General features: G+C 36.6%; 1 protein-coding gene across 4 annotated transcripts; it reads left to right on the top strand.

Moving 5' to 3' along the window:
• Positions 1-120,606: 120,606 nt before the first annotated feature.
• On the top strand, positions 120,607-250,534 carry INPP4B (inositol polyphosphate-4-phosphatase type II B). Of its 4 annotated transcripts, XM_070949098.1 has the most exons (24): positions 120,607-120,697; positions 121,990-122,034; positions 128,149-128,267; positions 130,268-130,384; positions 142,143-142,193; positions 144,662-144,741; positions 149,953-150,064; positions 151,471-151,543; positions 156,763-156,910; positions 163,099-163,229; positions 165,275-165,379; positions 165,474-165,479; positions 167,964-168,093; positions 176,899-177,076; positions 179,152-179,364; positions 188,725-188,857; positions 201,876-202,048; positions 205,553-205,676; positions 209,177-209,294; positions 216,586-216,726; positions 219,625-219,722; positions 224,871-224,983; positions 236,614-236,768; positions 250,383-250,534. In XM_070949098.1, the coding sequence occupies exons 1-24, from the start codon at positions 120,607-120,609 to the stop codon at positions 250,513-250,515; spliced, it is 2,787 nt and encodes a 928-aa protein (XP_070805199.1). In that variant the 3' UTR covers positions 250,516-250,534. The 4 variants fall into 4 exon arrangements, with proteins under 4 accessions (XP_070805199.1, XP_070805200.1, XP_070805198.1 ...); XM_070949099.1 differs by lacking the exon at positions 165,474-165,479 and having other exon boundaries at positions 167,985-168,093; XM_070949097.1 differs by lacking the exons at positions 165,474-165,479; positions 250,383-250,534 and adding an exon at positions 248,745-248,919 and having other exon boundaries at positions 167,985-168,093.
• The last annotated feature ends 37,824 nt before the right edge of the window (positions 250,535-288,358 follow it).

Genomic DNA, 288,358 nt, shown 5'->3' with positions numbered 1-288,358 from the left:
TGTCTCCGTGGTCATGTGGCCGGCATGACTATATGCCAAAGGCACACAGAACGCTGTTACCTTCCCACCAAAGGTGATCCCTATTTTTCTACTTGCATTTTTTACATGCTTTTGAACTGCTAGGTTAGCAGAAGCTTGGACAAGTAACGGGAGCTCACCCCATTTCGTGGCACTAGGGATTCGAACCACTGAACTTTCAATGAACAAGCTCAGCGTCTTAGCCACTGAGCCATCTTATCCCCTAATATTCTAATTATAAGGCACAAGATAAGTGCTTAAATGCATTTTTATGGTTTGTTGGAAAAAAACAATCCCACATTTATCCCTACAAGATATAAAGAGGTTTTAATAATTAGTATATATGATAAAAGTAGGCTGATTATTATAGGCAGCTGGACAAAAGATGTAGAAATGGCATAATTAGTTTAATTCTTCTTCAACACTAATCATAATTTTGTACCAGCATGATTTTGTGTGAAATCAAGAAAAAAAACACTGACAATTCCAGATTTATTATAATTGATCGAACCAATAAACTAACATGTTACTGAAATGCTGAATAAATATGAACTGGCGAAAGGGTGTTCAGGGAATGTTATTGTGTAGGAAGTTGTGAAGACTTAGTTGCTATTATTAATCATATGTAAGATTCACAGACGTGGGGGTGAACTTTAAGCCTTTGTTCTATTGATAATGGCAACAGCAATGATAACCAGGTTTGTTAACATAGCATGTGTCATGCATTGCAAACTGCTTGATTAGAGGTATTATCAAGATCATGACTCACTAATGGATTACTTCATCCACCAATGCTACTGACTTCTGCAATAGTAACTTGTTGTGTCTGCATGTATCTGCATTTTGATGCTGTATATCTAAAATAGTTTTGTATGTGTATATATCAATGCACATACATACAGGAAGAAAAATGGCAATTGCTTTCCTGGTAGAAAAAGGAAGGCGAGACTATTTTGCAAGCTTTTGTCAAAGTGTCTTGGTTAAGATAGGCTTTTCTTAAGATGTGTTAGAGTCAGTCATCAAGAACAGAGGGACAGAGAAGCTGAAATAGTAAGTGCAAATATGCCCAACCAGTATGAAACAGTTCTGTCCACTATTTGAATTCTACATTATTACAAATGTCTTGAATCTAGTCCTTCCAGATATATTTGGCTTACAATTCCTAGTATTGTACATTTTCCAAAATAGTCATGCTGGTTAAGAATTCTGGAAGTTGAATGTCTAACATCTGGGGTTAGAAGGATATACACTAGTACCACATGTTTCAAATCTGCAGGAAGAGAGAGTGGGGGGGGATGTGCTGACAAGTAGGCTATAAATTATTGTGATATAATGCAGTGACGTGGTGATGTGCAGCGATTTTGATACTAGAATTAACCTTGAAATATGTGAAATGGCAATAACAAATAGAAATATTGAGTACATGTACAATAATTACCCCTAAAATTAACGACAGTTGGAATCACTTTATTAATAATTAAAGTAGCAGTCAACTACAATTTGTAACTATAGTTGCTTATTAATTCAGAGAAATTTGCAGAATTTTCATCAACAACCATAGCCTAAAACCTGGAATTTGGTTATAAATACACTTTATTAAGTATCATGTTTTTGTTATTTTTGCTCCACTAATCAACTTGTGGCCTTGTTATTAACAAAATATTAGATAGTTTGATACAAAGGCTTAGTTTTTCCAGTTCCCAGTTGGATAATTACAACAAATAACTTTCCTGTGACTCTCAAACTAACTATTCTCGGGTTATTTAGAGCTTATTTTTTTATTTTCCAAGAGGAGCTAAAGTGACATTGTTGCAATAACTCATTTCCAATATTCTAGATATTGCTGAAATTCATGTTACAATAGCTATTTTAGTTAAATATAACTTGAATAACTGTTTCAATCAGACAATATATATGCTCCATATGAACAACAACAAAATTAAATGAACAGGGAAAGGTTGCAACCAGCCAGATATAGAAAACAAATGGTATATTAAAGATATTCGGCAAAAAGCAACATTGTAATTCTTTTTGTTTGAAACTATCAATCAATGACAGCTAGCTTACAATATAAACAGTGCAACAGAAAGTAGGAATGAAGAAAATTTAATTGAATACATTTGTAGAAGGTTAAAACATGTAAAGGCCCCATGTGTATGGACAATTGTTCATCTCTATGGTATATTTTATTTAAACCAAACATCCAGAGTTTTGTTCTAATATAATTTGTCAATTAAAAAAAAAAACACGTACAACTGGGATACTAGATCTAGGCTGCAGGATCCTGATCATTCTTAGATGATAGAAAAGAGCCACGCAAAAACAAATAGTGGAGCAAGTGGCCCGTTTTAAGTTTCTGGGTGTTATCATAAAAGAGGACCTGACCTGGGACACTCGCATTGCAGCACTGGTCAAAAGGGCCCAGTAGAGATTATACTACCTCAGGAAACAACAACTGAATGAAAAACTGTTGGTGACCTTCTACCGCTGCACCAAGAGAGTATTTTAACTTACTGCACCTGTGTGTGGTTTGCCAATTGCACACTGACAGATAGGACAGTGATCCAGAGGGTTAACGACATTGCCCAGAGGATCATTGGTTGTCCTCTTCCCTCTTTGGAAGAGCTTTATAGCTCCCGCTGCCTTAAGAAAGTTCTAAACATTCTTAAAGACCTATCTCATCCTGGGCACTCTTTTTTTTTGAACTATTACCATCTGGCAGATGGTACAGGATAATAAAAACAAGGACAAATAGGCTGAAAAACAGCTTCTATCCCAGGGCAGTAATTCTACTATATTGAATTATACGGTATAGTGCAATATTAATGCAATATCGGGTTTTCAATTTCAATTATATAGAATGTGTGTTTGTGTTTTTATTTTTATAGTTATAATGTATAATGAAGATGGCCTTTAATTTCGTTGAACGATGTGCAATGACAATAAAGTAAACTAAATATTGCTGTCTACCGTATTGGTCATTCTGCATCTTGCAGTTGGATCTGATAGCCCTAAGCTTTGTGAATTATACTGTATCTAAAAGCTGGAAATTCAGGTGATGACTGCTTGGAAAAGAGCAGTCTCCATGCTTTTCATTTTAGTAGGATTCATAGATTTGGCTTACACATTGCAGTAACCTATAAAGTGATTTTTTAAATTGTTGTTTTAGTTTAAGTGCTGGGTGAATCTAACCGCTGTGATTTCTAAACCATGACCAATGTCTTGTATGAACGAAGCCAATTTTGGCTTCTATAATAATCCATGGTTAAGTAAACTATGACTTAATGATGTGTGAATACTATCCTTTATTTCAGTTAATGGAAGATTTGGGAGAATATTCTTTAATACTTTTAAAAACAGTTTATTAAAATAGTACTGATGTTATTACAACTAGGGATATATAGGTGTTTTTATTAATAGAGTGCAGTGTATCTTAGAGAAACTTTGGCTGTAACATTTAATAAGTGATAACTAGTTTGTGGTTAAGACACCAGGCTACTAACAAGGAGACTGAGAGTTCTATTCCCACCTTAGGCATGAATATTAGCTGAGTAATTTGTGGGCAATCTCTCTCTATCAGCCTCGCCCAATGGCAGAATTCTTCTGGAGGAAATAGGAGAAAGAAGGAGCTTTCGATATGTTTGCAGTTATTTATAAAAAAATAAAGATAGGCTATAAATGCATAAATGAACTGCATTTTTGTAGAGTATAAAATCAATTTAAAAACTTGTAAAACTCAAAACCATACTACCTTTTTAAGGTAAATTAGACAAGCTTGCTGTGAGATTTCCTAGTATCAGATTTTTGCTGCTATTATTGTTCTGTTTTGCAGAGTTGATGACAGCAAAATAAAATATCCAGAATAAAGCATAATCCCATCAAGGGTAGAAATTAGCAGTGATGTACAACACCATTGGTGAAAGCACTCTTTGATTCTGGAAAGAAATTTAACTACAAAGATTATAGTAGTTATCAGGGATTATCCATCAGCAAACTCTTTTTTGGAGTGATTCATGTGAAGTTAAATGAATGAGGTATTTATAACTGAGGCAGACTTTGAATTAGAATATAAGTTTAAAACACTGAAATTGATTTTTTAAAAAATATGTGCTTTTTATGGGTTTCTTGGGGCAAAAGAAATAGCCACTCATTCATAGCATACTAAAGATTCCCTCTTCCAGGAACTCAATGGAATATATGTGGAGAACATGCTTTTAAGCAAAAGGAAAATATAAATGAAAATTTAAAATTGATTTATAGGGACCTGAAAATATTGTTACGTAATAACCCAAAGGGGCAGGTCAGAATCATACAAGAGCAGTTATTGTTGTTATTGTTATAAGCTATAACTTATAATAATACTTTGATAAACTATTAAAAATATTTTTTCATGCCAATAAGGCACAATAATAAGCAGCAAAGAAGACACAGTACATATGTATATTCCTTGATGTCAGGATTATATACTAGAATCTAATCTAATCAGAAAATTAGATTTAGCTGTCCATTTCTCAGGAAAGATACCCCTTAATTTCTGCAGTACTTCTAAATTCATTTTTTATTTATAGACCGTGATTTGTAAAATGCTAGAATTTTTCAAATATTTTTCATTTTTCATTTTCATTTTATTACATTTCTATACCGCCCTACTCCCGAAGGACTCAGGGCGGTGTACAGCCAAACAATAAAAACACATACAATACAAAATTTAAAAAATAGAATAAAATCAAATTAAATAATTTTGGCCCCAACAAATTTAAAACCCCAAACTTTTAAAACCAATTTAAAATTGAATATATAAAATACTAAAAGATATTTAAAATTTTAAAAATCTTTTATAAAAGAGGGGGAAAATTAGGCCAGGCCGGCCTGATGAAATAGTAAGGTCTTTAAGGCGCGGCGGAAGGTGCGCAGATCCGGGATCCTCCATATCTCTGGGGGGAGCTCGTTCCAGATAGTAGGTGCCCCCACAGAGAAGGCTCTCCCCCTGGTGGGCCGCCAGTCGGCATTGTTTGGCTGACGGCATCCGGAGGGGCCCCTCTCTATGGGAGCGTACCGGCCGGTGGGAGGCTATTCATAGTAGTAGGCGGTCCCGCAAGTACCCGGGTCCTAAGCCATGGAGCGCTTTAAAGGTGGTAACCAGAACCTTGAAGCGCACCTGGAAGACCACCGGAAGCCAGTGCAGCTCGCGCAGGAGGGGTGTTACATGGGAACGCCATGTCGCTCCCATTACCACCCGCGCGGCCGCACTCTGCGCCAGTTGGAGCCTCTGGGTGCTCCTCAAGGGGAGCCCCGTGTAGAGAGCATTACAATAGTCCAGGCGGGAGGTGACAAGGGCATGAGTGACCGTGCGTAACGAGTCCCGATCCAGAAAGGGACGCAACTGGCGAATCAGGCGAACCTGATGAAAAATCCACCCGGTCACGGCCGTCAAGTGCTCTTCTAAAGACAGCCGTGAATCCAGGAGGACGCCCAAGTTGCGAGCCCTCTCCATGGGGGCCAATGATTCGCCCCCAATAGTCAGTGATGGCATCAACTGACTATATCGGGACGTCGGAAACCACAGCCCCTTGGTCTTGGATGGGTTGAGCCTGAGCCTGTTCCTCCCCATCCAGATCCGTACGGCCTCCAGGCACCGGGACATCACTTCAAGGGCATCGTTGGGGTGATCCGGGGTGGAGATGTACAGCTGGGTGTCGTCAGCGTACTGATGGTACTCCACCCCGAAACAACGTATTCCTAATGTGACAACAGTAGTGTTGATTTTTTACCCATATGAATTTATCATTGGCAAGTTATGCAATTTATGTGACATATCTTAAATGCTTAAATTAAGCAATCTAAAGGTACAATAGTCTCAGAAATAGATTTAGACTGAATAAATAGAGTAAATATTTTTTATTCTATTTTGCCTTGTCGCCTTCAAGAAATGAAAATATCTTTTTGTAGATTTCCTAAAAGAGAGATTGGATATAATCTCAACAATTCAATTCATTCTAAAAGTCACAAAAAAAAAAAAGTTTGTGGATTGCATCTCTTCATTATACAATTTATTTACGCTTGATCCAACCTTTCTGCAAGATTCCAGCTTTATTCTTCTTTAAATTTCAAAGATTAGCTGGAAGAGGTTGGCTGCCAAAATTCCTTATGCTGCTAACCCTGTTCTTGAATTCTCCCTGTGTAGGAGGTGACCAGACCAAACCTGAGAGTGTGGTTAAATGCATCATTAGTCTGGAATCCCTACAGACCCGAAAGAGACCTAAGTCCAGCCCTCCACCTCACCCTGCCTTGAAGTCCATTGATTCTTCTCTGGTGCCAATTTGCCTTGACTGTTATTAGATCAGAGTCTTGTATATAGGTTGCATGGAATAAATTAGAAGTGCTTTTGAATTCTGTTCTGGTTCTTGCTTTCCTGCCCCTAACAGCTTGCAAGGATTTGAAACAGGATATTGCTACTGTACACTAGCGCAACTGTATAAGGTCAGCATTAAGCAACAGAGTCTTCCGAATAGCAATTCAGACTAGCAAATCAGATATGATATAGCTACCTATTTGTACTGGATATATTGGCTGGCTCCCGGTTTCCTGCATCTGACAGCTTGCAAGGAATTGATGAAAGAAAATTAAAGCTATTGCTACTGTACACCAGCACAACTGCGCCATTGTATAAGATCAGCATTTAACAAGAGTCTTCTACTTGGCAATCAAGATTAGAAAATCAGATATGATATAGCTGGCCATTTGTATTGGATATCTTGTACTAGCACAATAGCAGGGGTGGTATTCACTTACCTTCGCTACCAGTTCGCAAATGTGAGCGTGCACATGCACACCTTTGCACATGCACAGAGCGTCAAAAATGGGACGTGATGACATCCGGGCAGGTGGGCGGAGACTCCTGAATTGGATAGAACTGTCTGAATACCACCACTGCACAATAGGCACATATTCTATGCTCCATAGAAGCATATAAACTAAAGAAGCATAGTAGAAGCATATATTTTCCATATAGTTTACAACATTTGTATGATTATATGTTGCGGTTGATTTCTTTCCCTCCCCCTTCCATGCCTATGTCCATTTGCAGGATGTCCACAGGGGTTTAACACAGTGGTGGGTTTCAAAATTTTTTACTAACGGTTCTGTGGGTGTGGCTTGGTGGGTGTGGCATGGCTTGGTGGGCGTGGCTTGGTGGGCGTGGCAATGAAAGGATACTGTAAAATCTCCATTCCCTCCCCACTCCAGGGAAAGGTTACTGCAAAATTCCCATTTCTTCCCGATCAGCTGAGACTCGGGAGGCAGAGAATAGATGGGGGCAGGGCCAGTCAGAGATGGTATTTACCGGTTTTCTGAACTACTCAAAATTTCCGCTACTGGTTCTCCAGAACTGGTCAGAACCTGCTGAAACCCACCTCTGGTTTAACATGATCTCCATGATCACATGCAACATGCATAAAAAAGAGACAAGCTGTCAATTGCACTGTCAGCCCACCCCCCTGATTTTTTTGACTACCACATGGGTGGTCCCTGTCCGCTTGTCCACTCTAAAATTAGGCTGAGTGCTAATGAGTCCACCTGACAACAGTGGCATGTTTGTATATGTCAAATTTTCCCAACCATAAATTTGCCTCCTTTTTTCACAGCTTCAGTACAATAATGTCATTTACATTTTTAGAATTAGAAACTTTCTCTACATAGACAGAAGATATATAATCTAGTTATGAACTTTAATGTCCATAAGACATTTGAGAGTAACACATTTCAAATGTAGTGTTAAAGGCACATAAAGTTTGGGCCGGAAAATGAGATTTCTGTGAGACAAGGCATCTGCAATGCTGCGATAGGCATATTATGCTGTCACTTCTTAGCAGAAGAGAATTACATTCTCCTTTTTTTTTTTTGCCAAGCTCAGATATGTGAAGAGGCTTTATCTCTGTTTCTGGAAAAGGCTTCAAGCAAATATTTTATTTAAACATTTTTAAAAAGATGACTAAAAATATTTTGAGGGGTTAAATGCTTCCTTCAGCCCAATTCAAAGGTTTGCGGTCTGACAAAAGGATAAATTGGAAAGCCTGTAACATTCTTTAAACCCTCAAGAAAACCTTTACAAATGCTTTCTTTTGTCAGCTATGCAGCAGTAATGACAACTGTGGTAGAATGAATTAATTTGTATCTCGTGAGGGATTGTATGAAATCATACAAATATAATGCCTGAGTTTTGTTTTGTTTTGCTTGCTAGCTTGTTCGTTTGTTTAGTGGTACCAGAATACAATCTTTCTTCTTATCTACATGTGAAAAAAATTCTGATAAATCAAGTTGACTTGAGAATGAAGACAAATATACATGATTATTATCAAGTTGTCTGCCTTCGTTTAGTATGTCTAGCTCAATCTTTTGCAAATAATTCTAGATGTGCTGGAATTTACCTCCTGCCTGCAGCATAGCTGACTGCATGGGAATACACTGGATCACCCAATCATGAAAGGCAGATTTGACATGAGTTGAAGTTGCTAGATCACTATCTTTGCCAGCCTTTAGTAAGTCAAAGCCTATATAGTGTTTGACAGAAAATCTGATGGGAACGCGAGCTGGAACTATCTGGGTTCCATCATGGAGACAATAAGGATATACGGTACTAATATTCAAACAATTATAGCGTCTATCACCCTATTTTCTAAAACTTCTGATTATTCTAATGTTTCATTCTTGTATACACAAATATATGAAATCACAGTTGCCAGTTCTTTATCTGGTATTGGCCTTCATATGTATCAAGTTCTTCCCAACAAGTTAGGAGGTTATATATGTGTAAATTCAAGCTGTGTGGCCTTTGACATGTGGAAATTTTATCATTGCACAGATTTTCTTATGTGCCATCCAATATTTTTAATACAGCACTTAGTGCGCCAATAACCACTGTGACCATCATAGCCAGTTTATGCCATAATCTTTCCATTTTGATTTTCAGATTTTGATACTTTATGGTCTTCTACAGTTTTTTGTCTTTTCATTTTAGTTCTAGAGGTATTGAACAGAGATCTTAAACAGGATGAGAAAATGATGAGATTGAAAATTAAAAAGATACTTCTAAATTGAGGGGTTTTACTGATGATCTAGTTTTCAGTCTAGTAATGATATTGAATACTTAATGAAGAAATTGAAGAACTTTGGTGTATTAGCCAGCTTTAAAGTAAACAAACAAAAAACAAAGTTGTTGGTTAAAGAATAGTAGCACAAAAGATTAAGACATTTTGAAGAAAAGGACTGGCTTCAAAATTAAGAAGACGGTAAAATACTTGGGACGTATACTGTTTAGCATGAAATGTATGTTATTTCAGAACAGCTACCAAGGGATGGAAAGATATCAAAAAGAGCTATGGAAGTGGGATAAACTACAGCTGTTATTAGGAATTTTCAGTGATTAAGATGAATGTTTCACCTAAGTAAAATATACTTGTAAATGGTTGCACTGATAAACATGAGTAAATATTGCAAAATCCCTATTAGCTAAATACTTTTATTAATCCAATTCAAAGGTCAATTCTCCAGCTATCTTTATAAAACTAAGATTGGGAGAAGACAGATAGAGTGAAGGAGAAAATCAACATATTTCACTCCTGAGGTTTACATTAGTTTAATTTAACAATGCAAATTCCAGAACCAAGTCAATTACGGTATTTTCCTCTCAATCATATTTTTGTAATGTTTGCCTGACATTAGTTCTGTGGAATTCTTTTTTTTAAATTTTTGTTGACTTTTTTTTGCTATTTGCACTCCTTTCCACTAATTTTGGCTTTATTTTCTTAAGACCAACATAACAACTATTGTCTCGTATGCATAAATATATTCCTTGATGAAAGTTGCAGCTATTTCAGCCTCATAATTATACAATGTAATACTGAATAATGAACTGCTTTAAAGCTTCCTCAGCAGTTTTCATCTAAAATGCAATAGATACTATTTTTTTTTTTTTGTTCTGAGGAGAAAACCAGCCATTCTGGCAGATCACAGAATTTGGCCTTCCTGGATAAAACCCTTATGCAAATCAAGGAAAAACTTGTAGGACTTTGATTGGATTCAAAATAAACTCAAAATAAGCTTATGAATTTCATATTCATTGCACAATGAAACTATTATTCCAAAATTATAAATATAAAAATATAATATAAAAAAGCATAAAAGCAGAGCATAGCATATTTCTTGAATAAAGAGATTAATAGAAATAAAAGCCACTGCATATTATTAAGAAAGAATGTGATTTAAAGTACATACATTAAAAGTTTAAGGAAGCAGTAGTAAAAAAAAGCACTACTCTTATACTATAAAGCACATCTTATTATTTTAGCTCCTTTAAATAAAAAAATATAGAAATCATTGGTATCATACATTATCCTTAACTGTAGATAAAATACAACTAAATGCATTTTTTTCATACTGCTCACTAGTACACCCTCTCTTCTTTTATTGCTCACTGGAAAGTTTCAGGTAAGTCTAAAGAGATTTATAGCACATGATGTTGTACCTAACTTTCTATGCAATTGTGTAAATAGAATATTCTCCATACTTGCATATTTTTCTTTTTGCTATTTCAATGACTTTCTGGGTGTTTTCAAAGTAGGCTTTGAAACGATACCTATGTAGATCCTTCAAGTCAGCATAGCACTTCTGCCACACTTTCAAGCATATATTTGTGAATACATTGTGAAAAGTTATATTACAGTTCTTTCTATGTTTATTAATATAAATGTTGTAAACTGTGTCTAAGTGGGTACTAAACTTGGCTATTGCACAAATAATTTACAGTTAAAGTAAGTTCCAATTAAATTTGGTTGACCATACTAGTTAATGTTGTTATTTTCCACTCACAATTTCCTCTTCCTGTTACATTAACACTTATAATTGTTAAAGTTCTTGGCATGTCTGCATTAGGCCTCCGAACCAAGACTCAACAATAAATAACAAACCTTCTGACACATCATAGCTTAGCTCATCTTGATGGAACTTGGCAGAAGGCTGCCAGGCATGGCGTGCCTAGATCAGAAACTTTATTGTATGAAAGATGAAGTCACACACACATCATTGCTTACTGCCAGTAAGAAGATATAACTGACTTATACACCTTAAAAGACATTTAAATTTGCCATTTTGTTAAGTGGGGAGGTTGAAGGAAGAGGCAGGACTCCGTATAGTTCTTTCAGTTCTTTATTACAAGGTTAGGCAAAAGCATGTTGCTTGACTGGCCGACAGCGCCCTCTTTTAAAGGGCTTTGTCAGGCAGCCCGGCTACTGACAACGCTTTGTTTTCCCGCCGCTCGAATGGGCCAATGAGCGGCGGTATGCTAATACTTCTACTCACCCTGGACCGGAGTGAAATCTTTGCCTCTCTTTTACATATTCAACACATTTATCCCTCCCATTCTTTCATATAAAGGGATGCTTGGTGTGATGTATATTGCATTTGAACCGAATTGTTTGCATAATGATTGTCTTTGATAGTAAGTTGCCAAATTCATCTTTGGTGAGATGGGTGGCATATAATCAGTGGTGAAATCTGAACCGGTGTACTACCGTTTTGCTGGCTGTGCATTCACGCTGCGTGCCAAACATGCACTGCGCACGTGTATGTGTAGTGCACACCAACAACGAATGCGAACTATGCACCCACACGCGCACACAGTGTACACCAAAAGGAGGCATGGGGTAAGGAGAACAGCGCATGGGGGGAGGTGTGATCAGCTGCGCCGTGTGATCGTCAGAGCCGGTTTTTTTACTTTTAAAAGCAGGTTTTTACAACCTATTCGGCACAGCTGTGATCATCGGAGCCTTTTTTTATCTTTTAAAAGCATTTTTTAACAACCTAATAGGTTGTAAAAAAATGCTTTTAAAAGTAAAAAAAAAGGCTCTGATGATCGCATGGCACAGCTGTGATCATCGGAGCCTCTTTTTCACTACTGGTTCAGAAAGCATATGCATCCTTGGCCTTATAATTTCCCCATTCCTACTCTATGAGCCAAATAGTCTGAGTTAGCAGAAGCCAACTGGTCAGGGGTGCTATTCAGCAGGTTCTGACAGGTTCTGGAGAACCAGTAGCAGAAATTGTGAGTAGTTCAGAGAAACAGCAAATAGCACCTCTGGCTGGCCCCAGAGTGGGGTGGGAATGAGGATTTTGCAGTATCCTTTCCCTGGAGTGAGGTGGGAATGGAGATTTTGCAGTATCATTCCCCTGCCATGCCCACCAAGCCACGCCCACCATGCCACACCACGCCGACCAAGCCACACCCACAGAACTGGTAGTAAATTTGAATTCCACCACTGCAGCTGGTATGTTCTAAACTAGGGGTCTCTAAGCGTGGCAACTTTAAGACTTGTGGGCTTGAACTCCCAAAGTTTCTCAGCCAGCAAAGCAAAGCTGGCTGAGGAACTCAGGGAGTTGAAATCCACAACTCTTAAAGTTGCCAAGGTTGGAGACCCCTGTTCTAAACAGCTCATGGATCTCTTGTGGAAGTTTTTCCAAAATCTCCTTGAAGTGTATTAACATTCTGAGAGATGATGTTAGGTCCCTTCTCAAAGGGGGAAGTAGATGTCAATAATTATAAAGGTGGCCCTTTATAATTTTTTTTAAAGTTTAAAGAAGAGAAAATACATTTAAATTGAGAGGGAGATTTAAATTATATATGCTGAAGTTACTATTTTTATACCTACTAACCTAATTTTTTTAAAAAAATAATCAGATGGAATTGCTTTTGCCAGAACAAATGACTGGGGATAGGAAGAGAGTCTTCCAGTAGGCTTATAAGCAGAATCTCCAAACTCACTTTTCAGTGAATCTAGGTTTTTACTGATGTAACTAACTATTCAAAAGCTGAAATATCTACTGGGGCTGTGAGATGCTTTGTCGTACATTCAGTTGAGTCACCCTGTAAAAACATCTTCCCCCACTCCTGCTTTCAAATTATCTTGTCATTTAGGGATACATGCAATGATTTAGGAAGAGGGACAGATGGAGGGACTTGACTACTCACTTAGACTTTCTTTTAGGGAAGCTGAAAGGTACAATAGCAATTGTTTTTCTACTTTCCTTTGCAATTCCCATTCAAACAGTTCTACCAGTATTAAGAGTTTGAGATAGAACTAACAATAGAAGTAAAGGTAATTGGTTTACTTATAGTTTTTGTAGGCAGAAGAAATTCTCAATTGTTGGCTGATTTTGAGAGAAATTGTCTTGTGTTTCTTCCTTTTGCCTGTCCTACATACTAGATTACCTCACGCAGCCTGTAATTTCTTCTCCTTTCTTTTCTTTCTGCCTCTCTGCTGCCCTTCTTTATTGATTTTTCCATCCAGCATGCTGACAGTTGTGTGGATAGCTTGGACAGTTAATATAACCTTCTATGTTATTCTATAAACGGCAAATAATGGCCAAAGGCAAGGACCACCTACAAGTTGGATTTAACTAATCACTGTCTTGTTCCACCACCTTCAGTGATTAATGATAAACACCGATTCAACCAAAAATATTAAAAAAAATGAGGGAGGAAAAAAATACATGATTGAATGTCAGGCGCAATTTAAAACTAAAAAGTTTTTACCTTGAATAATTTATTTCTTGTGGAAGGAAAATTTTGAAACTAGCAGCACTTCTTCCTCAGATTTGGAGGGGGGGGGGAGTCAGGGAAATACATTCTTAAATATGCACCAGTAATTATTTTTAGCAAAATTGTAGACCCTGATTTTTTGCAGCCTGTGAAAGGTCACAGAGATTTCCAAATCCTTCTGAGAGAATAGGCTTGCAGATGGTTCAGGGATTTGTTTTTGGAATGACCAGCTTTTGATTGCAGAAGTCAACATGGCCACTAGATGGCAGCAAAGAAATACAGAATATTTTATCTCAAGCATGAAGGTGATATGATTAGTCACTGGGACCAGAGGTTTTGCCTTTTGAGCTTTCGGACTCATGCTGGAGCTCATCCTCAGGGAACTTTTCTGTGTCTTCTTTAAAGAAGTTCTACAACTTGTCTGTGGGAACACAGAGAAGTTCCCCCAGGATGGGCTCCAACAGGAGTCTGAAAGTTCGGAAAACAAAATCTCTGATGTTAGAAAGAAATGGTTAGCATATGGGGGGTGGTGTAAAAGAATGGTAAAGTATTATATAATCTGATATCAATTTGGATTTTATTTTGGAGAAGCCATGGGGGGAGGGGAGGGGGAGGGGGGGTTAGGAAGGAGGGGGGGGAAAGGGGGAAATCTGTATTTGAAAAACTTTTTCAATAAAAAAAAAAAGGAAAACAAAACCTCTGGTCCCAGTGACTAACCCAGATTGGATCCTGTACAGGGGTGAAATCTACTTACCTTCCTTATTGGTTCGGAAGTGCATGCACCGTGTGTGCGCAAGCAAAGCACATGCAGACCTTCTGAGCATGCGCAAAACCTTCTGTGCATGCGCAGAAGGTAAAAAACACATTACTTCCTGGTTAAAACCAGGAATTAATGACACCCAGGCGGTGTCCTATTGGGGGAAATCAGTTTTTGCTCCCAGGAGGCTTCCCTGAGCCCTGCTAGGCCAAAAATGTGTGTGTGTGGTGTGTGTGTGTGTGTGTGTTTGTGTGTGTAGGAGTGCTGAGAGAGAGAGAGAGTGAGAGAAAGAGAGAGAGAGAGAGAGAGAGAGAGAGAAAGAAAGAAAGAAAGAAACAAAGAAAGAAAGAAAGAAAGAAAGAAAGAAAGAAAGAAAGAGGGAAAAAGGAGAGGAAGGAAGGACCACAAACCTGGCACTAGACTCAACTTCAGAGGATACCTTGAAAGAGCACAGCAATCAATCCAGGCCTGGAAGGACCTGGAGGTCATCTAGTTCAACCCCCTGCTCCAGCAGGATATTGTTAAAGTAAGTTTCTGTCTTTTGACCCCCTCCCAGTCACATGACTACATAGCATGCCCATCCAGTCACATGATCACCACCAAGCCACGCCCACAGAATCAGTAGGAAAAAAAAATAGTTTTCACCACTGGTATATAGGAATATCAAAATAGGGATGAGGCAGTTCTTTCCAAGAGAAAGATTCAAGCTTGCCTCTTAAATCAGGTCGCAGCCAGCTTTTAATTAAGACAATTACTGCCTTGCCTAGCAAGGAGCTTCACTGAGCTTCCTTGCTCTGCTCACAGAGTCCAGGAGGTTGAGACTGTGGCTCATCATCTTAATGCTCCAGATGTTCTGATGGTGGCTGTTATGGGCAGCTTCAAGTAATTCCTGGCGAGGCGTCTCCTGAGGCTTACATTCCACAGGTTCAGTGGAGCAACTTCTTCAGAGTCAGAATCTGAGTCTTGGTTCATGACAGAATGCAAAAACTAGTAAATAAATTCATTTTTTTGAGAATGAAGAACAGAATGAGAAAGAATTTCAAGATAACTCCATCTTGTTTCTGCTTTGTATAAGAGAGGGCAGAGGGATACATTAGCAAGTTTTCAAGATTCTGTTATTATATCCTTCAAAAATAAAGTAAGAGTTCAAGTAGTACTTGCATTCCCTGACCTGTCCTGCCTTCAAAGGTTGACACAACACCCTCATGGCAATTTTGCTTCAGGCTGCAGAAGAAACTGAAACCCTAACTTTTTAAATAATATATAATCGCACAGTGCCTTAGTGGTGCTTTCTGAAGCACTTATTAAATGTTATGCAGGCTCATTACAAACCAAGGGTTATTGTTTATTCATTTAACAGCATTTATATACTGCCATAATATAAAATACCTCTTTTAAAAAGAGGACTAAAGTCTCTTGGATATAGCTGTGCTTATCTGATAGGAAAGATAGGAAATTGATCAGAGAATTCAGAGGGAGCTGCAGGGTTTAGCCTGGTAGATGAGAGAATATTGTTCCAGGTAATTGCTTCCCATTCCCATTCAACTAATAATTTCCTCTTCCCTCTATGATTCTATGATTATGTGCTGTTTTATTATAGATGTAATTATATAAGATTGTTATATGCATATAGATAATATATGATTAAGAGCCATTTTTGTGCAGTAGTTAAGGCATCAGGCTAGAAACTGGGCGACTGGGAGTTCTAGTCCCACCTTAGGCACAAAGCCAGCTGGGTGACCTTGGTTCAGTCTCTTTCTCTTTTTAAGCCTGAGAAACAAGGCAGAGGCAAACCACTTCTGAAAAGCCTTGACAAGAAAACTGCAGGGATTTGTTCAGGCAGTCTCTAAGAATCAAATATGAGTGAATGGAAATATATATTCATGTCACCTTACAATTGCTCCCCATGCCCCCACCAGCCACTCTGGCACTATCTTTTACCCAGTACATAGGTTTAGAGTTGTTCTACAATTCTTCCGGTTCTACTTTGAAACAGCATAAATACATAATCAAGAAGAACTTACCGTTGGGTTAAGGAAGAACAACTGAACTCAGTTTTCTGAATCAGTGCCGTTTGGTTGAGTTCAAGCAATATATTAAGATAAAATGAACATTGTAATTCAATATTATATGTGAAGCCAATCTGTGGGAAAGGCAGGGTCAAAGCATTTGGAAAACAAACTCAGGAGCCTGAGTGGCGTAGGAGGCTAATGCCTCCTACTAAGGCAGCATTTAACATCCAGTTGCCTGCAATTACTTCGAGTTCAATTCTCACCAGGCTCAAGGTCGACTCAGCCTTCCATCCTTTCTAAGGTGGGTAAATTGAGGACCCAGTTTGTGGGGGCAATAAGCTGACTTTGTATAAAATATACAAAAGTATGAAGGCTATTGTTTAACGCACTGTAAGCCTCCCTGAGTCTCCGGAGAAGGGTGGCATATAAAAATTTAAAAAAAAAAAAAATCTGGGGAAAGATGTAAAACTCTTCTCCTAACACACAGTAGTCCTGATCCAAGCGGCAGCCTATAGGCTTACTTTGGACCAACCTTGGCTGCTTTAAGATATCTGAATTCTGGGAATTGTCCAGATATCTTAAAGTTGCTAAGGTTGAGAAACACCGCTTTACACTTTTGACCTTAAAAAGAGGCTATGCTTAGGTGTAATTTACATTTCGGAACTCTTCACCGTCTATTCTGCTAGGAAGAAAGTCTGCATTTTGGAATTATGTGGAACAATCTGGAAGAACTTCCTCTGATCCATCTCTGTTCTTTTGCATATACAGCATGAGTTTCTCTGTGTAGTTATTCAGTGCAGTAGAGATTTAACTTCAGTTCCCCCTTCCTTTTATCCTTTGAGTTGACTGTAGCAGGCCAAGCATCACAAAAGCTGATTTATCTTACGGTGGTCATGTCAACAGTTTTCTATAGTGATATCTGAACTGTCAGCTCTTATTTCCTATATAAGTGTTCTTTTTTGCTAAGCTACCAGCAGATCCTGGTATTACTGGCCCCATTCTGTCATGCCTGCGGTATTTCCTACTGTTCCTTGTTCTGCTGCTGTCTCCGTGTCCCCTCCCCAACTTTACTCCTTTCACAAAAATTATGCAGTCAGCACATTATTCCCCTAATAGGACTTGTATGTGGAATTTTCCAAGTATGTCTTTTCTTAAAGTAGAATCTTTGCACCAAAGCATGCTTGTTCCTCAAAAGAGTAGCTCTTTGCATGTGGCCTACATGTGCATTTGCATCTTCATCTTCACCATGTCATGAAGTGCATCAAGTTCTTTTCATACCAGAGGTGGGTTTCAGCAGGTTCTGACCAGTTCTGAAGAACCGGTAGTGGAAATTTTGAGTAGTTCAGAGAACTGGTAAATACCACCTCTGACTGGCTCCACCCCCATCTATTCTCTGCCTCCCGAGTCCCAGCTGATTGGGAGGGAATGAAGATTTTACAGTATCCTTCCCCTGCCACACCCACCAAGACACGCCCACCAAACCATGCCACGCCCACCAAGACACCCACAGAACTGGTAGTAAAAATTTTTGAAACCCACCACTGTTTCATACCACATGTATCTACTAATGGAACAGCTAGAGGAGTATCTTTTTAAAGTCTGCTGATTACCTAAAGTAAATTGGATGATATCCCATGATCCTTGCATTAGATACAAGAAATGCTGATTTCTCCCCTCATTGTCTGAACAGAGGCACATTTCATCACATAGTGATATCTGAGCTAGTGGAGCTGCCATGGATGCTGTCAAAATGTGTTCTGTTGTTATCGTCATTACTTGTTAGCTGTCAGTTTCTCTGATTAGATGTAATTCCAAAAACAATGCAACTGTCTTATGACAATCTTAATAGCTGCTGTTATGGTACCAAAAAATTATTTTGAGTATCATTGTTGATATGAACATACAGTAATTAGAAACAAATGTGATAACATTCTATAATATTTCTTATTAGTTATATCTTGTAATCATATGCATTACTTATTCCATTACAAAACTGTATAGTATTGTATGAAACAACAAACTAGATAGGCACTAAAAATGTACCATAATTAAATAGGATCATCAGACTGAACAATATAAAATAGTTCACGTACAGTAGCTTTTTTTGTATAAAATATTACTTTTTGCTTTCTATATTGTCTTGCATCCAAGTCAAACCAACTGGAAAATAGTTTCTATTTGCATTTAGTCTATTAGGGGGGAAAAATACAAGTCTTTTGGGTTCCTTTTTAATGATTGGCACTTCCATGGCTGAAACAACAGCAATATGGCTAATATATGAATCTTTTTCACTAAAAAGTGAAAAAATGTGTTTATTTGAGAGAAAACTACTGCCACCCATCTCCACAATCCCCGTCTCAGAGATACCAACAACAGCTAAGCCTCCTACAACTTACCCCATCCCATTAGGCTCACCACCTCTGTTGATTACAGATAATGAGGTGCAAAGCCAATGAAAACCTTTGAAAGGCTAGTGCTGGCCCACTGGAAAACCATCACGGATTTGCTGTTAGACCCCTTGCAATTTGCCTACCGAGCAAATAGATTGACAGATTATGCTGTTAATATGACTCTGCACTACATCCTACAACATCTTGAATCTCCAAAGATCTATGCAAGAGTCCTTTTTGTAGATTTCAGCTCAGTATTCAATACCATCATTCCAAATATTCTTCTAACTAAACTAAATCAGCTAGCTGTACCTGACCACACTTGTAAATGGATCATAAGCTTCCTAACAGACAGGAAGCAGCAGGTAAAGCTAGGCAAAATCACATCAGATACCTGTACAATTAGCACAGGAGCCTCCCAGAGCTGTGTGCGCTCTCCACTTCCGTTCTGTCTATACACCAATGATTGCATCTCAAAAGATTAAAGTAATCTTTAATTTAAAGTACTTTGTTAAAGTACTGAAGTTTGCAGATGATACAACAGTTATTGGTCTCATTCAAGACAACAATTAATTTGAATACAGATGGGAGGTTGAACAACTAAACTTGTGGTGCAATCAAAACAACACCGAACTCACCTAGCTCCTTGGTTCTCCGAGGAGCTTAGGGAGATGAAGTGCCGGAAAAGACGCCTGGAGAGTAGTTGGAGGACCAGCCGCTCCGAATCTGACCGAACACTGGTGAGGTCTCATATTAAGACCTACCTAGTGGCGATAAAAGCGGCGAAAACTAGCTATTTTGCCGCTCTTATCGCATCATCAGATAATCGCCCGGCCGCCCTGTTTAGGGTGACCCCTCCCTCCTCCATCTGGAAGTGCGGGATGACCCCTTGCAGGGCCGAGCTGAGGATTTTGTGCAGTATCTGTATGACAAAATCGCTCAGATTCGGGAAGGGCTGGCCTCTGACTGGGTATGTCCGGACGGGATGACTGAGGCAGGTCTTGAGAGTGTTATCTGGGGGGAGTTCGATCCTGTGGCTCCCGAGGACATGGACAGGGTCCTGGGACGGCTGAACGCGACCACATGTTTATTGGACCCGTGTCCCTCCTGGTTGGTACTGGCTTCCCGGGAGGTGACACGAGGCTGGCTCCAGAAGATTGTTAACGCTTCTTTGAGTGAGGGGGTCCTGCCGGCCACTTTGAAAGAAGCGGTTGTGAGGCCCCTCCTCAAGAAGCCCTCTCTGGATCCGGCTGTTTTGGCTAACTATTGTCCAGTCTCCAACCTTCGCTTCGTTGCGAAGGTTGTTGAGAGTTTGGTGGCGCAACAGCTTCCCCGGTACCTGGATGAAGCTGTGTAACTGGACCCGCTCCAGTCCGGCTTCCGGCCTGGGCACAGCACAGAAACGGCATTGGTCGCATTGGTGGATGATCTCTGGAGGGCCCGGGATAGGGGTTGCTCCTCTATCCTGGTCCTGTTAGACCTCTCAGCGGCTTTTGATACCATCGACCATGGTATCATGTTGCACCGGTTGGCGGGGTTGGGGGTGGGAGGCACCGTTCTGCGGTGGTTCTCCTCCTACCTCTCTGACCGGTCGCAATCTGTGTTGACAGGGGGGCAGAGGTCGACCCCGAGGCACCTGGCTTGTGGGGTGCCACAAGGGTCGGTCCTCTCGCCCCTTCTGTTCAACATTTATGTAAAGCCGCTGGGTGAGATCATCCGTGGCTTTGGGGTGGAGTTCCACCAGTACGCTGATGACACCCAGCTGTACATCTCCACCCCAGGCCACCCCAACGATGCCCTTGAAGTGATGTCCCAGTGCCTGGAGGCCGTGCGGGCCTGGATGGGGAGAAACAGGCTCCGACTCAACCCCTCCAAGACCGAGTGGCTGTGGCTTCCGGCGTCCCGATATAGCCAGCTGATGCCATCGCTGGCTATTGGGGGTGAATCACTCGCCCCCACGGAGAGGGCTCGTAACTTGGGCGTCCTCCTGGACGCACGGCTGTCTTTAGAAGATCATTTGATGGCCGTGGCCAGGGGGGCTTTTTATCAGGTTTGCCTGATATGCCAGTTGCGCCCCTTTCTAGATCGGGACTCCCTACGCACAGTCATTCAGGCACTCGTCACTTCCCGCCTAGACTACTGCAACGCTCTCTACATTTGTATTTGTATTTTGTATTTATTGAATTTGTATACCGCCCTACTCCCGAAGGACTCAGGGCGGTGAACAGCCATAAAAATAAAACATGGAAATACAAAATTTAAAATAGAGATAAAACAAATTAAATAAATTTGGCTGAACCATATTTAAAACCCCAATAATTTAAAACCAAATTTAAAATTCCCATTTAAAAGCGGAGAAGTTTAGGTCAGGCCGGCTTGCTGGAATAGGAACGTCTTAAGCGTGCGACGGAAGGTACGCAGATCCGGAATCCTCCGTATCTCGGGGGGGAGCTCGTTCCAGAGGGACGAGGGGCTCCCCCTGGGGTGCACCTGGAGGCTCCAGCTGGTCCAGAACGCGGCCGCGCGGGGGATTATGGGGGCGACGAGGCGTTCAGGGCCGGGGTATTTACGAGACCGCCTTCTGCCACCAATAGCCTCCCACCGGCCAGTACGCTCACACAGAGTGAGCCTCCTCAGGGTGCCGTCCGCCAGACAATGTCGGCTGGCAACCCCCAGGGGGAGAGCCTTCTCTGTGGCGGCGCCCACCCTCTGGAACAACCTCCCCCCAGAGATACGTACAATAACAGACCTCCGGATTTTTCGTCGGGCCCTGAAAACCCATTTATTTCAGCTAGCTGGGCTGGCTTGAGTTAAATTTTAAATTGATTTTAAATTGGAATTTTTTAATTATGGCCAAAATATTTAATTATTTTAAACAGTTTTTAGATTTTGTATGTCTTGTTTTTACTTTGGCTGTTCACCGCCCTGAGTCCTATATTGGAGAAGGGCGGTATAGAAATTTAAACAAATAAATAAATTAAACAAATAAAACAATCTTGAACTAAATATACTCAAAACCATAGAAATGGTGGTAGATTTTAGGAGAAACCCACCTATACTACCACTGCTTACAATAATAGACAACACAGAATCAACAGTAGAGACCTTCAAGTTTCTCAGTTCTATCATATCTCAAGACTTAAAATGGACACCTAACATCAAAAACGTCACTAAAAAAGCACAACAAAGAATGTTTTTTCTGTGCCAACTCAGAAAGCTCAAACTGCCCAAGGAGCTGCTGATTCAGTTCTACAGAGGAATTATTGAGTCTGTCATCTGCACCTCTATAACTGTCTGGTTTGGCTCTGCAACCCAACAAGACAGGCACAGACTTCAATGGATAATTAAAACTGCAGAAAAAACAATTGCTACCAACCTGCCTTCCACTGAGGACCTGTATACTGCAAGAGTCAAAAAGAGGACTGTGAAAATATCTACAGACCCCTCACATCCTGGACATAAATTATTTCAAAATGATGCTATAGTGCACTGCACACCAGAACAATTAGACACAAGGACAGTTTTCCCCCGAATGCCATCACTCTGCTAAACAACTTATTCCCACAACACTGTCAAATTATTTACTAAGACTGTATTACTATTATTCTTCTCATACTTCCTAGTACCTATCTCTTCCCACTTATGACTATAACTATTTGCTTGTATCTTTACAATTTATATTATTTGTTTCCTAGTACAATTTGATTGCTTATTAGTAACCTATGACTATCACTAAGTGTTGTATCTTATGATTCTTGATGAATATATTTTATTTTTCTTTATGTACACTGAGAGCATATGCACCAAAGACAAATTCCTTGTGTGTCCAATCACACTTGGCCAATAAAGAATTCTATTCTATTCTATTCTATTCTATTCTATTCTATTCTATTCTATTCTATTCTATTCTATTCTATTCTATTCTATTCTATTCTATTCTATTCTAAAAACCGAGTTCACTTGCAAAAAGCTTAATCAATGGTGTGTCACCATTGCTCCTTCCTTCCCTTCTTTCTTCCTTCCTTCCTTCTAAATTTTTTTACTACCAGTTCTGTGGGCGTGGCTTATTTTGTGGGCGTGGCTTGATGGTCATGTGACAATTATTTAGGATTTAGCAGAGGTACTGGTCTACCAGGCTTTTAACTGCTTGCAGAGCTGTACTGATCTACCCATTTCTTTTTGCAGGCACTGATCTACTCATGTATTTTGGCAGGCACTGATCTACTCACGTATTTTGGCAGGCATTGATTTACCCATGTATTTTTACAGGCACTGATCTATTCATGTATTTTTGCAGGCACCGGTCTACTCATTTGTTTTCTTTTAACACTGATCAGCTGTAGGGCGGTCCTTTGAAGCCCTGCGGCAAGAGTTTAAACAGTTTTTTTTCCTCTAGCCATCAGCTGGGACTCAGGAGGCAGCAATAGATTGGGGGTGGGGCCAAATAAAAGGTAAGAATAATGCAGGGGGTGGGTGGGTGGGGCGGGGGGGCCCAGAACCGGCTCGGTGACATCATATCATCACCGCTACTGGCTCAGGGGAACCGGCCAAACCGGGAGGAATCCACCACTGATTCATACGCTCTGATGCTAAGGAGCTGGACGTTCTATTCCCCCTCCTCATCTGAAAGGAACTCTGTCCCAACTGCCAGTTGCCTTATATTAACACACTCTGATGCTACCCCTTCACTAAACTGACCGTGGGCGTTGCCAGGACATGACTCATCTGGCCTGCGGGCTGGGACATTCTACTCCCCTTCCCCCTCTGTTCCAACTGCCAGCTGCCTTATTCTACATTAAGTTTCAGGCTTTAAATATCAATTTATCACATCCGATCACATAGTTTCATAGTGAAGCAAGGGCATCCAGCTAGTATTCTATAATAAAGAGTGGTCAAGAGATTTTGACTTCTCAAGTTGCAGATCTCCTTCCTCAGAGGTAGCTCTTTTCCTCCCAGAGACAACACAGGCCTGACAGAGAATTTGCAGTTGCAACTTGCTTGGGTTCAGCTCAGCTGAGCTGGTTTTATGTCATCAAGAGTCGATGACATAAATGCTGACCTCTTCTCCCCCACATCAATTGGAATTGCCTACTGAGTAGGAGTAGAACTGCCCCAAAAAAGTGCTCAGCAAATAATCCAAAAGAATAGCCTGGCCAATGGTATCAAAAGCAGCCAATAAATCCAAATTAAAAAACTGTATGTACTCTTTACATACAGGTTCCAGCAAAGATTCACAAGTGTGACCAAGGAAAAAGTCTAGATAATATGGATAATTTGTCTACAAAAATAAAGCTGTAAGTATAATAGGTGAGTAATAGAAGAAACCTTCCCATTAGAAAATGGGCCACAGAAATCTGCCTCAAAATTCCTCCCTTGCTTGTTGGTGACAAATAAGAACGTTGAATTAAATGGCATGGAAAAATGCTGCACTAGTTTGAGCTGTTGAGGCAATAATTTGTTGTCCATCAGACTCATGAGGCTTAAGTAATGTTTTGTGAACCATATCAGCTAAAATATCCTTTTTCTTCCATGATTTCCAGCTGATTAGCTTTTGACAAAAGAAAAAGTATTTTCAGTAAGGTAAAAATTCTGGAAGCTTTAATCAACTGACACATCAGAAATCCCTTCTGCAGTTCTCTGATTTATGAGGCTATATCGTTTTCCTGTTGGAAGGGACAATTACTTTTCATTGTTTAATTTTTTTACCCTTTATTTTCTACCCAGTTTCCCCCAAAATAAGACATCCCCTGATAATAAGCCCAATCGGGCTTTTGAGAGCATGGCAATAAGGCCAAGCACTTATTTCAGGGTTCAAAAAAAAATATAAGACAGGGTCTTATTTTTGGGGAAACACGGTATATGCACATGCAGAAAATGATGGGTTTTTGCAGGTTTCATCCTGGAACTTTAGCTTTAATAGCAGGCTGGAGCTGATACCTCAAATGAAAACCTCTTTTTAAGAAGGTCATCAGTATGGTCATATAGTGGGTTGTTGCATTATGCCAAACCACAGTGATTGTCTGGTTTTGAACCCAGAGAATCATGGCTTATTCCATAATCTAAAATGTGTGAACCTATTCCTATAAGGAAAAAAAAATCTGTTTTCATACATTTGAATTGCATTACTGTAACCTATTAATTTTTTAAAGTTTTATTTATATAATTATTTGACAGCTCCTCAAAATGACAGGGAAAATATAGTACTTCTGTATGTATTCAGTCTAGAGTGAATACATACAGAAGTACTATATTTTGTCTGTCATTTTGAGTAGCTGTGAAAGAGAACATACCTATCAAAACTGTCACATAAAAATGGGTCTTTGCTTATCATAGCCTGGACTGTAATATTGTGGAAGGCCTTTCATGTGCATAGTCTAATAAACAAAATTCATTGTATAAAAATAAGGACAAATTTCCAACTTTATGCATGGCAGATGACATATTAAATTCCTATTTAGGGGAAATTTTTTTGCCATGATGTATGATATTTCAAAACCCTCCCACCAAACTCCAAACTCCGAATTAGAAAGCATACATTTTGAGGATAATACTGTTGCTAAACATAATTAATGCTACTGTCAAATTATTTACAGTGTATATGAATGTGTCAATCTGGGAATAACATTTATTATGTTTAACAAAGTTTTTGTCAATAGCAGTATGCTCACAATCCATGCTTTCTAATTTGGAGTTTGGTGGGAGGTCTTCTAATATAAAATGTTATTTTATTTATTTATTTATTAGTCATATTTCTATGCCGCCCACTCTCCGAGGACTCTGGGCAGCTTACACCAAAGACAGTATACTAAATAGCATATTGCCCCCAACAATCTGGGTCCTCATTTTACCCACCTCGGAAGGATGGAAGGCTGAATCAACCTTGAGCTGGTGAGATTTGATCCGCTGATCTGCTGAACTAGCAGTCAGCTGAAGTAACTGCAGTACTGCATTGCACTCTAACCACTGCGCCACCTCGGCTCTTATGTTATGGTAGTACAACAGATACGCAGGATGCCACTTAGTGCAAAGCTGTTCATAAATCAGTCCACTTAATCACGTGAATATAAAATTCAGGTGTTAATGTAACACAAGAAGTGATACTTTCAGATGAAATCCACATAGGGTAGGCCCCAAAAACATCACAGACATCATGATACGATTGTGCAAATGTAAGTTATATCAGTTCCTCAACTGATGCACATTATATAATTCACATCATTTGTTGTGGCTTCTACCATTTGCTTATGTCATTCACCTGATAGGATGTACGAGTGCGGATATGAGTGAGGAGGAAAATAGTTAAAATTCAGTATGGAGTTGGGCCTTTATCAGGAAGCTGGATCTCCTAAATAAGCAAAACTATTGCAGGGGATAAACTTTTTACTGTCAATAACTGGATTCACACATTTCATTAAGCTCAACTTTCTTTTAGTCATGGATTACTTGGGCAAGACATAATGGCTTGAGTGACACATACCACAATGGGACCTATCAAGTCCCACTACAGTTTAGCACAGTACATAAGCCCAGCTCTTTAGGCAACAGTCTATTTTTATTGCAGGAAAGGAAGAAGCAAAGATACTTCATATTTTTCTCTTACTGCTGGAGTTACACCCAAGATACCAGAAATTCTAGAAAGTATAATTTCTGGTTATCTTGAGAAATAAAATGGAAAAAGAAATCCTTTTTTTAAAAAAGTTACATACATTTCTGAAGTTTAAAGGTGCTTCAATCGATCTGTAGTAGCATATGATTCTACTAGAGCTCTTGTTAATAGTAATGATAAGATTTGGAAAATGCAATGCAGCTCTAGATACAAGGAGAAGAATTCAGGGATGTAAAACTGGACCAAGTATTGGCTGGTATATATTTCAATTGAGTCTTCCATAAAACGTTTGCTTGGCTTGGTCTTGCTTTGCTTTGTTTTGCTGGGATATGGTATTTTATTTTGTACTATAGATTTTCCATATATTAGCTTTCTCTCATTAAACGAAGATTGCATTTCCTATTGTTAAAGGGGGAAAAAAACCAATACACCAAAGACCTTTTCTTTTAAGAATTAGGTAAGATTCCTGGAATGACACCTCCTTTTCCTAGATGCAAGATTGCTTTGTGCTAAACACTTTTACAGTTGGGGTTCTTCTGAGTTGCTACCTGGTTGTATTTTTGGGAGGGATGGTGGTTTGAGTTAACTATTTATATAAAGACGTCTGATAAGATTTCTATCTTAGCTTTTAACCAACATTTTATTTATTTTATTTATGTAATTTTATTTATGTAACATCAGACATTATTCTACATATGTAGATGTCTATTAGAATTCTAGCTTGTTCTCTGCACTTGTTCCTACAGGTATATTTGTTATGAATAAAAATCTCCAGAATTTAAGACAAATTGTTATGAATTTAGGCATAGATAATATTAAAAAGCTTCTAAAATGTAAATGTTTAATTACTCATTATAACATTCTATTCCAAATAGTTTTATTCAGCCACTCTTTTGCTTGACCCTTCATTTTCAGTTACTAAATTAATTAAATCAAATGCAATTGATGGAAATGAAGACCCAGTCTTGTGTAGCGGTTAAGACATCAGGCTACTTAACTGGAGAACCAGTTTTAATCCATTTTAGACATGAAAACAGACTGACTGTCTTTGGAGCAGTCACTCTTTCTCAGCTTAAACCAGCCTAACCTCGCAGGGGTTAGGAGCAGTACTAGGTATATTTGCTGCCTTGAGTTATTTATAAAAAGAATAAAGGTGAAATAAAAATAAATAAAATAAATAAACTGGCCGCATTCACACAGTATACTAATCCCTAAGTTCAATTGAATTAACCCAACTGCCTGGTTCACAGAACTATCTACATTGATTGGTGTCAAGCCCTGCAAATCTGGCAAATTCGGAAAACAAGAAGCACTTGGATTTTTACTGCCAGTAGGGTAATATAACAGACTCTTGAATGCCTACCAAAGAAATTCTCTTACACACTAGTGTAATTAAAGCAGTTGTTCTGAGTCTCTCAGTCTCTTTCTCATGCTTCTCCCCCTCTCCTGCACTTGGTAATCTCTTCTATAATGGGCCTGTTCCCTCCATTAACTGTCTTAATGTTTCACAGTGGTTCCAAGGTCTATTAGAAATTCCATCACAGTAGACAAGGCACAGCACCGTAATAAACTAGCCAAGCATATGTTAGCCTAGTATGCTGTTCTGAGCCCAGCCCAGAAGAAACTTTTCTAGAATTTGATATTTAAGATATCCATCAAACCCTCTATTCCTTTTTTAAAAAAAATCTTGTGTACATTATAATAGAACTAACCTATGGTATCACTGTAACATATCATAACTGCAGAGTTGCTTAGCAAACTGGGTTTCCTCTAGCATACAAAGCAGCAGATTTTGTCTGTGGTAGGCATTTTCTTTAAGTGTACAATCCATTACATGGGTTGTAGATATGATAAAAATATAAGTTACATAGAATTATTCAAGTCAAATTGTGTGTTTGAGCTTGATGTAAATATGCAGTTTATTAATTATCCATATTTCGATAGCTGGGTTTTTTTTCTCATCTATTCTATTGTACAGCACTGCATTAGTTATAAACTAATAACACACACAAACATGCACAAACATGCACAAACACACACACACATACACATATTGTAAACCTTTCTTATAAAATTATGTTTCACTTTTAACATACACAACTCATTCAAAACGAGAGAAAAATGGTACTTAGAGTGAGAACCTATTATCCTTGATCCTAGTTTTACGTTAGCCTCCAAAGATTAGCTGGCTTACACTCTGGTGTTTCCAGAGAAACAATTGTTCTATTATCCAGATCATCTCATTTCATTATGAAAATGAAGCTGGGATTAACTGTTCGTTCTAACTATTTCCACATCTGTTAGGTTTGTTAGAATACATTGCTAAGTGTAAAAGTTTACATCTTTAGAAGACATATAGAACCAACAGCTAATCAAGACTTCATAATAGTTGCTCATAGAGAAGTAGCAGTTGATTAGAACTTTGTTGAGAGTTAGTAACTAATGAAGTAACTACTTCTGCTCTCTAATATATATTGCAAAGCAACCATCTTTCCTATAAAAAGGATGGTTAGGAGAGCAACCAAATGCATTGTTTCTACAATGTAAGTGTAAGGAAGAAGAGAGGGGGAGGAAGGGAGGGAGAGAGAGACACACACACATACACACACATTCCTGCAATCATGTGATCAACTTGGGAATTTCACAGCTGGGTTCTGACAAAATCAATGGGAAAGTCAGCAGGAAGTCACAAGGTACAGTCCCATGATGTCACTCTTAATGACTCATGATGATTTGGTTCATGACTGCAGTCAGAACTAACATAAAAACTGCTGTGGATATATATTTCACATTATGTCTGTGTTGTTTAGTGAAAGAGTGCCTGGTGCCTATTGCAATCAGTAAGTTAGGACCATCTGCACTACAGATTGCCCATGAAATAGTGGAACACTTTTACTTCTATGAAACATTCACAGCTAGGAAGTAGGAATTCTCTGTTTAACCAAAAGTTTGAGATTACAATGATAAATCATTTTGTTACAAATTACAAATGTGCTGTAAACATGGGGGACAAATGGGGTTGTGAGAATTATTTCAAGAAAAATGCTGCCCCTCGAATATCTCTCTGTCGTTTTAAAAAAAGCATTTGTACATCTTCCCATCTTAAAATAATTTTGGCTTACAACCTAATAAACAATATAAAACTAACAGCAATAAAAACAAAAAAAGCCTTTTCTGTTTCAATTGAGCAATTTGGTGAATTGTGGATGTCTGGGGACTGCTTGGTTGGCTTAGAAGCCCAGAATTATTTTCCATTTTAAAACAAATGGAAGCATTGCTGATCATAACATATACCATGTACCTGAAGTGTGTATGTGTATGTATTACAAGCGTCTGGGTAGACTGAAGAATTCAAAGAAATCACTTGTGTGAAATGGGCAGGCAAAGAAATTGAATGAATCAATGAACAAGCAACTTAAAGAAAAGTTAAATGAATGCATTGACTAGGCAGATCTGATTCTGAGGAAAACCAAGCATTGTCAGGACCTTGGAGAGGTAAATCAAGGAAACTATGTTAAATGAATTTCAATAAAGGAGTTGTTTCTGGAACATGTATATTGTCTAAGCCAGGGGTCTCCAACCTTGGCAACTTTAAGACTTGTGGACTTCAACTCCTTTGCTTTGCTGGCTGAGGGATTCTCGGAGTTGAAGTCCACAAGTCTTAAAGTTGCCAAGGTTGGAGACCCCTAATCTAAGCTCTATTGGAGACTTAAAAAAACTAAAAGTCAAGTGATTTCCCTTATTCTATATGGCTTATTTCTTATGAATTTGAGTATTAATGCAATACAGTGCATTTATTAATGGTACTAATAATTAATACACTGCACCATTTAATAAATACATCTGTATCATTAATGCGATGCACAGTATGGATATATATCTAGTGAGAGATTATAAAATTGTAATCTTTACAATAAATACTTACTGGCTGTGCAACCAGCTGTGGTCAAACAAGAGAAAGCGAATAGGAGCATCACTGCACCGAGGGCATCTTCTTAAATCAAAATATGCCTTTTCCTGAGGTTGTGTGAAGGTAGCTGTATAATCTCTAAAGCTTTTGAGAAATTGTCAACATGGACAATATGAGCTCCAATATGCATCTTGGTTCAACTTTTCAATCCAGATTGCTGCAGAGCTTTATGGCACCAACCAACCAATCAAAATAATAGTAGAAAAACAGAATGGAAAATCTATTTTGTGTCATTCAAATCTAACATTAAAATACTCTTTAAAATACTATTTGGCCTCAGATATAAAAGAGATACAATTTTGCACATGGTAAAGTATGGAAATGGTTCAAGTAATAATCTATCAAAACTAATTGAAAAACCTGTTCTAAATATTGTTAGGACAGTTTGCTAACACATGATTACATGGCACTGAATTACTAGAATGATATAACTGTGGTTACTGGAGTCTTAAAATCTTGGTGAAAGTATTATATTTCTTTTGTCAAAACAATATGATTGCACAGGTGACATGTCATCAGTCTTTGTTATTTTGATTGCTTTTTATTTTTTTTGTTTCAAATTCTTTTGCCATGCTTGATATAATTAATTTGCTGACAGATGAAAATATGTTCAGCCAATATAAATCAAATAGTGAGAATATAGCATTTTGTGATTTTTTTTTGGAACTATAAATATATATAGTCATTTGCTATGGCAGCCATGGCCAATTATAAATCAATATTCATCAGAATCTAGCTCTTTTAATTTCTCCTAAATATTCTCATGCCATCTTTCTTTATGCAATGTGACATTCATGCAAATACTGGATTATTTTGTAGATTCAGATAAAGCTTCTGTTATCTACATGGAACCCAGAGGTCTTCTTTGAAATATTTTATTTGGTGCTTTGCTTTACAGATGTGTGTGACTGAAGGAATAGAAATATTAGCTTATAAAAAACAACTCAATCCAGATGTGGAGAAATCTGGAAAAAAAATCTTTTTTCTTGTTCTAGTTTTATTATTCAGAATTTTACATGAAGTAACAGACTAATCTAAAGCAAAAGAAATAAAAGAGATGGAAAAAAGTTCCAAGAGAAGAAAAAAGAAATTAAAGTTATGAAATTTAATAACTGCCAACTTTCTCATCAACCAACAGTTATAGTTATAATTTTATAATCTTCCCTCCCTCTTACATGTTATATAAATCCCTTCAATCACTCATTTAGTCCACTTCTTTTTTAATCTTTAAACTCATGAATCATACCATTTTTTCTTCTTTCAGTAAAAAGTCCATAAAAGTCTGCAGTCCTTCAGAAAATGTTAAAGCATTTTGGTTTCCAGATTTTTTTTGTTAGAGAATCTTACAGAGTTCATTGGATTGACGATCAGCCAGTTTTCACAGATGTCCCACTACAGGCAGGCCAACTAACCTATTTGTGACTAAAATAAAAGCTTATTTAAGTCTGAACTGCATTATAAACCACTACATGAAAGTATCCTAGACCAAGCGAAGTACAAAATGCTATAGAATTTCTAGAAACCTGGTACTCTGACAAATCAGCCATCAATAGACATAGGCATAAACAGCACATACTGTGCAAAAGAGACAATCTACAAACCAAAAAGAACAAAAACAACAACAACCCCAAACCAAAATACCACCCCATCACCAATCAATGCCCAGATGAGCATAGATTAATTCCAAGATTAACATCAGACCAACAACCAATACCCCAATCAAGGAACTGATTACTAACCAATAAATTACCAAACAAGCTAACCAATAAATAACCAAAAAACCTCCAAAACCACTCCTACCAACACTGATAGGGCAAGCCAGCCACTAGCAATAGCAATAGCAATAAGACTTATATACCGCTTCTCAGTGCTTTTACAGCCCTCTCTAAGTGGTTTACAGAGTCAGCATATTGCCCCCAACAATCTGGGTCTTCATTTTACTGACCTCAGAAGGATGGAAGTCTGAGTCAACCTTGAGCCTGGTGAGATTCGATCTGCCAAATTGCAGTCAGCTGGCAGTCAGTAGAAGTATCCTGCAGTACTACATTCTAACCACTGTGCCACCGCGGCTCACTAGAATATAATCTGAGAGCAAACCCCACTCCTTGGTAGCACTGATGGTGTTATCTAGTTTGGGTAATGAAATGTCTTCAAGAAAACAACCAAGCTCATATACATATACATACATATGTAATATATATGTATATGCACATGTATGTATGCATATATGTGTGTGTGTGTATGTGTATGTATATAGGATCCCATACACACACATAACATACAGAGTATGTATACGTGGGTATATATATCTTGTTTTTATTTTATAAATAATTCAAGGCAGTGAACACCCTTAACACTTCTTCCTCATCCTACGTTCCCCACAATAGCACTAGAGCAATAGCAATAGAGATGGGTTGGATTGAGAGTGATGGGTTAGTAGTACAGGGGTTTAAGGCACCCTGTTATTAAGCTGGTTATTAAGACCAGCTGCCTGCAATTACTGCAGGGTTCGAATCTCGCCAGGCTCAAGGTTGACTCAGCCTTCCATCCTTTCTAAGGTAGGTGAAATGAGGACCCAGTTTGTGGGGGCAATAAGCTGACTTTGTATAAATATACAAAAGGATGAAGGCTATTGGTGAGCACATTGTAAGCCACCCTGAGTCTTCGGAGAAGGGCGGCATATAAATCAAATTAAAAAAAAAAAAGTTACCCAGTTGGTTTTCGTGATTAAGGTGGGACTAGAACTCACAGTATCCTGGTCTTTCTGGATTTACAGCTACTGGTGAAAGAGAAAGCTCTTTCGCAGATTCAGCTGATGTGCCAGGTTCCTTTATATCGAGTGTAGGAGGACATTGCTACGGTGATTCAGGCCTTCAGCAGCAAATAGACTCTATATAGGACTGTCTTTATAGATCATTAAGTAAGTGTAACTGGTATAGAATCCAGTGATCATATGTTGTTTTTAATGTGTATCATGATTATGATCAATGCTGTAGGACTTGCACTAGTTGCACGTAGGTTTCAGAATACAACACAAAATGCTGATTTCAGCTGATAGCAATAGCACTTAGATTTATATACAGCTTTACAGTCCTTTGTAAATGGTTTACAGAGTCAACATATTTTCCCCAACAATCAAGGTCCCAAACTCTTTATGGCCTTGACACCTGGATACATTAAAAACTGCCTTCTCCAACTGGATTGGACCTGCTTGAAGTGGTCTCCCATGAGAAAGCTTCTTACACTGCTCCATTTTAAGAATGAGAGGGACTAAATCCTGGAAGTGTACCCTTTCCATTATGATTGGTAATCTGAAAGAGGAACATTCTTCTCTTGGAAGTAAAATTGACTTCCTTAGTACCGGTACTAGCCTATGTATATTATTTAATGTCAAATTGTTCTGAAAACTTTTCAGGAGTTCATGGTGATATCATCAATGACAGTTGTCATATGTGTAACTTCTAATTTCATGTAATGTATATGGCAGGACGATGCCACGATGATGCAAGTTTGACACCTCTGGTAAATCGTATTTTAACCTGGACATTTTAGCTGATGTGTTTCCCAATGGCCATCAGGTTTTCAGGAGATATGGTGTTATATATATTTAATAAATACATGCATAGACAATGTTTATTAAGTGTATTTGTACTGGTAGTCCTTGACTTACAGCCGTTCATTTAGTGACCATTCAAAGTTACAACTACACTCAAAAAGGGATCTTATGACCTTTTCTCACACAGAATTCCCATAGTCATGTGATCAAAATTCAGACGCTTGGCAACTGACTTGTACTTATGACGGTTGCAGTGTTCTGGGGATATGTGATCCCTTTTTGTGACCTGATAAGCAAAGTCATTGGGAAAGCCAGATTCAGTTAACAATCCTGTTACTAACTTAAAAACTGCAGTGATTCACTTAACAACTGTGGCAGAAAAGGTCGTAAAAGGGGGCAAAACTCATTTAACAACTGTTTTACTTAGGAACAGAAATTTTGGGTTCAATTGGAGTTGTAAGTCAAGGACTACCTGTATCTGCATTTTTTGTATAAGCTTATATATGAACATTCCCAGCAGTCTATCAGATCCTGAGAAGATTTACTTTAACTTCAACAAGCTATTCAAAAAAACCCATAGCTCATTTGACATTTCATATTGCCCCATGCTGCTAATTTTATTCCTTAAAATTCACAACCCAATGCTGCGTATATCTCATTTAATACTGTTTGACAACTGACATCTCTTATCTGCGTACAACTCAGCAGGAAAGGAAATGGTTACGCATATAGCACAGACCTAGCAAAGATATCTGCCATTTGTTCTTTAAAGCGTGTATGTTGGTTTGCTTCTATAATTTCCTTTGGTAATCATTAGTTAACAATAAAAACAAGAATTAGATGCATTAGATTATCTAAACTGTAGATTATCTATACAGATTCTGACTTTTGAACAAGAGAACAGTAATTTTTTTGCATAAATAACAATTTCTTTGGTTAATTGATATTAGAATAATTAGGTATGAATAAATTTTATTTATTACAAATTTCATAGAAGAGCTAAATATTGCAAGTGTAATAATATGATAAGCTTTCTGTAATTATCTGATGACTGAACAACTGTAGAACAATTAGGGATTTTCCCTGTCTTCAGATTAGCTTTCTTGATTGGCCAATAAAATATTCCAATAAAATCCACAATATTAAGGGTCGTGTTAGAAGTTGCATGCCTGAAGAGAGGCAGGGATTAACATATTTTAACAAATATGTTTATCCCTGCCTATGGCATGTACAAAGATGATGCAATCCCTGATATGTAAATTTAGTTTAAATAAAATATTATATATATATATATATATATATATATATATATATATATATATATATATATATCTTTGGTTATTCGGGTTTTCTCCCGCGTAAAATTGGAGGTGTCTTGGCAACGTTTCAACGAAGTCTCATTCGTCATCTTCAGGCTGGTGTTCTCGGCTTCGTGCTTCTAGGAGCAATGTGTGTGATCGCAGCTGTTTCTTCCTTTTAACTGCCAGTGGGGGTGTGAACTGATTGGGTGGGAGCTTGGCTGTTTTCTGATTGGGTGGAGGTGTGTTCTGATTGGTTGGGGGTTTGGCTGTGCTCTGATTGGCTGGGTGTGTGTTCTGTTTAGGTGGGGGCTTGGTTGTGCTCGGGTTAGTCTGAGTAGCAGGGGGATTTGAGCTGGTGAGCTGTGTTGCTGTTGTTTGGCTTCGTGTTCATGGCCGTGCTATCTCTTCATGTTGGGTGTCAGTCTGCTTCATGTATGGATTGGAGGGGTTTAAAGTGGCTAATGATGCAGCTGTGGTCTGGCTTCTGGTCCATGGTCGTGCCTGATCATGAGTGTGGGTTTGAGTCTGCTTTCTGCGTGGATGTGTGGTGGTTACATCCTGTGTGGCTCTAGCATTATATTGTCCTAGTGTCTTTTTACTATAATTGCATTCGGTAATTTCCAGATATTCAAGCAACAATAAAAAATATATCAGGACAAAAAAAAACTTGACTGATTTTTAAGACATATAAATTACTTCTGTGCTTCCTTCAAGTCTTTCTTCAGGTTATGCTGGTAAATACTATAATATGCTTTTAAAATGGGAAGATTCGTTTATAAAGGCAGGGGTGAAATGCTCCCGGTTCGGACCGGCTCAGGCGAGTAGGTAGCGATGGCGGGCAGTTCGGAGAACTGGTAGCAAAAATCCCTGCCCTGCCCCCCATGCCCAGCTGAGCCGCGCGATTATCAGAGGCTTTTTTTCTTTTAAATGGCTCTGACGATCCAAGCTCTGATGATCCCAGCTGAGTTGCCTGCTAATCAGGCAACTCAGCTTGGATCGTCAAAGCCATTCAAAAGAAAAAAAGTTTTTTCTTTTAAATGGCTCTGATGATCCATGCTCTGACGATCCCAGCTGAGTTGCCTGATCGGCAGAGGGTTTTTAAAAAACCCTCTGCCGATCAGGCAACTCAGCTGGGATCATCAGAGCCTTTTGAAAGCATTTTTTACATGGTTTTACATGTAAAAAATGGTTTTAAAAGTAAAAACAAAATTGGCCACGCCCACCCACTCACATTACCACCCCCACCAAACCATGCCCACAGAACCAGTAGCAGCAAATTTTAGATTTCACCACTGAATAAAGGTAAAGGTAAAGGTAAAGCTTCCCCTCACACATATATGCTAGTCGTTCCTGACTCTAGGGGGCGGTGCTCATCTCCGTTTCAAAGCTGAAGAGCCAGCGCTGTCCGAAGACGTCTCCATGGTCATGTGGCCGGCATGACTCAATGCCAAAGTCACATGGAATGCTGTTACCTTCCCACCAAAGGTGGTCCCTATTTTTCTACTTGCATTTTTTACATGCTTTCGAACTGCTAGTTGGCAGAAGGTGGGACAAGTAATGGGAGCTCACCCCATTACGCGGCACTAGGGATTCGAACCACTGAACTGCTGACCTTTCGATCAACAAGCTCAGTGTCTTACCCACTAAGCCACCGTGTCCTTTCTCATTTATAAAGCAGAGTCCAAAGACAAGGAGCACTTGCCCAGGATCGAACAGAGTCAAGGATCTGCTTAGTTTAAAAAGGACTTAAATCTGAAACCCAGGATTCAAATTAGAGCCCAGAGTGTAGAAGTCCAATATCACCAGTGTATATCTACAAAATATGATAACTAGAAACTATTTTGTGTATTTCTTAACTGCTAGGAAGCCATTAGTAAGGGGATTCAGGGTAGAAAAACAAAATTCAGAACCGAGACTTTTAAAAAAGGATTCAGTGGTAAGACTCAAACACCACACTTAGAAATATCTGCCTGACCCATGCTAGGCTATAAACCATAATTGTACATTTATGATGGATGAGAACCACAGTGAAAAAAACTAGCAAAATCACATTATGTCTTTCTATAATGTCTTAATCTAGTCAATATCTTTCTTTCTTACAAGAACTGTTGCAGTCTAATTGTGGTTTTGACCAACGGGATACAATATCCAATTCAGTTGCTCTGTGTATAGACTTTTAGCCACTCTGTTAAGATAGAACATTGCCTGCAGTATACCATCATGCTTCATACATAAGGATGGAGGGCTTCGTTAGATATTGAATCATAATCAATATTGATTATGGGAGCGACACGGCGCACCCATGTAACACCTGCTGTACTGGCTCCCAGTGGTCTTCCGGGTGCGATTCAAGGTGTTGGTCACCACCTTTAAAGCGCTCCATGGCTTAGGACCTGGGTATATACTAGATCGCCTTCTGCCACCGATATCTTCCCACCGGCCAATACGCTCCCACAGAGAGGGACTCCTCAGGGTGCCGTTGGCCAAAGAATGTCGACTGGCGACACCCAGGGGGAGAGCCTTCTCTCTGGGAGTACCTGCCCTCTGGAATGAATTGGCCCCAGAGATTCACATGATCCCCGACCTACGTACCTTTCGCCGTGCCCTTAAGACTCTTTTGTTTCAATAGGCCGGGCTGGCTTAGAAAATGAATTTTAATTGGGTGTCTGTAGTTTTTAATATAAGGGCCAATTTTTTAATACATTTTAAACTGTTTTTTAAATTTTATGGGTATATGTTGTTTTAATATGGCTGTACACCGCCCTGAGTCCTTCGGGAGAAGGGCGGTATAAAAATTTAAACAAATAAATAAATAAAATAAAATAAATATCAATCCTATTGCAATTCTATAATTCCATATTATGGTGATTTTATTATGGTTTTATCTTAATTTAATATTTTACCTCCTACATTGTATTGCATATATTGCCCCCAACAAACTGGGTCCTCATTTTCATTTGTTTTCTGAGGTTTTCGCGGGTGTTTGTATGTAGGTCTTTGGTTATTCGGGTTTTCTCCCGCGTAAAATTGGAGGTGTCTTGGCAATGTTTCAACGAAGTCTCATTCGTCATCTTCAGGCTGGTGTTCTCGGCTTCGTGCTTCTAGGAGCAATGTGTGTGATCGCAGCTGTTTCTTCCTTTTAACTGCCAGTGGGGGTGTGAACTGATTGGGTGGCAGCTTGGCTGTGTTCTGATTGGGTGGAGGTGTGTTCTGATTGGTTGGGGGTTTGGCTGTGCTCTGATTGGATGGGGGCGTGTTCTGTTCTTAGGCTTTAAGAAACACTGACCAGAAAAGAACAGCCATATGCTACAAATGCAGAACTGATCAACATTCAAGCTGCCATACTATTGAAAATGAAATGATAATAATCTGTTCAGTTTCTACATGTAATTGGTTGGTTCTGTTCAGTGGTGAAACCCAAATTTTTTTACTACCGGTTCTGTGGGCATGGTTTGGTGGGCGTGGCAGGGAAAGGATACTGCAAAATCTCGATTCCCTCCCCACTCCAGGGAAAGGATACTGCAAAATCCCCATTTGCTCCCCACTCCTGGGGGAAGGATATTGCAAAATCTCCATTCCCACCCCACTCTGGGGCCCGAAAGAGGTGGTATTTGCTGGTTCTCCAAACAACTCAAAATTCCCCTACCGGTTCTCCAGAACCTGCTGGATTTCACTCCTGGTTCTGTTATTGTTATGGAGTGTATTATGTATATATTTTACATGTCTCTCCTTTGTATTGTGATAGGTTATGTCAAGACTCATCTGCAAGAGAGGATCAAAAAATGTCAGGATGGTGGCTACAACCATATAAACAAAGTGCCACCATTTTTATGGGTATTACATGATTATGGTCACCATTCTATTTTGATCCCTTTCCCGAGGTTGTAGTCAGAGAAATTTTCCATGTTAAGGTGCTTGTCTACAATAGGGGTAGGAAGCCTATTATTATTCCTGATTTTCAATTTAGTTCCCATCACCCCCCGCTATATGACCAGTGAATAGGAAATAGGAGTGTTGTAAACCCACCCCTTCATATTTGGCTGATACCTGGTTGTCCAACCATGGAGAAAATAGGACTGATTCTAGATTGAGGGAATGGATGCAGGAGAATAGGGAACATGATATTCAAAGACATGTTTTATTATATTTTTGTCATGGTAATCTGCATCAAACATAAATGGTTTTATGGTAATAAAAAATGGTAATCCAACTATAGCCATCAGACAAATTTGGTAGCAGGACAGTATTTCATATTTAATGATTGTAAAAGAAATGCACACATTCACCAAGAACAATTTGTAAGGTTTTTTTTTTGTCACATCTGGATTATAGCTTATGAACAACTAAATTCATAAGTGAGGGGGATGGGGGTTAAGCAGGATTGCTATATGTGCTTATCTGAAAATAAATTTCGGTCAAATGAATACAAAATCAAATCTGCGTTTTAAGTTGTTGTTAAAAGCTAAGGAGCAGTATCCATTAAAAAGTTGGCAACTGTAAAGCAATGAGATTTTAAAGAGAATAAAGCTCACGGATGTTGTTTAGCCTGATCTGAATTCAGCTGACCAGCTGAATTTAATAAAGCTAGGCATAAATATAATATGTCCCTGCAATTTACAACACTTCTCTAACCTTTACCCATCACAATAATGGACATTTCTCTAGTCATATATTAACTGCTGTCAACTGCATAAAGCAGATAAGGCACTTGTTTCATTATCTGTTTCAATGATTTCTTGTACAGTCAATATCACATCTTTGTGTAATCTAACCTAGAATTCTGTAAGCAGTAATTGCTTACATTTGATTGTAGTTGCAGTTAAAAATAGGTTTTTCATTAAAAAAAACCCTCACACTCACTGCTTTCTCAACCTTTTTGGCTTCATAGAACTCAAAAAGGACAAGAAATTAAGCGTGGTTGTTGTTTTTTATTGCGGTAACTCTCCAACCTCAGCATAAATATTGTACAAAAGAGTGTAGATTGGAAAAGATTTTGAATGTGAAAGAAATCACAAGTGTTCTATAACCAGGATTTCAGTTCCCATCAGCTCCAGCTAGTATGGCTCATTTGAGTATCTGGTTGAAATTGTAATCCAAAATACAGTATATGAAAAATGCATGCATGCAAGTAGACCAATTCAGGTGTTTTAGCTCTTAAAAAATTAGATATTCACATTTATGGTGGTCACTATTCATTTCTGATTACGCAGAAACATCTTCAACAGCTGCATAAAAATCAAGATTGTGATCCACTTTGTGTTGTGAGCAGCTTTAAATTTGTCTGGTACAAATTGTGGATCACAATCTTGATTTTTATGCAGCTGTTGAAGATGTTTCTGCCTAATTTTCATTCATTCTCCAAGTTTTTTGATAAACAGAATGAAAAATATGTGAGATGTTGAATATTTGGTCTACTATATCTTTACTGTTATGAGGATTAGTTATCTCACAACATAGGATAAATTCTTTTCCTTTAAAGACTCAGGATTCCCAAAGAATACAGATGTTGGTGATTCTGTGCTTTTCTTTTTTGTTGCTAGAGCACTCCAAATAAAATGAAAATATTCCTTCCCATTGCTAGATAGAATTCTGAGCTTTCAGCATCACACCGCAAGAATCCATAAAGCCCATAATTCTGTATATAAATAGAATTATATTGCTTGTGTGTGGCACTGCAAATCAGAATTAAGGCAGCAGCATTTCCATCTTAGGGTATGTGATTGCATGTCCCTACAGTCCTCTTTCTGAGTGCCCATCAAGATTTACTTGAGAAATGGTGGTATTCTTTCACAGATCATTATAATATTGCTTGCATATTAACCTAGTTTACAATTAATTTCTGTGCCTTATTTGCTACAGGAATAGTCTTCCCAAACACTTCAGCTTCATATACTACTTATTTCAGAATATTAAAGACTGTTGGCTTGTCATCAACAAACGTTCATATATGAACCAATAGTCCTCAATGATACATTTGCATAGATAATCATACTATATGAAAAAAAATAGTCATTGTTTTCTTGCACTGATTCTTCCCATGGTGCCCAAACATTTTTATAGCTGCCATGATTGTGGTAATAAATGTTGGAAAACTACAGATTTTTATCTGTGGGGGAAATTTACACGCTACGGTTCATTGTGAGAAAAGATTAGCAGAGACTCTAAGGGCATATTGCATAAAATTTCTGTGAACCAGTACTTAAATAATATAGATTGCCACCAGAAGAATACATTTGCCACATGTTTATAATCTAAACTGGTAATTTCTTCTTTTGGAAATTCGGATCTAGTAAGATTGTTGATAAAAAAAGAATCATTAGTCAGGTTTATAAAACAATTTCAGGCATTGAATCTAAAAAGAATATTGTAGATCTGGAAAAAGTGAAAAAAACAAGGCTGCAAAAAATGTTTGATTTATTACACAGTATTTTAATATTCTGCATTTAAAAAATGAAGGAATGGCGAATGTATCTCTCAAAATATTAGAATTCAGAAAAATTAAGTCAAGACAAAAGTATGATAAACAGGCTGATATGCAAATAGACTATCTACTTTGGCATTTATATGAGAACATTCATTTTAGCCTGAATATGAAAGATGGAAATATTATTGTGATTCTTTGAAAGGGAAAGGACCTTGAGGTCTTCTGGTCAACGCCCTGCACAAGCATTTCAGCTATACCATTTCAGACAAATGGTTGTCCAACCTCTTCTTAAAAAGCTCCAGTAATGGAGCACCCACAACTTCTGGAAGCGAGCTGTTCAGTGGTGGGTTGCCCCCAGTTCGCACCAGTTCTATAGAACCGGGAGTAAACCCGGCGGGAGGTTCCACCCACCGACCCCGACGTCATCAAAATGCTTCTGCGCATGCGCTTGGCCCTGTTGTGAACCGGTAGTAAAGATAAGTAGAACCCACCCCTGGAGCTGTTGTTCTGTCAGGAAATTGCTCCTTAATTCTACTTAGCATGGCTACAGTGGGATTCAGAAATGCCTGGTCTCTTCCTCAGAGGCATCAAAGAGGTGGAAACCTTCTGTTTTTTTGCAGCTTTTCCTCATGAGCAACAGCTACAGTTTCCTACTCTGTCTGAAGTGCTCCAGGGCAGGGGTTTCCAACCTTGGCAACTTTAAGCCTGGCGGACTTCAACTCCCAGAATTCCCCAGCTGGCCAGGCTTAAAGTCCGCCAGGCTTAAAGTTGCCAAGGTTGGAAACCCCTGCTCCAGGGCACTTATTAAGTCTTTCTTTCTAATTCATCGCCCTTGTTAGGTAAATAAACCCAAACAGAGCTAAAACACAGGCTGAACATTTATAACGGGCACTAACACCTGAATGCCCAACGCAAATTACCATAAAGAAATCCATCCGAAAACAACCTTTATTTCGTTTATCTCAGGTTTCCTAAAGGTTGTTCAGGGAAAAAAAAAACATTGACCAGGTGCGGACATAGAGCTGCATGGCAGGAAACTTCCATCAGATCTGACTAGGTGGCTCAGTGGCTAAAGACACTGAGCTTGTCCATCAGAAAGGTCAGTGGTTCGAATCCCTAGTGTTATGTCCTGGCAGATTGGCGCATGCGTAATCGCTGCCGCCAGATGAGGGCGCTATCCTGGCGGGAAATAGGTGATCGCTCATTGGTTCAGAAGAGCTGTCAGATCGTGAAGGAACTGCTTCTTCCTCTTACAGTTAGCCGTTCGAGATTGTTACTGCTAGCCGTTTTGAGTTATATGATTAAAATGCTTAGTTACTGATAGCCTGAGTCGCCTCGATTTCTGCCGGCCTACGTCAGTATACAGCACCTAGTACAGGCCTCCTGCGTGAGCAGGGGGTTGGACTAGATGACCTCCAAGGTCCCTTCCAACTCTGTTACTGATTCAGATCATCAAGGGGTTAGCCATTACTATTTCAGAAAAGCACGCCTGCCGCCTAGGACACCGCCAGGAAAATAGGAAAATCCGAGGCGGTGAAAAGCATTTTCTCTATCCCGTCTTTGCTGGTCCAAAAAAAAACGCAGGAGCGGAGCTCCCTCTGGGCACCGGGAGGCGAACGACAAGCCTCCGCTTCTTCCTGTTCCTCTCCTCTCCGGCTCTTGCACCAACGGTCACCTCAGAGAGCTGCTTTGCAGGGCCTACGAGAGAGAGAGAGAGAGAGAGAGAGAGAGGGAAAAGGAGGGGAAAAAAAAAAACCAACCGAGCGCATCGTGGCGCACCCGCTTTCCCGTCTTCTAAAGCGCCTGCGCCTTCAGCCCCTTCGCTCCTTCCGAGCTCGGGAGACTCCGGCTGGTTGCGGTGACATTGTCGGAAGGAGAGGAGGGAGGGGGGGAAGGGAGGAGACTTGGGAGGGTGGAGGCGGCGCCGAGGGGAAGAGCGCGCGCCTTGCTTTTGCGCCCCTGGCTCGAGCGAGCGGCAGCTGCAGCTGCGGGGCAGGTAACTTATCCTCGCGGCGCGTGCGGCTCCGGCGCTCGGGGAGAGGAATCGGATCGGAGAGCCGGTCGTTCGGGCGGGACTCCCGCCATTTCCCGCCTCTGCTTCTCTGGCCACTTTTTTTTTTTTCCTGCCCCGTTGCTTGGCCGGAGTCTGCTGGAAAGGAAGCTGCGGACTATAAATAGCTTCGGCTACGGACGCTGCTGTGTGCAACGGACTGGGAAGAAGGCACGGCTCTCACCGTGACGTCTCGGCTGGAAGGGAGGAACCACCAGGTAAAAAAAAGAAAAGAAAAAAAAAGTCAAATAACCGAAAAGAAAAGAAAAAAAGCCGGGAGTTTTGCTTTGGCCCTTTTCCCCTCGACTTTGAATGAAGGAAGGGGGCGGTAAGCTGTTGCTTCTGCTGCCGGGGGGATCGTCTCTCTCTAAAGGCGAAGAGCTTTCCGTCTTTGCCCCGACGTCGCTTCTGGATCCCCTTTCAAGTTTCTTCCTGTTGCAGTTTCGCTGGGAGCGCAAGTCTGGCGAGGCGGGCGCTGGAGTCGGGGGCTCGCGGGAGGGCTGATCCCCCCCACCACCACCCCCATTCCCCATCCTCATCCCCGAAATCGGTTGAAGCAGGCTCTCCTTGGCGGAGACGTGGAGGCGGGAGGGGGCTGCGTTGGTGCCGGAGCAGGTCGCGGGCGCGGTTTTCAGTCGGGAGACAGAAGGGCAAAGCGGGGCGCGGGGTGTCTCAAGCTTAGTGGCTTCCAAAGCTGGTGGTGCCCGTGGGTGGTTTTTTTCTTTTTTTTAGTGCCTAGAGCCTGTTCCCCTTACCTGCAGTTGCTCTTTCCAAGGCGATCGTTTTTGTAAGCTGTCTCCTCCTCTCTGGGAGGAGGAGAAAGGAAGGAGCGAACGGAGAAGGAGTAATCCTCTTGCCATCCTCTTTGATCTTCCGATTGCGTGGTACTTATTTATTTATTTATTTATTTTTATTATTATTATTATTATTACTATTATGATTATCATCATCATCATCATTATTGGTTAATCTTTAGTGAGATTCACAGCCTTTGAGGATGGTTAATAGCTCAGCAGCTCGAGTCCTAACCAAGGACCTAGGAACTGTTAAGGTATCGTCGGAGGATGTAAGATGTAATAATAATAATAATAATAATAATAATAATAATAATAATAATAATAATAATAATAATAAATAATAATAATTTGCCTCGGTACCTTTGCCCGAGAAAATGCGCCTATATTGAAGCGGAGAAGTCGCAGAGGTAAGCTGTGGTTCGCGCAACTCTCACGCTGAAACGCATTAAACCTAAAACTCTCCTGAATGATCCTGAATTGCTTTCCAATAAGGCAGGATGCTCCTCGTGTTGGTCCTTTGTAACTGCGTTGTAGGAAAAAAAAAAAAAACCACCACAGCAAGAGCAGCAGCAACACAGCAGCTGCATTTCAGTCCGTTTGGGTATGCAGGGGAAAAGAAAGGACAGATTGATAATTCTGAAGTCTTCCCTGCTTGCTTGCTTGCTCCCCTTGATTAAGAGATTTGGAAAAGAATATTGTTCAGCATTGCCAGAAGAACAATCCCTTTCCCTTCGTGCTGGAGAATCTTGTGCAGGGATTCAGGAAACAGTTGATTACTTGGTGCGTGCTTAATTTTTACTAAACATCTCAGACAAAATCAACCAAGCGAAAAAAAGATACAGTACCTTCCAACTACATGCATGCTGTCTTTCAGAGAAGTGCTACAACTGATTGCTCTGGAAGGAAAGTTAGAAATGACACTTGATGTGTCATGCTCTAGATTAGAAGCTCCTTATCTCTTCCCTAACCTTACAAGGAAACATTGCCCTGCATACATTTTAGACCGATCCGTAAAGAATTTTGTGGTCACATTTTAGGGGAAAGTTGTTAGGTGAACTCCAGTATACAGTGCCCTCTTTGAAAAGCATCCATACTTTTCTCTGGACAGTTGGACAGCATAATAATTGAATAAATAATAGTAGGTACTTGTTAATTGGGTAAAATATATGTTTTTAACTTTACTAACTATAGATTGCTAATGGCCTAATGTTGTATTGGGTAATAAAGGGTATTCATAGCATTCAATGTCATGGTTTTATTCTGAAAATATGCTAGAAGATGATTAATTTAATGGTCTGCAGTATTTCTTTTGTGGTTTCATAGCTGAAAGCTGCTTCACTGTAGTCTCAAAGCTTCTGAACCATTCTGGGAAAACTGTTTTTAAAATCATAATGATTTTGAGTCATAGACATTTTCTTCAAAATAAATACACAGGGTCAATAAATTATTACTGAGTACTAACTAAAAATAAAATATAATAATGAGCTGTTTGAAGTAGAAGCATGTCTGTGTTTGATCTGGACATTTTTGTACATGGGATGTTATATAACCATTCATAAATATTCATTTGCAAACAAGAAAAGCACTGAACTGGTTCAAATAGATGCACACAAACAGGCTTATTATTGGAGTGAATATCATCTAGTACTGGAGTCAAAGGGGACATGACTCAGGGCATCAGATTAGTCATGCATAAAAAATCTATAGAACTGGGTTTTTAAAAAGCACACAGAATATGGTTCTTGAATTCTTTTTAATCCCTTAATAACAGCTCTATAAGGTCATGCACCTGGGAGGGAGGAGGAGAGGCTCAGAATGAAGATTTGGGCAACATTCTGAGCTGTTACCAACTTCACCTCTAGAGCAGATTCCTCAACCTTGGCAATTTTAAGATGTGTGGACTTCAGTTCCCAGAATTCCCCAGCCAGCATTCTGAGAATTGAAATCCACATATCTTAAAGTTGCCAAAGTTAAGAAATACTGCTCCATGAATACATTAGCATACATGGATATTATTTTCTTCTGCCACCATCAGGATTCTACCCAATTTCAAACTTAATCATTCTTTTGGTGCTTCTTCCCCCATTCTAAATTTGATCCCATTCTACTTTGTTATAAAATAATTGTCATGCTAATAAGTAAAGTCCCAGCCTCTTTATTCTTTCACATTATCTATTGGGTTGGAAAGTATACAGGTACTCCTTGACTAATGACCACAATCGAGTCCAAAATTTCCATTGCTAAGCAAGGCAGTTGTTAAGTGAGTTTTTCCCCATTTTACAACATTTATGCCACAGTTGTTAAGAGAATCACTGCAGTTGTTAAATGAATCAGACAGCCGTTAAGCGAATCTGGCTTCCCCCACTGATTTAGCTTGTCAGAAACTGGCTGTGAAGGTTTCAAATGGTGATCACATGACCCTAGGATAGTGCAACTGTCCCAAATACATGCCAGCTTCCAAATGTGCAAATTTGGATCATGTGACCATGGGGATGCTGCAACAGTTGTAAGGTGTGACAACCAGCCATAAGTCACTTTTTTCAGTGCTGTTGTAACATCTTGCTCCTGAAGTGAAGTTGGCCCAACCCTCCCAACCTTCTATAAGAGCCTAAAGAACTGACTCTGCAAGTTGGCTTGGGGGGCTTCAATGGGAGAGCATCACATCAGATACCATCTCTCCTCCCATTCTGTTTCCTCCCTCCTCATCTTTTAATTGAGCCGCTGTTTTTGGCTCTGTGTAGTATTTTTATGCTTTCATCTTTGTACAGTTTTTATTTTTTATGATTGTAAGTGGCTCAGAGTTACCCTGAGACAAGATGGGTGGCCAATAAATTTTATAAATAAAGTTAAAAAAATAAATAAATAAACTTTGAATGGTTGTAAGTGGAGGATTACCTGTCAACATTATTAATGAGTTTCTGCTCATACGTGGATCTGCAGATAAGCAGATATTATTTTCTATTTAGGACTTTATATTTAATATTAAATTTTAATGTTAAATTGCATACAGTGAGAAGATGCTATCATGCAAAGAAAGGGAAGCAGGATCTGAAAGTTCTGGGCTTTCATTTGGGATGTATATGCTCTTTGGTACATTTGTTAAGATTTTCAGGGAAAAAAATATTTTCTCTACATATTTTCAAAACTACCCAGGGAAGTGTGCAGCTTGCATAGCCATCCTATGGGAACTATAGCTCATAGAATACATTGTTATGTGTCTCTGAATATAAATCTGAATCACAGTTTATATCTATATTAATATCTCTATAGATACGTAGTTTGTGTTTGGAGAGGCGAAAGAGAATAATGAAGAATATTGGAGGACTAGTTTTAGTGCAGCTTCTTCCAATAAGATGCTGTCTAGCTGGTTTGAATTATGCCCTATAATTCAAAGGTCATGATATCCAAAAGCTGCTTAATGGATATCTGTCTAAGCCCATATGACGTGTGTGTATATATGCCCATCTCCTTGCTACCAGTGCTCCAGAATGAGACAGAGGTAGCATTAAGGGCATTGTGGGGCTTAGTCTGCATTAGGCCTGCATTCTTGTGTATTCTTAGTTCTCTAAAACGAGAACTATTCTTGTCATCACGCTAAGTACAGCTTTAGTATGATCCAGCAGGAAATACCTAGCTCTGAATGTACAGTGCTGCCTATTTCCAAGTAAAGTAGTTTGATTTTTGAAATGCAGTTTCAGAGGATGCAGGACTCATTGTAATTTATAGTTATTGTAAAGCTGAGCAGTGAAGAATAATAGCATTTTCATACATTGCTACAGATCATTTTCTTTTTATTTGTTCCTTACGGTAGTGATTTAAGTACTCTTCATATATGAAAAAAATAAATTATGGGTTTTATTAAAAGTTTATAACTCATTACATAATAAAGCTGTTCTGAGACATTTTGGGCCCTATGATTCAAAATAAATTCAAATAGATTCAAAAGATGAGTAATCATCCTGAAAACAAGGTCTATAAACATTTGAAAGAATTGGATACATTTAGCCATAAGATGATTTGAATGGCAAAAAAGATATGTGACAGCACTTGTCAAATGACTGCCATAGAAAAGAGACCATTATTTTTTCTACTGCAAGAATGGCAAGACTTAATTTAATGGTACTAAGTTAGAGGACAGCAGATTGTGCAGTGAGTATTAGGATAAATGTAGTAAATCAGATGATTGAACTAATATGGTGGGTAATGGATTTCTAATCCTCTGCCTGTTACCCAACAGATGTTAATAGTCATCTCTTGGGTATACTTTAATTTGGAATTTGCTATACGGAATAGAGAATAGATAGTATGGTGCTCGCCATGATTTTTAAATTTTCAACTGAATTTAGTGCAACACATGTTAAATAGTCTATGGCCTGGACATTGACTGCAATAAAGATTTGATTTGGTTCTGTTCTATTTCAAATAGTTATTAGTAGTAATAGGAAATAGCTAGAAATAGTTCAGTTGGTTCTGACCCTATTGATCTTTAAAAAGGCTTTACAATATGGTTATGTCCCAAAGAGTTAGGATCATGATCTGCAGGAAGAAGGTAGGAGTCTGAGCCAGATCACATATTATTGATTACTACTATTACTGTTAATTGTTTTATTTTGATTGTCTTAAACCATCCAGAGTCATGTTGTTCGATTTGGAGGCCATATAACATTTTTAAAGAAACGAACAAAAACATGCAGTATTACACTTCTATTTCTTATTCATACTTCATCGTTTTATTTTATGGTTAGGAAAGTCTCCAAATGAAAGAAACGTTTCTGTATATTTATTAAAGAGTAAAACTCACATTGCTTAGTTCTTTTACCAAGATTTCAGCCTAACAGAATAAAGCTAAATATAAAGGTTACTTCTGGGTAAATCAGAGCTTATATAGGGTGTGTTTTGCATAATGTATTATGCAAATTAGATGAGCATTGCTAATTTTTCATATTAGATGAACAGACAGTAGAGGCACAGTTATTAAACAATAATTAAATTTTAGTGAACTAAAGAGACTAATCATAAATAATTGAAAATAGGAAAATCTGTGACTCTCCAGAGTTGTTGAAAACTTTCAGAATCTCTTCCTACTGTGTTTGCTGGTTATCATTCAGGAATATCTGCATAATTTCAGGTTCCTACTTCTGCTTTTAAAAATTCTGAGCTGATGGTTTGTTGTTTGTTTTTAAAGCTAATTTCATTGTGATATTGTGGAGTGTTTTTAAGAATAATTAACATCAAAATAAAGACCAAATGTCTCAACCGTAGCTGAAAGTTCAGTATGAAAAAGCTCAGATGTAAATCCAATAAAACGGCTTCTTAATAATTAAGTTCAAAACATATTTAAATAAAATCAGCTATTAAAACCATTAAAATTAATTTTGTTGTAATTTAATTTATAATAACTTAAATTAATTGATATGTAAATTGTTTAAGTTACCATAAATAGTATTTTCCATTTTGTTATTCATTAATTTCCATATTAAGATTTAATATAAAATAGTGCTATGCTATTACTTTTTTACTCAACGAAAAAGCCTTTTTTACTATAATATAAACTATCAGGTTCAGTATGAAAAAGCTCAGATATAAATCCAATAAAATAAACAAATACTGCATTCTATGATACACATAAATGCCCAAAATAATTACATTAAATACTTTTCCATTTTGATTTTGAAATTATGACCATACCAGTAGTTTTCTGGAATTATTTTTTTAAATCATTGCCTACTTTCAAGACTAAAAAAATCTGCATATTTCAATGACTATTTTGTAATTTTTGCTTAATGCCGATTCATAAAGGCCGCATCTTGCTATTTTGATTATTTTATTCTATTGGACAACCACAGCTGAAAACGTGTAATTCAATGTCAAACCTCAAATTAGGGAGGAAAGGATTATTTTATTGGTGGTCTTCCATATCAATGATCCCCAGTATGTTTACAGAAACAATGTTCTGTTGCTAGTTACATTAATTTGCCATTTTTCTTTCTAATGGAAAGGAAAATCTTTTTTAAAAAAGCCATTGCCCCTTCCTATCCTAATTATCATGTGCTGGTTAGGTTTTAGAAATGGTGTATGAAATGTATGACTCAGCCAGGATTAATTGCGGTACACTTCAATGATTTATTTTAATAGTCATTTTTTATTAGACAATCATGAATTATCATGGATTTAGCTTGGAGCGTCATGCTCCATAGATAAAGTACCTAAAGGGCTTTAATTGTAAGGATGCCTACAGCTTTTAATGAAAGATAACAGTATGCATAAAATGTACAGGTCAATGCACATTTTATCATAAATATAAGTTTTTGGTACATCTGGGAAGAATTAACAGAAGAAGATATTTTTTGAATGTAGCACGTCATAATACTCTGGGGCAGATAAGGGCTATGATGTTTGCGTTTGCCCAGATATTTTATTCACATATATTTTAGTACTACAGATTTAATAAGTAGCATTAATTCTCTTACCCCTGACTTTGGTAATGGCATTTTTCTTTACTTATAGAAAAAAGAAGGGGTTGAATTTTTGTGAGAGTATTATTTTATTGTTTATAATATTTTTATATCTTTTGTCTATATAACTACCTAAATTGAATATAGGATATCATAAATCATAAAATAATAGCAATGTGATAAAAATATTAATCCAAAAATATAATATCACTAACAGTGAAAAAGAATAATGAATCTGTTAAAAGCGTTTTAGGACACCAGAAGCAAAAGTCTGAGCCTTAAGGCCTTTTCTAAAACCAAAACTTTGGGGCAATCGTAACTTTTTTTCTCATGTGTCTGATTATATTTCATTTGATTTTATTTATGTATTGAATTTATTTGACTGTCCATCTCATACATACGACTTTGGGTAACTACCATTATTGAAGAACACAATAAAAACAATAAAACATAACAAAATTATAAATAACATGCAGGAAAAAACAACTAACACAGCAGTTAATATAACCATAAAAACAGACTTACCTAAACCTTTAGGCTGGAGAGCTTTGTGGCAAAACCTTGTCTTCAGGGCCTATGAAAAGCTAGCAGGGTTGGGTTGGCTCTAATGTGTGGAGAAATAAGGTTCCAGATGGCAGGTGCCATAACAGAAAATTGTCCTGCCTGATCAGATCACGGATGAAGCCAGCTTCATTATAAACTTGACCTGGTGTTCAGTAGCAGCAGCCCAAAATCCAGGTCCTTGAAGGATTGTTGACTGGGTCCAGTGTTGATACCAATTGGCTGGAATATGCCAGTGGAGTAACATTCCCAATTAATAACCCAATTTCATAATGAAACAGATTGTTAGATACATAAATATTAAAAGCAAGATTCTAAATTAAGTTCCAAACAATTAACAATCACTGGACTATAATCACTATTGAGATTATATAATCTTAGTTTTGTGCTCTGAAAGATTGCTGCATTTTTCACCAGTTGAAACTCTCAGATGCCTTTCATGGTTGCAGTAATCTAAACATGGGTTGCTGCAATACAACACTTGTCTCAATAAAAAAGGAACAACTAGAGTAGACAGTTATATAGGAAGATACTGTTTAACAACAACTTCAAAAAATAAAATTCAGAAGGGAAGAAGAGAACAACTCACTACCCTTCCTGAATATCCTGATTGATTAGAGGAAATTGTGGCAAATTAGAAATACAAGTTTGTTGAAAAACACCCACACTAATCAAGTGCTCCACTACCCAAATTAACAACCCCATTTCCCTCAAGAGCAGCTGTATAAGAACATTATTCAAACAGGCACAAATGCACTGCAACAATCCAGAAGCTCAGAAAAAGGAAACAGACTGCCTATACAACATCTTCCATCAATATTGAACTTTTCCCCACGCAACTTTTATCAAAAAGTGCCTAACCACTTAGCCCACTATAACACAACCAATGCAAGTTATGAAAAGGCTAACAGCCCTCAAACATCTCAGAAACAGTCAACAGACTATTACAACCACATGGCATGATCGTAGCACAAACCAGCCAAAGCCCACTAAAACATCTTAAGTAAAACAAAAGTAGATTCAAAAGCCAAAGAACAAAACATGTAAATATGTAAAGAATTATAACAGCCACTATGACAGACAAGCAGAAGATTAGAAGAGTGCATCCATGAACATAAACTAGCAGTCAGAAGACACAATGAAAACCATGATTTCAACTAGAAGACTACGAGCCTCAAGGTCAAGCTAAATCCAAAAATGCTAGAGAATTTCTGGAGCCTAGTACTCTGACAAATCAGCCATCAACAAGCACAGTTTTATCTGTTGAAACAACATCTACATACCATTCAAAAGAAACAATAAAAAAGCTGAAAAGGAAACAAAAAGATCAGAACATATTTTCATTAGTAATCAATACCCAGCTAACTGGGGGATTAACACCAAGATTAACACCAGATAAAGAAACAGGAAACAATACCCTAATCAATGAACGATTGCCACAGACAATCAATCAAGCAGTAAACAGCCTGAACAAGGTACTACAGGTAGTCCTCGACTTACAACCAGTCACTTAGTGACCATTCAAAGTTACGATGGACCTCCCAAAAGGTACTTATGATCTGGTTCTGACAGTTCTGACAGCAGGGCTGCCCACTATAGTAACATGACTGCATTTCAGGCTGCAACTGGCCCACATTTACAGCCATTTGCAGTAGCCTGCAGTCACATGCCTATGATCTACTATGTTTTTGCTGTGTTACTTTTGTTTTTTGGCAAAAGCACCATACAATAATAGCAATAGCACCTAGACTTATATACTGCTTCATAGTGCTTTACAGCATTCTCTAAGCAGTTTACAGAACCTGCATATTGCCCGCAACAATCTGAACCCTCATTTTATTGACCTTGGAAGGATGGAAGGCTGTGTCAACCTGAAGTGGTCAGGATTGAACTTCTGGCAGTGGACAGAGTGAGCCAGCAATAGTACATTTCTAACCACTGTATCCCTGTGGTTCTGGCCATGAACAATAGTTTCACTTAATAAACATGGATTCACTTAAGTGATTCACTTAATGATTGCTGCAAAAAAAGTTTTGAAATCAGGTCAGTCATTCGATGACTTGCTGTATGACTATCATAATTTATGACCATAATATCCAAGAAGAGAACAACATGCCATTGACATTGACAGGGTGTCTTACTATATAAACAGAGCAAATTCTATTCCATTCTAGCACGGAAGAGGTTTCCTAGTCTAGTAATGAAATGCCTGGAAGGAAGCAACCAAGCTCAGAGAACATCAAGCACTTATCATTCTCCCTATTTTCAAGCACAGGCAGGATTCATAAGTACTGAATTACTAGCGTTTTTAAAGCCCTACTTGAGTTCTGAGTGACCATTTCCAATAGTTTCATGCAGAAATGGAACAGCATAGAGGACATGATACAATCCTATGGAACTGTCAGATCCCCTCTTTAGGTGGCTTAGCATACGCTAAGTAGACAGTATGGTACAGCTAGTGAAGAAGTTTTATTGCACACTTGAATTAAGCCTCTTAAATATTTGATTACTGTCTGCTAAAATGAGGCCAAAATTCCGTATAACCACTGCAGGTAAAAGACACTATTCTTTTCAACTTCTTCCATGATTTAATGAATATATGAGTTTGCATTTTTCACACTCATTATGACGTAGCAGTTGGTCCCTTGATATAGTCAACCTTTCCTGGGAAACTAATTTCCACTGTGTCTCTCATAGATTCCCTTTGTCACAAGTGGGACATTACCTGAATGACTGCATACCGTTCTTTACTGTTATCAGTGCCATTGCTTTGTTGTCAGTGTTGATGATGATATCATCGGGGGATTGGTGTTTTCCTAACACCTATTTGCCAATATAGGCTGCTGTACGCACACCTCTTCTTCCTCCTCCATTTGTAGGGCAGTGCCCTCAATGACTGTTTGGTTTGGGCTGCTAGGGAGAGTAGATCTTTTCTTCTGAAATACATCTATTTTTCTAATGCTTAATCAGGCATTATGTATGCTTCATTTTTGTGGGTTTAATGCTCTCTTGGAAGAACACTAAACCTGTTTTGAACCTGTTTAAACATGGCTTTTGGGAAAGTGTCCATATTTAAAAAACAGAATTGGTGCTCTCGTTGAGAAATGGAAATCAGAGCTAGATTGTTGCTGGTTCTTCCCAAGTAATGTTTGTTGGTTATGTGGACAAAAGTGTTTTTCAGTGACCGTATCATTTACTGTTTTTGCAAACCCCATTAGCTATGTCTGGGGTGCTGCTGGACCTAGCTGTTTACTCACATGATCAGCATTTTGTTGAAGAATACAATGCTTTGGAATATTTAATAGCTAAATACAGCTATTCTGTACAGTGTTTTTCCCTGTACCCCTTTCAGTCTGATGAGTGTAACCAAAAGCACTAGTATCAAAAGTTGCTGGTCATGGCCATTCACTGCCAATACTGACATCCACGTGGAGCCTTAATGATGGCTCCCTTTCACTTTCCTTAAGGGATAGATTGATTACATGTACAAAAAAGTGCAAAGTGAAATGGAAGAAATGTGGGAGAAATCCTGCTTGCTTCAACCTATGCCTGTCCACTCTGTAGGCCAGGGATCTCCAATCCCTGGTCCATGGCCCGGCACCAATTTGCAGCATACCAGAAACCAGGCCATGCAAACAAGCGAAGCCACGTCCCGTGATGCAGGCAGCATGCGAAACCATACCCCTCTGGTCTGTGTAAAAACCTTTCTCCACAGAACTGGTCCCCAAAAGTTGGGGGCCGCTGCCCTCGGCAATTTTTTAATTGGACTATATTTTGGACATAGACATAGCTCTATTCAGAAGAGCACAAGACTCATGTTAAAGAGGTCAAATAGTATTAAAAACACTAAATCCATATTCAGAAATAACTGGAAGTCAAAGTCAAACTGAGAAGCAGAACTGTCTTTTGTGTAACTTAAAAGACCGCTCAAGGTAACAGCCTGCAATTGCTAAAAGCTGTCCCAGTATGTATTGTATTGTATTGTATTGTATTGTATTGTATTGTATTGTATTGTATTGTATTGTATTGTATTGTATTGTATTGTATTGTATTGTTTATTTATTCATTCATTCATTCATTCATTCATTCATTCATTCATTTTGCTTACAACATTAAAATCTCTCGCTTAATACAATATTTGTAAAAATACAAGTTATAACAAAAGTATGGGGAAGAAGGAAGCAGGGAGCAGAATGTAAGTGGGGAGAAGTGGGATCCACTATTGGTCCATCAAACCATCCCAATATAATAATCCCCCATTAGGGCAAGGGTTGGGGCCACAGCAGAGAAGGCTCTTCTCCTGGAGCCTGTTAGTTGGAATTTTCTGACCAGTAGGATCTGCAGTATGCCTCCTCTGTTGGCATAGGTGGAGGGGATCAGTCCCATTGGGGTGAAATGGTTCATCACGTAGCCTGGACTCATGCCATGTAGGGCTTTAAATTGCACCCAGAACCAACTGGCAGTCAGTGTAGCTTGCAGAACAGCAGTGTAAAAGGGCCACACTAGAGGCCCCAAGAACTGCCCTCGATGCTGCAGTGTGCACTAATTTTAGCTTCTGAATACTCCTCATGGGTAGTCGCATGTAGCGCTTATAAAGGGAAGCAACTGGTGTTTCTTCTTCCCACTGGCAGATGACACTGGATGCAGAAAAATGAAGTCAATACAACTTACCAATCGCTTGTGTAAATGGTCATACATACAATAGTTAGCCTTGTAATTGAGACAGAAAAGTGGCCATCTGTTGGTGCAAAAGACAGTATGCTTCTCTGCTAATTGAAGGAATGGGAGATTACATATTAACAAGGCCAGGAGGAACAGGGAATGAAACAACAAGTAATTCACATTTATTGCAGTGCAAATATTTATTTACATTCTGATGTGGAAGATCTGTCTTTCATCTGAAGATGTGCTTTCATATTGAACAATAAGTCTAATGACATGAGAGATTTGTACTTGGTGTGAATATTAATAGAGAATCTATTGCTTCCTCCTCCCAATGTACCAGTTTTCAAATAAGTGGACCATTAGCAGGAGAAGAACTTCTTGCCTTAAATTCCCAGCTTTTTGCTATATTATCTGGTTATCTCTGCTGGATTTTAATCCTAATATATTTTAGTGGGAGGAAATTGATGTTACAGTTGACATGCATAGGTAGTCAAATGGGTACTTATATCTTGCAAAAAAAAAAAAAATACAAGTAAATCCTCCCTGTAATATCTACTGATTTCTTTCAAGTTTATGTTATAAAATCTTTCTGAAGCAGTCCAATTGTAACTATAACAGTGACATGGTGTCAAGTTTTTGGAGATACAGATTTGATCTCTTGGTGGTTTGTAGCTTGGCATGCTGTATAATCTATTTTTGTTTCTTTTACCCCAACCTGAAGAAAAAAATGAGATGTAACATATTTTTCTCAAAAATAATTGAACTTGGTCATCTAGCCAGAAATGATAGTAAAATGCCAATTCTGTTCTACTACATTAGATCCAGCAGTTATGGAATACAAGACTGAAACTGTCAGAAACATCTTTTACTTTAGATACTTTATTCCTGCTTTTATGTTACATAGATTTTCCCGTTTGAGGATTAAATTTCATTTACTTTGCAGTTATTTTATAGGATGTTTCCTTCTTCTTTAAACAATTTTGTGATGAAACGTAAAATTAAAATTCAGATATGTTAACATTTTAAAATAATGTCAAGGTAACATTTCTACAATAAAGTGAGTTGTTTATTTTTACCAGAGCAGTTGCAACTGTAATTTGTTTAAAGGAAAACAATTGTGATGTACTTTGGTCACTTCCTGAATTTATTACTGCAATGCACTCTACATGAGACTGTCCTCAAAGAACATCTGGAAGCTTCAGTTGGTCCAGAAAATAGTAGCAAGAGCAATTATGGGCATATCTTGGTAAATCTATGTTATATCCTTGCTTTGTGAGCTGCCTCGGCTTCCAGTAGGTCAATATATGAAACTGGAAGTGTTGATTGTTATCTATAAAGCCTGAAATGATGCTGGAATATTTGATGGAGTCCCTTTGTCTAATTGTCTCTATCTGCCCCATCAAATCTGGAAGAAGGTGGATCTTATGGATCCTGTCAATTAAAGATTGTCACCTGGAAGGACCCAAGAAGTTGTCTGTTGCAGTGCCTGCCATGCATTCAACCTGAAATTAGATTGAGGCATACTCTGTGGCTTCCTCAAAGCCTTTAAGACCTGGATCTGGCTGTCCATAGGGATCAGAAGATAGTTAAACTACTGAAAATTGTATGAATTTGCTGTTATCATATATGCCTGTGGGTATACGGAGTTTTGGTGCCAGTGAAGGTTGGTTTATTCACAGGGGGAACATTTTTCATGGTATTTTGATTAGGAAATTGAGGGTGGCTTATCTGTAGATGGGCTTATGTGTGAATAAAATGTATACCATTATGGGGTTCTCCTTAATGGCCATCTTTTTCATTTTCTTTTTCATTTTTTCATTTTTATGATATTGCTTTATTTGTTAATATATTGATGTTTTTATTAGGTTAGTTAATCAGAGTTGCTTTATGGCTGTTACATATCCAATAAAACAAACATACACTTTGAGGCTTCATTAAGTGCCCATAATATTAAATAAACATTATAAAGTGGACATTCTTTACTGTTTTTCTCTTCGCAGTTTGAAATGTTATTAACCCTCCAGTCCCGGTCTAATTTGATAAGTAAAAACTGCAGGACAAGATAGACTACAAATGATCGTTTCAAGTGAAATGAAACCATGTTTAAACAAATGGGCAAATCATAAACAGCCTTTTTAATTGCCTTTTTTAAACATTTAAAATGTTTAACATGGGCAAGATGGGGATGTAATTGTTATCATGAAAGGAGACGCAAATGGGATTTTTTTCTCTATTTAATAATTTTGCAAGGATTTTTTCTTCGTGGAAGTATCCTAAGCATTAAGAAGCTTATCACACCTATTTCCTTTACTCTCAAGCTAAAATTGATAAGAAATTGCACTAGGACAGTGATGCCTAATCTTTTTGCCATCACGTGCCAAAAATGGGGGGAGTGCGGGGGGTTTGCATGTGCATGTGCCCACACCCATAGTTCTATGTGCCCTGCATGCATGTGCGACCCCCCTGTGCGACCCGCACGTTTGGCACGCGATGGCACAGTGGGCCTGTTTTTCATGCTCCCCAGGCTTCAGATGCTTTCTAGGAGCCTTGGAAGGGCAAAAACGGCCTTCCCCACCCCCAGGAGGCCTTCTGGAGGCTGGAAACGGCCCGTTTACTGACTTCCAGTGGGACTGGAATGCCCGTTGTTTGCTCTCCCCAGGCTCCAGAGACTCTCTGGAGCCTGGGGAGTGCAAAACAGCCTTCCCCACCCACCCGAAGGCCTCCGGAGGCTGGAAACAGCCTGTTTCCCTACTTCCGGTGGGCCCAGAAGGCCCGAAAATCAGCTGGCCAGCGCACGCATGAACGCCTGAGCTGAGCTCATGTGCCCACTGATATGGCTCCACATGCCACCTGTGGCATGTGGGCCATAGGTTCGCCATCACGGCACTAGGAGGTTCTAGGGCAGGGGTGTCAAACTGGTGGCCTGCGGGCCAGATGTGTCACGCACAGACCACGCCCACCCCAGTTCACCAAAGGGAAAAACCATCACAATACGTCACGTGATGGCAACATGACATGGGGAGTTTGACACTCTTGTTCTAGACTTACAAGTTAGAGATGCTGGTTATCTGTCCCTTTAAGGATCCTTTGTCAGGGAATATTTTTAGTAGAATATCATTAAATACTAGATACCAGATGTATTATTAGATACATATATCGTGAATAATTTAGTAAAGATTACATTTCTTCATGAATAGTTAGTAAATGGAATAAAATTGTTATAATTTTACCTAGCAATTACATTATGTATCACATAATTCTGTCTCTAATTCTAATTATGATAGTGTGAAGTAGTTCAGGTAAGTTTCACTTTAGCAATAAAGTGAATAATTTGTTGATAGAATAAAAAGAGGTAATACTTCTTCCTTTCCTCTTTTGTGAATTATTCAATCTGAGCCTCAGTTTCATGGAACAGATTCAGAGCTATGTGTAAAATATAAGGAAGAGAAAGTCATGTTGTAGTATCCAAAGTCCACTGGTGCAGTACACAGGTAGTCCTTGACTTACAACAGTTCATTTAGTAATCATTCAAAGTTAGAACGGCAATGAAAAAAATGACATGACCATTTTTCACCCTTATGACCATTGCAGCATCAAAATTCAGATGCTTGGCAATTGATACATATTTATGACGGTTGCGGCTGTGGCTCTTGCTATCTTCTGACAAGCAAAGTCAATGGGGAAGATAGATGCACTTAACAACTGTGTTACTTACTTAACAATTGCAATGATTCACTTAACAACAGTGGCAAGAAAAATTGTAAAATGGGCAAAACTCACTTATCAAATGTTTTGCTTAGCAACATAAATTTTGGGCTCAATTGTGGTCATAAGTTGAGGACTACCTGTAATGAAAACCTTGCTGCTATATTAAACATTTTATGAACTGTTTTGCTCTTTAAAAAACTGTACACTAGATGGCAATATACAGTACTAACAAATTTATATAATTTCAGTTGTTGGAAATATAAATATATATTTCCAACAACTGAATGAGTATGTGTATATGTATGTGTATGTGTATGTGTACACGTACACGTACACGTACACATATACATACCCATACACACACACACACACACACACACACAGTTCAAATAATGAAAATATTTTTTAAGAGAAATGAATATGAATTTTGTTTGTTTTCAATTCGTCTGGGGTATATACACTTGCAAAGAAATATATCTCCTTTTAGAGTAATGTAATGTAAGGGGAAATCAATGTAAATGAGAGCCATGACAGTTTGTGTAATCACTGTTCCTCTTTTTTGACTTATATAATATTTTCCTATTTTGCATGCACTGTTGTCACAGATAGGAGAAATAATTCGCTGCAGCAATAAATAATAATAGAATACTTCCTACTTTTTATGTAATTCAAGAGATATTGTAATAGGCAGTTTCACCGCAAAATCCATGCAGTAAAAATAATTTATCAGTAGGTTAAAATGGGTAGGCTACTTCTCTCTTTCTCTATTTTTGACCATTTGATTTTCAAATGTATTAGATACAGTAGTGGGTTTAATTCCCGGGAGCACGCGGCGCTTCTAGCATGTGCAAAAGGTTCTGCATATGCGCAGAGCGTTTTTGATGGCGGGTGGACAGAGCCTTACACTGCTGCCGCTACCGGTTCGCCCAAACCAGGGAGAACCGGTAGCAACCCACCACTGATTAGGTAGGATTATAGGTAGTTCAATATAAGAACCTGGGAGAGAAAACAATTTAGTGAAAGCCAGAATTTGAGAACTCGGACTTCTGAAATTGATTCTCCTATTCAGAAATAAACCAGGTGTCATGAATTATCAGTAGCCTAACAAATATTCTGTTATGCTGTGTTGCTAAAGGGTGTTGAACCCGGCTCTGCAAAGGCAAGAAACATCAAGATACATCATGTGACGTGATCGAGTTTGACACCTGGATAATACTTTCATGTTTCTTCTTCTTTTTTCTTTGTAATTAACTCGCAATAGTATTTTAAATTAAGATTTATTAACTCTTACCAATGTAACAAACAGAAATTCCTAACTAGCATATACAATAATTAAATTTTCAAATTTTATAATTGGGAAGCTGAACCTTTAACTTTTCAATCACTTGTGTTAAACAAAAATGCATTTACATAGCAACCGTAAAATGCTTAAAATGCAAAAGGTTTTATCAATGTTGAATAATATATTGCTCTTGTATTTGCTTTTATCAAATAGTGTTTGGTAAAAGTGAATTCCATTTGATGCTCAGTCAGAATCAACTGAATTGTTTACAGAGTCTTCTCCAATTTTATCCCTTCCAAATGTACTGGAATTAAACTCCCATATTCCCCAGCTAGCAGAGCCAATGACATGGTGTCTAAAGGAGTCTGGGAATTGAAATCAACATATTTGAAGGACATCAGAATGGGAAAGGTTGACTTGAGCAAATTTCCAATACAACATACAAAGTTGTATCATATGGAAATGATAATAACAAATGTTATTATCAACAATCCTACCCATACAGAGCTGGTATTGTTGGATTGAATATTTAAAATAAAAACACAATATAGACTTATCCTTTGCAAACACAGTTGTTTTTCAGATTGGAAATACAAATTGGAACTAGGAAAGTAAATTTGTTTTTGTATATATGAATAAATGTTTTCATATTGCATTAGGAGGCTACAGTAATTCATTACAGATGTTTAATTCAGCATTTATTCAACTTGTTTAACAGTTCACTAATGAGATGTCATGGAGCTACTCATGAATATTTATTAAGCTTTATAGAAATAAAGAACAGATTAGTAGACTATTAAAAATGTGCCTGTTTACTTTTAAGGTATGATACAATTACATCCAACATAGTTACTTTTGATGTGTTATATTAGAATATGTGGTTGGACATCTCTGTAGAAGCTGTGTTATACCTCTACCCCACTTTCTTATTTTTGATTTTTCTTGGTTAATCAGAACATTCTTTGGGTAAAAAATAAAAGAATAATTACTGCTGAATTTGTTATGGAATTTGTACTATGAATTATTATTATTATTATTATTATTATTATTATTATTATTATTATTATTAATAATAATTTGATTTGTATACCGCCCTACTCCCGAAGGACTCAGGGCGGTGAACAGCCAAACAATAAAATACATAGATACAAAAAATTTAAAAAACCAGATAAAACCGAATTAAATAGTTTTGGCCCTGACAAATTAAAACACCCCAATAATTTAAAACAAATTAAAATTTACATATTAAAAAAGAGGGAAAGGATTAGGCCAAGCCCGCCTGGTGGAATAAAAAGGTCTTCACAGCGCGGCGGAAGGTGCGCAGGTCTGGGATCCTTCGTATCTCCGGGGGGAGCTCATTCCAGACAGTAGGTGCCCCCACAGAGAAAGCCCTCCCCCTAGGGGCCGCCAGTCGACATTGTTTGGCTGACGGCATCCGGAGGAGTCCCTCTCTATGAGAGCGTACCGGCCGGTGGGAGGCTGTTTGTGGTAGTAGGCGGTCCCGTAAATAACCAGGACCTAAGCCATGGAGCGCTCTAAAGGTGGTGACCAAAACCTTGAAGCGCACCTGGAAGATCACCGGAAGCCAGTGCAGCTCGCGCAGGAGAGGTGTCACATGGGAGCACCATGTTGCTCCCATAACCACCCGCGCGGCTGCACTCTGCACCAGTTGGAGCCTCCGGGTGCTCCTCAAGGGGAGCCCCATGTAGAGAGCGTTACAATAGTCCAGGCAGGAAGTGATGAGGGCATGAGTGACTGTGTGTAGGGAGTCCCGATCCAGAAAGGGACGCAACTGGCAAATCAGGCGAACCTGATGAAAAATCCTCCCAGTCACGGCTGTCAAATGCTCTTCTAAAGACAGCCGTGAGTCCAGGAGGACGTCCAAGTTGCGAGCCCTCTCCGTGGGGGCCAATGATTCGTCCCCAATTGTCAGCGATGGCATCAACTGACTATATTGGGACGTCGGAAACCACAGCCACTCGGTCTTGGATGGGTTGAGTCTGAGCCTGTTCCTCCCCATCCAGATCCGCACGGCCTCCAGACACCGGGACATCACTTCAAGGGTATCGTTGGGGTGGTCTGGGGTGGAGATGTACAGCTGGGTGTCATAAGCGTACTGGTGGTACTTCACCCCGAAACCACGGATGATCTCACCCAGCGGCTTTACATAAATGTTGAACAAAAGGGGCGAGAGGACCAACCCTTGTGGCACCCTACATATAAGGGGCCTTGGGGTCGACCTCTGCCCCCCTGCCAACACAGACTGCAATTCTGCTTTTACATTTGAAATATATTGTGAATATGCCTTTAGACAATAAATAAAGTTTGCAGTAGCATTTTTGGGATATTTTGAGAACTGCACCCACCCTTCTGGCCTTCTGGAAGGGCATTAAAACTTGGTTTTGCTGGTTGGGGTGCTAAGGAGGGCGCTCACTGGTGAGTTTTAGGGTATCATCCCTGTATCATCTGTCTCTTGGTTCCTGGCTTTATGCAAAGTTTTTAAAAAAGTAATTTGCATACATTGATATCTTAATACTCGTTAATTGGTTCCTGGAGGTCCGATGAGTACTAAAAATGACGAGTGCCAAACAAACCACATGACTTACCACGTGACCCTTTATTTTGGCTGGGAAGGACTTCCTGTCTGTTCCTTTTTTATGTCAGTGACCTTCCCAGCATGGCTGATTTCCTGTCCACCCTCTGCAGCTGTCCCCCTTATCTAGATGAGCCTGGATTAGTTTACAATATAAAGGATTTAAAATAACATGATCACATAAAAACAGCCTTTAAAAATGCAAACAAAAAAATAAAATAAAAATAAAATTCACTTTAAAAAACACAGAAAAATAAATAACAGTTAAATTTAGATGTAAGGAGATCCTAAACTACCAATTACTGTTTTAGTAATGAAGATAATTATTGGATTGGCAGAAATTGATAAATCATTCTCCTCTGTCTTTGTGGTTTCCTAACCCATATAGTCCAACTACATTTTCCTCCTTGATATTTCCAACTTTGGCATCCCAGTCTCCAACCACACGAAGCACAGTTTGCTGGCATATTCTATTCTGTTGATTTTAAATTGAATATCATCATATAAACTCATCAGCTACCTCTTCTGTTGCATCAAGGACAGGAACATAAACTTCATATTAAAGGATTATCATAAAAACTAACTGATAATACTTTTGCATTGTAGCCAAATACTGTCCCTTCCTAATTATGAAAGCAATGTTGTTTCTTATTTGTCCTTACATGTCCTAATTGGTAAATAAAGGCATACATATGTAAACACACTTGACGCCTGTTTTTGTCCTTTTTCCTTCTCCACTTTTCAGGTCAGTGGAAATTCTGCTGTTCATTTGTTCTGATGTCAGATCGGGAGCCTCCTGTTCATTTTTTTCATTTCAAATAAAACCAAGTGTCTGTCCATACTCATGTATGTGGAGAGAGATGAGATCAGCTTTTGAGTATTACTGCTATCTGATTAGAGAAGGAATTCAGGAGAACATAGAAGTTTTGTGAAAAACACACACATTTCTTTAGTATTTCTTACCATATATTGCTAAGGCAGCTAGCTTTGCTATTTCTATTCCTATTGCTCTTTTGCCTGATGCAGTCCAGATGTTATAAAGGTTAAATCTTTCCTGGCTAGAATTTTTTATTCAAAAGCAGAGGATAGCAGAGTAGATTCTTTGGACCATGCCTTTCATGCCTATGGCAATTATGGTTATAAAAGCTAAAAGACTTTGTCACTAGATGACTCACTCTTCTCTAAAAGCTTCCGTCATGGACATGACCTACAGATGGGGAGATGATTTGTAGACTCTTTGGTCCCATTACTTTCTGAATTGCTGAGAAGGCTGAGGAATTATTCCCATGGCTGCCTCTAAAAATGCAGGTTTAACATAAAAAAAAACTCTATACAAGCTAATCCTTCCAGTACATCTGTGCATAAAAGCAATGCTGAACTAATTCTAGAAAATCACTTCATTGGCATTTTGGCTCTGTTTATCTTCTGCTCTAAACACCTATTTGTGTATGTCATAATCAGAATAATCTGATTATTCAGATAGGGTGGTTGTTGTAGTTGTTTTCCAATTTGAAATCCTCCCTGCCTTCTAGAAAAACAACATTTTATAGCTGAAGAGCAAAGAAACTAACTTGAATGCCTTTGCACTCATAAATTATAAATAGAACATTATTATTTATTAGTATTATTTATTTAGCTATGATAGGAGGACAATAATCTGGTGAACATATAAATTCAGCAAAAGAAAATGCAATATAAGCAACAAGAAATAAAATAACATATAGGTAATCCTTGTTTTATAACAACGAGACTGGAATTTTACTTTATGACTGCATCACTTAGTGATGGCAATTCCTGAAGTCCTAGTTGCCTTTGTTAACTGATACCAAATTGTTAGATGAGCCAACTTCCTACTGGCTTCCCATATCCAAAGTCAGTGGGGAACTTGGCAGGAAGTTGCAAGTGCCAGGTGTACAGGCAGGTAAGTTTATCCTGCCTAGTAGGAGTGGTTGTGTGGGTATGACTGTAGGGGGAGGGTCAGGAAGGCTATGCAAGAGTGTGCGTGAGATGCTATCCAGTCCGGGGAAGGTGCATAAAGTGCGAAGTGGGGCATGAGAGGTGCCAGGTGGGTGAAGAAGGGTGAGAGGAAGCAGATGAAAGGTGCTGCATGATTCAAGGAGGGAGCACATAAGGGTGTGCAAGAGACATAGCACTGATGGTCAGAGAGGATGCAAGAGGAATGGGTATACAAAGAGCTTCATGAGAGACATAATGGGTCTTGGAGGATGTGTGAGCATTTGAGGGGATGTGTGAGGAGTGCAGATTGGGAAGGGTGCGAGTAGGTACATGAGAGATGCCATGCAGATCAGAAAGGGTGCAAGACAAGTGCCATGTAGGTTAAAGAGTATTCACAGGAATGGAATAGTTTGGGAAGGAGTGTACGGGGATGCAGGAGAGTGGCCAGTGTAGCACATGCTTCAAGTGTCTGAGGGAGTGTGTGCCAATGGAAGACTTACCCTAGTGACTTTAGAGATCTTTGCTTCCTTTCCTATTGATGTTCTGGAAAAATCATTGCCAGTTATAACTGGCAATCATGTGATGTGGGGCACTTGACAATTACTCATAAATGCAAATAGGTTACAAAGCATCCAGATGATCACATGATAGTAGCAATAGCAATAGCACTTAGATTTATGTACTGCTTCACAGAGCTTTACAGCGTTCCCTGAGTGGTTTACAGAATCAGTATATTCCCCCCAACAATCGGGGTCCCCATTTTACCAACCGCGGAAGAATGGAAGGCTGAATCAATCTTGAGGTTCTCAAGATTGAACTCCTGGCTTTGAGCAGAGTTAGCCTGCAATACTGCATTCTAACGCCTGCACTACCATGGTTTTTGTATTCTGTAGGAATCCCAGAATGACTGGAACTCCAAGGACTTGTGGTAACCACCATTTGTTGAACACTGTCATGACTTGAAACAATTGCTTACCAAATACAGGTAGTCCTCAATTTACGACCACAATTAGCCCAAAATTTATGATGTTAAGTGAGACATTTGTTGAGAATTTTACGACATTTCTCGCCTCAGTTGTTGAATCATTGCAACTGCTCAGTTAATAATGCGGTTGTTAAGTGAATCTGTCTTTCCCGTTGACTTTGCTTGACAGAAGTTCGCAAAAGATGATCACATGACCCAATGACACTGCAACCATCATAAATGTGAGTCAGTTGCCAAGCATCTGAATTTTGGTCACGTGACCATGCTGCAATGGTCGTAACTGAAAAGCAGTCACTTTTTCTCCCTGGATGGTTAATTAGGAGAGACATTAATAAACTGAAATAGACTGAGCATCACAATAGGTCACAGGAGATTCAGTTACCTGCTTTGAGAAATGGTCTTGTAAAACAATGTTGTATTCCTTTTTCAAGTTTCCTTGAAGTCAAAACAATGCATCTAGTCAGAGGAAAGCCTCTCATTTCTGTGTCAGCAGAATATTTATCAGATACTGGTAAATATGAAGGATTGATAAAAGAATTGCTCCTTCTGAGCAAACCACTTTCTAATAATGAGGTAAAATACTCAAATCTTTCTGAACTTTGAGGTCCATAAAGCTTGACCTGTGATAAATGGTTCCAAACCTATATATGATTCTTCCTAGCAGTTTCATGTTGGTTATTAAATAAAACGGGGCCAAATTAACCTTGTGAAATTGTCCAGGAAAATTTCCCCAAATTGCAAAAAACTTGAAACAGTGATTCAAACTGAAGCTGATGTATTTTGTGTTTGAATCAATATACTTGTCATATTGCCAGAAGAAGAACCTTTGCAATAAGCTCCTCCTTTTTTAAATACTTTATTTTACTATCTCTACTGTATTTAGATTGAATGGCAGTGATTAAAGCTTCTTCAAGATAACTAATACAATTAACCACTGCATACTAAAAAAAGCAAGGAACCTAATTGGATTGGCTTAGTAAAATAGATTCTGAATTTCTGAAACTGATTAAAGTGATTGCTAAAATGTGAACTTTATAATTTGGCCAACTTTGAGGTGAAAAAAACTCAACAGTATGTTTCTTACTCTTTTATTATCTTCTGCAATCCTCCATTTTGCTTGCATCCAGCTTTTAATACAGAAATAAAAGAAGTCTCTGCAGGACATTTTAAAAATGGCTATTCCTGCTGATATGATACACTAAAACAAAACTAAGGAAAGACAGAAGGCAAAAACAACTCCACTTAATTTTGCCTTGTAAAAGTAATTTACAAGATTAAAAATGAGGTTAGATTCCTTAACAATTTTTGCTAAAGTACCCTTTCATTGATTTTCAGTACAATACTATAATTGGGTAACTGTGTTGGCTACACAGCTATCCATTTTTTAAATAGTTTGCAACCATCCACATCAACATTGCAAATGTTCAAATAGCTTTTGGAAACATATCTCTTGGACCTTAAACCTTTATTTTTTTGCTCCTCTTAATGTTTCTTAGATTGTTAACTGGTAACATTTGGTTTTCTTATTTAACATAATTGTGATAGAATTGTCAGTTTCTGAAGCTGTTAATACCTGAATACAGGTTGTGAAAAACTCCTGTAATAAGATGGGCTCCTTACAGTTAATTTATGCTTTTGAGGAAATAATATTACTGGCCTTGACTTTAGCCTACAGAAGAATAACTCAGCAAAGAGATCAAAGTTTTCCTTGTGTCCTATATGTCCTAAATTATATATATCCTAAATATATAATTTAATAAATTTGACTTTCACCTTCACAATCTTTTCCTTTCATCACTGTCAGGAAACAAAATTTGTTAAGGTTTTCATTTTTTCTGGCATAGATTTCGAATTATTTTTCTTCCCTAATGAAAGTTCTGCAACCTGAACTCATTACCAAACCATATCATTTTTTGGAATGTCACAATTATCTTTGGGTAGAAGGCTAAATCTCTATTCTTACATACTGCCCCCACCTATATATTATTCTTTTTTAACAATACGATGATATCATTAAAAATATTTATTTCCAGTGTGCCTTTGGTTTTTCTAATTAGTTGCTTTGGTTTCATATCTGAGATCAGAAAGTTTATGAACATGATAGTCCTTGGAAAGGATGTCACCCATGAAATTCTTCTCCTAAAGAGACTTCGCTAGTTTGCATATAAATGAATAAATAGATATTTATCATCAATTTTTCTGTGCTGGCAAGCTTGGCTGCCAGCCAACAAGATAGCCAGCCGGGTGCCTGCCACAGTCCAATGATAGGTAAAGCTCAGGCACAGCAGAGTTGAGGAATCATAAAATGATAAAATGATAACTATAAACCTAGTCAACAACCTTGGCATAGACTGAGACCAGGAATCCAATGAACAGGTGACTAATCCAGTGGGAAACACAGGAGGCATTGTGAAATAGAATCCGCGCCACAGCAAGGTAAACATGACAAAGCTGAGAATTCAAAAGTGGCTTTCAACATCTGCTCTCATGGAATGAGGCCAAAAAAATCAATCATGCTCAGCCTCCACTAATACCCAGCTGAGGCACTTTACTTCTCAGCATTGGCTGTTTTGTTGACTTGTTTCTTGACAAGTCTTTCAGCTCTCTCTTGTTGAATTTTTATCACGTGCCTCTGTGTAGGACTGGGTGACTGAATTTCAGAGTCTTAAGAGGCTGTCAGTGGGTGCAGCCAAAGAGTTCTGGGGATATCTAGACCTGCGTAAACCAGAGTGGAGTTATTGGCTCCATTACTGCTCAAATCACCCACACTTAGATGGTCCTGATTGCAGGTCTTCACCACCTTCCTCATATGGGGATATGTCCAGCAAGCCATAACACTAATGAGTGAAAATTAGAAAATATCAAAATACGCAGCTGTCTCTCTTTTTAACCAATAGCCTTTAAGAATATGAAATTGGTTATATTAGATTATTGTTCATTGCACAGTCAGCCAGATGTTCAGACTGAATTTGGCATTTTTGCTGGCAGAGGCATCGCAGGCCAGTCCTTTGCTGTTTCTGGGGTAGCCCCAGGGGCCAGATCTAAGCACCCCATGGGCTGGATTCTGCACGCGGGCCTTGAGTTTGACACTCCTGCTTTAAATGATGCCAGGCATAAGCTTTATGTCTTTTATGAAACTATGAGAAATTTATTTATTTCAAAGGTAAACTTAAAGATATTATTCAGTATTGTGAAGTCATAAAATGCTTATTGATAAGACAGTTATGGCATAGATTTCTCTGACGGTAAAAAGCTGACTCACTGAGGTAAGCAATTCTCCTCTATTCTTAGATACTATTTTTAGAAAGCCTTAAATGGATAATAAACATTTTAAAAATAATTATACGAAGAAGAAAGCCTTTCATGTAGTAAAACAACACATATTGTTGGATGTGATAATTGCAGAATAGGTCAGCTTTGGTCAAAGGCCCTAAGTGTCTTTGAAATTTCTTTCAGTGATGTATGGTGGCACTCTATTAAAAATGCAATTAAAAATTGTTGGTTGTATTATTGAATTCAGATTTGGGTATGGTTTGCAAGAGGTTATATATGATCTAAAATGGAACTCAGCAACCAAAAGCAAATGTGTGTTACCTAATTCAGGTTTTAAGTATAGTCTATGTTTAGATTTCCTCTCCTACCTCTTTGTGCTCTCTGATGACTTTAGTTTAGATTGTGAAAATTGTGAATGGAAAATAGCTTATAGAAAGGGATTCTCCTATCCCTGTGGTTTCTGCTGTACTAAAAACTAACACTGAATATTGTTGTTCTCAGTGTGATATGGGCTGTGATAGAAAGGGAAAGAAGCCTAACATCAAGAAAGGGTAGTTCAGTTTTGAGGAGTTCAGTTGTCTTTGGTTATTTTTGAGATATTTTTATGAAGGGCTGTTCACAAGCAGACTATGCAAAGCAGATAATTATGTCCTTTGGGTGGGGGATGGGAGATGGAAAAGACTTAAAGGAATGTAGCCATTCTCAGGGTCTCCATTGCTTTATAGAACATTTTAATCTGTTTTGGGCTTATCCAGTGGTGAAATCCAAATTTTTTTACTACTGGTTCTGTGGGTGTGACTTGGTGGGCGTGGCGTGACTTGGTGGGCGTGGCAGGGGAAGGATACTGCAAAATCTCCATTCCCACCCCACTCCAGGGGAAGGATATTGCAAAATCTCCATTCCCAACCCACCTGGGGCCAGCCAGAGGTGGTGTTTGCCAGTTCTCCAAACTACTCAAAAATTCCGCTACTGGTTCTCCGAACTGCTCAAAATTTCCGCTACCGGTTCTCCAGAACCTGTCAGAACCTGCTGGATTTCACCCCTGGGCTTATCTAAGAAAATGCTTATTCCTTGTTAACTTTTTGTAGTACAAGTATAGGTTTCTTCTTAAATCCACCAAAGCCCATGTAATCTATTATTTTACTGCTATAGTGAATGAATAAATCATATGCTGTTGGAGTAGGAGTATAATACAATATTTTACTTGTACCCCACCCAGAGTCTCTCTGTGAGGGAGATAGCCAGTTTTTAAATGAATGAATGAATGAATGAATGAATGAATGAATGAATGAATTAATTAATTAATTAATTAATGAATTAATGACAAATGCTAGAAGAAAGACTATTTACTGCAAGTCATTGGAGATTTTATTAATTAATAATTTACAGCAGTTTTACCTTACCGTGGTAAATACGTGATCCTGAACTTCCAGAATTCCCCATCCGACATGGGTCTTACTGAGAATTCTGAAAGTGAAATTCAGAGATATGAAAGTGAAACAATAAGTTTATATCAACAAAAGCTATTTATTTAAAAGACTTGGATTTTTTAAGTATTTCAAAATTTAAGCAAATTGTCATGACACAAGAGTGAATCTAGAATGTTGTTCCTAGTCTTCATAGACTAGGAGGAAGTGGAAATAAAATTTGCAAGTGCCAATAAACCTCCATATATACTATAAAGGTAGACACAATTTATAGTTTCCATACTTATAATCATGTAACTCTTCTTAAACCAAATACAAAAAAAGTTTTAGGATGCATTTATTGATACTGATATGGAAGACGAGCACAATGTGGTTATGCCACAAAAGGGATTTTATGAAAGATCTGTAGTTCACTCTTTTTTGAAGGGCTGAGATGAGAAACCTGTCTAGAATGTATTTTTCCTTGTGTGTTCATTGCGTAGCAATATCGGATTCACCATTTCCTACAGTATAAAGAACTGAAAATGTTTCATCAGGTTTGAAGTTCCTATTCATTTTTGAGGCTCAAAAGAACAAATGTTATAAAATGTCAAGCAGTCACTGCTTTTTTTTTTTTTTTTTTTTTTTGAGATTGGTGTTCTACTGAAATTGGTATTCTACTGAGTGCTGTTCCCATTATATTTTGTTAATGCCTTCTATTTCTGTGCAATGATGAAAAAGCAATATCAGCCTCTATTTGCAGTACTCTATTTAATAACAGTATGGTAGGGTTTTTTTTTAAGTGTATACTGTTAGAATGGATTCCCACAATCAGAAATTACTCAAATCAAATGTTTATTTTGCAATGGTTGATGTAAACATGTAAGTAACTAAATGTATACTTACAGTAAAATATGGTATCCAGATTTGAAGGGCCTTTGATTGTTGGCCAGAGGTTACAGTGAAAAAGTGGTTTGGGAAAGAAAAAGAAATAATTTTGTTTTATCTGAAATTCAACTTAATAAAACTTAAGTTATATTTATTAAATTGAATCAGTATAATTTCTCTTCACATTTAATAATTTTCTCTTCTGTAGTCTAAAATTATAATTCAGGATCTGTCTTTGTAAGGGCATTTATGCACTAAGAATTCTAAGTCACGGGTGTCAAACTCGCAGTGTCACATTGCTGTCAAGTGATGTTTCGCTTTTGCGATGTTTTCCCATTTGCGGAGTTGGGATGGGTGTGGCCTGCACATAACTCCTCTGGCCTGCGGGTCGCCAGTTTGACACCTCTGTTCTAGGTTATCCATAAGGTACACGTGGTATTTGAAGCTAGTAACTCTCTCTCTCATACCAATATACCACTCAGAATTGATACTGGGAGAAACATTTCATATGTTCCTTAAGGTCTGAGAAAAGGGTGGGAAGTAAATTCAATAAATAAATAGAATGTCATTCTCTCCGCCCCACAACCCCCTGCTGGGCTGTAAAAATTGGGGATCGCTGCAGTAGAGCACATCTTAAGCCTCTCACCCTACATATTGAAGGTTATGAACATATGCTAACCAACTTTGGGAATCAAGTGATTATAAAACATTATATATAATAACAAATACTGTATCAAATATTGGACTACAGAAGTGTAATTAGTAAAATGAAAAATTAGGCCAAGGCTGTCTTATGAGATGCTACAGTTGATGAAAGGCCCTTCATAACATGGAAGCTTCCTCAGTTTACATGGACAAATTTAATAATCTGCAATAAAATATATTGTCATGTTTGTTCATTTCTAAACGGTGCAATCCCATTCTAATGCATATCAATCCAATGCAGTATTTCCTAAATTCTGGGAATATTCAAAACTTCATAAATAATTTTTTTAAAATTTGATTTATATCCGCCCTTCTCCAGAGACTCAGGGCGGCTTACAATGCATTAAGCAATAGTCTTCATACTTTTGTATATTTATACAAAGTCAGCTTATTGCCCCCACAAACTGGGTCCTCAATTTACCTACCTTAGAAAGGATGGAAGGCTGAGTCAACCTTGAGCCTGGTGAGATTCGAACTTACAGTAATTGCAGACAGCTGGTGTTAATCACAATGCTATCAGTCTGCTGAGCCACCAGGCCCTTTTTGAGGGGAGTTATGGATATAAGGCAACAGAATGATAACAAGTAGTAGATTTGACCATGCTTGGTAACTTCTTATTTGCCAAGCTGTTCTATTTTTTATTTTTTTTACTTTTTCTTTTTAATTTCTCTACATGACTGATATGCAAGCTTGTCCTCACCTCATACTTGATGCTATTTATGTAATAAGAATTAATATTTCTTATAATTAATATTATGTTTCATATATATCAATAATAAATCAAACTATATACGGCATTGGGGATGATTGGGGACAACAAGGAAAATCTGTTAAATATGACTTATCTTGTGAGTCATTGTCAGAAAGTGATCTGTCCTTGGGACATCAGTATATAATGATCTGTGTTCATGCTTCCAGAACACACTAGCTCGTTAATTTAAATGCAAAGTTATTCCCTGCTATTGGGGAAACATAGCAGGCCTGCTTTGCACAAAACACTGAGATTAAGGTAACCAAAGACATTGCAGCCAGCATATTGTGTCAGTTCTGCCATAATTTTTAAAGTACATGGCAAGATGACCTTTTAAGTGATCTGACTTTAGAATGCTCTTTAGTTTAGCTGTCTTTGAAATCCCTTATCTGGTACTAAGAATTTCAGACTAAAATGTAACACAGCACTTCTAGAATTTAAAATCAGTGTTATTTGTGTGAAAAGGCTTGAAAAACTGAGTGTAAGGCAATAAGAAACTGGCAGAGTCACGTGTATGTTATATGGTTGTGTTCCAACAACGTACTTGGCTCAATCAGCTAACTAACCTAATGAATTTTCCTTAACAAAATCCACACTAATTATGTCAACAATTCACACTTTGGAATTTACTTAAGCTCTTGCAGCAAGGGAATGCTGTAAGGATATATCAGTAGCTCCTTCTCCATTGGCCAAGCAGGAAATGCTATCTGAAAAGAGGGTGACAGGAAGAGAAATAAAATAAAGGACCCAAGTCCAAAAACAACAGCAATGAAAGCACTGATCCAAAGACCAACAGTCTTCCACTTATTCACCAGCCCTTTGGGTTCCCTCCCATTAAGCAGTCCCTACTGTGCTATGTAGCTATCAAGACTAATTTAGTTAAACAGAAAATGTCCAGTTCCAATAAATTGCCCAGTTAAGGGGTGCCCCGGTTGAATGATTGAGAATGAGTTATATAATTTTGGCAAGAATGGAGGTTATCCATTATTATCACAGAAACAAAAGATTAAGAGTATGGGATTTATTGCCATAGTGATGAATTATGATGAGCATGAAGTAGACCCTAAGAGTAAATATGTTCTGGTGTTGATGGAGCACCCGTGTGCTTGGAAGGGAAGAATTCATAGTCATGGAGACTGGTAGGCATTGTTAAGCCAATATACAGTGTCATTAACAAATATACAGTAGGTAGGTGTTATAAAGGGATAACATCATCTCTTTTTTTTGTTTGGTTCTAGAAAAAAGACTTTTAAGAAAAGATACTGTTGTAGCTTGCATTTTTAAAAAGTCTCTATTTTGACTGCATCATCAAATCATGCAGTGCAAACTACAGCTTACAGCTAAGTAGTATAAAAATCAGGAGTCCGAGAGCACATTTTCTAATTAAGAAATTTTATTAAAAGGTATATGATTCCGTGAGACATTTAATAAAATTGTTAGTTAGAAAAAGTGCTACCATAGACTAACATGGCTGTCCTTCCCCAAGGTAAGTTTTATAACATTATTGAAGAAGAAGGATTAAACAATCACTGCAAAAATTCATTTTTCTACCTTTTTTTCATAGATATACTTTCTTTCACTCTACCATCCATCATTAGTGCTACTGCATTGATTGATTATGAACATGTAGGTCATGTAGTTTCTTCTATAGAAGAACACAGTATTTTTTTTTTTTTTAGAAAACTGCATGACTCATTTTACTCAGCTAATGTAAGAAAGCAGTTTTAAAGTAAAACCAGTAATTCTTTCATTTTTCTTGCTGTCCTCCCATTTGGAACAGAGAAATTAAATTAGTATGAATCATGAGGAGAAGTGATCATTGTGGGGAATAGCAATCTAGCAAGACCTTTTTGTTTATCTTAATGACTCTTATCCTTTATGGGATTTAAAATATCCTATTACTATTTTCTGTCTGTCCTGAGATTTCATTGCTATTTCAGAAGCCTTCATTTCTTTTCATTTGTTTGAACAGTTGAATTGCAAATGACAGAAATAGATGGAATATATACAAAGGAAAAGTGGGGAAAGTGTAGAAACAGTTTGCATATGAACCATGAAGATAAACTTACAATTATTATAACTGTCATTGAACTGAACAAACAAACATCAAGCACTTCAACATCAGAACTTAATGCCAGTTCTCTTGCTTTTGGCATTCTGCTAGCAACTTAGAAGCTATTTTAGAAGCATATTGTTATTAACCAATATATAAAGAAAAACACTGAGGACTTGAATTATTCAATTAAATGTTTAAAGAGGTTTTTTGTTTTTGTTTATGTTTGAATGTTGCAATGCATAATTTTATGTCTGCCTACCCAACTGTAGTTAGTGCTCCCACCCACAAAAACGGTACCTAACTGCAAGTGCTGCAAACCATGTTACATGGATTTATGAATTGTGTGAAACCATAATTTACAAGATTCAATGGCAAAGCCAAACAAAAAATTGTGCATTCTTACTAAGCACAGTGTTTAATTCCAGGTTTATGGGATGCTGAAGTGTAATATATGAATTTAAAGAATGTGCAGATTGAAAGAAAATGTACTTACTTCAGTGTCTATGAATGTAACATTATTTGAACACTTTTGTACGTCACTTCCTTAATTGAACAAAGGGTTATAATTGGACACAAAAGTATTATCACACCTTTTCTTTTGATCTGTGAACCCTCCTATGAGTGACTTGAAAAAGCATTTTAAAATGTTTTTATTAAGTGGCAAAACCAGGATGTTGTGTTTTAAACTCAACACTGAGTTGCAGCCACCTGAGTGCAACTCAGCATTAGTCCTAAAACAATCTAGATCAGGGGTGTCAAACTGGCAGCCCATGGACTGGATACGTCACATGCAGGACACGCTCACACCAGCTCGTGGAAAAACATCGTGAAATATGACGGTAGTGTGATGCCGCACGTTTGACACCCGTGATCTAGATTGATCCTACTCTAGGGTACAATTGCACTGAATTTCGCAGTCACTCACAATATTGCCTCTAGAACATGGGTGTCAAACTTGTGGCGTCATGTTGCTATCATGTGATGTATCGTGACATCCCCCTTGCTGGGGTGGGCGTGGCCTGTGCATGACACATCTGGTCCATGGGCCACCAATTTGATACCTGCTCTAGAACTACTCCAACATCCAAGTTCTCAAACAGATGTCCTCTTTTTTTAGCTTTAAGAGAGAACATTTATTCATTAGTTATACTTCCATGTTGCTCTTCTAGCAAGGCTAATTGGGGAATTCTGGGAGTTGAAGTTCATAGATCTGAAAGTCAAGGTTGAGAAACACGGATCTATAGAATGAAGATAGTGGCTGGGATGCTGCTTAGTTTCAATGCTTGGAGCTGATTTCAAATAGAACAACATGGAAGTACAATAATTAAGGAATAAATGCCCATTCTTAAAGCTAAATACAAAGAGAACATCTGCTTGATAACTTGGATGCTGTGGCAATTCTGCAGGCAATATGAGTGACTGAGAGATTCAGTGCAGTTGTGCCCTTGAGAAGGAATGATCTGGAAGAGAGAGTGGTGGTTTTGTAGTTTCAGATGTTATTGTGAGGAACTTGCAGGCCAATTCTGAGGGGCTAAAGCAAGATATTTGCTTGTGACCATGTTGGTTATGTATTATACAGTATGTGTTTGTAGTGTAGAGTCTAAGACAGAGATGTCAAACTGGATATCTTTGAGGGCCGAATCAGCATTGTAGTTCTCCGTGGGCCAGATGCCTCCTGCAGCACCCTGGCACTATGGGCTGGTCCTTTGCTATTTCTAGGCTGGCCCCACGCACTACATTTAAGCACCCTGTGGGCCGATGCGGCCTACAGGCCTTGAGTTTGAAACTCTTGGTCTAAGGTGTTTATGAAAAATAATTTGGAAGTAAGGGGTTTCTATTATTTTAGTTGCAAAGATGGGTTTTGGGCACTTCTTTCTTCTGACAAACTGGTTCCTTGTGAAGTTATTTATCTTTAACTGTCATGTGAACTCTACCTTACAATGATTATCTTAACAAATGAATATCATTATTATTTACCTACTCTTCAGTTTTATTTAGCTAAGCCTTTGAAAAGGTTGTTGATTTTACTACCTATTGCTCTGCTGCTATTTTTCAGCTAGCCACCCTAAATGCTGTAAGATTAGTGGACCATAGGGTACAAATAGAAATAGTCATTAAATAATAATATTAATGAACAAATGCATGCATAACTGGCCATTGTCTGCCAAAGATAATGTTTTCTAAAATTCCAAAATTTCTTTTTAGTGATCTCCAGAGATTGGAGGTTTGATAGTTCAACTATTCTAGCAATTGATAATGCTTCTGTCATGCCTATTAGACATTTACAAATAAATAATAACTTTAAAATATTGTTAGCCTTGACTATTTAAATCTTAATGTCTGAAAACTAGAAGAGGAAAAGGACAGATAACAACTGTTTACTTGCTACATTTTTTTTTTGTTACAGCAGCTCTAAATTAGCTAGGTCGGTATTGCTGCAAAAGAAGAAATGCTGATTAGAGAAAGATTTCCTAATGTTTATGAGATACAAGAATCTTTATAACCTAAAAAAGACATTTGCAGTAATGTTAATACCAGATTTAACTACTTTAAATTAAACTTAATGCTGATACAGCTCTAAAATGTTGTGATCCAATTTTGTCAGAGTTGAACATAGCTTTAAAGTATTTGGTGTGAAAAATTGAAAAGCAAATGTCTAATGCTTTTTTATAATTGCAAATTATCATGAAAAGCAAAAATAACATTTGATTCTGTCATTGTCATTGCTTTTCCTACCTCCCTGAAGAATTATCTTTAGCTTTTAATTTAAGGCTCTTATAGTTTAGCTGGAGTCCAGAAATCTTATTTGACTTTATTAGCCAAAACTAACTCATGTTAGCTAACCAAAATGTAATAAATATGCCTCCTGATCCCTAGTAACTTTCAATTTTCACCCAACAATCAGGAGTCTTTTCTTCCCCAGGTTTAGTACTATAACCGCAAAGCCATTGTAGTAGGACTACAACCACAAATGCTTTGTTTTCAAAGCTAAATTTCAAAACGCAAGGGAGAATAAGTTAATTCCCCTGAATTAATCCACTGTGTGTTGTTGCTAGTGTTTCCAATCTCCAGCAGAACAAAAGAAATGACTTCAAAAATTACAAAACTATACTGAGCTGGCATTGGTTTTTCCTCTCTCATACACAGGGATGGTTCTCAAATCACATTTGACCTTTAAACTTATGTCTTAGCCCAAGTTTAAATTTTAAATTGCACATGGATATATCCTTAAAGACATCAGAGAAAACATTTTTTTTCTGTACTGCTATTCAACAGGCAGGTTAAGCCAAGCTAAAGGCATGGTATTGTATTGTAATTGGCCATAACTTTTGGCTTCTCCTCTCTAAGACTACACTAGCCAATCAGTATCTCTAAGTAGTTGAGGGCCTAGCATAAAATCCTAGACACACTCATATTGGCATCAACTCCAGAATCCAAGGAGTTATTTACTAGCCATACCAATCAGGGAGAACAGCAGAAAATGATGAATAGACCTGTTCTGTGTCATTAGCATCCTTTGAAGGGTCTTGTGAACACCTGCACAGGAAGGAATGCTTCAATGTTTGCACCTTGTTTTTAAATATTTTCATGTGTAATTTAACAATCAAAACCCTGTGGCCTTTGCTGTTCTTATTTGCAATAAATCAATATGCTAATCCATAAAAGTAGACAGTAAATGAAGGAGCCTGAGTGGCACAGCAGACTAATGCTACTGTCAAAGGTAGTATTTAGCTTCCAGCTGCCTGCAATTACTGCGAGTTCAATTCTCACCAGGCTCAAGGTAGACTCAGCCTTCCATCCTTTCTAAGGTAGATAAAATGAGGACCTGGTTTGTGGGGGCAATAAGCTGACTTTGTATAAAATATACAAAAGTATGAAGGCTATTGCTTAACGCCTTGTAAGCCGCCCTGAGTCTCCAGAGAAGGGTGGCATATAAAAAAGAAAGAAAGAAAGAAAGAAAGAAAGAAAGAAAGAAAGAAAGAAAGAAAGAAAGAAAGAAAGAAAGAAAGAAAGAAACACATTATTTAGGATGAGTATGACAGCGCTAACAACAACATATCTCAAATATGGATTGTATGGGGTTCTTTTTATTTTTTAATGCTTACTTTTTTATATTCTTAATTGTTATGGCCTCCCAGAGTCATATATTTGAGATGGGCTGCTATATAAACTGAAGTAATAAATAAATATGCACAATCTTTACTTTATGTTGTAGTTGATCTTGCTTGCATGCTTTCAATCAACCCAAATGTAATCTCTCTTTTAGTCCAAACTTTCTAACTCCTCTTCATGAACAGCTGATTTATTTATTATATGACATCAAATCATTTTGACTCCTAGAAAACACAGAGATAGATTTCATGACAGTCTATCACTAAAATCAACTTTGAGGTCTTCTGGCAATGTCCCCTCGCCACTGTAACGCAGTATATCCACTTTACTGCTGGCTGTTCTTTTCCACCTTTCATTATAATCTTTCCCAAAGAGCTCGATATTTGCATAATGTGTCTGTAGTAAGCAAATGAAATAAGCCTAATCACTTGTACCTATAGCAATAATGATTTTGTTAGTGATCCATTTGTTCTTGTCCACAATACTTTCAGTATTGATGTCTTCTCTGACATCAACCTTCAAAAGCGTCAATCCTCTTCCTATCCTATTGCAAAAAACCAACTTTTACTTCCCTAATCTGCTACAGGAAATACATTGGCAGAGACAATCCAGATCTTTGTAAGTGTAGACATCACAACACCTGAGAATATTTTTTTCTAAGGCCTTTATGGTGGCTTTACCAAGTGCTAGTTTGCAGGATATTTTTGCTGCTTCTTTTACTGCTAATGGTTAACCTTTGAAAGGCATATATTATTTTATTTATTTATTTATTTATTTTATTGAATTTGCATACCGCCCTACTCCCGAAGGACTCAGGGAGGTGAACAGCCATAGAATAAAAACATATAAATACAAAATTTAAAATAGAATAAAATGAATTAAATAATTTGGCTGAACAAATTTAAAACCCTAATAATTTAAAACCAAATTTAAAATTTCCATTTAAAAAGGGGAGAGCCTTAGGTCAGGCCAGCTTGATGAAATAGGAAAGTCTTGAGCGCGCGACGGATTATCCATTACTTTGATATCTTCAATTCTAAGTGTGTTTGTTGTACCTCCTATCATTAGTTTGGTCTTCTTTATATTTAATTTTAGTCCCATTTTTACTAAGCTTCTTGACTTTTATTAATAGACCTTGCATTTTTGTGTGTGTTTAATTATTAGAAGAGGATCTGGTGGCTCAGTGGCTAAGACGCTGAGCTTGTTGATAGAAAGACCAGCAATTCAGCGGTTCGAATTCCTAGTGCCACCTAACAGGGTGAGCCCCTGTTACTTGTCCCAGCTTCTGCCAACATAGCAGTTCAAAAGCACATAAAAATGCAAGTAGAAAAATAGGGACCACCTTTGATGGGAAGGTAACAGCGTTCCGTGTGTCTTTAGCGTTTAGTCATGTCGGCCACATGACCACGGTGACGTCTTCAGACAACACTGGCTCTTCAGCTTTGAAACGGAGATGAGCAACACCGTCTAGAGCCGGGAACAACTAGCACATATGTGCAAGGGGAACCTTTACCTTTACTTTAATTATCGGAATAGTTTCAGCATAGTGCAGGTTATTTATGTTTTTTCATCCAGTTTTGAAAGCACATTCATTTTCTTCCTGTCTAGTTTTCCTTAAGAGGTATTCAGCATATAAGATGAATAAAGAAGGAAAGAATATACAGGTTGTTTCACTCTTTTACCAACCTGGGGTCAATCTTTTTACCATGGTTTGTCTATCGTTTGGCTTTTTGGCCTGTGTATGGGTTTCTCATGAGGACAATGAAATGTTCTTGGATTCCCACTTTTCTAAGCACATTCTATAGTTTCATGTGACTAACATAGTCATAGACCTTTTTATAATCAATGAAGCGCATAACAGCTGGATGCAATAAAATACTAATGAATTGGTTTTTGTGGCTGGAAGGCCATTATCTGGTTTTGTTAAGGAAGGAAATCTGCAGAGGAGATATGCAGAATATTCAGGAATGGCAAATATAGAAGTAAAAATAACAGGCAATTGTCTGCAAATATGTGTTTGGCAATTCTTATCAGCTTATAGTTTTAGTCGCAGATTTCTCAGTATAATCCATTTTCTTCTTTGCTAATGGTTGAGTGCTGCTAAACATCTTTGAAGTGATTGCTCTTCTGCCATAGCTGTGGTGAATTAGGTTCATGCTGGCAGATTAGTCCTGCTATTATTGGCTGTTAACTGGATTATTTTATATAGGTGAAAAAAATCTTCCTTTTATGTTTAATTTAGAAACAGAGTAGTCATATTTTCTGACACGGTTGTTAATGTAGGCTAGAAGCAGGTTAATGAGGTTAGACGCTAGAGGTACCCAGCTGAAGGTGGACAAAGAGGCAGCTGCACAACCGAATATGTGGAAGAAAGGTTAGACATCTCCCCCAATCTTAAAACTAGTGTCTCCGCTTAGATTTTAGAGGATTTTATTATTCAAGTTATTGGGGCCTTGCTTTGTTATAAAATCTATGATTTTATCTTGGAGGTGGACATGAATCTGGCAAATTTTACTGAGACCTGATTTGGCCTAGAGGAGAAGTTATCCTCTCAGAAATTATGTCCAGGCTCTGTATCAAACAAGAGTCCATGATGGGGAAGAGGGGTGGGTGGCTGTTGTCATCCATGAATTGTTATAGATTTTACTCCACACAAAACCAGATGTGAGGCATTCTGACTGAAGTTGGACTTAGGGAACATCACGGCAACCATGGTCCTGTCCTGAGTCATTGATTATTCAATTTATACTACAGGCCACACATATTTGGTTTTTTCTCAGGAACATTGAGATGTGATCTGATAGTGGAGTATATTAATATTTGTCCATTGCCATGGACAGATTCCTTTCTGGTTTTCTTTCAACTCACTGGTGTCATGCCTTCCTGCAGAGAGACAGGGCCTTTTTGATCAGCCTACTCTATGCAATTGATGGATCAAATGGGATTCCAGAGAAAGCTTGGGATTTTCTCCAGAGCACGGCTGTCAAACTTCCGACCCACGGGCCAGATGCATTACATGCTGGCCACGCCCACAGCTAGTTTAGCTAAAGGGAAAAAAGTCCCGATACGTCATGTAACACTGGTGTGATGATGTGAGTTTGACACCCCTGCCCCAGAGGTTCTGGTGGGCGGTTTGGTTGAGGGCCTGATATCTGCCTGGGATGGGTAAGTGGCAGAAGCCTTCGATCATATTGTTCCTATGCAGCCATTTTCTGCATGCTGATTCTGAGGTGCTCTTTGCTTGCCAATTAGGGACAACTTCAATAAGGATGGCAAAGCATCAATATTTCTTCATCCTTATTGCATCCACTGATAGCCACCCAGTGGCTCTGTTTATGGCACCTAATCCCTATTGTGTATCTGAAAAGCAAAAATGGACAATTATTTATGGAATACAAAAGGCAGAAATTTTGGGTTTTGGGTTTTTAAAAAAAAGTAAATAAAGTCATTTAAAGCCAGCCTAATGCCATACAGTCATCTGATTTTGCAAATATAATTGTTTGGGGGTGTTCTACAGAATGGGATAGTAGTAATAATAAATATTGTAATGGAAATATCACCTTGCTACACTGGATGTCATATTCATTCTGCTGCATATTCATTCTGCTGTGTAAAAATCTTAACTTATATCAGCTATCAATGAAGCATATTTTTAATGATTCCCCAATTTTATTATTTTTAAGAATCAGTGCAGAAAGACTATTCAAACTGAAACTGTTTTTGTTCTACACAGAGCCAGAAGAGAAATGGTGCCATCTGAAAGGAAATCTGATCTTTCTAATGAAAAGTAAGACAATTTATGTGACTCACCCGTTCATGTCTGCGCTTTTCCTCTGAATTCACCTGTTTCTTTTTACCTTTTTATTACTTGGTTTGTTGTTCTTAATAAAAGATTCAGCACTTGTCCCAAAAGCTTTCCACTTGTCTTTATAGGTGTTTTATAAAATATGAGAGAATCTTCAACAGTATGTTTGGTCATTCTGAGCAATTCTTGTCAGTAAAATAAAACAAGCAACCCCACAGCTATTTCCATAAAATAGCTATAAAATCACAATCAAATGTAAGAATTATTTTTAAGCATGTGCAGTTGGACCACTGCAGAGAGAATGATATCCTGATAAACATGACCTTAAGTTCCGTCAGCTTTGCTTCAAAGAAGGAATTCAAAGTGTCACTTTTTAGATGGAGGGCGCTGAATAGGCAGATTCGGTTTGAAGGTCTTTGGATCACAGGGAGCCAAGGCAGGTAAGAGTTTACAGGTTAAAATCAGCATTCGGTTCTATTCAGAAACCTATTGATACCATCCATGAAACTTTTGTTACCCAGACATCCCCAGTCATCAAGTAGATTGCTCTGTATATGCTTGATAGACTTCTGACTGCCCATGAAAAACATTCAAAAAACTTCATTGTAAACGGGTGGGTTCTACTTACCTTAACTACCGGTTCGCAGTGGGACCATGTGCGCTTCTGCGCATGCACTTCTGGGTTGGTGGGCGGCGCCTCCCACCGGTTTTATTTATTTATTTATTTATTTATTTATTTATTTATTTATTTATTTATTTATTTATTTATTTATTTATTCAATTTATATACCGCCCTTCTCCTAGTGGACTCAGGGCGGTACACAGCCAGAACTAAAATACATAACAATACAAAATTTAAAATTAATTAAAAGAATTATATACTTTGGCCCGAATTAAAACAATGCGAATTAAAACCCATTAACAAATTAAAACTAAACAATTAAAAACAATTAAAAACTAAAAAAGGGGGCGGGGTTCACGCCAGCCCTGCTTGCTGGAAAAGAAGAGTTTTCAGGGCACGGCGAAAGACCCGGAGATCCGATATCCTTCTTATCTCCAGGGGCAAATCGTTCCAGAGGGCGGGAGCTGCCACAGAGAAGGCCCTCCCCCTGGGGGTCGCCAGCCAACATTGCCTGGCCGACAGCACCCTGAGGAGTCCCTCTCTGTGGGAGCGTACTGGTCGGTGGGAGGCTATCAGCGGCAGAAGGCGGTCCCGCAAATACCCAGATCCTATGCCATGGAGCGCTTTAAAGGTGGTAACCAACACCTTGAAGCGCACCCGGAAGACCACTGGAAGCCAATGCAGCTCACGCAGGAGAGGTGTCATATGGGAGCGACCCCTCGCTCCCATAATCCCCCATGCGGCCGCATTCTGCACCAGTTGGAGCCTCTGGGTACTCCTCAAGGGGAGCCCCATGTAGAGAGCATTGCAGTAGTCCAGGCGGGAAGTGACGAGTGCCTGAGTGACTGTGCGTAAAGAATCCCGATCCAGAAAGGGACGCAACTGGCGAATCAGGCAGACCTGATAAAAAGCCCCCCTGGCCACAGCCGTCATATGCTCTTCTAAAGACAGCCGTGCATCCAGGAGGACGCCCAAGTTGCGAGCCCTATCCGTGGGGGCCAATAACTCGCCCCCAATAGCCAGCGATGGCACCAGCTGGCTATATCGGGACGCCGGAAGCCACAGCCACTTGGTCTTGGAAGGGTTGAGTTGGAGCCTGTTACTCCCCATCCAGATCCGCACGGCCTCCAGGCACTGGGACATCACTTCAAGGGCATCGTTGGGTTGGCCTGGGGTGGAGATGTACAGCTGAGTGTCATCAGCGTACTGATAGAACTCCACCCCAAAGTCACGGATGATCTCACCCAGCGGCTTCACATAAATGTTGAACAGAAGGGGCGAGAGGACCGACCCCTGAGGCACCCCACAAACAAGGCGCCTCGGGGTCGACCTCTGCCCCCCTGCCAACACCGACTGCGACCGGTCGGAGAGATAGGAGGAGAACCACCGCAAAACAGTGCCCCCCACTCCCAACCCCTCCAACCAGCGCAGCAGGATACCATGGTCGATGGTATCAAAAGCCGCTGAGAGATCTAACAGGACCAGGACAGAGGAACAACCCCTATCCTGAGCCCTCCAGAGATCATCCACCAACGCGACCAATGCCATTTCCGTGCTGTGCCCAGGCCTGAAGCCGGACTGGAGCGGATCCAGATAGACAGCTTCATCCAGGTACCCAGGAAGCTGTTGCGCCACCACACTCTCAACAACCTTCGCCAAGAAGGGAAGGTTGGAGACCGGACGATAGTTAGCCAAAACAGCCTTGTTTTGCGAACCGGTCCAAACTGGGGGCAACCTAGCACTGATTGTAAAATAAACCTTTGAGACTATGAGTGCATGTGTCAGCTTACTCTTAGAAAGGCTGCAACTGATACATTAGTTGAAGCTGGACAAACACTCCTTTTGTCTCCTGGTGAAGAAGTTGTGAATCCAGAACCCAAGTGTGATCCCATTCAGAATCCCATGAATGGGAACCTGATGGCATTTTGAATGTATGGTAATATCACTGGCCCATCTTATTTGCTTACCATGAATACAGGTCCTCAATGAAATTATCAAGCAGTATCACTTGGTAAGTCCTCACAGGCCATTCAGGAATAATTCTGTAGACTCCATAATTATATAAGAGCAGAGTATACCAGAGTTAGTATTCACTTGTGCAGGATTGGTTAGCCAGAGTTAACTCAAATTTACTGAACTACCCTTGTATGAATGCTTTTCAGATTCAACCAGTGATTTGAAACATTACAATAAGCATTTTCCATCAAAATCCCTATTCCTCAAGCCCAATTCCTATTGTCTTCAAAGAAAAGACCACTGAATCTGTAAAAACTTGCAGAGTCTAAATGGGTGGACTTACCAGAAGGAGCATACATTGTTTTTTTTTATCTTAGATCCTGGGTTGCTGTCCATTGTCCTGATCTTGAATCCTGAAGTTTTTAGCAGAATTCCTATAATACCTATTCCGAATCCTGAACCACCATGTCCCAGATGTATTGCTATTAGCTCTTCTACTTTGTCTCTTTTTGCCTGAGCCTTTACTATTTAGAATGCTGGAAAATAAGCAGTCTGTATAGAAGACAATTTTCTTAAAATCTGTTTTTATATTTATAATGATTTTCTATATTTCTATTTTTTATTATATTGTATATTTCCCAGAGCCACCGCAAAATAGCGAGATGGACAGTATATAAATTTAATCAATAAATGAAATAAATAAAAATAAAACCTGGAACTATTCTCATGTTATAGGGATTCCATTCTGTCTTTTGTTCAATTTCAAAATGGTTCAGTGAGTTGTATTAAGTGACATTAACTAATGTCTCCTAAAACCATTGTAATCTGAATAAACATACATTTGGAAGTGCTGTTTAAAGTCTGCACTTAAAGCTTTACTTAACAGTAGACTTGTGATTAAATAGGCTGTAGTTATTTTAAAAAATAGGCATTATTGTCTGTTGCAGTATATGTTTCTTAATTTTTAGCCAAATGATGTAATAATTGGAACTGATCTCATCTATTAGATCAGTTTGTTCCTTGTGTGTATGCTATTTTTATTTTGCTTAGACACTTCACTTTTAAGTATTTGTACAGAGATAGAGGAAAACATTCTAAAACTGTATATTTTGTTCATTTACTATAAAATAATTTTTTATGAACTGCAAATGTCATAATAGGTTGCCATTACCCTGAATTAACTTTAGCTGAGTTTTACTTTAGGTTTTCAGTACATCATGAAGCTGCTCAACATTGATTTTCACCAGTAACTAGTTGAAAATGTATTTCCAGAAAATAACTTTTTAATTATTTAAAAAGCTTGACATAAGTTGCAGCACACATCAAACTATTTATAACGATTATTAGTTGATAGAAAAGCATTAGTTAAATAGTCCATGGTTCATAAATCAATAACTATATACAATGTGTGTAGAACAAATGTAAGTATAATGGTTTATTTTAAGTATTGTAATATCATTCCCATGGTAATCCCCAAAAGAGATATGAAAAGATTGCCAGCTGTTATAATATACTATGAAAAACATATGGAATTTATAGATTAAAAAGTCATTTAATCTATTTGGATAGCAGCTTAAGGTGTACTTTGATTTCCTAGAATTAAAAACGCTAGTGGCATGTTGAAACATTTATATAGCTTTAAACTATGGATTATGTTGAACAATAAACTCAAAGAGTTATGAAATTTAGTGTGTAATCACATCAATAAAGTTGAGTTCCATCTGCTTTTCCTCTCCTATGGTGTGACTAAGAGAAGATACAAAGCTTTTCCTTCCATATGGAACTAATTGTAGTTTAGCTTTGACTGAATTCACCTTTTATGCTAAGCTAGTCTTTCTAAACCTAGGCGCCAGAATTTTCAACATTGTGATCTATTTGGCTGAGGAAATCAGCAGGTTAAAATCTATAAACCTGCAAGGCGCCTATGTTAGGAAAGCTGTGCAGTAGAGCAGTTGAGAGGTAACCAAAAATGCAAGTGACCATGAAAAGGGCCTCTTGGTCCAGCCATTATTTACAAATCCAAACACTCTTGTGATTTCTCATTTTGACTAACGTAATTATTTGTAATCACCAGTTAATTTATAGATGGAAGTGAAATTTCTGATCTTTTTATATTAGAAGAAGGGAATGCATTATCCCTAAGGTTCATTTACATAAAAGTTACAGGTGCTCCTTGATTTATGACAATATGCTCCTTATTTCATTTAGTCTAAGGGTATGTACATTCAATTGTGCCTGATATCAAATCATGAACAGAGAATGAAATGGTAACTATATTTCATCACAAGAAAACTTTAATTTCTATCCTTCATGGACTACAGTATCCATTGTTTACAAATAACATGGCCAATAAGCAGCTTATAGGAGAGCTACAATCCAAAGAATCAAAAGAGTATCAAATTATTGCTCTAGAGAATAGATACAAAGCTTTTTTTCTGGTGGTTTGTTTTGGAAGAAAGGTACCTGTGCATTTTTTAGGGTCTCTTTCTCAATCTGTTGAGTCAGGCTCCAGAAGCTCTACACTAATGACAACATTGATAAAGGATTTCTTTATGCAAGCTTTGTTCAGGAAAAAAACAGCATGGACTAACCTAGATAATTGGAGATATTTATAGAGAAGAAAGGAAAATAGTTCTTGTGTTTTTTAAAAAATCTAGCCTGATAACATTTCCTTCAAATAATTTTCTGCTGCACTCCCTCTCTAGTGCTTTTCTCATTTCCTTCCTTTATTACTGCAGTGTTTTTATACAAGTCAGACATCACCTTTAGTTTTCTGTCTGTGAGTTGTAATTGCCGCTATTCTAGAGTGATTTTTCAAATTGCGCCTTTAGTAATAAACAAAATGCCACTATGTTATGAATTTTATTGCCAACATATTTACAAGCTTTGGTAAAGTAAAATATATTATACAAATAATAACTATAATATATAAATATATGATAGCATAGCAAAATACAGTATATAAATGGTGTAGTAAATTATATATAAAATATATTCTGTCAGATCCATATGTTAGCTTCTATTGGCAGTTGAGCATGCATATGATAAACAGGGGAGGTTGACAGTGATGGCTAATCTTTTTGCCATTGCGTGCCAAAAGCAGGAGGAATGCAGGAGGTCGTGCGCATGCCCACACCCATAATTCAATGCCCCCCGCCCCTCCCTCCCGTGGTCCCCTCACTTTTGGCACACGACAGCAAAAAGGTTACTGGTTGCCCGTAGGCCTATTTTTCGCCCTCCCCAGGCTCCAGAGGCTTTCTTGGAGCCTGGTGAGGGCGAAAACAGCCTTCGTCACACCCCTGGAGACCCTCCAGAGGCCGGAAACAGCCCATTTCCCGACTTCCAGTGGGCCCAGAAGGCCTGAAAATCAGCTGGCCAGCGCGCACATGTGCGCTGGAGCTGAGCTAGGGCAACGCTCGCGTGCCCACAGATATGGCTCCACGTGCCATAAGTTCACCATCACGGGGCTATGACAACTGGGAAGGAGAATATTTTATGACATCGTAATGCAAACTTCAAATCCAAACATTAAGTTTATCAACCATTCACAACACTAATATCTGTAACACAAACTTTCGAACTTCTGTTCCGAAAGAAAAGGTTGGCTGGGTTTTTTTTTGTTTTTGTTTTGTTTTTTGTTTGCTTTGCTTGAGAACTAAATCATGGGTTCACAATTTTTCTAAGATTTGGGCTTTATGGTGATTTTGGTCAGAAGTTTCAGGAACTGTAAATGAGCAGGCAAACGAGGGGGAGCTAATTGGACATATCCAAAGTGAAAAATCATTTCTTCTCATAGTGTCTCACTTTCCTTCTCATTTTATTCTATTATTTTTCACCATATTCTTTTAAATAATTATTTACTGACTGAAAATTGGCAACAGTGGGAAAGGGCTGCAGGCTAGAGAAATATCTGGCGGAGACCTACATTCATATTGTACTGAGTAGAATAATGCCAAACAAACAAGCACAGATTTTAAATGATGATAGAAGTACATCCAGACATTTAAACAACTATAATAGACGCTTGCGCTACTCCATGGACACTTGTTCTCCCTTGCCCTACTTTTTTTCTTGTATGTACAATTGAAGAAGACTGGAAAACACATTGCCCTGCAGCTATGGCTGAGTTACAACTTTCAGCAGTCTCAACCACCATGATTACTGATGGAAATGTATGGAAGCCTTAGCTGTGAATCTTTATCCACTATGGCTCTTGCAGCCGCCCTCCTTTAAAATATACAGGGTCACATGTGAACATGTAGTTGCCTCTTAATAACTGAACCTAAGTTATTTATCACATGATAATTTCAGGTTTTGCATGCTTACAACTACAAAAAGGCAGCGGAAATACAATTTGTAGTCTGATCCTGAATGAATTATTTGTAAGTGAATGTAGGTGGAAGCAGTGAGGCATGGCCACTTTGAATGCTTTTGAAATCCTGATATCGGTGTACTAAATAAATTTCAAATAAAATGCCAAATATAATCCAAGTAGTTAGGAATTTGAGAAGTATTTGGCATATGTAATAAGTACTATTTGGAGTTCATGAATATAGATTGAAACTAAAGGTAAACTTGTATAATCTAACGTAAACGAGAAATATAATTTGTACATTTAGAAGGAATAGATATAGTTAGAGAAAGCAGTAGAGGAAAAGAGAAAAACAGGAAAAATTCTGACCTCAAAGGAAAAATACAAGCCTACTTTGTCATTTCCTATTATCTATTTTTAACAACATGGCTTTAATAGTGTATCAGAAAAAGAATCAGTTTGATTTAGAACGATGTATCCTCATTGATTTAGAATGTTGTGTCATTCAAATATGACATGGCAATCTGTAGAGATCTTACCTATTATCAGCAATTTATATAAGTCATTCTAAAATGAAATTAGAAATGTGAATGCTGGGGTAACAAATGGAAGACAGAATCTCTGGGAGTTGGGCAGCATAATAAATGTATTATTATGGTTGGTCATACAGTCAGGTGCCTGATTTGGGAATAAGAATGGTTCAGTAGCGGTTCTAAGGGAGCGAGGGGCCAGTGGTCATGAGAGTGAGAGGGTTAAGTGCCCTGATCTTGATGGATCGAGTCAGACAGTTGAGAAGCTCCTTCTCCTGTTGCTGATTCCCAGCTTTCTGACTCGATCTGCTCTGGATCAGACACACTCAGCCATTACTCTGCCATTTGGCACATTTCTGCAAACTTTAATTGAGAATTTAATTTTAAAAGGAAAAGTTTCTGTTGATTCTTGAGGTGCTACCAGCGAGAAGGGCTTCGGTCCGAGCCCGCTGGGACCGCTTGCATTCTGCTTCTGTGAATATTTTGTCCTGTTTTTTTTTCTCTTCTTTTCTGCTTTCTCTGGATAGACATGTCCACTATCCAGACATTTTTGTCTTTTTTATAGAAAAGGGGGTTATTCAGAGGGGTTATGTAGCAGTCTAAAATCCCAGAGCATTTTACCTGCTTCAGATGATAATTGCCTCAGATATTCCAATATACAATTACTATTTTGTCACAATATTTTTTATAGTCAGTCTGTGTGTTCTTCTTGAAGCAGCTAACTAGGTGGCCCACTGTTTCTTCAGCTTCTTTGCAGTGGCAACATTTGCTGTCTGTTGCTTTCTCCTCAGTCCTGATTTCTATGTGTTTCTTCTTAAGTCTTGGCCTAACACGATCCGTCGCCAGATGGCGGCCCTGTCATCGGTCCTTTCTTGCGGGGGCTGGACTCCCTTGCGCAACACCCAACCTTCCTCAGGTTGATCAGGGGCACAGTGAACCTCAGGCCTCTGGTGGTTCACCGATACCCTACATGGGACCTCACTAAGGTATTGCAGGTGCTGACCGAGGCCCCATTTGAACCACTGAGAGAGGCCACATTGCGCTTCCTGACCTGCAAGTGGCATTCCTGGTGGCTATCACATTGGCCAGGCAGATATCGGAGTTGGCGATGCTTTCCGTCCGGAAAGACCTCTGTGTATTCCACCCTGACAGGGAGGTGTTATGTCTGGACCCATCTTTTGTTCTGAAAGTAAACTCATGGTTCCACAGGGCCCAGGAACTTATCTTACCCAATTTCTGCCCCAACCCAGTGAATGCACTGAAACGGAAGTGGCACACACTAGACGTGAGGAGGGCACTCCGGATATATCTCAAAAGAATTTCCTCTTTCAGGAAGCCGGAGTCACATTTTGTGTCATTCCAGGCTGCCTCCTTAGGGGTAAAGATCACTCCTTTGACTCTGGGCTGCTGGATTAGGGCGTGTATTGCCAAATCATACCAGATACAGGCCATTCAACTGCCCAAGAGTATAATGGCACACTCCACAAGGAGTGCGGCCACAAGTGCGGCATGGGCTCTAGAAGAGGTTTGCCGAGCGGCTACCTGGTCCTCCCCGTCCCCTTTCATCAAGCACTATAAACTGGATAGCTATGTCTCATCTGAGACAGCTTTTGGGAGGCAGGTCCTCCAGAGGGTGCGTGCGGATAAGAGGACATCGGGCCAGGCTGCGACCCATCCATTAGGACAGGACCGCTTTGGTATGTCCCATTCCTGGATGCTGTTCCCACTACAATGGAGAAGAGGCGTTGGTCTTACCTGATACACTTCTTCTCGTTGAGTGGGAACAGCATCCAGCCCCACCCTAGTGACTGGCTGGCCCTCGGTCCAACATAGCACACAACGGACCTGATCACATTGAGTCTGTCCCTTCATCTTCACCAAAAGCTGGGACTGTTAGCAGAGGGCATATCCTTGCAGCTTTGACAGACTCAATCTAATTGGCTGACAGAAAAGGACAACCCATTCCTGGAGGCTGTTCCCACTCAACAAGAAGAAGCGTATCAGGTAAGACCCAACACCTTTTTCGTTTAAGATTGACTGATTTGATCTCCTTGCAGTCCAAGGGACTGTCAAGAGTCTTCCTCAACAACACAATTCAAAAGCATCAATTCTTCAATGCTTATGGTTCAACTCTTACATACAATTTTACTTTCACTATAGCTTTCACTATATAGACTTTGGTGTTGCTGCTTTTTAATATGCTGTCTAGGTTTGCCATAGCTCTCTTCTCAAGCATCTTTTAATTTCATGGCTGCAGTCTCCATCTGCAATTATCTTAGAGCCCCCAAAAATAAAATCTGTCACTGCTTCCATTTCTTTCCCTTATATTTTCCAGGAAGCGATTTGATTTAAAGTGTGTATTCAAAGAATACACACAGTTTTATTTTGTTTGAAACTCACAGTGGATAAAGATTGATTGAAATCTTAAGATTTACAGTATAGTGTTAGACTCACTTTGAAATTATTTGGAACTTATCTGTAGTACTTTTAACTTAAAAAAAGCTTCTTTGAAAGCATGTCAGAAAAAAGACTATTTTTCACTTTTATGTGTTAAAAGTGAATTGGATTTTCTATCTGCTTGTGATATTGATTCTTTATCTCCCATAAACTCTGGGAATCTTTAAATTGTTGGTGATCTGATGACTGCTGTGATTGAGATATATAAATCACAGTCTAGTGTATTTTTGAATGCTGGCTTGAATTGGTCATATCTTTGGGCAGAGTAAGGAATCCATATTGGGCACAGTTGCTATGAGATAGAAAGCAGAAGAAAAGTATTGGAGGCTGGATAAATTAAAGCTCATAGTATTGACCATGGTGTGGGCTTTTATGTTTTAATGACAGGGCTTTGGGATAATAGTATTCTTATTTCTTTTCAGTGTTGGAGTGTTTATGTTTGCTGCATTCTACGGTATTTGATAAGCATGTCAGTAGTGGTTGGTATTGCCTCCCTCCACTACAGTCCATTACAACAATAAGCCATCTTATTCCCCTGCCCAATTCCAGAAATGCAGCAATATTTGTATTTCTAGCAATTTATATTGACAGGTATACCACTTTCATACAGGAGCCAGTACAGAATCATTATAAATAATGTCTATGTAGGATCACACAATATAATATTTAAAGGTCACACAATAGTCTTAAAGAAAATAAAATCACCTTGATAAGAAATTCTCAGCCCCAAATTCAGAGACATGTGTAAATCGTTCTCTGAGTTGATACAATGCTATGACTGGTTAGTATTTTTCTCACTTAAGATTTAAAAAAAGCAAAAGTATTTTAAGCATTGAGTCAAAAGGAAAAAAAAACACACAGGAAACCCTTTTTCCTGCTTGTAGAGTTACAAAGAACAAAAATTTATAGTTGGAATATTTCTTTGTGCACATAAAAAGAGTTCCGTTTTCACTGACAAACCTAACATACCATGATTTAAATCACATTTAAATTGATAGGAAAGTCAATTTTAAAAGAAGATTAGTAGGTTAGTAAATTAGCTCTCTTATCAACCCTGCTAAAATAGATATGAAAAACCCTAAGCTTTGGAAATGTCTGCTTTTTATGCATTTTAATCCTTACATGATCCGTTTATTATGTTCTGTGCTTGAATAGTTTGTTTTGCCTAGAATATATATTATGAATATGAGAAGAATATACTTCCTTTTCTTCTTTTTTCATTTATTGATCTTTCATGAAGTTTATACTAGTATAGAGTACTGCTTATGATAAAGGTGTTATTTTGGAGATTTATTTTTACTAACAAATTTTGGGAGATGGATTTCAAAATCAGTTAAGAAAGAGTTACATTTTCTGGGAGAAGTAAAATATGCTTCAGTAGTAAATAATGAATAAATATTCTAACGCAGAGAGGTACATTATAAAGGGGGGTTTTTTTTGGCCATATGATTGAAATGATATCATTCTTCATCTCAGAATAGTGCTTATATGTTGTATTATTTCATAAACAATATAATTTTATTTTAGAATATGACTTTAATATGTTGTAAGTTCCCCTGGGAAAATCTGATTAATGGCAGTGTTGGGAACTGTGTAGGTATGCACCTGTGCAAAAAAAAAATGGAGAGAAGAATGGGAACACAAGTACACATTGCACAGACATGCAAAGGTAAAGGACTTTGATAGCACAGTTGTTGCTACCACAGTTGTCAACTTGTATTTTTGACCCCACCCACCAGCTCCACCCACCAGACACCATTGGCTTTATCAGAGTCAAGTGACTTGTTTGAAAACATTAACCCTAAAATTAAAGTAAATAAAGGTAAGGATGATTGAGGCAGGAAAGTCAAAAGACCAGGGGTGGGTGGCAGTAATTCCACATTAATAGGACTGGAAATGCTCAAGTTGAAAAAAAGGCTTTAAAGCTGATTTTCTAAAATGGCATAAACAAAAAACATAAATAATCAGGTCCAAAAATTGTGGTATGTTTGTCTCAAGTGCTACTGGAATTTGTCTTTATTCTCCTAACAGATTATAACCATAATTAACTCTCCAATATTAATATATTTTTGCATAATTATTTCTCTTTGTCTTAATCTAAACTAACAGAAAAGGATGTCATGAGCTTTAAAAGTAGTATATTGATAGATTTTTGCTTTTCTGATAGTTATATAAAATGAAAGGAGATTAAATCTTGATTAGAGACAGTGTTGCTATTTTGATGTACGAGCTTAAAATACTTGATTTATTACATCTTTTGTATATGAAAATGTACAAGTGCAGGAAAGATAAATTTTGCAGTTCTAATTTCCCTTTGTCTTAATCTAAACTAATAGAAATATAGCTTTGCAGGTCTATTTAATCCAAATTGATATTTCATATATAAAGTTCAAGAATTTTTAACTTCCTTCAATTTGCTTAATCAACCAACAAATGTAAGTCCATGAATTTGGGTGATACCAGACAATTTAGTTTACTAATAGCACACATAAAAGGATTATAGTAAGTGAGTAACTTTCACAGAAAGACATAGTAGAATGAAGTTTTCTTCAGTGATGTCATATTCAATAAATATTTGTCTAAAACAACTATATCTCTCCAGGTTTCATAGGCATTGTGTCATGTACATATATTTCAGTTTTGGATTTTGAAGCATTTTAAAGTGGGATCATATTTACATCTTAATCACCTAACAAATTAGTGTCTAATTAGCTGCAGTACCTTAATTGGCTAGTATTACATTTGAATTGTTATCTCAAGACACCAGAAAAGAACATCCTCTTAAATATATATTAGCCTATTTTTGAGGATTTTATTTTAAACCATGTTGATGGTTAAGTGTGAACTTTATAAAACAGGAAGAGGAAGGGTCAATAATAAGTGTGCCCTGAATGAATATGGCTGTAGTACACAAATGAATGGCTGGTGTAAATGAATGAGGATCAAATCTCAAAATAAATCTACGAATGAAGAATGAAGTTATGAGAAATTATAAGATCAAAAAAGAATAGTCCAAAGAGCAAAAAGCAGTAGGTAAACACCGTCTGGATGCGGTGGAAGCAAAAATGCTTTACAAGGACAAAAAGAAATGAAATGATATAGTGAATCGTATTAGTAAAAAGATTTCCAGGAATACATTGTTTTCTACTCTTATTTTTTATCTTTCATTTGTTGTCTGACTTTTCCTTGTTTGTGATTTTTGCTCTATATAATTCAGCTTACCTGAAAATACTATGCATACATAAGTATCCATTCATTTTTCTTCTTTAGTTATTTTTTTCCACCTTTTAAAAGAACTTGGGCAAGAAGGGTTCAGGATTTTATCTCTCTCTGACTCTCAGCTGAAAAGAGAATAGGAGCAAATTTGATGTAAAGGAAAAAGCTGGCAAAGTGAGAACAAGTTTAAAGATGAAGAAAATCCAGAAAAATGTCCCTATTAGAACCAATTGCCACCCCTTGGAATGCTACTGACAGCTCCTATCTTAAGTCCTTTTTTTCTCTTTTCCCCTTCACCCAGAGTTAAACTGCTGTTGAGGAGTTGTATAAAATTCTGAATACATTCTGCATGTTTTCCCTTCCTTGTCATAGTACCTATTTCAATTGGAGATAGGTCTAAGGGCCATACCCATAGTTTGGACAACTGCACACAATGCTGCAACCTTACAGTATGTATAATTCTGATTTAGAAAATGAAGATGAATTGGGTATTGGTACGTGCCTTGAATATATTTCTTTAATAAATATTCAAGAATAGGAATATGTCCAAAGGTGCAGAAATATATTTGACAGTCAAGAGCACTTTAGAATGAACAGTGGCATTTATTATACATGCTGTTTAAGTATTTCCTTTTCTCTCAAGAGCTCAAGTCGTGTCCAGTACAATAAAAATACAGAATTACTCTGTAAAGGTAAAGACAAGTAAAACTGGTGACACATGCTACTATGTTCTACTGGCATATCTTTCAGCTCCCAGATCTAGCTGACAGCTGTAGTATTTTTAATGCTCTTCCATCTAAAACAAACCAAGCTTACTCAATTTACAATGTTCTACAGACTAAGCCAGGTGTTGCTACTATTACTATGTAAAATTTAAGACATCTTGTCATTTTTTAAAAACAAAGTAGACTATTCAGCAATTAAGCTTAAAGTTTATTTATTTGGTGTATGATGTTGGTCCAATCTTACAACATATACAACATTTCTGGCTGTAGCAGATATTAGAAACATACAGTAACAAAAATATTAAATTTAGCTAATGCCTCATAATTCCTTTTCTAAATACTTTTCAAAGGGTGTTTATCTTGCTCTCAAATAATAATGATCAGCCTTTGTTTATGAACTCAAATAAAGCCTCCAAAATATGAAGATTTACTCCTTTTTAATTTATCTGCAGTGCTTATTTGTATGCTTGTTTGTTTAATGCCTCTTCAAAGGTGATAATTATAACTTCTTTACTCTAAAACAAATATTAACATAGACATTAGGACATTGTGTTCTAGCACAGGATGTTTGACCTTCCACTTGGCTTCTTCTGCTTGTGAGAGGAATTAAGCAAGCCAAGGTTTGTTTAGAATAACTAGCAAACAAGTAGTTTTATATAAACTTGGCTTGCTTCTCCATTATATTGTGGAAACTGACTAAGTCCAAAGCATGTCTGTTTACGGCTTACAATTTCAGACTAGCTTGAGAGTGAAAAGCACCATTCCCAATTTGCACATGACATTAAATCAATGAAACATAAAAACTTCTTGCATGTTTAAGTCCCCTCCCCCCCAAAATTAGGACAAGCAACCACAGAGCAAAGCCCACCAACATTCCTGTATAATCACAATTAGATGGAATTGTAAATGCAGGCTTGTTATTAATTGGACTGTTGTGAATCATATAATAAATGCTGCCTTTTATCATATTGAAAATCATGCAGAGTGTAATTTACTGTTCTGATTTACCGAAATACACATTTTCTTTTTCTTTTTTTGCCAAACCATTAAATTTCTATACTTAAGTAGATGAGATTATGACCAATTCTGATTTATCAGAATTGCATTCATCTTCTCGAAACATCTTATTTCTATTGTTAATTTTAATTACCACTGAATCATCTCTAAAGTTTAAATCTTATGTCAGATACTTTAAAAAAATTAAATCAAGACACATAATAGAAGAATAGAAAGGCTTCAGAATTTATTGGAAATATTATTATTCTTTTTTGGATATGCTTTGATCCTAGTATTCTCTTCTCCATTGTGGGTGGAGCCAGCAGCCAGGCATGGGTTGTACTTGCCGGTTCAGATTGATGGACTGAGTCTGTCATAGTTGTTAAGTCCCGCCCTTGTTGCTAGGGGCTTCCAGCTTTTGACTCAGTCCTTCAGTCTGGACAGGTGTGTGGGACTGTTTCTCTGCTTAGTGACTTTTTCTTCTTTGGAATTTGGACTGTGTTTTTCTTGTGATTGTGAGTGCAGGATTGCTTGATTGGTTTTCAATTGTGGATTGTGCTCTTCCTCCTACAATAGCTTGTCTGCCTAGGAGTATTTTCACCTCTCTATTGTTCCAAGTGTATTGCCCTCCGTTGAACAGGCAGGCGTTCTGGAGCGGCATAGAGCTTCGCGCTCCCAGAGGGAGCTACATTTTTTAATTTATGTGGAGCTTTGCACTCCCAGAAGCCAGTAGATTGTGTGGAGTTTCGCGCTCCCTGCGGGCTTGTCGGGTGGCTGTTGTCGACTTTGCTACACATTGCCTTACAAGTGGGGCTTCGCACTCCCTCCACTAACTGTCATTTGCCGCCCGACGTTTTATCAGCCATCCGGAGCTTCGTGCTCCTTCTTTTTCACCAGCCTGCCTTGCTTGGCGTTTGTGCTGTTGGCAGTCTCTTTCCCGGCTCTGCGGCTGCAGCTTTAGGAGCCTTGAGCTCCGCTTGGTGATTACTGCACAGGGCGGCCATTAAGAGGAGCTTCACGCTCCCGATTACATTTTCTTTTGCCAGCAGCCATTTTGTTTGTTGCCAAAAGTACCTGACAGTAAGGGATCGTGCCTTTCGACTGGCCTCCATGTTTCGGCCTGTGCCTTGCTGACAAGGGTCCACGGTTCTGATACTACAGACCTCCCTGTTCTGGCCTGCCTCCCTGGCCTATTGTCCTGGGTCAGTTGGCTCTTGGCGATTGAGGCTGCATCGCCTCCAAATTTGTTTTCCCAGCGGCCATCTTGTTTGGGGACGATTTCCCTGCTGACACCATTTTGTGTATAAAGGAACTGCTTGACAAGTATGCCTCTCCAGAGCAATTGGTGACCTTGTGTTAATTCTGCTGATATTCTAACTGAGCTTCTGTTATAACTGACCACTTGATCATGCCCAAGGCCACGTCTAAATCCCAGCATGGCCGGAAGGCCGGGACTAATGGGCGGTTGGGTCACATTTTGGGGGACTCTGTTCCCACAACTTCTTAGGGCGCTGGCCCTTTGAGCAAGGTCACTAGCAGCAAGGACTCTCCTCCTCATCATAGATCCAGCAAACATTCCTCTGCTCCTGTGAAGGATGAGAGGGGATGGGACAAGGCCTTAAAGAAACTATGTGACAAGGCTGCTGGCAGGTGTTTGCCCTTCGGGCCCTGAGGCCTCCAGTGCAGGGGCTAAAGCTGTGACACCGGACCAGGTGTCTCTCCAAAATTGCCCGGTGACTATTCAACCTTCTACTTTGTGGGGGTCGGTCGCAGCTCTCATTCCTCAGGTGGTTCCGGATGCGGATCCTGCTCCCACCTCACTTCCAGGACCTTCTTCCTCTACTGCGGTCCATGCTCTTGTTGGAACAGGCTCCACTCAAGACCGTGCTCACACTTTGTTGTCGCCTGAAGACATTCGGCAGATGATTGATACTGCTGTTTAGCAGTCTCTATCAGCTAGATGCCCGCCTACCAGCAGGGAACGTTCCATGCGCTCCTTTGCACTATTGTCGCCTGATAGGGAAGACCAGGAGGATTTTTTGTATTCTGTGCATCCTGCCTCCCCATATCAGCGTCTCAGCGCTGACAGAAAAGGGAGAATGAAGCCTGAACTTTTGCCTGCTAAATCCCTTTGAAGTTTTGGTCTCCTTGGAGATGAGGAGGGGGGAAATATTCCTGTGAACTGACGGCTGCAGTTTGACGGCTTCACGGCTGCATTTGGACGTAGAGTGCTACAAAGGTTTCTTACTGGGGGGGAGTCTTCGGACCAGACTGGTCCTGCCCGTACCTAGGGACAATGAACTTTGGTATGTCCCATGCCTGGCTGCTGGCTCCACCCACAATGGCATTGGGCATTGGTCCTACCTGAGACACACCTTCTCGTTGGGTGGAGACAGCAGCCAGCTCCACCCTCTGTCAGTCTGGTCCTTTCTCTGCTAACTCTATTTTTGTCTCCCACACGTCAAGTCTGTTTCTTCGTCTTTGCCAAAAGCTGGGAGCCCCTAGCAACAAGGGTGGGACTTAACAACTATGACAGACTCAGTCCATCAATCTGAACAGACAAGTACAACCCATGCCTGGCTGCTGTCTTCACCCAACAAGAAGGTGCGTCACAGGTAGGACCAACACCCCTTCTCTGTGTTTTGCATCCTCTTATGTTAATTTGAAGTTTAATGTATCATTTTTCAAAGTCTGGACAAATAAACTTTCTACAAGCTTATTTTCTTTTTTTCTTTTTTCTTTTTTTAAGAAAACAACCAATATAATATGGAAGAAATACTAGTTTTTTCTGATGGACCCTGTAATGGAAATCAGCATGCCATAATTGTGTGGGTGTAGTTTTTACCCTGAGGAATGTTAATACTTGAAACCACTTTGCTATTCATATGGATCATTGCCTTCTAACAATCTAGCAGTTTAAGCCTTGCAATTTGGGTGGTAGAGATGTCTTTTTGAGACTTTCTAATGCCATTATATTCTTTATATTTAGCGGAATAGGTAAAAAAAGAATTTTTGAGACATTTTGTTGCTTAGGCACATAATTCTTGTTTTAAACACTTGTTTTGTAACAAAGTCTAGAGTGCATAATAACTTTAATAATACACTACCTGTTATCCATGAATAATAAAATTTAAGCTGGACAAATGCATAAAATAATAACATAAAACAAAGCAGATGATGGATGCATTTATTGTCTATTGGGACCATAAAGAAACTACATGAGAGCTAGGGTGATTGGGTTGTTCAAGGCAAAAGATACTCTGTTAGTATATCTTAGAAGACAAATTACTTTAGAAAAGGCATCCATGTAAAGAATCATCTCTCTAGTTCAAGAAAGATGACTTCCGACAAATATAAATGATAAAGTTTCCTTCTGGTGATTTTTTTAGACATAGTGTAAGTCATAAGACATAATTTTCTTGGCAATGATAGAGAACTGGGTTGTTGTTGCCTTATTCCAGTCCTTTCTCCTCTCCTGACTTTCCAGGGTAATATATAGCCCTGGAACTTCCTTGTGATTTTTTTTATTATTAATACAAGTAGTCCTCTTTTTATTTTATTTAATTAAATTAGTTAATTAATAAATTAAAACATTATTATTATACAGGCAGCCTTCGACTTACAACATTTTATTTAGTGACTGTTCAAAGTTACAATAGCATTGAAAAAGTGACTTATAACCATTTTTCACACTTATGACTGTTGCAGCATCCCCATGCCCATGTGATCGAAATTCAAATGCTTGGCAACTGGTTCATGTTTATGACCGTTGCTGTGTCTCAAGGTCATATGATCACCTTTTCCGACCTTTTGAAAAGCAAAATCAATTGGGAATCATTTAACAACCATGTTACTAATTTATCAACTGCAGTGATTCACTTAACAACTGCGGCAAGAAAGATTATAAATGGGGCAAAACTCACTTAACGAACCCTAACTCTATTTGTTTTCACCAAGAGCTGAGATCAATCTGAGAACATCTTTACATTTCTAAACAGTATATATAATTATAATAAGAACTATAATAATGACGACAATGTCCTTTTCAATGTGATCCATAACTAATGTAAAAATATCCTGTTGATTTAAATGTTCCTTTTGATCTGCACCAGGGGTGGGTTCTAACATTTTTTACTACCGGTTCTGTGGGTGTGGCTTATTTTGTAGGCATGGCTTGATGGTCATGTGACAATTCTTTAGGATTTAGCAGAGGTACTGGTCTACCAGGCTTTTAACTGCTTGCAGAGCTGTACCGGTCTACCCATTTGTTTTTGGAGCGTCCCGGTCTACCCATTTGTTTTTCGAGTGTCCCGGTCTACCCATTTGTTTTTCGAGTGTCCCAGTCTACCCATTTGTTTTTGGAGGCACCGGTCTACTCATTTGTTTTGGGAAGCATCGGTCTACCACCACACTGCCTTTTAACACTGATCAGCTGTAGGGCAGCCCTTTGAAGCCCCGTGGCAAGAGTTTAAACAGTTTTTTTTCCTTCTAGCCATCAGCTGGGACTCGGGAGGCAGCGAATAGATTGGGGGCAGGGCCAAATAAAAGGTAAGAATAACGCGGCGGGAGTTCCCAGCTCCCGAACAAAGAGAACCGGTTCGATGACGTCATATTGTCACCACTACCGGCTCTGCGGAACTGGGCTGAACCGGGAGGAACCCACCACTGATCTGCACTGTATAGGTTAATGTTTAAAATGTACATCTGGTTTCCCTATTCTTATGGATAGTAATTCTCACCCTAAAATTGGAGGACAGCAAATTGGTTTCAATGATTTTCAAGCTTTCCAATGAGTAAGCTCACAATAGATCTTGTCCAGAAAGGCAAAATACTATATTGAGAACTTTGTTTCCTAAAAAGGATGAACATGGATTATGTTAAGTGATATAAATATTCAAATGTGATACATGTTAGGATGGGAAGACAATGAATCCATAGGTTTCTTTGAGTTATTTGCACAACATTATGTGGGTAAATTGGGTGCGGTCCGTAGATATGAAAGGAGCAACACTTTGTGGGTTAGATCCATGCTCCACTTGATTCCTTTGGGTTTGGCAATGGGGGATGAATAATGGGATTTGGGAGCTGATCAATGCTTCTTTTGTAAAATGTGTGGTTATGGCAGCCCTGAAGAATGCTGTAGTGCACTGTATCCTGAAGAGGTTTGCCTTGGATCCAATAATATTGGACACCTTTTCACTGTATTTCCAGTTTTGCCTTTTGGGGAATTTGGTGGGAAACATAGTTGGGCAAGGATAATTGCCTATTGTCACAAATGCAACTAGCATGTTAACAATTGGAATTATTAAGCTTGATCACCACTTGGTGGACAATGGAGATTTTAATGGCATATGTGAGAACAGCGCTAATTCTGAATCTGAATAGAAACACATTTTGCTTTCATATGGGAAGCTTGGGATCCCAGTTGTTGCTCTAATAGGTAGCACCCCAATTTGGGTCAAAGTAAATAGTCTTCTGTGTGCAACATAGAAGATATTAAAGAGCTATCTAGGGATAATCTAGAGACAAGGTGCGGTTGTACTGTAAAAGGGATGAGATATTTGGTTCTATTGTTTTAGATATCTAGATCCTAAATCCTCTGCTTAATTCAGCCAAGCTTTTATCAAGTCCCACAGCAGGGAGTGCTGACAAAGTGAGACTGCAGTATGTCAGATCATCATTAATTTGTCTTAAGGTGGAAGACAGCCCATCTAGCAAGATGAAATGGGTCTACAGACTTGCTTCAGCCAGAATCTAAGACTGCAAAATCTTAATCAGGTCCCAAGGGAAATATAGCCTAATTCTCGTTATGTTAGAACATTAAAAGTTGAAAAGGAATTTGTAGGAAGATTTGCAAGTATTTTGACTGGATTGCTTCTAAACTAGAACTAAACTTCTACATGCATATCTGCGCAACATACAACATCAAACTCAGAACTGTGGCTTTAAATATTTTAATAGCTTCTGGGACATAATTATTACAAAATTGATGTGCAAATTTAGCATTTGCAAGGAACAGTTTTGGGGCTTTTACTTAGAAGCCCTTTTGTTTGAATAGATTATCAGATAGAATACTGAAAACTTGATATCTAGATTTTTAAGAGATTTTATTTATTCATTCATTTAATATGCCATCCATCTAACTATCAAAAGTGACTCTGAGCATTTTACAATGCCATAAAAGCATAAATATAAAAAACATTAAAATTAAAACACTTAAATAAACGCTAAAAGCAAGAGAACTAATGATGTAGAGATGCCTTTTGTCTCTCACTCAATCAACCATATAGCACGCTGCCATCAGGGCCACAGGCCAACCCAAGTAAGTAAGAGCCAAGTTACCTGCTAGATGAGTTGACTGTTGATTGTCTATATTAGAGGTGTCAAACTCATGGGCCAGATGTGTCATGGGCTGACCACGACCACCCCCGTTTTAGCGAAGATGAAAAAAGTTGCAATACGTCATGTGATGACAACGTGTCGTCATGAGTTTGCTACCCCTAGTCTATATAATTAGGGCCTTAAAGTACTTTCTAAAAAATACTAATACTTTTTGTTTTGTAGTTTATTTCAGGTTGATCTCTTTACCGGAAAATGATAAAGAGTTTTAAGGCATCTTTAAAGGTCTACTTTGGTTACTGACCTTATGGCTGCATCATCAAAGAAGAATAGAGGTGGGGGTCGGCATGGCAGGGAGGATGGAATTCTGGCTTAATAAATGTCCATCAAGAGTGCTAATATAAAGCTTAAATAATAGTGGTGCAATTACAGCCTTGCTTAATGCCTTTGCTAGTAGTTGTGCTGTGACAGGTTTATTAGTTTAAGAAGATGGCAGACTGTTGTTCCTCCAGAGGCATTTTTTATGGAACAAAATCAAAGGCTGTCTTTGGGTCTCTAAAGGCTGTATAATGATGATGGTGATGTTATCCATTCAGTCGTGTCTGATTCTTGGCAATTCTATGGGCCAGAGCTCACCACAACTTCCAATCTTGCACAACTACTTTGAGTTTTTCTAAGTAGCGCCAACTTTGATAATAACCAGCTACTGTGTTCTTTGACAGCCTGGTTTCATTTTATTGCTAACTCTTCCAAACATAATTGCTTTCTCCAGCGAATTCTCCCAATGGTATGACCCAAGTAAGTAAGATGCAGCTTTGTGATATTGCCTTCCAGTGACACGTCTAGCACTCTAGTACTTGCTTGTTAGTCACCTTTGCTGTCCATGAACCTACTTTAGCACCATAGCTCAAATAAGTCACTTTTCCTCTTGTCTTCCTTTTTTAAGCTCCAACTTTCACAACCATAGGTAGTTACAGGTAACACAATAGCACAGACTAACCTACGTTTGGCTGTCAGACTGATGCACTTGCTTTTCCATATTCAGCTCATGTTCATCATTGTTGTGCGACCCAGTAGAATCCCACATTTTATTTCTGTTCTCCATTCAACCCTTAGAGCCATCTGTGATTCTAGGAAAGTGATCTTTTCCATGTATTCTATTGCTTTACTGTCAATTTCTATTTTGATGTTTCCATTCCTTGCAATCGTCCTGAGCTTGGTCTTTTTGATGTTCAGAAAGAGACCAAAATTCTCATTTTTTTTCTTTGATTTTCTTGATCAGATGTTCCAGGCCTTTGGTTTCTGAGAGTAGAGTTGTATTATTAGCATATCAAAGATTGTTCCTATAATCTTTATTCCAATTTTTGATTATTCAAGATTTAGCTTCCTCATGATCATTTTGGCATACAGATTGAATAAGAAAGGGGAGAGAGTGCAATCTTAAACCAATCAATGTCTCCATATGGTATTTACACAGTGGTTTCCTGATTTGTGTACAGTGATTGCACCAACTTGACTAGATGTGCTGGTAGCTCCAAGGGCCTGGTGGCTCAGCAGACTAAAAGCATTGTGATTAACACCAGCTGTCTGCAATTACTGTAAATTTGAATCTCACCAGGCTCAAGGTTGGCTCAGCCTTTCATCCTTTCTAAGGTAGGTAAAATGAGGACCCAGTTGTGGGGGCAATAAGCTGACTATGTATAAATATACAAAAGTATGAAGGCTATTGCTTAATGCATTGTAAGCCGCCCTGAGTATCCGGAGAAGGGCCGCATATAAATCAAATTTAAAAAAAAAAAAAGTCTTGCAGGGCTTTCCATAGCTTCAATGTGATTAACACAATCGAAGGCTTTCTTATAGTCAATAAAGTACATGAAAATGAACTTTGGGCTGACATATTTCTCAGCCAAGTTACAGTATGCAGTGTGATATTGATCCATGGTTAAAAGTTTGGAGCTACAGCTTGCTTGCCTTAGGCCAAAATGTTTCTGGTGGACATCCAGTCCATAAGTTTATTAATACAGAAATTGTAATATATTATTGGAGACATATTGGATCACATTTGATAGATTCCTTGTAAATAGGAATAATAATAGAGTTAATCCATCTTTGGGGAGAAATAAGAAATTATTTATGACTCTGAAGAGGAAAGCAAGTACATATGTCCATCATGTAGTGTTTTAGGAATGCTGGTAGGTCTAAATATTTACCAGAAGTTTTGATATTTTCCAGTTAGTTTTTGGACTTCTGGGATGAAAACAAAGGCCATCAAAGAGCGGTTCATAAAATAGTTAAGGAGGATGTTCAATGCTTTCAGATGCAGTGTATAAACTACAGAAATATCCAGTCCAAGATTCAAGGGAAATTAGGTTGTTGCTGCCAACAATTTTTTTGGATGAAAATTGAGATATTGTCAGAACAGGCAATTTTCTTTGTTGACTACTTCCTGTTGGATTCTGATCCAGTTATTAAGAGCATAACTATGCTTTTTTCTTTTAAAGTTTCTTATAGACCTTTTTAGAAAGTAAAATCTTTCACGTGAAGGAGAGTCATCATAGATACATTCTTTTTTTTAAAGTTTTTTTTATTTTTTACACAAACATACATACAAACATACAATGTATTTTTTCTGAACAGAGTATTTGGCCGATTCACAAATTTACACAGTTTTTCAACTAAATTTACAGTTTCTATACTTCCTTTTTGCCGTGATATTTATTCTCATCAATTTTTTTATAACCTATATTACCCTTCATTCTCATTTTAATCTTAACCAAATTCAATTTTTCCCTTCTATTCTATGTTGTACCCCTCAACTTTAAAATCTCACCTAATAATGATTCCTAGTATTTCATTATATTCCTTTCTTATGATTAGTAATATTTCCCATTGTCATCTATTTTTATATCCATCATCAAATTAATTAGTTATGTGGTGTTACAATCATTCATTTCTTATAGGAATAATAAACCCAATTATTTTATAACATACATTTCTTTAGGTAATATGATCCAACATTTTGGTATAAATCAGTTAGTTATATAACTATCTTTTTCCTTTGTATATTAATCATAAACCAAATAACTTATCTCATATATTTCTTTATATAAATTCCAAAAATATGAACATGAATATTCCCATTTTTTCCATTTTCATGCAATCCAACTTCTTAAAAAAATCAATTAATTATGTAACTATCTTTTCTCTTTACATAATAATAATAAACCAAATAGTTTTCCCCATATGTTCCTCCAAACCACAACTTAGTCATTTCTGCTTTCACCACAATCTACAATTAAAAATATTTCAATTATTGCAATTTCCCTAGTTAAATTTAAAAATGTTCTAGCTGTTATCCTCTAATCATATAGCTTTCCCCATATATTCCTCAAAACCACAATTTAGTCATTTCTACTTTCACCACCATATTCCATTAAAGGTATTTCAATTATTACAATTTAAATGTATTCATATTTCTAAAAACTCATCATTGTCTCAGTTTCAAAAATGCAGATAAAAATATTCCAATTATTATTCAATTCATTTTTACAATCATATAATTTTCCATTATTTCTTATTACAATTTATTTTTCAATTCTAAGTATATATATAGCATACTCCGCTTTCATTTCTTTCTCCTTTTCTCCCTTTTCATTTTTTTTTCCTTTTTCTTTCCCCTTTTTTTCTTTTGAGCTTTAAAATCTTGAACTCTCCTATTTTGCCCTATATTTCCCAATGTTTCCCATCTCTTTTCTCTTTTTCTTATTTCCCCACTGCTTATCTCAGTGTAATCATTCTGTATTTCAAAGTCCTGGACTCTTCTATTTTGCCCTATATTTCCTATTGTTTTCCACCCTTTTTCTCTCTTTTTTATCTTTTCACTGTTAATCTCAGTGTAATCATTTAAGTTTTTTGTATTCTTTCTATTCCACCCTTTTTCCTCCCTTGTCTCTTTCCACCCTCTCTGTTTTTTCCATTGTTAATCCCAATGTAATCTCTAAAAACTTTTTATTGTTACTATCCACATATTCAATTAATTTTCCATAATTAATCTCGTTGTCTTTATTTTTTATTCTTTATTTTCAGTAGCTGTGTCTTGCTTCTCCATCTTTATTTCCTTGTCAGCTTGAGCATGTTCTTTCTCAGTTTTTGGGTCCTCAGATTTCAATTCTCCATGTAATATTGAAATTTTTCTAATTTCCTGCGCCATTTTATTCTTTCTGGGTTAATATTATTTCAATTTTAAAAGTTTAGTTGTAATCTTTTTTTTCCCCCAATGTCAAGCCACTTGCAGACAAAGAAATCCTCCCCAAAAGTTCTCACGGCTGTTATCACTAATAAAGTTCAGAATTTTCCAAAACAAAAGTTCCAAACTGCAGTGTTCTTTTTTTTCCTGAAAATGTCTCTCTACAATCCACAATTCTTATCAGTAGTCTGACAAAGTATCCATTTTGTTTCAATCCACGTTAACAGTCTTTACTAGCTTCTCTTTTCTTCTTTTTAACTTTGAAAATGCCAAATCAGTTTTATAGTCCAGTCCGAATTAAACAATATTTTCCCCTCTTTTTTTCTTTTTTTTTTCTTTTGGTCTGTTTTTACAGCACTTCTGTTACAGGGCTTATTTTCCAATTTCTCTTTTGTTTTTCTTAACGTTAAAAAAAAAGGATCTACTTATTTTCTTTCCAATCCTTTAGCCAATTTTGGGGTTATTTCTTCTTGTTTTTAAAGTTCTCTAAATAATTTTATTCAATAATCAATTTTCTTTTCAGGTTTTTGTCTCTTTCAATTCCACTTCAGACATCTTCTTTTCTTCCCCCCATGCCCATTAGCCACTATTTTTACACTGGTTTTTTTTTTCAGATTTAAAAGTCTTTTTGTTGTTACTTCGCCTATGGGTTGGCTGTCACTCACCCAGCTTCAAAACTCTGTTCCAGTCACTGCTCCTGCTCAATACTTAGCCCGGTTGCCCAAGCTTCTTGCCGGCCACAATGGCCGATGCCCCCACTGCTGAATCAGTTTCCTCTGACCTTCATGGAACTTGCCTGTTCCTCTTGGTCTTCCGAGGTACCTCTCCTTCTTCCCCAATCCTACAGGACAGTTCCGGTCCGAATACCACTTGGCAGCGGTTCGTCAGTCCGGGTTTTCATGGAGCTCATCGGAGCCCGCTAATTCCCCGATTGACTTGCGGCGATGCTTCCAGTCGAATCATAGATACATTCTTGTAGGCAAGAATTACCATGTTTTCGCTAAGCTATACTCTTTGTCAAACCAGGGTACGGATCAGAGGTTAGACTGAGGTATAAAAAAGGACCTGAACATACTGTAAGTCTTTTTGACTAAGGTTAATGATTCTCTGGTAAAGTGAAATTATCAGATTGCTGATTGTCACTGAGCCGTGGTGGCGCAGTGGTTAGAATGCAGTACTGCAAGCTACATCTGCTGACTGCTGGCTGCCATTAGTTTGGCAGTTCAAATCTCACCAGGCTCAAGGTTGACTCAGCCTTCCATCCTTCCGAGGTCGGTAAAATGAGGATCCAGATTGTTGGGGGCAATATGCTGACACTGTAAACTGCTCAGAGAGTGCTGTGTGTGTGTGTGTGTGTGTGTGTGTGTGTGTGTGTGTGTGTATGCGCGCGCACACACACACACACACACACTCACACACAGAGTTTCAAAATAGTTCTAAATCATATTGTAATAATGTCATAACAAAATCAGTCAACTGTTCCAGAAGACATATTATCCAGTATAATTTCCATAGATATGCACAAATAGCAGCATGGGCATATTTTTTTTAAAAAAAAATTATATATGTGTAATATTTTGGAAGCATGCCCACCGCCTGCTCAAAATTCTACTTCAGACTCCCAGTCTCCAAATAAGATTAACTGTTCCCTTGGCTCTAGACCAAGGACATATACAAGTTACAGAATTGTTATTTTACTGAATTTCCCAAGAGCTCCATCCCTTTAAGACTTTACTTTGAAGGAAGCACTAAAATCTATGATTCTTGTTTAATGAGAATCCTAGTTTATGTTCTCATTAGTGTTATCTTAGACTTGCAAATTGGATGGTAATTTATACTAGGCCACTAAAAACATTCTAGAAGTTAATATTTTTAAGCTTCCATTGCATGTGGTGAACATCACGGCAAATATATATATATATTCTTTTGCTGTCCTCAGTCCTCTATATAATTTTAAGAAGCTAGTAGTCACTTGCAGTCATCCTTACCTTCCACGCACACATAATTTTGAATCTTAACAGAGTTTTCTAGGTTACTAAATGCAGCAGATCCCAAAAAAGGCCTCATGAGTTCTGCTGAATTGATTTGCTGGCTCTTGGAATACTTGAAATATAGCACTCTTATAGGTGAACAAATTTCACCAGGGAAAAATGTTGATGTCTAGATAAGCCTTCAAGTTTTAACATCAAACCTTTTTTTTCTGTCAATTTACGCTGGAAGCTGTAAACTGGCCTCTTATTCTGTTTTATACTTCTGGTTACTTGAAGGTCAACTTGAATCACAGGAGCTCAACTCTTGAACTACTGTATTTCAAGGTGCTAGTTTCAGATCTCATGTTTTGCCTAAAGAGTTTTATCTGACTTTTCTTCTGATATGCATTCAGTTTTTTGAACATTGCCATTTGGTGATAACCATTTCTACAAACAGGGACGCAGTGGCTCAATGGCTAAGACGCTGAGCTTGTCGATCGAATGGTCAGAAATTCAGCGGTTCAAATCTCTAGTGCCGCGTAATGGGGTGAGCTCCCATTACTTGTCCCAGCTTCTGCCAACCTAGCAATTTGAAAGCACGTATAAAAAATGCAAGTAGAAAAATAGGGACCACCTTTGGCAGGAATATAACAGCGTTCCGTGCATCTTTGGCATTTAGTCATGCCAGCCACATGACCACAAAGACGTCTTCAGATAGCACTGGCTCTTTGGTTTTGAAACGGAGATGAGCATCGCCCCCTAGAGTCGGGAACGACTAGCACATATGTGTGAAGGGAACCTTTACCTTTACCTTACATCTACAAAACCCGACAATTTAAACTTAAATTTTATCATAAAGTATCGAGCATAAAAAGCTTTTATACCAGATCATGTAAAGATACCTATCTAGAGAAAATTTTAAATATCAACACCAGAAGATACTTTTCAAGATACACAGAATTATAGGAACTGTAGAAAGGATTCCAAATCTAGGCCAAATTCTGCATTTTGGAATTATGAGAACTGCTGCAATTTTATGCGTTCTTTTTCTTCCTTCTTTTCAGATACTAATCACTTCTCTTTCTGAATTTCTTCATACTCTACATGAATTACAAAATTGCAGTTAGTGCTGTCTTCAATTCCAGAATTTCTAAATTTCAAATAATAAAGCCTGAAATACTTTATAAATCAGATAATAAAAAAAATCATAGATCTTGATCTTGAACTTTATTGTCTGAGGTCACTGTAATTAATATGGGTACTTAAAATATCCTAGCCATTTATTCAAAAACAAATGAAAGGATGTAAATGTATGTCTTTCAGTTTATCACAAATACAATTTCCTGAAATTTGGAAAGGCAGATTCTGTCCTGTCTTCCTTACTGTAAAGTGAAAATAGATGATCAGGATACCAGATAGAAATAGTAATATAAAATATAAAAATAATTTGTGTGTGTATAATACAGTTGGCCTCCGTATCCCCATTAAACATAGACCTGTAGAGGAGTACAGAGTTGACTTACAAGGTACAGTATGTGGATACTGTTAATAAAATTTCAAATATTTGGATGCCCATCATGTAGAAAACAGGACAGAATTACCTTTGGAAATTGCCTTTAGAGATGATGAGCTTTCTTTTGTTGTTTTTTAAACAGAAACTAAGTGGAACCGTTTAAAAGCAGAACTTTTCAGGCTAGATGAGCATTATTATGCAAAGCAGAAACGTGATCGCAAATGTCAAGCCTGGAGTTGGTGGTGTTTTAGTTTGGAGCTGAGTTGCTGCTTTTAGATATGGACAGCTTGGCATGATTCGTGAATTCTGCTTTAGAAATTTAGATATGAATTCGTGGGTTCATATCTAAAAATTCAATAGCAAAGTATCAGTCCATTTGTCTGTCAGTTGAAACTGAAGAGTAGTGGGTCATTCAACCAGACAGTGACCACAGCCTTATAAGCAAGGCTTTGAAAAAAACAGCATTTTGGAATGGACAAGTCAAAGTAAATCTCATTATAAAATCTCACATAACTATTGTGATAGCATCCAAAACACAGATGAATTTAGAAAAATGTCAAATGTATTAGCTGAATGTATTTGCTATGGAAAAGTAAGCTGAAATTCCCACCCAGCACTATGAGAGACTGATCGTTAATTAAAACTAGAGAATTAGTTTAGTTGAAGATGGTTAAAATTGTTTATTGACTCTAAAGGCACAGTGACTTTTATAATATAATAATAATTCAATATGTTGAATTATTTGGTTATGAAATAAGACAAGGACCAATTTTGATGTTACCTGTTTGCTCAGACGTTCCAATAATATTCACTGATGACAATATGGAGACATTCAACAAGTAGGAAAGTGGGCAAATTGTTTTTTATAAAACTGTAAACTGTGCATAGGATAATTCTTTTTATAAAGATGTCATGCTAGAGTATTTGTTGAAAGGAATTTAAAAACACCCAAAACTTATTTAGGATCCTAATTTGGATTTTAGGACTTCTAATTATAAAATTTAGATTTCTAATGTTTATTTTGTTTTGTCTGGCAGTCCAAAAATATTGTAATTGCACCTCTGTATTCCACACTTCCTTTCATTATGATATTATGAATAAAAACTAAATAAGCTTACTGCTAATGAGTTGCTAACTAATAAATATATCTATTTGTAACACATACTCCAATTATAATTTAATGAATGCAAAATAATACTTCAAAAACATTGAAAAGTTTAAAAACATAACAACAGTTCTGGATGAATTCAGAACAGCTGCAGGCTCATTTTTTATAATATCCTCTGTTAGTGTCTGCACAAGATCATAAACCTCTTATGGGGCTATAAAGTTATCCAAACCATGAGATTATATTACAAGATTTTAGAATCATGGAGCCAGTGGTAAAATTAATACCAACCTACATCTTATCTGTAGTCAGCTTGATAATTTATATTTTTCAGATGAATTAGTGTAATATATCTGTTGAGCACTAACAAGTAAGGACAACAATTGTAAAACACATCTGTCAAATGGATGAGCCCAAGAGAGTTATGCAGCAGTGTAATATCTTCTAAAGGAAATAAATCATAGTGACACTAAGTAATTTATGAATCAGAAGGATATTTGGTTTTATTCCTGTATTTATAACCAATTATAGGAAAGCATTCATCTGTATAAGGATGGACAGATAGAGCTATTTGTAATTCTGTATCCTTACAAAGTTTTAACTAGTTTATTTTTGTCTGATCATTGAGGTGATAACTGCAAGTTTTGCTGATGGACAGGAAAAAGGGAAAGGAGTCTCTGCGAATTTTACTCCGCTGGTCGTAACTCACATAGGGGTCAGTGCTCATCTCCATTTCAAGGGCACTATCTGGGCACTGTCTGACGTTTCCATGGACATGTGGCCAGTGTGATGTCAAAGAGCACTGTTTCCTCCCCATTGAAGTGGTACCTATCTATCTACTTGCATTTGCATGTTTTGGTACTGCTACTTTGGCAGGAGCTAGGTAAAGACGGGAACTCACCCCATCGTGCGATACTTGTGTCTCAAACTCAGGCTGTCAGCTTTCCAGCTGAGATGCCCAACGTCTTAACCATTGAGCCATCATGCCACCCATATTTGCTGATGGGTAGGGATCGAAACTAGAAGAATCTTGTCTCACTTCCATTCCTAATTCCAAACTCATCATAATTTAAGCAATTTATTATATTATGTCAAGGGGAGAAGCAACCTAGAACTAAGAAGAAATTTCCTGACAGTTAGAACAATTAATCAGTGGAACAACTTGCCTCCAGAAGTTGTGAATGCTCCAACACTGGAAGATTTTAAGAAGAGATTAGATAACCATTGGTGTAGGATTTCCTGCCTAAGCAGGGGTTGGACTAGAAAACCTTCAAGGTCTCTTCCAACTCTGTTATTCTATTAACTCTACTCTACTTTACTTTACTCTACTCTACTCTACTCTTTTATTGCAACCTTTATAACATATAATTTTCCAAATTTATGTTATTTTCAATCTACTTTTATGCTACTCTTTTTTCTAAAAGTTCATTGTTATCTGTAATTACATTATTTTATGTACTGCTTACATTAAAGAAAGTGTCTGAAACCAATTTGTGATGTATCGTATGGATTCACTGCCAATTCCCATGCATCTGATTATCAGTGTGCCTAGTGACATCTTGCCAGCCCTTTGAGATAGTCGAGAAAGAAGCATTACTAATGCTTCTTTAATATTAGACAAGTATTAATATTACTTTTATTGTAAAGTTACAGTAACAAAATCGTACAATTAGGTATATCACAGAAAGAAATAATTTTCTCCAAAACTGAAGCAAGAACACAAAACTGTTCTTGCTCGTGCATGAAATGATTGCACCTTTACTTTCACAGTCAGCCAGCCTTATACTTCAAAGGTAAAGAGCAGCCCTTGTCCACTAAAAAGCTGCCTTGCTGTTATTGAGCATTATCTATTGAGTGGTCCTTTCAAGGGGGATCAAGAATAGGATAACATACTACCATGGTTTAATAGTAAAATGGTAGTCTATCTGTATAAATGTGTTAAAACTTTATTAAATAATGCAAAAGACAAAGATTCAATTGTTAATTAATCCTATTGTTTTCCTATTGTTTTCCTAAAATCGATGACGAAATTATATGGAAAAGCAAAGTCACAATGGATATTTGAAGAATGAAAGTTAGAGATAAATTAGGTATACAAATTTGAGGAAGAACGAACCAAGTATATTTTGAACAAAAGCAACCAGATGGTAAATCAAGGTTGTCTATGGCTTAGGTAGCTATAGATTCCTTTTTGACAATAAAATGCTGTTATATTCTGCCATCCCCCATGGGATTATTTCTAATTTAAATCGGTTCCATCCAAATTTTTGTGCTTGGCTTTTTGAAAATTTAAAACTCTTTATAACTGAATATGTAGCGCCAATTAAATGTTACAAAATTTGAGACTCATGTAATTGTATAGGTTAAAATCCATTAAAAAGGTTTGCAAATGCAAGAACATTGCGGAAATTCTTATATTTGAGATCAGTATAGGTAGTCCTCAACTTACGACTACAATTGAGCCCAAAATTTACACTGCTAAGCAAGGCAGCTGTCAAGTGAGTTTTGTTCCATTTTACAACCTTTTGTGCCACAATTGTTCAACGAATCTTTACAGTTCTCAAGTGACTCACACCGTCGTTAATTCAAGTCCCCTGCGATTGATTTTGCTTGTGAGAATCTGGGTGGGAAGGTCATGGTGACCACATATCCATGGCACAGCACAACTGTCATAAATACATACCAGTTTCCAAGTGCCTGAGTTTTGATCACATAACATCGTAAGTGTGAAAATGATCATAAGTCACTTTTTTCAGTACCATTGTAACTTCAAATGATAACTAAATGAAATTATAAATTGAGGACTGCCTGTAACGGAAAGACATCTGAGGAGATCTTGTTTATTCTACACTGTTAGTTCTACTAAGAGTACATGTACATTAGGTAAAAATGTCCGTAGACTACATAATAAACAAAATATAGTTCAGTTGACAGAGATGTAGAAAAGTAAAAGAAATGCCAAACTTTTTTGAATTGTAAGAGGAATAGGAACTTTAAAAAAAAAGATTTATAATCATAAGAAACCTTAAAATATATGATAACTCATTTATTATTTTTTGACCAGCTGGCAGAAAACAACATTGAGTAATTAATTAGAGTTGGATGGGATACAACTATATTTGTCTTAGGAAAATTTAGACAGTTGATACCCAGGAGTAGAAGACTGGCAAAAAACCTAGAACTAATGTAGAATAACTATATCTCCACAACATAACTGAATAGTATCTCCTCCTAAGTTCGTGCAGATTGGAATTGTGGATTAATTTATTGACTGACATATTAACATATGAAAGAACAGGTGTTAAAAATAACATAATAGTCATCGTGAATAAATTAATTAATTAATATAATAAACCCACACCCACTTAGTACAGATAATGCTACCTAGTCAGGTAATGAAACATCTCCAAGCAAACAACCAAGTCCAGAGTTCAACCCTGATCTATTTTCTTCTATTAAAACTACATTTTCTTTGTATTATTTATTTATTTGTATTATTTATTTATTTATTTATTTATTTATTTATTTATTTATTTATTTATTTATTTATTAAATGTATATGCTGTTCATCTCACTATTGGGCAACTCTGGGTGGCTTACAATATCATAAAAGCAAAAATACTAAAACATTATATACTGCTCAAAAAGATAAAGGGAACACAAGCAGAAGACATCAGAGATCTGAATGAATGAAATAGCCTTATTAAATACTTTGTTCTTTACATACAGTAGTTTATACACTGCTCAAACAACTAAAGGGAACACAAAACTACTGTATGTAACGAACAAAGTATTTAATAAGGCTATTTCATTCATTCAGATCTCGGATGTCTTCTGCTTGTGTTCCCTTTATTTTTTTGAGCAGTGTATATTAAAAGTTAACAGAAATCAAATGTTAGCATTCGGAATGCAATGGAGTGGAGATGGGAGCTTCTTCCTAGTTCACTAACTCCAGTGTGATATCTCCCCATTGGGTTTCCAGGTTAATCAGCAGACCCAGGTTTTGTGGTTTTGTATTACGTGCTTTACACTGAAATACAATTGTCTGAACTTGTTGATCTTTCTCTTTTCTGTTTCTTTGTTCCTTTATATAGTTTATTAGATTATAAATTGGGGGCAAGATTTATGATATTTTTTATCCTTATGTAGACTTAGGAATTTTCTAGTTGTGTACAACATTTTAGCAAATCAAGTTAATGATTTCTCTTAACCAATATTTTTAAATGTAGGTATGATACTGATATTACAGCTTATACTGGCAAATGTATTTAGGATGTGTATTATAAAAGTATTTGTTCTTTATAGTTTGAATATTGGCATGTATGTAATTGATGCATAAGCTATCAGATTGTGTATTTGTTTCTGCCGCTACAAACATTAGAAAAAAATGAGAAAACTGTGCTTTTGCATATTTTATCACACATCTGATTGTTTAGCTTCCTTTCTCCTGCAGCATCAGTATACCCTGCCAATAACATACCCCAGTTGCTGTTTTTATCTCACAAATGCACCAGTTGTTGGGAGGGTTTTTTAGTTAACTATGTCTCAGAAAATTAATAGATACCATGCAATGGTTATTGCAGCTGATCTTTTGCAACAGGCAGTGTTTGAACATTTGATTTAATTTGTATATTTTGCTTTCTCCATTTGCCTCCTATTGGCATTGTAAATAGCTCTGGCAATTGCTCAGTTGGCTATATTGTGAAAAGCATAAAAGAACTTTTTGAGTTCGACTCGGGTCTACAGTAGAAAAAATATCTTGGGGAAATTCCAGGAAATAATTTAAAAAATAACATTCAAACTTTTAAAATTGATTTTTACATTAGGCATGGGAGCCTGAAGCTGTACTCCATGAAGTCTGTTGCATTGTTCAGCATATACATTGTAACAGTAACAGAGTTGGAAGGGACCTTGGAGGTCATCTAGTCCAAGCCCTTGCTTATGCAGGAGACATGTACTAGGGATTTGAACCACTGAACTGCCGACCTTTCTGACCGACAAGCTCAGTGTCTTAGCCACTGAGCCATCTAGTCAGGTAGTTTGTTTGATATATAAATTAATACTGTAAGATCTCTTCTGATTCCCAAGATCTCTTCTGCATTCCAAAGGAGCAAAAGACAGTGAAGCTTAGATAGGTTGTGTGAGAGTCTCAGAGTATGTTTCATGGTGCAAGTAGTCTCTTTTAGTTTGTTAAGGTTTCTATCAATAGGTGAGGCACAATAAAGGAAACTGCTTAGCAGAACCCCAGGGTGTCTTTTTTGAGTTTTGGAGCCTGACATGTATGATGGTATGAAAAACTTTGTAAGATCTCTTTACCACAACTTGGCAATAAAGAAATCCGTGTTGCTGCCTACTCATTGTAATGCCAGGTAATTTCAAGTTGGCCTTGGCATACTCCATATTGTCCTTCTCTTGATTAGTTTCACTTGTAGACAACAAACTAGCCACCAATAACTCCTCTGATATTTTTTGGTTTGTTTGTTTGATAGCTTAGAGTTAATATTTTTTTGGGGCATTATAGGCTGAGCCATTGATGGCCATTACTGATTTGAGCAAGATATGAGCAAGGACAGTGCCAGTTGGCTTAGCACATGGAAGGGTGGTAAACCTCTGAACCTTTCATGAACGCACCCACAAGGTTAGGAAGAAATGCAGTCCTCACTAGGTATTCAGAAAAGATTGGCAAAAGAGAAGAGGTAGCTAGTAGGTAATTGGCTTCAGCCTTTCTTGATTGTATTAAGCTATAGTAACCTACTCGGTGCAAGCAGAGAGAAGAGAGAACTTCAAGAGATTAGGAGATTCATAAGCACCTAACACAAATTCCTGCAACCCAAAGCCCAATAAGTTAAATTCTTCTGGAAAGCTTTCTAATTCCTTTTAATTTGCTATAACCAGAAGTTGATAATAGTGATGAGGGGAAGATGGATCAAGATCAGACATTAAATGGGTAAAGAAGCACTGGTTCCTCCAGTTCTATAGTAGAATTCCTTATGTATTCCTTATATCTCTGAAGATCAGAGCTCTGTTTTGCTCGTTTTATGGAAAGCGAGGCAAGGGAAGGAGGAACTGTTCCAGTGAAGGTTTCCAGTGTTATAATGCCCAGACAGTCTGACTTTCATTGACAAGGTGAGGGTTAGCTTGTAACATTATTTCCTTACAAATAATGAATACTTGTTTCTCAAATGAATCTCAGAAATCCATTTGATTAATTCTGTTCAGGCTACAAAATAATTTTTTTACGTTAATAGCGTGGAAAAACCTCCTGCTGAAATTCTAAATATGAAACTTAGTTTTTATATGGTGAAAAGTAAGCAACTCAAAATAAAATTCAGTTGTTACAAAAACAAAACAAAAAACAGGAATAGATGGAAACTGTATTTCCTACCCAAAGACATTTTTTTCTAGCTCTTTATATAAAGTGGACAGGAGAAATATAAGAAAAAATTTGAACACTGATTGTTACACATGGAGCTTGCATTTTATACACTGCAGTTGGTGGAATTGTTTTGTAATGATTTTATAGTTTTGTAACAGTAAATCTACTCATCTGAGCTTTTATCTCCTGGGAAATATGCTTTTGCAGTTCTTTGTCTTGCCAAGAGAGGCCTGACACAATGTACCAAATAGAGGTTTCATGCTGCCATCTACTTCTAGGATTGGTTATGGAACATCAGCTTGGTTATTTACGTTTTGGTGATAGGTGGGAAAGATGTGCAAAATTGTTGCTAGAAATATCATGATAATTTTCAAAAAGATGTCTGGTAAAGTTTGGTTTAATGAAACTTTGTCAAATGTTTTCTGAACACAGAATTTCAGCCTGGAGACCCAGATCTTTATCTTAAAGCTGCACCAAGGACTGACTGCCTATGAATCTTGGGCTGTGGCACCCAGGCAAATTCTGAAGAACTGTGAATTCAAATTTGTCAGGCTGAGAGATTGATCATGGATATCAAGGAAGAGAGAGCACCAGAGGAAGAACAGCAATTTATTCCATCTGCACAAGCAGATAATTATGCAGAGTCTAAACTCACAAGTAAGTAAATTCAGTACATAAGCTATCTGCTGTATCATGATCCTGTGAATGGTGTTAGAAAAACTCATTCTAATTGTGTATGTACTCACTTTCATAAAATATCATAGATAAAAATATATTTCCATTTTACAAATTGGCAACAGGATTGGGGGAATTATTAGCTCCAAATCTCATATCTCAGTCTGCTGAACCCTGTTGATTGTACTTCTGAATCATTAGATATTTAGCTTAGTGTGCTCATCATTGCTCTATTACTATGAAACTGCTTCAAAAAGCTTTACAACAGTTAATGATGTAGTAACAGCTGCATTTGCTGTTCTAAATGAAGTAGCAAAAGTCTCGATATCCAAAATTAAGCATACTAAATTGAGCATGTTGGCTTTGACAGCAGTCTTCCGCAGACTAAAAAAAATTCATTGGAATTTATGTCATTTAGACAACCAAATTTCATTTTAAAATTCTTCATAATTTAAGTTGTAATCTTATTTTGCCTTGCAATATTTATCTATTAGATTTATGTGCCACCCATCCCACTGCAGCTGTGACTCTGAGTGTCTTACAAAATGATAAAAAGATAATACAAAACAATTAAATTAAAATTACAAAAGATTAGTTAAAGAGTAAAAACCAAGAGGACAGGCAACATGGAGTGGGAATTCTCTCTCTACCCTGTTAGCCACCCCAGCATAGAGAACCTCTTACAGGGCTCCATCCCAGCTGGCAGAACCAGATTGTAAGGCTCTTCTTGAAGGCCAGGAGAATGGGGACCAACCTCATATTTGATTGTAGAGTATTCCACAGGAAGGGGCCACAGCAGAAAAGGCTATTCTCCTGAACCGTGCCAGCCAAAATTCTTTGGCAGACGGAATCTGAAATAGGCTTCTCGCAGGAGCAAGTGGGATGGGCTAATCTATTAAAGAATATAAAGTACTTTAACATCTTTATAGCATTCAAGATGTAGTAATGCAACCTGCTGAAGTGAAAATATGTTTTGCTTTTCATTATAAAGGGGAAGGAATGAGCATGTAACCTGAATAGTGAATGGTGTGAATAAATAGTAGCGATAAAATGTGTTTGTCAGGTGTAAATAATTCCAATTAGTAAAATAGTGATAGATTTAAAAAATGGAGAAGGGCAGCTCTTGTGATAGTTTAAAATGCTGCTGATGGAATTCTTTCCTTGATGCTATAACTAATGTAATACGATATACACATTCTCATGTATGAATACTTTTATAATGTAATATATAATAATGTAATGTAATGTAATATAATATATGCTTTCACCAATAGGTCTCAAGAAGTTTGTTAATGAACCAAAGTTTGAATTCAGTCTTGGTAAGACAAAGTGTTCAATATATGTTAATATTTCTAAAATGTCTTTTTATTTTAGAAAGTCTGAAAATGAAGTGATATTTCTGAAATAATTTGTAACAAATCTTGAATTATTTTTATGAGATCTTAGATATAGTTTCTGTCCATGAGGGGCAGATTTTTTTTATCAGTAAAAGATGCAGTGACACTCTTTTTTATTATAGTTTCCTTCTCTATACCAAGAAATACTGAGAAATAATGTACTATTAACCTTCTTTCCTGCCTGCTTTTCTTCCTTTACATTGAAGATCAGGTAGAAGAAATAAATCACCACAGTAGGTGGGACATTTTAATTTATTTTTCCCATTTGAGTGGCTTCTAAGAGGAGGCAATTATCAGTGACAAAGCATCCCAACAGCAGAATATGCTTTCACAGAAAATTTGTATTCCAAATGTATTAGATGTTTTTTCTTCAACTTTTTCTATTAATAAGCCTTGCCCTGATTTTGACAAATGCCCTTGTTTTTCTGCTGAATAATAATATCCTGAACCAGTTAGAGAAAGAGCTCCCAAAGAAATAGGCCTTCTTTATAGGCATATATAAAAATATTTATCAGATAGAAATATGAAATTATTTTCCCCCAGATAATCCTTGTGTGTGGCAGGGGATCTTAAAAGTTGCTGGAAAGAACAGAAGATGCTTAGATGCTGATAGCCAATGTGCTAAAATGGTTATGATGTTATGATCCATGTTCACATTCCCAGTCAGTCATGGAAGCTCTCTGGTAGGGTTGGGACAGTTATTATCTGTCATTCAACAGAATTATTCTTTGGAGAAATAATTCTTGTACTTCACTTACGTATAGGCACATAGCTAATGAAAACAATAAATACTAGAACAAAGACCAAGCAGATATGTAAAGGGTTGTACATGTCGCTGTTGCAAAGAATAATCCCTTTAAAGATTAGCTCTTGCTTAAACAAAGTGTTTGCCTTTTTCAAACACCTAAATAGGGCTTTCTCTTTTATTCATTTTCCCATGATCCCCACTCTTGTTTTTCTAATTCTCTTTCCCAAAGCTATCTCTCCTATCACCTTCAAATTTTTCCTATTGTTTTGTTTTTTTCTGTGGAAGAAAAAGTGTGTGTATGTGTGTACACCTAGGAGTATTTGCAAGATTTTGTATTTGAGAGGAGTTTATTCATGAGACAAAGAATGATCCGTGTATAAACATAGGACATCAATTAATTTTATAAAAGGGGCACTTAATTTTACAGATAATAGTAATTGTTACTATTAAGGTTAAGTAATTGAATTAACCTTTTTTACTTCTGGGTTTTTGTTGTTGTTGTTGTTGTTGATAGGGTTGGTCCTGCCCCTGCTTTTTTTTTTTCTGGTAGATATATATACCCCACGGTTATATATATCAGTCACATGAAACATTGGTAAAATTGGGTGAAGTATAAGGTTTGTTCCAACTGGAATTCACACCTTTGGATAACAAAGATCATCTTGTTAAACTATGTATTAAGTTAAAAAAAATCTATGGATATCTGGATTTGTAAATTTATTTAAGAGCTGAGTGGATTCTGCTGAGATTTAACCATTTTTAACAAGAACAGTTTTAAATTCCTCTTTTACAGTAATAATATATTGTTTTACTATTATAATGCATTTCTGACTAAAATAAAGTATAGACAACAAGGAAGAAGCAGCTATGTATTTTGAGGATAAAAAGTATAAAGAAGTTTTAAATTTAAGTGTATTTACACATTCAGTAGGGATGTGGTGGCTCAGTGGCTGAGATGCTGAGCTTGTTGATCAGAAGGTCAGCAGTCCAGTGAGCTCCCGTTATTTGTCCCAGCTTCTACCAACCGAGTGGTTCGAAGGCACGTAAAAAATGCAAGTAGAAAAATAGGGACCACCTTTGGTGGGAAGGTAACAGCATTCTGTGTGCCTTTGGTGTTTAGTCATGCTGGCCACATGACCACAGAGATGTCTTCAGACAGCGCTGGCCCTTCGGCTTAGAAACAGAGATGAGCACCACCCTTAGAGCCGGAAATTACTAGCAAGCATGTGCGGGGAAACCTTTACTGTACACATTCAGTTATTTAAGATCAGGTGGTTTTCTGAACACCCTGTTGTGTGCCTTTGTTTGTCAATTTTATTTTGTATGCTTTTAGTAATGGAATTTTGGTTAAGTTTCGCAACATTAAAGATGTTGAATATACTTCTTTATTAGTTCATGCCATGGGTGCAATCTATTTTTATGATTTATGTTCCAACAGGATATTAGGTTGACAGCTAAAAGCTAGTTTGGTTGTAATGGTTAAGTCCTCAGACTAGTCCTGCCTTAGATGCAAAGCCAGCTGGATGATTTTGGATTAGTCACTTCTCTTAGCCTTAGGGAGGCAGCAAAATAAAACAACAACTGATTGTTAGGAATATTGGTATAAAGAAGCTGATCTGTTACTATTAGAAGTATGTCTGATTTTTTTCTCTTATGACATTTTATCAGGTATTTCAAGTATTATATCTTTATAATATAATTATATATAATATATAGATATATAATAATATATAATAATATATAATGAGACTCTAGAACAGTGTTTCTCAACCGTGGAAGCTTGAAGATGGGTGGACTTCAACTCCCAGAATCCCCCAGCCAACGCTGCTGGCTGGGGGATTCTGGGAGTTGAAGTCCACCCATCTTCAAGCTACCAAGGTTGAGAAACACTGCTCTAGAAAGAGTGCAGAGAAGAGCAACAAAGATGATTAGGGGGCTGGAGGCTAAAACATATGAAGAACGGTTGCAGGAACTGGGTATGTCTAGTTTGATGAAGAGAAGGACTAGGGGAGACATGGTAGCAGTGTTCCAATATCTCAGAGGCTGCCACAAAGAAGAGGGAGTCAAGCTAGTCTTCAAAGCACCTGAGGGTAGGACAGGAAGCAATGGGTGGAAACTAATCAAGGAGAGAAGCTCCTTGATTAGTTTCTATTCTGCTATAATTATATTCTATTCTGCTATAATTATAATACAATTATAATTATAGCTATATTCTTTCTCTTTTCTTTGTAGGATTTTTTTCCTTAGTAGCCTTTCAATTTTTCTTCATCATTTCAGAACTTTGTGCCTGGAATCAGAAAGACTACTTGAGCTGTGGTCTGGGAAAAGGAAAATAAAGTGGAACAGTTATTTCCCATTACAATCCTGTCCAGGCTGCCTAAATTTTTATTTAGCTTCAGAAGCTTTATCCTAAGTAAAAAAACAAGGACTACAATAAAAATCAAAATGATTTGAATATTGGTGAATCCAAAAAACAGTAGAGACATATTGGGGTTTACTGCATAATGTTTGTTATGCTTAGCGTAAGAAGAAATATATGCAACTTGCATACAAAATATTGTATCTAGCATAACAAGTTAAACAACCAGAATATCTTTTGAAGTATAATATATAATTATTATGCAGAAATAAAAATAAACGTTGTGGTCTGACTAGAAAATTGTGGTCACTAGTCTAGTACGAACAAATCGAATGTTTCTTAATATTTAAAAAAGAGTGAAGCAGATTATGACATGTTATACAGATGGCTGAAGAATATAAGCCTTTTCTGAATGTGACATTAAAGATTCACCTATGCCAGTGATGGCTAACCTTTTTGCCATCGCGTGCCAAAAGCGGGGGGAGCACAGGGGGGATTGCGCGCGTGGGTGCCCATACCCATAATTCAATGTCCCCCATGTCCCTCCCCCTGCATGCGAGCATGACCCCACCCCCTGTGCTCCCCCCCCACTTTTGGCACACGATGGGTGGGCCCAGTAGGCCCGTTTTTCGCTATCCCCAGGCTTCAGAGGCTTTCTTGGAGCCTGGAGAGGGTGAAAACAGCTTCCCCCACCTTCCCAGAGGCCAGAAACAGCCCATTTCCTGAATTCCGGTGGGCCTGGCTGGCTGGTGCGTGCATGCACGCTGGAGCTGAGCTAGGGTAGCGCTTGCATGCCACAGATATGGCTTCGCGTGCCACCTGTGGCACAAGCGCCATAGGTTCGCCATCACGGACCTATGCTATTGCTTGAAGATTATGATTATTTTGCAATTTTTATCAGTTTTATGAAATGCTTTTTAATCTGACATTCTAGGTTAATTAAGAAGCTTTGAGCTATTTTTATTATACTTCAAGCAGAAGTAAAATTACTGGAACTTTAGAGAATGGGTCAAAATATAAGCATTTAAAAACACTGAACCATGTTGAACATAATATTTGTTCAGATTTAGAAAAACCACATCTTAGTATTAGATTCCTGGAAAGTTTGTTTATTCATAGATTTGTGCTTGAAGAAAAGCTTCTTCAATTTTCTGATGGACCTTTGCATGGTTTTCTTTACCTCATATTAAAACTCTGGCAGTTCTGACTATAGAGGTTTGAAATCATTACAAAAAGTGATGAAAACCTATTATCAAGCAGCATTTGGTAAATCTTTATATTACTTGTTTAATTTTTCTGTTTATCAACAGTCTGTTTGAATGTGCTTGATATTACATAGAAGTGGCAAGATGATGATGGAAACTATTTTGGCAAAGACAATTTGTAATAATTGTATAATTTCCTCACTTGCCTTGGGATATAGTTAAGCAGGCTTATGTAATTTCTAGTCCTGAAATATCATTGGTGGGCCATCCATGCTATTCTCTTATCTCGATGGAAAATTGTAATGTTCAGCAAGCAGCTAATTTTAGCTAAGTAGTTTTGCAATACTTTAAACTTCTTCATTGTAGAGAATGAAAAGTCATTTAAAGTATCATTGCTACATGGGAAAAGTAGCAATTTTAAGGGTCACTGTTGAGAAGGGACAGGCTAACCACCCATCCTTCCATTAAAACTTTAATGTTATTGCTTTTATTTTGTCTATTAATCTTCTTAGCTTTTCAGTATTTTGGTAATTCTATAAGTAAACATATTAATTAAACACATAAATAAGTTTTAAAGTCTATTTGCCAAGTAGAAAGTGTTTTTGAGAGAATTTTGTAATTTCCTAAGGAAATGCAAAGGGATTAAATGGAAAAAGATAGTGTGCCTCCTATATGAAAGGGATTTCAAAACTTGTCTATCTGAACTGTTCTTAATTTAAACAATATATTTCCCATAACTTTGCACTTTTCTTGTAGAAAAACTCATTTCTCAAGGATATTGTTTAGGGAATGAGTGACAGAATGACATTTGCAAACAAAATGTCAGCCTCCCCCTGCCTTGTCCCTCTTTGTCCCCTTTGCTGCTTTAAAGGACTGTTGGCCGGAGGTGCTGTATGGCTGGTTGCCCCGCGCAGCAAGCACCACCTCTCCTGTCTCCCGGCCCAGCACACAAGGCCACTGCCTGCCCCACCCAGCCATCAGGAGGTGCAGCTAGTTGTTCCACGTAGTGAAATGTCCAGGGGCAAGTGTTCCTTGGTTAATCTCCCAAGGCAATGGGGTGGGGGAGGAGCACCAAGAGACCAATCCCATGGGAGGAATGCCAGCAGAGAATCAACCGAAGATAAAAGCCTCCAGTAGTTTGGCTATCGTGGAACCACATTGTTTCTTCATTCTTCTCTGAGCTACACATAATGTAGCTCACATGGCAAAGAAATGCCTGCCTGCCTGCCTGCCTCTCCCTCCCTCCCTCCCTCCCTCCCTCCTTCCTTCCTTCCTTCCTTCCTTCCTTCCCTCCCTACATTAATGCATTGTAAGCCGCCCTGAGTCTCCGGAGAAGGGCGGCATATAAATCAAATCAAATTAAATTAAATTAAATTAATCACCCAACTTGCCAAAGTGACGCAGGTGGTTTATAACAGTATGATGGGTATATCCGTATATGTATTAATTTGCAAGAATTGAAGTGAGCTCTTAGAAAAACTTGGCATAAAGTGCATAATAGCTTAGCTGAATAAAACAAAATAGATTGCAGCATGTGATTTCCTATTTCTGTGGAGTATTTCTAAGAGACTTCCTCTGTTAAACAAGCTTCAGTCTCTAGAGCTTCAAAACATTGTTCAATCTGCCTCTCACACAACAATGTGCTCATTGTGATTTAGAGTTTTTTTTTTTTAATGAGATTTCCCTTTTTCTTTCTCTTCCCTCCCTCTCTGTACCATTTCCAGCATGTAAAGATTTAGTGGCTCCTACACGGGATCGAAAACTGAATACATTTGTGCAGATCACTGTAGTGCATCCAGGGGAACAGAACCAAGCAAGATACGCAAGCACGGAAATTGTGGAGGTGATTCTTTGCCCTTTCTCCTTTCCTCTTTCCTCTTTTCCCTTTCCTTTCCTCTCCTTTCTTTTCCTCATTTAACCAATGTGAATAACTGCTGTAAAAATAACAGGAATAACTCCTCCTGTAAAAATAAAGTTATTTTTGCAGAGGGACATTTAGGAGCCGTGATGGTGCAGTGGTTAGAATGCAGTATTGCTCACCCCAGGAGTTTGATTCTGAGTGAATTAAGTTTGACTCATCCTTCCATCCTTCTGAGGTTGGTAAAATGAAGACCCAGATTGTTGGGGGCAATATGCTGACTCTGTAAACTGCTTTAAGGCTTTAAGGCACTAGGAAGCGATATATAAGTCTAAATACTATTGCTATTGATAAAGTTTGCTTACATTTTAAGGTATAGACTGGTGTTTGGATTCTTAATTGTTGACTAATTGGAATTTTTAAAAATGCAAAGGCATTGTTTTAAACTAATATAAAAGTTTGATTACAGAAATGTTAATGTATATTCATATATCATGTACACTAAGGCACTTTGTTCTTTATGGTCACAATATATATTACATTTTATATTTGCCTTTCCCAAGTAAGTTATTTTCAGGTGTGTTGGACTACTAGTGCATTATCTCCAGAGGCTGTTTTATATTGGCATACTTTATAAGCAAATTGAAGTAAACATGGCATTATCTAGTTTAACTTGGCTCCTTTCTGCTTTGTCTACATCTTGTAATGTTTGTCAAGAATAAAAAAAGATTAATCTTAGAAAATTTAGCAGTGCATATTGAGATGTATTTACCTATATTTCTTGGGAGAGAAAGAAAAACACTTAGTTGCACTCAACTGCATTCAAATTCACTTCTAAAAATTAGGTTGTCAGATGCATCCATTCCTGAACAATCTTCTGGATGGCTTCTGAGTTGTTTTTATATAAAGTACTGATAACTGACTAAAACATAGAACTGAGTGGAACAGGTCAGCGTAGACCCTCTGGGAAGCTGAGCTTTGGTTTTCGGAGCAAATCATTAGGCACAAGTTGAATCCGTTCCTATTCTACAGTTAGCTAATATTCAGTGTACAGAAACACTGGGCAATTTTATTTTTTGTATTTGCATTAAAGTACAGGTAATCCTCAATTTAGAACAGTTCATTTAGTGACTGTTTGAAGTTACAACAAACCTGAAAAAGGTGACTTGTAAAAAGGTTGTAACATGGGCAAAATTCATTTAACAAATGTTTCACTTAGGAACATAAATGTTGGGCTCAATTGGGGTCGTAAATCGAGAATTACCTGTATTGGCCCTCCAAACAGCTAATATACAGCTGTTAAATATACAAACATAAGTTACAAAATATCTTTATAATAGTCATAAGTTGGATAAGTAGCTTTGCTGCATGACTTATACACTATTATGGACTGCTTGTGAATTTTCTCCCATTTTCATAATTAGTTTGCAACTTTGAAAATGTAAAAAATACATTTTTGTTCCATGTGCAGATAAAAATAGCTAAACTTGTGCCTCGTATACCACTCCAAACCATATTATCCTACTTATTTTAAAAATATTTATTTTGCTCTTTTATTTATTTTACTCTCCAAACTATTTATAATTCTGGCACAACTGTTTTTGGTTTAGTTTATGCCTCCCATGTTTTTACATTTTATGGCAGTGCGTAAACTAAATGTGTGCAAAATTACATGACTTCTATAATGGATGAGTGGATGAACTGCTCCTCTTAGTTAGAAAAAAATGCTGCATATTCTAACACAATCACCTGGAATAGTTAACTCTTGCAAATTTAAGTTTTGCATCCTGAAACATTCGCCTGTGTTTTGAGAGTTATTATATTTTGCATTTTTCACTCTGCTGGCAATCAAAATCAGTTTTTCCTATCTAGAAGTACTGCATTTGGAAATCTCTGTAACTATTCTGCTCTTGACCATAATTGAATCCAAGACGGTACACAGCTGCTACCTAGCTAAATCTGAGTTATGTCCTTATGCTATGCAGGGAACAAAAGACCCACTGTTTTTGACTGGTGTGACGTTCCCCCCAGATTACCCTATCTACGAAGAGACTAAAATAAAACTAACAGTCTATGATGTCAAGGATAAATCTCAAGACACAGTAGGTATCTTACTACTTTTGCTAAGATCTTTTAATCGGTTCTCTTTATTATTTTCATTCCATTATTTCTTGGTGTTCCATGTTGCATTTTGCTGAGGTTATTATAGGTTAGCTCAGAAAGTAAAGAGTTAATACTTTGTATAACATATCCACCTAATGGTGGATGATCAGCATATGGAATGGATCAAGTTGAAATGTATAGAAAGAAAGAAAGAAACCCTAGAAAGCTGTTTCTGATCATTGAATGTTAAGCAACATCGAAAGGTCAGTCTTGAAGAGAAGAGAGGTAATATAACTGCGGTATTCCTATATTGAGGCTCACATTTTTGCAGCCCATCGGTAATGCTTTAAAATGTGAATATTATATTATGAAAAACAATTCAAAGCACAAGATTTAAAGTATTTATATAGAGTTTCTATAGAACTACTTGAAACTTTATATTCAAAACAACTGTATTGTAGTTAATTTTACGATTTTTTCCCCATGCCAAAGATTTGAAACAATAAGCAATACTTAATTTTAGCATATTTCTGTTGAGTTATAATTTATTATTTGTTTTATATTCCAATGTATTTTTTTTTTAAAAAAAAACAAGAATTGATGAAGATTCTATATATTACATAAACTTTTAAGTACTTATTTTAGTTAAAATTCTTTACATTCAGTATGATTTTGTTGCTTTTGTTTATTTTTTAACTATAAACCACCTTTTGAAGATTATGGACCTTAAAGACAGCTAAGGAATAAAATTTAAACATAATATATTTAAGATCTAAAAATATTAGTGACATAACTCCATATATAGTATCAATAGAATAAACTTACAGGTTTTAATTCATGTTATTTCAAAAGGATTTGTATTTGTTTTCTCATTCTCATCAATAGTCAGTTTTGTAAATGATTAATATCAGTATGTATTAGGTTAGAAAGGAATTATGGTTCAATAAGGTTTTTTCTGTAGGGTTTTATATTTCCATTTGGAAAGATTGCTTTCGGTCTGGTAACATTTTTCTGTTGTTATTGCAGCCACAATACTTTAATTCGGAAAAATAAAACTAGATTTATATAAATGATTCTTGAGGAATAGAATAGAAAATCAATGAAATGCAGTTGACTTCTACCTTAGAGTTGACTTCTACCTTAGAAGATTAATCTGAGAAGTTTTAGAATAGACACATTTGACTTGTTTTCCTCTCAGCAGGAAAATACATCATAGAGACTTCAGCTTTGATGTGGAATTTTAGTGATTCCTTTTCTATGATTATCACTTTGTTACTTTCTGGTTTTTCTTTTGGTACTTGAGGGTATTTTTGTATTATTATTCATTTTCCACTGCTTAAAGAGAAGGAATTGAACCAAAAATTATTTTTTTCTGAGTCCTTCCCTAAAGTATAGTAAAGTATATTTTATTTTAGAATTGAATTAAATATTTTAAAAATCTGATTTGTGAAATGGTTTATGAATATCTACTTCATTTTCTATAATTACAATAGTTGGAGCAAAATAATGTGGTAGAAAACCTGTAAAAGCATCTTGGAAAATAATATGTAAGGGAGAATGGGATATGTATTTCCAGTGACTTCAACCTCAGCATCCTTATGGCAATGAAGGGGAGTAAAGTTTGCATGGACATATTGCAATACATTAAGTTCTGTAACTATTTAACATAATGAAATTACAACTTTATTGCAGACATTGTCCATTACCCAGCCAATATTTTTGTCCCCACATCATTTGAAATATTTTGCAAGGAAATACAATACAATACAATACAATACAATACCTGCAAGGAATTATAAATGCCATATCAAGCAGGAAGAGGAAATATTATGCAGTTGATGCATGTAATTAGGCCATGAAATAACATGTGGAATTATTTTTCTTCGTTTCAAATTCCCAGATGCTCTGAAGTTTGCAATTACTTAGATACCAACTATCATATTTTTCGCTCCATAAGACGCACCAGACCATAAGATGCACCTAGGTTTAGAGGAAGAAAACAAGAACAAAAATATCAGGCGGAGCCTGAGAGGACCACAGATAGGTGTCCTCTCATGTGCCAACTCTGCCTATTGACTCCTGCACTGCGGAAAAGAGACAGAAGAGGCGGGCAATGACAAAGACAGAAGAGGCAGGGTTCAGCACTATAAAAGGACCCTGCCTCCGTGGCCCAGCTGCTATTCATCAAAGGACTGGCACCATTTCCACCCACTTTTGGAGGAAAAAGTGTGTGTTATGGAGCGAAAAATACAGTATATTTCATCATACGGGCAGTCAAAATATTAACTCATACTTGATCTAATAAGTTGTGTGACTTTCAGTTATACTAGTTATACTTGCTGTGATCTCTTCATTTTTACAATTTTATGTGTTTGCCATTGTTCAATGGCTGTTTAATACAAGAAGATATTCTTGTTTAATTAAGATTCTTTATGTCTTGCCCCAAGCCGCCCCCCCCCCCAAAAGCGGGGTTTATTCCATACCACCAAGCCCCTTTGGCATTCCTCAGGTCCCAACTGCCAGTGTAGTTCTTCCGGAATCTGCTCCCAGCAAAGTCAATAGAGTCAAAACCCAACAAAGTCAATAACTAATGCAAGGCACAAGGAAGTCAGCACTGAATCAATCAGAAAACAGCACAACAGAGTCTATACAAGTCCATAGGCCTAAAACATGAGGATTCAAAGGGATGATCGGCACTGTGAGGACAATGCAAGTCCATAGGTTCAAAGCATCAATTCAAAGAGTCAGGGCACAAGGAAGTCATTAGGTCCAAGGAAGTCAAGAGCACACATAAACGATAGATTGAGAACAGTTGTTTCTGAAAACCCTCAGATTCCAAACACTAAACTAAATAGATCCTGACGAGTACATCTCATTAGGAAAGGTAAGGCTGCCTCCTCATGAGTAGCCTCGCTGACTTCCATTGACTTCCTTCTCTGCTCCCTCATGACCTAGTATCCAGTTGAGGAGGCCACTCCTCTTTATCACTGACTGGCTGCAGCTGTGTCTTTTCTCTGGCCATGTGGCCAGCTGGTTGTCTACACTTACTAGCTGCAGTTGTGTCTATCCTGCCTGTGCAACCGGCCATTCATCCAGTCCCTCACTTGCAGATTCCCTTGAAGCTTCTGACACAGCTTCACCTTGACCATCTGAACCCGCCACTGAGCCTTTTATGTTTCCTTGGTCCCTGTCAGATGTCCTCAGAGCAGGCTCATTGTTCAAACTGGCACCTGAGGGAGCCATTACACTTTATCAAAATAGGTAACTTTGTTTGGGCAACTTTAGAAGCAAGGTTTGTTTAATTTCTGTTAATAGTTTATATACTTAAGCTTGGTTCATTTGGTCATTTGGTTTTCGTTCATTGGTTTCCTACCTTAGTTCAGGTGAGGCACTTCTATCTTCCCTTTTAAATTATTCTTCCTTCTTTTTCAGCTTGTGTTTTATAACTGAGAGGTATAAATGGGTCAAATAATGATAGGTGTATAATTAAAGTGTCAATTAAACAGACAGGCTATAATTTATTGTAACCATATTTTGTCCAATTTAGTCTGGTAGAAAGCAATGGTTCTCAAACTTAATTATTATGCATTTTAAAAAAATACTGTGGCATTGGAGCTAAATGATGCTAGAATCTTGAAAAATTTGGTTTTCTCTTGAGATTTAGAACTTTTATCTTTAAAAGTCTTGGATTTGACTTCCACACAAGGCTCTTCTGCAATATCCATATAGACCACTGTAGGTTTCTAGAATACTGCATTGGTTGTGAAACTGTAGCCTAACATGCTTCCCACTCTGACAACAATATGAAGTTTATGATTAGCCATGCCTTCTCATGGAAATAAGAAATAAACCCTTTTCTAACAGATTAACTACTTGGTTTATCAAGAGTCATGGTTTATAAATGGTTTACTAAGTCGTAAGCTTCAAAATAAAAGAAACTCGTATTTACAAAATATAAGTAGAAGAGGGTTGATCATGTGCCCATCTCATGTAGATTCAATTTTTTAAAATTATAATGTTTACTTTATTCTAGTAATGATTTCCACCATCCTATTCTACAATTCAAGAGGAAGCATTCAGTTATCTATATTGTCTCACTAGATTAATGTGTTTTACTAGAAACTGTATGTGCCTTTTTCTGCACAGTATTTGTTTTTTTTTTTTCCTGATACATTACGGATCAAACATTTCTGCAACAGAGGATCTGTAAAAAGCTTCTTTGTGCAATGTACATCAAAGACAAGTACGTGGCAATAGATTTTGTTATGTTCCTTACAATTTGCTATGAAAAGTGTCTCATAGGGCACAGTTGTAGTAGACAACAGCCAGTAGTTATATGAAATAGCAATTTTCTACTGCATTTCAATTTGTACTATTACAAAGAAAGACACATAAACTCAAATGACAAGTGTTAATATTTTTCCAATACATTTGATGCATTCAATTTGGTCAAAGGATTACTGTGATGATATAGATATGTATGTTATTTAAAAGCATGTTTGACATATAAATTGCACCTGTAGAAAAAATGCTCAGACATTGACAAAGAGGCTTACTGGATAGGCCCCATATATTTTTGTTATCTATTCTTTTCTTTTCTTTTTAAGCCAACTACATCCTTGATCTGTTCAATACCTGATGCTGAAATAATATAGGAAAGGTTTCTTATTGTCTTCTTTTATCTACTGAACAGCATATACATGTACCATGTTTGTATGATACCCTTGTTAGAACAACAGAGACTTACTAAAGCAAACATTCATACTCTAAATATAGGCCACAAACATGTAACACCCAAAAACATTGTTGGTGACTATGCTTTCTTTTCTTTTTCCCTCCTTTGTTAATTTTCTTTTCTGATGTTTCGTACTGATGTTTTTCACTTGGCTAAGATGATGGATGGGTGAATGAGGGAGATTATTTCCAATTATTGTATTCATTCAACTGACAAAAATACAGACATGCTATTATATTTATTAGCTTCAATTTTATTTATCAAATTATGTTGTTTGTCTATGGTGAGAAAATATGTACCAATAAGTTAATTTCAAAAATAGATAATTTAGTAATACTATTTGGATGTGAAGTGTTACTTTCACTAATGATATTAATAAAGAGAAGATATCTATTCAGGATTATTTTTATTGTGACATATTCTGGTTTCCATTCAGAAACTCACTAGGCTTTATTCAGGGCTAAAAGCAAAGCCTACTGAGTTTTTGAATTGAATGAAACATTACATTTTAATTAATCTTTTCTCATGTATGGAACAAATATATCATTCAGTTTCAACTATAACAGTTCACAGTTTGCTGGACTGTTTGCTGGTCTTTTATGAGAGCTGTTCCTAGTTATTTGTAGTACTGAAATTACTGCCTGAAAACTAACAGTTTTGTGTAAGTCAAATTGCCCATCCCTCTTTAAAGAATTTTTTTAAATTAAAATTTTAATTTAATCTTTACTTAATCTAGAAAGCCGTAATCTGTCATCCCAGTCTTTCAATATATGACCATTATGTTTACCCAGTTGAAGTGTTTCAATGAATTATATGAGTTATCCAAAATTTACCTTACCTTATGGCATTTTATTGAGTTCTGTTTGTTTCATGTCCCTATTAAGTTGCCCATCAAAGTGGTACCCATCTATCTACTCGTGGTTAGCCGCTTTCAAACTCTGTTGGCAGGAGCTGGAGCGTGTGATGGGAGCTCACCCCACCACTCAGCAGCAACTGGGTCTCAAATGTGAGCCTGCCAGTTGTCAGCCCAGTGCCCTAAACATGTGAGCCACTAAAGAACATTCCTGTCATGTCTTCTTGACCTTGTCTAATTCTTTTTTTTAAAGACAAGTTTTATTTTAAAAAATTCTTTCATCATACATATTTTATGAACAGAGTGTTGACCGGGTCACATCTTATACATAATCAAAATCATCATTATAATACATCTTAATCTTCCCATTTTTTCCAATATTCATCTCTTTAGTGTAATCCTTTATCACAGATTTATCATTTTTCTCCATATCTTATTATTTCAACTTCTGCCATATCAATTTTCCTCCATTATTTTTTATCATCTTCAATGTTATATTTGAATAACATCACTTTACGCCTTATATTTCTTCTCAACAATTGCTCCAGTTGTTTACAATCTTTCTTCATTTCCGGAAGTGTCTTTCTAATTCCTTCTTCCCAATCATTAACAGTAAAACACTCATCTTCATTTGCATTGTTATCAAAATTAATGATATAGTTAAATTAATTATTTTCACCTTTCCATCTGCTGTGGTTTATCATAAGCATGTCCTATTTCTTCTTCTTTGCAAAAATAATCAGTTTCATGATTTCAACATTGTTATTTTCTATACAATTAGCATTTTAAATGTTCATTTTAATTCACATCGTTATCAAAATTAATATATTGTCAAATTAGTTATTTTCAGATTTCTGTTAAGATTTAATGTAGACAAATTCTATTCATTCATCTTTATCATATAATCACTTATAATCATTTTCCACCATATCTTATTTTTTCAACTTCTGCCATGTTATTCTCATATATTTCTTTATCATTTCATTTTCAATGCTTTCATGTAGTATATCACAGTATATCCTATACTTCTTCTCTCTTACCACTACTATAACAATTAAAATTTCATTCTAATTTAAAAAAACTATCAAAAACACTATTATTATTAAATTGTCTACTTTCCCATTCTCATTTATTACTCTATCTTATGTATATTTGCTAAAGTTTACCTCATCATCCTTCATTTCTAACCATTTTCTCTAAATCTTTTTAGCATCCCCTTTCCTAATAGTTCTTGCACGGCCCTTTATCTCGCTCTAATTTCTCAATTCTCTCTTTTTTTAAAAATATTTGTTACATTTCATCTTCTGGCTTCCTTTTATGTTTTTTTGTTGTATTGTTCGAACATCCCTCACCAAAGTTTTCCCTTGTCTCTTCCAGATATTCCCCTTTTTCCCTTTTGTCTGTTTCTTTTTTAGGGGGGATTTTCCCCCTTCTCAATTATTAATTATTATCCAAATTCAGCAACAGTCAAATCCAATTATGAAGCTATCTTCCAGAAGAGAAGGTAAATAAAACAACCACCCAGATGTAAAATACAGTCATTCCTTAAATGTTCTCACAGTGTCTAACTTACCTTTTTCTATATGACCAAGGTCAAAATTTCCAGCTGCTATTTCTTCTGTTTTGTCTATTTGAACAGAATATTACAGTCTTTTTTTTCCTCTAGGAGATGGCACTCTCCATTTCTACTCCGTTACCAAATAGTCTATTTAATCCAATTGTCCAGTAATTTTTTAAAGTTCTCTTGTAAATTATTATCTTCCGAAAATCATTTTTTCCCTTTTAAAATCTTTTGCTTTTCTCAATTTTCCAAATCCAAGACTTCCTCTCAGATTCTTTATATTACAGTTCATGCTTTCTCTTTGTTCCGCATGTGTGATTCCCCCCCACATGCCAGATAGCCACTAGTCCAAGCTCTAGAATTCTTTTAAAACTTCAATTTCAACTTTTCTTAGTATAGTTTGGCATTTATCTCACCCAGTTCTAGCACTCTGCCCAAACGCTACAAGGTGGCCACCCTAAGATGGCTGCCGCCCCTGCTGCTGCTTCAGGAGAGCTGTTCCAGCAAGGAAATTGCCAATTCCTCACGGTCCATGAAACGCCTCTCCTTTCTTCACCGTCCCTACAGGATGGCTATGGCTCAAAAGCTTCCCAGCAGCGGTTCATCCAGCTGGATTTCGTGTGGCTCATCAGAGCCCACTATTTTCTAGTCCGTTCCCACTGCGACTTCAACCGGAATTCCGACCTTGCCTAATTCAAGGGGCTGGCACCGAGAGAGTGGTTGTCAAAATGGAGGCCCCCAGGCCTCCATTCATTCTCCAGGTTCAGCACAGCCCGATGGGAGAAACTCCCTCCGAGGCTGCCTTCAGTCACAGCAGACCCTCCCCCACCCACGCTCCTTTCCCAGTTTGAGGGGGAGAAAAGGGGCTCTGCTTCCTCAGGGCTTCTGAGGCAGAGAAGAGCAACTGCAAATCACTCCCACCATGTCCTGCCGACCTCCCAGACGCTCAGCCAAGGAGTCCTGCTTCCTAGAGAGGCAAAACCCTATAAGCCCCCTGGTTTATTGATTTTGGGCGACAGTGCGCATGCCCACAGAGTGGGCTATGTGTGCCATCTTTGGCACGCGTGCCATAGGTTCGCCATCATGGCCTTAGATGATTTATTTGGGCAGATTCCATTGCAGGGCTCTACAGTGAATTACTTTTCAAATCTTAACTATAGCTATAATATTATAGGTGGTTCAATGGGCAATCTGATTGCTTGCCAAGATTAATACAGTAAAAAAATGAAGTTTTTCAAATCTGAATTGATCTACACTTGAAATGCTTCTTTGTAAATAAATTCCAAAAGAGGGCTTAAAATATGCTTCTGTCATTGAAAAATGTAAGGTGATTAAAAATAGTTAGGAATTTAGAGCTGGTTTCAATAAGGAGTCAGTGATTATAGTGAGCTAGCTGATATGTAGCTCTCAAGATCCTGTTAGTTGTAAGAGCGTCTCAGAGCAGAAATGTGGAGATTATAAATATGCAACTGCCAATAATGGCTCATACAAGAAATGGAAGACATGAATTCTGTGATGGGTATGTTTCCCCCTGTTGTGATGCAGGGGGAAAAAATGCTGGGTATGAATATAGAGGAAATACAAGTTATGAATCTCCCTTGTATTGCTCCAAACTATCAACTGTTTGTTATGACTAAAGTTCCTGGGTTACAGTAAGGATTTGGTTTATAACCACATTATTGAAATATCTGGGAAGCTCCTGCTAAGTATTAGCATCCATATTACAGCGTGCATGCTCCCGTGATCTCCGCGCAGAGCTCAAAAGATGCCTGGATCTTGGAGAGACTGACCTTTACATCATTTGCAATAGTGAGGCCAGTAAATGCAAATTCATCCACTGAATAAACACACTTGGCAGAAACCACACTAACCATAATAAACTGTGTTCGCGGCCTGACCTATCCATATTACAGTGTGCATGCTCCCGTGAGCTCCGTGCAGAGCTCAAAAGACGCCTAGATCATGGAGAGACTGATCTTTACATCGATTACCGCACCGACTGAATCAAATACGACCAACGGCTCACGTCCCCACAACCACAACAACCCAATAACCAACAATCAACAACTTCAACACCCCAACATCCAAAACTAGGCATGCACGCCCAAAAGATCATCCAGGTTCATTGCTACAGACCTTAAATGCAAACTACTTAATGCAAGAAGTCTCGCAAACAAAATGCTGGAATTTCTTTTTTTATTAAATATGGCTCAATTTGACATTATATTTGTCTGTGAAACGTGGTTAAACAAATCCTTTCCTGACTTCATTACCACTACAAGTGACTACCATGTCCACCGGTCTGACGGTGAAATCCAAAGACGAGGTGGTATAGCCATCTTCTATAAAAAGTCCCTAGATCTGAAAAATATTCAAGTAACACAAGAGCTTGTTCTTCCTGAGACCATTATCTGTGATCTATCACTAAATACCACAATTCGCTTCCTATTATGTTACAGAGCCCCTGATTATGATGGCGTCAACCTGAGTAAAGGATTTTTAATTTAATAATTTTAGTGAATTACAGCTACATTAAGTGTACATTTTTCAAGAAAATATGTGTTAAATTGTGACAAGTTTTTTGCTGGATAAAAAGCATCTAAAAGAGATTTTCCTTGCTGCATGGGTAGAGAGGAGGAAATGCCTCTTCCACATTGGCATTGGTAGTTATGCAGTTCAACAATTACAGTCCTCATGGTAAACCTGATACTGCACTCTGGTAATTAATCTAAGTAGTAAGCCTTCTGGCTGTTTCTCAAAGGTTGGTTTCTTATATTGATGCTAAACTGGTTTGCCTTGAATAAATCACTTAGCTAAGTCAACATGCTGAACAAAGGCAAATAAACCACATTATCCCTTAGTGGAGTGTTGAACTTAGTGCAGCTTAGAAACGAGTATCACTTATGAACATTCTGTTTCAACTTCGCTTTCCAATTTAAAAAAAAGTGGGAAGGAAAGTGGCTAATGTAAAATAGCAGCTGAACCTTAAATATTCCCACACATAGTGTAACCTTTTGGTGCCTGAATTTATTCTTAACTGTGCTGCCTAATTACTGTAGTTCAGCAGGTTTCTTGTCAGTTAGAAACCATTTTAATTAATGGATTAAAATTGCTACCCATAAACCCTATAGCCTTGTATAAGCACTACATGTATGGAATTCAACATCATAAACTCTTGATTGGCTTATGCTGTAAAAAGTTGGAGTTCAACTTTTCATCTAGCAAACTTGTTGAATATGAACAAAAACACAAATCCAATTATGACGTTTTAGCTGGTTGGCCTTAAGCATGTTTTAGCATTAGTTCATATCATAGAGTAAGCAGACTAAAGCTGTCTGAAATTGCTAAATACTGGAAAAATCAATCCAGGCATAGCTTAAATTCTGGTTCCATGAGTTTACACTGTAAAAAGTTATATGTTTCTTAAGTTATCCTTTCAGTTTGTTTATATGCAAGTATCAGAAAACTTACTTGCCCAGTTCTGCAGTGATAATACTTAACATGCCTGCCAGATACAAAATTCCTCTAAATAAAAATATTCTATTATTTTGTCTGCTGAACACTGCTTTAAAATACTATTACTAATATGATCTGTTTCTGTTTGTCTCAAAATTCCCAATATTTTGCATTATAACTTGTATCTTCCTTGAGTTTGACAGTGCTGGCTGATGCTAAGGGAAGTTATGTAGACTGTATAAGGATATTCTAATTAGCCCAGTATTTCATATTTAGCAATGATCTGATAATTTCAAGAAACCAATAAGTAATGTTTGTCCATTAGAGATATATAGTCAGTGGTATACAACTTGTGATTATGGAAAACTTGAAGATTCAGTGCAGCTACCTGAGAATTTTGAGCTATACATTACAACTCAACTACTTTGCTACAAGTTATCCAAGCACACTTTACAGCTTACTATTTACTACTAACTTATGTGTATTGCTTGAGCAGAGCAACCTTTTTTTTCAATCATGTTGAGATAGAAAAGAGACAAAAACATAGTATAAGCTCTAAAATAGACATACCATACAGAGAACATACCATACAGAGAAATCTGTGAAGTACCGCCAAAAGCTACCTGTTCCATATATAGGATGCCGCCTCACCCACTTTGTTACTATATGTCCTAAAATGTTGTCTCTGATAGAAGAGAATATTTGTAGCTCAGAGTTGAACTGCGGGGTCCTTGGTGTTCTCTGAGCTTGGTTGTTTTCTTGCAGATGTTTCATTATCAAACTAGGTAACATCATCAATTCAAGAAAACAACCAACCAAGCTCAATCACAAACTTGCTTCTTATCCATCAAAAGCTTGACTACCTATTATTTAATTGGTCTCTAGTAAAATAATTTATAAACTCAGGAATCTCTGATAAATTAAATGGTGAAACTATGAAGTTAAATTAGAACCAGAGGAAGATGGAGTCAATGACAATTATAAAATATTTTTCCTTTTAAATAAAATAGAGGAGAAGGACCACTTTTTTGTTCAGGAAAAAAGAGATTCTAAGGTTGAATTACTTTCATTAACTAAATTGTCTCTAGTTTAGTTTCCCAAATAATAACTTTAAATTAAATTATTTGTTGATTTGTCAATTGATTTGTCTAGGTTCGGACTAGCATCCTGACAGAAAACAAAGATCCAAGGACAGACAGTGGGGTAGGTTAATTGTTGATATATGTGTCTGTATATATTTACATTAAAACAATAATGCTAAAATGATGTTAAAGTTTTGATGATCAGCTATTCACAAACTTTTCATAAATTACATTTGTGCAAAATATTCAAGAATTGAATATACAACCATGGCACTTCCTAGGTACTTTTGTTTGTATGTTGTTATAGTAGGAAGTAATCCAGACACTGCAACAGTTCTATAGTACCTTTCTGTATAGAGACATAAAATAGATATTTTCCTTTCTATTCCTTTCCTTTCCATCTAGTTCAATCTCAAGAAAGACTCCAAGTGACATTTTATTTTTCATTGTATTACATTTCTTAATCACTCTTACCAAAATTGTATCAAATACCACAAAGCTTTTCTATGAATGATCATATTAATTTGATAATTATCAGCGTCTGTACTTTCTGTACTTTATAATTCTGCTGGATTACTTTTTGCAATCCTCTTTACAATGTCATGAGTATATACCTAAGCCTCATTCATAATACTTCAGATAACCAATAACCAACCACTTAATAATTTTTTTCAGATTCCTTATATGTCACAAGTGTCAATATACTAAAGAGTTTTACTCTTTTCAAAAGTCTGTGCATCTATTGTTTATAATTTTCAGCTTAATTGTGTTAGAATTAGCTAAGATGCCTCAAAACCAGTGGTGGGTTCCTCCCGGTTTGGTCCGGTTCCACCAAGCCTGTAGCGGTGACGATATGATGTCACCAAAGCAGTTCTGCCCTCCCCCCCGCATTATCCTTACCTTTTATTTGGCCCCACCTCCAATCTATCGCTGCCTCCTGAGTCCCAGCTGATCGGCTAGAAGAAAAAAAACTGTTTAAACTCTTGCCGCAGGGCTTCAAAGGGCCGCCCTACAGCTGATCAGTGTTAAAAGGCAGTGTGGTGGTAGACCGGTGCCTCCAAAAACAAATGAGTAGACCGGTGCCTGCAAAAATAAATGGGTAGACCAGTGCCTCCAAAAACAAATGAGTAGACCAGTACAGCTCTGCAAGCAGTTAAAAGTCTGGTAGACCAGTACCTCTGCTAAATCCTAAAGAATTGTCACATGACCATCAAGCCACGCCCACAAAATAAGCCATGGCCACAGAACCAGTAGTAAAATTTTTTAGAACCCATCCCTGCTCAAAACCTATTTGTCTGATAATCAATTATAATATATTATAATATATTATTTTGACTGTTTTATTTATTATTGCTTTTAATGTTTTTATTTGTAATGTTGGTCTGTGACCATAATAACATTGATTGATGTTATCAACTTTTTGCTTAGTTATTACTATTTTTAATAACTTTTAGAGGACATATATTTTAATTAGTAAATTTTTATTTACTAATTAGTAAATTAATAAAGTTTTATTTACTAAAGCTTTATATTATTATATTAGATTTATTAGTGCTAGGTAAATAAGTATGTTATTATTGTATTAGGGGTATTCAGGGTATACCATATTTGATTAGTAGGCAATATATAATTGCAATCCAATTTTCCCTGTCAATCCAGATTGTAATTGTTGTCTTTTATTTCCCTTTCATGTTGCTTGTAATTGCCTGAATGAATAAATAAAGCAAACTGCACAACAAAAATAAGTGTGATCAATAGAGTTGGCTGAATACATTTGCTTGCATCTACAATAAAAAGAGAGAGGAAAACAAATGCTCCATATAGTGTGTTGAATTAATAAACGTTGCATTCATTCCCTTAATACCATATTCTATTTTCTATATACAAGACACAGGTTGATGTAGTAGTTAAGGCACCAGGCTAGAAAAGGAGAGACCAGATGTTCTAGTCCCACCTTAGGCGCAAAGTCAGCTGGATGACCTTGGGTCAGTCACCATCTGTCAGGCCTAGAAAAGCGGCAAGGGCAAACTACTTCTGAAAAATTTTGCCAAGAAGATTGTAAGGACTAGTCCAGGTAGTCACAGGGAGTCAACATTGACTCTTAAAAATAAATCAAATGGCTATGTAGAAATACCGCTGGAAAATAAATATGTTCATATTTGGCAAATAACTGATACTGCCTGCAAGCCTGACTAATGAATGACAGCAGCAAACCTCTTCACAGTTAACCTCAACTGTGATATCAAAATAAGTAGACCCAAAAAGATACCTTCTCTTATAGCTTTATATTTTCAGCATGCAATTTTTGAAATTATCAATTCGCTTTGTTTTTAGTGAAAAAGAAATTCCTGTCCCAGTTTAATCAATTATCAAGAATAGCATCACTGATCTGTGAAAACATTCTGTGGTGAATAAATGTTCAATTTGCTAGTTAATATTTATCTTTTGCCATCAAGGTTATCAAGTGTTTGTTTTTGGCTGAAAGAGAAACCATTACTATTTGAAAAACTCAAATAGTGTTTTGTATATCTCATACAACCCTTGTGTTTTGTGAATCTTTGTATATCTAATCTTCCCTTTGATTTCTAGCGAAGTTTCCTGGGTTCTGCTACTTTTAAAGTAGGCGAGTTGGTAAAGTCAGAAGAGCAGCAGTTGACTCTTAGCCTCAGGTCGGTCTACCTGTTAATTACAAACCTTGTCAAATTTTCTATCTTTTATTTAAAATTAATGCAAATTTTACATGATATGCTGGAGGATTTTGTTCAGTCCCATAGGGAGATTACTTGTTTTATTTCTCTTTGTTGTATACTTGAATTATCCTTTTATTTTTTTAGGTAATCAAATGATGTGCAATAATACTATCTGATTTTGTTTTGTTTTTGAAATGTGATCGATTTAAATAAATAGTATGTGCAAACATAAATACATGCTCACACATACAACCCTACAATCCTCTAGCAAGCAATGAAAAATGAATATATTGAGCAAACCTTATTTTGAACCTTTCTGAAACAAAACACATAGTGGTAAAAACTTTAAACTCCTATGTGCAAAATTATAACTACAGATCTGTAACTGAGCCTAATGCCCTCCCAGTGATAGCAAATGTGCACAAAGCATGTCTGAGAGAGAAATTTGGGTATATTTCTCCTGTACTCCAGATCATTCCTCCTGTCATGAACAAATCAAATTGTGGAAGAAGAGGTTTGTTATTTGTTTGGGTGCGCATATAATAAATTATTACATAAATAAGTGTTAATAAAGGATACATGGTTACATGTTCTGGGATACTCAAAGGAGGTGAAATTTGACTTTGAAATACTGATCTATAGTTTTAAATATGATGATCTTGAATAGTGTTCCTCAGAGAAATTTAAAATTGGAGAGACAGGAACTGTCTCAGATCAAGTGTGTGCATATACAGAAGCATAGTGGGTAAATATATTTTACTTGAGGAGTAGCAAATACAAGTAAGGGCAGGCATGTCCCAAAAGTATTTACACACACATCTCTCATACAGTTCCCAAGTCCTTAAGAGCTATTGCTGGTAGTCAGAATCTGAAGGAACAAAGACAGAATAGTTATAGACATAATTCAAGTCCTTGTCTGAAGGACAAGAACAAGCAAGCCATCACCAGGCTCAAGGTTGACTCACCCTTCCATCCTTTCTAAGGTAGGTAAATTGAGGACCCAATTTGTGGGGGCAATAAGCTGCCTTTGTATAAATATACAAAAGTATGAAGGCTACTGCTTAATGCATTGTAAGTCGCCCTGAGTCTCTGGAGAAGGGCGGCATATAAATCAAATTAAAAAAAAAACAAAAAAAATCCCTAAGTCAGGGGTCTCCAACCTTGTGAATTTTAAGCCTGGCGGACTTCAACTCCCAGAATTCTGGAAGTTGAAGTCCGCTAGGCTTAGAATTCACAAGGTTGGAGACTCCTGAACCAAGTCATGTCAGAAAGAAACAATATTTCCACAAACAAGTTTTCAGAAAGTAAATGAACAGAGTATTGGGTAAATGGAACAATTGTTCCAAACAAAAAGTTGCTGGGCAGTGAAGGTTCTTAAATAGAGCTTGCTATCACCACAGGCAATCAAGTTCAGAAACATAACAAAAGACAAGAAGTCACACAGAATGCCTTTCTGCTGCTTGGTGTTTTGTGTTCTTGAGCTAGAGGGAAAGTAATGTATTCCATCCCTTACCACCTATGCTGCCTGGTGTTCTGCATATTGCTTATCTCCCTCAGATTTAGGTGCCTCATTGCTAGGTTCTCCTTGAGGGTGGCATTCACCTGGGGACTCTGGAGTAGCACTTCCAGCTTTTTTCTAGCATTCATCTGGGCCATCAGGAGCAGCATCTTCTACCTCAGACTCTTTCCAATTTGCCCTGTCCACAGCAATACCATTACCTGAAACACTCAAGGTCATGTTTCATGGTTACTCAGGTTCAGGTTCCATGAAAGAATTACCACTGCTGACAAATTGCAATAAAATATGTTGGAATTTCTATTAAGAATTTGGAGGCAGTACTGGATAACAGCATAGTGCCTGTAAAATGGTGAATGGCTGCCATTTAGATTCTCTCAGAGGATCCTAATGGGTAAATAATTGTTTTATTTCGTGCTATATAAATGCCAGTGGCTGGATGTCACCCTAAATTTGATTTTTATTTTGAAGCTCATGCAGGGACCTGTGTATTTTTTCTAAGATCCAGTCTAAGTCTATGATAGAAACAAGAGTCTAAAAATGAACTTTAAGGGTAATATTAAAAATGACCAAAATTGTAAAACATTTATAAAATTTATAAAGGTGCACAGGTACCTCAGGCATATAAGCAATAACAATACTAACATGTTGCAGAATAAAATCAAGACATATTGCTAATTTATTTTTAAATGTGCCACAGAATAACTTTACCACATAACCACACCTGAACTCAAAGGAATTGTTCATATTTCTTTTTATGCCTTACTGTGAAGTTTCTGCATATAGGTATATTGAAACATACCATCTCAACCAATCTATATGTATTCATTATCAGTTTTACCACAGTTTATACATAGTTGGAATTATACAGGTTCTTGGAAGGTGAAATAGTGTCATGACTTTTCATGGATCAACTGTCTTACATATCCATTATACTCTTTGGAATTATGAGAGATGAAAGTAGATCCTGACAATTCTGGTTTTATTAAAAAACCCCACAAACCTAGCCAGGTACACAACACCATAATATTCCCATTTCATCACATTGTAGTTATCCTCTCTAATGTATGGGCCAGATATAATTTGGTATGTAAACTCCTATTCCATGACTACATTCAAAATGTAAACTATGTAAACTTCATACCTGTTTCTGGTAGAGACAACATATTCACAGACCCCACATATGTTACAGCATATCCTTTTGAATAGTTTTGAATAGTTCACTTCTGACAGTCTGTGCTGAAGAAGCTTCTTGGATAAGAAGTGAAACGTCTTCAAAGAAAAACCAGAAAGTCCACTCTTGAAAATGCACCCTTGAGATTATCATTTGCCATGTTACAGAAGTTATATAGCAAGATAGGAAAGCACCAACCTACGCACTTTCCTCAAAGAACCTGCATGTTTCAAAAGTATGGTGTCTCTTCTCCTGGCTTTTCACTTTGGAAGCCTTGAGGGTCAATTTAATACCAAACAAATTAGTTTTCATGCTGTTTGAATAAAGGCCCCTTCTACCCAGGGATGACAAGCTATGTAACCCTGTATTATATGACACCTTATTCATACAGAGCACACTGTACATCCTTGTGTAGTTACTCTGAATGTGCCCAGGCATGTTTCTGACTTCACTTTGGAGGGCATTTTCTAAATGTCTGCAATGATTATAGTTGCAGACCTATAGTCAAATTTGTGCACAAAGGCTTTTTCTTAAAAAAATTACTGTCCTTTGTTTTTCTTTAGAAAAGCTCAAAATAGAGTTGTGTTCCATTTTTTTCATTCCTTGATGAATGAAGGGTCATGTGCGTGTTTTCAATTAAGCTTTGCAAAATATGTGCACGTAGTTAAGTTTTTTTGGGGGGAAATCTAGTCTGCAGTTTTAAAAGTTCTATTTTTCCTGTATTTAAATCTGCTTTTAAAAAACAAGAAAAATAAAACTTCACTATGGCTTACCTATTTCAAAAATAGTCAAAAGTGATGGTTTTGACCAGGGGTGTCAAGCTCAATTTCATTGAGGGCCGCATCAGGGTTGTTTTTGACCTCGAGGGGCAGGGGGGCATGGCCAACTCAATGTCACTTGTGTTGGGGGGGCTTGTGGCAGCCTGAGCACTCTGCCAGCGTCCATTTTCAGCTGCGACGGCATCTTGCAACCCTCTGCCAGCAAAAATGGATTGTGGAAGGGCGCATGCGGCCCTCCCGAGCTCCGCTTTTGCTGGCAGAGGCACCGTAGGCCGGTCCTTCGCTGTTTCCAGGGCGGCCCCACGGGCCAGATCTAAACATCATGCAGGTCAGATCTGGACCATGGGCCTTGAATTTGACACCCCTGTCCTAGGTCTAGATCTATCATATCTAATAGATTTTGTAACCTGATTATATCTGCACTAAGTGGATATTTACCTTTACTCTGATGATGTCACTGATTAGAACAACTGACCAGCATAGCTCTAGTTCCTTATACTGTAGGTAGAACTGACCTTTATGACATATGAGAGGCATCAGTTGGTATTTAGAAGCAGTATTTCTTGTTGTGACCCCCCCCCCCCCATTTTATGTCATAAGCTTCCAGAAACCAGGTTGGCACTAATTGTGTTGCCCTTTTGTTAAGTTGCAACATGGGGTTGTTTAATGGACTTTTGCGAATTGTTATCATTGGTAGTTTGCAGAATTGTATGATTTTGGCAGTACACAAATGAAAAGGTAAGATGTATTTATTTTATTTTTTATTTTATTTCAAATTTATATACCGCCCTTCTCCCTGAGGACTCAGAGCGGTGTGCAGCCAGATAAAAACATATAATACAAACATTAAAAACAATTAAAAGAAATATCTTGTTTGGCCCCAAATTTAAAAAGACAAAACCAATTAAAATTATTGAAAGAATTTGTTAAGCCAAGTATCAAATCTGCAAAATTCTAGAACTGTAATTTCTTTTCCTTGAATGTAATATAATGTGAAAACATGGTAATGGTCTTGTAAATTCAGATTTGGAACAACACATCATAGGCTCACAAAAGAGCTTTTGTTTCTTGCATACATTATGGTGGTCAATATTTAAGGACAGTATCTGTTTTAACCCTCTGTGGATATTTTGCATATAGCTTTATTCACTTCAGAAATTATTATGGAGAACAAATAATAAATATATGCTGCAGCATTTCAGATTGTAAATGTGATGGTTGACATACTGTTTCCTTAAATGTCAGGGTCCAGTAGAAATAAAGAACAATCCCATGTGACAGTGATTACAAGACAGCTTGTTGTACTTAATTGCTATTCTCTGTGGGGGCACCCGCCCTGTGGAATGAGCTGCCTCCTGGAATACGATTGATCCCGGACCTCCGGACCTTCCGTAAAGCCCTGAAGACGTTTTTATTTCATCAAGCCGGCCTAGCCTAAATGGTTTTTTTAATTGGGATTTTAAATTTTATGGATTTGGGGTTTTAAATTTGGGTAGCCAATGATTTAATCCTTTTAATTATCTTAACTTTTGCATTTGTATGTTTTTTAATTTTTGGCTGTTCACCGCCCTGAGTCCCTTCTGGGAGAAGGGCGGTATACAAATTAAATTAATAATAAATTAATAATAATAATATTAATAGAGAATGAAAATAATTTAGTTAATGAAACTGCTATGAGCGATGTAATAAAGTTCCCTTCTCTTTTCCATATCATTGTTCAGGAGTTTAGATGGTGGGAAGACATTTGGCACTATAGATGTCAGATTTATAAATATGGGGAAGACTGAAGATGGGGAATCAAATCAGATCACAACAGATGGAAAGGAACAAAAGGTAAAAACCCAGGTCTGTTCACAAATTAAATTAGAATTATCAATTATTTCAGAAACCTATATGAAAATGTGTAACTTTCAAAATTGTATATTCAAAACTGTTATCTGGTATAGAATGTTAACATATATTGTTAAAAGAAAATAACTTTAAAACAAATTAAATGTAACTAGCTTAATATAAATTGGGCTGCTACCCTGTTTCTCCCTACTTCTATTTAACATAGAAACGGAGCAGATCATTTTAAAGATTTGTTGTTGTTGTTGTTGTTGTTGTTGTTGTTGTTGTTAATAAAAAGGTATGTTATTGATGAATGTATGGTAACCTCTTTTTTTCTTCTGCTCTCATTTTGGCTCATCCTAGCCTCACATATTTTGAAATACTCCATCACTTTCCCTCTACAAGGAATAGGGCTATGAAAACAAAGGAGGGCATTTTAATCCTCAGTCTTAAGAATTTGTATTTCTTGCCTTTGCTGTTTTAGGAAAGAATTGCTTTAAGATACATTCCTGTGATTGACAGACACTATGGCAAGAAAGTTATAGCTAGTTACTTTTCTCAATCGCTACATTAAAGTTCCTGGATTGACACAATAAGTTCTGCATGGGTGCAAATATGTTTCTTTTTGTACTTTAAGCCAATTTATTTTGAGACAGTTTAATTAGAGAAGTCATTGCATCAAGTCTAGCACATTGATCTACGGCCACATAAGTTAGATTGCTTATTTAGTCAAGGACTTTGAAAGCACACTTTCTTTGGTGAGCAAAAAGCAGGCTAAATATGATATGTGAGTTTGCTAAGGGAAGAAGGGAGAGGGAGAGGGAGAGGGGTAAATGGAGTCTGGACAGTGTAAACCAATATGAAAATAGTGTGTCTAATAATACGTATTGCCCCCTTCCTGGGATGGGAGGAATTGGTCTTCTCTGGGTGCTGTGTAGCTTCCAGCTATTGCTCAAAAACATAAAAAATTATGGATACTATCAGCCAAAGGAATAACAATAATTCTTAAGCATCTCTGTGAATAAAGATAATAGTTTTTTTAAAGAGCCTTTAGTTCATGACATCCTCACTTTATAAGAAGTTAAACATTTTTTCCACTCAAACTTGCAACAATTTTGGCATTTTAAAGATAACAGAGTAAAGAAACAGCATGCACTATGGTATTTAAATAGGGTAGTCCCCTGTTTTCCCCAAAATAAGACATCCCCTGATAATAAGCCCAATTGGGCTTTTGAGCACATGGCAATAAGGCCAAGCACTTATTTAAGGGTTCAAAAAAATATAAGACAGGGTCTTATTTTGGGGAAAACACGGTATATTATCCTGAATATAGTATGATTGCTTTATAACTCTTTATTTTTACTCTGTATTATGAATTCTTGTTTACATTCGCTAACTTTATCTTTCAGTGTGCCTTGGTTTATTCATGTTCATCTCCAGAAAACATAATTAATAAAGATAATTTACCATTATTAAATGCAGGTATGTACATTTAATTTATAACTGAATGCTTAATGCTAACCTTAGTATTGAATTAAAAGGGTGAGCTAGCTTCAGGCTCATATGATTTCTGTCAGCTTCTAGTAAGGGTCAAAGTGTATATGCAAATGTCTTGCTTACTGTTCAATCAATTCTCCAAAGATATGCAGTTATCCTGATTTTTATAGCTTCAGTAAATGTTGTCATTTAGAATTTCTTTTTTGGAAGCAGAAGGTCCTATTACAACAAAGGAGAAATCATTTGAAACTGTTGGAAAATGTGTTCATCCCCTGCAGAAATTCCATGAAATGATCCATCCATTTTCTCTGCTGGTTTTACATTGAAGGCCAAAATTGTACTTTATACATATTAGAGTAATCTGGAATGTAAATGATGGCAGATGTATAGACCAAACTATTAGCGTACAGGCAGAATTGTTAACCAGAGTTCCCATTTAAGTCAAGCTTTCTGGGTCAAAGCAGAGTTTTCCAGCAACAAAAGTAAATCACTGAGAATTTCAAGCTGTGAATTTCAAGCAGAGCTTTGTCTTTCCAACACTACTCCCCGGACACTTGAACTTTCCCCCTAAAGTATCTTTGTTGGATAGTGATTCAGTGTATTACTCCTCATCCAGCCACCATTAAGATTCGTTACAACAAAATAGCCTAGATCAGGGGTGTCAAACTCATGGTGTCATGGCAGTGTCACATGACATATCTGGACCTTTTTCCCCTTCGCTAAACTGGGGGAGGGGGGGTGGCCAGCACATGACGCATCTGGCCCGTGGGTCAGGAGTTTGACAGCCCTGGCCTAGATCATCTGGACCAGTGGTCCCCAACCCCCGGTCCGCGGACCGGTGCCGGGCCGTGGAGTACCTGGCACCGGGCCGCGCAGCGGCCGGGGGACATGAATGCTGCAGCGCAAAGGCTCCTGGGCCGTGCGCAAAAGCTCCTGGGCCGTGCGCAAAGGCTCCAGGGAAGAGAGCCCCGCGCAGGTACGCACGTGTGGCCCAAAGCCCCCACCCCTGCGCGCGCTCAGCGGGCCACGGTAAAATTATCAAAGGCTGATTGGTCCGCGGCGATAAAAAGGTTGGGGACCACTGATCTGGACAGTACATTTAATCAGAGTCATATGATGAATGTGATAAAATGTGTTCTTTTATATAGCTATCAACAGACATTCAAGTGACTTGTGGAATACATGCACGTGCACAAACATACAGTACATTTGTTTAACTTCTGTATCTTGAACTGTATCCTTTGCAATTCTGGATATAAAATGAGGGAGTTGAAAATTGCGAATTATAAAATCTCTCATGCTGGAAGATATTGTCTTTATTCTTAAATATCTTCTTAGTATATGAAGCCCAAATATTTTATTAATTATGAAACCTTTGTTGCAAAATAAGCATGAGAAATAATTAATAATAATAATAATAATAATAATAATAATAATAATAATATACTAGTATATTGCCCAATTTGTTTTTTGATGTAGCCTACCTCAAAGGATTGACAATTATCTTATCTATATGTCTTTTATTTTTATTTTTTTAAAAATCAGAGTCAAACAGAGAAGGTTCGATAAGGATAATGACCCTATAAAGGAAATAAGGGACTTTACTTAATATTTTGACCTTCCAAAAACTAAGTTTCTTTTCTGTTCTTTACTAGCAAGTTCTCTTTATGAGATACATTATTAGAGCTAATAATGCAGAGGAAATTTTAATTATCTCTGTTCAGAGGTTTTCTCTGAAGCATAGTGTAACTTAATATTTAATTTTGGATTGTATTTTCCATAATCCCCCAGACAACATAATAACAAAATTGAACACATTCTTTATGGCACAGATTGGGAAATGCAAGTTCATACAAATTACGTCTTTTGTTGCAAAGTTTTCATGGATTTATGAACAAATATTAATATAAAATGAATTCTTTCAATAGTTGGTAATAAAAAGAAATGTAAAACTGAGATATTAAAAACAATTAAAATAGCAATTAAATGACAATAATTAAAACAGTTAAAAACAACAATGAAAAACAAAGACAAAAGAATGTCTTTTAAAGGCTTTTTAAAGGCTAATAAAGATACTAGATCCCTCAGAACTTCAGGGACAATATAAATATCTTACTCCCAAGTCATGGCATCTGGAGGCCAATGTGCTCATAAGATCTCAGTAAATATGACAGTTCATAGAAAAATATGACAGTTCATATCAAAAACCTAAAGGATGTTTAATATAGTGACCAGCAGATTATATTTTCCTGGAAATGAACTGTAATCAGTGAAGTACTTTTATCATAAATATAATAAGGTCTGTTTACTTCTTCCAAAATCAACATGGCTGCTGAATGTTGTACCAACCAGCATACACATAACAGTTTTAAGTAATTATCTTTCAAAAAGTTAGCATATTGCCTGATCAATCATTGACTGTTTAAACAATTTGGAAAAGAGAGACATTTGAATCCAGAAGCTCAGGAGAATGAAATCCTGTCTGGAACAGGCAAATTTACCTCCTCTCTGGAGTTATGAACATTTTCATCTTGTACAAATTCAATTTCTTCCCCTTATGAAGAGCATGCCAAGGAGCTACACCATTTCCTAACATAAAAAATAGATCCCCATGTGAACAATTGTGGAGAAACTGGCTATATAATTGAAGAGAAAATAGATATAAACAATTGAGAAAAGTTTAAATGGCAATTTAACTCAGGGAATAAAAAAACCTTGATAAATGTTTCAAATTAATAAAGAGCTCTGCCTTAACGCACTTATATTAAATGAGAGTTTGAAATTCCTATTGTCCATTTACTCCAAGTTTATATTAAATATATTTTACTGACATTTGTGTAATTCTTGCTTCCTTGATCTCACCCAGATTCAGGGGTGAAATTCAACAGGTTTTGACAGGTTCTGGAGAACTGGTAGCGGAAATTTTGAGTACTTCGGAGAACCGGAAAATACTACCTCTGGCTGGTCCCAGAGTGGGTGGGAATGGAGATTTTGCAATATCCTTCCCCAGGAGTGAGGAGGGAATGGGGATTCTGCAGTATCCTTCCCCTGGAGTGGAGTGGGAATGGAGATTTTGCAGTACCCTTCCCCTGCCATGCTCACCAAGTCATGCCCACCAAGCCACACCAAGCCACGCCCACAGAACCTGTCGTAATTTTTTTTTATTGAAAAAGTTTTACAAACATCAATTTTTCCCCCATTTCCCCCCCATCCCTCCCTAACCCCCCCCAGACCCTCCCCCCCATGACTTCCCCAAGGTGAAATCCATCCACATTATATTATATCATACTTTACCACCCCTCTATTTTCCCCCCCTGTGCACTATACATTTCTGCATAGCAATAATCTATTTTGCCCCCTATAAACTATACATTTCTACACAACATTCAGCTAAAAGCTATCTGGTACTTCCTAGTTTGATATTTATTCTGCACGTAATCTATCCATTTCTTCCACTCCCAAGCATAAGTCTCCTGAGTCCGGTCTTTTAAACATGCTGATATCTTTGCCATTTCTGCAAAACTGGCCATCTTCAAAGTCCATTCTTGAATTGTAGGCATAACATCCCTTTTCCAATATTGACCAATCAATAACCTAGCTGCTGTCACCATATACAATATCATTTTTGTTTCACCCACTGAAAAACCCTTGACTATACCCAGTAAAAACAATTGAGGAGAAAATTGAATTTTTTTCTTCAAAACATTTTGCATAACCCAGTAAAAATTTTTGAATTTCACCACTGCCCAGATCTATGTGGAGTTTGACACTTGGTGTAGCATCCAGTATTAGATCTCCTACTAAACTTCCCCAATAGTTTCAAGTGGATCCTGAAAAGCACTGGTAAACCAAGGGCCAATTCCATATAACAATTCCCATTTTTAAAAAAACTGTCTCCTAGTGAACCCTATGAAACCTAACTGAAAAATAATATAATATACCAATGACCCTAATTTTCAAAACTCTCAGACAATTCAGAAGGATAACGTGATTGATTGAAAGCTACACAGAAGTAAAAGAGGATAATCAGAGTACATTGTCTCTGCTGATTTTGAAACAAAAATAATTCATTGGCTTAGTAGTATAATTTCAACTATATGGTCTACTTTTCAAGTACAAAAACAAATTGAGTGGAAGCTTTACAGTGAGCTGAACGAAGGAAGAATTTCCTGACTGAGATATATTAAGCAATAGGACCACTGCCAATTGAGGTTGTGGGTGGTCTGTCACTGGAGGGTTTCAAGGAAAAACCAGATAGCCAGGATCTGAGGATTCCTACACTGGGCATGGGTTTAGACTAGAACACTCAACATTTCCGGCTCTGCGGACTGGCAGGAAGGGGGGAGGGAGAGATGATTGTTCCACGTGAGTGGCTGGCAAGTGTGTGTACATGTATGCAGTTCCGTTTGAGTGAGCAGTGTGCACACGGGCCTGCCACTCACGCAATTGGAGTGCATGCACTCGCCTGCTGTTCACACAAGTGGGGATGTGCGCATGCTCGTGGACCGTTTCTGCGGCCCGGTTGCAGTCCACTCACAATCCACTAATGGGCTGCAGCCCATAGGTTGGGGACCCCTGGACTAGAATATGTTCAAGATCCCTTTCAACCCTCTTACAATTAATGCTCTTACAGCCTGAGACAACTCAGCAGGCAGTAAAATTGTTGTATAATGTGTGCAGGAAAACACTGCTTCTGTGCTGAACGTTGTGACTCCATAGACCTTCCATGGTTGTTTATGCAGTGTCATCCCAGATTAAAGTGAAGACTTTCTCAATCCACCTTTACTCATTTATCTTGCCCTTCAATTCCCACAGTTCTATGTGCCAAGGAATCATTATTGAAACAGAATGGAAAAAAATAGTTAGGAACAATAATATCCTGGCAAGTTCCCTATTGCAGATACTAATAATAGAACTGAGAAAATCGTTAATAGAACTGCCCTCCACTATTGGCCCACCATCCTAATATTTGATCATGGTCACTTATTTCTTGAGTGAGAAATAAACATAAAGGTATGTTGACTTGTTTGATTCATGCTATATTTTCTTGGCTGTCTACTGCATACTCAGTTTTCTCCAACATCAGAATTCAAGTGTCACTACGCTTCAAACTACAACTTTCACTTATTTGGGAAATACACACTGCAGTATTTTTTGAAAAAATGTAAGCTGCAGTTAAACAATCCATGCTTTCTCTTTTACAGTGTTAAAAAACCCAATCTGTAAATTATATACGTTCCCCACTTCTGACAACAAGTGGATGTATATACGAGAACAGATGTTTGAGAGCAATCTTTCTTTTCATATTCCCAAGGAACTCATCAGCCTACACATAAAGGAAGATCTCAGAAGGTAAGTGAAATGAAAATGTTAAAAAAAATGTGCTGTTAAAATAGTCTTTAGAAAACTGCTGGTAGAAATTGACTAAAACATCAATTATAGTAATCAACTAAAATGCGAGGAATTCAGAATTCCAGTCTGCTTGCTCCAGTGGAAGTAAACTGGAGATAATGTAAAAGAATCAAACTGTTGCTAAGAGGCCACAACAGGCATTAGAGCTGAGGCAAGTTGTAACTAAAGCAGAAAATCTTTTATAGCGTTTCCTTTCCTGGAGAATCCAGTGGCCTACCTGTACTAGGTGTGGCCAGTCCAGATCTGAAATTGATTTACATTTGCTTTACAGTATTTTCTGAATTAGTATTCAGCAGAGAAACATAGTAGAAGACTTCAAGAAGTTTAATCACATTATTCTAGCCAGACAGATTTTATATGTTCATATGTTACAAAAATATGAGTTAACTGGTTTTTGAGTTAACTGGTCTGATAATCACACCATTAATATTGCCGTAGGTTTATTCATAAAGAAAATAAAATGTATTATATAGAGAGAATAATTGAGGATAAATAGTTAACTTCAGCCAGTTTTATATTGTAAATAAACCTTTGTCTAAAATTCATTTCAGCAGGTATATATTAATATAATAAATTTCATTGATGGTTTTTCAGGGGTTTTTTTATACAACAAGGTATTTTGCTTATCTATGTATTGATTTTGGACGTTCATTTCATCCCACATCCAGTTGTTAAAAAGAGCTACTTATGAAAAAACTACATACTTGTAAAAATGTTGAATTCTGAGTAACCATTCTTTGAATTAACTAAAGCAAACAAAAGGAAAAGAATTCAAATAGATACATAAAATGAACTTTATGCTAGAATGAAGGTGGAAATAAAAATACAATAGATATTAAAATATTATTAAACTATTTTTTTAAAAGAAGGAATGCCTGTGGATTTTACTCTATTAATTGTTGCCAACTATAGGGGGCAGCACTCATCTCCATTTTGAGTCCATGAGTCAGCACTTTCCACAGTCATGTGGCTAGCATGACGTCGTGGAACCCTGCTTTTAAAGGCAAAACAAACAACCTAAAAGATAAACCAGTAAAAAAGTATAATAGTATGTGGAAATGACATTGAGGGTTAAGGGGAAGAGATGCTGCCTAGGAATGAACTGATAAAAAGCGGTGGGGAGCCAGAAAATATTTAGAAGGCAAAGAAAGGAACTTAAGAAGGATGTCCCCTGATGTATCTGTTAAAAGTCACCGTAAATGATTTGTAATTTCAGACTTCCAAGATTCTGTTAATGTAGCCTGACATGAAAGTAGAATTAGTTCATGAAGTCATGTTTCCCTGGAAAGGCTAACATCAATCATGCACATCTGAAAATATGAAATAAGATAAATAATAGAAAATAGCTAACCATTAGGTATCATGTCTTCCCCTTGTCCCTCAAAGACATTTCCATACACCATTATAACAAGATAAATTAAAAAGTATATAAAAATGCTATCGTGTTTCCCCAAAAATAGGACATGTCCCAAAAATAAGGCCAAGCCTGATTTTTGGGGTGGGCCTAAATATATGCCGTACCCGGAAAATAACACCCCCCCTTTCTCTCTTTCTCTCTCTCTCTCTCTCTCTCTCTCTCACACACACACACACACACACACACACACACACACACACACACACACAGGTCCTTCACCCCCCCCAACCCTCCCAAGGCAGCTACATCCCTGCAAACTCCTGCGTCCCCTGCCCATTTTGCTGCCCACGGCACTGACCGTAGACCTCGAGTGCCTGCTTCTCCTCTTGCGCCATGGTGGCGGCATGAGTCCGCATAGCCCGCGCTACCGAGCAACCACCACAGCAGCCCCAACACAAGCGTCACTGCCCCAGGGCTTCTTTGGCAGGGCAGCCACCGGCGGCAGAGAGGGAATGGCTGAGGCGCTGCAGGTGTTAATGATGCCGCCACCACTGCCTGCAGAGGCCCGGCGGCCCCCTGCGACCAAGCTCAGCCGTGGGCGAGGAGCATTGGCCGTGGCTGGGCCGGCCAAGCTGTGTCTGTCAAGACTGCCCTTGGGGCAGCTGTCCGGCGCCTGGAAAGAGTAAACTGGACCTGCTGGAGGAAGGAAGGGAGGGAGGGCAAGGGTCCCGCAAGGCTCCCTTCCCCAGGAAGAGTCTGGCCTGATCGTCATCCAGTCCAGTGACTCCTGAGACGGAGGGGTTTCCCGGGCTCGCCGGTGGGTGCTCCGGTCGGGCAGCACTCAGGTGGGGGGACCACAGGGCGATTGGAGCGGAGAGGAGCAGGGGGGAAGGGGAGGCCTTTGGCGACCATCACCATAGAGTGGGAAGCACACTTCCAGAAGGGCTGCTGCCCTGGCTGGGGTTTGGAAGCCGCAGAGGCAGAATTTGGGGGAGAGAAAGAAAGACTTCTGCTGCTTCTGCTTTTGGCTGCATGCAAGGAAAGCAGCAGAAGTCTTTTTTTCTGCCCCCAAACTCTGCCTCTGTGGCTTCCAAACCCCAGCCAGGGCAGTGGCCGCTCTGGGAGTCTGCTTCCCACTCTATGGTGACGGCTGGAGCTCGACCCTGGAGGGAGAGCTGCCTAGGCCATGGCTTCCACGCAGGTGCTGGTGGTGGGCACCGGCGGCATTGACTACAAGCTCCTCAAGGACCTGGTGCTCACCGCCTTCGCCCACATCGATGTGGTGAGGCCTGGGAGGTGTGGGGGTGGGGACAGGCACTTATGAGGCTTGGTGCCTTCGTGCTGCTCGCGTTCTACATATATACCCCACAGGAGGGGAGGGGCTTGATGGCAGCACACGAAGGGAGCCTCTCTCTGCTGGACTCCTGGCTGTGAGTGTGCAAGCCTCCCGGGGCCTCCTGCACCCCCGAAATAATAAGACCCCCTCCCTGATAATAAGGCCAAGTCCTTATTTCGGGGTTTAAAGAAAATAAGACTCTGTCTTATTTTCAGGGAAACACGGTAGTACCCCACTTTTTCTCTCTCCCCACTTCTCTGATGCTACTTAAAATATTTTTATGCTTTACTTTGGACATTATTACTCATTTCTGTTTTGATCGTTTTTATTATTGTTGTTATTCTCTGAAAACCAGGTCTTTTAACTGTTCCTTGTAAAACTTGGTTTTCAGTAATTTCACCATATGGTAGCCTTCATTTGGACTTGTTCCAGTTTATACATGCCCTTTTTAAATTGAAGTGTGTAGAGCTGAATATAATAATCCCAGCGAAGCCTTCCAAGACAGAATAGAGCAGAATAGTTATCTCTCTAAATCTGATGGCTTTCAAGATGTTATTTGTCTTCTTTGAACAGTGTTGGATTATGCTGTTTGGACATATTTAGTTTATGAACCACTAGTATATACAAGTTCTTCTTGCATGTGCTGTTCTTGAACCAGATTTCCTCCATTTTGAATGTGTATTGTTTACCTAGAAGCATGACTTTATACTCCATGTTAAATTTCATTTGTTTCCATTCACTGTTCTAAGCAAAATCTTTTTGAATTTTCCTCATCTCTTTCTAAATATTAGTAAATGCTCCTAGTTTTGTATTGTCTGCAAATTTGGTATGCATTCCTTTAACTCCCTCAATATCATTTTAAAAATGTTGAATCATAACAGGATCTGGACAGTTTCCTATGGCACCTTACCAGGAGTGGTATTCACTTACCTTCACTACAGTTTGCAAATGTGAGCGTGCGACATTTCCGCGCATATGCAGGACCTTTTGCGCATGCGCAGAGCATTAAAAACAGGATGTAATAATGTCCAGGTGGGTGGGCGGAGCCTCCCTCAGCCGCTGCTACCAGTTTGCCCAAACCGGATAGAACCGGCTGAATACCACCACTAGACCTTTCTCAACATGTCTCTCCAGATAGATTTGATGCCATTTATAACTATTTTTGAGTTGTCCTTGAGCCAATTGTGGATCCACATAATGTCTGAGTTGTCAAACCCATATTTGATCATTTTGTTAATAAGGATGTTATAACAGCATGAAAGGCCTGCTAAATTCAAGATATACTATACTATAGCATAGGATCATACAATTAAATTAGTCTGACATGATTCATTGGCATAAATCCACATTGGCTCCTGTTAATTAATGAATTCCTGTCTTGCACTGCTCACAAACGTCTTTCCATCATAAAAGAACAAATTTTCTACATGTTCTATGTTTAAAAAATAATTCTTCATAAATTTATAAATTCCAAATTTGAAGTACTGTACATACTTCAAAATAAGCTCAAATATTTTAATGAATTTAAGAATGTCAAAATGAAATGAAATGAAATTATTCATGTGCCCTTTATTATTTTACATTTCCAGCATAATGAAATTGATAACCTTGTTATATCTTATCTGAGATATAAATGCTAAGAAGGATGGGAGATATAAAAAAAACTTGTAGAATACTATAAGCTCCTAGAGATAAAAACTCTAATATCCCAGTATGAGGTAATGTCCCCCTAGTTGATGCAAGCAGTCTGGAAGTTGATAATATAGTTGCTAGTATCATACTTTCTCCTTTTTGATACATATCCTCTATCACAGCAATCAAAACTGCCTACATCTTCATCTAAAATCCAAGTTTAAATAAATTTAGATGAAACATTAGCACTTCTAACTATTAAGCCATAGATGCCTGCAGATAGTAAAAAAAGAGGCACCCAGAATTATTATTTTATATGTATTATTAATTATGCAAATACCATAACTTTCAACAGACACTCGGACACAACTATATAAAGGTAGAATTTACATCAGTACACGTATCATCATTTTGATGTAAAGTTGATTTGCTGCATAGTCCCATGCAAACACATCGCTTAAATAATTCAAGGATGAAAGGGCTAAGTGAGGTTATTTTTTCAGCAAGAACCTGGAAATGTTATGGTTTTTTGCATATTTAATATTTGAAGTTACTAATAATCTCAAAATGTATTAGAATTAGCAGTACAATTATATTGTTTTCAGCAAGCTTTCACCAACCATAATATCTAACATCAAGGAGAAACAGAGGTATGTAATTTAAAACATTTAGCTTGAATTAATATATGTTAAAATCAAATTTCACCCAGCACAATAGGAACTATTGGAGTTTTCTATATTCAATGGAACCAAGCAGTTCTAGTTCTAACAATAAAAGTTTTCCATATGTTTTCATTTAATGCTGATGTGAATTCTGGTTCAATTATGTCAGTCTCCAGAGTTAATAGGAAGCTGGCAATTTGCTAAAGGATTTCCTTTTGTAATTTTGTGAATTGACTATCTTTTATTAGCCTAACATTTTCACTTAGCAGGTGCATTTGCCAAAATGATTAATCCAGACAGATATATCCTGATAGTACATATTAAAAGTGAAAGTAAGATTTTCTTTAAGTGGTGTGATTAAAAATTGAAAATCTGAATGTGTCATTCTCATCATCCAATTTTAATTTGGAGAATTCATTATTTGTTTTGGGGGTCTTGTTTAATGATGCTTGTGGATTTGTTGTTTTAGATTCCATATTTTTCAGTATAACATACTTTTCAGTATTAAACAATGCCAATCGTTGCAGTAAATGCAGATGGAAACCAGCTTATTTTCACATAAAAGCTGGAGAACAAAATTAGAAATACAAAAATTGCTAAGATGTAGATTTTAAAAGATAACATCTCATCAAATGTAAATGGAATGTAAAGTAAATCCTTTAATTTAAATGGAAGGAGGCAGGACATGGATATTAAGACTCAAGGCTTACTTCCATTTATTTCATCTGTATTATATTTCTTAAAATATATTTCTATATTTCTGTAAAACATAGAAATAATGGGCCAACATTTGTGTGTCTAAGATGGTCTAGCAGCCTTTTAGAATGTAGATATATGGAGATTTTCATTCTTAGAATTCTTAGCCACCCTTACCAAGACATATGAAGGTGTCAGTTTAAGAAACCTTTTCTACGACTGCCTGGACTCTAGCATTTCCTTACCCTATTCAAAGATTCTCTGAATAAACTGAATCAATTTCTTTCAAAAAAAGTACCATATTGATTAGGCCCAGGATAATATTATACATAAATAAGAATGGTAAAACTAGCTGTTATACTATAGCTGTTTAACCATTTAATTTGTACTAATATTTTTGTAGCATTGGATTGATAAAATAAGTTTTATTGTTATTTTGCTACAGGAATCAGGACCTTAAAGAACTTGGGGAACTTTCTCCACATTGGGACAATATGCGTAAAAATGTTATTGCACACTGTGATCAAATGTTGATCCTGTACCAAAATATGCTTGCAGAACTTGGAAAATATACAGGTCAGAAAATGTTTAATAATTGTGAATTTTTATTCTATACAAGTATGTAGTACAAACCATGAGTACATATGACCTTTTCCTTTTCTCTCAAATTTATGGGGGGGAAATAATTACAGTATTTAATCTATGATATTACTTGAATGTACCCCCCTCTGGGTCCAATCCAACATCTCCTCTCTTGAGTCTGTCCACAGCCAGTTCCTACGCCGTTTGATGGGAGTCCCTCCCTGCGTAAGTAATGCCGCAATTCGTTTGGAACTGGGCATATCCTCACTTGCTACAATCTTGTGGAAATGTGCAATTGGCTATTGGTTGTCCCTGTGGACTAGACTCACAGGCTATTACCTAGGCCAATGCCTGTGGCGGGACCCTTTTCATAGTCCCTGGGCCCATAATATCCATACAAAACTTTTGAAGATCGGGATTTCCCCCATTGAAGCTTTTACTTTAGGCCCTGATGCTGCCAAATCGTTGATTTTTCAACGGCTGGATGACATCGATAGACAATTAAATCTGGCAAATGGATCGGGAACATGCTCACCGTTTTCCCTTGGTATTGTTCCCTTGCCTCACCCTCCACCTTATCTCTCCACGTTACACTCTATCAAACATAGGCTCGCATTTATGAAGGCACGATTTAACGTGATCCCCTCAAGTGTCCTCGACAGTAGGCTCTTGGGGGGGAGTAAAATCCATCTATTGTACATGTGATGGCCGATCTCCGGAATCTCTGTTCCACATTACATTCGTATGTCCCCACTACCGAGACATAAGATCAAGATTCATTTCTCCTATTTCCCAGAGATTCCCTGGTTCACCTGATCTGTTCAGCCTTTATTTCCTACTCCAGGACACAGACCCCAATATAACTCCAAAGTTGGCAAAAAATTTTGCTGCAGTCATGGCTGAAAAAAAACGGGGGAAGAGACAGGTAACCCCTACGGCAGAGGATCACTAGTATTGTTAGTACAGAGTGTATCTAAGGCAGTAGATGGTGTACTGTCACATGATCTATCTATATTTGTAAAATATACTCCCCTTTTATGTGTATTTTAATTTGGTCTTTGACCGCAATAAAAGCTTACTTACTTACTTGAAAGTAAGATTTGTCAGAGTCTAGATCAGGGTTTTTCAACCTTGACTATTTTTAAGATGTATGGACTTTAACTCCCAGAATTGTGAATTTGGCCTCACATCTTAAAATTGCCAGGATTGAGAAACACTGGCCCAACAAGAATCTCCTGTTTCATTCTCTGGGCATCAGGTTTGCAGAAATACTGCCAGATAAGGGCTATTTAGCTAAAAATAATGATTTTTTAAATAGATCATCCACAAAGTCTTTCCCTCTTCACTTATTTAATAGCTTTAAGAATTCAGGAGTTCAGAATCAAACTTCTGGAGTGAGAAGTGAGGTAGCCTGCAGTACTGCATTCTAACCACTGCGCCACCACAACTCTTAAATATTAAGAGTTATTGTCGCCGTTTGTGTCTCTATTATTCTTGACTGAGTAAAACCATATATTAATTAAATATGCTGGTCTATGGCCTTAATAACAATTTGTTTGGTTGATATTAATTAAAGTGGGTGGTTAGTCCTCTGGATTTCGCGTACCAATTACAAAGAGACATTCCTTTGATTACAATAGTGCAGATAGTCTTGAAAAATGATATTAGGAAATTTCCCTTTATATTTCCTAAATTTCTCTTCCACTTCTCTTATCTAGTTCATATCTTGTAGATATTGTGGATTTGGACATCACAGAATTCCTATGGTGTGAACTCTTACAAATTGAAAATAGAGCAGTATTCAGATTAAAAGAGAAAAATGTTATGTGGAGCATAGCGCAGTCATATAGGACTAGTCAGCAATTCTTTAAAGCAGGTCTCTTTTCTTGAGATTGCCTGGGTGTCAACTGAAGCTGCAGCACAAAGATTTTTGACACCCAAAAATGTTACAAACAATATCTTCAAAATATCTTCTTAGATTTTAAGAAACAGAAGACATCTGGATCCTAAGTTAAGGATATTTTATATTTTTTTTTCAGGCTCTTCTTTCAAATCAAGTTGCAGTAAAGGAGAAAAAACTCTAGAATTTGTTCCAATAAATCTACATCTGCAGAGAATGCTTGTGCAGGGTCCTTGTATAAAAGGTAGGTTATATGGTGTTTTACGGTTCACTACCTAATAATTTAACTTCAATCATGAAATATCTTTTTCTTTCTTCTCTGTTAGTTGAACATTTAGATTTGGGTATTTGTGCTGTTGAAATGTACAGAGCTGTATATAAAATTGTGTTCCTTATTGAAAAACAAGTGACTGTTAATTCTGTTTTTTTTTCTCACTATTATTCTAAAAGTTGTATATGAATGTTTTATATTTCATTTATCTTTATTCATTTTCCAGATACATGCCAAGTGTAGCTTTAATTATGGAATTAGTTTCAGCTAAGGCCTGATTTGGATGTATATTTTTAAGTTTGATGAACTTAAAAAGTTTAGTTGAAATTTGATGGTTAATTATTCATTCAACTGGAGGATTTATAATTACGTAGCTCATGAGAGTTTTATTATAGTTGTGTGTTGCTTTTCTTACAATAGATATGATTATTGTTATTATAAACCATCAGAAATTGGATAGAATGTACATTTAAAAAAAATAACAAAACCTGGAAAAAATCTTAATATTGTATTGTCTTTATTTATGGCCGAAGACCAAAAGTAAATTACAAACTCATATAAGGAAGGCTAAAAGATAAGGAAAAAATTAAAGCTAAAATAAATTACTTTAAATAACATATCAATATAAATTATCTGGATTTTTAATGAATTCTCCCACAAATTCCTATTGCCTCTGGTGCTAAAAGAACCATCAGACATTTAAATACTATAAATTCAACATGCAAATAAAACTATGGGGCAATAGCAGATCCTTTGCATTGGTCGCCTCTAGACATTTTTAATTGTATCCAAGATTTGTGCCATTGTTTATACTACTAAACAGAAAATTAATTTCAGTTCAATTTATTGCAGTCACATATCAGTACAGATAACAAAATATAATTTAAGACAAAGTTAAAATTCACTTTAACAATAACACATTAATATCTGTAAGCTCCAGGGTACAACCTATATTAAATTATAATGTAAAGACTAAAATTATATTAAATATGATAATATCTAAAATTACAACAAAGTAAAAATATATAAAATATTAATAACAATAAAGTAAACAGATTAAAATTAAATTGTTTTAGTGGACAAGTCAGTTGTAGTAGAATTTTTCAAGTCTTACTAAGATGCTGTTTGCATATCTGTTTGCACTGTCAACTCTTTGTTTTATTTACTTTATCTCTTATCCTTGAGTTTTCAGTGCTGAAGTAATGTACTGTAAGGAACATCTTATGATATAATGCAGCTTGCATATCATATTTGAGAAGACTGAAATTCACCAACTTGTGTATATGTGTATTTTTTATTCCATTGGAATAAATTTCCACTGGAAATTTTCTTACAAAGAATTAGATTGGTGAGACTGAAGTACAAATAGACATGTTTCCTATTGCAACCAGAACACCTGGGTGCAGTATTATTTAATGAAGCTGGCTACCTTTCTTGTGTTTTAAAGTTACAGCAGAAAATATTCAAATAGTTTCTGAAATAGATAATTCTAAGTTCCAATAATCAAAGGTATACTGTTATCGTTTTGTAACCTTGAAGCATTTTATTATTTCCATTTGTCTCTTTTATTTTATTTATCCATTTGTAATGTTTTTAAGGTCTGATAACTACAATTCTTGTAATAAGTCCTTAATTTAATGGACTACGAGAAATAAGGGGTGTCCACTATACCCAAACATCTATTAAGGGGCAAATGGAAATATATGCATGCATAAAATGATGTTAATACATGCATAGAATTATGAATAGTTTTTTTTCTAACTTTTCTGTCCCTTTTTTCCTGCACTTTTTAAATTTTTAATGTATTTTGATAGTATGTAATTATATTAATTTTATCTGTATAATATAATATTTAATAAAATTATTGAAAAAAGGAAGAAAAATATATGTTTGAAAAGTTGTATTTTCTGTTACCGTGTTTCCCCGAAAATAAGACCCTGTCTTATATATTTTTTTGAACCCTGAAATAAGTGCTTGGCCTTATTCCCATGCACTCAAAAGCCTGATTGGGCTTATTATCAGGAGATGTCTTATTTTGGGGGAAATAGGGTATCATTCCATGTAATATCATGTGAATTTTTTTTCTTTATGAAATTTCTAAAACTGTCAAGAGTCATATCCAGTAATGGTATCTTACCAGGATAAAGCCAATTGCTAAATATGTTTTTAATAACAAAGCATGATTACAATAACTGGGTGAAGAAGCAGGAAATATGTTTGATTCTTTGTTTCCTGTCATAAGAATGTCTCCTCAGAATATTTTCTAGATGGGTTTGAACAATATAGTACAGTAAGCTCTTAACTTAGTTTAACAACTAGTGAAGAATCCATTAAAGTATAAACAGATGAGAAAATAAAAGAGGCTTTCAGGAGGGAAAGTAGCTCCAGAATTCAAAAGAATCCTGGAATGGTAAATCTGGTCATTTGCAGGTGGTTGGGAATTGATAGTTGGTAAAATTCATTTGCAGTGAGGCAAATTTGTTTGTATTAGTTAGGACTATTAAAACTACTTTTCATTGCTATAAGATTACAATGCATCCCTAAATGTACAATTTAGCATGTAATCTTTCTCTTGCAGATGTTCTTTATGATGTCATCACTGTGGGAGCTCCTGCAGCACATTTTCAGGGATTTAAAAATGGTGGTCTTCAGAAATTATTGAGTAAATTTGAAGTAGAAAGACGAAAGTAAGTACACTGCCATTAATTTAGAAATAGTCCAGACTAACTCATTTTGTATTGTATATCAACTTTTCTAGCAATTTTTCTTCTTAGGTTATGAAGATAAGGATTATCAACATTACTAATTCTCTTTTTTATTGCTTTTCCTAAGTGAGTATATGGTAACACATTAGTATGTATTTGTATGTATTTAGTTAGTATGTATAGTATGTATTTGTTTAGAAAATTAAACATACATCTAATTATAAAAAGTTATTTTCGTTCTTCTAATTTATAGAAAAGGAACTGAAAAACTATAAAAAATAAACATATAAAGGTTACTTTAAGAATGTAATTACAAATCACAATCATATGTACTTATAAAAAGAAATGAATGGAAGAGGGTGAATCAGTATATGTCATTCAGTTGTTTCAATCATAAGTTCATCAGGGTGCAAAGCTAAATCATGCAATGTATGCATTAATTCTATGCATTTCTGGATACAATAAATATTTATATTTTGGAACAAGATCATTTTTGATGCATTTTATATATAGTTTTAGATATGAGTCATATGCCATATTACAGAATTTGGAAAACTGTGTGAAGAATAGCTGCATTCTAAATTGTATATTGGCCTCAACATAGTTAGTTTAGCTTGCTTAAAAATGTGGTCCAAATAAAACCCAATCTGTTCATTGTATTAGTTTTTTAATTTTGAAAATGAACATTTATTTATTTCAAATACTACAGTTACCTGACTAAGCAACTACATACATACACACATGCATAAGAAAGCCCTACTTAATTGTAGAAAAATTATAAATACAATAAGAGCATAATGTGAGGCTAGGATAATTTTTTTCTTGTTTGATGACATATGACCCCTTGGTTTTATAATTATAACCAGTCTTATTAATTCTATTTGTCATAGCACAAGATCGAAAACCTGCAAACATATGTCAGGGTCCTGGCTAGATAGAAGCAGTGAGATATGGACATTGTGTTCTTTACCAGGATAGTTCTTTAAAATGGGATAAAAGTACTGATATATCTTCCTTGATTCCTATAGTGCAAGCAACAAAGGAGCATATGGCTTAGGAATTCTACAAAGCCATTTCCACATGGACGTAAGCAGAGGTGGATTTCAGCAGGTTCTGATCAGTTCTGGAGAACCAGAAGCGGAAATTTTGAGTAGTTCAGAGAACCTGTAGTAAAAATTTTAACTGGCCCCGCCCCCATCTATTCTCTGCCTCCTGAGTCCCAGCTGATCGAGAGGAAATGGAGATTTTACAGTATCCTTCCCCTGGAGTGGGAAGGGAATGGAGATTTTACAGTATCCTTCCCCTGCCACGCCCGCCATGCCACGCCCACCAAGCCATACCCACAGAACCAGTAGTAAAAAAATTTGAAACCTACCACTGGATGTAAGCACTATTGAAAAGGGATATTTTTATACAGCCCTCATAGAACAGCAGAGAATACTGCATCCATTCTGACTAAGGTGAAAGCCCAACAGAATTTCAGAATTAGAATTGTGGAGAGATATGATGATGGCACATGCCTATTTGAGAAGAATCCATAAATTGTATGGTTGGATATTAGGCTTAAACATGATTGTATATCAATATCCCAGGTGCATTGTTTACATCCTGGCATTTTCAAGCCTTAATAGACAGAGACTTTCCAAAGAAATTCCTAAGGATTGGAATTTGTTATTATTATTTTTTTAGCCAGATTGGTTTAAAACCAGTAAAGCCAGACGTGTAGAAGAATCCATTTCAACCAGAAAATAAGGTGATAGAACCAAACATGTCTCTAACTATAAAACAGCATTGAACCAGGAATTGTGAGTATTATTAGTATTAGATAGCATTTTTAGATGAGCATTAGTACATGGAACTTACAATCAATCCACACTTTGGATCTCCAGAAGGTTAATTCCCCATTTAAGTCTCTTCTAACAGAGCTATTTAGTATGACCAATTCCAGACTCTCTATAAACTGGGCAAGTCGGAAGACTGCCATATTACAAGTTTTGATTGTCAAGCCCATAAAGGACAAACTTTTTTATTTGAGGGGAGAGACTAATTAAAATGAGCTTGTAAAAAAGCATCTGTCTCTCCAGTATGAGCTGTACAGTAAAATTGAGACTGTAGTTCTTAAACAACTGTTCACAAGAAAGGACATCATGTAGAAAATGCTCACTGCCAAATCACATTTGTAAGGCGGGGAATCTCAATAAGAACACTACTAGCACATTTTGACTAAGTAGATTCTGCTTGAAGCAAGCAATTTCAAAGATAGTCAGTCTTCAAGCTACATAGGAATTTTAAAGTGATACCATCATCTTGAATCAGAAACAAACCAACACCCAATGCAGTTTTGCCAACATTTGTGTTTCATGGCAGTATTGGATTCTCCCAGTTACCTTAAGGCCAGTGCATTTTGTACTAGTTTTATTTGCCTGGAAGTCTTCAAGGGCAGCTTTAAATGTAATTCTATGTAATGTAGGGTCTATTGCAATAAGTCATCAGTGACAATGACCAATTATGTTTTTGTCCCATGGCTAAAAAGGGTCCAGACAATCCACTTCTTCCATAGCTTCCATAGATTGTTGTTTCCACAATGTGCAGGACGGTGTGTCCTCATCTCTGCATGAACATTCCTGGAATATATAACATACTCATTTTTAAAATTTTGACTCAAAATTAATTAAAGAAAAGGGGGTTTTTTTTGTAGAAAACTTTTAGAATTGCAGGTTTTAATCTTTTTGGTGTTTTAAAAACGTTTGACGTAAATTGTTAATGGGTCATCTGACAGGCTTTATTAAATTATTTATTTTTCAGTAATTATCCTGACCCAATCCTAATAGACTATAGGCAGATAATAAAATAAATTATATCATATTAAAACAATAAATAAAATAGAAATGCATAAACAAAGGACTCAAAAACAGCATACTACAGTACTTCCTTATGAAAAGCAGCTTGTTTTGTAACATAAGATTTCAAAGGATACTCCGTGTGGAATGCCGACTTTGTTGGAGAATCAGCAGCAAGGAAGTTAATACATTTATATTCTCTCTCAGTGCATCTGTCTACTACTTCCATATGTTATGTGTCCAAAATCAATAATTTGCTTTCTTATCCAAATCTTTTTCTATAATGCCGAACGATAGCTGTCTAATATATTTTAACTAAAGTATTTTTAACTCACATAGTACTGAATTTATGATTGGGGGGGGGAGTTAATATAGAAAATGTTCTTTGTTTTTGGATTAGTTTGGTCATTTTTTAAAAGATACATAGAATTCCTAGCTGAAAACATGTGTTAGTATTCAACTGATTTATTTTAGCATTAGCTTTTCTTGGCAGCAAATTTCATAATCATACATAAAGTAAATTGTTTGGACTTCATCTTAATTTATTTTGTATTGCTACCATATAGAACATTTCATCTTCACATAGAATGAATTATTTGTGTTTTCACTATAGAAAGATTATTTTAGATTATTACTTTTTAAAACCATATAATGTAGCATCATAATAGTTGAAGGCTTATAAGTTATACAGGGTTTCAGGGTTTCAAGGATCCATAAATCATTTTCAGAATATTGTGCATGGAAGACTTTTCCCTCTCTTTCAAAAGCTAATCAGATGAGATGCACTGAAGGAAAATTATGCAGGCTTCTCATTATGAGGTTTTTAAATACCCCATTACAAACCCAAAGGAATCCAAACTGTCCCTGAAGGCTTATTACAAAAATGAAGACCAAAAACCATGAACAAAGAAGCAAACACTGATTTGGACTCAAGCTGCTATGCCTTAGTACAATTGGCCTCCTAAATCAGTAGAAAGTCACTAGAACGTGATTAAAGTTTAAATCACTTGTAGAGTGATTTTAATTAATGAAGGTAATTTAAACACACTTGGTTATTTTTTTAAAAAAACAATTTTAATCTGCAGATACCTATACACCTATTACTGAAATAGGAAATTTAAAAAAAAATTGAAGCAGACTTTGCTTTAACAAATGGCTCAATTAAGGAAAACATCTTTGTTTAACCAGTCTATTTTACCACACATGAAATAAAAATTCTTTTATTTAAAAATAACATTAAATTGTTGTTTACTTTAGCCAGAATTAGTGGACCAGAAAAGGCAGCAAGTGAGAAGAAGGAGGATAGTGAGGTCAGCTCATGCTCCCAGATAATTGAAGCATGGTTTAGGGAACCAGAGAAGTATAGTCAAATTAGTCCAATGAATGTCAGTTTTTAGTGTTCCTTTTACTATGTAAATCAGCACAGTAAACTCTTGATTTAATGGACTAATAGTAACAAGAATGACTTCTAGCTCCAAATATCTGTTATATAGCTGATTGTATTATGCACATATAAATGGGAATACGATTTTATATAGGACAAAAGGCAAATGGATTTAAACCCTTTGTAATGTACATTTATATTAATTTATTCAATTAATTAAAATGCAATGAAATCAAAATTCTTTAAAGTTACTTGATAAATATTGAGAATATTTATTTCCCTTTGAACAAGTTTAAGTGAACTTCTTGGAAAACCTTCCAGTTCACCATCTGGGAATTACAGCAGTGGAAGTCCAATACATTTGGAAAGATTTAGGTTGAAGAAAACTATTCTAAGCCTAAGCAAGTTTTCTTAGACTGAAAATTAATTAAATATTTCTCTGAACTGCTTTTCTTTTTTTTTTTTAATTTGATTTATATGATTTGATTTTTCTGTATTAATGCTAATAATATGTTTTTATCTGCAACATTTTTATCCACTGTGATTATAAACTTTTATGTATATTTTTCTTTTCCTATATTGGAGTGAGTAATCTTGTCATTTAAATGTCTCTATGGATTAGTGCCTTGTCATGGCGAAGGGGCTTGCATAACTCAATGACGCTATGAGCTATACTGTGCAGGGCCACCCAAAATGGACAGGTCATAGCAGAGAGTTCTGACAAAACATGATCCACTGGAGAAGGAAATGGCAACCCACTCCAGTATCTTTGCCATGAAAACCCCATGGACACTATCAAAAGGAAAAACGATATGACGCCAGAAGATGAGCCCCTCAGGTCAGAACGTGTCCAATATGCTACTGGGGAAGAGCAGACGGCTAGTACTAGTAGCGCCAGAAAGAGTGAAGCGAATGGGCCAAAGCCGAAAGGACGCTCAGCTGTGGATGCATCTGGTGGTGAAAGGAAAGTCCGATGCTGTAAAGATTTTTTCTCCATAGTAACCTGGAATGTAAGATCCATGAATCAAGGCAAGCTGGACGTGGTCAAACAAGAGATGAAAAGACTGAACATCGACATCTTAGGAATCAGCGAACTAAAATGGACAGGAATGGGTGAATTAAATTCAGATGATCATCAGGTATACTACTGCAGGCAAGAATCCCTCAGAAGAAATGGAGTAGCCTTCATAATCAATAAAAGAGTAGGAAAAGCAATACTGGGATACAATCCCCAAAATGACAGAATGATCTCAGTTCGAATCCAAGGCAAACCATTCAACATCACAGTAGTACAAGTCTATGCCCCAACTATTGGTGCTGAAGAGGATGAAATTGACCAGTTCTGTGAAGCCCTATAGCAATTTATAAAATTAACACCAAACAATGATGTCCTTATCATCATAGGGGATTGGAATGCTAAAGTAGGAAGCCAAAAGATAACTGGAATAACAGGCAAGTTTGGCCTTGGAGTACAAAATGAAACAGTGCACGGGTTGATAGAATTTTGTCAAGAGGATATGATGGTCATAGCAAACACTCTTTTCCAACAACTCAAGAGTCGACTCTACACATGGACATCACCAGACGGGCAACACAGAAATCAGATTGACTATGTGCTCCTCAGCCAAAGATGGAGAAACTCTATACAGTCAGTAAAAACAAGACCAGGAGCTGACTGTGGCTCAGATCATGAGCTTCTCGTTGCAAAATTTAGGCTTAAATTGAAGAAAATAGGGAAAAGCACTAGGGCACTCAAGTATGAATTAAATCATATCCCTGATGAATGTACAGTACAGGTGACAAATAGATTTAAGGAATTAAATCTGATAGACAGAGTGCCTGAAGAACTATGTACAACATTGTACAAGAGGTAGCAACTAAAACCATCCCAAAGAAAAAGGCAAGAAAGCAAAATGGTTGTCTGAGGAAGCTTTGCAAATACTGTAGCTGAGGAAAGAAGGGAAGCAAAAGGCAAGGGAGAAAGAGAAAGATACACCCAGTTGAATGCAGAATTCCAGAGAATAGCTAGAAGAGATAAGAATGCATTCGAAATAAAATAAAATAAAATAAATAAAAAATTCTTAAATGAAGAGTGCAAAGAAATAGAAGAAAACAATAGAATAGGGAAGACCAGAGATCTCTTCAAGAAAATTGGAGATATGAACGGAACGTTTCATTCAAAGATGGGCATGATAAATTACCAAAAGGGCAGGGACCTAACAGAGGCAGAAGAGATTAAGAAGAGGTGGCAAAATTACACAGAAGAACTATACAAGAATGAGCTTAACATCCCTGATAACCATGATGGGGTGGTCACTGACCTCGAGCCAGACATCCTGGAATGTGAAGTCAAATGGGCCTTAGGAAATCTGAGCAACAACAGAGTTAGTGGAGGTTACAGTATTCCAACTGAGCTATTCAAAATCTTAAAAGACGATGCAGTAAAAGTGTTACACTCAATTTGCCAGCAAATTTGGAAAACTCAACAAGCAGACTACCATAACAATCATTTTGTGAATAGTCAAATTAGATAATATGCTCTGGACATTCTGAATGTTTCCACTAGTACAAAATGATTGCCCACCATTGCTGAATTGACTATAAAATTGATGCCATACATTAGTTGTTTTTTATTCTATTGTAGTAGATAGATAGATAAATTGGTAGATAGATGATAGATAGATAGATAGATAATATACCATGTATATTTTGATATACATGTGATATATATGTAAATGCATTCAAAAAGCTTTCCAGTTATCTTCTGCTTTAGCTACTACCACCGATTCAATAGTCTTGCAATTATGTCTTCCAATTGTTTCAGAGTACCTCTGTTAAATCCACTTGTCCTTTTGAATTTGTTATATAAAAAACTGTAGTTTTTAAGATATCTTTTAAGCTCTCCACCTTCTAGACTTAATGATAGTTTAGCTTGCCACATCTATACATTTAAATATGTGATCTCTATGACAACTTGCATATTGTGTGTCTAAAATACATTTTGAGTAGCATGTAACAATGTATTAATTGCAATAACTTTGTGACTCAGGGTACATAAGTTTTAGATAACTGCTTAGGTATTTTATCACAAAATCAGAATTAACAGACTTTATTTTTTCTTTTTACTCATTTGCAAGAATTTTTAAGCAACATTAGACAAAGTTTAGAAATAAATCATAAATGGTAAGGCAGAGAATTAAAGGCATGAGCTTAATAAAAGTAAATTTATTCAATCTAATGTATAACAAACAACACATTCATTACCTCCATTCTTGTCGATGATCTATATTTCAACCATGTCCTTACAATGCTTCATACAAGATAATTTGTTTTTTTAGACTTGCATCTCTCTTTGTTAAGAATGTCATCATTTCTATCCAAATACCATGTTCTTGGTTCCCACTTTCTTTTCCTCTCCTCCTAGTCACATTTTATGTATTTGTTTTTTTAATTCTGGCTTTATATATTCTCTAGATATGACTAGATCATTCCACAATGCTTCCTTAAGCAGATCACTCACTCTTGTATTTAATGTACATTAAATACATTCATTATTGATATTTGACACACACAAAAATTTTCATTCCAACTGCCCAATGTACTTTTAAGTTTCCCCTGACATAGCTAACTCTTTCTTATATAACAAAGTAGGCAGAAGTATGCCCTTCTTTCACTTCTTAAGGCATACATTCATCTTTAAAAGACTACATTCTTTCCATTACTAGCATTTGCACTTCTTAAAAGTTTTACAACTATAATGGCTTAACTTTACTATTTGAATCCAAACAGTACACCAAAACAAATCTCATCTTTTTTATTTATTTCTAAATTTTATATAGCTGCCCATCTCATAAAACAAATGACCCTGTGCACTGTACAACAAGATGATAAAAGATCTTTGCTACAAAATGATAAATTTGTTAATTATGATAAAGATTGTTGATTTCCGACTTCATTGCTTAAGACTGTCTTAGCCAAACACAGAATAGCCTGTGTATGCTTTGTTCAATATTTATTATTTAGTTTATTTGATTTACAGTCAAAGACCCCCAAAAGTATTTTGTATATAGCAAGTAATAATAAATGGAATTGAGCACAAAGAATGAAGTAGCTCATCAATAGAGGAAGGAAAGTCAGGAACAAGAATCTTCCTTAAGGCTATTACAAATTACCAAATGTTTTTGTTGGGGCTTGTATAAATCTCTGTTTCCTTCACAATTGTCAAGATAAGGCCTGTGTCTGCTTTGTTTTGATGTATTTCATAACATACAACAGCTTATTCAGAAAACTTTGGGGAATAATTAATTTCAGCAACACCGCCTGTAGCATTCATCAACAAAAGGTTACCATCTTTTACAAGGCCTATTTTCTAATCTACAGTAAATTGAGTTTTAAAATAATGCCTACAAATGTGTGACAATAAATTTTATAATACGTTTCCACATTCATTATAAAACTGATGAAATCCTTTATGTACATAAAAATATTAGCCATCTATTCTTTAAAGCTGAAAATAGTTATGACTTTATAATAAATTATTTGGTGTCATGTCTTACCTTGCAGTACTGGGTACCAATGTATTTATTATTCACCTGAAAACACTTCCAAGGCAAGAGAAGTTCTCAGTAACATCAATCAATTACAGCCTCTCATTTCAAGTCATGCAGACATGTTACTTAATTCAGCCAGACAACAGTTGCCAGAAAGCTTGAAGAATTCCTTAAAGATGCTTTCAGAAACTGTAAGTTTCAAAAATAATCCCTACTATGGAAACTAGATTATCAGATGCCTAGATATTGCTTTGGTCTATGGAATCTGTCTTCCTCTGTATGAGGAACAGTTGACTAGTTACAAGCTTCAGATGATTATCATATTCTTTTCTTCTCTGTTTCAATTGTTATCAAGCAATTTTATGGATATTAAACTTGATGCTTTTAATATAAAACAGACAAGTCTGTAACATATTACATTTAAACTAGCAACTGATGAATAATAAATCATTACTATTTTTGAAGAGTGAGAACTTTCATTTTCATATATATCATTAATAGTGTATTCTTCCCTATCTATATATTTTATTTGTGCCTGATGTACTGTGGCATAACTATAAAAGAAGGAAAATTAAACAGTGATGGAGAAACAACTTTCAGCCTGTTATAACTTTGAAATACCGTTTATTGTTAAGCACATTGCATACCCATATATTTTGTTTTAAACAAATCTTGGCCTTTTCTGCTTTATCCATTAAACAGAATTTGGCATTTTGAATTCAGACATCTTTTGATCTATTGGTCTTTGGAATAAGGAAAAGACAAAATGCAGAGCCTCTAATATACTCCTTTGCCAGTAACTTATAATGACATGCATCATATTTTAATGGTATGAAATTATAAATTTGCATTTGAGATAATGAAAATCACCTGGACTAACAGTCATTGATAATCTCATGCCCATTCCCCATTAGTTAATATTTCTGATGGTATATGATTTTTTTTAAAAGTTCAGTTATGTGTTATGTAAAGGAATACTTCCCTTTACCAGTTATGAATACTTCCAATTTCCAATGAATATTTCTGAATTCTGAATTTTCAAAATTTTAATATGTTCCCCACTCATGAATTTTGAATTCTCAGAATTCAGAAATAAGGAAGAAAATTTTCCTATTTATATTTTCTACATGAATCATTGTTATATACTTTTAATATGCTCCCACTCATGTTTTCATTATGATTAATTATTAAATTTATGTTAAACTTAACTGCATATGAAAAGCCTCAACCTGTACAGGGTTTTTTTCAGGAAGCTTCTCAAGGACTTTAATTATTTCAGTTGCTATTTCCTTCAATTTATTATGCTCTACAGCAACTTTTAATATTTTTGATATGTAGTAGCCAGAACTATACAGATAATCCTCGATTTATTACCACAATTGGGGCAGAATTTTGGTTGCTAAGCAATGTGGCTGTTAAGGGAATCATCACTGACCTAATTTTAATTTTCAATTAAAATTAACCTAATTTTTTTTCAAAGTGTTGTTAAACAAATGGTGGTAAATTGAGGACTACTTGTATACTATAGTTCAAATGCAATCTTGTTATGCTTTTGCTTCCATTTACTTCCTTATGAGTCTATATATTTGCCTTTTTTGACAATGATCACACAAAAGATGTTTTATTGACTCCATAACATAAATCTGTTAAAAAGTAAGTTTCGCTGAGTTTCATAATGTTTACTCTCATGTAAAAATAGAGTTTTTAGTCTTAAAATTCATAATATCCATTGGGTTGTACAATCTTTGAAAAAGATTTGAGAGAAGTACTTCCATGCAAGCGTGAAAAAATTTGCAATTGTTGTAGGAGGTTGTTATTAAAGTGAATGCAACTCTTAAAGCAAACAGAACTTTTTTCAGTGTTTGAACAAAACTACTAATGAATAGCAGAGGTGTCCTGTGTTGATGAGAGATCCAAAACACCTCTAAATCATGCCTTGCAGCATGAATAGCTCCAATTTTCATACATTACCGAAATTCACATAAATAAAAATGAATTGCATAATGATTAGGTTCTATTACTGTTTTTATCCTGCAAAACTGTCTTTGAACTTTCTTAGCTATGGAATAGTGTACAGTGGCTTGGTTCACATAGCTCACTTAAGTTTAGAGCCATGATTTATAAGCCATAATGACAGGGCACAGCACATACCCCAAGCCTTATAGTGCTTAGCATATCATGAGAGCCAGAAGAGTATATTTTATTATCTTAGTTCTGAGACTGCATTACCTACTTTTTGTTGATTGCACACTCATCTTAATTTTAGACAGAGTTATTTGTGCATGCCTTTAAGGATCAGCTTATCAGAAGTGCCCTTTTAGCTTTATACACAGCCCGTCCTGGTTGTGTCTTAAAAAAACCAACTTTGCCAAGGAATAACACTGAAGAGAATAGCGAACTGCAAAATCAGGATCATCCATCACAAATCAAGAGACAAGATTCCATACCTCACCACTCAGAATATGATGAGGAAGAGTGGGTAAGTAACCTCAAAATCCCATTTTTGTCTTCTACCTTTTATTCAATTGTAAATTTATTTGCATTTAAAGAGTTAGCCAGTTTAGTTATACTGGATAATAATATTTTCTTGTGATTCTTGTGACACTGAAGTAATGATTGACAGATTTTGCATGAAAAATGTATCCTTCAGATATAGTATACTTCATGTGATGTTAAAGTAGATACTTAACCTTTATTATGCCTTCATTAAACTACATATTAATATTCAGTAAGTATTTTTACTTGAATGCTGATACCATGCACTAACTGTAGTTTGCCTTTCTGGCACTAATTTATAAATATACTGTGAAAAGGATTTCAGCAAGACTAAATGCCTGTGGTTCAGAACTGTGACAATTTCTTTTTCCAATGTAACATGCAGCATTTCATTGATTAATAGTAATTCTATACATTAAACAAAATACTTTATTTCATCACAACTCCCATGGTTCATCTTTACTCATTTTTATTTTTTCTTCTTGCATACATCCTTTTCATTATTTTTCTTCTGCTCATCAAGAGTTGCCTCCTAAACTCATCAAGCTGCTTTGTAATTATTTTTCCATTGTTCTAATCCTCATAATTTTAATATATGTACACATATACATTTCAGAATTATGAAATGAAAGCTATGAGGTTTCATCTTCTATTCTAGTAAAAGGCCAGTTGAGCAAGAAAGATCCAAATATTGGTACTATTATGAATCAGATCCAGAAAAGAAATGCAAATGACTTCTGATCTACTCTGAATATGCAGAGGGCTTGTAGTTTTGTTTTATTTAAGTGGTGTTTCTTGTTTACAAAGGGTGTATATTTAAAGTTTTATAAGTAGTTTAAGGTTTTATAAGTATGAAGTTGGAGTATCTATTTTACTCTTATATTTTTTTGAAAGATATGACTTGGAATTCTTAAAACACTATTGCCTAACCTAATGACTTCTTGAAGTAACATGATAACATGATAACAACATAGAAGAGTGGTTCCAAATCCAGAAGGAGAGCATCCTAAAAAAGAATCTATTTATACAATATTTTAGCTATTGAGAAAGTGTATTTTTATGATAACAATAATTTCACTGAAATTCACTTTTATTCAAAGTTATAGAAATCTTTACAAATATTCAGACACTTCTCAACCTGAAAGTGTTACCTTGTAGTAGTTGAAACTAAAAACTTACTTTTTCTTTTGCTCTATTTTCACCATGTTTCAAACACAGTATTTTCTTTTTAGACAGATGCCAAAATTTAGCTTGTAAGATACCTTGAACAAAATAGCGTATTAGAAAATCCTGCCTCTTTCTTCATTTGTATTACAGAATTCTGTTTAGCGTTCAATTGGAAGAGTTAATACAGTATGTCCGAGCATACACATTTCTTCTTTCTTGTGCCATATCCGTCATTGGACATTGGCGATCATGTTAGGGTTAATATTTTTATCAACAGCTCCACGAAAAAGTGCTGTTGAGTTTTGTTCAAATCAGTCCCTTATATTTTGAAGTCATGATGTTCTTCTTCTGCCTGGACCTCGTTTGCCTTCAATCTTTCCTTGGAGGATTAAGTGATGTATGCCGTATTTTTCTGGATGTCGCATCACATGTCCAAAATATTCTAACTTTCACTTTTTTATGGTTTTGATGATTTCCCTTGGCTTTCCCAGGCGGCTTATCACCTCCTCATTTCTGATTTTGTCAACCCAATTTATATGTAACAGCTGCCTGTATAAATCCACATTTCAAATGCTTCTAGTCTCTTCAAGTGGCTTTCTGTCAGAGACCAACTCTCCATTCCGTAGAGCATACACATTTGTTTGATCCATTTAAGTCATGCTAATTCATTTTATAAAGTATGGCCTGAGCAGAAACTCTTAAGCATAATTATTCCCAATCCTCTGTCCTCCTTTCTTTTTCCACCAGCTAGTTGTCTTTGAGTCTATTTCATTCTGGACACATTCACTCTCCCTCATTACACTCATAATGTCTATTTAAATGTAAGTCCCACTAAGTCCACAAATACGCTAACATCTAGTATCAGATTTTAGAATTACATATCATAATTTTGGTTTGTCAGCCTTGCAAACATCTCTTCACAATAGTTCTTTAAAAATGATCTGAGTGAGAGCCACTACTCTGCATGGAGAGAGTGGGTGAATAATCATATCATTTCAGGGTCTGATAAAATCAGGATGTGGAGTATGGGGTGTTAAATAGACGCATTTAGTGGAAGAAACATTTAGTGGACAAAAAATAATGGGGAAAATTTGTGGGAAGTGAGTAATTCAATCTTTTTTGAGAAGATTGGTCTACTTAGATTATAGAATAGGAGCATGGGATAGATAAGAAGTGGTTTGGGCATAAGGGCAGGATTCTAGTGCAGGTCCTCTGCTGTGGAGGGGATGTGAGAAATCTGGGAAATAGAGGATAACAGGAAGATTTTTTGAGAGACTTCTAGAAGGAGATGTGATGGAAGGTATAGGGCAAATTGTTCTAGGGGAAAGGTACCTTGCAGATTGGTGCTGGGCACTACTTTTAACTCAGTGTCCCAATCTAGGTGCCCAGATTGGCAAAAGCATTTGATCTGTAAATACCAAGTTTGCTGTTGGAAGACAAAGTGTTCATCCATTATTTGCCATAAATAAATAAACAGACCTATATAATTCTATATGTCTCTTGGAGACTATTCAGAGACTTAAATTAATTCATTATGTAGTAGCCAAACCTAGTTAGTGAGAACTGCTATATGAGCATAAAATGTATGTTGTAAGCTCTGCATTGATTACCAGTTGACTTCTGAATACAATTCAGAATGCTGATTTTGACCTATAAAGATTTTGTCTCAGGACTAGGGAGTGTATGTATTGACAATTACTGGGTTCAAAGCACTGTGCTTTTTAAAGGGTGTTATATGCCTAGTACACATGTAAAAAGAGTAGGATTTTGTTTATCCAGTTTTTCTTGCCATTTAAAGCCAGTGATGGCTACTTCAGATGCCCCTACTCTGGGCCATCTGTTTCAGGTAGAACCTAGCCACTTGATCAGCACTTCCTGATTAAGAATGCTGAAGGTTATCTCCAGTATGAGATTTGGCAGAATCCCTGGGACTTCCTTTCTTAGAGATCTGTATGACAGCACAATTCCTGATATTCAGAAAATGGAACAATTCCATCAAACATTTAATGTTAAAAGCCTTACTGGAAGAAAACTTCTGTGATTTTAATTTAGTTTTTAATCTGTTATTTCATTTTCTATGATCTCAATTATTGTGTTATGTTGATTTTAATATAGGTTGTCAATTGGCATGAGGAGCACAGGTATATAAGAAAAGATATTATAGGCAGTCCTCTCAGCAACCATAATTGGGACCAGCAACTTAATTCCTAAGCCTTGTAGAAAATCATGTGACCACAATTTAGGATTTTTATTACTGTCTTCTCTATTAACTGTGCTTGTTGCAAACCAGTTGCAAACTATGTAAATGGCAATAATATGACTGTGGGACATTAGACCCCCATAAATGCAAACGTTAGTCACAAGATTGTTATACGGTATTTTTAATTCAAATACTCGCTGCACCAAGCAGTAAGTAAGAGTTATCTGCAGGGCCGGATTTTCCTATAGGCTAACTAGGCTTCAGCCTAGGGCCTCAAGATCAAGAGGGGCCTACTTTCAAATTGTTAGCAAAATTAAAATTACACTTTCACTATAGGTGAAAGGGCCTCATAAGTGGAATAGCCTAGGGCCTCTTTTCATCTAAATCCGGCCCTGGTTATCTGTAATACATGGTTTTACATTTGCCCTCTGTAATCTTGAGACAAGCTTTCTTGTCAGTATCCTCTAATTTTATTTCCCTAGCAACAGTCCGGGGGGGGGGGGGGGGGGTGTTGGTTCACTGTTCCTGGATGGCTCATTGCTTGAATGAGCATTTGAACATAGGTCTTCCCAATCCATATCCAGCACTTTAACCACCACAGCTAACAAACAACTGATACCAGGTGAATGAAAATGTTCTGCGATTAAATTGCAGAAACAATATTGTGTGAAATTTAGGGGAACAATTCTGTAAATGCAAAAATAGCATAAAAGGAAAAAAAATGCTTTCATATTTTTGTTCATAAGCAGCAAGGGGGCTTGGTGGTTTGAAATCTAGTGTAGTTTCTCTTTCTTCATTTTCCTTCCGTAGACAGAATAAACTTAATCTTGGTTTGCATTCTGCTGAGCCAGAACCTGTCTGCCTTCCTGGATCAGATTAGAAATCCATCTGCTGTGGCAGTTTATGTAGCCAGAAGGATACCCATTACTATTTTATCAGCACAATATCATTTTTCTACATTTGTTTAATTTTCTTGTTTAAGATGTAAAAGATATTCATTTACATCAAAATTTCTGTATGATATTCAGTATTGCGATAAAAAACAGTAAATATATAAACACAATATAACAACAGAAAGGAGAAAAAAATTAAATATTCAATCCTCCGGTAGGGCAAATTGTTCTCTCTTTTTTTCTCTCCGGGGAAAGCTAATCCAGTATTCAGTAAATTAATAACTCAGCTAGTATTTTCAGGAAAATTGACATAAGGAACTTTGCCTGACAGAGGTATTCTATGTATTCATATTAAATGTTACTCTTTCTACTACAAAGGCAATTAAAATACTGACAACTGTTTAATAATTATTCTATATTGAGATGCTGAGTAAAATATAATTGCTAATAGCATCCATTGGCTATACCAAACAATGTTAACATTTTTAAACTGATTGTCATAGGCTCAGAATGGTTGGTCCCAATTTTTTCTCGCCAGCTGTTCTAAAACCTTCCTGTAAGGAGGGTTACAAAAAAACCCCATCATGTTATATATAATGCAAGAATATGGTGGGCAGCAAGCTACTCAGAAACCACAGTTGTTTATTTCTGATTAGATAATATGGCTTGTTGTAAATGACTATTTGAACAGTAGTCAGCAAAACCTAAAGCTCATTTTGACCACAGTTGAGAGGAGAAACGAGTATTTTAAAAGCCAATTTATTTCATATTTGTTTGTATTTTGGAAAATGATGCATTTGATTTGCAGAAGCTGTACTTTGAAGATTTAAGACACAATAATTAAGTAACATTCCTAAATACATTTTCTGTGTGTCATATTCTTTAATACATTTAATGCATTTCAGATGAAATGTAGTTCACCGATGGGAATGAATAATCTAGTATACAGAGAAGCAACTCCTTCCTGGAATGTGAACAAATTAATGTTTATCAGAAACACTTCACTGAGAATAATTCAGATCTTGTCATATAATATTGAAGCTAATATAAAACTGTCCTCCTCCACTCTGCCTGCCATATACCCAAAGGCAAAAGTTAGCTTCTCTGTAACTCAATAGGCAGTACTAATAGTAATACAATGTCTTTTATTCTTCAAAGTGTAAGTGTTTAATATATGTTTGCATATGGAGTGCATTAAAACAATCCTTAAAAAAAGAAAGAAAAAGAGCTGCTATATATGATAATGTCTACATTTGAAGGTACAAATTGCATTGGGAGGAAATATATGATTTTGTATGGATTGCTGTTGGAGAAAGAGACATGTTTTAATGTTCATATAGTGCAGTTATGATTTTCCATCCTTCAAATACAGTAGAGTAGTTGCAGTTTGTGTCTTGATAACACATATTTTACTTTATTATTTCTTATGCTCCCAAGAACAATTTTATGTAAACATAAGCAAATATAATGAATGTTAACATCACTATCTGTTAAAAATGCACAATTTTAAATTTCAAAACTAAATGTTTACAAGACTGTCTAAAGCAGATAAAAGCAAGAACCAGCCCAAAGCCAACAATATAACATTTTAAGAGGTTAAATCAATATTAATATTATTTTAGACCATAATTTTGGTTTAAAAATAGGTTGAAATTAAAGTAAGAAGGAATCAGAATACATTTCTTGAGAAAGGGAATGCCCAAAATATGAACCATTAAAAAATAAGTTTGTTCCTTCTGTATGAGTGTACTGAAAAGGGTTCAATTGAATATAGGTATAAGTAAACTTTTATAGCAAACTTTTAAAAGTCAATAAAGTACCGGCACTTTAAATTGAATTGAGAAGCAAATGAGTACAGTATTCAATGGGACTGATAAGAGAATTGGTATACTGTGCTCTGAACACTAATACAAAGATACACTGGGCAGGCCTTGCTATTATCTGAGCTTGGTTGTTTTTTTGCAGTCATTTCATTCCCCAACTACCAGTAGGTAACATCATCAGTGCTAGTCAGACTAGCATTGATGAAGTTACCAATTTGGGTAAAGAAACGTCTGCAAGAAAACAGCCAAGCTCAGGGTCTCACGTGTCCAAATCCCTAGGCCTTGCAAACGCAGAAACAAACATTCTCTGGAACTGTTTGTTCCAGAGTGCTGTTTCCAGGTGGAAAGCCAAGCCAGTAGTAGGCCTCCCTCAGGTCTAGTTTCATAAAGATCTAGTAAAGATCTCCCTCAGGTCTAGTTTCCTACCCTTCATAAAATGAGCCAATATGACCTTCATCAGTGGAAGGGGGTACATGTTTTCCACACAGACACTGCTAATACCACGGAAATCCACGCATAAGCACAAGGTCCCATCCTTCTTCTCTTTAAAGAGTATGGGAGCTGCAATCCTTGACCATGCTGGCTGTATGAATCTCCTGGCCAAGTTCTTGTTGATGTACCTCCGCAACTTGTCCAACTCCTTTGGCATCATTGAATACATCCTTGGTTTTGGAAGTTTCGCTCCAGGGACGAGTTCAATAGCACAATCAGTAGTGCGGGAGGTAATTGATCACACTTTCGCTCACTAAAGATTTCCTCTAGGTCTGTGTAGACCAAGGGATATGAGAGGCGGGCCTCCGTCTGGAGCCCTTTGGGAACCCCCTCCTTCCTGCCACTGCTAGCTGTGCTCTCCCCTCTTCCCTGGGCTTGTTCTTGGTGAGGAGGTCTGGGTCCTATTCCTGTGCGCTGACTTCCTCTCACTTGTCCAAATCCCCAGGCCTTGCGAATGCAGAAACAAACATGCTCTGGAACCATTTGATACAGGTTTATTCAAGCCTGAGGCCTGGCACAAATGAATACGTAGCTGTCTGTTGCAAAGTCAGAAATGAAATATAATACAAATTAATCTTAAATTTAGTTTTATCATCATTACAGATAAGTCCATTCTCAATGAACTGTAACTTGGGTAAATGTATATGCAACTTATTGCTGAAAGTTACTTGATAACCGTGATCATCCTCTTCATCATTATTTCAGCCACAAATGTAGAAACAAAAATGATAGACCTGAATTTTTGATCATATAGCCTGGAAAAATAAATGATTTATTGATTTTGGTTTTTATCCTCTCTACAGGCAAAATATTTCAGATTAAATAATATTTATTCAAAGACCTTTCTTTAATCCCTAATAAAAATGTTAAAGTGAGGTCTGAGTTGGTTTAACATATTCTTAGAATAATCTGGAAAACGGGTAACTTGTCAGTACTAAATTAGCCAGCCAGAAGAAGTGCTAGAATTAATCTTAAATGGATAATACATCATTGTGTAATCATTCAAAGACAATAAACTATTCATCATCAGCACGAAATATGCTTCTCTTTCTGTTCATTTTTTAAAACATTTTTATCATTCATTAACTTTCTGTTTATGCATAATTAAACAGCTCATCTAGTGTGTCCCTTTAGAAATTTTACAGTTTCACTTTAAATAATTGCTGCCTTCTTTCTTTTTATTCTTCGTGGATAGAGTTGATCATATAGATACCCTGATGTGTAAATAGAACAGAAATTCGGTCATTTATAGAACCAGTCAAATGCCTCTAACATATCTCACCTTATGTCAGCAACAAATGGATGGTGCTGTGAGAATATTGTAAAATTAAGTTTTCTATATATGAACATACAGAACGTTCTCAAATGAGATTATTTTAGGTTAAAGAACAGTTAGATTCTAATTAATCATGAATCTCTTTTAAGGCATCTATGCCAAGAAATATTACATGTGCCTTTTTCATCTTTGCTGCAAAACCGGTTGATTTACTGCATAAGAAACAATATTAATGAACAATCTAATTGCATTGCTGCTTTCAGTGACAGTGGTTCTTTCAGGTAAAGGACACTCAAATGCTGCTGATATGTATAATGACGATTATATTTTTATCCAGTATATCTAAATATATATTTATATCTACTGTATATCTATTTGGTCAGTTCAAGGCGGCGAACATAATATTTTTGGCTCCTATTTTCCCCACAGCAACAACCCAGCTGGGTTGGGTTGAGAATGACTGATCCAAAATCAGCCAGCCAGCTTTCACGTCTAGAACCCACAGTCCCTTGGTTTCTAGGTCAACACCTTGGCCATTACATCAAACTGGCTCCAATGATTTTGCACTTAAAATCTGTCACATCCCTTTTCCAGGCATAAAACTGTATTCTTTGCTTACCTGAAAATGGGATAAACATGTTTCTTGGGCTTACAAAATTCTAATTGCCTTTTATAATTTTAGTTATAAGCTCCTAGAGAACAGTTGGGGGGGAGGGTGTGCGCATGCACGATTATGTGTGTATAATCACATAAACAAAACATAGAAGTGTTAAGTATTGAGTAAGGCTTTTTGGTCAATTTTATAAGTTTGTTATGCACATGTATTTCATTTTGAGGAAAGTTACAATTGTCTAAGTATAGTTCATTTGTATGATTCCAGTGTACATTTTTAATGAATGATTGGAACTGCATAAGGATATATGGAATAATTTACATAAATATATTTAACTTAAACATGTAAAAATTGAACTCATGAAGATCTATGCCAAAATGCTTTAATACAGTACTAATGTATATTAATGTATATTGATATTGATGTATATTGATGATAGCCTGTAAGACACAAAGAATCAGGATAATTTCTAAGGTTGAAGCATGGAAGATTTATTCAAGTCTATGTAGAAGAATCTGATTAACTAAAGTCCAATACTAATTTGGTGCTAGATAAGAGTCAATGGAATTCAACAGAGGCTAGACTTGGATCTCTGCAACGCAAGGACTCTAAATTGTGATGTGTTTAACTCCACCCCCAGCTCTGTCTGTTTTTATCCTATAGCACCATCTTAAATTATGTAACATTTTTATTCTAGAATTATGCTTTAGAAATAACAGCAAAGATTTTTTAAAGATTGATTAAATGCAGGACCCTGTTCTTTGATATATTACTTTGTTTTATCTCACTGCTGTTCTATAATATACCACTATAAACTAAGCAATTATACTTTTTCATGCAGATGTTAATACTGAGTAATGATACTGATATTTTTTTCAGGATAGGGTGTGGGCCAATGTAGGGAAGAGTTTAAACTGCATTATTGAAATGGTGGACAGATTGATTGAAAAGAACACTCCCAGCATCAGTAAGGAAAATGAAAAAGAACCTTCATCAGCATCTCATCTGAGTGGTAAGGAATGCATTTTTACTGTTGCAAAGAAAAAATAAAATAAAACAGACCAGTAAAGTCAGATACTCCAGTTCTTTATCTTTTATGTTAGAAGGCTATTTATCAAATTATGTATTGGTAACATAATCTGATATTGCCTGAAGTTATCAATTTGACAGCTGTCACCTCCCAGTAAACTGCATTCTGTTTTCAAAATAAAGGTACTAGTATTATTATTAAACATTGGGATAATATTTCTGAAACTTCTAAAAAATAGTGACCAATGGAAAGGATAATTAGATTTCAGAAATACAAAAAGTGCATGAAGACTTGAGGGGCATGCCTCTGAATTATCGCAGATACTAGTTCTAATATCATAGTTTGTAACTTATTTTGAAATACTGTATATCCCCCCTTAATTCCATGGAGTGTAGTCAATGTAAGGTTTTAGAAGTACAGCTTAATATTTTTCTGTATTAAGTATGTACTAATGAAGAAAGATGGATTCCAACTCTTAAAAGGATTTTTTACTATTAAAAATAGAATAGCTGGTTTAAAATGTGAGAAAAGGTATGGCAAGAGATATAAGAATAGGAGTGAAAGATTGAAATGAAATAATGTAATAGTGTAATATTGAAGCTAATGAACTGAAAATGATAAACTGAAGAATATGAAGGATGAACTAAAGAATATGAAGGATGGCTTTTAATGGAAGAAAGGGTGCCTGAAGAGCAGTAACACAATTGATCATAGCCACGTTTGCAGTTTAAATAGTGAAGAAAATGTAAGAGTTCATGAGAAAATTAACAGCTCTAGAAATATATTGATAGACAGTAAAGCCAAAAGGGAAAGATTGGTTTGTGAAAAAGACAATAGGTCTCAGAGAATACAGACAGAATGTCAGAGGTGCAAAGTTAGTGGCATGCTATGCTATATAATACTGTTAATATAAGCTCAGATACTTTGGTCCAGTTAGCTTTATACATAAAATTACATAACTAGTTAATTGTTGCTACCTAATATACTGCTCAAAAAAATAAAAGGAACACAAGCAGAAGACATCTGAGATCTGAATGAATGAAATAGTCTTATTAAATACTTTGTACTTTACATACAGTAGTTTATATACTGCTCAAACAACTAAAGGGAACACAAAACTACTGTATGTAACGAACAAAGTATTTAATAAGGTTATTTCATTCATTAGATCTTGGATGTCTTCTGCTTGTGTTCCCTTTATTTTTTTGAGCAGTGTATATGACCACATAATACATGATTTTATTGAGTAGCTTTTTAAAGAACCAGGTATCCATAATCTGCAGGTGCTACTAAATTATGATTGTTTATTTGGAACAGTCATGATATAAGCAGTTACTTCTTTTGTGTCATCATTTAAGATTTATTTATTTATATTAGACTCTTCTCAAAATTACCTCGGTAAAAAGATGAGTTGAATGCATTCCATAATGAAAAAAGTCTAGAACACATTAAAGCATCTAGATAGTTGTTTTGTTTGTCCCAGACTATTATGTCCAAGACTTCTGGCTTATGGGAGCCAGGGAAACAAAAGTCTCCTGTTTTCCTTCATAAAACTCTTGAAAAAGACAGTCCTGAGACCCATTAAAACGTCATATTTGCCAAAGAAATCCGCTTTCCACCATTTCATCTTGTCTGCCTTTATTGTCTATTAGCTTTGTCATATTATGGGTTTCACTGTCTTTTTCATATATAGATGTATATAAAATAGATAGATATAAACTGATGTGAATTTTTAGATAAAATTGTTTTGATGAAATAGATCAAAAATGTATGATGAGTTGCAATTAACTGAATAACATGTTAAGGCTATCATTCTTTGAGTGTTTATAACTAAGAAGTGGAAAAAGACAGAGGCCTTCAATTTTTGATGGACACATTTTTTACGGTTCAGAAAGTCATTCTGAAAGAAATTTAAATTTATAATGTATAAACTTCATTTCTAACTTACTCTAACTCTTTTGGCATGCATTTTTCCTCCAGATACTTTGTCTTTCAGAATGACTTTCTGAATCATGAAAAATGTGTCCATCAAAAATTATATTAAATGATTATATTAAATATCATTTTAAAAAAGGAATTTTGGGGAATTGGCAATCTTTATTTTTGATAACTCAAAAGTAGCTCACTTTTTCAACTTGGTGAATCTTTCATATTGTAATTTCATTTAACTGGATTTATGCATGATCTTTCAATGCCAAAAAAATTGCAACATTGCTAGAAATGCAGTTACTGAATGCCAAAATAGATGTTGGATTACCAACCATATCATGAATTTCTACAAAATGTCATCAGTTCTAAGTTTAATTTTGTTATCTTTGTTGAATTCTAATATTCATGTTTTAAAAATAAACAGCACAGATTTCATGCATGCAATAGAATGTATTTCCTGAAGTTAATAATGATGCATTGTGAAATGCAGATTGTTTAATATAAGAATGTGCATCACAGACATCTTGCTTTCACCTTAGGGCCTTAAAGCTGCATTTCTTAAGTGCCAGCACTGTGAGAGAAAATTTCCTTACTTTGTTTTTGTTTTTGTTTTTTCCATTTTTATTTTATTTTTTTTAAATTTGATTTATATGCCACCCTTCTCTGGAGACTCAGGGCGGCTTACAATGCGTTAAGCAATGATAAAGTTTTGGAATACACACTTGTAAACACTGTTAGACTTTTGTTAAATAGACTCATTTCAGCAGTTCTTATTTCTGAGACCTCATCTTTCCAGGGTCCCTTGGACTTTAACAGCTAATAAATTCAAATCAATCAATTGAACAGTTCTCAACTGGTAGAGACATTTCCCATTCGATTATGAGCTTGACTGATGAATAATCTGGTTTGGGATGTGCAAAGTTTTTTTTTTTTCAGACAAATGTTATATTTTTGAGTAAGTGATAATGAATTATTTCAAAGTGCCTCTGCTGATGTTTCTGTGGTTGCCTTGATGTATGCTGTGATTATAAGCAGGGATTGAAACTATTGTAAATAACTAGCAAAATCCTCCTCATGAAAGTCCATTAATGCATCTGCAGTAGCAATAAAAGTCTCCGTACAAATTTTTGTTTCTAACAAAATGAAACAGTTACATGTAGTTATTATTCAGATATGGACTTCTCTTCATTTTTCATACAAACTGAGGAAGAAGTTTGTATTGTCTTTCTCCCACAATGGGACTAAAATGATTTTATTCATATCTATTGAAGAAGCTAGGGGGAAACAACATATTGTAGAATGTCTCAAAAAAAAGAACTTTCACATTAATTTTATATTATTCTGTGAATATTTAGCAATATATGAAAAAGAATAAAATAATACAAAATGACTACACTCTGTATTTTACTTTGCTTATCATGAAATACTGGTTCTTAAACATACTTAAAATATTAATGAAAAGCATCAGCTTTGCAAAAGATTCAATAGTTAACAGGAAGTACAAAGATGTATAACATTCCCTTGGTTGTTTAATATATGTATATTAGATTGTATGACTTTGATCAGTAAACAATATGTGTAGCTAAATTAATTATCAAAAATCAAGATTGTTATATTTATCAAGGAACATGAACTGCAAACTTCAATGTACATATAAATATCTAAAACAGCAGCAACTATATATATATTATATATTTATAAATTTATCTTGCTAAACTTGATAAACACAGGGAAAAATGAAGAAATTTTAAGGTACTCAATCAAATGCTCATAGAAAAGTAACGGGTACTATCATCTGCTGGGAAACATGAATTTTTGTCAAAATAATGGAAAATGACTATACATGCTTCTATCTATTTAACATACAGAAGTGTGAGTTAGCAATGTCTGGGAAACATAAAAGTACAATAAATGCTATGAGAATAGGTTCTTTAAGTATGTGTGGTAAAATAAAAGAGATCGTTAAAAGTGAATGAATGTGGACTAAATACAAATATGAATGACTATTATGAAAGAAAAACATAGAAGTCATTTGATCATGTAGAAAGAATGAATGATAATCTCATCATAAATCAAGTATAAACTATTGAGAAGGAGATGGCTGATAAACACATGATAGGCTTTCCTAAAAGGATAAAAGAGAACAATTAAAAAGGAAAAGGCAATGCATGAAGCAGTATGAGGAGGCAAGAGGTTTTTCCAAGGATGGAAAATGGAGATGTGAGTGGGAGTAAATTATTTTCAACTATATCTTTGTCTTACTATTTCTGATCCTTTTAACCTCCTCGAATGTTTCTTACCTCAGAAGAGAATCCTTTGATAGATATTTAGGCTTGTTTGTAGAACAATTCTGTGTAGTTCTGTCTTTGGTTTATAGTTCTTTTGCATTAAATACTCTCTATATTGCCAATTGCATTAAAATTTCTCTTTATTGCCAAATTTAAGATAGAAAGATATATTCCCCTTATTTTTCTTCAAATTTGATGAATATCCTTTAAGGCTGGATTTTAGATCAGTTTCCATAGTAACCATCTATAGTGTCATCAGCATTATGCTTTCATTGCAGAGTAAAGCAGGTACAAAATATTCCTTTTAAAGAATGTTTTTCTAAAGCAATTATAAAATTTTTGTGCTTGCACTGGAAAGTTTGAAATTCATAGACTATATTTCACAAGAACTTTTTTTAAAAAAAGTTCTTGTGCACTATGCACAGAAACACGTGTATGTGTTCACACATATATACAATACTCACAAATCTCCAGTATAAAGGGAGTTTATTGATAGGAATGATTATATTTGTTATCCATGCATACGCTTAGTTTATGGCATAAACAAATAAAATGGATAAATGACATAAAACTTTAGCAAACAGCTAAATTTGCTCTGTTCTTTCAATGATCATTGATACCATATTTATTGAATTAATAACAGTGAAATTTTCTTTCTTAACTTTTAGCTCTATTTCCTACCTAGCTCATAAACTGTTTATGAAACTGTTTATGACTTCCTTTATCAAAGAGATTTGTTATTGTCATTCATGCAACAAATTTTGTCTGGGATAGTAGCAGGATTCCTGATCTGGGTAGGATGTTGGATTAGAAGACTCCACATATCTTATAACTTTATCTACCTTGTTTCCCTGAAAATGAGACCCTGTCTTATATTTTTTTGAACCCTGAAATAAGCGCTTGGTCTTATTGCCATGCACTCAAAACAGTGGTGGGTTGCTACCGGTTCTCCCCCGTTCGGGAGAGCCGGTAGCGGAAATGTTGATGTGACAGCGAACCGGTTCACTCCTACCGTCAGCTGGGCCCTCCCACCCACCCCTGCGCTATTCCTACCTTTATTCTTTTGTTTTTAGCCCAGCTGAAAGGCACAGCAGAGCAGATTGCCCTGCCTCAGCTGTTTTGGTAATTCATTGTGCTTGCACGAAGCGAACCAGTGGTAACACCGGTTAGAACCCACCACTGGCACAAAGGCCCAATTGGGCTTATTATCAGGGGATGTCTTATTTGGGAGTAAACAGGGCATTAATTTATTTTGTTTTGGGGGGGATGTAAATGGCCACCTACTCACTCACAGTGCTCTTGGCAGCCTTCAAGCAATAAAAAACACAGTATAGAAAATAAAATAAAATAAAATAATAAAATAAAATAAAATAAAATAAAATAAAATAAAATAAAATAAAATAAAATAAAATAATAAAATAATAAAATAAAATAAAATAAATAATAAAATAAAATAAAATAATAAAATAGAATAGAATAGAATAGAATAGAATAGAATAGAATAGAATAGAATAGAATAGAAAGAACAATAACCCCACGCCGCCACCCCCAGAAACAGCACACAGTCAAATGAGTCATTTCATGGGCTCTTTCCCACTTCTGAATCTTCAGGGCTTTACAAAAGAATGTCAAAGTGGAGACTAGTCTGATTTCTGAAGGGATGATATTCCAAAGGGAAGGAGCCTCCATGGAAAAGGCCCTTCTTCTGGGCCCCGCCAGATGTACTTTCTTAGGGGATGGACCTGCAACATTCCTTGCCCCCCCCCACTCTAGTAGGTCAAGTGGATATTACCGGCAAGAGACAGTCCCTCAGATAATCCGGTTCCACTCTATGAAGGGCTTTAAAGGTGACAACCAGCACCATCAATTGCACCTGGAAGCAAATCTGCGACCAATGTAGCTCCCTCAGGAGAGGTGACACATGTGCACATTGAGGTCTGCATAAAATCATGCAGGCTGCTGCATTTTGAATTAACTGTATTTCCAGATGCTTTTCAAGGGCAGCCCAATATAGACTGCATTGCAATAATCAAGACAGGAGATGACTAGGGCATGAGTAAATGTGAGTAGGGATTGTTGGTCCAAGAAAGGCCGTAATTGGTGCACAACCTGCAGTTGCACAACCTCCTGGCTGTGACTGTCACCTGTTCCTTGAGCAGGAGTCATGAATCCAAGAGGACCCCCAGATTACGCATTGAGTCTGTCTGGGGCAGTAGCACCCCATTCAAGACCAAAGATGGCAATTCTCCATGGACCAAAGAACCCCCAAACCAACCCAGTCAGTCTTGCCAGGGTTCAGCTTCATCCCATTGCTCCCCATCCAGCCCATAACAGCCTCCAGGCACTGTGAGAAGGAGGTTATGGCATCGCTTAACTCGCCATGGGCTATGACATACAGCTGAGTATCATCAGCATATTGATGATATCTCGGTCCATGATGACGGATGATCTCACCCAGCAGCTTCATATAGATGTTAAACAGAAGCAAAGAGAATACTAAGAGAGTACCTTGTAAAGCAGTATACAAGAGCTGCACTATCTCACCTCCTATCAACACCAACTGAGATTGGCAAAAGAGAAAGGAAGCATCTAACTGGGAGTGAAGCTGAGCAATTTTGTCTTCCAGAAAATCTGCAAATTCCTCAGCACATCCCTTCAGGTGTACCTCTGTATCCTCCTTTCTAAGTCTGTTGTTCTAATTGGAGTTCATCATGCGTACTTATTGCTAACTCTCATAACTATTACTTCAGTCCAACTGGAGTCCCTAAAATATAAATATTCATAATGCCTTGGTAAAGGGGCTACTATAATTCTTTTGTTGATAGTCAGTTTTATTTTTCTTACATCATGGAGATACCACAATAACCCAAGGTTCTTGTTTTTGTCTCTGTGTTTTAACTTCCTAGGGAAACCAAATATACCATAGATCTTTCTTGCCCAAAGGCCATAATAATGATTTAATAAAGGTTTGATGGATACAGTTATAAACAAGCATAGTACTTCATTCTAGCTGTATCTAATTGAATTTACACTACAATTTGCACAGCTGGTGAAAGTACAATTTATTATACGCACATGCATGCATAATGTGTATACATTTACAGAATTTATTCACATTCCCAGAAAGCAGATATTTCTATTTCAGGAACAGAAATATCAAAGGTTAAACTGAGAGACTTTCCAAACTTCTTAAAGAAGATAGAAAGATTTCCAATTCTTCTTCACTAGCAAAATGAAATTGACAAATTACATCCAATTTACGTCAGTTTCAACTGTGCTTCTCATGGCAAACAAGGCAGTGTTTTTCAAAATTATTATATATTTACATGACATTGGCCTGCATGCAGTGGTGGGTTGCCCCCGGTTCACACCAGTTCTATAGAACCTGTAGAAAAACCGGTGGGAGGCTCCGCCCCTGACCCTGATGTCATCAAAATGCTTCTGCACATGCACAGAAGACTCCGCACTTGCACAGAAGAGCACACGCGTGAGCAAAGCGAGTCTGCACGTGCAGTCCCGTTGCGAACAGGTAGTAAAGGTAAGTAGAACCCACCCCTGCCTGCATGGCTACCTGTCCCATATAACAATTCTACGAACTCATAGCAATTCATAAAAACATGACTTAAAAATAAAACATTCTCCACAGGCACTAGACCAAACATTCTTCCAGTTAATCCCCATTCAAGCCTATTTTTTGGGGAAAAGTCAGATATTCACAGGTCTCCTGAAGATTAAAAGAGTTGGGCTCTCTTGGAACTCAGGTAGGAGGTTGGGTTGGCTGCTGAGAAGGCATGTGTCTGTTGGGGGACAACATTAAAGGGAGATATCAGCTCTCCCAGATAAATCAGACAGGAAACATAATAACTAAATGAGCTAACTCTACTTCACTGAAATGGTACATTAACAGAATCTTGCAAGTCTGATGGTACAGACTTCTTATCATCACTTCCTAAGTTTCTTCCTCTGACCAATAATCCATAGGGAATTCCTGCCTCTCTTGTCTGATTGTTTTCTAGGCAACATCTTGTGCTCCCAAGGTCATCCACACATTCTATTACAAGAGGGAACCTAGAGCATGCCTACAACAAAGATGATTAGGGGACTGGAGGCTAAAACATATAAATAATGGTTGCTGGAACTGGGTATGTCTAGTTTGATGAAATGAAAGACTAAGGGTGACATGATAGCAGTCTTCCAATATCTCAGGGGCTGCAACAAAGAAGAGCTATTCTCCAAAGCACCTGAGGGTAGGACAAGAAGTAATGGGTGGAAACTAAATCAAGGAGAGAAGTAATTTAGAACTAAGGAAAAATTTCCTGACAGTTAGAACAATTAATCAGTGAAACAACTTGCTTCCAGAAGTTGTGAATGCTCCAACACTGGAAGTTTTTAAGAAGAAATTGGATAACATTTGTCTGAAGTGGTGTAGGGTTTCGTGCCTAAGCAGGGGGTTGGACTAGAAGACCTCCAAGGTCCCTTCCAATTCTGTTATTCTATTTATTTACTCTACTTTACCTGACCTAGTAGGATGGCAGCCTTTCTGTCCTAAATATTGTAATAAAGGTGTTACTCAATTGAATCATAGGGCACCCAAAATTAATTGTGCCATTGCATTCTTAATCAGCTTCCAAATACTGTAGTTTTCAGGGGCAGTCCCATACAAAGCATGTTGTAGTGATCCAAATAGGAGGTGACTAAGGCATGAATGGTGAGCAGAGTCTTTCCACAATTAAATTCCATTATTAATTAATTTTGCAAGTTATTGAGGGACTGCAGAGAGCAGAGGTGAAACTCACAGAGAAGGTTACTTTTTGTAGATATTTTAAGGCAAAATGAGTATCACCTATCTTTAGTGTTCTGTGCAAGCTTTGCATGAAAAATAGGTAATGTTTATGAGCTTAAATATTTGGAAATGCCAACTTGTACAAGCCAGCATGCATTGACAGTTTATTGAATTTTAGAAGCTGGTATTACATACACTAGGGCAGTGATGGCTAACCTTTTTGCCATTGCGTGCCAGGAGAGGGGGCGGGAGGAGAGTCGCGCATGCACGTGCCCACACGCATGCGCACGCAACCCCCCCCCCGCTCCTGGCACATGATGGCCTGGTAGGCCCATTTTTCTTTCTTACCTGATTCCAGATCTTTCTATGCATCTGGGAAGGTCGAAAACAGCCTTTCCCACTCCCTTGGAGGCCCTACGGAGGCTGAAAGGGCCCATTTCCCAAGTCTCAGTGGGACAGGAAGTGATGTTTTTTGCTGTCCCCAGCCTCCAGAACCTCTCTAGGAGTCTCTAGGAGCCTCTCTAGGAGTCTCTAGGAGCTTCTCTAGGAGTCTGTAGGAGCCTCTCTAGGAGTCTCTAGGCGCCTCTCTAGGAGTCTGTAGGAGCCTCTCTAGGAGTCTCTGGAGGCTGAGGACAGAAAAAAACGTCACTTCCTGTCCCACCGGGAGTTGGGAAATGGGCCCTTTCAGCCTCCGTAGGGCCTCCGAGGGAGTGGGAAAGGCTGTTTTCGCCCTTCCCAGATCCATAGAAAGGATCTGGAGCCAGGTAAGAAAGAAAAACGGGCCTTCCCCACCCCCCACCAGGCCATCCAGAGGCAGGAAACAGCCTGTTTCCCTACTTCTGGTGGGCCCAGAAGGCCCAAAAATCAGCTGTCCGGCACGCGCATGCGTCCCAGAGCTGAGCTGGCGTGCCCACTAATATGGCTCCACGTGCCACCTGTGGTACGCGTGCCATAGATTCGCCATCACGGCACTAGGGTTTAGGAAAGTAAAACTATTATTCAAGGCAATTTGACAAATTCTTTAAAGTGTGGCATATTTCTGTCCCAGATGAATTAGGCATTGAGGATAAAATAATATGATAAAATTACTATTAATTTATACAACCGATAAATATTTTAAAAACTACATTTCTATCATAAAATAATTCTCAATTCATTCGTTTCACTGCCGTCTTTTCATCTCTTCTTAAGAACTTACGGTAATGTTTTTTCTAACTGGCATCACATTCATGAAGTAATTCATTGACTTTATATTGTTCTACAAGATCAGTAGTTTGGGGGTTTTATATATTTTAGGTTTTAACCTTCTTTCACCAGTTTTACATTATAAATTCAGAATATAATGACTAAGTATTTTATACTGTACTGGAATCTATTCCAGCCTTTTACCTTGATATTTATTTCATTTACTTAATTGTTACACAAGGAACAATTTCTTCCATAATTTCTATCCTTTTACCTGATTAATTTCCTGCTGGTTATTATTTTGACATTATTAACATATATCTACATTGAAGATTGTTAATGAAGTATAATAATTTAAACATAGTCCATTAGATTCTGTGCAGTTTCTTGTTTCCTGTTCTTTGATTGGTTGTTGTTTTTCTTCACATGTATAAAGTGTAAAGATATATTGAAAAATACAACATGGTAACGCTGGAAGATTCCAATAAATTGCCAAATTTTTAAAATTGCAATTTCAAAATATTTAAGTTGATGAAAAGTATGGATAGGTTAAGATTGCATGTTATCAGTCTGTTTACATTTTTAAAAAAACTTAATTTTCAATAGATGAATGCTATATTTTTTCTTGAGCTGTAATGCTTCAACCTGGAGATGGAATTTGAAAACTGAATATGCTCCCATCTAAAAATAGGGTGGAAAACAATGTGGAGATATAAAGTCAGATATCATTGAGATTTTTGTCCCAGTCTCCCTGTCATGCTAGTTTCCACTTAGTAAGATTTTTTTACAATTTCCCACTATAAGAGAAAAATGATGTAGATTTGCCCTTCAGCTGTAACCTGCAGTCACCCATGAGATATGAAATAACAATCTGAAAAGACAACAACTGCTGTTATCTAACGGGTTATTTTGATCTGGATTTCTTTTATTCTCGGGTAACTATCTATAATATGTAGAAGTTCCGCTTGTGGAACATTTTGTCAGGTACATGAGGTTGATGGGTTACGCTTTTGGATGGCATCCATCGTTGGACACTAAACAAGCTTTTATTTTAAGATGTTGTCACAAGGCTGCAGGAATATATTTTCCAGCATTATGTCCAAATGAAAAAAGCATGTTTATTGCCTGTTCACTACAATTATGGTAGAATTGCATTCAATAATTAAATACCTCTTTAAATATCTCAATAGTTAAATATCCTATGGTTTTCCCATCACTGTTAGTTTAATATGGATGTGTAGGAATTTTGTCTGTTTTTGTCTCTGGTGTGGGACAAGATTCTTGGTTGCTGCTCCCTCTAGGTACTCTTGTTTTATTGGTTTTATTACCAATTTTATAACTATTGTGAATATCAAACCACCCAGAATAATGGACTCATGCAATCTAGAATTTAATAAGTAAGTATTGTATATTTTAGAGTTAACATTAACACCTGGAGTTCTGTTCAGTTTCAGTTTTTAAATCACTTTGTTAGTTTTTTCTTCTGTTATGGTTTAATTAACATTTTTATTTAGCTTTAATTTTTATAATATTGTATTCAAGTATTTTTCCAAGTTTTGCATGCCAGGTGTCTATTTACTATATAATATTGGATAGTATTTACCAAATTGGTTCATCATGTCTATCCTAGATACTTGTCTAGTTCCATCACGTTAGTAATATTCTCTTGAATTGTTCTTTTTGCAATTGTTGGGTTATTTTTGTATTATTTATCTTTTTTAAAAAAAAGTTTCTAGCATTTTTTCAATACTCACAAAATTGTATATAGGCAGAAGTAACGTGAAATGATATGACAGTTTGGAAATAATACAGTCAAACAGATTTGCTTACATCATGAGATCATGAAAATAAATGGAAGTGAATTTAATACTTAATAGATCAGTAGTGGATTGCAATTTATTGGAGTTAAAAGAAAGGACGGAATGCATGACAAAATGATATATAGATATGATCTGATATGTGATGATATCACTAAGACAGAGCAAGTCCTTTCAAACTGATCACTTTTCAAATACTGAAGGAGCACTAGTGAGTAACAAAGTGACTTTTAATATTTAATAGGAGTGAATTCTTTTCCTTCAACTCTATTTAATTTTTTAATCCTTTTCACCCGGGGGAGGTTCACCTGACAATATAGAGTACAAAGATACAGAATATTTTATGGATTTGTTTTAAATTCATTAGATAACGCCAGCACAAATGGTGCAGTGTTCCATGACAAGTTAAATATAGTATTTATAATAACAATCCAGTATAATCCAGTAAAGGATTGAGAAAGAAAGATGATCATTTTGTTTTATTCTTCTTTCTCCTCTTTTCAACTTTTGAAGATAAAAATGGGAAATTATTTGGAACTGAAACTATTATTAAATATGGTACACATTTCTTATAAAATAGTTACAAGGCAAAATTTGGTGATTTTTTTACTTGAATGTTGGAACAAAAATTATAACAATTTCCAAGGCAATAACACCAGATTGAGGAAATCTGCATTTCGTTTAGGTTTTTTTTTTCTGAAATAAATATATCAGAAATGTTATGCAAATAGTTTAAGATAGCCACATGTACAGCATATCCACATGAAATCAATCAAGAATATTTAGTGCTACTTTAGGTTATAATTTACCTTGTTTCTATAGTAGTATAATGAGAACAGAAGACTATATAATAAGCTACATAGAAAAATGAATTTCTCATAATCAGGCACATAACTTTAAATCAGTATGTACATGAATGAGATATGATAGTTACATATGTTCTGATATATTTCAATTCTACTTTGATGGTCACTGTCAGTGTTCCTCATTTGTTACAGGTGACTGGTATGAACAACTGTACCCTCTCACAGTTACACTGAACGACTGTATTGGAGAAGTGGTGACTAGGGCAAAGGAGTCAATGTCTTTTGTTCTGCTTCAGGAGCTTGCATGTTGTTTGCCACAGTGTTTAATGTTGACATTAAGAAGAGATATAGTCTTCAGTCAAGCAGTAGGTGTTTTCTTTTGATAATCCTTTATTTTATTGAAAAATAATAGATGTAAATCATGTAAGCTTTAATTGAACCAATTTTAAGGACAGCAAAGAATATCTTCGCAACTCTGAAGCATCCTTCTTCAACCTGGTTGAACTATAACTCTCATCATCTTCAGTCAGCAAGTTAGTTGGGAATTTTGAAAATTGTAGTACAACACATCCAGGGGTGGGTTCCACTTACCTTTACTACTGGTTCGCAACGAGAGTGCATGCATCATCATTCGTGCTGATGTCTGGGCAGGTGGGTGGAGCCTCCCACAGTCATTACTACCAGTTCGCAGGAATTGGACTGAACCGGGAGCAACCCACCACTGAACACATCAAAGAGTTCATTCTGTCCAAGGACATGTTCCTTTTGCTCTCCATTGATAGTTCACTTGCCTTGCAAGACACAACCCTGAGCTATATTCAATGCAAGAGTATTCTACTAGCAAAATGTTAGTCAGATGTAATGCTTAATACATATTTCAGATATTCAGGCACAAGATTATTTATTATAAAATGCTCATTTTGTCAATCCATTTGAAGCCAACACTCACATCTTTAATAGATTTCTCCGGTATGTTCTGCAATATTGAACAGTGCTTGTTTATTTACTTCAAGAAGTTGCTTTCTTTTCATGATGATTAAGTAAATAAGTAAATAATCAACAAACCACCCAAGTAGATACTTAGAGACAACTACAGAGGACATTATTGTTCCAATAAAATTGAACACTTCAACACTGCTAAAAAAAACATAATCATATATCGACATTATTTGTCTATAATATCTGCCACTTAGACCTCCTGAAGGAACAATAAAAATTGCAAGTGATTTCAATAATTGAATGGTCCTTATTAACGATAATAAAGTAACATTAAGGATTTAATACGGTTTTATAATAATTAGTAGTATTCTACTGTCACTGTCTAAGCAAGGAACAGTCTTTTGTCTATATAATCACAAATCCAAATGGCAGTGCTTATGTTGTTTAAACATGAGGCTTTTCAGCCTATTCTTGTCTCACAATAGCTGAGATCAGCTTCCAGCAGCATCACTGAAACCTGACACTTCAGATTTTATAAACCTGCCAATCTCACAGAAGTGGTTCTTTGTTTAAAAATCACCTGTTAGTGCATTCCCAAAGAATTATCCTTTACTGTCACAGCAACAGAAGTTTAGATCCTGGCCAACAATAGCTTAAAGGCAGCAACAACTGGAGGGGCACATAAGCCTAGTAGAAAGAAAGAAGCTTGTTCTTCTTGTAAAAGGTGCTTGTTTCCTTTTGTGTACTTTGAGGATTGATTACTATTTAAATTATTTATTTATTTTGTTCATTAATGTATTAATAATTCATTATAATTGTGTTGAATTTTCTAAATGAGAAAATTTTTCTATGGAAAGTATTCAAATTGACACTGAAAGCTTTGGCTGTCCTTGACAACAGAATAGCAGTGAAACAAAAAGCGGAGTAGACATAAGCTTAGCTCCTACTGATGAGATAGAAAAGAAATCCATGTAGTATTTTTGGCAAGAATATATACTTATCAGGTCCAATATTACTACAATTATAGGCACTGAACTCATAAATATCAAAGCTTGCTTATTGGTCTGATGGATTTATTTTATCATTGAAAATAGAACAGCCAATAACAAAACACACAAAATACCTAAAAACAGAGCAATAAGGCTACCAGAACTTATTTCTGTTCAAAGAATGAATTTATCTAATGTTTTAGCCCAGTGCTCAGGAGTTTGTTAATGCATTTCAGAAGGCCAACATGGTCAAAGACATCCAAATGTTTTTGAAATCAGCCAGTGTCAGCTAAAGGAAAAGGAAAACAAGAACTAAAGCAGGGTATCAAACTCGAGTCGTCATGGCAGCATCACGTGACACATCACAACTTTTTTCCTACATTAAACCGGGCATGGCCAGTGTGTGATGCATCCGGCCCATAGGCTGCAAGTTTGACAGCCCTGAACTAGAGCAACAGCTCCATTTTTGTCTGATCTGTGGGTCTATGTTACTCTCAGCATGATGAAATAGGATCCTTGGCTGATAGATAAGGCTGCTTTGACTTTCCAGGTCCAATCTGTATGTAAAATTTACATAGAACTAAGATGTCTTTTGTAGCTTTTATTTTTTAATCTGGAAAAAAGGATATTTAAGCAGATATATAATTATATGTTTTAATGATCTAGCCTAAGATTGTAGGGGGTCATTTGCAGCAATAAAAACTCTGTAAGTTACATTGAAGCAGTTCTCAAAATAATCTAACTAATGTAGGGCTGGGCAATTATGGCCCTTTTATGAACTGTGGACTTCAATTCCCAGAATTCCTGAGCCAGTATGCGGCTCAGGAATTCTGGGAGTTGAAGTCCACAGTTCATAAAAGGGCTGTAATTGCCCAGCCCTGAATTAATGGGTATATTGTGTGCAAAATTTGAAAAAAAGAATGTTAGGCCTGCATAATATACCGTCTGTGGGCCACATGCAGGCCATCAACCAACTCTGTTCAGCCCACCTGCATTTTTTTTAAAGCTTACATCATACACTAAAAAGTTTACATTACACTAATATTTGTTACGAATCACAGTCTAAAACATCAACTGTATGCTAAACTACATATACTATACATTCATGAACATGACCAATACACTACTACTGTTATTAGAAGCATTTCATCTACATGCAGAAATGCATTAGACAACCAAGAGATCATAATACCTTGACTTTCTCTCTGATTAATGTAGAACCATTCATTAAACGTTGTTAACTCTCACACGTTTTGCTTTCATCATAAACCATTCTTATTAAATTTATCAACCAACTTGCAAGCCCAAACATACATGTTTTCAATTATCAGTTGAAGAACCAAAAATTACACATTCAATCAAAATAGCATAACAATAACTATATTTATAAGGAAATAAACAAAATGCACATCTTAAGACTAGAACTGGCACCTAATATCCCTTTTGAAGCTCTGGTTTGTAACTATCATAAGCTTCATTAGCCATATTAATATGACCTGATGGAAATTTGTTTTTAGACTTGTAGCCTCTTTTCTAGAAATTCCAAATGGCAGACATAACACTCTTTTCTGCACCATCTGCATCAACACTCCCTCAAATAACAAACCTGTGATACTTGTTTCCCATGGTGGGAAATTATTAACCCATAGTTACCCAGTGAACTATGGTTGAGGGTAGACTTGAGCTTGTGGGTTCTGAACATGATTTTGAATGTATAACACCAGGAGGATACTAGCTTATGATTAATAAAGATCCAAGAACTTATACCCTCTTTCCTGCCATTTATCCATATTCTTTCAATTTCTTTCACTAATTTCTATGGCAAGAATGTACTGAGCATTGGATCCAGTGTTCTGATTTGATTTACATAGTTACAATAATTACAACTTTTGGCTGAAGCCATTAATATATCTGTTTGTGTGGTTACTGTCATGATCCTAGCTTGCTGGATTGATCTGTGGATTCATCATCAAGTTACACTCCAGTTTACGCGATCAAGGCTTCCTCCAGCAACTTCATACAGTGGGCCTAATTGTTCAGTATGAAGGACTTCTCAGTACATATAGTAAGTATGCATCTCAGATAACTATTCACTCCCAGAATAGACTTTACTCTCAGAGCAACTAAGAGAGATGAAACGGAAAGAGATACCTAGAAGGGTGCTGAAGGGTGACAGGTAGCAAATCTGCTAAAAGGTGACAAGTAGCAAATCTGATTAAACATGAGATAGAGCTGTTTGGATCTACCTCACGGTAGTGGGATGGCAAAACATTTGTATTTCTTTGCCTTTATTGCAACCTGCATTTAGCTATCCAACAGCCTATTTAGAGCAGCTTAGTCTCTCCTGATGGGAGTCACTCTGGAGGTCACATTCAGGTTTGCTGTAAAGATTATGCTAGAATCTGACAAAGTCAATCATCTGCTCTTAAGTTGCACTCTGGCCTTGATGCAGATCCAGTGGAGGTTATTGGGGTGTTGTTCAGTTATCTGAAGATAGTTTGATCTGTTACACTGAGGAAGTAGACCGGGTCCTCAGGACTATTAGACTCTCTATTAGATTTATTTGCTCTTGGCCAGTCTAGGCCTTCCTTGAAGAGATGTATGCTTGGGTTCCGGTAGTGGTTAATTCCTGTTTGAAGGGGGAGATGGTTCAGATGTCTCTTAATGAAACAGTGTTTCTCCCCTCCTTAAGGTGCCATCATTAGACCCCATCAATTGAGATAATTTTTGTCCACTTTCCAACCTTCCATTATAGAGTCTTCCCCTTTATCCATAAGAGAACTAAGAAGGGTCAAGTTTGAGATTTTTTTTCTCAAATTACATTTCTGTTTAGGACACAAATTCCTCTTATCTGACCATTGACTTGCTTGTGGCTCTTTGCATTGATTGCACTCTTGAATGGTGGGAGCAAGATGAGGGTAGTGCATCCATTCTTGATTTCTCAGGTGCTTTTGTTACCAACAATTTTGATGTTCTTCTGAAATGATTCTGAGAATGGACTGTCAATGACATGAAATTCTATTGGTTCTCTTCCTTCCTCTACAACGGGTTCCAGTCGCTGTTGATAGAAGAGAAAAGATCCAGCCTGTGGCCCCTCCTGCTTAACATCTACATGAACCACTGAGTAAGGTCATCCAATGGTTTAGGGTGAGGTATTAATAGTATGCTGATGATACTCAGCTTTGTATCTTTACCCCAGGTCACTCCAATGATGCCATGGAGATTCTGTCTCAATGCCTGGAGGCTGTTGGAGCTTGGATTGGGCACAATAGGTTTCAATTCAACCCAAGAAAGATTGAGTGCTTCAGATTTTTGGACCTCCTAATTCCAGGAAGCTTTCATCTTTGGTTTTGGAATGGATGTCACTAACCATACAGAACCGGTTTGAAATCTGAGGATTCTCGTGAACTGATATCTTCTGGTCAAGGAGCAGGTGCAGCTATGGCTGAGAAGACCAGCTACAGCTTCAGGTTGTGCATCATTTGTCTCTGATCCTGGATAGGAAGAGGGCTGCTCATCATCACTAGTGCCCCTGTGACCTGCTGACTGGATTATTACATTGTGCTCTACATGGATCTACTCTTATCATCAATGGGAAAAATACTGAAGGAATCAAGATGCTGCATGGAAATAACATAAAGAGTTTGGATGAAAAGATCACTAGAAATACTAGGGTATGCTTTAGTCAAAAAGCAGCTCACAGGCCAGAACGAAGATGGTGAGGGACCGGCCTGTGCCGCCCTGTCCCCAGCCCAACCCAGCCCCAGCCACCCAGTCAGTTGCAATGACCAGGCCATGCCCACCCTAGCCCCCCAAGGGCAAACAAAATCCTGATATGACCCACAATGGGATTGAGTTTGAATTTGCTTTAGACTGACAATGTGAAGCATACCAAAATCAACAAAGTTGATAGTGAACTCATCAAAAGAGAGAAGAAGATCTAAACTACAAACTCAGTGGTAGAAATCTATCAAAGCAATTAATACCTGAGCAATTCCAATCATTAGATATACAACTGGAATAATGGATTAGACTCAAGCTGATCTAGAAGCCGTGGATAGAAAGTTCAGAAAAATAATGACAATGAATCATGCCCTTCATTCATACAGCAATGTTGACAGAGGCTATTTACCAAGGAGCATAAGTGGGCAGGGAATGTTGCAAGTACACCAGACAGTTGAAGAAGGAAAAAAGGGCACTGGAAGAATGTCTAAGGATGCACTGAAGCTAGTACACCATGAAGATTTATTGAATACCAAAGTGACTAAATTGGCTTTTAAGAAAAACCAAATGAAGACTAGAAAAGAGACATGGCAAGACAAAGTATTACATAGCCAGTACACAAAAAACTTAGCAAACAAAGCAGATAACAACAATACCTGGCAATGGTCAGGAGTAAGAAATTTGAAGAAAGAGATAAAAAGGCTAATTCTGGCTGCACCACTTGGTATTGACAAAATCACCATCAGTCAGTTACAAAAGGCAGCTTTTCTTAGAACAGCTTACATTCTGGGATAGTGCCTTTAACATCATCAAACAATATCTGTCTATCCCAGATCTTTAGAAAGGATGCAATAGGTCAGGGGTGTCAAACTCAAGGCCCACACCCCGTTTTTGGCCTGGATGGCCTCCTGCAGCACTAGACCAGCCAAAACGGTGCCGGCCAAAACTGCTGCAGGAAGCCCTCCAGGCCGAAAATGGGGGGGGGGGGGGCGCATGTTCCTGCCATGCCCTGTTTTGGCCAGCAGGGTGCTGCAGGAGCCGTCCATTCCGTTCCCCCCAGCCGGCCCACTTAGGAGAACTACAATGCTGATGCAGCCCTCGAAGAAATCCAGTTTGACACCCCTGCAATAGGTAGACAAAAATACCAGATCCACTCTAAATATCTGGCTAACTGCAGCCAACCATAATAAACAAAATTTCCATCTGTCAATTACAAAAGGCCACATTATTTGGATCTGAAAATGTACTATGCCAATGTGTTACTGTCTCCTAGATTGTTGGAAAGAACTTGACGCAAATGAAAGCCAACATCAGCCAAAGAACTGCAGCTATAATTTTACGATGTTGTATATAATAATATCCTAAAAACCTGAATGGGGGCTTTTATGCAATAATGAGGAAAAAGACGAATTTATTCACAGAATGTGCTCATAGTGGTTTCACATAACATACCCTGCCAGATTAAACAAACTTTATTTATGGCTTGGTGCAGTATTACTGCACTGCAGTATGTCAACCTAGATCTAGGTCTGCATCTGCTTTTGTGAATAAATATCTCAAAATATTGCTAATATGTGGGAAAGTAGGAATTTACATAGAAGTTGTAGAACATAACAAATATCCAGAGACCTCTAGTTAATATGCAAATAAAGAAACCTGTAATAAGCAAATAATTAGGGGGAAGAACTACCACTTTTTATAAACACATGGTAAAAGTAGATATAGTTTAATCTTTAAAACTGACATCTATGTTTGATTTACATTTTTTCCTTTAAACCAAGCAGAGTTGCTAGTCATGTATATTTTGTTTTCTTTTTTATTTAAAATTGTTTTTCATTATAGGTGATGAAATTGGGATGCTAGAAGATATGGCTGTGGGAATATCAGACCTGCAAAAAGTTATGTTTAAAATAACTGAAACTAAATCAGATGATCTACTTCCTGTTATAACTGGAAGACGGTATGTATTCTGTTCTTTTAAAAATGTTAACTTGATGTAATGCAAAAAAAAAATTGAAGAAGAAGTTATGTGATGTTTAAGAAAGAGACAGAAATCAGAGTGAACACCTTTTAAGGAAACTGCAGGTCTCATTAAGTTGAAAAAACTCCTTTGATTTTAATTGTGTAATTTCATTTTCAAAAATGAAGAGGGGAGAATAGGTCTCTTTCTTTTTATATGAACAACACTCAGCAGCATGTCTTCTCATGCTTGAATAAAGGTGTTTCTTTGGTATCTAAGACCAAACCTGGCATAGGCCCAACAAAAGATTACAATTAGAAGAATACAGGTAGTCTTCAAGATGTGACTATAATGGAACTTGCTCATTTTAGCCATATGTTGCAATGACGGTTAAGAAAACATCTCATCTAATAACCCCACATCACTGCTGTCCCCTATGCAATTGTTAAAAAAACATGCAGGTCATTAAGTGGAACACTGAGTCCTTCAGGGCGGGGGGGGTGGCTTGGAAGCCTAGCACAGGCCCAGGCTCACCTTCCTGGGCCTTCCAAGCCATCTCCCCCTCCTCCCCCAAGGCACCAGGTAGTCCTCTCCCTGTCCTTCACGATCTCCCAGGCCTTGGCCTGCTCCAGCCAGCTATTCAGCCAGGCAAGGGAGGCTAAAGCTGGTCAGCAGAAGCAACTGGCACGTGATAGGCTTAGGGTTGCCAGGTGTCCACTATTTGAGTGGACAGTCCGCTTTTTTCACATTATGTTCACTATTTTTTTTCACAAAATAGTGGACATCTTTTTTATTCAAAAGCTTTATGATGAAATGGTACGTAATCTAAAGCTGTACAGTCTAAGAGAATAAGGATAGGAGAATCGCGTTTTGTCTTTTTTTCCATAAGTTAAAATGAGACAAAGATCGTATATCCATTGAACTCAATTCTCCGGAAAAATTAATGATGAGATTAAAATAAAAATATATTATAAAATTATGTACAGTTCACATTTTTAAAATGTATTGTAGCTTGTGTCGACTGACCTAAAATGGCGTGTTAAAATGTTTGTAAGAAAATATATAATTTAATTGTAAAAATTTTTTTTTATTTTTTTACTACTTAACACCCCCCCCCCCGCTTGTCCGCTATTTTTTAGAAGCAGACCTGGCAACCCTAGTTACAGCCTGTAGGTCGAGGCCTACTACCCATCTGGCCATCCCAAGGACTTGCAGGACTCGATCTGTTCCTCAGCCAACTCCAGGGCCCAGCAGTACCCAACTTACCTTTTTGTTTTTTGCAGAGAGCCCAGTGGCTCCAATGTAGACTCAGTTTTCTTGTAGAGGCTGCCGACCTCATAACAATTTTGTGCTATTCTCCTAGCAAGTAGTACTTAAACTCCACAAACATAGAGACCCTCCTTAAAAAATAGAGCCTCCACAAACAAACGGAGCCTCCTTAAATTAGTGACTGCTAGTAAGTTGAGACATTGTTGCTATAATGTCTAAATTAAAATATGACAGCATGCCAGAAATAAATTTCCTGCATTTTCAGACTCAGTGACTCTGTGGCAAAGGAAGAAACATACAAAACATTATTTTAGGCACATGCCATTTGCCAAGCAGACTTCTTAATAACCTCATTCAACATTACCAACTTTGTGTACAAAATGTTGTGCAGAAAGTTTCTTCTGCTAATGAAATACGCCATGGTGTGGGGGAACAGGATTGCCACAAGAATCATGCCAAGGGACCTTCTGTTAGTAGAGTTCCATTAATTTTTTAAAAAATGTTCTCCTTCTGAGGGAGCCATCGCTGTCTTGCATCCCAGTCTATTCCATCCAAACCCCTGTAAGAGCAGCTAGCATAGATTTCATCAGTGCAATTAAATATTGCAGAGTTTCCAAACTACAGTGCCATAACCTTTTAAAATGATAAATGATTTTTTTGTGATTCCCTCCATGAATAAAATTAATGAGCCGTTTCCTTTGTTCCAGTGAATGAGGCAGCTATCAGTTTAGCAAGTGTCAGTTTAGCATTACGTGAGTTTCCTCTCCCATTTATTATTTCCTGTACATAAATTGGAGTCCTGCTAGAACTCAATCCCAGGAGGAACATGTTCTGGCAGCAATTCAGCTTTGCATGCACAACCCATGCAGAACTCTGGCTTTGGGTGTGGAAGCTTTATGCCTCACAACACAGATTATTTTCACAGCTGGCTTGTCCACACAGACTAAACTGAGTTCTCACAGGGCAAAAGCTTTGTTTGCACAAGACATAGGCCTAGACATCAAGATAGTTGTATGTACAATCTACATGGAACATAATGCAGATATCTAAGCAGTTTTCCATCTTGAGATGCCAAACTAAAATAAAACCTAAATTAGGCCTCTTGATCAAAGCAGCAGTCCTCCAGTACATAAGCAGAAGTTCAAGTTAAGTCTGGCTCTTGATGTCTACAACAATATGTCCATGAAGTTTTCTGGCCAGTATTGTGGCAGTAGTTTGTTTAGGCTTCTAAGGAATTTTTTTAAAAAAAAATAATTTCCCTAGTCCAGCCTATCAACCAGGGATACTGCTCATTTCCTGCTCATCAGATCCAAACATAGCACTATTTAAATGTTTCAAGATAACTATAATACTGTAGATGCTACCACATACTTTGTATGGAAAGCGACAGAGAAATAAACATGAGTTAATGCTGAAAAAATGTAGAGAGGGGAGAGACAAAATGGAAATATTTTTGGCTTTTTTTAATTTTGTTTTAAATTTACGTTTTTTCCATGCCTTCAATTTCTGTTTCTTACCATATGTGGAAAATACATTTGGAGAGGTCAAGTATAATAATAATGAAAGCAATAGTCTATAATACAGAGGAACTTCTTATAATCTTGAAATTGCAAAGTCTTTATAATTAAAGTTTTTTTGTTGTTATCCACAAACACACTGTGGATATAAACAGATTACTATATTTGTGTTGGTGCATCTATAAAGATAATACTATAAAACCTCTACTGGTTACAGTAAGTGTTGCAACTGTATTTATAATTTAAATGAGGAAATTCTGAGTATCTTGGAATTTTTGCAAAATAACAAAAATTAATTAATGTCAGTCTTGAAAACTGATACTAGATATTACCAGATGATCGGATCAATATTAATAGGAAACAGTATTGAAGAATCCCATTATCACTCTCTAGTTCTGCAACCTATAGTTTACAGACCACCTGATGACATTTCTTAGATTTTCAATTGAAAATAATCAAAGTGCACTTATGAGAAAGGGAAACTTTAAAATCAGTAATCAAGGTCTGGTTTCTTGGCAAATAAAGAGAAATATGAAATACTGACTTCATTTTTCTATTGTCTTCTTTGTTTGTATTCCAAATAATTTGAAACTTGTTTCAGTTTCTAAAGTTACATAAAATGTATTACTGCACTGGGCTCTAGGTGCCTTCAAGGAAGTAAACATGTTTGTTTATACATTGCCTATAATTTCTTTCCTGTGTTCTATAAATGGACACTAGCTCATACATATGCTAATATATCCCTAAAATGTTTTTCTAAATTATTTATGGAGTGTGGACACATTGCAACCTTGTGTTTTCTATAGTTCTGGGTACCTTTCTAATGGTTTATTATTTTGCAGATGTACACCAGAGAATTTGTGGGGTTTTTATATTTGATTTTTAGAAACAAGGATTTTAACAATAATTATTCCCTTGGTACTTACCTTTTACCTTTTCTAAGTTTCTAGGAGGAAGCAAGCTTTTTTCTCACAATTTTTACTGGATTTAGTTTTTCATCTCACTTGAGATTGATTCTGCATGCAGTCCTTGACTTGCAGTCATTCATTTAATGACCATTCATTGTTACAGTGGCACTGAAAAAATGATTTACGTCCTTTTTTCACAAATAGAACCGTTGCAGCCGCCCCATAATCATGTGATCAAAATTTGGATGCTTGGCAACTGGCATGCATTAATAACAGTTGTAATGTCCCGAGGTCATGTGATCAGCTTTTGCAACTTTCTGACAAGCAAATTTAATGGGAAAGCCAGATTCACTTAACAACCATGTTACTAACTTAATAACTTAACTGATTCGCTTAACTACTGGCAACAAAGGTCATAAAATGGGGCAAAATTCACTTAATAATTTCGTCTTGCTTAGCAACCAGAATTTTGGGCTCAATTGTGGTTGTACGTAAAGGATAACCAGTACTATAAACAATGTAGTGGTGGTTCCAATTATTAGTAGAAGCACTATATAATTTTTTAATTTTTAATTTTAATATTTTATTAGAGGTCTTTTTAAGAGATCTATCTTATTTATTTACTGAGCTTATCTAATAATTTTTTCTAAGATGGATAAGGGTTCTGAATTACAGACCAATTTGTTTTATAAATGTGGATACTAAAACATTAATTGCTCTGTTGGCTTGGAGCCTTCAGGCTGGATTTATGGAACCCTCAGGGAATTAATAATACTAGACTATTAATTGAGGCAATGGCTTTATCTCAAAATAGGTAGAAAATATTTTGATATATGATATGGTATGAGCCTTCAGCTATCCCTTTTCAAAATCATTTCTGACCTTTGCTCCTTTTTATTTTAAACACTTATATGCTGCCCAGTCCTTTAATAAATCCACAATAGGTAGCTTACAAAAACTTAATAAGTCAATAATAATTAAAAACAAGAAATCTTAAATACTGAAAAATAAATCAGCCAATGCTTAATGTTCAAAAAGTAAATTGTTAAAAGAGCTGGGTTAATAAATATAGTTTTAATCCCTTTTACAATATAACAAGAATTTATCAGTATGGATTATGTTCAGCCACATGGTATATATGTATCATGGAAAAAACAAAGTTGATCGGTAATGTCAAACATATCCAGCAGGCACCTCATTTACAATCTGAGAGTACAAGATGAATATGCAGGAGTAGGTGATCCTGTAAATAGCTTGGAGCTAAGCAAGGAAAGGTTTTATATGTAAAATTTCTTAAATTAGGTCCAGCAACTAGCAATTAGTGAAGCTGTTTCACTATTGTTTCAATCTCTGAAAGCAATATCAGTTACAAGTGCTGCCTCATTCTGAACAATGTTTAGACTATCTTCAAGAATTGAGCCACAGAGCATATTATAATAATGCAATTATAAAGTCACCAAGCCAAGTATTTTGCCTCTAAGTAGGGATGTCCATGATTTATTACCAAAATCACCCAATCTTGCTACAGATATTTTGGGGCTATACACTACACTATACAATGTTGAATCCAAAAAGTCACATAGACTGCAAATCTGTCTGTTAAAGCAGGCTGCAAATCTTCCAAATCTTGAAGTCCATTCCTTGGACTGAAACAATTCTATTTTTTGACACTAATAGTTAGCTTATTTCCCCATATCCACCCCAGGGTGGCGTAGTGGTTAGAGAGCAGTACTGCAGGCTACTCTGCTGCCTGTTGGCTGCCTGCAGTTTGGCAGTTTAAATCTCACCAGGCTCAAGGTTGACTCAGCCTTCCATCCTTCTGAGGTGGATAAAATGAGGATCCAAATTGTTGGGGGCAATATGCTGACTCTGTAAAACCGCTTACAGAGGGCTATAAAGCACTTTGAAGTGGTATATAAGTCTAAATGCTATTGCTATTGCTTTATAATTTGGAAACATTCAGAATTGTCCAAACTCACAAGAAAGGGGAAATATGGCTAAGTAACATAAGGTTATTAATGACAAAGTGAGTGTAGCAATATAACTTTCCCACAGCATACTAAGAAGTAGGCTGTAAAACAATGACTCCAAATACAGCTCCCTTAAGCGCTCCTGAAAGTTATCATGTCAAATGGTATCAAAATCTGCCAAGAGATTCAGAAGTGCCAATAAGATTGCATTACCCATTTCTCTCTCCTCGTTCATTAGAGAAACCAAGCTGTCTTGAATATAACAGGAAACTTTCTTTGCAATATGGAACTATTAGCAGTCTGGAAATAATTATTCCAGACACTTCACTAAAGTTCTAATAGCTTTATTGTTGTTTCTTTGATGTGGCATTTGCTAAAACACAAATGTTTACAGTTTGAATTTTCCCTATAATTACATTTTGATATGAAATCTACAAAAAAGTTGGTATACTTGTACAACAATTACTACATATAGAGTGGCACATTTTCTTTTGGAGTCTATCTTTAGAATTATCTTTAGAAAATAAGAATTTTCTATATCTGTTAATTGTTAAATCCAACTAATAAATAAATATAGAAAATAAAGTGTTATAGATCTTGATTCATGAGGGATTGCCAAGAAAGTTATCCAGCTTTGGAAAGATTCATATTCAACAAAGCAGTAAAAAAATGGTCAAATATTTCTGAACACTTGATAAATTGCCAAGTTTGCGTTTTTGTCACTATTTTCTTTTATCTATTCCCTTTCAAATGCTGTATCTGCTTCTGATACCTCATTCTCAACCCTGATGTTCTAAAGAAAAAATGACTGTAGATGGTTAATTTCAGAAGGATCTTTGATGTTTTAGGAAATTATGCTCCAAATATCAAAATATTTACTATTGTTTATGGAAGGAACTGTAACATCAAATATATAGAAGTATATGATTGTGATTAATTCTGACTGAGTTTTAAAAAGTATACTGGTATGTGAAATAGTTAGCATTTGAAAAGGCTTTTAAAATGAGAAATACAGTTACATATGACATAACCAGAAATGTGCCCAGCTGGATTTGGGTTCTAGTACTAACCGAGGCTACAGAGCAGGAGAGGCGGAGTGGCAGTTGTCATTCAGGAATCTCTATTGGCCTTCAGGGACTATGTTCCCCAAACTTCTGGAAGTGAGACTGTGTCTGAGATTGGGTTTGCAGGATCAGTTGGGAGTGTTGCTGCTTTTGTAGGCCATCTCGGGACTGAGAGTAGAGTTCGCCAGGTTTATGGTCCTGGGAAACTTCAATTTGCCATTTCTGGATTTGATCTTGGAAGTGGCTCTGGAGTTCATGGCCTTTATGACAGCCATGGGCATATCCCAAGTTATTCCAGGCCCAACTCAAGATAGTAGTCACACTCCAGATATGATCTTCCTGTTGGAGTAGGGGTGGTGGAGTAGGGTCGTGGTCCTGATAGATTTTACAAATATGTTTTTTTTTTTAATTAGAAAAGATTTTTCTTCATTTATGAAAACATCCTGCCTTTTAAATATAGATATTGTTGTCTACCAGCCTAGGAGTAAAACAGACTGGAAATAGTTATTTTTTTTAAAAAAGTGAAAGAACTCAAATTTAGTTTTGTCTCTTTGTTTTCATAGGGAACATTATATAATAGAAATAAAGCTTCCAGAAAAGATGTTTGAATTGCTTCCTCAAGAGATTAAAGATGGGAAACTGCTTTATGTCTATCCAGTCCTCTTTAATGTTGGAATCAATGAACAACAAACACTTGCAGAAAGGTAAATCATCAGGTTTATTATGTGTTGTTTTATATATGGATAGAAAAAATACCCATAGTGTTAACATCCCATAATATAATTAAATAATTGGCTATGATAACTTACCTAGAGAAGATATACTATAGTAAGGAGAAATGATAAATTCATTCTGTTCATATCTATATAAACTACACCTGATTAGCAGGACAATCTATAAGCAACCTATAACAGGCTGGTTTTTACAGGAACTATACAGTTTGAAACTCAAAAAAATACACAGAAATATATGTGTATTTTGAATATTCTGTATATATTCAAAAATTATGCACATTAAAGATACATAACATTCTATATATTAGGAAATGAAAATTGGAAAATAGCTACGAAGTGTGCAGGTTGGGTTTTTCTATTCATAAACTGACATTAAAATAGTGACACAAATATACAATTGGGAATATATAACTTTAATAAGCAAATTAAGTATTTATCCATGTCTACCAAGAAACCACTGGCTAGATAGTTGTACAGGCACTATTTCATTTTTGAGAACAACCCATCCCATGAAAGATACATAGTCGTTGTCAGGAACTTTGGTGCAGGTTTATGACTGGAGTAGTCAAGGTCATTTGAGGGAGATAAAAGGATCATCTCCTTAATATTCTATTTGAACAGCATTTCTGGCCTAACAGTTCCTCTTTTTGTCTCAACAACTGGTTGGTCAGCTACAATGTATCTGAACAGATATTTCCATTTTTAGGTCCAAGTAAATGTTGACTTCTTCAGCTAAATATAGAGAGCTTGTAGGCCATTCCAATTAACTTCTATGTAGGTACAATTTATCACTCCAAGATTAGGATTAAAGCAAATATTTTATCATCAGAAATTTAAACCAAAATACTATAAACTCTTAAGATACACATAATTCCATCAGAAATCAAACAATTTTTTAAAAAAATCAAGAGTTATTCATACAAAGGGAGAGTTGTAATAGCCCTTCCCCCAAAATTTGGTAACATAGCCAAGGCTTAGCAATTTTCTAAAGTTCCACAGTGATTTAGACAACCAAATTACTGATGAGAAGCTATTCCAGCGAAGGACAGACAAAAAAAAAAAAACATAATGCTAAGCTCTTGATTGAGTGAATAAATAAAAATTGCACATAATATATATGCTATTATTGTATCGACAATAGTGAACATTTGAAGAAATAACCATTAATAATGTCTATTTAATAGACTGTGATGGATAAGGTTGAATTCTAATTGGAATGATTTTTTAGCTATTTAGACATTTACTAAGTGCATGAATTATGAAAAAATTTAATAGTATTTGTTCATCTTCAGCTTAATTCAACATTTTAAATGCTTTTAAAGAATCAAGATGCATAATAGAAAATAATGGGATAATCTAGATGTTGTAATGTGCTAAGAAAAAAATATATATGTAAAAATAAATGTCAAAATTGTCAATCCTACAGAGTAATAACGAAATAAATATTTTCAATGCAGAATAAAGCTGAATAAAGTTAGGGTTAGTGTGCATTTTTGAGGCAAGGGTAAAACAAAACAAAGCATATTTTGTGTATGACTGATACGGCATCCAACAAATGGCTTTTATAGGATATGGTCATATCCTCTGACTCTCTACTCTGTTGTGCCAAAGAATGTAAAGGCAAGGTGTTCCTCAGCCATGTCGGCATTGGAAGTTAGCTGCTATAAATTGAGTGGTTTTTCTATGATTTGATACTTCCATAGAAAATTACTTCGAATAGCACCTAGAACTGCATACTGACCCACTTCACTTCCAACTTTAATTCAGACAAAAATGGCTAGGAATAGACAGAATTTCCAATAAATAAATAATATCAGGGAACACTTCATTTTCAATTAGATCCTTTTTGACTAAAAATTCCTAAGTATTTCAAGATTATTAAATTATTATTAAAAGTTATTTCCCAACTTTCCCTTTATATTGCTGAGAGAACTCAGCAATGTGCTTAACTGTCTGTCTGTCACCTAAACAAGAGAATATTTCTTACTGCTGTTGGGTAGGAAAAATAGTGATACATTTAGACCAATTCTCCCTTGGTTTGAGAAAGACAATCTGACATTACATGTACTTCAAGTCAACTGCAATCAAGAGTAGGTGAAGGGCTTTTTCAGTGTGGCTTCATTAGATAGATCCTTGATCAAAAAAACACTCATAAAACAGTACAGATAATATTTGTAATGGCTAGAGACTGGAATCTGGAGCCCACCATTGGATAAAACTGGCAGAAGTACTGCATATTGGAGCTTTATTTCATCAATATTTCCACAGACATAACCTATGCTTTACTGAGGACTTTCCAGCACTTCTCAACCAATTTTTCAACCAACCACTGTTTGTTTTTGTTGTGATACCTCCAGTTTCAAGTCTACTATTCAGTAAATATCATAATGGGCAGCTATGCCATCTCAATTGATAAAGTAAAATCAAAACTATAAATACTGATGTCAGATTATTTCCATGACCCATATTATACAGCACGGGTGTCAAACTTGCCACATCACGTTGCCATCATGTGACATTTCATTACTTTTTTTTCTTTCGCGGAGCTGGGATGGGCGTGGCCTGTGCGTGACACATCTGGCCCAAGGCTGCTAGTTTGACACCCCTGTTATAGAGCCTTTTTATTTTCTTAAAATCTTTAAATTGTGAGGGCAATTTTATATCATGACTGGTTTAAGGAGTTACAGATATGATCTACACACATACTACAGACCATTTCTTTAGAATGCTATAAATAATTAACCCATATTAGTAAACATAAAGCTGAGATTGTTCTGTTTATTGGACTGAATTGTGTTTACATGTTCATTACTGTATTTATGCTATTTTTGTTCTTGTTTTTTCCATATATGTTTTGTGATTCTTTAGGTTTGGAGATACCTCCTTGCAAGAAAGCCTTAACCAGGAAAATTTGGAATTGCTAAAAGAATATTATAAGTTATTAATGGAAAAAATGCCTCCTGATTGTAAGCATTTTAATAGAACTTCATTATGTTGAATTTGTTACATTTGTCACATAAATCATAAGGTAATATCATTCCTACGGAGTCATTCTTTATAAACTTGAGTTTGTTCATCATTTTATTGCAAACACTGCCCTTTCTGTTTCCCAAATCTCTTTCACTTGAAATAGAATTTCCCATCCGTATTGGTGGAACTGACTGAAGGCTTACATGGAATAATAGTGAAATAATATCTTCATAGGATCTAATTGTGAATAATTTTCTATTTTATGTTTGTTTTGATTTTTACCAGCAAAATATAACAAATACAATAAAATATTAATCACACAATCATCAAGTTATATAACTTCCATAGTAGCTCAACAATCCCATTGAAAAGCATGTGAAAGTTAAGGTATGTTAACAGGACATGACAAAATCCTTTATAGTACCAGTGTACAAACTGTTGGCATTTTCTTAACTCAAGTTAAGTTAAATGATAGAAGAGCTTATTCAAACATTATATACAAAGAGCAGATCTATGAATATTTTAATTCAAGTGTCTATTTTCTGGGATTGTGTAATTATTGTATAACCCAAAAAAAAGACACAGCTGTGGCAGATGGTGTGTAACCACTGTCCCAAGTCAGACTCTGGATGATTTGGGATAGGACTGTGGCTACCATGGTGACCACACTTCCAATGGAGGTATATTGAATCCCTCTACAATTATAAATCTAGAGCAGAGGCCACAACCTTTTGGGCACCAGGCACCGGTTCCATGGAGAGAGGCTGTCCAAGGACTGGAGAGGGTGTGGTTTTGTGTGTTGCCTGCATCCCACGGATGGCGATTCGCTTGTTTGTGTGGCCCAGTTTCTGGCATGCCGTGACCCAGTGCCAATCCATAGACCCGAGGTTGGAGATCCCTGGTCTAGAGAACTCTTCTCCTAACCCAGAATGGATTCAGTGAGCTCAGACTGGGAAGTTGCTATGTAGCAGAGAAGTTAGTACAATAGCAACAAGCCCAACTTAATGAACATATCTCATATATGACAGCCTGTGTTGCACCGCTCCTGAGACTATAGGAGTTTCCTAGATGACAATCACCAATTTCCACTCCTGCTCCAGAGTCTGAACTGATGCCACACTAAAATCCATATGATGATACCTCCCAAAGGCCACACCTAGGTCTGGGTAATGCAGACCAGGTCAGCCCTCTCATTGACAAATAAATCACAAATGATTATGTTTATAAGCAGCGGCTGAAAGCCAGAATATCTTCAGGAATAATAGAAAGGAAGACAAAATGTCCTCCATGGTGTCTGTTGTCATTCCCCTCCCTCCCTCCCTCCCTGCCTAGCCAATACCAATACCTCTAGAGTTCCGATGTCCTGGATGGTCTTTCAGATGGAAAGTTGCCAAGACAAGCTCCAAGCAGCAGTTATTAGGTTGCACATATAGCAGCCAGCAGAGGCCCTCCATCATCAGCATGTGGCAGGAATCTTCCAACATCTAAACAGCTGAAGTCTTCTGTTTCTGCCAGTCACCTGAGCAATCCCAATATAGTACCTCTAACCCAGCCACCCAACAACCCCCCCCAAAGAAGAGGGTTTATTGAGATGGTAGGCGTAATATATATTGCAAGTTACAATTCATTCTACAATGTTCATCTGCAGTTCGTTCTGTGATGTTCTGGTGACTGGCTTCTATTCCCCTTTTGTTATAGGTTTCTTCTTTTATTTCCTATACATCTCCCTTTCTCTTCAGCATTTTAGAATACCTGTCTATATCCACACTGACACCTGTAGATGACTTCACTTTTCTTTGTAATATAAATTGTTTGCTGTTGCCGTTTCAGTATCGCGTTTTACAGAATTTTCCATCCTTCCCAGACATATTTCTCCTTCAGAATTGCAATGTACTGGATTTGACTTACCTTCCACCTCTGTTCATTGAAATCTGCTCCTCTGAAAGTTAGTATACAGGTTTTACTTCTCTCTATTCTTCCTTCTCTTGAACATGAACTCAAGGATAGCATGATCCATTTCTCCCACGATTCCAGATACTTTTACTTGTTCAACCTTCTTCAGTTTCTTCTTCTTGGCATTTGTGTAGAAATTCCTTAGACTGTAACTACTAACTCTACTAGCTTTCCATTGTAGTTTTCTACCAATCTGTAAGTCTTTTTTTTTTTTTTTTTGCTTTCATGTTTATCTTTTGTTGTTCAACCCAGTTTTTGGCATTATGTTAAGTTCTGAGCCTGACACCTATCATTCTCTAGCCAACATTTTTCCAGATACATCCTTCCCAGGCGTTGTGAGATGTAGGACACTTTTTGCCAGGATTTCTTCATGTAGGTATGGCTGAAGAATATAAATCCAGAAAAGGCACTCAAGTACAAGATGTTGTTCTTTTTTCTCATGTCATGACTCTCTATTAGAAGGATTAACAGAAGCACTTCCCTGCCCAGGCTTCATAATTTATGCAGATCTGTTCGAGATCTCTATTGGCATTGTCATCCATCATCCATCATCATATGAATTATTAGGAAGAAATAGATATTGTTGACTAAGGAAACACAGCAATTTGTCTGTCATAATCAGGATATGGGACCTGGAAGAATACAAACCTTCCATGACATCATATTAATCTGCATAGTCTTAATGCAGTTTCAGTTCATTTCATAGGGAATCCCCCAACATTGGAACACATTTCTCTTTTGTCAAAATTGTTTTTCTTCAACTTCATGGTTGAAGTGTTTTTCACCTTGTTCTGATAAACTAGGTTGATGAGACTTATCCAGTTAGGTATGGAGAGTCCTCAAGAGCAAGAAGCTGGTAGCCGTCTCTGAACTCCATCACTGAAAACCACCTATTTCTCTTGCTTTAGTGGGTAACATGCTTCCCTTACTTTTCCCCAGTAGCTACTCCAGCTTTCGTGTCTCTCTCTGCTTCTCTTATTCTGTACAGGAACTTTTCATCTTCCCTGGTATGTGCGAGTATAGAACCTCTCTCTTTATGTTATTTTGCTCTCTATTCTGATAGAACCACAGGAATGTTGGTTTAGATTCTCTTCAAATATTGCATGAACATCACCACAAGGATTCCTTCATTCTTCATTCTGTTCAGGGGTAATTGGAATGGATGCCCACATTCCTTCTACCAAACTCCCATGTTAAGTCCCCCTGATTGCGCTCCCTATTTGCACATTCAGTGAAGTTTTCTGAATGTAACCAATGTTACATTTTTTTTTTCTTATCTCATGAGAGTAAATTTTATTAATAAGAATTGTGGTTTGTAAGTGAAGAATTAAAAGTCCTATCTCCACATTCTGTGTTGAAAATTGGAGTGGAATCACATCTAATATAAAAATGTTTAAACATTGTACAAGAACATCAAATGTAATTTGTTGTAGGTATTCTATGTATAAACTGTTTCCATGTTAATATTCAGTTCCTTGATCCAAAACTTCCTTTTCTTCTGTTTCTGCTATGCATTTTGTTTTATGACCAAATGCTACAAATAGAGGAAAATCTAATTTCCTATTTTTGTAACTGAATTTTGGGCTGCTTATTATTTCTTTGTCCTTGTAATGAAAAAGCATTTGCGCATTGAGCCCTGGAAAATCCCTAGTTCAGGTTAAGTCCTGATTATACCTCCCATCAAAATATAAGAAGACCTCAAAAGAGGGACTTAAAATCACTGTTGCTATTCAACAAGGATTTATTTATTTCAGGTGATCTTTAGTGCACTGCAGCATTTTTTCCCCTGGATTTTCATGAAGACTATTGTTATTTAAAATTGCTTTCTCCCTAGGATATAATAGATTTTAATCAATATTTTAGTGCATTTACAGAACAGATGCAAGCCTGCCTTTTCTGGCTGATAACAGCATTATTTATGGACTTTTATTTGCTGAGTCTCTTGAAGCTACTGGAATTAATGCTAATGAGGTTAAACCTGCGTTTAACTATGACAGATGATCAAAAATTGTTCTAATGCTGCTCATTTTTTGAATGTTAAAACAGTCGCCTTTGTAATTTGAAAAATCAAAAATATTTGAGACATCAAGCACTTTTTCTGATTACAGCTAGAAAAATAACTGCAGGTTAGAACTAGATTTTAATAATATGTTAATTCAATATTTATTCCAGCCACACCAGTCCCTAGATTTCCAAACAACCTGCAGCTTTGAATTTTAATTTCTTTTCTAAAATGTCAACATGCAAATACAATTTCTGTGTGATTTCTTAAGGCTCAAGACAAATGTGATATGAAACAAAGATGTTTCTTTTTTATTGTTTTTTTTTGTTCTTGTTTCTTACATTTAAATCCTAAATTTATAAAATAGAAATTCAAACCTTCATCTATTTAAACCCTTCCTTGCCCCACATTTGGTAAGAACTGAAAAGAGGCAAGATATCAATATAATTATCTTTTTTAGAGTTTCTCCAAATATGGAAGGACAGATAAATATTTAATTTTCCCCGTTTTTTTTCCTGAAAAAGCAAATGTAGAAAAATAGAGGGAAAGATAGCAAAAGGCAAAAGATAAACACAGCGGCTTACCACTATTTAAAGGAAAGGTTCAGACATTATGAGAGGATTGAACTAACCCAATCAAAAGAATTCTCATCCTCACTATAACATGGGCTACTGTGTTCTAGTAATGAATAGCTGATGTGTTTTGTAGTTTTAGGTAATTTCTTTGATTAAAGCGCCGTGTCCACAAAACTCAATAGTAATAAAATATTATAAAGAGCCTACATTTGACAGTGATTTAAATTAAGATATTTGTTGTTATTATTATTATTATTATTTTCTTGATTCCTTGTGTTCCCCTTTCTCTTGCCCATCAAGGGTGCTATGTTTTTTATTCACCTTTGCTGCATACAGAAAAGCAGCACTTGAAATGATTACAGAGAGGAAACAGAAATAAAGTCGATTGTGGAATGCTTGCAATTTCCATTCAAATCAAAGCACCCAGTGTTTTGCATTTCAGAAGAAACTCTTAAATAGTAGTATCTATATTAATGAACATAGTTTTGGGTCAGTCAATATATCAACAATGATATTACTCTGTTAGATGAAAATAATGCATTTGAAAGGACTGTGTAGCTATTTTTTTAATGAATGGGAAATATTATCACTGGCTGCTTCCTTCTCCTTTTCAGGCCTACCACATTTTCAGGAACAGAATGATTTAAAAGGATTACTAGAAAATCTTCATCAAAATATTCAGACTAAAAAAAGAAAGAATGTAGAAATCATGTGGTTGGCTGCAACGGTAAGAAGCCTCATCAAACAGCAATTCCATTGAAGTCATTCTTGTCTTGTTAAATTAAACTTTGGGTCCCCAAAGAACTGAGGAAAGCCACTAATGAGTTTATTTTTTTCTAAATCACTGTAATTTTGTTAATTACAAAATATGTATATTTTTAGATTCCTTCCAAGTACTTTATCAAACTAAATCAGTTGCACATGCATGCTTTTTACCCAAGTCAGTTTTTTTAGCGCCCTGTTTGAAATTTTGTTGATGCTAAATCCCTCAAGACACATTAATATTACATATTCTTTTGGAATCATTCTCTGTATATAATGAATCATAGACTTTAAATTACTTTTTCTACCGGGATTAACTGCTTTAGGTTTTGGCTGGAGGTTTGGTTTGAAGTTAGGAAAGAAATTGAAATGATTCTGTAGCCATTTCATAAATATCCTATTTGCATTTTCATCTCATCTGCAGTTGAGAAAGACAGAAGATATAACAGAGAAGATTGACACTAGGGGTGAAATCAGGGAGTGTTGGGCTTAGATTTCATTTTCATTGGTAAGATATACTAAGAAAATAGTTCTTGAAAATAATTTGGCTTCTTTACAGGCACAATTCCTGTGGCCAAACTATATTGATATACTTTTGCTGTCTGATCTACTAAGACACAAAAATAAATGATAGAAGAACTTATTCAGGCATAATGTACTTATTTATTTTTCGTTTGTTTTTTACTCTCTGTGGTTCTTGATACATTCTGTAAAATAATGGGCTGATTACATAGCACGCCCAGATACTATCATAATTGCTGAATAATGGATTTAAAAGTATTTCAGGATAGAACGTAGAACTGAGATGCAGCTTGATGGTCCTGGAAAATACGGGAGGAAGCTTGCATTCACTCACTGGTCTTCTGCCCGAGCCTCACTGGCCATTATATTGAACTCAGCACAAAAAAGTGTTTGCTTTCTTTATCTGCTATTTTTGTATAGATAGGGGATACAGACCCTGCAGTTGTGCACTGATAATGCAGCATCCTATGGGTCTTATTCTTATTCCATTAATCTGACATCAACTGCTTGATTTGTTATTTATTTCCATTAACCTGACATCAATGCACATACACTGATATGTATTCTTATTAGGTAATTAAGAATGTAGATTGTGTTGTCTGATTGGGACTCCACAAATTACCTATCAGTAAGTTAATTATATTTCTTCTAAGTTGTTTTTATTTTTTCCTTGATAAGATAGATATTAAATAGCTCGTGGACTATTGTAATATTGTTGGTTAATTTCCTAATAACAGATAGCTACTGCTTTATTTATTTTGTTAATAACAGTAAAATATCTATAGTAGCTAGATTATTTTCTCCATAAATGGCTACATTTATTTTCAGAATGCATCTGTCAAGATGGAAAATTAAAGACTGGAGAAAACAGAATACTAATATATGTATCTTGGCGCCACTTACATTCTTTCTTTTCATGAACTGCTTCAGTGTACTTATGTTGGAACAGTGACAGTTGTGAGAAGTGGGAGTCACAGTAGTAACCATCAGTGCTGTAATGATGCTCTTGCTAATACATCTTCAGCTTAATTGATCAGTGGTACACAGCTTCCATTTAACACTGCCTCATGTCAAGGGAAGCAGCTGAATTCAGACAATAATTTGCACATTGTGTTGTAACAGCTAGCTTTATACATACATACATACATACATACATACATATACATACATACATATACATATACATATACATATACATATACATATACATATACATATACATATACATATACATGTAAAACTCACCATGGACTTGATGGTGAAAGAAAACCATCTTTCCCATCTTTCTTTGGGAAAAAAAAGAGCTAGTTTCCGGCAAGCTTTAATACTATAACTTCCTGACCTAAATAATTGAAAGAAATTTTCAGTTTGCTCCAGATAATACGGAGATTACCCAGCAGGCCATGTCTTGGAGAAAGACCTGGCGACCTACTCAGCAAAAAATTCTATGGAAAGAGTCTCAAACATGTCAGACAGGGAGCCCAACAATAGGACAACAGGAATCCCAGTTGCTGAGGCAACCAGTGACGTAAGCAAATGTCTGTGTTGTACAGAAATACATCAGATAGCCACATGGATTGTCAGAGGAATGAGTCAGGGTAAATTAGATATTGTCAAACGAGAGATGATCAGTGTATCAATGAACTACACTGGTACGACAATGGCTTTTTCCAGTCTGAGGATTTCACAGTCTATTATTCAGAACATGACACCAGGAAAACAAATGAAGGAGCATTCATTGTAATCAAGAAAGTTGCTAGAGCAGTGCAAAAGCTTCTCAACAGCAGAGAGCTATATTGTACATAGATAATTTAACATAACTTAAAAGGGTGAGCCTCATCCCTTTCTCCATGCATGTTGAAAGTTAAAGTTTTGGAGGTATCTTAAACAGAATTTAGCCATAAATCCATATTGATTTATTCTTGCCTGAGATTTTCAGCTAAATGTAACTTTATTTAAAATATTTTTCTTTGAAATTATTGGAATGAAAGTTTTATCTACTGTATATCATTTGGGATAAATTATGTTACTAAACATATTACAGTTCTTCAAATACCTAGAAGTTAGAAAGCCAAAAGTGTACATAAGAATATTGGATAACCATTTGTCTGAAGTGGTACAGGGTTTCCTGCCTAAACAGGGGGTTGGACTAGAAGACCTCCAAGATCCCTTCCAACTCTTCTATTCTATTCTATTCTATTCTATTCTATTCTATTCTATTCTATTCTATTCTATTCTATTCTATTCTATTCTATTCTATTCTATTCTATTCTATTCTAATATCCCAGGATCTTCTGCAGATCCTGAAACCCTTGCCCACTCTAAGCTTTCTCAAAGTTGTCATCAAATTGTTTCAGTGTGAAATAAAGATTAAATAAATGGGGAGTAATTATGTTAACTGTGTTTAATTTTTACTAATTAAAATGAAAGTTTGGGGCTTTTTTCTGACCTTTGCTTCTTTTTTCTTTGAGCATATCCTTTAACCTATCCTTTGAGAATGAAGTATAAACTCTGATATCATGTAAAGTTTTGTGTTCTTTAAACTCTAGTTGAAACTTGTTCATTTCATCTTAAATGAACTGAACTGCAATGGCTAAAACAAATTAAGGTCATTCATAGAAAACTGGCTTATTTAAAAGCCAAAACAGTGTCTAAGGTACATGCACATAGGCTGAAGCAGTGCTTCTCAAGTGGTGCCTTCCATACTGCCACCATCGTTACTCAAAAGTTAGCGGAGAATCCACAATTATTTAATATTGCTAAATATTAAATTCTAAGAAAAAAAAATGGTAAGTGCTGCTGTCTCCTGAGCTATTCCAGTGACAAAAATTAAGTTCTCAAACCCACTCATCAAGCTAGTGAGAAAGTACATAGGCATTCTTATATTGTGTTGAATCAATCATTACATTCATGATCTGGCTGTATGCAAAATAATCACACTGTTCTTATAGGGCAATGGTTGTTAAACTGTTTTCTTTCAAGATGCCTTCCCCAAGTTGTGAAGGACCCCAATAGAGGTTTTGCTTGTATTGATTATATTCATAGATATTTACTGCATTAACAATTAAAATTGAGTTATTTCTTTCTGCTAGTGCATCTCATGATTGCTCGATGGGATTTTATTATTGCATTATTTTCAACATAGGCTGGCAAATAATTTTGATTTCAATCACTAAAATCATCAGACCACGATTTAAGAAACATTAAAAGAAACAGAGAGAGTTTTTGTTTTCTTCAAGATTCCCTTCCTGTTGAAAGATCTAGTGGTACAGCTTGTGGAGAAAGCAAGCATAAATAGAGAAATTTAAATTTAAAAATTTTAAATTCCATCCATTTACATTCATTTACAAGATTTATAAAATTACAGCACTCAAACTAGTTTTGCAGATGTCTCATATAACCCCAGTTTAACTGGATATAAATCAGCTCAGATATCAAACAGATATGCCATGATGGAATTGCAAAAAGACTGTCAGTCCACTAGGAACCCAAACACGGTGTACATATAGGTATTCTGAGTTAAACAGTGTATGCATTATACAAAGACAGCCTTATTAGTCTATGATAGCCAAAACTGAGGAGGAATCTGGTGTACACCTTCCAATTAAAATTTTACGAAAAGCATAAGCTGTCATAAGGAGTAGCTCACTTCATCAGATATCTGAAGCATTAAACTAACATAGGATTTGAAAAGGTTATGAGGAAAGTGGTTGGGAAGAAATGATGGTTATGCAAATGCCATTACACGGGTAACACTTTACAAGTATTTTGTCAATTAGCCATTATAATGTGTAAAAAAACTCATTCTGTTTGTGAAGACCTGAGATCTTCTGATGCTTTGATGATGAGTTTGGCAGGCTGTCTATAATTCTGTTCTGAGTTTTTTAATCTGTAATTGAGTGCAAGTATCATGTTCTGTTATTTGTTGCATGTACCATTTCTTTCAGATATAGGGTGATTACCTACTCAAGTGTAGATATTGCTCAAGTGTAGATATGCCATCTCATATACTACTGTATATGAGATGGCACTACAAAAGAATTGCCGAGGCTTTCAAGTTTGTGCTTCTATTTTTAAAAATTAGGTTCAATTCATTACAGAATTTTGACTGAGCTTTTCTGAATTAAAATTAGAACTTCAAAGCGGTTATAACTGAACCAAACAGATGCTGAAGAACAAAGAGTTTGGCAACAGAACAGAAAAAAGATCAGAAAGATGCAACCCATAGGGAGAGGCACTATAAACTGTACTTTATTAAAAACAGATAAAAAGACATGAAAAATATCTTGTACGGAAACAACTGTCACTTAGTTTATGGAATCTGCCATCTAATATGTGAACAATCATTTCCCAATGAATACACCTTTTCGAATCACTGAATTGTGGAAATCCTGTGGAATTATAATTCTTAAAAAGGCGCATATAAAAATAAAAACATGTAATGATCTTTGCTGCCTACATGTCTTTAGCAAGCGAACTGGCTGAATGAAATAATGCTCTTCCAGGGGCAAGTCATTTAATTTAGTTTTTTTATAAGCTTATTATTTAATGTATTTGAAATATATTCTTTTGAATTATAATACAACCAAATTACTGAACATATTAGATCCAAGTCTCTTGATAGCTATACATTAGTAATTAATAATAATAAAGCATTAATATGACAATGACATTCAGGGACTTTTGATCAATCAGTTAATCTAATTTGGAATCTAGCTGAATTTTCTGATGGAGATACCTACTATTATCCATGTAATGGCAACATCATACTTTGCTTACTGCAGAATACTTAATCTGGAAGCGGCAGAAGTTCAGAATGTGACAGTCAGTGCATGTTCCCATGTACATGTTACACACTGCTGTTGAAGCACTAAAGATTGAATACCAATTAGCTACTGAAACACATGTATGGCTTTGCTTATAATGTGGAAGGACTGAAATAATTTGGGGAACAAAATACCTGATGAAATGCCTTCACCATTATAGATGTCTTCAATACAGAGACCATTGATAAGGCCCTTTAAATCACAGAGCATCATTTTTTTGTCACCATTGAGTGACTTTTCAAAGTATTCTTGCACCCTGGAATGTTCTGCCTTTTGAAATGTGTGAGGTGCCCATGAATACCTTTATTACATACCTTTTTAAAACAATTTACCCAGTTCTTCTCTGGATAAAGTTAAATTGCTAGGCTTTACGGCTGGAAAACCAGCAGCCCCGGTTTAAGACCCAAACTCCACGTGACAGGATGAGCTCCCATTCTCACCACAACTCCTGCCAATTTAGCAATTCGAAAGCATGCAAAATGCAAGTAGATAAATAGGAACCAATTTGGTGGGAAGATAACAAGTGTTCTGTGATGTCATGCTGGCCTCTTGGCAGCGGAAATTTCTTCAGGCAGCACCGGCTCAATGGACTTGAAATGGAGATGAGCACCGTCCCTATAGCTGGCAACAACTAACGGAGTAAAATCCACAGGGACTACTTTATCTTTTTCTTTTTTTTTAACTTTCTCTGAGTGACTGTTGGATGAATAGTTTTTAATGTTGCTCCTGTTTTCCTTCTCACCAATGTTTTTAGCCCTGTGTGTGCCTATGTTTTGTTTTTAATTTATTATTTGTGGCGTATATTAACATTGACATTATACTAAATATAGCATAATTATCAGTGGTGAAGTGTAAAATTTGTTACTACCGGTTCTGTGGGCGTGGCTTAGTGGTGGATAGGGTAATGTGACTGGGTGGCCAACTTATTTTTTTCTTTACTTTTAAAAGCTAAGGCTTTTAAAAGCATTTTTTTTTTCTATAACCTCTTCGGCCGAAGAGGTTGCAGAAAAAAATGCTCTTAAAAGCCTCTGACGATCAGGCAACTCAGCTGGGATCGCCAGAGGCTTTTTAAAGCATTTTTTTTTCTACAACCTCTTCAGCTGCAAAAAAAAATGCTTTTAAAAGCCTCTGACGATCCCAGCTGAGCCGCGCGATCGTCAGAGGCTTTTTTTTTTTTACTTTTAAAAGAATTTTTTTGGCCGAAGAGGTTGTAGAAAAAATGCTTTTAAAAGTTAAAAAAACAGCTTCTGAAGATCGTGCGGCTCAGCTGTGCATGGGGGGGCAGGGATTTTTGCTACTGGTTCTCCGAACCACCCGCCACCATCACTACTGGATTGGGCGATCCGTTCCGAACCGGGAGCATTTCATCCCTGATAATTATCTGGATTATTGATTTGAAAAATAACCCTGAAGGATTTATGGCATTTTTGCATGCAGGAATTACATGAGTGGAATCAGTTTATGATGACATTTTATTTTATTCTATTTTTCTTTCTTATTAGATACTTATGAGGCAGTGAAAATATTTTGTGAAACTTGATCACAGTGATGGACTCAACTTTTATTTGAATTGTGCATAACACTGAAAACAGAGTTAACAAGCTAAACATGTCTTATGAGGCATTTGCTCCTACATATGGATGAAGAGAAAGTGAGCAAAAGATTAAACATTACGTAGTTTTATATTCTGCTCAGTATGTCACAGTATGTCATATTTTATTTCAGGCCCTAAAAGTGACAATAATTATGTGAAACAACATTTCATACATTTCATTCTCCTGAATGTTAATTTAGATAAGGCTTCATTTCAAAATTAATTTTGAGACTTAAGTTTTAATATTCTTTTATCTAAAATAGATTCTTGGAACAAGTTTCACAAAATATTAATACTATTATGTGGGATCTAGTGAATTGAACTTGATTCATTATCTTCAACAATCTGCATACCCTAAAAATTCCTTTTGGGTTAGAGCAGTGTTTCTCAACCTTGGAAGCTTGAAGATGGGTGGACTTCAACTCCCAGAATCCCCCAGCCAAGGTTGAGAGACACTAGGTTAGAGAGATCCTCCAGAGCATATTTTGGGCAATTAAATAGAAAAGGAAAAGATGCTATTGTTCTTTCACTTTATCACTATTCCATGCCCTTTGTAAATACACTATTTACAAATATGATACAATACAAATTAGAAATATATATATTACAATATTACTTTTGTAAATATACTATCCACATTATTTCTAGATTATTGTAATCATTATTATCAAACTTATATTCTGCCCGAATTCCAGCAACTCTGAACAGGTCACAACAATCAAAAGATATAAATTGCAATAAAACCAATTAAACGACAAGAAAACAAACCAGATGGGAATGAAGTAAATGGCCTCACATGGCAATTTTAAACAACCACAGAGTTGTTTAATTTTCTTTGGACATTTATTTATTTATTTATTTATTTATTTATTTATTATTTATTAAATTTTTATACCGCCTTTCTCCCGAAGGACTCAGAGCAGTGTACAGCCAAGATAAAAAACCAACAATATAAAAGTTAAAAACAATTTAAGATTATTAAATAGTTTGGCCAATAATCTAAAATAAAATAACCCATTAAAATACTTTTTTAGGCCAAACCTGCTTAATGGAATAATAGTGTTTTAAGGGTGCGGCGAAAGGTAAGAAGGTCGGGAATCCGACGAATCTCCGGGGCAGCTCGTTCCAGAGGGCAGGTGCCCCCACAGAGAAGGCTCTCCCCCTGGGGGTCACCAGTCAACACTGTCTAACCGACGGCACCCTGAGGAGACTCTCTCTGTGGGAGCGTACTGGTTGATGGGAAACTATCGGAGGCAGAAGGCGGTCTCAATTTGCTATTGAAGATGTCCTGTTATTATGCATTGTTACAAATTTTTATACTTTACATAGTAAATATTTGAAAATTATTTAATTAATATGAGATAATTCTGGCAAGTGAAAAACATTTCACTCTTATTGGAAAAACAATTACCAATATTGTGGATGGATGAAAATTAATTACAAAGATCTATTAAGTGTTTCAAATAGTATTCACCTGTGACTTTTAGCTATAAAATATGTGTCCAAAGATAAAGAACTTTTACACAGTGAAAAAGCGCAAATAAGAGAAATAGCCTGTGATAGACCAGATAGTGGCTAATTGAGATTCATCTCATTCCAGTTCTGCATTGACAATGCAGATTATCAGGTTTGAGAAATTCCTGGAATTTCTTCTTAGATTGCTCTCGCAGCTGTTTTGCTGTTTAGCTATTTTGAAAGCAAAATGAAATAGTCTGCATAGTTTGTGTCAGATTATCTCGGTTTTATATTCCTTTAAATTGCTGTAAATCCAAACAGAAAATTGAGTTTATGGTAAAGCTATTTATACTTATCATTAAGATCTAAAATACTATCCAAAATGGTTTCTAAGCATAATGAAAGACTGCTGCTTGCTATATTTACTTTCTTGCTACTTGCTGTAATCTACATATATTTTAACACCAGAAGAAACTAGGTTGGTGGATTTAAGATATTGGGTCTTTTCTGTATAGCATCTAGTTTGAACAACTTGCCTTCACAGGTCAGGTCCAATATCATAAATGTTTTTAATTATAAACGGGCACTAAATACTTCCATGGGTATATCTTGTTGATGGGGATTTTTTCCTAAAAGGCATCTTCCACCTTGTTTTCTTAAAATACAAGAAAGAACTGCTTCTTCCCATATCCTGTCTCTTATCTATAAACAAATCCTCAAAATGTAACATTTTGGTCCTGATCACAAAAAGCCCATTAAGGTTTCTTAGATTTAACAATATATCTATTTTTACCTTGTTCAAATAAACGAATTTTATATTCCCTCCCTTCACTTTTAATAATTTTCATTTTAGCCCCTTTAAATAATGACCTAGAACTTATTTCTTCTCATTTTCTCTTTGTTCTCACAAAATTCTTAAAAGTTTTAATGTGTCTTTTGTAAATCCTATATAGGAAAATTAACCAGTTTACTGTCTTGGCTTATTATTTGAGTATCTCTTTTAATGAAAGTAAGAGTAGTTTTACTTTCAAGACATCACTTGATTTCTTTTATATATAGTACAAAACTGTAGTGGCATCTTTTTCAGTATCATTCTTTGAGCTTGTCATTTTAAAATCCATTTAAGATTAATTTCAGTCTTGTCTGGTAAAACTTGTTCTTCTTCCATAACACAGTTTATCTAGAGAGGCAGATATTCTTAAAATTCATTCCTGGGTCCATTTTTTTTTTTTTTAATCCTTCAATACAGTATGTCCCGTGTTAAAATATTTTGATTCATTCTGTATTAGGAAATCAAATATAAATATTCTTCTTTAATTGTGATTTAATTCCTTCTAGTTGTCTGTAGTGTTCAGTCTTCAAATCCCCCACATTTTAATTCTAAAAGAATTAAAAACAAAAAGTGTTTTTCCACTGGAAAGATTCTTATAATTAATTCCAAAAACTTAATTTCAAATCAATCTGGAACCTTAGTCGATTTTGGAATTTTCCAAAATCCAAGTTCTCATCTCCCTTTACCTGTTTCTTTTTAAAAACGGTTTTGAAGTTCTTAAACTTGTATTTAAAATTTCGTTCACTAAGGATTGAAGGAAATTCAATGGTGGTTTTAGACTTGTCAATCCAAAAGTCCACAATAGTTGAAAAACAGTTAACAAACAATTTCCAAACATATGCAAACTTAGTTTCCTTTCAAAGGCATGCCAACTGTAATTTGCCTAGATAGCTATTCTCTCATCTTCCAGAGTTCTAAACCCACCAGAAATCAGTATCTTGCAGTCTCCTCATGGGGAGCAATTGTCTAGAGCACTTGAGGCCACTTTCAAATCCTATCCATGTCCGAAGAGGAATTAAAAAAAGCTCAACTACTCAATAATTCATTCTGCCGCAGTCATTGGTTCCATTTTTGTGAACTGTCTTCAATTTTCCATTTATTTACATGAAGTCCAGAACCAAAATTTCAAAGGAAATCAGGCAATCCCGTCTTTAATTATCCAAAAATTATGACTTCTAGCTTATGTAAGGCCCATTCATAATAAAAATAAATAGCATATGAAAACAGGTGCCACCTACCCCACTTAAAGCATAAGTTAAATTGTTAAGCACTGTTAAGTTAAATTGTATTATTTAATGTCTACATATCAGGCCACCTTGACTCCCATGTCAAATGGCTCCCCTATCATGACTTGTTGGCATTTAATTAAACATTTCTCTATAACCATAGAACAGGGGAAGAATGGATATAGAAATTCAAATGAATTTCCTGTGAGACTACATCTTGAATTGACTTATCAACTCAAAGTCAAAATATTTCTTTTTATCACTGGTGTCTTGTCTGCACATTTTGATAATTCAGCCTAATTGATATACATTCTATATATTAATGGAAATTGATTTTTATTTATTTTATTTATATATTTATCAAATTTCTATACACAGAGCTATAATTGCACTCAACAATGAACTAAAGGGCCACCATCAGTGAGCTGTTGGACAGCATTACTTGGTCTGTTGTGCGGATGTTTGGGTGGTTTAGGGGTGGGGAATTGTGGTGGATGGGAGTGTGTTTGGGGATTGTTAGTGTGTTGGACCTGGTCTTTGGGTGTTAAGTGAATTTCGTTGTATGGGTATACTGTGTATACATGTACAATGACAATAAAGTTGTTATTATTATTATACACTTGCTTGATTGTGGACAATTATTGTAAAAGTATTATTTAATGAATAAACTATATTTTTGTTTTCAAAAGAACAAAGCTGAAAATATTTTTGAGATATGTGATGTATTGATTTCTCTATATGGTTTCATATGCTAGATCAGGGTTCCCCAACCTTTCCAACTTGTTTGAGGCAGCAGTGGTGGGTGGGAGAGGGTATGGTTTTGCACACGTGCACATGCCATTTTCACAAATGGTGCTTCACGTGCACACACGCTCACCTACCACTTCCGCACCCTGGTTCCAAAGAGGCTGTGGCTTACTACCAGGCCACAGATGGGGTTGGGGACCCCGTGCTAGATAATGCAATATGTCTGTAATTAAAATGCATATAGTTACTTGGTTTTTTTGTGCATTATAAACAATCCAACAAAAACTTTATTATGGCCAAAAAACAGCACCTAACAATAGACTGTAAAAGGGTATAGAAGTATAAAATTATAAGATGAAAGAAAAGAAATTATATCTTCTTTTTGCACTATAGATTTGCCGCAAGTTAAATGGTATACGGTTTACCTGCTGTAAAAGTGCCAAAGATAGGACATCAATGTCAGTCACACTGGAACAATGTTCAATTTTAAGAGATGAGCATCAATTGCACAAAGATTTCTTTATTCGAGCACTGGACTGTATGAGGAGGTATGTTCTTAATCTTCACTGTTTGCTATCTATTTACCATATTTTCAAGTTTGTAGATGTGTTTTAATCTACGTTTTCCTGACTAAGTCAGGGTACAGTTTGAAAAAAGTGACATTTTCATTACTTTCCCAAGCCAGGATCATATTTTAGATTTTTTAGTTTTTTTGGAAATATATTGAATTCTTACAAAGATTGTTCAGAATACTGCTAAATATACATTATGTTTTAATCATACTTTATTTCCCTTGGTACTTTTATGAGTTTCTTCAATTAAAGAAAAATACAGCAACCAAACTTAATTAAACTGGCACTTGATTTTTTAAAATTAAATTACTTTACAATTAGTTGTAATTATACAATGAATCTGATTAAATTAATCAAGATATGTAATTAGAAGAAGTAGCTTGATTTGCTTATTAGCAATAAATTTAAATGAAACAAAATAAAAGCTTGTAAAGGTCAAATTTATTATTTTCAAAGGAACTCGCGTTATGTACAGTTGGTAATTTGGACAAGTGCTTAAAAACACATTTTTTAAACTAAGAAATAAACATTGTTTGCACTTGATAACTAACTCTTTTATACTGAATTCCAGATATCTTCTTTCATGGAGTTAATTTGGCGAGAATTAACTGATCATGCTTTGAAATCCAGTAGAAAATGAAAAAGTCTAGCCATTTATCAATATTCCTTGTTATGCAAAGAAAATATAACAGTTCCTGTTTATAAATTATTTGAACTGCATGCAGATAACTTGACTAAAAGAAATTAGGTATTCAAAGAACGCCCTTCTACTAAATGGATGAATTTCGTTTTTGGAAAAGCTGCTAATGACTATAATAATAAATCAGTGAGACCATAGAACAATTCAATTCTTTAGCTCTTTTATAAATTGCTAATGTTGCATGATACTATTTACACTATTTCATATATTCCATTATTGCCCATATATCTTATCCCTGTTTAGCTTTTCATTCACGATTGGCAATGCATGTACTAGCTTTCATGTTGAATGTGCTTATATTGATTATTGGTATATTTTATCTATTTAATCCTAAACTCCATTCATTTACAGCTACTCTGCTTTTCACACTCAGTTTGTAATCCATAAAATAGCATAGCTACTGTGGCTGAATAAAAGCAGTATATGGCTGCCCGTCTCACAAAAAGTGATTCTGGGTGGTGTATAACAATTAATTAAAACAATAAATATATAAAACTATCGTCATTTAAATATATAAAATATAAAAAACCATAAGGCACAAGAAAGAGTAGATGTTAACTGTTGTAGTTAACTGTTGTAGTGAAGCCATCCTAGAGTCTCATATTTTCTCCCATTTCTGAATCAGACTAAACTACATGTTTTTCAGGAATTACTCCTGATGGCATGCACATAACACCAGAATGATAAATTTAAGTAACACCATTAACAAGTAATGGCAAAAGCAATCAAAGAACTTTTAAAAAATAATCTGCAGTCCATTATAACCTTGTATTAGTTTTTAGGCTTTTTCTATTAACAAAAATACTAAGGGGGACTACTTTAAATAACCAATTAAACCAACCTTGTAACCAAGGTTACAAAAAACGAAGCTCTGAATAATGATTTGTCAGTAAGATCAAATTAAGCTAGTTGTCTTTACTTTCCATAGAAAAACTGCTCCCATTATTTACTCTTCCATAGAATATAGATATGAGGAGCATTTTTTTTAGTATTGGGTAAAACTGCCATGAGAGTATTTTCACTGTTTATGAAAATGATATCAGCATATCTGCCCAGAGTTGATGCACTTGAGTACAGTTATAATTCTTCTGGATTTACTGCAAATTTTTGGAGATATTAAAAAGTTAGAGCTCAAAAAAAGAAAAAAAATTGTCTATATCCTTGAAGGACTTCTGCATTTTTAACCAGCTTTCACTTAATCTGTGGCATTTAAAAATATTCTATAAGTATGATCTAAAATAAATGCTACTGGGCAAAATATATATTTTTTTCCTTTATATGATTGTTTGATAAAACATTCCTTTAAAAAGTTTACATATTCGAGAATGCAGGAACTTGGTTTGAGTTTTTAAAAAAGTCCTTTGGACTGTGCAGTAGGAAAAGTTTATCACTTTCTGAAAAACTTGAAAGCATTCTTATGGAATCAAAGCCAAAGCAATGCACCATTTCTTACTATTACAATTTGAAATGGTGTCAAGTAGTGATGTTTATATTAACTAGGCTAACAATGATCAGTTGTAATTATTGTCATATGCGGGTCTTGGCATTTTGAAAACAGCATTGCAAAATGAACCCTCTCTTGTAGTGATGGGTTTCAAAAAATTTTACTACCAGTTCTGTGGGTGTGGCTTGGTGGGCATGGCATGGCTTGGTGGGCATGGCAGGGGAAGGATACTGCAAAATCTCCATTCCCTCCCCAATCCAGGGGAAGATTACTGCAAAATCCCCATTTCCTCCTGATCAGCTGAGACTTGGGAGGCAGAGAATAGATCGGGGCGGGACCAGTCAGAATTTTTACTACCGGTTCTCCGAACTACTCAAAATTTCCACTACTGGTTCTCCAGAACTGGTCAGAACCTGGTGAAACCCACCTCTGCTCTCTTGTCACTAAATGCGAGCTTACATCAACAGTATCACACAAAGCTCAACAATAGTAACATAGCACTTATTATGATTTAATGATAAATTATCATTCTTCAGGGTAGAGCATTCTTGGTATTTGAATGATAGCTTTTTAACCCCATGAACAATATATTAATCTTTGGTAATTTTGGAGTTTGCAGTGGTGATAGGAATAAACATTATGCAAATCAGTATAGAGATATATTAACATTTACAGATTTTTTCCAATTCTGTTGAATTGGAAGGAGCTGTCTAGGAAGTCACCAGGACTAAACACAGACTCAAAAAGGCACAAAAAAGGAAAAGAAAATGGAGCATTTCCCCAATTTCTTAGAAAATAGCTCCTAGAATCACTGATATTGGAACTATAATTAAGGGGAATTAAATGGTTCAGCAAAATATTTAATTGTCAGTAAGTCAGATATGAATGTCATTGGCAAAAGAAATGTATGATAGTGTATACTACTTGGTTAAAAGGTTATCTACATTTGGTGACATTTCCTGATCGATGCAAATTAAAATAAGTTGTAAGTAAACCTTTGTTCATAGATACAGTTTCTTCCAGTGAATTATAATTAAACATGGAAATCTCAAACAATTTAGATTGGCTTCTGGTTTATACTTTGGAAATAGAAATACTACTGTTTAGAAGGAAAATGGAGAAATGAGAACTTAGAATTAGTGAATTTTGCATTGCATACAAGCCTGCTATAAATGCAACACAAGTTTGGGAATTAGACATAGGCAAAATCTAAAGCTTGGCATCATTCAAAACTAATCTTAATGAAAAAACCCTTAGTTGTTTACTAGCTTACAAGTTAATTCTGAGTATCCAGAAGTGGATTTTCTGCACTTGTATCGATGTCAAGCGTCAGAGAAATCAGGAGATTCAGGTAGTTCAAATGAGCATAAAGATTTATTGGAAGTTTAAGATCCCTACAAAAATCTGAACTACTAATGGTCAAGGGAAATTAGCGGGGGTTAAGAAAGGAATTCAAGATGGGCTGGACTTAGTTCTCTTCTGGACATGCAAAGACTCATGATTGATTATGTGTTTGACCCCTCCCTCGGGCTCAGCCTGATCATCTCCAACAATGAAAATCTGAATACCAAAACAAGCTGAATTCAACCCTTCAGGCACATTTCCATTCTCTGAAAGATAAAAAGGAACATTATCTATTTCATTACATGTCAATATAATAAATAAGCATGTGTTTCCTGTATGATACTTATATGTAGAAGTGATACTATTTGTCATATTAATCTAAATGTTGCTGTATTTTAAAATATGAATTTATTTAAGTGTTTTATTCAATAGTAGCTTTTATTAACTATGCTTATTTCATGATCAACAGATTGGATCAAGCAGTTAGAATTCTACAAATTTGGGGAAGTTAAAAATAGTTCCTCACGGTCAAAAATTTGGAAACCACTGCTCTAAAGTTGCCTCATCAATATTATCAGGAGCCATATACAAAAAGTTTGCATAAAGTCAGTCTCCAAGTATATTTAATATCATGAATTCACCAAATGTTATTAAGAGAGTAATTGAAAGCACTGGTATTAGTCTTTAATTCTCTTTCCTGTTAGCTGTAGATTCTAAATATTCTATTGTTACTATCTCCTTGCCATACATGAATCCTAAAGGGGTCATTTTAAACATTTCAGCATTTTTGAATTTTATTTCTGTGATTTAAGACCATGAAATTAAAGTTTATGGAAATTTTCAGTCATCCAGGTCATAGTTATCCCAAAGGTGCTTTTTCAAGAGACTACTGGACTTTCTTGTTTTTCTTTGAAGATGTTTCGCTTTTCCTCCAAGAAGAAGCTTGGATGAGAAGTGAAATGTGTTGAAAGAAAAACAAGAAAGTCCAGTTGCCTCTTGAAAAAGCACTTTTGGGGCAACCATGAAATTAACTTGTTCGTACTGTCCTAAAGAAGTATATGTTCACCAACCCTGGTGAACTTGCAATTCAGAAATCAATTAAGGAAAAGCAATGCTAATGAACTTGTAAGCTATAGGAGATTCTAAGGAGGGAAGTCTGTTCCATTATCTCTTTGGGAGTTAGAATAAGAAACTGATGTGATAGATAGTCTGCCCCACTCTCTGCTGGAAGACTCCAATGATTTATTTGCTTACTGAAATTTCTATGCTGCTCAATTCCAGTAGGCTCTGAGTAGCTTATGAAATTTATTTATTCATCATTTTTGTGTGACTACCTATCTCACAAGAGCGTAACTCTACCTGGCATACCACAATTAATTAAAAGAAGAACCAATAAATATATTAAAAAAACCTCATCATTAAAAAAAAAACTACTTAAAAACACACAAACAGAGGATGAAGTTAGCCATAGTAAGGGAGCTATTGCAAGATATTCCCAATCCCTGGGGACCCCCCAGGCTTGAAGGCATCGCCAGTTCTTGAGGGACTTGTGGAATGTCATAAAAGATGAAGCTAATCTCACTTCTGGGGGTAGAAATGCAGGCACCATGGAAAAGAAGGCCAGCCTCTTGAGACTTGCCAAGTGTAATTGTCCTATGATAATCAAATTTTATACTATATTTGAAGGGCAAAGGAGGTTTTATTAAAGTAAAAATATAATCCAAACCCCCCATTCCCAATAGCTTTTTATTCACAGCATTTTTTCCAAGCAAACACAAGTAAATAAAAAGACCACTTTGGGAGAAGTGAGGGCAAAACCATCCCTCAGATTAACTGGAAAGACCAGAAAGGAGATTAACAAACCAAAAGAGCATTTTGAAAGTAGAAGGAATACTTATGAAGATATTAGATATCATCTAGATACAATGAGGTTTCTGTATTCTCACTCTGTTAGTATAAGAATAGTTCTATTTGCTCTACATCCTGAAACGCCTTCCTAAAAATGCCAGGGTGACAATGTACATATTTACCCTAGATTTTCTGCTAACATTTATTTAGTTTTCTTTGCCAAACTTGGCTAGTTATGTTAGCTATTTATTTAAAACAAATAACTGAGACAACTTCATATGCTAAGATAGTAGAATATGACGCCATATTTATAACTCTCTGGTTTGATATATCTCAGTTTTTATATTAAGATCCCTAGAAATATTCAGCTATATATACTTTGGGGAATTGAATTTTGAAATCAATTCGGAGCTCTTGCTTAAGTATCCTTGTGTATGCATCAGCAATTCTTTTCACAATTTTGTATCTTCTTTGAAGATATATAAAAAACCTGATTAATGTCAGATTAGTATGCCATCAGAGATACGTGCTTGCACAAGAGATTCTGTGATTCCATATTCTATTATTTGCATCAGATTTGACCATGATAAAAAATATTCTCTTTGTTTTTAACTTAATTTTCTCTGTAAATAAGAAAAAGTCAAAACCCATGTATATGAACACTTTTTTAAAAGTCCTCTTCTATCACTCCTCTTTCAGGGAATGATTTATTGTATTAAATTGGATCTTGCCAAAACTCAATTTTGTGCTAATAAAGTATGTGCTAATAAATTTAGCACATACTTGTTAAAACTGTTTAACATGCAGCAGAAAATTCATTGATCTAATCTTATCCTGCTCAACAGTTATCTAGTTAGAATTTAAATAATTTGTCTTTCAATCAAAAAAGGGCCACAGTTCTATTGAAGTGCAAATTACTGTGACTATATTTAGATTAATTTAATTCAAGATTGTGATATTAAATACCTGCAATACAGTTTAATACTGATTTTATAGGTTATGATGAATGAAGCTATTTATGTTTGTATCTTTGTTCTTTGTTTAAATAATAGTTCTTAGCTTGTACTTCAAAATACATGCTTCATATTCCAATAATTCAGTTTTGCAGGCCAGAAAATTGACTGCACCAAGATCAGAATTGTAGTCATACATATGTGAATAGCAAGTCAGCAATTTTCTAATTTAAGATCAGTTTCTACTACTGAGCTATAACACTGCACCTAGTCAGTTTATTTCTCATCTCTTCCTCATACTAGCTAGAAGGTGAAATTACCTGAAATTATGATAGAGTTAAAAAGATACAAAAAGGGAGGAGGATGGCCATACCTCAATTCTTAATCCTAAAGTGTTTTTGTTGTGTGATGTCGCTTTGTTGAAAAGCAATACAAACTAGAAAGTTGAAATGTAACAGAGACTAAATATATTAGAAAAAGCTGCATGTTCCCCAGTGTGTACCTAATTATTTTTTGTGCTGGAATCTTGTGTTTTAGACTGATACGCTTTATTACACCAAAAGGCAGCAGCTTAAAATAACATAAAGATGGAGTAGCCATTAATATAATTTAAAAAGAAACAAATTAAAAAGGATGTGAATTGAGTACAATAACTGAAGATGATAAATTACAAATTTTACAGTATGTAAGTTCCAATTAAGCCTAATGGCTTGTGACACAGTAGTCAAATTTTAGCCACTTTCTTGGAAATATCAGTGAGTAAAAACCACGTTTTTCTGAATATTTTGCCATTAGAGAGGTTATCAGTCCTGCTGTCCAATCTCTTTAATTGGCCAACCCATGAGTATTGGAACAACAATCTCAATTTCAATATCCGAAAAGATACATCAGCTACTTGCTTATTCTGCTTCTGTAATTGAGATGTTCTTGGAAGAAATCCTTGTTACATTTCCTTATTAACACCATCGAGAAGGCAGCTAGGTGTACCAGAGTGAATACCCTTTACTATGAAAATACAAACATATGCTTAGGTGTAGATAAGCTTGAAACAGAAGGGTTGTTAATTTGTGCTCAGTAGCAATAGTTGAGAAGGAGGGTTAAGGATCTAATTTTCTGTCATTATTAATTTGGTGCTTGAATTTATTTCTAGTCTCTTAAGGTTTTGATTTTTAAATGTGTGACATTTTTATTTTCCTCCTTGATTTCAATTATTAGAAAGTTCTGAATTTGTTATTTTACTACAGCCTTAAAAATGCATAAATTAAAATTAATATAAATATATTTATGTGGGCATATAGATACTTGTGTGTGTGTATGTGTATTTATACACATGCACACTATAGTCCTGTTAGACACAAAGCCAGTAGGGTAACTTTTATGCCTGTCACTCTTGCCAAATCTCGGGAAGAAAGCAGGGCAAACATTTCCAAAATGTTGCCAGGAGGGAAAATTGCCTCAACTTGTCCATACAGACACCAAGAGTCAAGTTTGACTTGAAGATATATATGGTCTGTCATATTCCTATTTGTGACAGATTCGCTTAAGTGATTTTAGCCCTGATAAGTATGTCCTAGTAATAGAAATCCTGAGAAATCCTGATTTAAGTACGGCAATGAAGAATTGATTTTGCCATTAGTGCCTACTCTGAAGAACTCTAGGATTTAAATTACCAGTGCAAAAAAATTACAATTTCAATTATCTATTAACACATCAACATTTGCCATGATCACTTGGTTAGCAAAATACCATATTCTTCTTTCTGAGCAAGTTGCTCAGCTAGCAGATTTAATATCATTTGTTTGCAAGCGTGCCTTGCAGAAACTAACCGTTGTTAAGAGATTAATTGCTGTGATCCACCATAAATCCCACCAGCACTGAAAACTACAGTGCATTCCTTTTATGGTACTGGAAAAATGTTCATTAAATATTCCAGATTCTTACTGAAAAGAAATCATAAAAATTCTGGAAGTATTTGGAATGATCTAATTTTGACAATTATCATGTAAGTGGGAATGATTTGTTTTATTAAAATAACATCATAACAATTATTCTTAATAAGGTTGTTTATTCATGTAACATTTAGATATATATATATTATATATATTGCAATGCTAAATTCCAAAATGATTAAAGAAATTTCCGAAGATAAACACAACAAACTACATGCATAAAAACAGATAGAAAGCGCCAACTGAAATCTGTTTTACAGATCCAAGCTTTGGATCTGTAAGGATTGTCACCGTTGCTTATGGACAAATCTGGTGACAATCCTTACAGGTCCAAAGCTTGGTAGAATAGCTCCACTTTGATAGCCTTCCTAAATACCTACAAAGAGGGCACCAAATGAACCATACATATATAAATTTTTAAACCATTTTTTACATGACAAACAAATGGGATGAGCCAGTCCCATTCAATAAGATGATTTTTAAGATATCCAGGTGCCAAGCCATGAAGATTGGTTCATAGTCAGTGGTGAAATCTAAAATTTGTTACTACCGGTTCTGTGGGCGTGGCTTGGTGGGGGGGGGGGTTATGTGACTGGGTGGGCGTGGCCATTTTTTTTTATTTTTACTCTTAAAACCATTTTTTCTGCAACCTCTTCGGCAAAGAGGTTGTAAAAAAAAATGCTTTCAAAAGGCTCTGACCATCAGGCAACTCAGCTTGGATCATCAGAGGCATTTAAAAGAAAAAAAGGGTTTTTTTCTTTTAAATGCCTCTGACAATCCAAGCTGAGTTTTTTAAAAAGCCTCTGCCAATCAGGCAACTCAGCTTGGATCATCAAAGGCATTTAAAAGAAAAATAGTTTTTTTTTAAAAAAAAGCCTTTGACGATCCCAGCTGAGCCGCGCAATCATCAGAGGCTTCTTTTTTTTACTTTTAAAAGCATTTTTTCGGCCAAAGAGGTTGTAGAAAAAATGCTTTTAAAAGTTAAAAAAAGCATCTGATGATTGTGCGGCTCAGCTGGGCATGGGGGGGAGGGATTTTTGCTACCGGTTCTCCGAACCACCTGTCTCCATCGCTACCGGATCGGGCGATCCAGTCCGAACCAGGAGCAATTCACCCCTGTTCATAGGGTAGAAAACGGTCCCCAGCCTTTCCAGCTCCACGGACCTGGAGCAAGTGGCAGTGGAACGGGAATGGTTTCATGCGCACAACCTAATTATACGCATACAAAAATGGAGCTTTGCATGCTGATCCACTGCTTGTGCAGCCCAGTTTCCAATGGATTGCAGACCGGTACTAGTCTGTAGACTGGGGGTTGGGACCCAAGGGGTAGAACATTACTTTAAATTGTATTCGAAAATGTATTGGTATTGAATGCATTACTTGCAAAATTAATGTTACATAGCTGTAATTGTTTTGACTGCCAAAAAGTGGGCTATTGCAATTTGCACCAAATGAAGTTTCTGTTTTTGAAACTGAGTCTTGAAAAACATCCCTATATAATATACATTGTAATCTATTCTTAAAGTGGTTAAAAGGTTAAAAACTAGTGTACACACAAATATTTTGATTAACGCTTCTCAGATCCTCACTGTCTACTGATATGCCAGAACTAATAATAAGTTCAGGAGTCCTCCGCTTCATCAGTTAGCACCAAGGCATTTGGATACACAGTGGTGTGGGGCCAAACAGCATCTCAGGCTCCATATACTGGTTTCTAGGTTAACCCAGGATAGAACTTTATTTCTGCATATCATTTGCCTCTAGATAGCAAAGTTATAATTACAGCAACCTAAATTGCCCCAAATTTAGATCTATGATATGATTACCTACAGTATATGAGTCAAGCCACATATTACCAGGGACAGATCCATCCTTCCTAAGGTATAAATATTCCTCACCACAAATAACCAGAAATATTACAATAAAAATTGAGCAATAATTCTGGAAGCTCACAAACTTTGGCCATCTTGCAGAAAAACCGATAGCAGATCAACAAGAATTCCAACTCTGTAAAGCCTAGCTTCAACTACAGGAAGCCTGTCATCTGTAGCTTATGTTCCTTGGTCACCGCCATAGTGTCCATGTGTATCGTTGCTGCCCTTACTTCCCTGTCCTGGAGTCATGGTTCAGAAGAACTGAAAACCTGGGAGAGCATATTTCATAACAGAATGATAATTTTAGGTTTCCTAACAAAGTTTCAACACAGGTCCATTTGTTCATCCAGAACTAAGTTATGGAAGTTCTTTTCATAAATAGACCTGGGATAACCAGTGGCAGCTTGAGTCCAAGGCAATCCAGCTCCCTGATTGTTGACTAAGAAAAGGAAACTGGCACAAATTGCTGGGTTTTTTTCTCTTTAAATGGCCAATCGCTGCCTCTTCCTTTTGGAAGCTAGACACTCATTGGGTAGGAATGGGAATTTAAGAAATGTACCACCACATAAGTTCTTGTTTTCCAGTGATTCCTACATGGCTCCATTACTTCTAGCACAGTGTTTCTCAACCTTGGAAGCTTGAAGATGGGTGGACTTCAACTCCCAGATTCCCAGATTCTGGGAGTTGAAGTCCACCCATCTTCAAGCTAGGTTGAGAAACACTGTTCTAGCACATTATCCAAGTATGTTATTAATAAAAATTATATTAATAAAAATGATAATGTCAAAATATATGTGGAGCATATGCTCTCTTATAAAGTATTTTCTTTGAAGATAAGAGAATTGAATCTACTTCTAATTCTTCATACTTTCATACTTTTGCTGCTTTCTCCTTTACTTTGCAATAAAACCACATTTTACTAAACAGCCTGCAAGTGATAACTGAAATCTCCATGAAGATTTTCCAGTGAGGGATGTCTGAACTGTAAAATAATTTCAAAAATTTGCAAGAGTTTTCTTGCAATGAAGCAGGACCCTGAATTACAGATAGTCTTCAACTTTCAACCACACTTGGGCTCAAACGTTTATTGCTAAATAAGGCAGTGGTTATGTAGTTTTGCACCATTTTAATGACCTTTTCTGCCACGGTTGTTAAGCAAATCATTGCAATTGTTAAATGAATCATTGTCATAAATTAACTCATTAAGGTAATTAAGTGAATTTGGCTTCTTCCATTGACTTTGCTTATCAGAAGCTATCTGGTAAGGTTACAAATGGCGATGACATGACCCTGGGACAGTGCAACTATCGTGAATCCCAGCACAAGTGGATGAGGCTAGATTTTGAATGGGAAGTCAATGATTCAAGGACATCCAGCAATTGCAGGATAAGTTAAGATCTGTGTATAGAGTTCCAATAGACAAACTAGCATTAAAAACAAACCTTATCCATCCATTTTAATTCCTGGTGATGCCAAAAACTCTGTTGCATATATATACTTTTTTCCAATATTGAAAATCTTACCTTTATCTTTTATCTCCAATTCATTATATTTCAGATTTATTTTACTCCTTTGGCATGAGTTATTTCATTTTGAATTACACATGCAATTTTTAATGTGGCAAATAATACCAGTGGGAGGTTTTGGATACTTGTTTTTCCTTTTGAAGAATAGCCCTAACATGTGATTTTAAAAAGAATGATGGTCAAGCCCCAAAATAGAATTATGTAGTATAGATTTGTAATCCTGCATGGCCATTTTGTTGTTGGAATACCAAAGTATTGCTTTTCTCTCCTATTAAATGGTCTCTTATTTGTTCCTAACTTCCCCTGTTTAACAGCAGACAAACCCAGGGAGCACTGAATGAATCGGATGATCCCGAGACAGGCTGTCTAACTGATAACAAGCCAACTTCTCGTCACTTCTATCCTGTCGCCTTGCTGCTTGTCAGCTCACACTTGCTGGTTGTGTGGCTTATTTTAAGTCTTGCTTTACTATTAGCAAAATATCAGTAAAATTCACTTCTGTTTGTTGCTTTTTTTAAGGAACAAGGACACTTTAAAATTACACATTGTACTATATTGTACATTCTTGGACCCTCAGACTAGTTCTTAAGAAGCCAATGTCTTGAACTGCATACATTCTCCTTTTCGTCCCAGGAATCAAGAAAGCATACTGTGCTCAATTGATTTAATCTACCGTCTAGCTCTAGCAAATCTTTTCATGTTTCATTAGTTCTAAGACAGCCAATGTACATTAGGGTTTCTTGATCAGATTTGACCTAGTCATGAAATATGATTCACCCCCCTCTAATCAAATTCCAATTTAGGGGATTGTCAGCACTTTATTTTAATTCAGGACAGATTTGCAGGAATAGTTATTTTTCCCAGCATAATATTTGTACTCAGGTGTGAAAATTGCCAAATTCTACTTTACTAGATAGAATCATTCCCTTTAACAGAGCTATCTTTGCAGTTTTCATGCCAGGAGCCACATAAAATGATTGATTCCTTGTATGAAAATGTAATGATAAAACCTCCAGCATGATTATATATTTCTTTTCTGTGGTGATTGATCAAAACATGTAAGAAGATAGAGGAAAATATTTTACACATTGACATTTAAAATTAAGTTAAATGTTCTGGGTAAGGTCAAAAGATTAATTTTCAGTGTGCTATTTTCATTATTTCTTGCTAGTAGAGTCCTTCTGTTTTAACAAATAATTTTAGTATTCCTTTTAATTATTTGTTGCATAACTAACTCTTTTTTGTCAAGCCATCTATGGCATACAATAACTTACATTGTATAACATAATTAACCTGTTTGTAATTGTTGCTTTTTCTGCCTTTTCTTTACAAAATCCGTCTATATTATTTTAAACAAAGTTTTCTTTGCATTTTGTTGGCTCTTGTGAATTTTGTACTATGTATGAATCAGCATCCTTTCTTTGTACAACAGAAAGTTGATTTGGGCTCCAAGAAAGTCATGTTTTTTTTTTCTTTCATCATAAACTTAAAAATGAGACAAAAGTGGACCTTTTCTTTGCAAATTTATAGGGCCAGATTTCATTAAAAAATGCCTTATTCATGGAACCTGCACACTTACATGTAAACTTTAACATGTACGAATGAGCAAAAGAAAACCAATCTGAAAAAAAGTAAGATAATTTTTAAAATAAATATATTTCTAATGCTAGAGTAAAATATATCATAAAATATAATATCTAATCAAGCCACAGTAAGAAGAAATATATATATATATATATAAATCCCATAACCTACTTTTGAGGGCAATAACTGTATTGGCCTGGCCTTGGATCTAATTCTGTAAGATGTATCATCACTTGTGGAAAATATATTGTAGATTTATCTTTGTTATTTTTACTTCAATTGTTGCTAAAACTCTGCAATGTACAAAATAAAACATATTTATTTATGACTTGTTTCACGAAGTTGTCTTTTTCCCCCCTCTGCACTAGACAAGGATGCCGCATAGAAAATGTCCTGAAGAATGTCAAATGCAGAAAGTATGCTTTCAACATGATTCAGCTGATGGCTTTCCCCAAGTACTACCGGCCACCAGAGGGAACATATGGAAAAGCTGACACCTAACCTCTTAGACAAAAATGCCCTTTTGAAAGTTTGCAGGATTACACAGCTCCACTCATTAGATAACGCGCATATGTTGTGTGTGTTTTACAGATTGGGAGGATGCCTTTAAGCAGACATACCTAGGATTTGTTTTATCAAACTGTACCATCACTCAAAAGAAACTTCAGTATATATGGTATATTGAGCATCCAGGCATTGAGTTGTCCGATCAAAAAAATACAGAATTTCCATAAAATACGATGTATATCGTAGGCTCACTAGAGTTAAAGGTTTGATCCACAGTCCAATAAGATAAATCATAAAGCTGTCTTAAAATCTAGCTCTTGATATTGCTTGCTGGAAGTAAGAGCGAAGTCAAGTTGCTACTTTGCTGTTATATATAAAATTCATAATAGAATTTGAAGGAAAAAACAATCTTTTATTACTTTGACTTATTAAATATGTGGAGATATCACATTTTCTGGGCTATTTTTGCAGTTCCATTTATATTTACTTCTAGCTTTTTCTTTTAAGTTCATTCACGTTGGTGGCATGTTGCAATCACCCTGTAAGGAGAACTAGTGTTTCTTAACTAAAAGAGCATTAAAGACAGTCTATAACAAAGATGACCACTAGAAACTATTCTTTTAAAATACTGAAAGCATGAAGGGAAATACTGTAAAGAGCCTTTATTGGTAGCTTAAAAGAATGTTTACATTTGAATAAAAGTTATAGGATTTTAATAATGTTGGAACTGTTAGAATTAAATAGTGATCAGAATGAAGGTTGATTGTTGACGTTTTGGTTAATCTATTGTCATTCATGCAAGTTTAAATTTTATTTTTACATGCTAAAAGGTAAGATTTATTTAGAAATTAATTTGTGAATGTTAATACAGAATTGGAAAAAGTGCCTTTTGTGTAAAATACAAGGTTAGTGTAAGTTTTACATTAGACTCATAGTTGCTGCAATTAAAACTATCATTTATACAAATGTGCTCTTTAAGAAACAGTGACATCTGGCAATAGAAAATTTGGCCAGAACATTGAACTATATCCAATTCGAACATTTAGAATGACTTTGTTCAGCGAAAACTTTTATTATCTACAGGCAGCACGATGATACTTCTTCGGGTTGTCCAACTGTTCTACAAAATGAAAGTTACTAATTTTTGCAGAAATAATAACCCGGAAATTGAATCAAAAGTTGTGACGTATCAAACTCCAAGTCGATTTTCTTCTTTTTCATCTCTTTTTAACCACAGGTCAGATCTCTGTGTATAATATGTCAGAACCATATATTTTAAAACTATATTTAAAAATGCTTTAGGGGCCTGTAAATCCATTCCTTTGTAAGAAGCTTGCATGATCTTTTAGGAATCAAAATTGTTTTGAGATACAAGAAATTGGCTTCTCATTCTTTATAGTTTCAAAAGCATAGTGTTAAAATGCCATCAGGCATCCCATTTTAATAATACTGAATGATCAGTGAAGTAAGTTTCCTATTCTTTGCTTGCTTTAAATGGGAATGAATAATTGAGTATATTGTCAGTTTTTTATTAAAGTAGTACATTCCTGAAACACAGATCCTGCAGCAAAATATCAAAGCACGTATAAAGAGCTAGCTACACATGAAACTTGAATGCGAGGTATCACCAAACATTTGCATATAATGTAATGATTTTAGAAGGACTCGTACATGAAAAAAATTGCATTATGTATCCATTAGAATTGAGATAATATAGCAGCATATTCTAATAACAAAATGCATTTCTTGCTCAAATGAACAATATGGGGATATGTTTCATAAAAATGTGAACAGCAAGCAGTATCATCTTCCAAGTACTGTAATTTGAAGTGAGCAAAGGCTATTCAGGATTGCTACTGTTTAATTACTTCCGCTAGGCTGGTCCTGAAGAATTAACCACTGGAATGTGACTTTTCTCCACTTCGGTTTTATAGCACTGACACTACAACTAAATACTCCCAACAGTTTTTCTTAAGATCATTATACGCAACTCATTTTCAAGCAGTTGCTGCTATAAATGATGTTTCAAGTATCTTACTTAAGAAAGTATCTTATTTAAAGAAAAATGACAATTTAACTTGTAGAAAGATGAAATATTTTAAGAATTTATTCTCTAGTCCCAGGTTTTATGGCCGATGAGAAAGAATTCTATGATAGGTAGGATTAGCTGATGTACAAAACTTTCAGTATAATGCAGTTTAAATTATAATTCCATGAAAAATATTAATTAGTATATATACCTGGCATATTTTATATACACACACACATACATACATACATATATGTATGTATATATATATATATATATATATATATATATATATATATATATATATATATACGTACACATGTAGCATTTGTCCAAAAACTCGGAGATGAATGCAGAACAGATATAAAAAAGTGAAGATGGTGGCCATGACTAAAACTTCCCCCTTTGTATGTGATTGCGCAAAAGAGAAAGGGCATCAATTGTGTGATTGTAGCTGCCATCTTGATCTTTTTCATTTACCCATCTCTGCAAACATCCCTGAAAATAATCTCTATTTTTAATACACTTTAAATGGTAGTACAACACACTAGTATGGGCTCATTGTTTTAGAGCATTACACTATTTTTTCCTCTCTACTTTGTGGCATTTTCTTCCTTGTTCCTGGAACCATATGAGGTACCATTCATTTTCTGATACCAAATTCCAAAAAAACCATAATAGGTCTTTTTTGTGAACAATCATAGATCATGTAAAATTTTTAAAAAGCAGTTAATTATGACCATTGAAAAATATCGCAAATAAAATACAGGCTCTGATGTATGATTTTATGTCATAGGAAAATCTTTGTTTATAATCCACCTAAATCCAAGTCTCTACAGGTACAATCGTATTTGTACGTACTGCATCAAACTGTTTTTGAAAGTGGATTTTTGAAAGCAGTTTGTGATATCAGATATCAGTATGTGAGAAATAGAAAAATGTTTCCTCAGAGCAAAAGTTTAAACAAAGTTTATTAGCACATTAATAGCATGGTCAGAAACTTTACTTGACTGTGGCTTAGTATACAGTTTCAAAATTATTACTTCGAAATTATTATTAGTATACAGTATACAGTTTCAAAATTATTACTATTACATATGTGCTGTTCACATGAAGAAATGTGAAGAAGCAATGATTAATTTGCCATTAAAACATTCATCATTATTAAGAAGCCTATGGAAATGTTTAATTAAATTGTGGAACAACCTGGAAGTATTTTTGGAAGCCCACTTGATTTTTGTTAAATTGGGCCATAGTTTATAAATATTTTGTTTTTATGCATGTCATCTGTTTTTTTAAAATCATTTTGCCTATTATTTTAAGAAACTGTAAAAATTTATGTGTGTAAGCCATATCCATTGTACATTATGCATGCATGTATTTTTATTTAAATAAAACTCATATTTTCATATTATTGCCTGAGTTTGAATTGTTTCCACTGCCATAAAACAGGCACCATAATGTAAGTACTTAAGAAGGAATGTGACAATTAAAATATACATACATACATACATACATACATACATACATACATACATACATACATATAAGTTAAAATCTCGGGTGTTTTCCCGCGTCATTAAAAGTCTGTTAATTGAAATACTTAAAATCCTGGCTAAAATCCCAGCTTAAAATCCTCCAAAATCCCAACAAAACACTTTGTAAAGTCTTTTGAGACTCTGGCTAAAATCCTAACCAACACTTTAAAAGTTTTCTTTTTGGCAACATTTCAACAAGTTCTCTAACTTGTCATCATCGGGCCCCTACTTTCAGTTTAGAAGCTGTGGGTATGTTGCAAGATTGGAGTTGTCGCTTTTCTATGTTCGCTGCTGCTGACGTATGCTGGTTAGCCTGCAACTCTGTGTCCTGATTGGAGGGCAGCAGTTTTTTCTCCTGCTTCATTATCCTAGCTGCAGCCTGACTGCGTGTTAAAGGCCCAGCTTTCTCTGGTTCCCTATTACTGTCAATTGCAAAGAAGGAAGGATTCTGGTAGGCATCACAACACTGCTGATTGCCTGTTGAGATCTCAGCCTATCTTCTGGCTCGATTCTCTCTCTCTCCTTATTGCTAGCTATCATCTGCAAAGAGGGAAGGACTCTGGCAGGCATTACAACACCACTGGTTGCCTGTTGGAATCTCTGCCTAGGCTCTGATGTTAAAACTCGAGTTTCCTTCAGTGCAGGTCTCCAAATACCTGATTACCTAGAAGCATCATCACGTCTGTTCATATTCTGCGGCCTCTTTTCAATTTCGATAGCCTCCCTAATTATTCTCTTAATAAGATGTTCCTCTTTCACTACTGTTCTAGTATTGTTGAAGTTGATCTTATGTCCCGTGGCCTTCATATGTTGTACCAAGGAAGAAGTTCGCTCTTCTTTTTTCACTGTGTTTTTGTGTTCTTCTAAACGCACACCTATTCGTCTATTCATCTGTCCAATGTAAGATGACTGACAGGAGGCACATGGCACTTCATATACCCCTTGATTTTCCAGCTCATTTTTATCCTTGGGGTTTCTTAACATCATCGATATTTTTCTATCTGTGCGGAACACTCTTTTTATTTTGTGTTTCTGTGATATCTTACTAATTTTATCGGTAGTCCCTTTTATATAGGGCAGGATGGCTTTTCCCATATTCTGTTCTTCTTCTTGGGTTTCGCTCTGTCCTGATGTCCCTTGCTGGATTATACTTCTAATTTTATTTTTGTGGAACCCATTTGCCATTAATATCTCTGTGAGAGTCTGAAGCTCTGTTTGTACATGTGCCTCATCTGCTAGATGTTTAGTTCTAGTAATTAAAGTTTTTGCCACTGCGGTGTTGTGATGCCTACCAGAATCCTTCCTTCTTTGCAATTGACAGTTAGTAATAGGGAACCAGAGAAAGCTGGGCCTTTAACACGCAGTCAGGCTGCAGCTAGGATAATGAAGCAGGAGAAAAAACTGCTGCCCTCCAATCAGGACACAGAGTTGCAGCTAACCAGCATACGTCAGCAGCAGCGAACATAGAAAAGCGACAACTCCAATCTCACAACATACCCACAGCTTCTAAACTGAAAGTAGGGGCCCGATGATGACAAGTTAGAGAGCTTGTTGAAACGTTGCCAAAAAGAAAACTTTTAAAGTGTTGGTTAGGATTTTAGCCAGAGTCTCAAAAGACCTTACAAAGTGTTTTGTTGGGATTTTGGAGGATTTTAAGCTGGGATTTTAGCCAGGATTTTAAGTGTTTCAATTAACAGACTTTTAATGACGCGGGAAAACACCCGAGATTTTAACTTTTTACATACACACACCCGCGAAAACTTGAGAAGAGATATGTATGTATGTATGTATGTATGTATTTCTCTTTAGCCAGGTTCTTCCTACGTAAACCAAGATTTTTATGGAGCCCTAGTTCAGTGAAATCCCAATCCACTAGTTTGTAGGCTTTTTTTCCAGCAACCAGCAAGCTCCCTGCTTCCCATTAGGAGACTAAGGAGACTAAGATAGATCTATTTCGGATTTATAAGCCCTCATCAGTTAGCCACACCTTCATCCCATGTATCCTCCCTGTAAAGGTACAGTATTTGTTTTCTTTTATTTTTGTAGGCCTTTATGTGTATTTCTCTTTAGCCAGGTTTTTCCCACGTAAACCAAGATTTTTATGCAGCCCTAGTTCAGTGAAATCCCAATCCACTAGTTTCTAGGCTTTTTTTTTTCCAGCAGCGAGCAAGCTCCTTGCTGCCCATTGGGAGACTAAGGAAACTAAGATAGATCTATTTCGGATTTATAAGCCCTCATCAGATAGCCACACCTTCATCCCATGTATCCTTCCTGTAAAGATACAGTCTACAGACTAAGTCTCCCAATGGGCTGTTCTGATTGGGTGGAGGTGTGTTCTGATTGGGAGGGGGCTTGGCTGTGTTCTGATTGGCTGGGGGTGTGTTCTGATAGGGTGGGGGCTTGGCTGTGCTCAGGTTGGTCTGAGTTGCAGAGGGATTTGAACTCGTGGCCTGCGTTGCTTTTGTTTGGCTCCGTGGTTGTGGTCGTGCTACATCTTCATGGTGTGCGTCAGTTCGTCGAAACGTCGCCAAAGTACTTCCAATTTTACGCAGGAGAAAACCCGAATAACCAAAGACCTACATATATATGTATGTATGTATGTATGTATATGCAAGTTTTGGTGTATTCGGGTCTTTTCCCGTGTAAGATTTAGAGTTTACATGGGAAAAGACCCGAATACACCAAAACTTGCATACCTCTACCTGTGAAAATCTACGAAAACACACACACACACACACACACACACACACACACACACATATATATATATATATATAATTTATTTACTTTATTGAAGTAATTTAGATAACCAACCATATAACAACAGTGACACTGGATGGCATACAGTGATTAAAACCAACAATAAATCACAGGTAAACAATGCACCCTAGTCATAAAACCATAACTACCAGAGCTTGCCTAACCGGTTTCTAAATTATATATGTATATAATTTGTGTACGTGTGTGTGTGAAAGAGAGAGGGAGACTGTCACCATCGTTGTGAATTTAGACACATTTAGAAAACCACAAACTGCAAACAGTCTTCAAAATAGAGTTTAGAAGTCATGTTTGCAAATTATGAACTATGGCCATGATAGTGGGCATATTCTTTGAGATTATCTGTTTATATATTTATAAGATCTATATGGCTCTTCACCCAGGCCACAGTGAGAGACAGTGAGACCCTTCACTTCATTCCATCAGTTCTGTCATACTTGCCATCTTTTTTTATCTTTTATTGATTTTATTGTGATTTATTTGTTTGATCTTTGTGAATCAGTGTCATCGAGAGTAAGGTGGCATACAGGTTTAATCAATTATTAATCAATATTGAAGCTCATAAACACAGAGCTCACTGTTTTTATGTGTATTTCTTAGTGGTTCTTGCAATGCTATGAGAAAAGGAAAATTATCCTTAAAAAACTGTTGAGCTTCTTCTCAATCTTTCTCCTCTTGGAGTTTCTCTTTTTTTTTTTCCTTCTTATACAAACAATTTGTAAACATATATAAACATAATTCACTGGCAAGACAAACGAAGCTAAAACAGATGTCCTACCCACAATCCAAATTCTGCAGCTGAAGCTGGCCTTTAATAAGATGAGCTATTGTAGTTACTAGTTATGGTGAAAAACAGGCTTGTTCTAAAAGCATTCTGATTACAATTCCAAGACAAGTATCAGCTATTTTATAGATGACTGGTTTTTGGTAGCTATATTCATTTCAATCAGTGGGAATTATCTGATGGATCAGACTTAGACATCAACATCACTGGTGGGTTTCAAAAAATTTTATTACCGGTTCTGTGGGTGTGGCTTGGTGGGCGTGGCATGGCTTGGTGGGCGTGGCTTGGTGGGCATGGCAAGGGAAGGATGCTGTAAAATCTCCATCCCCACCCCACTCCGGGGGAAGGATACTGCAAAATCCCCATTTCCTCCCGATCAGCTGGGACTTGGGAGGCAGAGAACAGATGGGGGCAGGGCCAGTCAGAATTTTTACTACCGGTTCTTCAAACTACTCATGATTTCCGCTACCGGTTCTCCAGAACTGGTCAGAACCTGACACCCACCTCTGATCAACATTCAGGATTTAGGGGGTTATGTACAATGCAGGCATGATAAAATGATTTATAACAAGGGAGGCAAGAGGGCAAGTGATAAAACACACATCACAATATTGGGATCCAAACACTGATCTCTTATCTGCTGAATAGCATGGCTTCAAAAGAAAAGCTTATTCCCACAGATCTTATGTACCCAGTACCCAGGCTATTAATGTGTTGATATGTATCTCTTGAGATTACCATATAAAAGTTGTTAGGGCTTCTTCTGTAGCCGAGAGATGTATCAATAGCAGTAACTGTATCTATATGTCTAATGTGCAAGCCATTTCTCCTTGCCACTGAATATTGATACATGGTGCTTGGCAAGAAACATCTCTCACTGTTATACAATTATGAAATAGCGTCTCTTTAATATTCATAAAGCGCATGTGGTTATAAGGAGCATTGGTGCAGGTGGGATAGCTAATGAAGTTAAACCTGGATGGGAGACTATCCAATGATGGGGAACTGTCTGTGTGACTTCTTTGCAGACACAGAGATACACAAAAGAAAAAGAAAAAGCCATTTCAAACTGTTGTTCAAAATTACATTCACTTTATTTTCATTTCCTGTGGCACATGGTACTGTAAGAGCTAATGTTTTAGCTACATGCAAAGTATGTCTGGTTTTTTTTTTTTTAAATCTGAACTCCAGCTATAGCAATCTTCTAAATAAATAAAAAAAAAATCAGAGATTGGTTTTAAAAAAGACATGAAACACCAATTTGCATTTATATATTCATGGGTATGTTAATGGACACCAGCAGGGAGTATAAGCTGCTGCACTTTCTAGAAACCAACAGGGAAGCACTCTATGTGCAGTAGAGTTCCACTTTGCATTAAACTGAAGTTATGTCAATTTTACGGGCATGTAGACTAGGACTGGGGCTCTTAACACTGTCTGCTCTCTTAAGTCTGTGGAATTTTCTCACTGTGCTCCTGAGGCTTATTTTTAACAGTTAATTTGTTTGGACACCATTAAAAAGAACATTCCTTCTGAATTCTACAATAATAAGGGATTAAACTGTCTATCAAGCTCTTCAACAGCGAAGCCTAGACAATAATTTCAGGTCTCGGTGGAAATGAAACACTGACACCTTCAAAATGTACAGAGAACCACAACTTGGAATTGATTGTTACAGTCAACTCTGCAACGCACCTCACTGATTTACTATGCAAAAGGAATCTCTAAATTGTTATAATTCCAGAATTCTGTGAAAAAACTATTTTCCTCCAGAATTGTGAGAAAAAGATTGGTTTTGTTCTATCTATTGGTCTTTGCTTTTCTGTTTTAAGAAGCCAGTCTTGATGTAATAGAGTTATCCAAATCAGTCCTGAGAACAATTCTTCAATAAATATAGATTTCTACTTTTAGCTAATTATAAATAAGCATTGGTGGGGTTTTTTTGGCAGAATAGCTATTTAAATTATAATTTATCTGATTAAAAATAAAAAAGGCATTTTTGCTTAGTGCCAGGAAAAAAAATCATTTCCCCCCCATTTCTATTCTAGATTGTATAATTTAGGTTTGAGGATTTTAATTGCCTCTAAATTCATTGAACAACATTCATGTTCTGGGTGGGGCTCAGTAGGCAAACCCCAGGCGTGATGCACAGAGTCTCTTGCATATGAAGGAGCTGCACCACAGAGCCCTCAGTACTAAGAAGTGGCTTCTTACAGAACTTCTTACCAGTCTCCAGCATCTCTCCAAAAAAAGTTTAATTAATGCCTGTTGATTGAGGCCACGCAAGGTCCATGATTGCTAATTTTATAAACTTTGCAAATATCATGGTAACAATAATAATTAAAGTTTTAAAAAGATCAGAATAGATCCAGAACAAAGGAAAGAAAAATGAAAGAGGGGCTATCTAAATTCCTTCCTTCCTTCCTTTTTTCTTTTTTCCCATTACAGCATCAAAATTCCTCTCTATTTAAAAAGTTATATTTCAAATTTCAAAATATTGGATTACCGGTTGTCAGTGTCTAGTAAGTTTATATCTGTGATCATATATATGTAGAACACTTTGGTGCAGCTGTTAATGCATTAGACCGGAGTCTATGAGATTAAATTCTAGCTCTACCTGAGGCACAAACCTGAGTGACCTTGATCCAATTGTAAGAAGAAAGAATAGACAAGAAAAAATGTTAGATAGAAAAGTGCAGGAGACTTGACTCTTAAATGTGTGTGTGACATAGTATTATACTTTCTAATTTCTAATTCTAATTTCTGTGCTTTCCTATTATATGTACTGGTATTTGTAATACATGGTATACTTACATATGACACCCAAATTTATACTTTGCTTGGGAAGAGTTGCCCCCAAACAATTTTTATTCATATATCATGACAGAATTTAAAGGGCACATTGGTCAGTACTGATGTTTTAGTGTTTCTATTTATCATCTGTATTTTATATTAATATACAGAAAGTCATGTAGCTGCTTAATGCTCTTAAACCCAAAATGTACTCTTAATTTATTTGTCTTTATCATCTATAAGTATTAAAACTATCCCTTATATTTGTATTTTCTAATGGAAAATGGGTAGTTCTTCTCTTCTTCCTTCCTTCCTTCTTTAATTTCCTTCCTTTCCTTTTCCTTTTCTTTTGGCAAGGCAAAGCTTTATGAAACAACTGTATCCTGAAATGCCTGATTGAAAAACTATAGTGTAGGATGGGAGACTAGGAAGACATACTGATTTATAGGCAACAATTAAACAAGTTTTTCTGTGTGGATATTATGAGAAAATGTAGCAGAAAAAGTGGCAGAATCTGGAGATGGAGTCAAAAGAGGAATCAGCCTAGAGCAGTGGCCTCCACCCTTTTGGGTACCAGGGACCGGTTCCATGGAGAGAGGTTTTTCTGCAGACAGGAGGAGGCGTGGTTTCACATGTTGCCTGCATCCCATGGATGGGGCTTCGCTTGTTTGTGCAGCCCGGTCCATGGATTGGGGGGTTGGGGACCCCTGGCCTAGATAGTCACAAACAGACTAAATCCAACCCCTCTTGAATTCCATTGACCTTTATCTAGGGCCAGAACAGTGCTAATTCTTAGTTGAATAGATTTCTATACATAAGCATGAATAGTAATAAATCAGTTTAATTGGAACTTCATGGGTGGTCCTTCATCTTTCACACCTGGCAGAACATGGTCTCATGGCTCCCAGTGGAAACACACACACACACACACAAGAGGAAGAGGATAAGATCTCTAAAAAAAATTATGACTTAATAATCCAGAATACTATATCCCAATACGGGTGCAATAAAAGTGCTTAGATAATGGCAATAAAAGAGAATTGTGCCATCGTAGGCTCTATTAAGCCCTACAGTCATTTTTCAGATGTTGTTACTTGTTCTTCTTCTTAAATGTACATTTAAGAAGTGGAAGAAGAGACTTCAATGTTCTCATCAGGCCAAAACCTTATGAATGAAATATTCATTTGCAAAGACATTTCAGATCAAGACTCAACTCCAGCTTTTCCCAGGTAATATGAGTCAAAGCATCATGAAGTAGTGCTTGGGACGCTATCTAAAAAAAGAAGACCTGTTATTCTGATGAATCATGAGATCATAGGGTCCTCTTCCAGGTAAGTAGATATGCTTGTAACTCATGCTCTACTACATCAATCTTCTTGAGGTTTTGGACTGTTATGAGATCTGCTATAGAAGTTCATGTTGCTATTCCTGGTAACTCAGTTGTTCGTATTGGAAGCTTCTCTACATACAAAAAGGACAGGAAAATTAATTTTGCAGCAAGATCAGCTTATTATTGGATTACAATGGTTTGCATGCCCTAGCAGTATAGCAAATGGATCTCTGTTATATACAGGAATTTGTGCTATTGAAAACCTTGATGAAACATCAGAGCACCAGAATTTGCTCTATAGTCTGGCCCCTATAAGGCAATAAACCGTGCTGCATCAGAGTGGACTTTAGTCATGCTCTAGCAGTTTTTATTTGTTGATTTATTTATTTTAATTACAATAATTATTAGCCCTGGGCTCTTTTAAGGCTTACGTGTTCACAGGAAGCAGTGCAAAATAATTCTTTCGTACACAGCACATTACTTTAAAGTGTTCACATTAAACATGTAATTATTGTAATGTTCTTCCTCAGTAACCAACTTTTTAAAAAATGAGTCAGTAAATTGCTTTAGTATAGGAAGGAGTGCAGAAGTTGTGGCTGTAGATCAAGTTAAATGGTAAGCACCTTTTGACAGACAGTAATGAATCCTAGATGTGACTCCTCATTTTACATACTGTGCTCTGAATAAGGTGAAATTTACGAATGTTTTTGAAAACAGATTCCAATGCCCAATCTATTGTAGTTCTGGGCAGCCAGGAAAAATGCTCTTTCATAATTAAATTTTAAAATCGTGCAAGATGTCTCACAGTATATATATACTAGTTGCTCCTGTTATATTTGAGGAAAATCAAAGCATCCATTTCACCTTTATCCTAAATCTCCTCCCTATCACCAAGTATACACTTTAGAATATGTGTTGTATGGGCAACAGTCGTCCAGCCTTTGGCCAGGAAATGGTTCAATGGCTCTTGGAAATGAAGTCTGTCATTGTCATGAACTTGGGCTTCAGGACTACAAGGCCAATGACTAAGGCATTAAAAGGGAAGCTTTTCAAGCTTAATAGCATGTTCAAGCAAAATTATCCTAAATTGTCCTAAACTGGAAATAACAAGTACATCACAGATCAATATGGGGCAGAGAAAAGCCATCTAATATGTGACCAAATGACTTGAGATGTTCTTTTTCTCACCCTTAACCTGTTAATTGATGGCTTTCATCCTGTGGTACAATCAATTTTATAGCACCTACCTTGGCATATCATTTAGCATATATAAGGGAACTTCTATGCAACCAATAGAAAGTTTATTGTGAAATACAGGACCATAATCCATTTGTCTATTGGCTTGCTTATAATTGCAAGGAACATCATAAATATATACATAACATATAAAATATAAACATAACACTGGAAATGTTCAAGGCACTTTATTGCTAAGGCCAGGACCATATTTACATAATCTCCAATCATAAACTCTAATAGGAGATGGTAGGGATTGTCTGAAATATTTCCTCTATGCAGAATAGGAGTCCCAACTACTGAACTACAAACTCTTGTAAGTATAGCAAGTTTGATTCAGTAGCATTTAGCCTCTTCAGCATGTTTTAATGCAGTTTTACTGAGCCTTCAAAGATGGCTAACACATCAGATCAACCTTTCTGGTATCCTGCCCTGCCCTGATATATTGCAGTGGTTTGCTATGTCTGGAAGACACTAGGTTGGGAAGAAGCATGACGGTTTTACTTTCCCAACATCAGTTGAGTTAGCTATTTTATAGTTCTCCTTTAGATAGAAGCTTTAATCTTCATTCCCTAAACACTAGTCTACAGAGTTAACAAAGCTTGATGAAATATTTGAAATGTTCAACACCATTGCTCCAATTCCTTCACATTCACTGAGCACACGCCTCTGGTGAATATGTAGCTGACAAATCAAATGTAAAAGCTGCACTCAGCTATCAATATTTAATATGTGGCTCAGTTCATGTCCTTCTAGTTCCCTTACTGATATAAACTACAGTAAATTAATATAGTGATATAATTTAGAAGTAGAATAAAAGTAAGGGTATTAGACTCATCAATTCTTCCCAAACCTGTCTTTGGCTAGGTGTTCTATTTTAATACAATCCAGTTATGTCTAAAGGTTTTATTATAACTTGTCTTTGATATTGACTGGTATTTTTTTTTTAAAAAAAAAAGAACTTGTGCAATGGAGAAATCATTAAAAGTTACATCAGATACCAGTTTCATTTTTATATCCCTTAAGGTTAAGATTGCTATGGTAGCCCATTTGCCTTCAATGTTGCTAACTGGTAGAATCAATAGTGAGTTGCTCCTTTTTTTTTTTCTCAATACTACCGTTGACTGTTAAAATGCTTTATGCAATTTATTCACAGGATATCATATACCCCATGCAGATATAGTATCTATGCCTGTTCAAAGCTCTCTATTGCATCTTAAAAATACTCCCAATCTTTCAGCCAAATCCACTTCACAAGTTATGAGAAACAATGAGATGAAGTGAGATGGGGATAGGAAGCATGTACAAGTAGTCCTGAACTTAAAATTGCAATTGGGAATAGAAAATTCATTAAGCAGTGTAATCGTTATGCAAGGCATCTAATTTTAGAACCTTCCCTGCTGGTTTCCCCATTGACTTTGCTTGTTGGAAACTGGTTGGGAATGTCACAAATTGTGATCATGTGACCTCAGGAGGTTGCAACTAGTTGTAAATGTAAGCCAGCTGCACAGTGCCCATCATGTGAAATGTGAGTGATGTGATGGTTGTAAATCTACATGTCACTTTTTTCGGTGCCATTGTAACTTCAAACATTTGCTAAATGAATGGTCAAGGACTATCTCTACACAGCTTTGGAATGCACATAGAATTTAAAAATACACATGTGGCAAATAAAAGGATTAAATAAATGTGCATGTGTTGCAAAAGTAGCCTCCTTTTTAGACATTCACAATATTGGAGGTTGCTTGCCAAACACAGAATAAAAATTGCTCTCTCTAAGAAAGAGATGTTCTTAATTACTTAGATAAACCCAGAACCTCCCACTTTTACAAATGTTAAAAGCTTGGTCTTTTTAAAACTACAATTCAAGAGAAGCTGAAGGTAAAGAATGGAAAAGACTGAGGTTTACCATTGTTCCATAGCATACTATTAAATCTTGGAGTCACTGTAAAAAGACAATAGCAGCAAAAAGAAGCAGAATATCTTTGCTTCAAGCTGAGTTTATTTTATTTATGTAGTAATATGTTGATTCTGGACAATATAATTTTCTTGTGATCTGCAGTAAGACAAAGTGGGTGAAATCCAAGAGTTATTTTTAAGCTACTTGAAGCTTTGTCCATTCCCTTCCCTCCATATTCTGAGGGAGGGAGGGGGGAGAGAAAGAGAGAGAAAGGGGGGGAAGGGAGAGACTTACCATAACTTTCACCACCTCTACAAAAAGCCTTCTTATACTGCTGCTACATTGAAACAGACATTCAAACCAAAGAATTTGATCAAGCTACAGAGAAGGTAAGACTAGCATATGTGTAGTCCAGAGGTCTTCAAACTTGGCAGCTTTAAGACTTGTGGACTTCAACTCCCAGAATTCTCCAGCCAACTGCCAAGTTTGAAGACCTCTGGTCTAGTCCCTTTCCAGATTCTGATCTAATAGGAGGGAGATAATTGATATACAATTTAAATTAAAATTCAATTATTTAATATTTATTAGACAAATAATACACACACTAAAATTCCACAAAATTCTCTAGGTCACCCCAAATGTGATCTAGACCTTACATGTTCAGTAGATACACCCAAGACTACTTACAAGCAGGAAGGGAAAAAGAGGAAATCTTCCAGTACAAACTGAAGTCTGCATACAATAACATTGTGTGGAGGGTTTCATTGTGAATTCTAAGTCAGCAATTGCTTTGATCTATGCAGTTTAATATGCTTGTGTGCTTTTTGGTTATTGCTGTTATTGAAAAGAACTTACTGTTCCCTTCCAGGTTTAGATGTAATTCTATTGATATATTTAAGTTCTGGGGCTTTAATACAGTTCTTCCAGCTTCTGTAAACCAGTGTTCTCTAGTGTTCAAATCAGGAAACACAATAACCAATATTTATAACCAGCATTTAAATAACAACTGAAGATAAAAAGTATTTTTTAATTTAATCAATGTGAAAAAAAACTGATATGAATCCAGGTGCTTGAGGTAATTTATCATAATTCTGATATCAATTTGTCAAATAGGAAATACTAACAAAAACTAAGGTCTATTACAGGGGTGAAATCCAAATTTTTTTACTACCAGTTCTGTGGGCGTGGCTTAGTGGGGGTGGTGTGGCTTGGTGGGGGTGGCTTGGTGGGGGTGGAAGGGGAAGGACACTGCAAAATCTCCATTCCCACCCCACTCTGGGGCCAGCCAGAAGTGGTAATTGCCGGTTCTCCGAACTACTCAAAATTTCTGCTACTGGTTCTCCAGTTAGAACCTGCTGGATTTCACCCCTGGTCTATTATTAAGCTGGCCCTTGTATATTTTTTTTTATCCCAAATCTCTGCTTGTATTATAGCTACCAGTGAAGGCCAGAGCAAGCCATGCCTGTCCTTGGGGATCCTTTTCAGCTGGCCTTTGGTTTTTGTTTCCACAATAGAAGATCTGGGTTGACCTACCGTATTTCTACAAGGCAACACTGAGTCTTTTTTCTAACTCAGTCTAACTCAGATCAAAATGCTCAGAGCTATAGGCCGTGGCTTACTCAACCTCAGAAGGCAGTTCTCGGCAGTCAGACCATAAAGTTTGGGGGAATTGTTTTTTTCCATGTGTTTTTGTCAGAGGGAATGGAATTTCAGACCAGCTTCTTAGGTTTCCTCATTTAGAAATAAACCTTCAAGAGCCAGCATAGCCTCTGAGATAAGTGAAAAGTGTTAAATATGTAAATAGCAAGTGAAGCCAGGGATGTAGACTTCACTCAGGTCCGGGTTTAACTGGACATTTGCATGCCCACCACTGATTGGTGGATTCAAATGGGCCCCGCCACTGATTGGTGGATTCAAACGGAGGGAAATGTAAAGCGTTGTCAGTGGCTCACTTAAATAAAGAGCTGAAGTTACTGTCTGTCCTCCTGCCTCTTCATTGCCTCCCACGATCTAACAAAAAGCTTGCTCAGTGATGCAAAATTGAAGGAGGTATTAGATGTGACTGCTGTTAAAAGCTTCTCAAACACGACAAAGATACCTTCTGCCTTAGCACTTGGAGATGCTGGACTCCTTTACAGGAACTGCTCAGTTTCAGGCAATTCTGTGTTAGAAAGCTATTCATACTTCTAATTATAAAGTTTGCTTCCTCCAAGCATACGTTTTTCTGTCATTCGTAATAAAGGGTTTGTACCCTGGATCATTGGATTATAAGAAGCAGGTTTTTTTCAGAACCCTTATTTTCATTCTTTTTTCTGCCTGCAATGTGGTAGCTAATTTTACACCAAGGACCTAATTACTTTAGTTCTCCTGGCATTTTTCTTTGCACTGTAACAAATTTAAGAGTATGTGGTTGTGCCTGCAGTTCTCATTAGAGGTGCAAACAAACAAATGCATCAGCTAGTGAACAGCCACTAGAAATATTGTAGATAACAAATCCACATTTTGTTTTTATTAGACTTCAAAAAATTGTATATAATACCTTATTTTCAACATCTGGATTAGTTGCTGATCTGGTAGAGGCAAGTTGCTGATCAAGGTAGAGAGATCCTGTGATTTTGGGGAACATAATTTTCTGAAGCTAATTATTCGGGCCTTCTGCTTTGAGATGATAACAAAGCTCATGTTTTATTATTCACCAACTAGTGAAAAAGAAGAATAGCAAATAAGGATGAATTTTATCTATTCAGTTTAAATATCTCTCAAACTTCTTTCAGAAATTATTATAAAATTTAGCATGTTTTGTAAATTATAGCTAAGCATTAGGTAGATTGTACCTAAGCTTTAATTGTTGGTTTCAACACCTACGTTGGCAGAGGAGCTGAATCATTTCTTTGCTCGCCTTGAAGCGGTGATTAAATACAGTCATCAGCCATTGTAGCCCCCACCTCATTGTGGAGGAACAGGAGGTGAGGAGCATTCTGAGGGTTGTGGACCCTAGAAAGGCTGCCAGTCCTGGTGGTATCTCTGGCCGACTCTGCTGATCAGTTGGCTGGAGTTTTTACCAGGATCTTCAATCAGTCTTTATACCAGTCCACTAACAATATGATTTCCAAAGCCCTTCTGGGGAAAACATAGTTTTAACAAACCTCTGAAATACCACAAGAACAAGGGACTCTCTTCCCTTTAAGGAAAGCTGTAGGAGAGGAATCTTTATGGAAAATACTGGCTTTTAACCAGTGATGAAATCCAAATTTTTTTACTACCAGTTCTGTGGGCGTGGCTTGGTGGACGTGGCAGGGGAAGGATACTGCAAAATCTCTATTCTCACTCCACTCTAGGGGAAGAATACTGCAAAATCCCCCCTCCCACCCCACTCTGGGGCCAGCCAGAGGTGGTATTTGCCGCTTCTCAGAACTACTCAAAATTTCCGCTACTGGTTCTCCAGAGCCTGTCAGAACCTGCTGGATTTCACCCTGCTTTTAACTCTTATCTCATTAAATATCCCAACGTGTGAGAATCTCCATTAGGCATTCTCTGCTTGCCTCCATTGGTAGCAGATTTTACTCAAAACCAACAGTCTCCAAAATACCTAAGGCCCAAGGTCAAGGTGACTTTAATAAACTCAGAAATAATCTGGCAAACAAGGCAGCTACTTCAGCAGTTAGATCACATGATTCTTGACTTGTAAGACTATGTGTAATCACATTTTCTACCAACTGGAATTCTATCCCCTTCCTTTTTTTGTTTTGCTCAATATTCAAAGGTGAACAGATCAGCCATTTTATACCAGATGTATTTATTAGAGTTTTGTAGCCTGTTCTTCAAGATTCCGCTCATGGACTTCCTGTGGCGCTGCGAACGCCGATGGCAGCTCCCTTTGGAGCTCCAGCCCCGAGATTTCGTTAGCCGCTAGAACAGCGAAAAACAGCTGTCTAGTGGCTCAAAACTTTCCCCCGGGGGAAAAGAGGGAGAGAAGAGCAGAAGGGTTTGGGTAGAGATCCCCTAGATCCCCAGGCTTTCTTTTTTTTAAAGCCTTGGGGGTTGCAGGGTGAGAGCTCCCTGGAAGCCCTTCAGTGCTCCGGATCCAGGACATATCTGCCTCAGGCAGAACGGGGCGTTGCGACCACACCAGCAGCAAAAGATTAAAGATTTAAAGATTTTTTCCTTGAGATTTAAAGACACTTTAAATCTGGATGCTGGCAGAGCAGAATCAGGAGAGCAGAATATGCAAGTATAAAAGCTTTAACTCCATTCAAAAAGGGGGGAAAATGGTGTTTATGAAGAAAATGAAACTTATCAGTGAAAGTGCTTGTTAACGCCTGCAAAATTGTTAAAGGTATTGGATTATATAGAGAAGAAAAAGAAAAAGATTTAAAGTGGAAGTGGAATGGAAAAGACTATGGTATGAACCTTTTGTTAAAGTGTGTGGAAAATAATTGGACTTACTGATCCGATAGTTGAATAATTATAAAGTTAAAACTGAAATATGGCTGCCATTAAGGAAGGAGGATATGAGTCAGCAAATTCACAAGTTCTGACTGTAAAGGTTTTCCAAAAACTTTTAAATGATTTTATTTCTGATATACTGGATTCAGCTAAAAGGATTATTCAAGATTGTAAATTGGAGTATTACAATGATTTGCTGGCTGGAAATGAGGAAGAAATCAAGCAGGCTAACGTGATTTTGGAGGACAAAGAAGAGGCTGACAGGATTAAGATGGAGTTTAGCACACTGAAAACAGAGGTTTTGGTGGAGGCTTCCACACAATTAACTGGAAAGTATCAAGGAGATTTATCACTGCAGATTGAAAAATATTTTGACAATTTTTGGCTTTACAGACAGAGTCAATACTTAAAGAATGAAGTGACTGATTGTACAAGCAGGAAGAGCAGAGATGGGGGCTCCAAAGTGAAAGAAATAATTTTGAAAGGAGAACGAATTTCTGAGACACATCAACTACAAATCCAATTTCAAAAATTTTTGAAAATAAAAGCAGGGGGATGAGCAATACCGAAGAAGAAAGTGTTAATGAAGAAGAAGGACTGGAAAAAATACAGAAAGAAAGGAAGAATGCGAGGTTAACTTTTTGAAGGGATATTTGGAAGATTATTGATGTCTAATTAAAATGTTTAACTAAAAATGGATAGCTCTTTAAGAGTTACTGAGGTATTAAAAGGGTCAATCAAAAATTTAAGGGGTAGCTTTTTGAAAGTTTTGGAATCTATGTAATCCTTTTAGGGTTATCTTTGAACAATGCTTTATTGAAACAAAAGGTTTAATTAAAGTTGGATAGCTTTTTGAAATGTATTGCAGTTTTAAAGTGGTTAACCTAAAACTTAATGGATAGTTGTTTTTTTTTCCAAAAGTCTGGAAATTTAGATCATGAAGAATGTCTTACTGAAACATGAGGAAGTATTAAGATATTTTAAAATGTTTAACTTGAGATTATAGAACTTTTAAAAGGCATATATAATTAAATGTTTATGTTTGATGTTACTGAATATTGAAGAATTTTAAAAGGGGAGTTAAAGAGTGGGAGGGATTTTTGAATTTAATAAAGTTAGTATATGTTAGCTTAGGTTTGCTAAATGTTATATCCTGTTTTTGCCCTGGGAAATCGGGGGGGGGGGGGTGAGGGGAGGGGGGGTTGAGGGGTGCTGGGGATAAAATTGTTTTATGATTTTTAATAAAATAAAAAGAAAGGCAAATTTATTAATAGAGAAGTAAGAAGAAGAAGAAGATACAAAAGATGTATTAGATGATATATTCAATGATTGATTATGTATTGTTTGTATGTTTGATTATAAAAATAAAAAACTTTTGTATTATGAAAAAGATTCCGCTCCTCATAAATCAGTTTATGCCAGAATAAAAAGTAATATAACAAAATGTTTATTAAAATACAAACAAATAGCAGGAACAGGGCAATAAGATCAACGATGACAGACTAATTAAATACAGAACCACAAAGATAATTCAAGTCTGGACTGGCATAAGTGACTCTGTGCAACTCTCCAATATAGCAAAAACAAAAGCATGTATTTTTTTTCCTGGTAAAGGAGTATCGATAATGCATATGATTTTTTTTTTTGCGCAATTCATAATCAAAATGCTTACATTACATCAAAATGCTTACATTAGCACGCAGTTTCCCTTTATTGATATATTAATTCTTTTACTGATAAGATACTTCAGAAGTCAGATTAGAATTGCTAATATAATTTTTCAGTCTCTGATGATTGTTCAGTGAGAAATAAGATTGTTCTCTGCCTTTACAAATGTTGTCTTTATATAACACGGCTTTTGAGACAGGATGTCTCATGGAGTCAAACTTAATTCCCTTTGAGTATTCCATTTCAGTATTAGCAACTCTTTTGCCTGAGGACAGGATTTCTATTAAGCAATTGCTATCCACATTTTTTTTCCAGTACATAATTTCCAGTGCATAATTTTCTAGTTAATTTATTTACTTACTTACTTCTGTCTCATTCTTTCATTAGTATTTTTATTGGCTATTAGGTTTAATTGGTTCTTTACAAGCAAGAATAGCTGTTGGGGTCCAGCAAGAAATCCCAGAATATAGTTGTGAAGTTCTGCAAATGCGAATCTCCCAATTGTGGTATATGTCAAGGACTACCTACAATTGTTTGAGAAGTAAAGTCCCCAGGCCACCACAAAGTGATGACGGTTAAGACAAATCTCTCACTTTCCTGCTTAGGTTGGCTGACCTGCATTTCAAATTTAGTGTGCAAATTTATTTACCTAGTCAATATCAAAACTCTAGTTGCAAAAACAAACCTGTTCTCTTTTTTTGGTCTATGTTTTTCCAAAAACAGATTTAATCATGTCATTTGGGTTTGGCTGATGTTTTTTTTTTAACTCAATTTATTTAATTGTCCTATGGAAGTTATTATGTATCACTGACAAAGGGAATGAAACAATCACTTTTCCAACCTTGTGATATTGTTTTTATTCAGGTTTAGGTCACAGAGTTTACTCACATTTCCCCTCAGCAACTTACATTGATTCAAAAAGGTAAATACTGTAGTGCCCTACCCAGAGGTGAAATGCTACCGGTTTGCTCCAGTTCGGGCAATCCGGTAGTTTAAAAAAGCTACCGGTTCCTCCGAACTGGTATTTCCGATTATCAGCTGTGCAGCGGGGATTAGCTTTGCTAGAAAGCAGGAAATCCTGCTGATCAGGATTCTATCAGCTATCAGCTGATTCCCCCCCTCTGTTCTACTGACCTTCCCAAGCCTCCTTTTGGCGAGCACTGTGCATGCACATGCACGTGCAGAGCATGTTTGGTGCGCACTGCGCATGTGCTCGCAGCACACATTTGGCGAACAGGTTGCAGGCGCGGCCGGTGAACCGGTAGCAAACCAGTTTGGATTTCACTACTGGCCCTACCCCTCCTTCACGCCTATGAAGAAGCAGAAGCAATAGACCAGGGGTGTCGAACTCACATCATCACTGCAGCGTCACGTGATGTATCGGGACTTCCCCCCCTTCGCTAAACCATCATGGGCATGGCCAGCACATGACACATCTGGCCCATATGTTTGACAGCCCTGCAATAGACTATTCATTGTAATTGTGCCATTCCTTTTCTAATCAAATGGTCAGATCTGGCTCTTTCTATGCAAGAGACTGTTTACACAGAAACAAGCTGGCTCCCTTATTGTGATTTCACTGCAGGCTGTGAAAGGAGTTGGTTGATCCAAAGTATAGATAACACAGTACAGAATAGACAATATTGGTATGTTCAGTGGAGAGAGAGTGGGTTCTTCCTTGCACTTATGAGAATCTGAGCTTTAAAGAGGAAATGAGGAAAAAAACCCAAATATACTGGAAATAGGGATGCCTCCAACAATACTTAGCTGATTATTTGGTTGTGGTGAAAGGCAGAGGTTTCCATTCATTCTTCCCAAGCTGTGCAAAAAGTCTTCTCAGAGGCATGTAATTCATTTGAACAGCTTTGATTGGTATTGAAAGCCAGCTGGGCTTTAAAAAGGCACTAAACTTGTTGAAATAAATAAAAAATAACCTGAAAATGTACAATGAGATTTAGTTCCACTTCACAGATTTTAAATGTCCTGGATTTGTTTTTTTGATGTTTACCTTCTTTTTCTCCTCTGACAGACTTAGGCAGTGGCATGGCTCAGGGGTTTTAGAAATGAATAGTTTGATGGGGATTCTTTTTGAATGGCTGCAAGCATATCTTAGAAAAACACCATTCTACTGTAGAAAACACAAATGTATCTTAAAGGGAAAATTAAGAGAAAAGCATATAGATGGAATTGTGGATGGGTCTAATTGCATGCTCTCTGCTCAAATCCATTCAGAACTTTGTGTTGGCATATCTGCTGCTCCCCCATCATCTATCTCCAGCCTTTTATTCCCCAACTCCAATCCTACTCCAATGTACAACTTTTTAAAATGTTTTTTTTTCAATCTGTGTTTATTCCAGTTATAATTACAAAGGGAAACTGCTCAAAAGACATTACATCAAAAGAAAAATAAACTATAAACAATATAGTTGTTCAGATATCATAAACTGGCTAATAAAATGCTTTATAGCCACTTAGTGCTTATGAAATCTCATTAAGGTGGGAAGGCAACAAAACCAAATAATGAGAATTTGCTTATAGCAGTTTCAATTTCTATAGTACAATTTGTAAATAAAAATAATACTAAAATAAGGCTCGTGAAATGAAAAAGCTAGTTGTTTCAAGGTCAACATTGTTAAGCTTCAACACAATTTAATTATAAAGCAATGCCTTTGGATATTTTTCTAATGAGAAAAATGTCATGGTGCCAATAATCTTGTTATATGATTGATGTCTATGCATAATCCACTAATATCCAGTGAAATTGTTATATTGTCTAAAGACTAAAAAAAGGTTGTTCATTTGTGACAGCAACCTCTGAGGACATATTCCACAGAAAGAGGCAAAGACAGACAAAATTCTACTTGTTTGGCTTATTCTCGAGCAAAAGTAGATACTGAGTTTATTATATATGTATCAGTTACTGTGTCCTTGTCTCTCTATGAATGGAAAGTCTTGGGCTAGCAAATGCTGCTAGAAGAATGCCTGGATAGCATTACAATTAAGTGCTTCTAAAACTGGTTTGAAATCCATCTTGAGACAGTGCTGATCAATAGTTCCACAAAGAATGGACTGCAGTATTGAGTGGAATGCCACCAAATTCAGTCCTGGGCCATATACTATTCAGAATTTTTATCATTGTCTTTATGTCAGTTGAGGATTATGAAATTGGAGTTGACACAGTTCCAATTTTGGGTTGCATCAACCAAAGCACTGTTTTCAAAATATATGAGGCATTTGTTGCACTTGATTCTACTCTGATGTGTTGGAGAAGATTCCAGATAATACGATGGACAGCCAAGTTAACAAACAAATGAATCATCAAAAAAAGCAATTTAGAGTTTGCATCTGTGGCACAAATGAGCAAGTTCAGATTATCCTACTTTGGACATATTATGTAAAGATCTAGCTTTCTAAAGAAGGCTTTGATGCTGGTGAAAGTGGAAGGAAAGAAAAAAAGAGCATAAGCCAGAGTGAAATCTTCCGGTTTGGACTGGATCGCCCAATCTGGTAGCGATGGCGGCGGGTGGTTCGGAGAACCGGTAGCAAAAATCCCTGCACGCCCCACCCCCCATGCCTAGCTGAGCTGCGCAATCATCAGAGGCTGTTTTTTTAACTTTTAAAAGCATTTTAAAATGCTTTTCTTCTGCCGAAGAAATGCTTTTAAAAGTAAAAAAAAATAGCCTCTGATGATCGCGTGGCTCAGCTGGGATCGTCAGAGGCTTTTAAAAGCATTTTTTTCTGCAACCTCTTAAGGCTGTAAAAAAATGCTTTTAAAAGTAAAAAAAAAAAGTTGGCCACGCCCACTCAGTCACATTAAACTCCCCCACCAAGCCACGCCCACAGAACCGGTAGTAACAAATTTTATATTTCACCACTGGCATGGCCAGGAGCAAAGTGAATGGACTCAGCTGTAGTGGCGATGGGTGCACCATTGGAGGACCTGAAAGACCAGGCAGCATATTTTATATATAACCATGTTGAGATGTATAACTGGATATCATTAGCATACTGATGATATTGCACCCCACCCTGTCAAATGATCTCATCCAGCTGTTTCAGGTAGATGTTAAAGAGGAAAGGAGGTAGACTCAAGGCACCCCACATTGCAGAAGGGGAAAGCCACCACAAAACAGCATCTCCTTCTCCCAGTGCCCAAGGCTGGCGCAAAAGAATCACAATTGATGGTATTGATGGTCCTGCTGTAAATTAGAATAAAGTAATAATTGTCTGTATTAAGAGGTACTTCGGCTATCTCAAAGGACATGGTTATTCTCCTCACCCCTCACTGTTAATCTTGCACATCACTTTTTATCCTGAGCTTGGAAGGGAGAGTGATCACCACTTCTGAAAGGCAGAAATGTCATAATCTTTGGGTAACATTAGTAATGTTGCAATTACAGTCAGAAAATAGAAACTTTGTATATATCAAAGATATGGCTTTCTGGAATGTACCAATGGAAGAGAATATTTGTCGATCAAGGTTGAACTGTAGGGAGCTTGTGTCAGCTTCCAAGCTGTCATAAGGACGGAGAAGAGAGGCTTGAACTTTCACCTACTTATTTCCCCTGAAGAACTGTCTCCACGGAGATGGGAGGTGGGGGGACATTCCTGTGAACTGACGGAGATGGGATGAGAAGAGTGACTTGGAAGATGGCCAATGAGACGCAGAGAATTGGGAACCAGAAAGAGAGGTTTTTTTTGGGGGGGGGCAAAGTTCAGTGCTAACTACGCATTGAGTCAGGGTCAGTTTGTTATGCTCAATAAAGAGAAAAATTTCCTCAAAGATCAGGCGTTTGGAAATTCATTTATTTGGAGATAACAACGAAGCTTGACACCTTGGTGCTCTTGGAACTTGGTTCTTTTCTTGCAGATTTTCTTGCAGATTCATAACATACCATAATTTGGCCTCTGGTGCACTTTAGCTAAAATTAAAGCTATTGTGACTCCAAAGCTGCCCTTCATTCTTATCCTTTATGAATAGGCCGCTAGCTTAATTGGCAAGAGTAAGGCTAACAAGTCAGGTTTGCTTAATTCACCACTTGTATAGTTAAAAATTGATTGAAGACCATTCACAAAACACCTGAGTCCCATCCTGCACTTCAGAAGAATATTACAGAATGACATTTCTCATAGCTGCCCATTTATAACTATATAATATTTTCCACAATCGACTGATCCAGGTGTGACCTTCAAAATATGGAGTACCTCACCATATACTATCAAACAGGCGTCCTGGCTGTTTAGAATTTAAATAAGGCTCTTCATGAAATCATTCTGTTTCTTTAAAATTGTTCTTGCAATTTCATATCTATCTATCTTCTATCATCTATCTATCTTCTATCAACCTTATTACACGTAGTCTTTAGTGACCGTTCAAAGTTACAGTGCCACTGAAGAAATTGATTTATGACCATTTTTCATACTTACAACCATTGCAGCATCTCCATGGTCATGTGATCAAAATGAGTCAACTGTCTCATATTTATGACAGTTGCAACCTTCTGACAAGCACAGTCAATGGGGAATTCAACTGTATTAATAATTTAACAACTGCGGTGATTCACTTAACTACTCTGGCAAGAAAGGTTGTAAAATGGGGGGAAATTAACTTAACAACCATCTCACTTAGCAACAGAAATTTGTGGTCATAAATCAAGAACTACCTGTATGTTCCCTTAAAATTAAACAGAAGTTATTTCTGAACACACAAGCATGTAACAGCACTATGAAATTGGCTTTCAGAGCCAAATAATGCCACCATTTTACTGACAGTGTCTAGTCTTAAATAATATCCTGAAGACTAGGAAATATAATAAAGGAGACTAATGTGTTTGTTTCTTTATTATCACATTTGGACCCTCAGCAAAAAGAAAAAGAAAAGAAAAGCCCACAGCAGTTTAGGAATTTAAACAAAATAAAACTATCAATTTAAAGTAATAAATCTAAGCAATACATAATAATAAAACTACTTAAAGACCATTCAAACCTGCATACGCATGTGTTTCTGGATCCTCCCACTTGCTTTGCCTATAAGTTCATCTAATGGCTGACAATGGGGATCTTGGATTCTATTTTATTTATTAAATTTCTATATTACCCGGATCACCTAAGTGACACTGGGTGGTTTAAAACGACACAATAAAAAATATATATCTGAATAAAAACAGACATTAAAAACAGAGTTAAGAAAAAGTTACAAGTTAAAAGTAAAAAGTAAAAATCAAAGTTAAAAAAAATTCATAAGGCTAAGAGGTTAAGAAAGCAGGGTTGCATCACACTCTCAGATGCCCCATGCTAATTGGAAGAGCCAGATCTTAACACTCTTCCAGAGAACCAGAAGAGTGAGGACTTACCTCTGAGGGTAAGATGTTCTAACACAGCGTGTCAAACTAAAGGCCTGGGGGCTGGATCCGGCCTGCGGGGTGCTTAAATCTGGCCAAAGGTGGGATTCACTTACCTTCCCTACCGGTTCGCAAATGTGAGTGTAAGCGCATCTGTGCATGCGCATGGCCTTCTGCGCATGCGCAGTGGTCACACATTATATCTGGGTGGGTGGGCAGAGCCTCCCGCAGTAGCCACTACTGCTTCTCCCGAACCGGACAGAACCGGCTGAATCCCACCTCTGGATCCGGCCCGTGGGGCAGCCCTGGAAACAGCAAAGGACTGGCTCGCAGTGCCTCTGCCAGCGAAAACAAAGCTCCATTTTCTCTGGCAGAGGGTTGCAGGAGGCTATTGCAGCCGAAAACGGAGCTCGGGAGCCCGTTTTCACTGGCAGAGCGCTTGGGCCACTACAAGTGCACCTGACACGAGTGACATCGAGCTGGCCACACCCAACCTGGCCACGCCCAGCCCAGCCCCCCTCCAAAGTCAAACACAACCCTGATATGGCCCTCAGTGAAATTGAATTTGACACCCCTGTTCTAACAGATGGAGGCAACAGCAGAGAAGGACCTTTTTCTAGAACCCACCAGTCAAAATTTCTAAACTGACGGGATATGCAACAGGTGTATTTACTCAATTTACTAGAATCACAACCTAAATGGGCAGTGGGATTTTATGCATGGACATCTGCACAAATATGATGCACAGTTTCATATTTTCTGACAAATGTTCCCAGCAGAGCTTCATATAGTTACAGTTTTCTAATTAGATACAGTAATGGAAGAAATTAAACAGTGTGCTGACTATTTAATACCTAGGAATTTTATAAAATAACATGGACCTCAAACTTGCTCTCAGTTGGATTTCTTAAACAGTCTAGCCCTTAAGAAATCAGATAAATAACACTTGCTCTAACCCTTCACATGGCAACCACGCCAAAATATTTTTAAAAATCCATTATGCTGCTTGATTTAATTGCCTCTGCACAGTTACATCAGAAAGTCATTTCAAGAAAATCCTTCTGGAATTTAAATTATGTCCTAGTTGAAGCTGTAGAACATGTATATGCATTGCTGAATACTCCTCTCTCGTGTTGACAAGGCAATAGCTGTACACTAAGCAAAATATCTTGTTGCTTTTTTCACAAGTAGGTCATAAATATACCAGCTGATGTCATATATGTTTTATTATCATATAAAATTGTGAATGTTCCTTATTAGTGAACTGTGTGTGGCCTTTGAGTCTTGTATGATGTTTTTAAACTTGTCTATCCTTAGTTTTAATCAAAAAGTCTGTTGACTAAATTTTAACTTCAATAAACAAAAATCAATTAAGTTTCACTGTTACATCTCATCATGCTCCAACGATATTGTCAGTGGTATTTATGAGGATTGTGTTGGCTCCGAATGTGTTGTGGGCTTCTTGGATTGTGACTATACAGAAATGGGGGGTTCTACTTACCTTTACTACCATGCGCAGATCGTCATTTATGACGTCCAGGTGGGTGGGAGTAGCCTCCCGTTGATTTTACTATCAGTTCTATAGAACTGGACAGAACCGGGAGCAACCCACCACTGCTCTATAGCACAGAAACTGATGGATTGCCAGCCTCAATTGGGAAGTCAATTCTGAAGGTGTTGGATCTAAAGATGTAAGTTCAATACAAATAGCTCCTGACTCTAAGAACAGGGAAAGGATCCAAACCTTATCCAAGTGCCCAGTTCTAAAACAAGATGGCAGTTAAGAAGATTCTAGCCATCATTGTCTGTGTAATTCCTTGAGCATTATGAATCAATCAAGGTCAATTTGCTATTTAAGGGCATGCTTCAAGGTTCCCTCCAGCTTCCTGACCTGTTCTGCTCGTTTTAAATTACTACAGCCTCCAGGCTCCCTGCCCTGTAGACTGATCAGTAGCTTTTGACCTCTGGATTGGATTCAGCAAACTCCTGCAGTTCTGAACTTTTGACTTTCAGCTAATAGCTTGGGCGTTTTTTCCCTTTAGCTATTTCCATAGACTGTCTTACTCTGTTCCTATCCGCAGGCAAAGAATTCTTTTACTAGTGTCTACTTGAGTGAATGTAAACTTCAATTTGCAACCTTCAGTCTGGGTTTTATCTATTTTAGCACTGAACTGATTTATGATCCAGTCAATAAATCAATTAGAGCAATATACTAATTATTCTTGCATAATTATTCTTGTCTTTTTACAGCTCAACTTTATACAGAATTACTAAATACTTAAATTTCCTTTTCCAAAAAGCAGTGAGACATTCTTTCAGATAACAAATTCATTAGTTAATTTGTTGAATTTGTGAGACATTAATTAGTTTGGGGCTAGATTACTACACGTATAGTAATGTGCATCTTGTATTTTTTTTAAAAAAGAATCTCAGCATATCTCAGAAAAGAGAGTACATGTAGAAAAAAAAAACCAGGTAATTGACTGGCTACTAGAATATAACAGCCACAATAATATAATGTTATCTCATTCACCATTAAATATTCAAAGGGCAAGATTCAAAACACACCCACCCAGTCAGATATAAAAACAGGCAGATGATGAGTCTTGCCTTGGACACAAATCCACTGAATGACTTCAGGCCAGCCACTTTCTCTCAACCCCAGGAAGGAGACAGTGGCAAACCATTGAAAAACCTTGCCAAGAAAATGGCAAGAACTTTTCAATGTAGTCTCTGAGAATCGGACATGATTGAATGAAAGAATATACTGTGTATGTTTTTATATGCCACACACATACAGTTGCAAGAAAAAGTATGTGAACCCCTTGGGATTACGTGGAGTTTTGCAGGAATTGGTCATAAAATGTGCTCTGAACTTCATCTAAGTCACAACAATAGAAAAACACAGTCTGCTTAAAATAATACTACACAAACATTAGATGTTGCCATGGTTTAATGGAGCATAACATGTAAACATTCACAGTGCAGGGAGGAAAAAGTATGTGAACCTTTGGACTTAATAACTGGTTAACCCTCCTTTGGCAGCAATAAGCTCAACCAAACGTTTCCTGTAGTTGCAGATCAGACCTGCACAACGATCTGGAGTAATTTTGGACCACTCCTCTTCACAAAACTGTTTCAGTGTACCAATGTTCTTGGGATGTCTGATGTGAATCGCTCTCTTAAGGTCATGCCACAGCATTTCAATCGAGTTGAGGTCAGGACTCTGACTGGGCCACTCCAGAAGGCGTATTCTGTGCTGTTGAAGCCATTTTTTTGTTGAATTACTTGTATACTTTGGGTTATTGTCTTGTTGCATCACCCATCCTCTGCGGAGCTTCAGTTGGCGGACAGATGGTCATACGTTTTCCTGCAAAATGTCTTGATAAACTCTGGAATTCATTTTCCCATCAATGACAACAATCCGTCCAGGCCCTGAGGCAGCAAAGCAGCCCCAAACCATGATGCTCCCTCCGCCATGTTTTACAGTGGGGATGAGGTTTTGATGTTGGTGTGCTGTGCCTTTTTTTGAAGGCACAGCAATTTTGGTTTCATCTGTCCACAGTTTATTTTGCCAGTAGTGTTGTGGAACATCCAGGTGCTCTTTTGCAAACTTCAAATGTGCTGCAATATTTTTTTTGGACAGCAATGGCTTCCTCCGTGGTGTCCTCCCATGTACTCCATTCTTGTTTAATGTTTTCCTTATTGTAGATGTGTCAACAAAAATGTTAGCATGTGCCAGAGATTTCTGTAGGTCTTTAGCTGACACTCTAGGATTCTTCTTTACCTCAGGAAGCATTCTGCGCTGTGCTTTGCAGTCATTTTTACAGGACGACCACGCCTAGGGAGAGTAGCAACAGTGCTAAACTTTCTCCATTTGTAGTCTGTCTTACCATGGACACATGAACATCAAGGCTTTTGGAGATACTTTTGTAACCCTTTCCAGCTTCATGCAATTCAACAATTCTTGATCTTAGGTCTTCTGAGAGCTCTTTTCTGCGAGGCATGGTTCACATCAGACAGTGCTTCTTGAAACCAGTAAACCCAAAACAGGTGTGTGTTTTTAAAGAGCAGGACAGCTGTCAGTAACACATCCAATATCATCACACTGATTGGAGTCAAGTTGGCTCACTCCTGGCTCCAATTAGCTCTTGGAGAAGTCATTAGGCTAGGGGCTTGCATACTTTTTTCTCTCTGCACTGTGAAGGTTTACATGTTATGTTCCATTAAACCATGGCAACATCTTATGTTTGTGTTGTATTATTTTAAGCAGACTGTGTTTTTCTATTGTTGTGATTTAGATGAAGTTCAGAGCACATTTTATGACCAATTCATGCAAAACTCCACGTAATCCCAAGGGGTTCACATACTTTTTCTTGCAACTGTACATACATGTTTACATTTGACTTTGAGTGTGAGTAGAGAATGAACAAGTTTTATATTTTTTAAAATAAAACGAAGATTTCTAAAATGTATTTCCTTATTGTGCTGAGTTATCAACACCATTAGTGTTACTGCAAAAAACATAAATTCTATTGCAAGAAAGAACCCTGGTCCATATAGATTTCCACTAGAATGATATAAGGCAGGGGTGAAATGCTCCCGGTTCGGACCAGATCGCCCGATCCGGTAGCGATGGAGGTGGATGGCTTGGAGAACCGGTAGCAAAAATCCCTGCCCCCCCCCATGCCCAGCTTAGCTGCGCAATCATCAGAGGCTTTTTTTAAAAAAAATTTAAAAGCGTTTTTCTACAACCTCTTTGGACGAAAAAATGCTTTTAAAAGTAAAAAAACAAAGTCTCTGATGATCGCGCGGCTTAGCTGGGATCTTCAGAGGCTTTAAAAAAAAAAGAAAGCCTCTGCTGATCAGGCAACTCATCTGGAATTGTCAGAGGCTTTTTAAAGCATTTTTTTTACAATCTCTTCAGCCAGAGGTTGTAGAAAAAATGGTTTTAAAAGTTTTTTTAAAAAAGTTGGCCACACCCACTCAGTCATATTACCCACCACCACCAAGCCACGCCCACAGAACCAGTAGTAACAAATTTTACATTTCACCACTGATGTAAGGTATTAATGGTAACATTTGTTCTTAAATTGTTGGCTACTATATAATGAGATTTATATGAAATGCATGTTTTTGTCATTTTATGCGTCTACATTATAGTAATATTGATTGAAACTGGATCTTACATATTGTACTAGTTTAATATCCTTGTTAAATGTATATGCTAAAATTTTAATGGTGACATTATCACAGAGATTACTGAATGTATTTCCTTTTCTAATTCATCCTCATCTGTACAGATTCTTTAAAGGAAGTCATGCATCTCTTAATATTAAACTCCTAGTACATATACTTTATATCTGAGAATATGCATTTGGCTATGGTCACTTCTTTAGATGTAGAAAAAGCTTTTGGTGTGTACTTATTAATTTTTTTTTTTTTTTTTATTGAAAAAGTTTTCAAATACAAATTTTTCCCCTTTTTTCCTTCCCCCCCTCCTCCCTAACCCCCCCTCGCCACCCATCCCCCCGTGACTTCTTCACACCAAAAACCTAATTCATAACAGATTACATAATATTTTACCATCGCCTTACTCTCTCCTCTATATACTGACCCTTACTTACTAAAAATATTATTAATATTATTACTTTCCCCTTTTACCATACATTTCAAAAAAAAAAAAAGCAGTCTGCTATAACATTGTATGATAACTTCTAGTTTAGCATAATATTATTATAACCCCCAATTTAGCAATAATCTACCCTTTTTGTCCTCCCCAAAACTTATATCTATGTATTGTTACAACATTTCAAAACAACCTTCCACTTTAAGACTGTATAATAAATCCTACTTTAACATTTATTCTTTGTGTATATTAATATAACATTTCAAAGCAGCCTTCCACATAAGTCCTAATTTAACATTTATTCAACTCTGTCCATTTCCTCCACTACCCTAAATATATCACTTAAACATCCCTTTTCTTAAGCTAATCCATCAGTAGACTAACATATTTCCACCCACTTTCCTACAAAATTACCATACACAACAATTCAATTCTTAATATCTGCCCACTCTACTAATATATATATATATATATACATATATTCCGTTATTTAAAAAAAAAAAAGACAATAACTTTAAATTTATAATCCATATAATATCTTCTTTGATGTCTTTCCACTAGATTGTTGAGTCCCCCATCCATAATTGGGTAACATAGCATCCTGGTGCAACAGTTTGTTCAAAGTCTTCAGTCTTCATCTGCCCCCATCAGTAATGAATATCCTCATATATATATAAAAATAAAAACAACCACCCGAGTGACATTATAATTGTATTCCATATAGTTGTAATTGTGGCTTTCATCAGGATTATTAATTCCCATCATCGTAATGGGTAACAACCAGATCTTCTGCATGCCCCAACGTAACTCTCTTGCCTTGTAGCTCAGAATAATTATAATATATTTATCAGTACAAGAAAAGAAATCCAAAATAGATAATTCAAATCCAACAGATTAAGGCTCTTTTCACATCCCAAAATTACGGCATTGCAGAGGTCTATCACTGTCCTCAGGATGATATTAACCAATACTTCGCCTCCACTATCTTTTCACATATTCATTCATTTTTTTTAAAATCACTGGCTTCACCGTTGCTTAGTTTAGAAATTTCTGTTTTTATGAGACCTATTTCTTTTTTTCTTTTCTTTTTGTGGGTTTGATTTCCATCCTGTTTTCCTTTCTACAAGTTGCATATCAACTGATCGGTTTTCATTCTGCTTTATAAACTGATCTTGTTGGATCATCACGTTGAAATCAGATGCCGCTTCTCTCATATTTGTAGATAATCCAGCTGGAGTATCAAGAGAATCCAAAGACAGTTTGTCTACCACAACCTCTGTAATTCGATGTTTTCCCTTTATTTCCAACTCCTTCTGCTTATCCTGTATTGTGCCTATAGATGTTAAGTTTATTTTCAAAAATTTTTGATAAAATTCTTCCGCTTTTTCAACAGTATCTAATTGGTATCTTTCTCCTTGATATCTCAATATTATGCCAACTGGGGCATTCCACCTAAATGGAATATTTCTGTATTTTAACTCAGTCACCAGAAAACCAAATTTCTTCCTTTCCATTAACATCTTGGGGGGAAGCTCTTTGTAGATCCATATCTTCCTTCCATACAATTGCAAAGTAGAATTGAAGGAATTTTGCACAATTTTATTCCTAATTTCCTTGTCTGTAAAATAAATCACCACATCTCTAGGCAATTGCCTTTGCTTTGCAATCCAGGAGTTTATTCTGTACACTCTATCAATCCTACAAAACACTTCCCCAGGTTGAACCTTTAAAATCCCAGCCAGAATTTCAGAAGATATTTTCCTTAAATCATCTCTGTTATTTTCCTGTAAACCTCTGAGTCTGATCGCATATTCTGTAAAATTATAATGCATCATTAAGACCTCTCTTTCAATCCGTTGTTGTAAATTTTCTACATTACAAGACTTTTGTTCAACCTCCATTTTAGATTTTTCTTCTGAGCTATTGTCTTGAGTATTTGTCAAATCATTTTCAATTTTTTGTATTTTATTATCCAAATTGTCCTCAATTTCTTCCACTTTAGACTCTAATAAGTTAGTATTTTCATCCAACTTAGTCATAAATCCTACAAGATCATTAGCCATTTTAATAATCTTTCGATTCAAAATATCAAACTTTAATTGCACTAATTCTTTAATTTCCTGCTTAAATTTTTCAAAGTTCTGATTCACAATCTCATCCCTTCTTACAATCTCCTCCAAAAGAAATTCAATTATATTAAAACCGGTTTTCTGAGACTGGAGCTTTAAAACTTGGTCACGTAGTTTGTTAATGGGGGAATCCCCCCCCATTGCTTGTTTATCCAACTTTAATGCCATGTTTCAACACAGACAAACTATTTTTCTTAAAAAGAAAAGAGAGGCAGCAGAGAAAAAAAAAAAAACCTCTTTCCAACCAAGATGAATATCAAATCTCCAGGAAAAGAAAAAACACAAAAGTAGAGCTTTATTTTAAAGTGTAGCCAAAAATATTTATTCAGCTACTTTGTATCTCAATAAGAAACGGAAGGACTCTCCCTTTCAGCCCCTTCTCAAGCCTCGGCAGTCGCCCTTTTTAAAGATTCTTTTTTCCTTTTCCTTTTCCTTCTTCAATAATTGTTATAATGCAATTCGAGGTCACAGATCCAGCTCAAATCCCTTCAAATGTAACCAGGAGCATTTATTCTGCTATTTTGTAACTTAATAAGAAACGGAAGGACTTTCTCTTTTCAGCTTCCCTGCTCCAGTTTCGGCAATCGCCATTTTAAAAGGTCTTTTTTACTTTGTTGAATATCCTTTGTAAAATAAGTATTAATACTTGCAATTTAGGGTCACAGATCCAAATCCAAATCTCATCATCTTTAGTTAATCTGTTAAATATCTTAAAAGGCTTGTCTTCGTAGCCTTGTTCTGCAAAAAGGCAGAAGTCTCCCAACGCCCGGAGCGGGCGGCGAGTGCTATAGGGAGCATTCCTCCGCCCGCCCCCAAGAGTAAAAAAAAAAAACCCCTGGGGGCTACGGAGAGCTCTACCTGCACTCACCTGCTCTATCCCACATTTCCTCCTGGAAATGGGGTTTTTCGAGCCGCCTTTGCGCTGTACAGGCGGCTCTTTACAGGCGAAGGGGCTGGCGGTCCCAAGAGACCGTCTGGTGGCTACGAAGAGCAAACCGGAAGTCTACTTATTAAATTTTTAAAACATATTAACTAGGTTAGACTGTGGAATTTAAATCATTCAGCTTAATATGAGCAATGCTTAGAGTCCATTAAAATATTCTGTATGTAGTGGCTTTGAAAGTAGAGAAAAAGATGTATTTTTTTCCTACTATCATGCCTGAAGGAACACTATCATCTCCATGGAACACAGCTGATCCAGCAAACTGCAGTGGCTTTTCAAACTTTTTCCACAGACAAAATCTCTCATAGTAGCTAGCATATTGATACTTTTAATTATGATAATAGGTAGATGGCCAGTACATTTGCTCGCCCAATGTTATTGGATCACTTATTTACTCCTTGCTTAAGGATGTAGACAAGACACTTGGAATTATTATCTGCTCATGAGATCAGCTCCCTTTTGGCTGTAATGGCTGGGAGTGATCTATTGATGGAAGTCTTATGTTCTATTATAAGGTGACCAGATTTTAACATTGGTAAAGAGGGACATTGTGGGCGTGGCTTATTTTGTGGGCGTGGCTAGCTGGTCCTGTGACTGGGTGGGCGTGGCTAGCTGGTCATGTGACCGGGTGGCCATGGCTATGTCTATAGGGTAAGGTGAACAGATTTTAACATTGGTAAGAAGGACACCATTGTGGGCGTGGCTTATTGTGTGGGCGTGGCTTGGAGGCCATGTGACTGGGTGGGCGTGGCTACCTGGTCATGTGACCGGGTGGCCATGGCTATGTGTATAGGGACTACTCAGAGGGCTGAAAAGTCATTTCTGACAGGTCCTCACACTTTTGACTGGTCCTCACACTTATGACCATCCTCACATTTATGCCCGTGCAGCATTCTTAACAACCATGTCACTCATTTCACAACTGCTTCTCTTCAACAAGGTGACAAGATAGGGCAAAAATGTAAAATGTGAGGACAGTCGTAAGTTCGAGGACTGGTCAAAAGTGTGAGGACCAGTCAAAAATAACTTTTTCAGCCCTCTGAGTAGTCCATATGCACAAAAGGACTAACCAGAGGGCTGAAAAAAGTCATTTCTGACAGGTCCTCGCACTTTTGACTGGTCCTCACACTTATGACCATCCTCACATTTATGCCCGTGCAGCATTCTTAACAACCATGTCACTCATTTCACAACTGCTTCTCTTCAACATGGTGACAAGATAGGGCAAAAATGTAAAATGTGAGGACAGTCGTAAGTTCGAGGACTGGTCAAAAGTGTGAGGACCAGTCAAAAATAACTTTTTCAGCCCTCTGAGTAGTCCATATGCACAAAAGGACTAACCAGAGAGCTGAAAAAAGTCATTTCTGACAGGTCCTCACACTTTTGACTGGTCCTCACACTTATGACCATCCTCACATTTATGCCCATGCAGCATTCTTAACAACCATGTCACTCATTTCACAACTGCTTCTCTTCAACATGGTGACAAGATAGGGCAAAAATGTAAAATGTGAGGACAGTCGTAAGTTCGAGGACTGGTCAAAAGTGTGAGGACCAGTCAAAAATAACTTTTTCAGCCCTCTGAGTAGTCCATATGCACAAAAGGACTAACCAGAGAGCTGAAAAAAGTCATTTCTGACAGGTCCTCGCACTTTTGATTGGTCCTCACACTTATGACCATCCTCACATTTATGCCCGTGCAGCATTCTTAACAATCATGTCACTCATTTCACAACTGCTTCTCTTCAACATGGTGACAAGATAGGGCAAAAATGTAAAATGTGAGGACAGTCATAAGTTCGAGGACTGGTCAAAAGTGTGAGGACCAGTCAAAAATAACTTTTTCAGCCCTCTGAGTAGTCCATATGCATTAAAGGATTACAGCAATAGAGAGGGATGAAGGAATGGAAATTAGAGTAGGAGTGAGGGTAAGAGAGGGAGGAAGAGAGGAGGAGAAGGAGAAAGAAAGAGGAAGTAGGGAGGAGAAAAAGAGGGTGGGGGGAAGAGAAAGTAAGAAGGAAAGAAAAGAGAGTGGTGGTAGGTTTGAGGAGAAAGATTGCTGTACAATAAAAAAGATGAAAGGGAAGAAAGCCAACCCCAAGCAAATATAAAGATATTAAGATAAAGAATGAATTGTTAAACTTTAAAGAATAAAAGAGAACAAATATGAATAAATAGCAATAATTAGAAACACACATACAAACATACAATGTATTTTCTTTGAACAGAATATTTGGCTGGTTCACAAATTTAAACAGCGTTTAGTCATTTCAATTAAATTTACAATTTCTAT

This window comes from Pituophis catenifer, unplaced genomic scaffold (assembly GCF_029215685.1).
Source record: "Pituophis catenifer annectens isolate HBS135680 unplaced genomic scaffold, rPitCat1.0.hap2 SCAF_8, whole genome shotgun sequence".
NCBI classification, from domain to species: domain Eukaryota; kingdom Metazoa; phylum Chordata; class Lepidosauria; order Squamata; family Colubridae; genus Pituophis; species Pituophis catenifer.
The sequence above is the reverse complement of the archived record's forward strand: the minus strand, read 5'-3'. Positions and strand labels throughout refer to the sequence as shown.

Coding starts and splice junctions, on each gene's coding strand:
- INPP4B (XM_070949097.1), top strand. CDS start 120,607: ATGGATATCAAGGAAGAGAGAGCACCAGAGGAAGAACAGCAATTTATT. Junction 130,385..142,142: donor AGGATAAATCTCAAGACACA/GTAGGTATCTTA, acceptor TGATTTGTCTAG/GTTCGGACTAGCATCCTGAC. Junction 205,677..209,176: donor AGGACTTCTCAGTACATATA/GTAAGTATGCAT, acceptor TTTTCATTATAG/GTGATGAAATTGGGATGCTA.